The sequence below is a fragment of the Daucus carota genome, chromosome 4 (assembly GCF_001625215.2).
Source record: "Daucus carota subsp. sativus chromosome 4, DH1 v3.0, whole genome shotgun sequence".
In the NCBI taxonomy this organism is placed as follows: Eukaryota; Viridiplantae; Streptophyta; class Magnoliopsida; order Apiales; family Apiaceae; genus Daucus; species Daucus carota.
Genome location: NC_030384.2, coordinates 35929971 through 36213371, shown reverse-complemented (window position 1 = coordinate 36213371; position 283401 = coordinate 35929971). Strand labels below are relative to the sequence as shown.

Below are 283401 nucleotides of genomic sequence, written 5' to 3'. Positions count from 1 at the left end.
GAATGCTTGTAGCATTGGCTTCCGTACATGGTCTTATCATCCATCAAATGGATGTAAAGACAGCTTTTCTTCATGGTGATCTTGAAGAAGAGATTTATATGGATCAGCCTGAGGGATTTGTTGCATCTGGCAATGAGAGCAAAGTATGTAAGTTAGTCAAATCCATCTACGGCTTGAAACAAGCACCTAGAGACTGGCACAAAAAGTTTGATGACACTGTTTTGACTTTTGATTTTATAGTTAATGATAATGACAAGTGTGTCTACTATAAGGTTAAAGGAAATGAACATATTGTGTTGTGCTTGTATGTGGATGATATACTACTGTTTGGAACCAATATTGAGATTATTAACGAGACAAAGAATTTCTTGAAAAAACACTTTGAAATGAAGGACATGGGTGAGGCGAATGTGATTCTTGGACTCAAGTTGACTCAGTCAACTGAGGGAATAACCTTGTCACAATCTCATTATATAGAGAAATCTATACTTGAGAAGTATGGTTATTCAAATTGTAGAATTGCTAGTACACCATATGATCCTAAAGTTGCTCTTATCAAGAATGCTTCAGGTGTACCTGTGTCTCAGTTAAGATATTCTCAGATTATTGGTAGTTTGCAATATCTTGCTAATGGTACTAGACCAGATATAACATATTCTGTGTCTAAGTTAGCAAGATATACAAGCTGTCCAAACAGAACTCATTGGGATGCTCTAGATAGAGTACTTAGATATCTGAAAGGCACCATATATCTTGGGTTGCACTACAGGAGATATCCGAGTGTGCTTGAGGGATATAGTGATGCAAGTTGGATAGCTAAGAAGTCTGGTTCCAATGGAGTGACTGGATATCTGTTTACCCTTGCGGGTGGAGCAGTATCCTGGAAGTCGACTAGACAGACTATAGTAACTCGGTCTACGTTTGAGGCCGAGTTGTGTGCATTGGATGCCACGGGTACGGAGGCTGAATGGTTACATGGACTCATGTCTGTGTTACCTGTAGTAAGTCGTCCGCTACCGGCAATTTCTGTTCATTGTGATAGCCGTACAACTATCGACAAGATCAGAAGTGTCAAGTATAATGCTAAAACAAAGAGACACATCCAAGTTAGACTTAAGTCTATAAGGGGTTTGGTGTCTGATCGGACTATTGCTATTGAGTTCATTGGAACTCAAGATAACATAGCTGATCCACTGACTAAAGGGCTTGAGCATGCTGTTGTCCTTAAGTCAAGGTTGGGGATGGGACTGATAACCCATCATGATTCATCTACAGCGGGAACCCAATACATCTGAGAGGAGATCCCTCAAAGTGTATTCAATGTGGTAAACAAGCTGTAAGGGTGGATCGGTAGTACCTTTAACTACAATATAGATACTTATGCATCTGAGTCTATCCCCTGCAAACCTAAAAGGTACTGACACTGCAAGTATAGCAAGAGTTTTTAGAACTCTGAATGGGGTCAAGTCATTTGACGAGATGGTTGCAGTACATCTCTGGAGATGCCCAGCTAAGCGAATGTAATTGTGAGGTCGCAATTAGAGGAAAGGGTTATTCCTTGAAACATTCGACGAACAGGATCGAGACACGACCATTAATGTCTCAAAGCCGTAGATCGGCACCATAGCCTTTGACCTGTCGTCGTCTATGGAGTGTGGTTACACCCAACGGATAGAGATTCAAGGTGAAACAATCCATCTATATCCGGTAGCCATCGAAGTAGGGGACTTAGGAGGGTTCAAACCCGGAAGGGTACCTACTCTGAAAAACAAGTCATGATGAGGACTAATATGCATATCTATATGGATTTGTGGGGGATTGTTAGAAAATGGAAAGTTTAAAGCATATTTTTTAATATGTTCTTGATGTAATTTCCGGGACATTTTCTTAGTGAAATCCATTGAGAAATAGAGTTGAATACAGTGGCTTGAAAGAGCTTGAAATGAGAATGTGATTCATTTAATCTGGACAAATGAATCTGGTCAGTATATCTGACAGATACAGATTCATTGAATCTGGACAAATGAATCTGGTCGGTATATCTGACAGATACAGATTCATTGAACCTGGACAAATGAATCTGGTCCGAATGTCTGACAGATACAGATTCATTGAACCTGGACAAATGAATCTGGTCAGAATGTTTGACAGATACAGATTCATTGAACCTGGACAAATGAATCTGGTCAGAATGTCTGACAGATACAGATTCATTGAACCTGGACAGATGAATCTGGACGGTGTGTTGGTGCCTTGGCCTCACTATAAATAGTGAGCCTCGACACTTGAGTTGTAGCACGGGAAAAACACAAACACCATTCTCATTCTTCTCTCTTACACTCTCACCATCTACTCCGATATATACACATATACATACTGTTCTCGGGCGAACTGAGGTGTTGATCGCTGTTGATCGTACTCGTGTCTGTGAGCGGTTCGGTCTGTGCTGTTTTATCCTGGGAGCGATATTGCGACTACCCATCACAGCGTAGTGGGGCAATAATCACTTCAAGAACAGTCTAGTCTTCATCGAAGGGCTAGGCGACTCAGCTGTTCTGTATACTAATTCTAGCGACGGTGTAAGGTGCGCCTTTCTCTTCTTTTCTTGTAATTTATCAGTCACTGATTATTGTATATACGATCTTCGTGCATGCTATATTGTTGTGGTTTCGTTGGCCTACACTTGTTTATATAATATAACTGCTCTATACATTGTTGCTGTGATTTTCACTGTGACTCCCAACAATTGCTACAGATCTCATTTCAAGAAGTTGACTCCGGTAGCTTGTTTCTGGCTATTCATGGTCGCGTTAACCGGGTTGGTATTTGTTTTAGCTGGTGCAATACTCTAATATGTTGTGGGAATAGCAAAATGCATTTCTTCTAAATGTGCTCAATAGATTATAAATTGATCTTTTTACCTGAGATAGAAGAGTAATAAATTTTTCTTTAAAAAAATGACGAAATGTTACTTTCTTTATCCCCAAATTAGTATTCATGATTTCCCTGCATTTTTTAAAGTAATAATAATAATAATAAGCCTCACTTTTTTTTAAAATAAATTTTAGTTCTGAACAGAGGAGTATTTCAACTTTCACACTAGAGATACCTACCAAACTCATGCAGTCATGGTCGATAAATTTTTGATGACTTGGCACAAAAGTCAAATTTGCTTGTGGCTTCGAATTTATTAGGTACGGGTGATGTGAAATAGTACTACCATTTGGGTACGTTTTCGTGGTAGTACGTTTTCGCGATGGCCTTGTAACATAGCTTAAAAAAATATGGAGTAGAAATGAAAAATAAATTAAAAATTGTAAGTTATTATAATACTAGTTGAGAAACCGTGCGTTGCGGCGGCCTATAAAAATTATATTAATGATTCATATTAATTATTGTAGAATAAAATAATTTTGTGGCTGTTTATAAAAAGTATATTAATGTTTCAAAATTAATATTTGTAGGACAAAATAAATTTTATATTATAAAAATCTTGATGTAATAACAATACTAATGTATAAAATTGCAAAATTGGACTATAATTCATGGTGAAAAAATTAAAATAAATTTATACACGTAATTAACAATTTAAAATACGACGAATCTTAATTTTATTTGTGTTTTCTTTTTTAAAGTAATCATGTTCTTACATGGTCACCTTACTCCAAATTTTTTTGGATTGATTGTGCACAAAAATATCTAACTTAAATCCGTGAGAGATAGCGGTCTATAACTACCCTTGCTCAGCCACTACTTAAAAATTGCTTGAACGGAGCAAACAGATAATGCATGAATAATTTTTTTTTTCTGTATACAAAGTAAATCATATAAAAATTAACAACAAACATGTCCGAAGAACAAAACAAATATTATAAAATAATAACCAACAAACATATATCACTAACAGAATTTATTGATATCATCTATCAATATCATGTCAAGACTATATTCTTTTCCCATGTTTAGATTTGTCGACTCCGACATAGCGGTCTATAACTACCTTTGCTCGTAACAAACTTTTATTTTTTAATACTGTACAAACAGTCTTCATTTATCGTTGCATAAAAACGGCACCACCGAGTTAGAAATCGAGCAAAAGAACTATCACCAAATAGAGGTCGGGTTGTGGCATTGAGAGAGTAGGTTGTGTTTAGATGATACAAAACCTTATAAGGTATAGGGGTATTTATAGATGCAGAGAGACTTGTGTGCTACTCTTTCCCATAATTAAATAATCTGAAATAAAATCAGAGTAAAACTTTCAAGCTACTATATTCCATAAATAATCTGAAAATAAAATCAGACTAAAACTTTCAAGCTACTATATTCCATAAATAATCTGAAACAAAATCAGATTCTGAAACTTTCTTTTAATATACCCGAAATTAAAAAAGGTAATTCTAATTTTTGATATTTTTCATTTTTGATATTTTTCATCCAAATATTTCAGAAAATTAGAAAAATATAACGGAGCGATGTGAGAGCCGCCACCTACACGCCCCCCGCTTCTCCTTTATATAAGTATATTGATATATTGATTGATTGATTGATTTGAAAAAGAAGTAAAAATTATAAAAAGATAGTATTTTCTACTTCAAACTTTTATCTCACAATTTCTTAAAAATACTTATTAATTTTTTATATACGAGTCACGAGAAACAGAATTAAAAGATAGGAGCAACTTCGGTGGCCAACACAGGCGAGGAATAGCATTATTTTGATAGCTCATTCATGACAAAACCAATTTACGTATGTGATATTTCATCAAATACTGAATAAATTTGGTAATGTGATTAATGAATCAAATTGAATCTGGAATTCCTTATTGAGATGGGATGAATAAATTTGATTGCAGAAAATATTTTGTTTGATTTTGAAGACAAATTATATTGTACACAGTACAGTAACGTCATAATAGTCGGTCAAAATTATAAAACCATTGCTTAATCAAATATAGGAAGCTGTGAAGTAGTGTGTTTCTGTTGATCTTAAATCATAGCTATGAATTATTCATGTCCTGGATCCATGCTTTGCAGGATATCAATGGCTACGGGACTTTATTACTATGGTCTCCGGGATACCACAGCAACATATGCCACAAATTTCCTCAATTTAATTCCGATCACTACCTTTATCTTCTCTACAATTTTAAGGTATTTGTGATCATGGTTAGTATACTGTAATTAACTGATCATAATCGTTTTCGAGTTTTATTGAGTGCCCTTTATGGCTGTAGAGTTGAGAAAATGGGAGTGAGCACAAGGGTTGGAAAAATCAAAATAATGGGGGCAATGACATGTAGGGATGGGCATTCACCCCGCCCCGCTCGACCCCGATCCGATCCCCGCCCCGTTCGGGTCGGGGATTCGGGGAATTTTTCGGGGGCGGGGCGGGGATCGGGGAAAGTTCTATAAAAAATTCGGGGATCGGGGCGGGGGCGGGGATTGGTGTCTCCCCGCCCCGATCCCCGACCCCGATTATATTACTAGCTTATAGCCCGTGCATGGCACGGGAGCTTTTTAATTATTTATAAACTTTTTAAATATATTTTAAATGGTGTGAAAAAATTAATTTATAAATAATAAATTAAAATTGTATATATCATGCCAAAGTATTAAATTTTTTCTATCAAATTTTAAACCAACTCCTATTAGATTATATTTATAAATGTATTTTATATTAGAATTATTATAATGTCATTTAAATATTTTTTTAAAAATTTTTATGGTTCGAGATTAAAATTGATGAACACAATTTGTTTTGAATTAAGAAGATGAATCATAAACGTGCAATAAGATGGTAGAATTTGTTTTGGATTAAGAATTTTTTTTTTTGTATTTGTTCCTCACATAAATCGGGCTTATTAATTTTGAAATATATTAGGTAAAAATAATTTTGTGACTATGCGATTTATATGATTCTACAAATAAAATTGGTAGAATATATTTATTTTGGATCAAAAAAATCATAAACACGTGAAATACTGAATTTGTTTTGGATTCAGAAAAGGATTTATAAATATGCAAGTAGATATCAGTTGTCTTATGGAACAAAAGTTAGTTTTGTTCTAATCCAACGGTGCTTATTTGTTCAATATACGATCCGATGGATAAAAATAATCTTGTGACGGTGTGATTTATAAGATTCCACAATTAAAATTTGTAGGAAATATTTATTTTGAATAAAAAAAAAACCAAAAACACATGAAAGACAGAATTTGTTTTGAATTCAGAAAAGGAATTATAAACATGCAAGTAGATGTCAGTTTCCTTATAGAACAGAATTTAATTTTGTTCTAATCTAACGGTGCTTATTTGTTCAATATACAATCCAACGGATGATAAGCTTTTGGACCACAGGACCATGCGACCAAATTATCTCCCTTACGCTTATTATATATAAGTATATAATATATAAATAATAATATATTTATGTATATATATTATACTAAATATATTATTTAAAATAGATAAGCTTTATAATATAATTAAAATTAAAATATAATCTTTATTTTTATTGATTGATTATAAATATATTATAATATAATATATTTAATAATATTAAATTGTCGTTTAATTATATTATAAATCAATTGTAATATGATTTGATGTTGAAATATAAGATAATATTATTTTATTAGTATATTAGGAGTTAGTAGTTTGTTTTTTTATTAAAAAGTATATTATATATTATAAATTATTAAGTTTTTATTAAAAATAAAATTCCCCGACTCCCCGCGGGGATCCCCGTTCCCATTCGGGGCGGGGATCGGGGAGAAAAATAATCCTCGTTCTGGGTTCGGGGCGGGATCGGGGAGGGGTCATGAATTCGGGGATCGGGGTCGGGGATAGCACTCCCCGCCCCCGAAGTGCCCCCGTGCCTGGCAGGCGCCCTGACTATCGGTCTATACAAAGGTCCTGCATTCATCAGCCATCGCGATGCACATCCCCTGCTCGTTAGGAAAGCTAAGCCCGATTACCTGCACGGTTCCATGTTTTTGGTGGGCAGCGTCCTGTCTTATGGTTTGTGGTTCATCTTTCAGGTATGCCTAACTCACTTCTTGCATTTGAGTTCTGACACGTAAAGCTGTCAGTTAATTGTCGGTTTTGTGCTTGAGTAACAGGTGAAGCTGTTCAAGGTGTTCCCTTGCAAGTACTTGTCAACGATGTTGATATGCATCACTGCAGCAGTTCAACAGGTAGTTGTTGGATTGTGTATCGATCACTCCAAGTCCTCGTGGAGATTAGGCTTCGACCTGCATCTAATTACTATTCTTTATTCGGTAATTAACTTCTACTTCTAATTGAGCCTCAGCTGATTGAGTAGCAAGCATTAATATGTTTGGTATGAATATATTTGTGTGTGAGGCACCCACATTTTCTTCAATTCTGATCTTAAGGCCACTTATATATCTTATTTCTGGTGCTATTTTTTTGGTTAAACAGGGAGCATTCGCTACAGCGGCAACTTTCTGTTTGGTGTCGTGGGCGGTTGCAGAACGAGGGCCAACATATCCCTCTATGTTCAACCCTTTGTCTCTTATCACTATAGCCATCGTGGAAGCCATTTTCATGCATGAAGAGCTCAAATTGGGAAGGTAACCATAAATCACATTCGACACAATATCATACATAAATACATTATATACATCGAAAATGAGTGACTCTGACAGGCTGACAAGGTGCTTCTCCAATAAATCTCTTCAAAAAATTTCACTCAAAGAAATTGAACTTTCATGATTTCTGCCATTTCTATTAATATTGTATCAATTCTATGCATATTTCGGATTCTGAAAAAAGTTGTATTTAAAAATTTGTTATATCTGTATTTTCTGATGGACAGAGTTAGCTAGTAAAATATTTGAATTCATCTGTGTGTATGTCCATAGTACTTAAAAGAGAAAGCTAACAGTTCAAATTTTATTGCAGCTTGATTGGAATGCTTGTGATCATAATAGGGCTGTATGCCTTTTTGGGAGCCAAGAACAAGGAGTTTAAATACTTGAACCGGAAAATATCAGAAACAACAGCCACCACTCAGTTTCCCGCAACAAATGGTATTAGTAACAATATTGACAAGAGCAATGCAGGTTGCGATCAATCAGCAAAGGTGTTCTGTCCTTCAACTGTGGCTCCAACTAAATCAGCTGATGACCGTGCCGACGTGACTAATGCAGACAGTGAAAATTACTGTGTAACTAGGATCACCAAAATGTAACAAACCTTATAATCTGTATGCTGACTAATTAGGTTTTTCCTGTTGGGATGAATAATTTTGATAAAGGTGATGCATTTTGTTATCTGTATTTTGCTCAAATTAGGCTAGACCTGGCAATTCAGGCCCGAAACTATAAATCTGTGGCATAGATATTAAACCTTGGAAACATTAAAAGCTCGACGCTTTTAGGATTCTGCATAGATATTGTAGTCTCAAACTTCCAGATAGGGGTTTAGAATCTGCACAAGTAAATGCATTCTGCATTGTTTTCTGCATTCTGCATAAGTAATTGCATTCTGCATTGTTTTTCTACATTCTGCATAAAAACTGCATTGTTTTTATGCTCTGTTTTTCTGTTTATAGTTGCATTGTTTTTCTGCATTCTGCATAAAAACTGCATTGTTCTTCTGCTCTGTTTTTCTGCATTCTGCATTGTTTTTCTGCATTCTGCATAACAATGTAATTTGTTAGCACCCTTATATATATGTTCGATATAGTAACACCACCACTGTTGCAGAGTAAAGCGAGTAGAAGAGGAAGGCAAGGATTCTGAGTCCACATTTCGGTGTGCAAAAAGTTGTGACACGAGAAGAAGCAGAGAAGCCATGACAAGTTTGCAGTAAAACTACTTATATCAGGGTGAAGCCAATGTGAAATTGTGAATATGTATGAGGTCTTTTGTGTGTGATAAATGTGTTGGTATATATAGGGAGTTATTGTGGGAGGATTTACTTCAATTGCTCACTGGTAAGAGGGTGTTTGCTGATTGCATATACGAGGAAGTGTAAGCTAGGGGTTGAAAAAACAGGGGGAGACAGGGGCCATTTGGCTGATGGTTTTGAATTGCTGTTATTAATGTTACTGATAGACTGGTAGTAGTATTAATTTTGTTGGGAGTCATTGACATTTTAAATTTTAGAATGCTCAGTCATAAATCTGGAGATGGAGATTGTTGTGGCTATTCTATTGAAAGGAGAGTCAAAATCAAGGAGCATCGCAAGTTCGCAACCAAACATCTTAGAAACCCCGCACCACCACTGAGAGGAACACATGCAATTAATATAAATTTTTAAAATTTTGATAAAAATATGGATATCCATATTTTAATCCATAACCATATAAAACCAAACCAAATTATAACCATATTATTTACTTATATATAATAAGCGTAAGGGAGATAATTTGGTCGCATGGTCCTTTGGTTCAAAAGATTATCATCCGTTGGATCGTATATTGAACAAATAAGCACCGTTAGATTTGAACAAAATTAAATTCTGTTCTATAAGGAAACTGACATCTACTTATATGTTTATAATTCCTTTTCTGAATCCAAAACGAATTCTGTCTTCATGTGTTTTTGGTTTTTTAATCCAAAATAAATATTTCCTACCAGTTTTAATTGTAGAATCGTATAAATCACACCGTCCTAAAATTATTTTTATCCATCGGATCGTATATTGAACAAATAAGCACCGTTAGATTAGAACAAAATCAACTTCTGTTCCATAAGACAACTGATATCTATTTGCATGTTTGTAATTTCTTTTCTGAATCTAAAACAAATTCTGTATTTCACGTGTTTATAATTTTTTTTAATCCAAAGTAAATATTTTCTACCAATTTTATTTGTAAAATCATATAAATCGCATCGTCACAAAATTATTTTTATCTAATACTGTATATTTTAAAATTAATAAGCCCGATTTATGTGAGAAACGAATACAAAAACTTTTTCTTAATCCAAAACAAATTCTACCATCTTATTGCATGTTTATGATTCATCTTCTTAATTCAAAACAAATTGTGTTTATCAATTTAATCTCGAACCACAAAAAATTTTAGAAAAATATTTAAATCACATTATAATAATTCTAATATAAAATACATTTATAAATATAATCTAAAAGGAGTTGGCGTCACATATTCTACTTAAAATAATTTAAAATTTGATAGAACGAATTTCATACTTTGACATGATACATACAATTTTAATTTATTATTTATAAATTAAATTTTTTTCACACCATTTAATATATATTAAAAAAATTATAAATAATTAAAAAGCTTCTGTGCCTTGCACGGGCTATAAGCTAGTTTGATATAATATGGTTCACGTATTGTTTTGGTTCATAAACCAGTCCAAATCCATATTAATGAACCAAAATTGGTCCAAAACCATATTCTGCCAGGTCTAGCTTCTTGTAGCATTTGGAATGCTACATGAATCTGCTGCCTCCAATCTGTGGTGCAAGTGACAATTATACCAGCAACGTGTGTCTAGAAGAAGGTGGTGGTGGTGATAATAATAATTTGAAACTGAATTAGTCTGTTATTTTTTTTAGTAAAAATTATTAAAAATTAAAATTTGATCATCCACGATGGGGTTTCGAGTTTAAAACCTAGCATGTAATCCCTGGCAAAGCAGTAGGTATATTGATACTAAAATTTAGTAATTTAATTCTATATGCAACAATAAAGTTATATGTTTTTTTAATGTTTATTAAGTTTATTAAGTTTTGGCAAAAAATGTTTATTAAGTTTAAGTTGTAAATAATATTGTTGTCAGAAGACTCGTCTATAGAATGTTCTGCGAGACTGCAACTAAGAAAGAGTGTTCACGTTAAAGATGACTTCTGTGTTCATTTAGCATGCTCACGTTAAAGATGACTTCTGTGTTCATTTAGCATGCTCAAATGAATAATTAATTGGGAATCCCCAAGTAATTACTAATCTAGCTTCACTTTATATGCCAATAAAACAAAAATTATGAAACTGAAATATAATTTTATTTCGTAGTACTGATAAAACTGATTACATTTGTCATTTATAGTGCAGGAGAGCAATGGAGGTAAGGAGAAGAAGGATGAGCCTTTGAGTGAATATTTCTGCAGCAGCAGAGGCGGCAAAAACTGCTGAGCCAGAAACAACTCTGCAGGTGACCAAGGATCCCGAGGAGAAGACAAACTGCTGAGCCACAGCTATTCCAGACGTGACCAAGACTGGAGAGACAAACCAGAATCCGTGGAAGTCACACGTAAATTTTAAAAATTTGAAGATAGGCTTATAAATAATTTGGACATGGACCGGATCAAACTAAATTAATATTTGAATTCATTTTATTGTATCGAATCTGGATCAGATCAGATCATCTCGGAAATTTTAGAGGTTGATCCATATCCATTCCTTCCAAAGTAGCGCATAAACACTCAATAGTCAGCATCCAAATTGACTCTTCACTTTATCAGCCAATTCTTAGGAGGTATAGTACACCACCCATTGATATATTCCTCCTCCCTTGTAAATGTGGTATCATAGGAATATATTACAGTCATTCTGAATGAAGATTATGTTCAGAGCACTGTGAAGCCTCGGAAAACATGAAAGAACATAGTACGAACCTATTGTTGCCAGTAAAAATCTAGGACGACCTTATACACAACAAAAAGGCTTTATACATCTTAATCTATATACTTAATACTACTTGTGAAACAATACATTTATAATTTCATACTTTTATTGAAACTATAAGTTTCATAGTTACATGCACTTAAAGGCGGTTAATTAACACTAGAATCTTTGAATAAAGATGATACTCGAGATTAAGTCGACTTGCTCAGCCCACCTTTTGCATTCTGTGTAGAATCTGGTATAATCTCTGAAAGTGCAACCTCGTTGTCAGTTCCCTCTTCAACTTTGCCTTCATCTTTCACAGCCAATACGACTAAAATCACCAATAACGGATAACTTATGGTGCAGAGTCCCCAATTCACAGCCAATTGAGACATAAATGACACCTTATGCGTATCAATTTGCCAAGCAACAGCTGCTCCTGCACTCTGCACTCCCTTGTAAAATCCAATATATCTGCCACAGATATCAATCAAGTAAAATAAGATTCAAATTTTGTTCATATTTAAGTAACTTTTCAACTTTATTGTATCAAATATTTAACCTGCTGAGTATAGCAGAATCATCAGCTAAAGCTCCAATAACCCAATAAACCATGCTCTGGAACATCGCATCCAATAATCCATAACTAAAATACAAAACAAACGGTCCAGCAAAATCCGAACCAGAATCCTTATAATCAAGTTTCTCAGGCTTATCTTCGCGAGAATATCCAAGCTGCTTGGCAAGCCCTCCACCCCAAATAGCTGTCCCAAGAACTCCCACAACAGAAATACCAACCAAACCCCTCATCCTCCTACTCTTAAAACTAAAATCCATAATATAACCAATCATAACAGACCCCATCATCTGTGCTCCCCAATAGAACACATTATTCAGACCTCTAGTCCTCAAATTAAACAAAATCCCATTCACATTATTAAACTGATAACTATAAAAGAAATTACTAGCCCAAAAGGCCGGAAACATCAACAACATTTTCCAATCCAAGAACAGCTTCACAATCGCCCACGACTCCGTCCTCACATCAGAGTACCTAATATTTGTACACACAGAACCATCCTCTCGAATAACCTGACTAGGATGTAAAATTGCCAGAGCAAGAAGAGTACCAATAGCCATAAAGACCATAAACCCTATATAAGTCCCATCATTAACCGAACTAGCTTCACTTCTATTATAATTCAAGATAAACGGAATCAAACCACCAATAACACCTCCCATATTAAAAATACTCCAAAACATAGAAATGTAAGTCCCTTTCCTACCAGCTGGGGGATAGGATGTCATGATTGCGCCCTGTCCAGCCCACAGCAAGCCCGCGCCGACACCGAGAAAGCCTCCAGCCACAACAGCAAACACCTGGTGCCTGAAATGATTGTAGTACAAAAAAGAGCCTGCGTAGAGAATGTAAGTAGAGCAACCTGCAAAGAGTGTGAGCCGAGGGCCTAATATATTGTAAATTCCACCACCCAAGATCCCGAAAATTGCGAAGGCTGTGTAGAGTGCAGTGTTGGCATTGTTGGCGGCGGTGGGGTCCACCTGGCCGCCGCCGCCCATGCCGGATAAGGCATTGAACATTCCGGGACAACAGAAACAGACCAGGCCAATCAGGATCACCTGAACGAACGGGGAATTGTATCGAAAATAGGACGAGTTTCGATCAGGATTTAGTGTTTCTTGACGACCCATGTGATGAGATTTTGAGTAAAATGAAATGATGGGGATTTGAGAGTGAGTGAGTGATGGAGACAGAAGCGTTGGCGTTAAGGATGCGAAGTCGTAGTGAAGTGTCAGAGGATTTCACTTCCAGTTATGTTGACATTTATTATTGGGGCTATCATAACTTACTGATTCGGAACATAACGACAAAACACTGCGAAGACTTTTCACTTCCTACTCAACATTCATTGTTTGCTACTTCGGTTAACCATTTTTGGAATCGTTATTCACTACCCCGTCCCCCATACGGACTTATTTTCCCGATATTACTCCCTCCGTCTCAATTTATAGGTCCAGTTTGAAAAAAAAAATTGTCCCAAAATACTTGTCCCTCTCTTTTTTCAATACCAATTTATCTACATATTAATTGTGATTTTTTTGAAACTCAACATTATTCTCATTTCTCAATGCACTAAATCCCTATATTTATTGTGAATTTTTTGAAACTCAACAAAATTCTCACTTATCAATGCACAAATTAATGATAAATGAGATAAGATTCTATCTAGCCAACTTTTTTCTTAATATGTGTGTTTATTCCAAAATAGACCTATAAACTGAGACGGAGGGAGTAGCACATATTCGGTGTGTTCATTGTGTAAGTGATTTGATTTTTCACATATAATTTTTTAGATGTTTTGAAAATATAGTAATTTTATTAAAACAAATATAACATAAATATTTTTATTGAGCAAAACAAATATTAAAAATAATGAATATAAATATATGATCAAATCCTCTAAAATACATGTAAAAGGTCAGACGTTGTGAATATCTTCGTCTTTTTTCTTAACATAATCACATATTACATACGGAGTGCCTATGAATCAATGATTTTTAAGTGATGTTAAGTCAGAAGCTAATTTAATTCGGGATAACTAAAATATAATTTAATTTAAAAGTTGGTTGTTTATATCAATTTCATCACTTCAATGAGTAATTTATTAAATTTATTTATATTATTTAAATTACAATAATTTATAAATCAAAATTATAATAAATAGATAGATAGATAATTTAAACTGCTCACTCGACGTTATAAATCATCCCAGGCTCTTAGAGCATCTCCAATGGCGTTGAATATAATCGTTGGCTAAATTGGACTTATAAGACATTATGTAAAATTTGTTCAACCTATAAGATATTTTGCTTCAATGGTATTGGCTATATTGGTTGGTAATAATTTAAAAATAGTATGTTATTAATATTTTAGATTGTTAAAATAGAATATATCAGTTCAATATGGTAATAAATGATGTGCAATTTTTCTACAAATTTCTTACAAACCTGTAGAGGTTCGACAAATTTAACCATTCACAGGAGGTTGATTAAATTTACAGACACAGCGGAGTATGATTGGAGTTGAGTTTTTCAAATTGTTGGCTAAATTTTTTTATTTTAAATATGCCAACTCATGAGCACGATTGGATAGCCCAGTGGTGGGTTTATCCTTTGTTGTCCCGGGACACCCGGGTTCGACTCTGGCTCATCCCGAGAATTATTAGAACAGATACTAATTTGTAAGGCATATAAGCCTGCATTGTCAAAAAAAATATGCCAACTCATCATTTAGCCAAAAGTTTTCGATGGTTTATTCGATACACTTCCTAAATTTCAGGCAAATTCGCCACATTTGTAGTTAAGGTCTTTAAAGATGGATCGAACTGGACAATTTTAAATTTGAGATAGATATTTGTGTGTATAATGGCGAAAACTTGTATGCATGGGCATAAAACTCTAAAATATTATACGAACACATGTAACGCACGTATTTTTTAATTACTCCTATTATTGTGTGTTGTATTAGTTCTATACCAGAAACTATAATTGTCGGCTTAATTTATGCGCGCACTTTTCTCTCTCCTAGGGTTTCTCAACATCTCTCCGTCACTCAATTTTCTCAAAGGTATTATTGTAAATATTGAATCTTTTCTCAATTTGATAAAAATAGTTTCAATTAAGGGTAGGAATTCTTTTTTGTTAGAAGAATTTCTTAAATCACCTATCTTTTTGCATTGGGTGTGCTTGATTTGGTTTCTTCTGTTGTTCAATTTTGTATTTTGATTATTGGGTGTGTTGTTATATTGTTTTTATGTTTTGTTCTGTTAGGTCTTTGAAGATTGGGATTATTAGATTGTTCTTGTAAATAAATTTAATGGAGGTCTCCTCTGGCATTGATTTTATACAATGTCTTGGACCTGACATGTCCATAAAGATTCTCATGTGTTTGGAAGACCCCTCTGATCTTGTTCGTGTTAGCTCCGTCTCGACTTCTTGGCGACATTTTGGTAAGGCCCCTGTTTCCTCCATTTTAGTCTTTGTTTTTGAATTTTTTTTCGGGTATGCGCTGCTCCTGTTTGGTTATTTGTCAGTTACTAGATGCAAATCAAATGTATAACTGGAGAGAGGGATGTTATATTGGCGGGAATAATGTTTAGACTCGCTTGAGATCAGTTGTTTGTATTATTGTGAGGCGTTTTGTTGTAAGATTATCTCTTTATACATATAAATTACTACAGTTTGATGAGTAAAGATCCTAATCAACTTTCTACGTCTTTACACCTGACTACCTAGCTACTTCCCTATACATACAGCTGATATGTATATCCGTTTTAGGGTGATTACTGATCTTACTCATCAGCTGATACCATGTACTTTTAATCTGCATGTGTTTGAAAGTACTTGCCAAATTAAACCAGCAATTCCATTTATACGCACATCTCATTAGAGCTTTCTACTGCTGCATTCAATCATTATTTGTGAAAGCAATGGCTTTTTATTGAGGATTGGTACATGGTTGATATAATTAAATCCATCATGTTTGATGATTGAGCAACTGAGGATTTGTATCTTGGTTGTATTGCATCTTCCCTGTCTAATCTACCTTCCATGCAAACTTGTGTGAGCTTAGAAATTCAATTTTGAGCAGCTATAGTGCTTTCAACCTATTTCCACTTCACCAGTCTTTAGAGTTCTTGCAGCAGCCTAATGTCAATAATTACAATTCACGAACGAACTTCTGCCATTTTTGCTTGTTTAACTATCCATTTTGGGGTAGATCCCGTGTCCAATTTCAGTTCATTTATGGGTTGTAGTCTTAGATTTTATATTTGATATAATGATCCTTGTTCTGTTGTCTGATTACTTAAGGGACAACTTTTGATGACTGGATTTCTTATATGAACAGGAAACCAAATTATTATGTAGATTCTTATTTATTTATTCTTTGGACCACTTCTTATTCTTTTACGGTTTGGTGCAGTAATTGAAAATGGCCTTTGTAAGAAGCTTTGTTTACAGATGTATCCGGAACTAGGAGGTTTATCACATGTTATTAAAGTGAACAATGTGATAAAACCTGACAAATTCGAGCTCAACAATTCTATAGAATGGACATGCCTGAAAAGGGATCATATAACATATGCCTTTCTAGCGCGAGGTTTTGACTCTTTTATCAGAAAAGATTGCTTATTTGAGGCTATTTGTGCATCTAGTACTGATAACTACCCTGAGGAAAGCATTCAGAATACGTTGGAGCCAAGTGATTCAGTTGATAATAGAGTTTCATACTGGTCAAGCGAAGGCGAAAGTAACCATGCGGTTCCAGAGACATTATTATATAAGCTGACTTCAAATTTGTGTGTTATTACAGAAATTCATGTACAACCGTTCCAAGGTGTTGCTTCTTTGCAGTTCTCCAGATGGTTGTTTCGGACATTTTGTATTGTTCATGAAGTGATAAGCTATATGTTTCTATTTCAGCCTTTTTTCAGTCTGGATTCCCCATTTATTCTGCAAAGGCTGTTCGATTTCGGACTGGGTATCCCAGGTATCCAATGGACATCCAAGATGAAGCTGCAGGCGAGTCTATTCACGGTTTTGCTGACAAGTTTGTTTGGACATATACCTCACCTGAATTTCCAATGGTTCAAGTAAGTTCTTTATCCTATATATAATTAGGGTTTCAAAAGAGATGCTTTTGTGAAACCGAGCCAGATTCTTTCATCGTCTTATTGCATGTTATATCATAATAACCTGACACTCTCAAGTACGAAGCAGGCAAGCTGGTGAATTCTGCTTAGATGTCCTTCCTCTCTCAGCTCTTTTTGCTCGGAAGTAATTAGAATTGTTTGGGTGTGGCTAATTGTTGAGTTTGAGTCGTTTGACAGTAATACATAATAGGTGGATTTATGTGTCCATGCTGTTTGGGTGTGGTTTTTGCCTATTTAACAATATTAATGTAATACCTGTCTAATCAAGAATGCGAGCTGGATAAATTGATAATTCAATGTGATATATATTAACGGGTCACAATAAAGTTGCCACCTCTAGAATTGTTAGAGATATTAGATTGGATTATATGGTTACATATTTAAGCTTGATTTATATTTTGGCGTAACATTTTACATCACCTCATTTCTTTAATGGACAAGATTATTATCTCATATATTCCTTGTCTTTGCTTGTATATCATAAATCATTAAGAGCTTCTCTTATTGATTTATACAGGAAAACTGTTTGCAGAAGTTTAAGCTGCCAGAACCTGCTATATGCATTGGGGGAATCCTTCTAGTGGAGCTACTCGGTAGGGTTCAGAGACAAGAAATGGATGGTTTGTATTACATATGGTAAGTTTATTGCAGGTCTGTGATTTGTGACTGCCCTTTGCAGTAATTGTTCCGCGATACTATTGATATATGTTTACTACAACTTGGCTCGAGTGTTCCAACATAATTTGTGTCAGAGTGTAGGATCGGCAATTTTTTTTCTTCATGTTTTCAGTCCAAAACGAAGTGTTGAATGTCCATACCTATGTTTGAGTGTCAAGTGTCTGACAGGGTACTTGAGGTGAACTAAAGCATTAGGGTATTATGGCAGCTATCATTGCTCAATAGGATGAAAACCTACTTGTTATCATCTAAAGTTTTATTATGAGCTTGCCCATAAAATTTTGAATAACCCTCAAAGTGAGTTATGGAGGTGCAGTGCTACTGACAAAGGTTACTTTGTGCCGAATAGATTGGGGGTCATGAATTCTTAAGTAGACATGCAGTTGTATTTAGTCCCTTTCTGATATTGTAATTGTTAAGTATGTATTGCAAACTTGGCAATTCAATTTGCTCCTAAAAATAATCTTGTTATTGGACATAGTTTTGTTTTTGGACATAGTTTAGACAAATTTAACTGCAATACTCAAAAATCTTTTTGCCCAACACTCTCTGTCAACCAGACATTATATATATGATATGTTATATTAACGAGTCTACAAAATTATGAGATATATCATTCCTAAGTAATACACGTCTTTTACCAGCAAAATGTAAGGAGACCAGAATCTGTAATTATCACAATTACACTAAATAGTTAATCTACTAGCTCCTCTTTGTCACGTAAAATGTATTTGAGCAATAGTTGTGTTTATAGGGTGATAATAATGGACAAGTATTATATTCAGCTATACGTTTTCTGGTGTGCTCTTTGCTCCATTTATCAGACTAAGGCAATATTGTAGAGTTTGAACTATAATATAATAATAATGATGGTAGTAATAATAATAATAATTTTGGTAATGATCAATCAACATAAATTTAAACACTACTACACACATGACTCTGTAGTGACTTAAAACCCTTGACCTCTTATTATCTAGGAGAGGAGTATCCTATGGAGTTTAGGCTAAACCCCTGATGTTTATTATGGAATTTATTGTTCCTAATGTATATGAAACTGTTGGTTTGTCGCAGCGTTGCACATGTTCAAGTCGTGGGACGGCCTCTATCTCCGACATTTGACGTTGAGGTACTTGATTCTTCAGGAAAGTGCAATCTCAAGTACTATCCTGAAGCAAGTTATTGTTGGTCACCAACAAAATCTGGTGAAGCATGTACAAATAGTCCTAGTCGTTTCCGGATGTTTACTGCAAGCATCAGGGGTTGGGAGCAGATGATACTGAATACTTTACTTGGAGCTGGAGTTGATGCTGCAGCTGAAGCTGCAGCTGGTGCTGGAGCTAATAGTGATTCAGATGATCTCGTCGCTTAGGTTTTAATAACAGCCTAATCCTTTCTTCCAATTGTGCAGACCTTCTTTAGTAGTGAAAAATTTCCTGTTTAGCCGCCTTCCTTGCTGGAGGGCTTTAAGATGTGGAGTTAGCTTTCCTGTTTAGCTGTCAGACATTTGTGTGAATGTAATCCATTTCCAGTTCCACCATGACATAAATAATTCCATGGTTTACCATATTTCTTTAGTTTATGGTTCGCAATAATATATCATGTAACAGTATAAATAAACCGTGCTGCAATTAAGCAAGGAATGTCATACCTTTACCCTGTTAATATAATTTTTTCTTTCACAAATGTTTGTTACTTCAACAAATAGACTGGTTTGGACTTCTAATGGATCAATTTTTCTTGTAGAACTACTTTTGTCCGTAGTTCGCGAACTATCTCAGAAGAAAAGTAGACTAAAACTAGTGAATGATTTGTTTCAAACTTATTGTTAAGTCATGCACTTAGACAAAAAATTCTTCTTTGTTTTCAGTTATGACTGCCTCTGCAGCTCCTGCTATGAGCTCTTGAGCTCTCAGTGCTTCAACGTCCCAGTTAGTTCGAGCCATTACGATCAACACGGTGACTCCACACGAGGCTTGTGCCGCCAATAGACCCAACCACAGCCCTTCAAAATCGAGCCCCATGAAGAACCCCAATCCCACAGCCACTGGCATTCCCACCAAGTAAAAACAACCCAAGTTTACGTTTGCTGCAATTTTAGGCCTAGCGGTTCCTCTCAACACTCCACACCCGGTGGTTTGTGGACAGTTTCCGAGCTCACACAGACCAATTATAGGCAAAGCCAGGGATGTCAATGCTATGATATCTTTATCTTGCGTGAACAGAGTAGCCCAGACATTTCTCACGCTTACTGCAAAGAGAAGCGCCGACAGTCCCAACACAAAGCTGCAAGAAACGCCCACGATAGCAGCAAGCTTGGCTTTTGCAGGCTTGTTGGCGCCCAACTTGTTACCAATTCTAGTTGATACACTGAAGCTGAGAGAAGATGGGAATATGTAGATAAGTGATGTGGTTTGAATCAGAATTCCCATTGAAGCCACCGTGGCTCTCGGATTTACAAATAACCCACAAAGCAGAATCATGATTTCATACCACCACCATTCAAGACAAACCGAAATGCAGCTTGGAATTGCTAAATTCAGTAAAGATTGCCATCCTGTAAGGCATTCAATGGACCATCGTTCCCAAGTTCTCTTGTGAATGCCAGATACAAGTATGTACGCGATTAGCAAAGCGACAAGATTGAAGTTTGTCCAAACTCCACTCAGCGCGACGCCTTTTGTTCCTAGACCAAGTTTAATGACAAGAATATAGTTTATGGGAATGTGCAGAATTATTGAAAGAGTTGCACAAAATGTCAGAGGTAAATTTATCGACTGTGTTCTTAGATAGATTCTTATGGGATGCAATAAAGATTGAGCTAAGAGGTCTGGAAGAGAATACAGAAGATACGATTGAGCTTCGATGGCTATAGCTTCATCTTGACCACATAACAAGAGAATTCTTCTCACGCTGAGCCACAAGACGGCCACTGGAAAAGAAGTAACAAGCAGCAACAGAATTGTTCGTTGCAGAGAAAGGCCTAGATCAGTGTACCTCTTGGCTCCAAAAGCTTGGCTACAGATGGGTTCCATTCCCATAGCAAGGCCAGAGAGAACTGAGTACCCGGTAATGTTGGCAAAACCAACGGCAAGGGAGCCTCCAGCAAGCGCCAGCTCGCCTAATTGGCCGAGGTAGAGCATGGAGATCATGGAACGCGAGTAGAGAAGAAGGCCTGTGAGAATCATTGGAAGAGCAATGCTTGCGATGGAAAAGGCTTCTTTGATGGCCAAAGAGAAATGACTCTGAGCTTGTTGCTTAGTCTTTGTTGCTCTGCTCTTGAGTATCAAAGCAGTGGACATGTCGGGTTCTCGGGTCTTAGAAACTGGGCTGATAAGATCGCAAGATTGATCTATGGTGCATTTGCAACACAAAGGGGAAGTGAGTTGGCACATTTTTGCCTGGGGGATCAGACGCAGATAGAGAGTAAGAAAAAGAGGTATTTATAGGATCTTTGCTAGCTTTTCGTAATAAAGTTAGGTGAAGAACTAAGGACTGATGTTTGTTAGTGAAAGCTGTACGAGGTAGCATTTGGCCTTTAATCTATGGACCTTTCGTACTTTCTGTATTTGGAACATTCAGAACGGTAGGTTCTGTCCAAAATCGAGCTTTGTCCTGGACTAATAGCCAGCGATCGCTTTTGACCTTACCCAAAAATGTTCCACAGTAATTTGTCTCACTATCTGAAATTGTGATTACAGAGATCTGTGTCCATGCGATGCCAGTTATTGAATCTTCGACATCGATCACCCATCCATGTAGGGCGTCTCCGTTTCTTTCACTAATATTGAAGTGCATGTCAGTGGGAAATAGTGTGACTGTGTGAGAACTACTAGTGTCGATTGGAAATAGTGGGCTGGTCTTACTTTCAAGGCTTAATATCCTTTTAACCCCGTGTGTGCACGGTAAGGCCTCAATGTTTAAATTCGACCGATTCAACCGTTAAAATATCCAATATGTTCTAATTAACTCTAAAATGGGATGAAGCCAAAAAAGGCATACAACAGAGGATAAACTTGACAATTACTATTGAAGATAAAGTTTATTCGTTTTTTTTAATTCCTAAAGAATATATTAAAGAATAAATTAGATGTGTATTTTAACTCTTTTATCCCTCAATGTTTAATGCTTTTTTATCACTCACGAGTGTAAAATGTCATTGTTTTTTGGTATGAGAGTTTAATCGGAACATATTAGATATTAGGATAGTTGAATCGGCTGAGTTAAAATATTGAGGCCGCATCGGTAGACACCCGCAAACATTGAGGGTTAAAAGGGCATTAATCCTGCATTCAATTGGTATTGTTTGGTCTGTTCATCAATCTACATGAGTTTACTATGTAACTTTTGCTGGCATTCCACGATTTCCAGCAAGGCGACGGCATAGATCATGTAGTCGTTATCTTGTTTATGATTATTTTGTTAACATCTAGCAGAGTTGGTGATATTCTATTCTTCGCGGTCTGAGGAACATAGAACCTTAGCCTCAAATCCCTTATATTTTTCTGTCTGTTTCTCTTTTCCTCTTCTTATCTCCTCGTGTAATCTACAAATCTACAATCTAAACATAGGCCTTGTGCCAAAATTGTAAAATATTCTTGCAAACGCGAAGGATACAGGTTAGCATGTAAGACAAGAGGTATATTGATCACAGGTTAATCCTAGACATAATAGTACTCTAATCTCGAAGAAATAATTACATACATCAACTATGATTTATAATCTTGTAGTAATCATACATTTCCCTTACATTTCATTCTTATGCGTGCCTCAACAAGAAAACAGAATGTTCTGTAAGACCCTAGATCCCAATAGCTGTGTTCGTCGTGAATAATGCAAAAGAAAATTGGGCAATCAAAATCAAGCAAGCTCGAACTATGCATTTGGAAAGAGGTCCTGAATAGTAGTTTTATGAAAACAACACATTATATATATAGCTTTTGGTTAGTGATACTAATATATATCCAATCTCTTTGATATCTAGAAAGGATCACTTGCTAAGCGAGATTATATTAAGAAAATTAAGTCAAATGCTTATTCTCTTGCAGCAACGGGCAATATTCTATCATCCCAGGATCCATACTCACTCTAATTGGTCTCGGCCCAACTTATTCCATTTCAGTACTTTGTTTGGGGAGTGCATTAACTTTTTTAGGTGAGCTTTTGATAGCAAAGTACCATACATCTGTGATACGGACTTTTTAAACTAAAGTCAACTTGACGTCAAAAAAAATAGTTGACGCATGAATATTTTATAAGAATTTAAAAATATAGAGATTTTGATGGCACTATAAAATCCCTCATTTGCATGAAACTTGACCGATTAACATGTTATGCACAGTACCACTACAAAAAAAGCGGGCATTCGCGACCGCCAATTTCGGTCGGAAATGAACAAATCGACAACAAGTTAAAAGCTGACCAATTATTTTAAACCAGTCTAGACGGTCGGAAATGACCACAGACGATCGGAAAGAGTGTCGGTCGGTTTTAGCGTCGTGGCGTCCATGTCAGATGAAGAACGTTGGTAAACGGGACCCACGCCCACTTATAACCGACCGACCTTGCCTGGTCAGTAACGGCGGTCGTAAATGACCCGATTTTTTATGACCGATCTCATTTGGTCGATAAGTTGGCCGCTAATGCCAACCCGACCAATGTGGTCGGTCGAAAATTTTGGTCGGAAATGCCCGCTTTTCTATTAGTGTACTATATTTGACATGGTAATATATATAGAACTAACAAAAAGATAAAAATAAAAGAAATGAATCTAATATATATCATTTGACCGATTTTGTATTCCATTTAAAGTTTCCCATTCAAAATTCCGAATCTTTCAAATATATTGCCTTTTACCTAATCCGTTATAAAATGATCGTAAAAAAATTTAATTTGTTGTAGTGCAATTATTAGTTTAACATATTTCATAATGATATCGTGATAAATGTTTTGACAAAAGTGTAAAAAAGCACAAAATATTTAGAGAACCCTATTCAAATACATATTGTATTTACTTATAATTATTTGATCAGTTTTTAAATTATATGGACACTTCCTTATATTTACATTGAAAAATTTTATGTCTCAAAGTCAACAATAAAATGAGTCACTAATCATTTGCTAACTTAGTCTCTTGTCAAGGGTGGGAGTTTTCGTGTTAAATGACTCAAAAGATGTTTGAAGAAGACAATGATATCTTCTTGGTAATTGTCTAGAAAAGAATTGGAAGTCTAGAATTCTGCTATAATCTCATAAACTAATAAAAATTATGATAATAACTGAGAAAAAGCATATGAAATCACCCATGCCCTATATATGATATTACTAGGCCGGCCTCCACCTGTACTCCCACTCAATCTAAGGAGATCCACTAGAAACACACCAAGTTTCGGTGTTGGATAGCTTCTAGACAATACAAGAGCCCAAACTTATTCTCATCCGGTCTTACTCCGTCTAGGCCTTGAAGAATCTTTAGACAATTGATGAGTCCAAACTTGACCACACGGACCCCACTCAGCCCACTCAATTAATACTAGGCCCCATATGTGTCTACATCAAGATCCATATTGCAATAATTATATATATATATATATATATATATATATATATATATATATATATATATATATATATATATATATAGGGTTGCACTCCACACAGAACACTTTAAATAAAGAACAACACAGAACACTATCATAACACTTTTTCTTTCATAAAAAATGATTTGTTATGATTATAATTACATAGTTAAGCACTAACTAAACTTAATATATGAAATTTAACATCCAAATCTATATTACTATGAAATATTATAGAATCCAGAACAGAATCCAAAACAGAAGCCAGAATAGAATCATGTATATATTCTTTACATGATTAATATCACATTGAATCATGGTATTTTTAATCCATAATTGTTGTTGAACATGCTAGATACTATTATTATTCATAATAAATGGTTAATTAGCTTAAATTTAGAATTTAATTCAAGTTTTAGATGAGATTCTATGTTCGATTCTAAAGTGTTCTTTTTTGTTCTTCTTTTAAGGGTGTTCTTTTTTGAGCAATGGCCTATATATATATATATATATATATATATATATATATATATATATATGGTCTTACCCAGTACAAATCTTTATAAATAAAAAGGTTTCTAAATCGTGTCAAAACATGACACATATGTTATGCAAATTGATCATTAGAATATGGAGAAAATTACAAAAATCATATATTTTTCACAAAAAGCCAATCAATTGATGAGAAAAATCAAATCTAGAAATGAAGGGATTATGCGGATATTCAGATAATATATGTGAAGATGTATAAGAGGGTGTATTTTAATTAAGTGTAATGCTTTTTAGGCGGCTTAGATTGAGGTAAGAGGTAAAATTAGTTTGTGATTTCTCTTTTAACTTTTTTTCTATTTAATCATTTTGTGTGTGTGTGTGTGTATGTGTGTGTATATATATTAAATTATTAAAATTCAAATGGAATGACTTTTGATAATTAATAAGGACTACTAAGAAGAATTAACGATATTAACGAGTTACAAAATATATATGAAATCTTATATATATATATGAAATGATTCAAGCGAGAATATTATTTTGTATGTGAGAACAGTATGTCACAATTTTACACTAAAAAGTTTGAACTCGACCCTATATATTTATTTCTGTGTGTCTATTTCCATATAGCCTAAATATGTGTTTATTCTTTAGTTTAAATATGTAGTATCCTTCTTTCATAACAATATAAGTTTATAAATTTCTTAAGACACTAATTAGCAATTGTATTGAAAAACTTCTTTTATTTTTAAATATATCTAAAATATCATTTGTTTATAAAACTCTTAAGTAAATGTATTTAATGAAAATAAGTTTATGATAAATATTGTGTAGACATTAGAAAAAGAAATTATAATTATCATCCAAATTTTAAGATGACAAATTAGAGAACAAAGTTTCAGGATGCTCCAAATTCAAGACAAATTATTTAGAAGGATTTAGGATTTTATGAGTATAGATGAAACAACGTTGGAAAAATAAAAATTTCACCACACTAGTCCCCAGCACTAACAAGTCCCCACGGCCCTGGAGTCATTATTCACCCTCCTCACCAAGTCCTCAGGCATCTTCCTCAATATCATAAAGTTCCTCAACATCTAGATTCAACAAGCCCTGCCAATCTTCTCCCTACATAAGAAGTCAAAATAATACATTGCATATAATTAGTTTAAGCAAGTCTAGTTTAATCAATTTGTGCAGTCTAGAAACATGATATATACAACAACAAATTATAAGAATAAATTTGGTAAGTAGGGGAACATGGATTACAATACGCGCCTCTTCATTCGTTTGCATAGGATCGGCATTTTCAAACTCCATTTCACCAAAGGAAGTGTCAATGTTTGGATCAATTTGGAGGCTTCCCAACTGCACACAAAATTAAAAATCAAATTGTTCTCTCAGTAAAAGCTATACTGATTTGAAAGTGGTGTGGCTTTACTATATACAATGGAAAATACGTGCCTGTTGGGTCATCTCTGCTGTTTGCATATCTTGCAAACCTCCAGTGGATGGTTGTTGAGAGCCGAGATCATCAAAAATGGGAGTAGTAGCACTGGAAGGTACGATATGATTTGTTGAAGGAAACGTAATATTGTCAACCCCTCCAATCAATTCTCCATTGGTGAGATTGTACTGCTGTGGCACCAATGAATTTTGATCATAAGGTACGATATGATCTGTTGAAGGAAACGTGATAACCCCTTCAATCAATCCTCCATTAGTGAGATTGTACTGCTGTGGCACCAATGGATTTTGATCATAAGGTACAATATGATTTGTTGAAGGAAAAGTAATATTGTTAACCCCTCCAATCAATCCTCCATTGGTGAGATTGTACTGCTGTGGCACCAACGGATTTTGATCATAAGAACCGGGCTGATCATGATTAGCTTTGTAGTTCAGATGCTGGATACGATTAATATATGTACTCATAGTTTCCATGTTCAATGGATTTTGATCATAATAACCGGGCTGATCATGATTAGCTTTGTAATTCAGATGCTGGATATGATTAATATAAGTACTGATATTTTCCATATTCAAATTACCAGCACTCTGGAAAGGTGTACCGCCAAGCCCTACTACAGGCCCGGCTACAGTCACAGTACCTTGAAAAGGTACACAGCCAGGCCCCTGTGTAGGTGTAGCAACATTATCAGAAGAAAATGCATAGTCGTTTGGCATCAACATTGCATTACTTGTGCTCATGCTTAACGAAGCCTCTGCACAAATGATAAACATATATTATCTCAGATCAATAGGTATTTAAGATGAGATGTTGTACATTATGAGTTTTTCCTGTAAAAATATATAAGTACATAGCTCACCAGCTTCATTGTATGGCGGTAAGGGGTGAGAAGCTTGAATGGGATCAGCCCACTTGCCAGTTCGTCGTTGTTCCAAAAGTTGATTAATTAAAATCTTGTTGGGATTTCCGCCTACAACGCTTGAATAATAATTATAATCTATCCATCTCTTTGGAGATTCATCAAGGGTTGTTTTACCATCCAAAATAGTTTGCAAGTATCTTCGGAACTTCTGCATTTATTGTGCAAACATATGATCATGGATTCGGTTAGAACTTAAATTAATTTTGTATTCTACAAAAAAATCATAAAATGTTATAAGATAACTAAATATTCAATTAATTACTTTGAAACTTTCTATCTTACATATAAACAATAATTAGAATATATTTAATTAATAGGGGGGAGGGGGGATATGAAAACCTGCAGGTGGCTGGCCACTTGTTCTCGGGTTAGTGATGATACATCCATCTTTTCCAGAATATTTTTTGGAACCGCATCTGAAATAAATTTAATCAATTTATTATTTTGACAATTATGTATATATATAATTATTACAATTGATATGTATAAGATCTATGAATTACCTCGAGGACCAAGAATCAAAATACATTCCACAAAACGGGTGTGGAGGTTTGGCGTCCAAACAATCGGCTTACTCTTCATTTCTGTGTCAATGTCAATAGAGTTCATCATCATTAATTATACTTATATAATACATATCCATACATAAATAAATACATATATATAGAATTAAGGGTTTCTTACCTCTTGGTTCGTCAGCAGTATATGTGGCAGCAGAAGACCAGGGAATACTTCTTGGTATATTGGCTTGGATGGCTCTTTGGTATGCATATTTCTCCCTGTTCTTCCAAAGAACACTGTATTGCCATAGGTTTCTGGTCTGGTCGGTTGTTATAGGCTTCAACAAATAAGACGGCGCCCCAGATATCAGCCCTCTGCGTACCGTCTCTATCCTATCATCTGCAGAGATCACTGTTTCTCACAAGTTCAATGCTACTTATTTATTTTACTTAAAGAAAACACTTATTTTCTATCCAACCAGGGAGTGAACATTAATTAAGGTGCAGAAACTTACAGACAACAGGTAGATTAAATTCTTTATTAACACGGCGCATGAGTTTGAAGCCGTCCATATCTGGCATGTGTACGTCTGATAAAACAACATCATAGCTTTTTTCATTTTCATCTCTTCGCTCCAGTATGCTGAGTGCCTCCAGAGGATGACTCACGGCTGTCACTGAAATGCATATACAGTAAAAACACCGGTTACTGGGTGTCACTTCTATTAAAATAGTTGGGTTATGAATATAACCAACCACATATAAGTTAATTTATTTTCTTTTAAAATTTCACATAGTGATTTGTGACAATATAATATTAACCGAGGATCTGACCAATATTTCACAAAACTATTATTTCTCCCATAAAAAGGATAAACAAACACAAAAATAAGGGGTTATTATAATTTCTTCCTTATAAAAATTACAAACACAAAAATATAAGTGATTGTGGCTTAATAAAGGTAATCCACAAAGAGTAGGCCAAAAAATATTGAAAAATATAGCCAACCTGCACACTAAAATCAAAAACATTATAGATCATATTATAAGTCACACAAATGAACAAAAAATCACAAACTTTAGTCTAAAACTTAAGTGAAAGACCTTGGTAATTCCATCTTTTAAGACAAGTTTCTGCAACTATTAATGATGTCCGATCATCATCTACCACCAAAATGCGATACATTTTTCTCAAGTGACCGAGAAAAACTCTTAAATTTCTTTTATGTTTTTAAGGGAAGAGTGCTATTAGCTAGTAACTTGGATTCCACCAAATAAAAACCATTCTCAATTTATAGCTAAAAGATCGCGTTCATGCAAAGCAATCTATAAATTAATATTATCTATGTAGGTAACAGTTAGAAAGACAGGCAGCTAAAATTTAATGTTATAAATAATTTTTTTTTATAAAATTTTGTTTTCTACCAATATAATTTAATGAAACAAACTTCTAGATATCTCTACTAGTGTTCTGTAGATATGGATATTGGCGTAATGTATTTGAAAATTCATGCTTCAGTTACATCTTTTAAAATCCTCTCTTATTGTGGACCATATTTCTATTTGACGGTTTTCATTGTCAACTGTTTTGTTATCTCTAGGATGTTACTGATATTAAATTTTCAATAGCAAAGTCTACAAAAATTGAATATAGCAATCATGCACTTAAATATGGTTTAGGTTGATAAACATACTAAACAAGTTTTTAGTTTTGAGACAATATGTAGTTATGTACTGTGAAGTGCTGCCGTTGATATGCAAAAGTCAATGTATGACTTTCCTTTAGGGCCTAGGATTAACACAACTTCCACAAAACGATTGTGGAGGTTTGTGTTTCAATTAGCTTTATTACCTTTCGTTTCTGTGTCAAATCGAACAAAGCATCATTTATACTCCCTCTGTTTTGTTTATAGGTCATTTTAGAAAATGTTGTTTGTTCATAAATATAGGTCATTCTCACTTTTCAAGAATAGTTGGGCTGTCTAATGACTTTTTTTACCCTTATTTAATACCATGAATCAAGAGGAGAAAGAGGGAGGAGAGACATTAAATGAGGACAAAGATGAAAAAGAAAGGGCTATTAAATGCTTTTTTGATGTAATAATGAACTTTCTTAATCGGTGTGAAAAAAGCTTAAACGACCTATAAAACAAAACGGAGGGAGTAGTATACTACATATAAGAATTGTGGAATATTATTCCCGAGTACAATAAAATACACACATATCATATCTGTATTAGTATGTGTTGGTTGTTTATAAAATGAAAGCAGAAGATTATGCCAAGATAAAGTACCAAGAAGATGGCTAGCATGTCCATTCAAAAACAAACATTTTGAATCACACATTAACACGATCGAAAAAGGAGCAAAAATGAAAACTTTTTATTTGAAAAGTTTATAAAATTAATGAGTAAACTAGACCTTCATAACTACATCTCTCTTTAACGCCCCTTTGATGACTATCAAACTTGCTAGATCATCGTATACAACTAACATTCGAATCATTTTCTATGGTGTATAAATTATTAGAACAACATTTTATGTGGTGTACAAATTTATTAGAACAATTATTTAAGAAAATAAAATTAAACCTCTGCTTTCCTTAATAATATTAAGGGAAGCAATACTCCCACTGAGTTGATTGTAAAAATACCAGAGTCCCTTTCTTCAATGAGATATCTTTAGATGCATTTCTTATAGAAAATAATTTCATGCATTTGGACTTTTATACCTCCGTTACGTTTTATACCATTTTGTTTGTTGACGACCCACATATCTGCTCTTATTATTTTATCATATTTCTAACTATAATGTTGTAAGGTTCAATGTTTTTAGTTAGTCAAACTTATTCAACCAAATTTTGTAAGTATACCCCTAAATGATTCTTCTGTTAAATGTCCCAAACCTAGCATAAAATTATTATTAATAAAAATGAAATATATTTGTAATCAAATCAATAATATATGACTTTAAAATGGTTGAGGAAGTTAGTATGCCAATTCATTCTATGATCAGATTTTATAAATAAAATTTGATTTGCTATAAACTTTATAATGCTAAACGTGTTAGGTTAATGTCTAAATGTGCAATAATAGTTAGTATATTTTTTAATCTTTAATTAGATATTATAATTTTTCAAAATATAGTCAAAATTTGACGTGATTACCACTACAAGAAAAGCGGCTAATTTCGACCGGTTATTTTCGACCGGAATTTAATTTCGACCGTCAACGGTCGAACTTAATAAATTCGACCGGAACCAGTCGAAATTAAGGCCAGTCAAAATTAATAGGTCGAAAATAACCCTCCGACTTTTTCCCGCCCATGGGCTTGGTCGAAAATAATTGCCGGTCGAAAATATCCATGTGGCGGGAATTTTCCCGCACTTTGGTTTTTGAATATTTTAAGGGGTTTCTGGTTGAAAATAAACATTCGACCGTTTCTGGTCGAAAATATTTTTATGCTGAATTAGTTTTGTATTTTAGTGTTAGATCAAGGTAGTTATTAGTTAAGTGATTTCAGCAAATGTAATATGAATTTCAGACATCTTCTGACCCACATTCAAATAGTGGTGGAGCCAGAGCTGAAATTCAGGAAGGGCCAAAATATGAATGTAAAAAAAATTAAACGTAAGATATAAACTGAACTTGGAGAAAATATAAAAGATGACTATGTAAGGAGTCAAACATGACACTTGAAGAGATTATACTATAATCTGTATCACTTGAGTTACCTATCTCATGTGACTATTTAATATATACCAAATACTTATATAAATTTGGGGGGACCGGAGTAAATGTAAAAAAAATTAAACGTCAAGATATAAACTGAACTCAGAAAAAATATAAAAGATGACTATGTAAGGGGTCAAACATGACATTTGAAGAGGTTATACTATAATCTGTGTCACTACTTGAGCTACCTATCTCATGTGACTATTTAATATATACCAAATACTTATAGAAATTGGAAGGGGGGAGGCAGGTTGTATAATCAATCGAACACGTGTCAACTTTCTAAAATGACCACAAGGTTGAAATCATGAAACTAATCCTGGTCATGCTAGACATGGCTTTTCTTTAGCCAACGTCCTCATCACTTTCATATTTAATTGTAATGAAGAATTTTTAAGAATTAGTCGAACGAGCAGTTATGCACTTAACAAGTTTACAATAGACTCACTTGCAACATAAATACATATTATATAATACTCGCTAATAAGAAATTTTCAATATTTTTTCAAAATCACAATTCAATGATCACTACAAAGAAATGTGAATAAATCAGTCAATTATATAATACCACAATCAATTCAAATGATTTGTTGAACGAAAGAAATCATTATGTGATCTTTAACTGTTCATCGGATAATCCAGTCATATCCCACTCTACACCCCTGTAATGAGATCAACTATCACGAAGCATATATCATTTGCATGTCATAGTCTATCTGACTCGATAGGGTCCAATCGAACTACCAACTTACACTTCTTTGCTAGCATTCACTATTTCCATTCATAACTCCGACTCCACTACTAGAGCTAATGATCCAAGAATTATGCCTTTAGATAGATCTTAACACAATTATATCAATCAGTCAATGTTAGATTCAAGGAATATACACTTCTTTTTCAAATCAAACAATGAATGGGTTAATTGTAAATTAATTTCAACCTGAAGGCTATTTTCGACTCCCCTAACTTCGACCTGTTTTGGAAGAGACGAAAACATAAATACTTTTAGGGTTGCTCCGTACAAAGAGGGACTTTGTCTTCAACAATGATTTCTAAACCAAAAAGAGAGATAATTTAAAGTCGTACAAATAATACACACAATACTAGACAAAGCTACCTTTGAAAATTATTATTTTGAACTATGAGTCTTGTAATTTAAAAAGAACAAAATAAATTGAATTTGAATAACTAACTTGGTCATAAGAAACAAATGTGACTATAGTGAACTATAAGACACATACTTTTCCAACTAATCATCAAAATCATTGAAATTAATTAATAAACAAAACGTCAGCTCTAGAGATAAATTATGATATAACAAAGATAAGAATTATTACTTACGAATAAATATTGACCACATCAAATATATATCCATCAATATTTAAAAAATTCACATTCTTATATATGTTACCAATAAAGATTCTTAAAAGTTAGAAAGTGAGTAACTTACCCTATTCACAATTTGTCCGAAATAATATTTTGACTAACATTCGAGTATTGGTCGCAATATCAAGTTGAAATTTCTAAATATATCCTTTCATTTACAAATAAAATGATTCAGCATTTTTTTACAAAACACATTTAAAATTAATTCTTCTCTTCTTCTAAAACTAGCTTTCATATCTAATTCTATCTTTTTCATATTCCAATTCCAATTATTAAAATAATTATCCAAAGTTTCCAAGCGTTCAATAAATACAAAAATGGATGTTTACTCCTTTGTGACAAGAAGAGATATATTGCAAATAATTATTTTATATTGATCAAAAGCTATGGACACCTTATCTAACAGTTTAATATATGGATATACTAATAACATGTGCTAAATCCAAAGAGAATTATAATTTCAACATTTGTGATGCACAATCAAATGATATGCTAAATTCTGACTTTCATTTTGGTTTTAGACATTATAATTTTTTAAAATTAATTATTTAATTCTTATGATTTGCCAAAATATTTGTGAGGTTTAATATGACGTTTTATTAGTTGCTCCAAGATGAAGAGAACACCAAATGATATGTAACTGAATTTTAATTTCTTGTTTTATCACACATTTTCATTTCATTTGCAGGAGTGCTTTGAGTTGGCAATTCACATAATTAGGATTTGGAATACGAACTACAAGTTTGTGTGTTTACGAGAATAATTATTATGCTGTAGACTTGAGCCTAGAAAACTTGATGCTCTCTAGATATATACTTACACAATGACAAAGGGTTGAAAGTATAAATTAAGAGTTCTCGTTATTACAAGTGCGAAATTAAGTCAGAGAATAGAAAAAATATTAGAAAAGCATAATCATATATATCAATGTATCATGATAACGTTTACAGAGAATACAAGAAAAATAAGAATAAGATAATCATATATGATAATGTGTGATGCAACCCTCATTTTTCAAGTGCTCAGGAGTTAAATAATATGAATTATAACATAAGTGCAGCAAGCAAAAAAGATAATAACCAAAATGAAATAACGAAGAGAAATTACTTTCCCGGTAGATTGAAATCTTTGAATGGAAATGTACATGCTACAGACATGTGATTGTACTCACAAAATTATTAGAGTACTAAATCTTAATGATAGGTATATATATAATTTGAATTTAGGTGGATTTTTTGGATAGTCGACATGTACAAACATTATGGTGTACAAGCTTAGTGTACTTATTGCACTTTCTCTTATTTCTTTTCTTTTATAGGTCACCGCTATATTTTATAAGACATCTTTATGAGCACTATTTTGGTATTATTTTGATATAGTCTTTTCTCTTAATTAGCACAGAATTTACTGAATTCATACCTCAGATAAATGTATCTATAACTTCTCTTCACCAGCAAGGTTTAGACTTTTCTATATTATTATATGTTTATATATATATATATATATATATATATATATATATATATATATATAAAGGATGTAGTTTGTATATGTCCTGTATTTTTAAAACTAATTCTATTTTGCCATCATTGAAACAAAAAAAAATAGTATAAAAAATTTAAACTTAATTAAAATGCATTACAAAGACTAAACCCCTAACAAAACAAGAACAAGTTAATGAATGTTGTGCACTTGCGACTATAAATGATACTAACAAAATTTGATAACCACTCATGACAGAACAAGTTAATAAGAAATAAAAAAAATAATAAGCTAATAATTATTTAAAAAAATCTCAACTGAATAATTATATAAGTGGGATTTCCTATAAAAAAATTTAAAAAATTAATATTTTCTAGGAATAGTTTAGGATATGATAGTTAAGCTTTCTTAATGATGTCACTTGTTAATAATTTTCTGATTTGGGTTGCTATAACACTTACCTTCAAGAAAATATTTCACTCCTGGATATCATGCCCAGAAGATCAATGATTTAAGTATAATTAGTTCATGTGTTATCAATGAAAATTCTTATTTTTTATAATAAAAAATTAAGATATATAATTGACATCAAATAATTACTTTTTTGTTATTATAATAAATAAAATTCAAGTAAGAGCAGAAGATCAATGCACTTTTGATATTGATATGTAAAAATCTCCTTATAAAACAAAAGAAAAAACACCTTAAACATCCAACAAACATCCAACAAGGACCACGAAATTATTGGCTTAGAAACAATATACTGATCAGTAGTATAAGAAGGGCTTATTCAAGAGTAGCTCTATCCATCTTCACTTTCCTGGAAAGTTAGTCTCCACATCCTCGAACTCATTTACCCGGACTTGGGGCTCACCCATCTCATTTACCCAGACTTGGGGCTCACCCATCTCTTCCGATAAAAAGTCCCTCCAATCCTATAAAAAAAAGTAAAAGAATACCTTTGATCATACTGGTTATTTTAAAAAGTCAGAATAATGAAAATAAGTTTGCTAGCACACATGCCTCATTTCCCTTTTCTGCTGCTGGCATATCACCAGATCCAGTGTTGTTGTTTATCAACCAGCTTCCTTCAGCCAGTTGTTCACTCCCAGCAAGATGCAGTGCCTACGTACAAAATACAAACTATATTACTAACTCTGCAGAGAAGAAATGTCAAAAGTACTACAACAATATGGATTATATATATACAGCATGCCTGTTCATCGGGCATAGCAGATGCATTGTTAATCTCATTTGCACCAAGAAATGAACTGCCAGTGTTTAGACCGAGGTTGTCGCTTTCAATCTGCACACACAAGTAAAACCAAATTCTTTAATTTGATAATTAATCAAGATGAATTTAAAGCGGGCAATATCAAAATGTACAGTGTATATATATATATTTTAAATGAGTGAGGAGCTAGATAAATAAAGTTAAGTGTATTAGCAGTTTTGCACTCATGCCTGGATTAGGTCTGGGCCAAAGCCTAAGAGAGGATCATCCATGTGAACTTCGCCAAGTTCGGGTGCCTGAAAGTATGAGATATATAAATATAGCAGTTACCTCTAAAGAAAAAAATTTAATGAAACAAATTACTTGATTTATTCCCTTTTATAAAATCAAAATGTACATTGTATATATATTTTAGATGAGTTTAGTGTATTATCAATTTTGCAAACATGCCTGGATCAAGTCTGGATCAAAGCCTAAAAGAGAGTCATCCATGTGAACTTGGCCAACTACAGGAGCCTAAAAGCATGAGATATATAAACATATCAGTTAATTCTAAGAAGAAGAAAAATCTTTGAAACCAGTTACATGATTTTCACTTTTTTGTATTCTAAATTGAGCAATATCAAAATGCACAGTGTATATATATGTTTTCAATGGGTTAAGTGTATTATCAATTTTGCAAACATGCCTGGATTAGGTCTTGATCAAAGCCTAAGAGAGAGTCATCCATGTTAACTTGGCCAACTACAGGGGCCTGAAAGCATGAGATATATAAACATATCAGTTAATTCTAAGACAAAGAAAAATCTTTGAAACCAGTTACATGATTTTCACTTTTATGTATTCTAAATTGAGTAATATCAAAATGTACAGTGTATATATATATGCAAACATGCCTGGATTAGATCTGGGCCAAAGCCTGAGAAAGAGTCATCCACCTGAACTTCGCCAAGTCCAGAGGCCTGAAAGCATGAGATATATAAACATATCAGTTAACTCTAAGGAAAATATCTTTGAAACCAATTAAATGATTTATTCCCTTTTATGAATTCTAAAGTGAGCAATATCACTATGTACAGTGTATATATATTTTAAATGAGTTAATTGTATAATCAATTTTGCAGTTTTGCACACATGCCTGGATTAGGTCTGGCCCAAAACCTAAGAGAGAGTCATCCATGTGAACATCGCCAAGTCCCGGGGCCTGAAAGCATGTCATATATAAACATATGATCACTTAACATTAAGAAATATAAAATAAAAAAACCTTTGAAACCAATTACATGATTTATTCTATTTTAAGGATTCTAAAGTGCTCAACATCAAAATGTATGGTGTGTGTCTGTGTGTGTGTGTTATTAAATGATTTAAGTGTATTATCAGTTTTGCACACATGCCTGGATCAGGTCTGGGCCAAAGCCTAAAAGAGAGTCATCCAAGTGAACTTCGCCAAGTGCCGGGGCCTGAAAGCATTAGATATATATAAATATTTCAGTTAACTCTCAGAAGAAATTTTAAAGGTAGCTGGGACCAGACTACATGCCTGTTCTATCATAGGCAGCACATTTCCATGGGAGACATACTGACTCTTCAGGGGCACCACAGCATTTTCATAAGAATGCATCTGATATTCCACATTCATATGTCCAGCACTCCCGAAGGGTACACCACCAATCCCCTGTACAGTCGTAGCTATCTTCTCAGAACTTCCAAAAGCTGCTCCACCAAGTCCTGGTGTCAGTGTAGCTACATTCATAGAAGAAGAGGCATGGTTGTTTGGCATCGACATTGTAATATAACGGCTGAAAGAAGACTCTGCACAAATTAAAAGTAATTGTAATCTTAGGTATGTAAAAGATTAAGATACATTACCACTTTTGAGTATGAAAATATGTTATTAATTAACTTACCAGGTTCGATGTATGGGGGTAATGGCTGGGATACTTTGATGGGAGCCGCCGACTTACCTGTCCTTCTCTGCTCTAGAAGTTGCCCAAGTAAAATCATGTTCGGATTTCCACCTACAATGCTCGAGTAATATTGACAGTCGACCCATTGATTTCTACCTTCTTCAAGACTTGCCGTACCATCCATAACCTTATCCAAAAACTTCCTGAATTTCTGCATTTCACATGTCAGTCCCAAAATTTTTACCATAGTGAAAAGAAAGTATAATACAATTGAAAGTTATATTGTCTTATGCTAGCATACGTATATTAGAATGTTGTTGATTTTTAACCAAATGTGCTATTTAATTTAACTTTTAAACTCTCTGTAATTGTGCAACATAAGCATATACAATAAGGGTCATTTTCGAAAACCTGGAGGTGGCTGGCCACTTGTTGCCTGGTTAGCCATGGTACATTCATCTTCTCCACTATCTTTTTGGGAACAGACTCTGCATATTCAAAATTTTAATTAGTTTTGATACGATATGTACTGTGAAGTGCTGCCATTGATATGCAAAAGTCAATGTATGACTTACCTTTAGGGCCTAAGATTAACAGAACTTCCACAAAACGATTGTGGAGGTTTGAGGTCCAATTAGCTTTATTACTTATCCTTTCTGTGTCAAAGCCAACAAAGCATCATTTATACTATACTATATATAAACATATTAATAATAATTTAGGGGTTCCTAACCTCTAGGGTTATAAACCTCCATACCTGAGCCAGAACCAGATGGCGAGAAAAAGCTTATTCTGGGTATATAATTAGTTCGGTTGAATTCTCTCCAAGCATGTCTTTCCCTATTCTTCCATGTTATCCAATGTCGCCACATTGTTTTTGCTTGATCAATTATCATTGGCTTTACGACGAATGCAGGTGCCCCTAGTCGAAGCCCCTTGGAGATAACATTGGTCCGATCATCAGCAGAAATCACTGTTGATCACAAGTTTAATGTTTATTAGCAAACTTTTACATAATTCAATATGCGACTAAAAGAAAACAGATCATTTCCCAATCAGAAGTGAAATCCATGTGTACACTTTCAATTTATTCATTCAATTGGTAAAAATATAAACAAAAATGACATGATATTAAGAAACAATGCAGAGACACTGTCAAAAAAAAAAAAACAATGCAGGGACACTTACGGACAACGGGTAAGTTAAACTCTTCATTAACGCGTTGCAAGAGTTTGAAGCCATCCATTACGGGCATGTGAACATCAGCTAGGACCAGATCATATGGCCTTTCCCTTTCATCCTTATGCTCTAGTATGCTTAGGGCCTGTAGAGCATGACTCACAGCCGTCACTGCAATTCATAGTAAAAACAGTCATCAGGGGGTGATTATTTATAAAAATTGTCACTGACTGAGAGGCAGAAGGTCCACACTGTATATACTAATAAAACACACACACACACACACATATTAATAACAAAAGAATTTCTACAAATCTTTTGAATCCAATAATTTTGAATAAATCAAGATGAAATATTAAATGGTATTTGATGATAAAAAATAGTTATATATATATATATATATATATATATATATATATATATATATATATATATAACTAATTTGATAACGTTTTCAATATACTAACAAGAATTTCTTGAGTTTAGTATACTGCCTTGTGATTATACTAGCTATTAAGCAAGAACTCAATCAACATTTTAGATCACAATTGTCAAACATTACTCCCAAGTCCCAACCACAACAATATACACACATTATCTATGTTATGTGTTTCCTGTTTATAAAATTGATTCAGAAGATTATGCTAAAATAAAATATCAAGAAGATGGCCAGTACATTCAAAAGCAAACATTTTGAATCACACAAACCAAAACTTTCTTTTTGAAAAGTTTATAAGGTTGATGAGTAAACTAGACCTTCATAACTACATCTCTGGAGCGCCGCTTTGGCGACTAATAAACTTGTTAAATCGTCATCCACCACTAATATTCGAATCATTTTCTTTGGTGTGTATAATTATTGGAACAATTATTGAAAAAATTTAAACCTTTGCTTTCCTTAATATTATCAGGGGAAGAATACTTCTAGTGAGTTGATGTAGCAATACAAGAATCCCTTCCCCCAATTTATAGCTGTGTAAAGTTATCTGTAAATTAATTTCAGTGATAGGTTAATGGTTAGATACTAGTCTGTTGAAATAAATGTAATGTTCCACCTAATTTTACCAGATTTTATTTTATAATTATGAATACCTTAAATTTAATGTTCGGGATATCTTTACACTCATTTCTTATGGATATGGAAATTAATTTCATGCATTTGGACTTTTACAAGGACGTTACATTTTATACCATCTTGTTTTGTGGTCACCCACATATTTACTTTTGATTACTCCATCGGTCCCATTTTAACTGATATTTGAATTTTTGACACGTATATTGAGATGTCAAAAACAATGTCTACCCTCAATAAAAAAAATTTAATTCTTATATCAAATAAAAATTTAGATTCTAAACTTTTATTTGATATAAATTTTATAATAATAAATAATCATATTAAAATGTGATTTTTTTAACAACTTAAATACGTGAAAAAAGTCAAAAGCAATTGAAATGAGACGGAAGGAGTATTGCATTATATATCTACAATGTTGTGAGGGGCAGTTTTTTGTTTAGTGAAATTATTGTTCAAATGAATTTATAAGCCTACTCCCAAATGATACTCAGGGATATCTTTACACTCATTTCTTATAAATGTGAAAATCAATTTCATGCATTTGGACTTTTATATTTACGTTACATTTTATACCATCTTGTTTTGTGACTACCCACATATTTGCTTTTAATTATTTCATTATATATCTCTATCTATAATGTTGTGAGGGGAAATTTTTTGGTTAGGCAAATTAACTGAATTTATTAAGCCTACTCCCAAATGATACTCCTCTTAAAAGTCGGAAAAGTAGCATGTAGTTATAATTATAAAAAAAAGTGAAATTATTTACAATTAAATAAATAATATATGACTTTAAAATACTTTATCACATCTCCCTTAAAACCTCATCATCTTAATTGGATTACATGTCCCACATTAATAAAAATATCACAGATTAATATAATTTTATGACATCCATATAATTTTGGTTATTCATATATTTATATGTTTCAATTTTTATAATACACATATGTTGAGTGAGTTTGTTATATATTTTAAAGTTGAATAAAGATAAATATGAGTGAACTGAATTTTGTATATGTGGTCTATAAGACCCATGAAATTCACCACATATAATATCACCAATATTACAAGAATGATATAGTAATATACATCTCAAAAGTTGAAAATTATTCCACAACTTTAAAGTTCGCACAATATTTCTTTCATATATTTTTCCGTGTCAATGATTAATAATGGCATAATACAATTACGATGATTAAGATCACAATGACTGAGTAATAATATAGTATTTATCGATACCCTTCTCAATCAAAGAGGTTTCCTCTTCCTAAGATGCTCATATAGAAGAGTCGACAAGCCCACACGAGGCATGCTCAGAAAATTATTTATAAATATTTTCAAGGATCTAACAGCTATAACGTACCAAATCTAACAGCTATAACGTGTTTGATATTTTTAAAGACCTGACGTATCCGTATATTATCTTTAAACCGTATAAACTATTTGTAACCGTTAGCTACAGCTCATGCGCCAATTTAGGATGGTGGTTTTCCCGTTTAGAGAATGTCATCATGCTTATCCTTAATGTGTATCTTTGTTCTTCTATATGTACTTGTCTATACTTTATTTCAGATTTGTTGCTCGTTTCTCTCTTGAGGTTATACTTTTCCGATTGTTCTGCAAATGGTTAATTACGAAGAACACTCAGGTACGTAGATTAGAGTTACCTTATTCTGTTGAAATTGTTCTTCACGAGTTTTTTATCCATTTTGTTTAAAAATTCGCGTTTGATTATGGAATCAACACCATAAATTTGTTGTGCACATAGGCACGTAAACATCTACGTACTATATAGTTATATTAGCAATTAAACCAATTATCTTTTTTTACATACCCTGATTTTCATTTTTTTATTATTTTTTCGTATAATTCCACGTATTTAGATCCAACTTAAATATTTGAGTTTTTGTTATTGGACTTGTTATAACGTTATATTCTCAAATGGTTCTCTGCAAGTATACATGTTGTATTATAAATTTGAGTTTAGAAGTATGAATGCATTTATTATTTTGTTTTGTTTTTGGTAGTTGTTTATAACTTAAGTGAGTTGTCTTGATTTTGCATCCCTCGACTTATTGGTTGTTTTCAGATGATCTTCCGTTTAGAGCCTTCAATGCCTGGAACAACCTTGTAGAGAGTGAAGCAGATACCTAGATAATTTGTGAAGCCTAGGGGGACTGAGAACATAGTGGAGGAACATTTATTTGTCGGATCCTCTAATATTAGTGCAATTTGTAGTCAGAAAGAAAGAATAAGACTAAAGAGAACCTTGTTTGGTTTGAATTTCAGAACTTCTTAAATATTGATGGTGATGATGAAGAACATTTGATCTGGTCATAACTGGTACGCAGACAATCCACTCTACGTTGTCCGAAAAGTTTGGTACACAGTCAACTGACAACAAGGCTACACATACAACAAATACAAAATCCAGAAGTTAGTCAGAATAAAGGTTGTGGAAGTAGGATCAAAAGCAGTTGGGAACTATCCAAGGAGGATAGGAAAAAAAAAAGCGAAAGTACGCATCAACGTACTGTGGAGAAATATTGGTACGACATAATGCTTGTACATGTCTAGAATCCAGAAAAAATATTCCGCGACTATTATGTTTTTACTTTAATTGTGAACATAGAATTTTACTCTATCGTTTAAGATAATTGATATCTTGTTCTTATATAAGTTCTTTTTTGCCTTTTTCAATACTTGCTTTGTTTTGAGAAAAATTACAATAACTTTCTCACAAGGTCAATGTGTTGAGCATGGTAAAGCTATTAACATTCTACTAATAATAATGTGTATAAAAAAAATTGTTGTGTTGTGTTTATCAAACCATTCTTCTCAAGGTCAGTAGTTGACATGTATTTTACAAATTTAGCCACATCATGTATCTATATGCGAGTCTTTGACTGTGCTTTGTTGCTCGGTCTGTTATAGTATGATGCAGGTGCTCCAGAGGATAACATGAGAGAATGATTTGCTTGTGGATGATTTGTTTCAGACAATGATACATGTTACTCTGAGTACTAAGGATGCCATTTGTTATAATATTGCACTTTTTATGTAGTTTTGCTGCTTTTAGACTTCCGCGTACCTAGGTTATGTTAATTGGATCACTGCCTTTCTCCGAATAAAACAATCTATGCATCAATTGTTTGTAGTATGTGATTGTATCTGCTGCTCAGTCAAAATTAACCTATAAAATTAAATAAATATCTTAGAAGAATTACTTGGCAAATCAGATGGAAAAAAACTAAAACTTGTTGTTGTACTGAAACTTAGAAGAATTTTACATTCAGATAAACCATGAATATCAATTGCATTTAGATTCTTATAGGATAAATACTGGAGTAGAGAGCAAATAGCGTAACATTCCAATTCAAATATCGACTTCAAGTCTTAATCTATAGCATAACAGAAGAACCACTAATGTAAATTTGGCCTTCACAAATTATACTCAACATTTTCGGTCATGTCATCCACCTCTGCATCGGATTAATCATTTTGTTTTGCGGCATTCTCATTGATAATTAAGAATAAATCATTCTTTTTATTTCCTACAATACATGATGTAAATTTGACTATGCACTACTAACCTTCACTGTGTATGTTCTTTGTGATCCTTTGTTCATCATTGTCTTCCGCCATTGTGACCTTGTTAGAAAATGGAAAGTTTAAAGCATATTTTTTAATATGTTCTTGATGTAATTTCCGGGACATTTTCTTAGTGAAATCCATTGAGAAATAGAGTTGAATACAGTGGCTTGAAAGAGCTTGAAATGAGAATGTGATTCATTTAATCTGGACAAATGAATCTGGTCAGTATATCTGACAGATACAGATTCATTGAATCTGGACAAATGAATCTGGTCGGTATATCTGACAGATACAGATTCATTGAACCTGGACAAATGAATCTGGTCCGAATGTCTGACAGATACAGATTCATTGAACCTGGACAAATGAATCTGGTCAGAATGTTTGACAGATACAGATTCATTGAACCTGGACAAATGAATCTGGTCAGAATGTCTGACAGATACAGATTCATTGAACCTGGACAGATGAATCTGGACGGTGTGTTGGTGCCTTGGCCTCACTATAAATAGTGAGCCTCGACACTTGAGTTGTAGCACGGGAAAAACACAAACACCATTCTCATTCTTCTCTCTTACACTCTCACCATCTACTCCGATATATACACATATACATACTGTTCTCGGGCGAACTGAGGTGTTGATCGCTGTTGATCGTACTCGTGTCTGTGAGCGGTTCGGTCTGTGCTGTTTTATCCTGGGAGCGATATTGCGACTACCCATCACAGCGTAGTGGGGCAATAATCACTTCAAGAACAGTCTAGTCTTCATCGAAGGGCTAGGCGACTCAGCTGTTCTGTATACTAATTCTAGCGACGGTGTAAGGTGCGCCTTTCTCTTCTTTTCTTGTAATTTATCAGTCACTGATTATTGTATATACGATCTTCGTGCATGCTATATTGTTGTGGTTTCGTTGGCCTACACTTGTTTATATAATATAACTGCTCTATACATTGTTGCTGTGATTTTCACTGTGACTCCCAACAATCTTGAAGTGATTATCTGTTATATTGTGTAGTAAGCAAGATGGTTAATGAGATTGCGGATTCTGTTGTTGGTGGTGGTGCTGGTTCTGGGTCTGGTGTTACTAGTAACATCGATTGGACTACGTATCGTTTTCCACAGCCCATTGATTTATCAGGTATTCCTGATAAATTCGGTGGGGGAGTTTCTTTTTCTCGTTGGCAGAAAAAGATGAAACTGTGGCTTACGGTTAAGGGTCTATGGCCGGTGTTGCAGTATGAGAAACCAGTTGTGGTACAGGAAAAGGCTGAAACCCTTAAGGCCTATGCTATGTGGGAGGAAAAGGATGGGGTGGCTAGGGCTGCTATTCTAGCAGCCTTAACGAACACTCTGTTCGATGTTTACTCATCTGACTCCTACACTGCTAAGACCTTGTGGGAGAAACTTGATCAGACACACAATACTGACTCGCAAGGGTTGGAAAAGTATTCTGTGGCTAAGTTCCTGGACTTCAAACTGGTGGATACAAAATCCATGACTGAGCAGGTGCATGAGTTTGAGACGTTGGTGCATGCTTTGAAGGAGTCCGGAATGGACCTTCCTGAAAAGTTTTTGGTTATGTCTGTGATTGAAAAACTCCCTAAGTCTTGGGAAGAGTTTGCACTCTCCCTGAAAAGGCAGAAGGGAGAGATCACTTGGACTAGCCTGATGCTGGATATCTCTGTGCAGGAGCAGCACAAGTCCAAACAGGGACATGTGATGCCAACTGAATCTGGTAGCTCGAAGGTCAATGTAGTGACTGTGGGACAGAAAAGAAAGTCTGTCGCTAAGAAGGTGAACACTAAGCCCAAAACTGACAAGGGCAAGGCTAAGAAATCAAAGGCCAACAAACCATGTTGGTCTTGTGGACAGGTTGGTCATTGGAGTAAGGACTGTCCTGTAAAGAAAGCAAAGAAAGCTGAGGTGGTAGCACAAGCAAATACTGTGCTTGGAACCACTGATGGGCCTGTGCTTAACATGGTTGTTGGTGAGGCTGTTGCTTCTGAAACCAATGACGGGTATGTTAAGTACAACCCTGAACTATTTTCCACTTATCTGTCTAATGAGTGGTTGATTGATACGGGAGCTAATGTGCACATTTGTGCTGATATTACTCTGTTTGTATCTTATCAACAGGCTCATGGGATGACAGTGACGATGGGGAATGCTAGTGCGGCTCAAGTTCGTGGAATAGGAAACGTGGACCTGAAGTTTGCTTCAGGGCGTGTTCTATCCCTTACTAGAGTGCATCATGTTCCCGAGATTCGTAGAAATATTATTAGTGGAAGTTGTTTAGTTAAAAATGGCTTTGAACTTTCTTTAAAGTGTAATAAAGTAGTTATTACTCAGACTGGTGTGTTTTTTGGCAAGGGCTACTTGTCAGACGGCTTGTTTTTAATAAATGTGGAGCCTGTTTTAGGCGGTTTTATTAATGATATTGCTTCTCCTTCTGTTAATAATATTGAATCATCCGATTTGTGGCACTCTAGGCTTGGTCATTTAAATTTTGGTGCTCTAAAGAATATGATGAACTTAGAGTTGATTCCAAAGCATGCCATTGATAAGAAAACTAAATGTCAAGTATGTGTGACAGCTAAACTAACAAGGAAACCTTTTCATAGTGTGGTTAGGGATTCTGACTTGTTAGATTTAGTGCACTCGGACATATGTGAATTTGGTGGTGTGTTGACTAAGGAACACTGTAGATATTTCATTACCTTTATAGATGATTGTAGTAGATATTGTTATGTTTATTTTCTTAAACATAAAGATGAAGCACTTGAAAAATTCATTAGATTTAAAACTGAAGTTGAAACACAAACTGGTAAAGTACTTAAACGTTTGAGATCTGATAGAGGTGGTGAATATACGGGAAACACCTTTAATGAATTTTGCAAGAGCAATGGTATAATTCATGAGGTGACTCCACCATATACACCTGAGTCTAATGGGGTGGCAGAACGAAAGAACAGAACTTTTAAAGATATGATTAACAGTATGTTGATTAATTCGGGGTTGCCCAAGTACATGTGGGGGGAGGCTCTGAATACGGCTTGCCATATTCTGAATAGAGTCCCTCTGAAACATATGGACAAGACACCTTACGAATTATGGAAAGGCAGGAAAACTAGTCTAAAGTATCTTCGTGTGTGGGGGTGCCTTGCGAAGGTACTTGTCCCTGAACACAAGAGAAAGAAACTAGGGCCGAAAACTGTTGATTGTATCTTTCTGGGCTATCTCGAAACCACTACAGCTATGAGATTTTTAGTATTAAAATCTGACATAGATGGTATAGTGGCAAACACGATAGTTGAGTTTCGTGATGCAACATTCTTTGAGGATGTCTTCCCTATGAAGACTGGTATACCTCAAAGTTCTTCTAGTGTTGATCCTACTCACACATCTAGTTCTATTCCCGATCATGTGGAAAAGATGACAAATGTGGGGGCAGATCCTACTAGTAGCTCTACTCCTAATGAAGTTGAGGAACCTAGAAGGAGCAAGCGTGCAAAGGTAGTTAAGGACTTTGGAAGTGATTTTATCACTTACAATGTCGAGGACGAACCTTTGACTTTCCGACAAGCCATGGATTCTTCGGAATCTAGGCACTGGAAAGGCGCTGTGAAGAGTGAAATTGACTCTATTGTTTCTAACGGAACATGGGAGTTGGTTGACCTCCCTCCTGGGTGTTCTACTATAGGATGTAGGTGGATCTTCAAAAGGAAGATGAAACCAGATGGCTCAATAGATAAGTATAAAGCTAGATTGGTTGCTAAAGGTTTTAGGCAAAGAGAAGGTATTGACTACTTTGATACATACTCTCCTGTTGCAAGATTGACAACGATCCGAATGCTTGTAGCATTGGCTTCCGTACATGGTCTTATCATCCATCAAATGGATGTAAAGACAGCTTTTCTTCATGGTGATCTTGAAGAAGAGATTTATATGGATCAGCCTGAGGGATTTGTTGCATCTGGCAATGAGAGCAAAGTATGTAAGTTAGTCAAATCCATCTACGGCTTGAAACAAGCACCTAGAGACTGGCACAAAAAGTTTGATGACACTGTTTTGACTTTTGATTTTATAGTTAATGATAATGACAAGTGTGTCTACTATAAGGTTAAAGGAAATGAACATATTGTGTTGTGCTTGTATGTGGATGATATACTACTGTTTGGAACCAATATTGAGATTATTAACGAGACAAAGAATTTCTTGAAAAAACACTTTGAAATGAAGGACATGGGTGAGGCGAATGTGATTCTTGGACTCAAGTTGACTCAGTCAACTGAGGGAATAACCTTGTCACAATCTCATTATATAGAGAAATCTATACTTGAGAAGTATGGTTATTCAAATTGTAGAATTGCTAGTACACCATATGATCCTAAAGTTGCTCTTATCAAGAATGCTTCAGGTGTACCTGTGTCTCAGTTAAGATATTCTCAGATTATTGGTAGTTTGCAATATCTTGCTAATGGTACTAGACCAGATATAACATATTCTGTGTCTAAGTTAGCAAGATATACAAGCTGTCCAAACAGAACTCATTGGGATGCTCTAGATAGAGTACTTAGATATCTGAAAGGCACCATATATCTTGGGTTGCACTACAGGAGATATCCGAGTGTGCTTGAGGGATATAGTGATGCAAGTTGGATAGCTAAGAAGTCTGGTTCCAATGGAGTGACTGGATATCTGTTTACCCTTGCGGGTGGAGCAGTATCCTGGAAGTCGACTAGACAGACTATAGTAACTCGGTCTACGTTTGAGGCCGAGTTGTGTGCATTGGATGCCACGGGTACGGAGGCTGAATGGTTACATGGACTCATGTCTGTGTTACCTGTAGTAAGTCGTCCGCTACCGGCAATTTCTGTTCATTGTGATAGCCGTACAACTATCGACAAGATCAGAAGTGTCAAGTATAATGCTAAAACAAAGAGACACATCCAAGTTAGACTTAAGTCTATAAGGGGTTTGGTGTCTGATCGGACTATTGCTATTGAGTTCATTGGAACTCAAGATAACATAGCTGATCCACTGACTAAAGGGCTTGAGCATGCTGTTGTCCTTAAGTCAAGGTTGGGGATGGGACTGATAACCCATCATGATTCATCTACAGCGGGAACCCAATACATCTGAGAGGAGATCCCTCAAAGTGTATTCAATGTGGTAAACAAGCTGTAAGGGTGGATCGGTAGTACCTTTAACTACAATATAGATACTTATGCATCTGAGTCTATCCCCTGCAAACCTAAAAGGTACTGACACTGCAAGTATAGCAAGAGTTTTTAGAACTCTGAATGGGGTCAAGTCATTTGACGAGATGGTTGCAGTACATCTCTGGAGATGCCCAGCTAAGCGAATGTAATTGTGAGGTCGCAATTAGAGGAAAGGGTTATTCCTTGAAACATTCGACGAACAGGATCGAGACACGACCATTAATGTCTCAAAGCCGTAGATCGGCACCATAGCCTTTGACCTGTCGTCGTCTATGGAGTGTGGTTACACCCAACGGATAGAGATTCAAGGTGAAACAATCCATCTATATCCGGTAGCCATCGAAGTAGGGGACTTAGGAGGGTTCAAACCCGGAAGGGTACCTACTCTGAAAAACAAGTCATGATGAGGACTAATATGCATATCTATATGGATTTGTGGGGGATTGTTAGAAAATGGAAAGTTTAAAGCATATTTTTTAATATGTTCTTGATGTAATTTCCGGGACATTTTCTTAGTGAAATCCATTGAGAAATAGAGTTGAATACAGTGGCTTGAAAGAGCTTGAAATGAGAATGTGATTCATTTAATCTGGACAAATGAATCTGGTCAGTATATCTGACAGATACAGATTCATTGAATCTGGACAAATGAATCTGGTCGGTATATCTGACAGATACAGATTCATTGAACCTGGACAAATGAATCTGGTCCGAATGTCTGACAGATACAGATTCATTGAACCTGGACAAATGAATCTGGTCAGAATGTCTGACAGATACAGATTCATTGAACCTGGACAGATGAATCTGGACGGTGTGTTGGTGCCTTGGCCTCACTATAAATAGTGAGCCTCGACACTTGAGTTGTAGCACGGGAAAAACACAAACACCATTCTCATTCTTCTCTCTTACACTCTCACCATCTACTCCGATATATACACATATACATACTGTTCTCGGGCGAACTGAGGTGTTGATCGCTGTTGATCGTACTCGTGTCTGTGAGCGGTTCGGTCTGTGCTGTTTTATCCTGGGAGCGATATTGCGACTACCCATCACAGCGTAGTGGGGCAATAATCACTTCAAGAACAGTCTAGTCTTCATCGAAGGGCTAGGCGACTCAGCTGTTCTGTATACTAATTCTAGCGACGGTGTAAGGTGCGCCTTTCTCTTCTTTTCTTGTAATTTATCAGTCACTGATTATTGTATATACGATCTTCGTGCATGCTATATTGTTGTGGTTTCGTTGGCCTACACTTGTTTATATAATATAACTGCTCTATACATTGTTGCTGTGATTTTCACTGTGACTCCCAACAGACCTTACATATAAATCAGGCGCAATGTAGCCACGAATCTGTCCAGCTTTATGCCCTGATGTTGTTTTGCTTAGTCCCATCATAACTCCATCAGCTACACTTCCTCCCTCTTCTTCATGGTTGACATATACCGCTGATTTTTATGACATCCTTGCAACCCTACCTCGTGCTGCATATAATTTACAACATATTTTCTTTAATTATAACTTATAGGGACATTAGGATTTAAACTTTATACATCCATACAAAAGAATATTAATTACTCCAATTTAAATTAACCTGCATAGTTAATTGTTGGCTTAATGACTTTTTAGCCCTCGAAGTATGGGTGGAAGTTCCGATGCGGTCTCGAAGTTTAAAAACGTACCTTTCGACCCTCAAAGTATCTTTGTCATACCTTTTAGCCCTTTTTAAAAATACCGGTATAAATCGGGGATAAACTTGACAATTCATATTCGGGGTAAAGTTGGGTGTACCTTTTAACCTTTAAAGTATACATCTCATTCATTTTAACCCCTAAATAATACATTAAAATACATTAGATGTTCCTTTTAACCTTTAATGTTTAATGCTCCTTTTAACCCTCACGTGTGAAATGTCAACTTTGTCCACCCCGTTATATACCGGTATACGCCATAAGGGCTAAAAGGTACGACAAAGATATTTTGAGGGTCGAGAGGTACGTTTTTAAACTTCGAGACCGCATCGGAACTTCCACCTAAACTTCAAGGGCTAAAAAGTCATTAAGCCTTGTTCAAATTTGTTACAAAATACCATGTTTTCAAGTCAAGTTGTGCACAATAAACTTTTTAATTGGCTTAAATAAAATTATGGAATTCATACATATGCTAGACAAATGAGAAAAATGCACGATCATACAAGTTTTGTACCATATTATTTATTAAAAAAATCAACTCCATGGGTTAGCCGTTGTTGATTTGTCAAATGCATCATATCCCACACTCCCAAGAATTTGATGCATAAGCTAACTAGTTTCACTTGAACAGTAACTTTATCTTTATATTTTTTGCATCCAAGTTGAAGTTACAGTTGATATGAGATGGTCTGAGAAGTTTGAGTTGGAATATCAGTGTTTTCTTAAATTGTATTCTCAAATTAACTGTATTCGTTACTACATCAACAATTTCGTCACCACATTAGCACTGCCGTCAAATTTTAGTGATTTAAATGAGTTGGCGTGAATTTCAGGTAACTACTTGATATATTTTGATGAGTTCTGTGAGCTAGCAATCTGATATAAAACCCAAATTAAAACTAAATACACTTGCATGTCTATTTCACTAAGTTCGGTACCTGAATTCATCTTTTTCATACCGCAACAATGATGCAGGTGGTTGCAAACTCCCAAGTCCCAATTCCTCAGTCCCGCACTTGATCGTTGTTGTAGTGTTCATATATATCATAATATGATTTAACTTTGGGGGAAAATTGCATGACAATCATTGATCAGTAAAAGTTTTAGTAAAAGTTTTAATCGGGAGTACAATTCGGGATTGAAATTGATATACAGTATATATACCATGGTGAAATACATATACGGTAGTCAATAGTTGTTTTTTAATTAAAAAAATCTTGAGTCCGCATGTCTACTTGATATGTTGTCCGTTTTGTATTTGATCCAACGGTATTGGATTGGGTCTTCAAAAATTCAAATAAATTTATACTTTAAAGAGCCCAACTCTAATTTTATAACATTTTTTTGAAACAATTAATTTTATAGACCTAAGTTATACGGAGACCATAATTAGTTAGAGTATTGGAGTCCTCCATCTGGTCCGTTCATATTAAACAAATCCAACGACTGTTACTATTATTTGAAAAAAGTGTATATTTTTTTGTAGCGTATATGTATACTTAAGTTTATACGTATTAAAAACTAGTAACTGTTAGTTAAGTCTCAGTGCCATTTTAGGATTACAGTTCTTCCATTGGATAGAGTGCTTCATCATGCTGATACTTAATTTGTTCCCATGTTCTTCCCCTTCTTGTTTCTTACATGGTTGTTGCTCGGTGGTTTTCTGTCGAGGTTAGGATTATACAACTGTTCTGTAGTTGGTGAATCTGCAGAATAGTTGTTCTGCAGATGGTGTTTTTCAAATCGTGGTTGTTCATGAAACTTTACATCGTGTAATATATTTTGCACATTTGCATGTACAGTTATGGTCTCCAAGATCCCAATATCCACTTCCGAATTCCTGTTCTTGGTGTTATCGAACACTAGTTCTTATAATCTTGATAACTTGTTGATTTGATTTATGTGAGAAACTGCAGGACAGTAAATGACTAGTAACTGCCTTTTAGATTAGAGCAAAAAGAGGGATTGTAATTAATATACAGTACACGACGGTTCGCAGAACAAGTATACGACTTGCAGTTTTTTTTATAAGATGTAACATGTCTCTCACATCAGTCGTTCATAGTATTAAGATTTAATGGTCTATGATCGGGTCTCCAAGGACTCTAAAATATCCAGAATCCAAGGAGCCCAAATCTATAAAATTAATGTTGATTAAAATTGTATTGTTGAGAAAATTGATCAAGTTTTGACTAAAGATTATAAGTCACTCTTCCATTATTTTAAAGAACTGAAAATCACATCTTAAAATAGATTAAAAGTTTTATCCGATGACATTTTTTTCTATTTTTTCAATTAATAAACTATTAATAAATTTCAGTCAAAATTTAGTCAATTTGATAGGCACAAAATCAAATGTGACAACTGAAATTAGACGGAAGGAGTATATTTTATTATTGCGCCAGAGGATGAATATGTATACTTGGTGAAGACACTAGGCCACTAAGTGCAATTTTCCCAACTAATATTGTCACCGGATGATTTGTGGTACCCCAGGTAACCAAACTGTTGGAGGAGATAAAAGGGCCACGTTATTATGTAGGAGTATTTTAAAGTTATGCCTTAAATGGCCCACCTAAACAAAGTGAGAAATTAATTGCTGCGGAGTATATCCAAGTCAAAATGGTGTGACTTAGGAAACCGTCCTTTTTAATACTGACCAGCAGTCATATATCTTTACGCCATTTGATATTGACAGTGAACTGTTGTATTTCCTTGGAGGATTATATAATCCATGTGTCTCAACATGTTTTTGTTGTATTTCCTTGGAAGATTATATAATCCAGGTGTGCCAACATGTTTTTATGTTATTGGTATGTATTTTGAAATTTTTATAATTACAATTTTATAATAATTTTTTTTAATTTTTTTAGTCTGAAAAAGTTTAAACATTTAGATTTTTATTAAAAAATATTATAAACTATATTTTATAAAATTTCAAAATACATACAAATAATGAACATAAACTATGTAGTTTAGAAGGATTGAATATATATAACGATTTACAGATTAAAAACCACAAAATCAATGATGGAGACTAGAGGCTACATAATCTTTTTATTTGAAACTGCCCACCATGTAAATTTTATAATATTTCAGTAATTAAATCAATTATATAGGGGTTGATATAGACTAATAATTTAAAATTGAGGTGAAATGAAGAATGGCTATTTACGACTCAATGTTTAAACAACTGAGTAAATGTTGAGGTGCCTGATTTGGTATGAGCGATCATCTACTAACCAACATTGTAATTTCTTATTTCAAATATCATATTTTACACTGCATAAAAGTCAAATATGTAATGTAAAAATTTTGATACAGTCGTGTTTCAGTATTGAATATATTTGCATGCATTGAACGGTAGGACTTTTCTATACAGAAGACGCTATAAATATAGAAAAAAGATTACGGTGTCATTAAGTGCACGTAGGTCCGGAACTACCTGTAAGCTGTTCCCAAATGTGCAGATATGGATTGACCATCTAACTACTATCTACAGCTAAGGATGTGATATTTTAGTTTGTGAAACTTGAAAGTAAGTACGTGGGTGCTCAACGCCTATATATACTCACTCGCCTATGTATTCACCGCATATAACCTACAAAAACAATAGAGTATTTACTCAAGTGCAAGCTAGCTCTGATAAAAATCTTCACGAATTCTAGCCTGTGTTATATTGTTGAGATTGTATGGCCTGTCATAAAACATCCTCTAGGTCTATTTGCAGAGATTCACCAGTTATGGTTTCTAGGTACTTGTGGGGATTCTTTAGCTATGCAGCCTTTTTTGGAACCTTCCTCCTCCTGCCCTCTCTCTGTTTCTCCGAGAAAGGTATATAGTACTCGTACTTGTTCAAAACCATGTTTTCTCATTCGGAGAGTTTATTTGGGTACACATTTTGCGTCAACGTAGTTTGTATTTACTTTTCATTGAAAATAATGTAACTAGTTCCGGAAAGAGTAGTGTGCTGCCTGCATAGAATTTGGTACAAAATCTTATAAAAATGACACAATGACCTGTATGGAACGTTTTAATTGATGCGTTTACGTGAATACAGAACTTATTGCAATCAAAGCTTAACACATGACATGTCATTTTGTACATGAAGTATTTCCTTCTTGAAATGCATTTTGTATTATTATCAATGCTAACTAAATATTATTCTTGTCAGCTCCATATTCGACGTTCACTAGAGATGCAACCGCGGCTCCCGAAGTCGAATACTACGACTACATTGTGATCGGAGGAGGCACCTCCGGCTGCGCCCTCGCCGCGACACTCTCACAAGGCTCCAAAGTATTGTTACTCGAAAGAGGAGGCTTGCCTTACGGAAACCCTACGATCACCAACATAGGCGGCTTCGCCCTAACTCTAGCAGACGTATCCCCCTCCTCCCCATCCCAGCTCTTCATCTCCACGGACGGCGTCATCAACCACCGCGCCCGTGTCCTCGGCGGCGGCTCCGCCCTAAACGCCGGCTTCTTCACCCGCGCAAGCACCCAGTTCGTGCAAACCGCAGGCTGGGACCCGAACCTCGTCGAATCATCATACGAATGGGTCGAGAAAAAAGTTGCATTCGAGCCGGAGATAAAGCAGTGGCAAACCGCTGTGAGGGACGGGTTGCTTAAGGCCGGAGTGTTGCCGGACAATGGGTTCACGTACGATCATCTGATCGGAACGAAAGTTGGGGGCTCGATATTCGATAAAAATGGGCACAGGCACACTGCGGCGGATCTGTTGGAGTACGCTGATCCGTCGAATATTCATCTGCATCTTCATGCAACCGTGCAGCGTATTCTGTTCAATCCAGGAGGTATGGTTTAATTGTTTTGTGTACGTTAATTTCGGTATCTGCGTGTTCCCAATTCTAACATTATTTTTGCGTTTTCGTAAATCAAGTATTTAACTTTGTGGCCCACGTATTTGCTCTTTGTCATTTTCAGTTGCATGCAAGTATATGTTGTCAAGTTGTCGCATTTTCCGGGTCTTTGTTTCTTAGACTCATCTAATTACTGTCATAATATCAAAATTAAAAAAAAAAAAAACTTTTTCGGAACAATTGGATAGCCCACTGGTGGCTTTATCTTATATCGTGTCGGGACATCCGGGTTCGACGGTAATGATTTGACAAATTTAGTCATCCATAAGAGGTTGGCTAAATTTATAGACAACAGGTGAGCATATAGAGGTTATGGATTGGCTAAATTTATAGACAACAGGTGAGTATATAGAGGTTATAGACAACAAAGCATATAGAGGTTATTGACAACAAGTGAGCATGGTTGGAGTTGAGTTTTTGAAGTTGTTGGCTAAATTTTTTTATTTTAAGTATGCCAACTCGACTTTTTAACCAAGGGTTTTAGATTGTTGGAGGTGCTCTAAATTGTCAAAAAAGAACCTTTTGGTGCCACATGAATATTTAATATAAAAAATTGTCAATGGACCCAGGTGATAGTGAAATTTGTTTTGGACAACCATATTAAAGCTGGATTTCATACAAAATCAAGTGAATTTATATAAAGCTTCTAACCTTTGTGTAGTTGAGATCAATATTTCATGAATTTCCCAACCGTATATCACCTACAAATCAATATATGGCGATACTAATAAATATATTGATTGGGGAAGATTGTTTGTGGGTCCAATTTTTAGAGAAAACGTGATATATCAGAAGTATAGCCACAGATTTTGTTTCTCAGTAGTGATACCAAAGAGTATGAACAGCCATTCTTGTCTATCTCTGCAGCTTTACAGGCTCAAATAAATAAAAGGGTGTCTTGTTTCTACTATTTTAATATTTATTTTCATGCCTTCTGCACAAATTAATTATTATATCACCCTCCCCATTTAATTTTTACTTTTCCATATATTTATTTAGTTATTATTTGTGATTTTTACATAATATCAAAAATCGGTATAAGTGCAGAAAAACCGAAATCTTACGGAGTTGTATTCGAGGATTCAAAAGGCGGTAATCACTGGGCATACTTAAACGAGGGTTCCAATAACGAGATTTTAGTGACCGCGGGCGCACTGGGGAGCCCACAACTTCTAATGTTAAGTGGTATTGGGCCGGCTGATCATCTCAGGGCCAATGGGATTGAAGTGATTCTGGATCAGCCCATGGTGGGCCAAGGAATGGCTGACAACCCAATGAATGCTCTTCTCATTCCCTCTACTGAGCCTCTTGAAACCTCACTCATTCAAACCGTGGGTATTACTCCTTTTGGTAGTTTTATTGAGGCAGCAAGTGGGACCATTGAGTTGAGTTGGGCCAGAAATTTGCCTCAGGAACTACTACTAAATCAGGTCCATCTTTCAATTCACCACACAAATATTACATGAAGAGAAGTGTTGAATTTTGAACTAGTAATTCCATTATTTAAAATGTGAAGTCTCGACTGATCTGAAAAAATTTAAAATCATTAGTAAGATTAGCTCGAGCACCAAACAATTTTTACAAAAATATACCTAGCATTTCTCGCTCATTTTGATTTCTGGTTCCGTCACTGTACATGTCATGGCACATGAGCCGGATAATGGACTAACAAATTTATCACCCTTGTTACAGACACAACAAGTCTATGGAGTGAGTCGAGAGCAACAGAGTGAAGAGGTGAAAGCAGCGGTTGATTCGTACTTAGCCTCAACTGTTCAAGCAGGAATCATCCTCGAGAAGGTCATGGGTCCGGCTTCTTCGGGCCATCTGGAGCTGAAAACATTAGATGCAAAAGACAATCCCGAAGTCACTTTCAACTACTTCAGTGATCCCCAAGACTTGCAGAGGTGTGTACAGGGCATGGAAAAAGTGATAGAGGTCGTAGAAACTTCAGCTGTTTCTAAGTTTCGGTACCTTACCGGAACCATACAGGTTTATCTGGACACGATCCTGGCCTTGCCACTCAACTTGAGGCCTAGACATTTATCCGCAGCTTTTTCACTGGAACAATTTTGCAAGGACACGGTTATGACAATTTGGCATTATCACGGCGGATGCCATGTTAATAAGGTTGTTGATCACAATTATAAAGTTATCGGTATCGAGTCGTTACGTGTTATCGATGGATCAACATTTTACTTTGATTCCCCCGGGACGAACCCTCAAGCTACTGTCATGATGCTTGGAAGGTATTTCTCAATTCTGGTTTCGTTACGTGTCACTTTTTCGGAAAATAAGAACTCGACTAAGATTTAGTTTCTGATTTTTGTGAAAATGCAGGTACATGGGACAGAAAATCCTCAAAGAGCGATCCACTTATGGGAAAAAATAGAAGATTATTTGTTAAACAGACGCCTATTCTCTAGAAAGAGCGTCCGCCATTTAAATAACCAAAGCCAACCGTCAATTGTACTTAAATTTTGACACGCGCCTTTTGTGGTGTATGTTCTCTCATAGATTAGCCCGATCAATATATACTTTACTTATGCTATATAGTCTTAATATAAAATTTACCTCGCCCCCCTGTTTGTAGGTTAAGTTAACGTACATTTCATTAGCATTGTTTCTTCAGGTTCTAGAATTAGTTGTATGTTTTAAGAGAAAAGAAATATTTTATTTATCAATTATTCTTTTGTGAACTTTCATTACATAGGTATAAATAATAGATCAGGTAACTTTTATATACTCAGTCCGTTTCATTTCATATGAAACATTTTCATTTTCTGGATGTTCCAAAATATAACGAATCATTTATTTAATAACATTCATTTAAAATTATTACAAACAGATATTCATATACTACATTCATTTTTACAAGTATTATCTCATTTTGCGGTCATAATTGAGATCAAATATTGATTTATTAAAAGAACTCTCTATTTCGGCCGGCTCACATATTTTGGACGGAGGAAGTGTATATTAAAGTTATATATGTAATTAGAATTCAACATATATATATTATACATTTTGTATACAGAAATTACTTGTCCTATTATTAGTCCTACCCTTGAATCCTACGTATAACAAAATCAACTGGGCACAAGTACAAATGCATCTTATAAATTCTACTGCATGTTGAAGATGCGCCCCTATATCTTTGTTTTCTTGTAACATGTTGGTTAACCATTGTACTGCTCTGGTTGTATTTTTCCAACTCCGAAAAAGTGAACTCTACCGTATCCAAGTAAATAAGACGGCCGATATATTCTTGGCTCTAGTCATGTTTGATGCTGACTTTTGCCAAGGAGCAAACATAATAGCTTGACTTACTGAAGTTGTCTCATATTTATTATAGATAGCATTGTCAATATAAATATAAATGTGCTACATATTGCTATCAAAAGAAGAGGCTAACTGTAAGTTGATCGCTTGACATTTATTAGTAGTACTCACCTTTTAGGAGTAATGTTAATGAGATTTTTGACGCATACCGACAAGACATCAATTTAGCTAAAAGCCTACAACAATTAATCTTTGATTAGTCGATTTATAAAGTCCTTCTGGAGTCGCAGCTTGGTTGAAAGGGAAAGCATCTTATTTGTTCAAATATTGAAAAAACATATCTTCATTGTATACCTGCCATATGTCAAAACCTTTCATATACATTCAATCTTTAAAGAAATATTTAACATGCTGCGGAAGGTTTTTTTAGTATGATCATATTTTAACACTCCTCGCTCAAGTGCGGATCACGCGCGTTCATTTTTGGAATCATAACTTTAACTTATGTCCATAATAAATTATGACAATATTGGTGGCAGAAAGTCGAACTCGGGTCCTCTGTCTTTGTTATACATGCAGAGAATATTAGGGATGGCATGAGACTCTGGGATCATGTTAAGTTATCACTTCTCCTAAACTGTTAAGAAGAAAGATTTAAATCGTTCATATACATAATGATATTCTAAAATTAACACATAAATGATCATTTCTTTTTAATGATTATAGAACTTTTGGGCGCCTCTCTGAAAACATATTAGCTTAATAATGCTTTATTAAGACTACTAATATAATCTATTGTTTTAATACAATTTTAGTTATATATGCGAGTTAAATTGTGTTGTGCCTAAAATTTCAATGGATTAGATTCAGACTAATCGGCTAAAATGTCCTAATACGCATAGCAGCTATAAACATGTATGCTTTGAAGACAGAACAGGCATCCGCAATTCCTCATATCATTAAGCCTGGCCATACTAGCTACCTGTAAGTAGCTCATATTGTCTTCCATAATCCTATACTACAATCAATGGATACCTCTTTACTGGTTCTAATCAGTCAACTGTGATATTCTGTCAATCATAGCTCTATTTATTTCTAGCCCGATTACAAGGAAACTTGCATCCAGGTTCCACCTATATCAATTCCTTACTATCTTCAGGTGCTATGTAAGTTAAATGAAAATATTTGTTGATGCAACTTTCCTTTTTTCTAATATATATTCCCAGATTAAGAGTTAGGTTTTGTGTGGAGTCTGCATTTAAGCTGAAATTTTGGAGTATAGGTCATAATTTTTTTAATTAAATGATTAATGATATCTTTGATTATCTAAATTTATATATAATGTATCATCTATAAGTAGTTTTAAATATAATTATCAATTAATTATAAACATATTCAAATTTAACAATCATTAAGATCATTGTTCTGCTTATGAGTTATATTGCATAATATAGTCTCATGCGATATATATAAGTATGTAAATATTCTATCTTTTGATAATAACCATATTGTTATAGAACGTAATCTATTGGTTTCATAATCTACTGGTTGTCGGATGTTTAAAATATTATTAAAAAAATAAATTAAAATGACTAGATTATATTTATCTAATTTTAAACTTCAATACTCTAATGTTTTGTGAACTCCATAAAACTTGGACCATATATGATTATAAATCAAATGAGATCTTCATAAAACGAGCTTCTAGTTCTGTTTATCAACGGAGCTGTCTTGATATTAAAGGAAATGGAATATGTGGACTTGGACACTACTGTAAAGGGGAAGTATAGTACTACTGCAACCAAATATCTACGCTTGTTTGGTACTACCTGTTTATTTAGGGCAATAAGTTGTTTTAGGTAGACGATGCTGTTGATTAGATGGAAAATTGATGATATATTGAATTGATTAGTTGATGTAGGAGCACCGCTCTTTAGTAGATATCTGGTCTATTCATAATGTTACTAACAACAGATATCCCTGGGTCGGGACAGCAGTGTGGAATGCTTCTCTACTTGAAAAGAAATCATTAATGATTTTGAAAATTATAGTTTCAAGTTCACAAACTGCAAAAATATAATTTTGTCAAACTTATAATTAATGCTAACAAATTGTTACTCCCTCCGTCCCAAAATACATGTCACATTTGACTTTTAACTAGTCAAATTGATTCATCTTTGACTATACATAAAAAATTATTTATTTATTATTTTTAAACATAAAAAGTCATATCTTAAAATAAACTAGATATATTTACTAAAGATATTTTTTTGTTTATTTTTTTCACTTATATAATACATATAAATTGCAGTCAAATATGAGTCAATTTGACTAGTTAAAAATCAAATGTGACATGTATTTTGGGACGGACGGAGTATCTTCTAAAAAATGCACAATATTGAATACTTACCAGTACACGAAAAACACTGAATATCTATACAGTCGGTAAAGAAATGAGAGGGACAGAGGGAGTAGTGCTCCAATGGGCTCCTAGATACTCTTTAAAAATTTAGGAGCCTACTCTCTCTCCTTTCTTTTAAAGAGCATCTAGTAGTTCTTAACTCAATATAATATTATTTTCTTTCCAATCTTCTCTCTCTTTTAGTTAACTTTTTCCTCCCATTTATATAAAATAAATATAAAATATGAATTAGGAGCTAACTATAAAGAGTAACATTAGAGTTCGCACGTTTTCCGATGTATTAACTTACTAAGAGCCACAATTTATATTATTTTTTAAGGAATGATTTAAGAGTACTGCTCTAATGCATCGAAACAATCAGGACAACAACCCTTTTATAACGGGAGTGGTAAAGTTTTGAGGAATTTGACTGTACAGTTTGATCAAGGAACAGTCCATTAAAAAGGTGGTATGGATCTTCTTACTGCAGTTTGCTGTATGATGGTGATTGACGATAAAAGTTGTGTCCTCTTGTTGCAAGTTGTTCTGCATGAGATGTAACTGAGTCGAGACGAACCTCTGTCATGTTGTAATCTGAACTCACTTCAAACTTCAACATCAAACTTTTGTTTGTCTCTCTTTTAAGTTAAACATCAACAATTTTTGTTTTTGTCTATTTTCAGTTAATGATAATTACTATAAGTTTATAACCAATAATCAGGATATATATTGGCTCTCCTTGAAAGTCGAGCGTTCAATGAATTTTGTCAAAAATAAAATGAATACAGGAGTATAAGCGTGAGTATATAAATTTTAAATTTCAAGAAAAATTTGATATATTCAAGATTGACTTAAGAACTGGAATTGATATTTATTAAATAAAGATTAAAAATCGATTTAACAATGGTCAAACAAATTTTCTCTAGAAATTGCCAGACCAAATTTCTAATATTTTACAAACTGTGTTCAAGACATTGTTCTCTAATAATCAGCTCGCGAAATCTTTGCAAAACTCAAATAATTGAACTTGTTTAGGCCTCATTAGACGATTGTCAATTTGTCATATCAGTGGTATTCGTTGAATAAAAAGCATAGAAAATATTCTATGCTTTTCATCAAAATTATTCTGTATCAAACATAAAGATCTTTCGAGGACTAGTGATGTTTGGGTAAGGAGATGATCAGTCACAAATTGAGGCTGAGAATACTTTGGAGCCTTGGTACTAGCCTCTTGCGCTGCTGTGTTGGGCCAAAGTATGCGTTTGGGTATGGTACAGAATTGGATCAAGAGAATAAGTTCCAAGAATAGGAGATGTGAAATATCTTGCTGAGGTAGAGAGATGGAGCTGATGAGTTGAACAGTGTCAAAAGAAAGAAAAACGAAGAAATTGCGAAGAAGCTATGAGGAACTAAGGGTTTGGATAAGATTAAAACAGGCGACTTTTTGCTTAAAATAAAAAAATTGATTTAGAAATGAGAAATAAGTCAAGACTTATAAATGTGATTGAGCTGTCTTGGAAAAAAATAAAAGTACCAAAACAAAAGTTAGAATTTTCAACTTCTTATAAGTGATTCTAATTTTATCCGGTGTTAAGTAAAAAAGAAGCCAACTTCTTAGAAAAAAAATCAGAGCAGCGAGGGCTTACCAGGATCATATTATAATATTCCCCCTAACTCGAAAACCCATTTATGGGTCGAAAGTGGATCACGGGCGCCCATCTTTTGGGCCATAGTGATCAATTCTCCTAAAATCTCAAAATGTTAAGAGGAGGGTTTACCAGGATAATATTCTAACAGCAACGAGTTCAATCAAAAGACAGAGAATGTGAAAAATCCTGGCCACCTTTTTACCCAAACACCTTCGTTTAAGTTGAAATGAGCTTAAGCCCATTTGCAATAAAACAAAAGATTGAAAACCTTAATTTGCCGATATTAAGGTTATAAATTTCTACATAAACAATGGATTTGTATTAATAAGTACAAAATGAATAATAGTAAGTATAGAATATAGAAATGTTCACGAGAAATGGGTGAGACGACTGACGAGTCCATTAACGAATACCAAGGACAGAAGAGAGTATGAATGAGGCAGGCCTTGATGCTTGGTATGGGGCACTGTTGGAGTCAAGGTCTGAGTTGTTGTCATAGCCCCTCTCTGACATCCAGACTATTTCCTCACTTTGTCACCTACAGTTCTTGTAAAGCTTTTATCACCGTGACCAGTGTTCTAAAAATTCCCGATTTAACCGATTAATCCCCTGCAAGGTCGGCCACCGATCCGATTTTTGAAATCCGATTAATCTTTATATATATTTCTTAATCAAAGTATATATGATAAATTATTAAAATTAAAATACTATATTACCTATAAATATGAATAATTATAGAGTTTATAAATATAGTAAATATATTAGTTACTAAATAGTTAATATAATAATAATTAAATATTAAATAATATTTTAATATTAAAATAAACCCGATTTTCACTCCGATTAATCATTCCCATTAATCCCCGATTTCCGATTAATCCTTGAATCGGTAGCTCAGCCGATTAGGTCTGATTCCCGATTTCTGTAACACTGACCGTGACGTGATTACTTCTTATTTTTGTATAATATATTTTCATTCGAATTATCAACATATTATATAACTTAATTAATAATAATAAAAAAAAAAAGGTTTCCTAACTGCAATGTAAGACAAGTAAAATTTTTGAATTCAATTCCGGCTCTAGTGTCTCCTCAAAAATCTGCTTATATCTAAACTTAATACAACTATGTATACTTTTTAGTAAAATAAAATAATTCTATTATATATATTTCAAAACAAACATGAGTTATGTGGGGAAAATAAAAGTTAATCACCCTTGCATGAAAATGAATTTTAAGGTTATGAGCTTAAGCTAAAATTTGCGGAACTCCGGGTACAGAAAAATTTGTTCCTTAGTTCATAAAAGTCCGACAATAAAATCAGCTAATAATTTATCCGATTTATAAAAACCAATTAACTCCTGAATATAATTGTGTAGATTTTAGATGTACATGACGCTTTTTTTCAACAGTTGATACCTAACATTAAACACATAGAGCTCCGCCCCCATTTGGAGCCATCTGCAAATTTTATTACTGTTTATGTGGCCACCAGTCTCTTAATTGTTATATCGATTCGGGTTATTTCATAAAAGTAATAAAATTATAATCTAATTTCTTGAATATATAAAAGTTAATAAAATAAATAAATTTGAGTGGGGATGGAATGGATATTATTATTATTTTAAAAATATTATATTTAAATAATTAAATTTTAAAATAAAACGTTACATTTGACTTCGATATTACGCACTTTAATGGTGAGTCTTGGTCGTCCCTACAATGTATGTATATATAATTCATATGACATTAGCATTTGTATTCGTCAATACTCTCATTCCACCATTTTGGTGTGAAACGCCATGATTATGAGATAAATTAGTGAAACTAAAAACATTTGTTTTCGATGTAAAACTAATATCCGGCGTTTCCCTCGAATATTGTGCATAGTCAAAATTACATCTATTAAATTTGCGAGGGAATCCTCCCCATAAACGAATATTTATGCAACGTGTTTGGAACGTGTATTAACCGTATATAATTTATTTAGTTTTTTATATATTTCATAAATAAAAGTAAAGTGCGAAATATTATTTTTTTAAAAGTTTGAAAATATATTACAAAATTTGATGACTACATCTTCTTAAATTGCGTATTTAAAATCAAGTAATTTATCAAATTTGGGGTGCATGAACGACTCTAGGACAACAGATATTACTACTCCCGCTTTTTGTTAATATATTTATGTATAAAAATAAGATCAAAGACGATCTAAATGTTGGATAAGTTGTGAAACATATTTACAGTCATTACTTCTCAAAGAACATAACATTTGTTAAATAAAAGATGAAAGAAACAACAAAATTTGTGATGAATTTCTGTCATATAATCTTGTTCAAAAATTTGTATATTATGTAACTTCATCTCTCCCAAAATCATGTAACAAAATAAATAATTTAGATGTAAACGATCTCCAAATTCAAATTTAATACAATTAAAACAACTTCATTTATTATACGTACAATTAAAAAAAAAGAGTAATACGTATCCCAAATTTTGTTCCCCGTATATTTTTTTCGAATGACGTAGTAGACAAATTGTTAGGATTCACTTGATTTTGATGATAATATGACATTTATTATTTCATATAATTTGATTAGTATTATAACTCTCAATGGATAACCTTTATCCGTCGACTACTAAGTATATCGTAGCATGTTTAAGTTAAAATCCTTCATAAATTTAATGTATTTGCTAGCATGTAAGTTCAAAAAATCATCAGATGATATATTGAATAGAATTACCAATTATAAATATTTTATGTCATGTAATTTTATTCAAGCAAAAGATGATTAAGGATGAAGAGCTAGCATATGTCAACGGATGAAGTTTTAATCGATAAAGATTGTAATTCTATTAACGAATGGAGGATACTCCAACAGATAAATCAATATCCGTTAAAAATGACTTCTCAAATGTTCAGATAGATCACATGGGTTGATTACACAAAATTGGACATGAAAGCATATTTAGAGAAATTAAATTTTAGAAACATCATAAATCTATATATGTAAACAAATTGGATTAAGATAAGAAATTCAATCAAATATGAAAATATTTAAAAGACCTGCATAAGACATAAAGTGAAAAAACAAGATATTGACATAAAATATAATTTTTGTATTCTTGTCAATCTTGTAAATTTGACATATAACCAAGTAGTAACATCGCTTTGCATGTGTGAGAAAACACTAGCAAAGCAGAGTTGTTCTTAAGCTCAAATGCTGAAAAATTTGCGGTGTGTAATTGTAAAAATATCATAGATTATTTCTTCTGAATACAATTATCTCGGGTGGAAAAACAATCCACTCGAACTTATAAAATATTCTATATTTTCCTTGATGGTTTAAAAATTGTTGTGATTCTGTTTCAAAAGAAGTTACGAATTTATAGATTGTATTCAAATCTCCTTCTACAATCTATCTTACTTGGTTAATGTAAAATACTCCGTCCCTCTCCTTTTAAATGTCCATTTTAATTTTCAAGTTGTCAAATTGACCAATTTTTGACTAGACATTACAAATAATCCATTCGTTATTTTTAAAATCTGAAAGTTACATATTAGAATAGACTAAATATATTTTTCAATGATATGATTTTATTATTTTTTTTCAATTATATAATATCTGTATATTTCAGTCAATTCGACTAGTCAGATGTCAAAATGGACATGTAAAAAAGGATGGAGGGAGTAACATAAATAACTAATTTTAATTGGATGATTAATGTGCATACAGGTTCATTGTTATTAGTAAGAGAGCGGAACCAATCATGTCATCAACTAAATTTGGAAAAAAAAATTAAAAACAGTTTTGAGATAGTTAGCATTTTTCTTGAAAAGAAGAAAAGCTTGCATATAGAGTTGGGAGGGATTAGACTCTCGTCATTTTATCATTGAGGTGCATTCAATAGTAATAAATTTAGTCCTTACGACTCACCATTGCCGGGTTAGTGTGTGTTTGGGATTGTTGTTATAAATTGTTGTGTTATCAAAAAAAGTGTCGGTAAAAAAAGTGTTACTGTAGAAATCAGATACTCCTTCCGTCCCACCAGGTTCTTTACGTTACTTTTTGTCATGCATTTTAAGGCTTCTATAAAGTATACTTACATTATATATTTAAATATAAAAAAATCCTGAAAAAAAGTTTGACGTTTAAATTTTTTTCAAAAAAAGAAAAAATTAAAAAAATATTATTGAACTATACTTTATAAGAGTCTCAAAATGCGTGCAAACAGTGAATATAAACATCCTGATGGGACGAAGGGAGTAACTGTTTGGTAATATTTTTTTTGATATGTGCAATGTTCTTATTTTGAGTTATAATATATAAAAAATAATGTTTTTGATGAGATTCGATAGTGAAATCTGTAACAGGTTCCTGCAAAAACGGAAAAACAATTTTTTCCAAAAGTACGAGAGGACCTATTTTTTTTTTCGCTTTTAAGCTAAAAACTGTTGTTCGGGAAAATTGTTTTTAGATTTACCAAACAGTTTTTCACTTGTTTTTCAGCAAAAAGCTGTTGTTACTGTCTGCAAGAGCAAAGCCAAACAGTACCTTAATCTAGTTATATAATATTACAAATTAATATAATTAGAGTGATGGGAAGACAATATATAAAGAGTACTACTTCAATATAAAAAAAAAGGCAAAAAATGAAAATTTTGAAAAGGTGATTAAGAGGGGTTAACGACTAGATAAAATTCAAAAAAAGGCGGAACCCACCCATCTGCATCTGCATCTTATAGTTGGTGGTTGGTCGCCCAAGAGACAGATAGGGAGGTTTGGTCATATCTCGTCATCCATCTCCCTGCTGCATTCTCCTCTCCATTTCAATTCCCAATAATATATTTATATAATACTAAACCAACTTAAATACACTATCATCAAAACATGCCAGGGTAGGGTAAACCATTTTAAATATGTACTCCCTCCGTCCCCCTCAATTGTTTACATTGGAGGGGGACACGGAGACCAAGACAATATATGAAAGATGAGTAAAGTTAGATGAAAAGTGGGTAAAATGGTGGGACCCATCAATATTTAATAATAGATTTGAGATAGTGGAGGAAGGTAGTGAGTGTAATAGTAGTTTTTATTGTTAAATATGAGATAGTGGGGGAAGATAGTTGGTGTAATGATTGAAAAAACTTACTATTTATGGTAATGTAAAGAAATGAGAGGGACATCCCAAAATAGTAACTGTAAAGAAATGAGAGGGACAGAGGGAGTATATACAAGCTCAGTTTTAAACTCCCAAAATACCTTATCTGAGTTATCTCTCACTTCATCTCCTTGTTCATCACAGTACACTTGTAGTTCTAGCATATTATATATTATTTTTAATACTCCATGGCAATGTGAAGACATGGTCACTGAGGTACAAGGGTGGTGAATAGTTTATAAGCTGTAGTAGTACATAAATTCTTGCCCAGAAATCAAAACTTTGTAACCGTTAGAGTTGAGGTTTTGATGGATCCGGCTTTTCAGCATCACCCTATTATAATACTACTATTTTGTTTGGTGTTTTCTGCTCTAGCCTATTAATATCTGTGCTTCAACAAATTCAAATAGTTTGTAGTTGAGTCCCTGCCAATCTCATCTGTTTCATTTCTCTGTTGACTGTGGATTAATAGTAGGAGAAATAGTGAGAAATGGGGAGGGATTGGGTGTATAATTTGAGCAGTCACAGTGGGGCTGAAAGTAACAGAAAAAGATCAAGAAAGAGAGGTGGAGTTGACAGAAACAACAGTAGTACTACAACAAGAAGTCCTTCTGGCTGCATGAACGCCGTCTTTCAGCTCTTTGACTTTAATCACTACTTCAACTTCCCTTTCAACTCTTCTGCTAGCTCCAGCAGCACCACTATTGATCATCATCCCCCGCCTCTCCAAGGTAATATTCATTTTTCTGTATTAGTCTCGGTTTTAGTTCTCGTTGACTGGGTTGAAATCTCGTGATCCGAATGGCACCTGAATCCTGATTTGTGGTGTTACAGGTGTAGTGGCGCCCAGGAATAGTTTGGAAATGGAAGATACATTCAATATCAAAGCGGCTGTCTTATCGTCTTCTTCATCTGTTAATAACCCACAAAGCCTACAACTTCCGGTACTATTTATATATATTTTTTAAATTCGAAGCCTTTTTGTTTTAAGTAATGCAACTTGTTTATGTTTAAGCATATTGCTAATGATGCTAATGATTAATATTTCTGAGGTAATAATTATGGTTAGATCTGTATATAATAAAGTTAGCTGGATTTGTTCTTTGGTCAAGTACTAATTGATGTGTTTAAAAATTCAGATGGGTGGTATACAAATTAAAACAAGGGTATCGACCGATCAAGATTTGTCATCTTCGTCGGAAAGTGCATATACGAGTGGCTCTCCGGCAGGAACCAAGACCCCGACGCTTGTAGCTCGGTTAATGGGTCTTGATCTCCTCCCGGAAACGTCCTCTCCTCGGCCTTCCTCCTCCTCCTCCACCTCGAACCTTTCCTCCTCGAAGTCACATTTAGTTTATTCGAAAAACAAACGACGCCTCCCTCGTAACATCACGAATGAGGCCAACACGGGCACTCGCTCATTGCCCGAGACGCCGAGGACATCGGCCTCATCAGCCAGGAGATCAGACGTGGACCAGAGGTTTTCGCTGCAGAGTAACAAGGAGAACAGTCAGTTATCGGGTCATGAGTTCGAGTTCTCGAAGTTCTTGACAGCGAAGATCAATGCGGCTGCTGGAAGACAAGGAGAGGAGAATATGAGTCCGGGACACTATGCGAAACAGATAGTGAAACAATTCAAAGAAAGTGTCAGCAGAAGAGTTGGGCGAGACATTACAAACACTGTTGAAAACAGATCTGACCAGAGAAGAGACCAGCATGTTGTGCTTCTCAAGTCAAAAAAGCCAACATCATCATCACATGATCAAAAAAATTCTTGTTCTCCAAAGCTGAAACTCTCGGATATGAAGAGTAAAAGCATGTCCTCAACTCATTCACCAAAACTCTGTCCCTTACCATTGAGTCCTTTCGCAGATAATCAATTTGAATCCGCGAAAGGCCCTTCCAGTGTAAAGGCTCAGCCAGTAGTCGTGGTGGAAGAGAAGCGGATCCAACAGAATGTGGGTAAAAAGGTTAGTAATGATCAGAAGTACAATTCACGGCTCTTGGTGCCACAAAGTTCGGATCTGATCCGGACCAAACAAGAAGAGTCATTCGTCAAGTCATCGACATCATCTAGGCCGAAACCATCAAGGCATATTAGAATTCCGGACCAGAAATGCAGTAGAAGCACCCCACTGGCAAACGTCCCTACTATTCTCACAATCAAAAGAGCCACAAGGCTACCTCATCAACAGGTACTTAAAAGTTTATTATGTTTTGTTAATTTTCTTACAATTTTTTATTAATTTCGTTTAATTATGTGTGTGTGTGTTAATAGGAGGGACAAAGGCAGCAGCATAAGTCATCAGAGTCACAGACAAAGAATTCATCAAGAAATGGTCCTCCTAGTCCTAGTTGTTTGAGCCAGATAAGTAAGTGCAAGCAGAAAGGGCCTAAGCCAACGGTCCCCCACCTCGTGACTCCCTGCACCAATTCCAGTGCCACCACCACCGGAGATCATCTGCGCCAGTACATTTCGAAAATACTAGAACGTACAGGCATTCATGACTCCCCTGCAGCCGTCTCGATCACCAACTGGTACTCCCCCTCCCACCCTCTCGACCCCTCCATCTTCCACCACCTCAGGCTCTCCGAAACAAGTACTCTCAGCCAGTGTCAGCTCGTGTTTGACGTAGCCGATGAGATCCTCGCGGGAATTCTGAGACCATATTTGAATCTCAAGCCCTGGAATAATTACCAGAAAGGGAAAATTGTCATGTGTCTTGAGTATCCACTATCTGGCAGTCAGCTGATAAACACGGTGTGCGGGAGAATCAGAAGCTTACCCTCAGCGGACTGTCGAGTTCTAGAAGATATCGACGGATTGATAGGTACAGATTTGAGTGGAAGCAGGGAAAGGGATGCGTATGAAGAAGAATTTGGTGATGGGATAGTAGGAGATGTTGAAGGTGACATTTTGGATGGGCTAATGCATGAGACGCTGCACATACTTTTAGTGTCCGTACGATTAAAATTAGAATAATTAAGAAAAAAAACAAAGAAAACAGGATCTGACTCGCTCACATGCAGGGCTGCCGATGGGGTTCACGTGATGAGATGCTAGTCCTGCTTTTGCGACTTAGCCTCCTCTGTATATATTTTTATTGTTTTTTTTTCTGATAATGTATTTTTGTTGTTAATTATCACTGTTAGTAATGACTAATGAGTAATGGGTAATTTGATTTAAGATTTCCTACTGCTGTAATTTATTTATTACTCTGTTTTTTAATATCTGCCTATTCATTTTTTACCACATATTTTGAAGTGCTTTGACCATAAAACTAGAACTGTTATTTTCAAATATTTTTTTATGAATAAACATATTGATGTAATATTTTTTTATAAAAAATTAAAATAAAAGATTTTAAACAATATAAACAAAACACTTTAACATACATGCTAAAAAAAATAGAAAGACATATATTTACGAATGAAGATAATAATATTTTCTGATCATTACGTGTTTCTACCGAGACTCGAACCTTCAAACCGAATAACCGAACATAAATTTGTGAAGAGGGAACATGGGGCTTCCCTCATAATCAGCAATCAACCAACCAGTGCTGATAAAAGGAAAGAAACAAACGTGACTAATTATCCCCATTAGTGATGTAGGATCTACATGAGGCAACAATGTTGATTACAGCTTTGTCCACACGTACAGAGATCCTGAATCCATGCATTTTGATGCCTGGTCCAGAATGGTGAAAGATGCTTCAATCTTTATGTTATAGGCTTATGATGATATAGAGTCCGGCCCTACCCGACCCGTATGGAGCGTTAGATGGAGGTTGAAAGTGTTGTCCTCTTGTTCAAACTCATAATTTGCTTACCAAGGGGCTGCTAGCTAACTCTGATGGAGAAACGTATTGAATGGCCTTGTTTGCTTCCTCAGTTGCAGTAAGTGGTGGGGTACATTTTACAAGCAATCCACACTGCCAAACCAATCTTCAATTTCTGACCAGAAGAAATAGGGGCATCTCATCTTTATCTTGGGACTCGCACCACTCTCCGAATTTTAGCATTGCGTAAGTTTCAAGTGACAAAAAATGAACGGGGAAGAATTTAGCTCAAGTCGAGCAGTATTCTAGTTTATTTATCGTAAATATTATAAAATAATATTCTCACTTTTTTCTTTTTTGAAATATAGGTCGTTTGCAGGTATGACACATAATTCTAAGTTTTTTTTATCACATAATTAGACTGAGTATTTTTGAAATTTTATTTTTTTTAATAAAAATACTATATGATCAATGTTATATTTTAGAAAAATAAAATTTTAAAAATAATAATTTTTATTAAACAATCAAAAATTTAGGAATGTGATTAAATATCAAACGACCCGTGTTCCAGAGGGAGTGATTTCTAAAGATCCTAGTGATTTATGATCATTAGTCTGGGTCTAATTTTAATAATATATTTGAACCAATAAATAGAAATAGCATGGACCAAAAATTGTAGAAAACATAGATGAGAAGGTAAATGAACTTTTTATACCAGAAAATAAATAAGAAATGACTAGTGGTCAGCAAAAAAATAGAGGATGATTGGTAATTTCGAAGATGTCCTAATAATTTAAATTATTAAAAAATCATCAGTTATTTTTTTTTTTATCTGAGTTTAGGAATTCATTTACGAAGCAGCAGGACTTACACTAAGCAAGTCCAATCCCGGATGAAAAATGGCTTATACAACTTCAACATCATACATGATTATATTCCACCGTACAAAGACTATTGTAGCATAAATCGTGGGAGTGTTTCATCCTATTATGATCTAAATGTTAAGTCCTGAGTTCCCAAGTTGGATAGGTCTACCTACCAGTTTTAATGCCAGAATCAAGTACTATATATACATGGAACCATGTTAGAGACCCTAAACAGAGACCTTCATTTTTCTTCCTCCTGCTTACATTAATCAACAAATAAATGGCATGCCAGAATGTGGAACCAGTCCTGCCAAATTTACTACAGCAATAAAAGGTTACAAGAATCTGATCAGACCATCAATATCCATCTTGCTACATTGTCTTCTGAAAACTTACCACATTATAATGGCCAGATGCTACTGCCAGAATTTTCGGTAAACCAACCTAATGAAATAACTACTCAATTTCATATTCCCCGGGCAAACCATTCCAATTTCAAATCTCTGGTTCATCTACATAATTCTTAACAAAGGCAGTGTGTATTTGAGTGTTAACTCATATGATATTCAGACCAGCTACCCAGGTAATCATGGCGGAGTCAGAGTGGTACTGTAGCATGCGTAATACTTCATACTTGTAGTCTAATTTGTATGCTAGCAGATATTATTTTTGTAATTATTAATACAACTAATAATAATAATTTGTTGACACACAGTTTGGATGCAAACTGACTGCAGCCGGCAGTGATCATCAATATGAAGGATTTATTTCAACAATCTAATAATATAGGAGTATATCCATTCATGTATTGTGCATTTATCAGGTCAAATTATATATAACTTCACATCCATTTGAACCATTACTATAAGTATGCAGAAGCAAGCACACTGTACCAATCAATGAATACACTGAAAGCAAACTGCAAGTAATGTTGTACTGAACTAGTGTGTTAACATCCATACACAACCTGATTAACAATTATAAAATACTTGTTTTTGTTCGTCAACTAATATTCAATGTTTTCACCTGGCATCACTCATTTCCATCGATATATAGGGTGTTAGCTTACCGAGTTATGTTCCAACCCTTCATGTCCCAGCACAAATCCAGCCCATAATATTCTATTACTGATCTTTTATAGATGGCATGATTATCAGAATATAACCATAGTTTTTTTTTATTTAATTCTTAGATGAACTTATCTTACCTGAGGGCTGCACCCTAAATTCTTTTCCTTCATCCCTCGGATTTCTCCATCTAGTAGTCCCCCTAAAAACAATCTTTTCCAATCACATTTTTGCATATATCTCTCTAAATATTACTTCCACTCTCGGCTATGTCTGTTTACAATGACTATGATCCTTTACTAAAATGATTAGTACTCTTTTTATTACACTTAATCCCTTGAATGAATTACATGAACAATTTTTGGTTATTTCTAGTTCTTCATTTGGATATCCTGTAATACCATCTCCCACTAGGTAATAATCACATAAAATAAAGAGATTGTCGAAATCTAGTTGCTGGATAATATATAAGTTTAGAGTACATGAGTCGATCGTCATGACCTCTGGGGATGATATTCCTTTAAGTTTCAAAAGCAGGGATATAATCCCATTAAACAAGCATACCCTTAAATTTCTCCCTTTTTCATTACCTCTAAGTAATTCTAATTCCGTGCTATAGCTTTGTTCATTATATAAAATCAATGCAACTATGCAGTTCTCCCTGAAATATTTTACACTTATAAATCAGATATCACTATACCAATCTTTTACTTTTTATATCTGCATTTACACGTAACTAGAAACCCTTTGGTCATAAAAGAGCCAAGCCAAGGAGATCTTTCTCTTATTCAGCTTGAGCTTTTGTTTTAAATGGGGCACGGCAAAAAGCCAACCGAGCAAGAAGATCTCTTATTAACAGTCAAACTAACTATGCCATTACGCGTATGATTATTAAATGGGCCCAGTTGAGCCTGAGTTGGTGGTTGGGACTAAAACAACTAAACATAAAATCCTGTTTTAAGGTCAACTTGATGAATGATCCTGCATTGGAAAAGGTTGTACTTCAATACCTTGGCTTATTTGAAATCTTACAGACTCCAAATGGATCTTACAGACTCCAGATGTAAGTGTTAATTTCTACGAATGTAAGGTCAGGATGCACAAATAATTTTGTTGTATATTGAAGACAATACATATTAAGAAATCTGAATATGCATGTGATAGTAATAAACAAGAATACCAACTTCTGATTGCCAATATTTATACGATTAACTAACACTTAAAGGGAATTATACAATAGAATTAAAAAGTGAAGTGTTTACAAGAAAGAATTAAACATGGACCAAACAATTTAGCAAGAAATAAATAAAACAGGGACCAAAAAATACCTGGAAGTGCAGGAAGTCATCACCTCATAGCTTCATCATTTTTTAAGCTACTATTAAGTTCTGTTATCCACAATCCACATCACATCCAGCCAGTCCGACCAGGTCCAGTAATCTTCTTCCCTTGGGATTGTTCCAAGTCCCTCTTCTCTTCCTTGACTTGGAATGTTCTTCTTCCTTCCCTAACAGCATGGGGCTGCTGATTGTGCTCATTCATCGCAGGAACATTTCTAGGTGATCCACCGTAAATGTCCATTGCAGGAGGAGAAGCTGGAAGTATGATTGTTGCCTGAAGCACTGGGTGGCACTGAATTTTCATCCTGCAAAACATAAAAGTTTGTGTTACCGTAATCCACTGCACGGATCACACAAATAATTGACACTATAGAAGGCAACAGGAAAATAGTGTTGTCTACATGTTCTTAGAAATCACTACTTGAGCCCTGGCATAGATGTTAATCAAAAATTAATGGAGCTACTCTTATCAGTTTATGAGCTATAAACTGTATTGTCTACAATAATGATAGCATTGAACAGACTAATTCATAGACACTGGCATCTACAATTCGACATAGTTAAGCATCAAAATATGATTAAAGAAAAAAAAAAATATGATTAAAGAAAAAGATCTGACCTCAGTTTTACAAGCACTTAAAACATTCAGAATATTTAGTCCATTAAACTTTTGTGCCATCCAGCCAAGACAATGTATATTTCTCAATGGATATTCACTAAAGCATGTCCAGAGTATCAATTTCCAGATGTACACATCATTCGCTTTCAATTAAATTTCTTGTGTTCTTCATCTCATTGCTTAAAATGTACAAGATGCACTCTAGTTCCTGTATCACAACCTCAGAAGATCCTCTGACTGAGAATTCATGAACAACGCCATCAACTTCAATCATACTGCTGCCTGGAAGTTCCTTTTTAATCCCTCTCTCTAGCATAACGGTTCTAGTTCTCTTAACATCATCAAATCTCTCATCTCTGGCATATAAATCACATAAAGTAACATAAAAAGCATGATTTAGAGGTTGCATATTAATCAAGCAATTAGCAACTTTTTCTCCCAGCTCAGTATATCCATGCATTAGACAGCCTCCAAGCAGTGCACCCCAAACAAACACATCTGGTTCCATGGGCATGTCTCTAATAAGCTCTTCGGCCTCATTAAACAGCCCAGCTTTGCTAAGTACATCAACCATGCAAGCATAATGTTGGAGTTTCGGCTTAATTAAGTAAACGCTCTCCATCATGTTGAAAATCCAGCGGGCTCTCTCTACTAAACCAGTATGAGCACAAGCTGACAGTAATCCTACAAATGTCACAGAATTTGGGTTCACACGGACTGCAACCATTCTTCTAAAGAGATGAAATGCCTCTACACTATACCCGTGATATCCAAACACTGAAATCATAGCAGTCCATGCCAAAACATCCTTGTTTGGCATTTCCTCAAAAACCTCAAAGGCTCTTTTCACGCTTCCACATTTGCCATACATGTCAATCAGAGCAGTCCCAACAACCATATCACATTCTAACCCACTTCTCACCAAATAGTTGTGCACCCACTTACCATGATCTAGTGCACCAAGCGATGCACAAGCTGAAAGCGTGCTAGCAACAGTAAACTTATCTGGACTCACCATATCATCACTTAAAACCTGCATTTCTTGGAAAAATTCTAAAGCCTCTTTTGGCCGACCTCCTTGAACAAAACCTGTAATCATCGAATTCCAAGTAATAACATTCTTCTCACTCATTCTCCTAAACAATTCCAACGCCATATCAAGCTCACCACACCTTAAACACCCAATAACCATCGAATTCCAAGAAACAATATCTCTCACCCACATTTCATCAAACATCTTCCTTGCACTATCCACATCCCCACAAGCCGAATACAAACTTATCACTGAATTTCCAACAAAAACATCACCATGAACTCCGTATCGCACAATCTGGCTGTGAATGCTTCGACCAGCACCATAATCTTGTCTTCTCACACATTCTTTCAGGAGAAATGGAAATGTGATACAATCTGCAGCAATGCCATCATACAGCATTTGTTTATACAAAAAGAAGCCCCTGTATGGATTAATTCCATCAATATTATTCATCGTTTTCGAAGCGTAAGCTCTGATCATAGCGTTATACATAAAGAGGTTCGGATTCTGAATTGTTTGAAACAAATTAGCTGCATAACTAAGAGAACCTGAAGCAGACATTGCACAGAAAAAGAGCAAACGAGAAATTAGAAAATAATGGTCAGTTTTCGATAAGAGAGGTGATGTTACAATCAAAGTATGAATCTTTTTCAGCTCTCTCATGTTCTTGCATTGTTGTAACAAGCGTGTGATCGTGTTCTTTAACACTAGATATTGGGTTTCAGTCATTGTTTTCAAATATGAGAGTACACTGAGACGGAGAGTGAGATGTACGCAGACCTGAAGTAGATATAACAGTTGTTCGGAAGAGGTTGAAAATAATGCAATAACTAGCTAGATAAAATATATTACATTCCAGAATAAGCTTTCTTAGAGTTTTCACTACAAGCAATGAACTTAACAAGCCCTTCCAGATTCTAAAGTAGATGCTTATTGACGAGGAATTGCGTAAAGATATAGCCCTTTACTCATGTGAAGAGTAAGCATGACCCGATATGTAGCCTCCTCGTTCTCATTTGCCAGTCTGAATTTGTAAGAGTTGAGCAGAACAGCAGCTAAAATTTTCATTTGTCGATAAGCAAATTCCTTGCCTAGGCATATTCGAGGCCCGGCCTGTGCAGTCAAAGTAAAATCATCAACAAATGAAAGTGAAAATAAATAAATTTGATTACATTAAGGGTTTTTCCAACCTGGAATGCAGTAAATATATATGGACTTTCCGGTTTGAATACACCATTGTCAATCCATCTTTCCGGTCGAAATTCCTCAGCATCCTCTCCCCAAATTGATGTCATCCTTCCCATAGCATAAGCCATGTAGTTCACACCATCTCCCTTTTTTACCTTGAATCCATCTGGTAAAGTATCATCTTCACCTGCAGCCTTGCCATCCTACAAGCACAGTTACACTTTCAAGTACTTCAAATTCATGGAAAGATAAATTTGAAATAAGGTCATTACTTTTTCTTACAGGGGAAGAAACATTGTAGTTATGCAGTTCCAACTTAAATTAGGGTTAAACTCTGCCGTTAAACTAGAGGTATAGATAACATTGAATTATGTTTTAGTTGTGAAATTATCTTGATACAAGTACTCTCCCAATATCTATACCCAGAGGCTATCCATGTTTACTTCTATGTTTTACTGAAATTATAAACAGATAAAATAGTGAAGGTGTATAGAACTTAACCACTGGAACTGCTGGATAAAGTCTGAGAGTCTCCGTTAGAGCTGCATGAAGGTATTGCATCTTATCCAGTGCAGCTTCAGTTAATTTGTCATGGAATTCATCCGTAGAGTTATTCTCAGTTTGAGTTGCAGCCCTCACTTCTTGGGCCGCTTTTTCTTGGATCAGCGGGTGTTTGCACAACATGTAAAAGAACCAAGTAAGTGTGCCTGCTGAAGTGTCTTTTCCGGCTATAACAAAACTGAGTGTTATATCTCGCAAATATTTGTCAGTCATGTTTTCTGGATCTGTTTTACTCTCAATAAGAAACCTCGAAAGTATGTCTTCTTTCCCACCCTTTTTGCGTAAAAAGAAATATATCAGAAGCTTAAAATGAGGACATAAGATAAAATATATCATCAAACTAGTTTCCAGTTTCTAGTTTGTTAGTTATACTCACATCAAGCTTTCCAATTTTCATCTGCTCCCTCTTCCGTTGGATCAGGTCATAAACAAAGTTGTCAATGACTACAATGTTTTGCCTTAAAGAAGCTTCAAAACCGATATTGAAATACCTTTTGATCCTCCATGTTAAATCAGCATACCTCCAGAACACAAGGTTATTGGAGTCATCAAAGGCTTTCATAAACCGATTACTCGATTCATCTGAGCCAGACAAAGTATCCAGATCAACCCCAAAGCCCACCTTAAATATTGAATCTAAAGTTGACTTCATGAATAGATCCTATAAACAAACATGAAGATACAAATAAGCAGATAACAAAAGTAAATCTTTTTAGTATGACTGAGTCTAATAATGAGGGCACAAACCTGCAAGTTTATCACCTCTTTCCCGTTGGCTGCTTTAGAAATATGTGAAACCAGTTTTGCAGCATTTTTTCGGAAAACAATAGTACTAAAATCTCTCAAGACTCTAGTCGAAAACTCATGACTTGCAAGCTTCCGTTGGTGGCGCCATTTATCTCCATCCACTGCAAAAATCCCCTCCCCAAGAAGGTCATATAAGATACCGAGATTGTATGCTCCCTGAAACAAAAATCAAATAACATGGCTGATTTTCAAGTTAATACCAGTTTAGTAAAGTTTTAAATTTCAATTAAATTCCAATACATCTACCCATATATTCTCAAAAGTACTTTTACTTTGTGTACTCTCTGTACTGATCTAATCCTAGGAACCTCATTCGAAATTTTGGATCTTCGAGCGAGATACAATTATATATATACATATATAATCTAATTAATATGGAAACCGGAGAACCCCTAGTATCCTCACTAATTCATTAAAATCATAAGGTTGCAGTTTGCACATTGATTCCAAAATGAGCCCCTATTGAGATCTAGTTTTCAATCTCAAAATTGTTTTTTAGTAGATGAACCTATATACATATGACAGCCATGATATACTTCTACCCTGAAATTACCAAATAAATTCACTCTTAATATTAAGGTCGAAGTTAAATTGATATCTACTAATCTCCTTTCGAATCCAAAAATGGGTTTTCGAGTGAATGAGCATATCATCACATAACCATGACATAAATGACATGTTCACAATACACATAGTTAACTTAAAAGAATCATACCCCACAAAATAAACACAAGTACAAAGACATAACTACACAAGTATCTCACCTTTCCATAGTTGGGAAAATTGGTCTTGAGAATGTACTCAACATTAACAGGATCAGCAGTATAAATCTCGCTGTGCGTAGGAGTGATCATACGAAAAGTAATGTTCTTCTTGGCATGATAAGTGAGAAAATCAAAGAGTTTGTCGAAGTTTAGTAACTGGGAAAAGATTGGGCCAGCCACAGGTGGCCTGTTCTTCTGGGAGTAAGCTTGTATGACATAACTTACAAGAAGCGCTACAATTGTTGCTGCAACAACCAAGAGTAAAGCTCCAACAGAAGCTAGGATCAAAGATACTACTGATTCTTGAAACCCCATTACAACAAAAACGAGGATTACAACTGCGGAGATTATTGACTTCATCGTATCATGTTAAAATAAGCTTAACTATTAGTCTGTGCTTTATAAGAGTAGTTTTCGTTGAACGTGGGCCTGTTGCTGTTATTATAAGTAGATAATATTAAAAGTTAGCATGTCTCACTCATTTCATTTCTTTACGATACAAGTTCAACACAGCATCTCCAACAATGCTCCTAAATCATTCCTTAAACAATAATATAAAATGTGGTTCCTAGTAAGTTAATACTTTAGAAAACGTGAGAACTCCAATGCTACTCTTTATACTTGGCTCCTTATTCACATTTTATATTTATTTTATATAAATGAGAGGAAAAAGTTAACAAAAAGAGAGAGAAGATTGAAGAGAAAATAATATAATATTGAGTTAAGAGCTACTAGATGCTCTTTAAAAGAAAGGAGAGAGAGTAGGCTCCTAAAATTTAGACTTAGGAGCTTGTTTAGAGAGCCCTTGGAGTTGTAAGTTACTTATTTCATCATATAATAATAACAATAAATGTTGGCGTACATCCTAATTCACTACTAACTCACTACCTAGTTTTTAGGGTAAACACGTGACCCACTTTCTCACTTGTTCATATTCTGTTATCATTTTTCCTGTATTTTAATAACTTCTTATTTTTTAGTGGGGGCCAAATTTCCACTTTCCACTTCATCTAAAAAAATTCTCCTATAAAATTTTGACTTTACAAAAAATTTATCGACAGTAATATAATTATATTTTAGTATATAATATATAATATATATATATATATATATATAATTATATTTCATGATTAAGTAATAAATTTATCTTGTATCGTGTGTCAAAAATTATTTTCAAAATTTAATATTATTAACTAGAAAAATATATGTATGCTTTTATTAATAAAAAAATCTGATAAAGAAATTAGTTAAATAGTATAAGAAGGAAAAAACAGTCTACAGGCCTACAGCTCTTTCCTATGTTTTTATGTGTTTTATCATTCTGTTCATTCCCTGGGACTTTCTTTGCATGTTAAACAGTACAATTTTAATTTTTAAGTAATCATCTCTAAAATATGTAAAATCAGTGTATTAAATTTTTTTTTTTTTTTTTGAGAATCAGTGTATTAAATTTAAAAACCAATATTGGAAATCATGGAGGTATGCTAATTATGTGTTTATTTTCCTGTACAACTATGTTGTTGTGAAGAAGAATCATCTTAATTATTATATTTTTAAATCAGGTGTTATATATCATAATTTTATATGAGATGATAAATTTATTGTGTTTTAGTTATTTTTCCTTCTTTTACTATTTAAGTAATTTATTTATCACAATTTTTTATTAATAAAAACACACACATATTTTTCTAGTTAAATAATATTGAACTTTAAAAATAAATGACAAAATATAATTTTATATAAGTATATATTATATATTGAAATATAATTATATTACGGTCGATAAATATTTTGTAAAGTCAAATTCTTATAGGTAATTTTTTTTAGATGAAGTTGAAAGTGAAGATTTGGCTGAAACTGAAAATATGGAGTTATTAAAATACAGGAAAAAATGATAACAGGGTGTGAAACAACGTGAGAAAGTGGGCCACGTGTTTACCCTAAAAACTAGGTAGTGAGTTAGTAGTGAATTAGTATGTACGCTAAGATTTACTCTAATAATAATACTCTCTCCCTCCTAATTTATTTGTGTTATTTGATTTTTTATAGTTAAATTGATAAAATTTTGATTGAAATTGTATATTCGTTATTTTGATACACTTTTATTTTAAAGATCTGATCACGGTGCTCGTTTGGCTAATAGACTTGAAGTCTTTTTGATAAAAAGTCAATTTTTTATTTTTGACTGTTTGTCTAAAAAGTGAGAAGCACTTATAAAAAGTTGAGACTTTTCTTAATTATTTGCGTAAAAAGTGAGAGCATTTATAAGATGAGAATCCTAACCTTTAATTTTGAATTTCTAAATAATTTAATCACTTATAAATCTTAATTTACTCCTTAATTTTAGTCACTTAAATATTTTTCTTTAAGCTCATTCAAACGGCTCATGGTACAATACCAGATGATATTATCAACGAGCAAGTATAACCCATTTGTTAAAATAATAGACTATATCAATACATTCCTACTAGTCTATCTTGTTCGATTATTATATTATTAATATAAGTAGATGGCAATATAATACCAGTATTTTGTCCTGTACCACATAAATTTTGTTTCTAAATTGGCGAGTCCCAACAACCTACAGTATGCCTATGTATTTTAGTGTATGAATTTTGGTATTCTTCTGATTCCAGTTCCGCCTTATAAAAGTAATTTAATTTTTAAATTTTAATTTTAATATTTATCTAAAATAGGAGCAGAACCATGGTTTTTTCCTTTTGACAACTATAGATATTAACGTCTATTTTGTTTATGTTGGTAAAGGTCCCGTGTTCGAGTGTTTCAAAATATTAACATAAAAAGTAAATTTAATATTCAGTTATGTTTGGTCAGAAATTCAGTTATTTACACATGTGATTGCTTTGAAAAATGTGTACACACTTATTGCTTTTCCTCTATGATTTTATTTCCGATAATATTTTGAGTTATTATTTAATTTAACATGCTTCCAAACTTGAAATAAATTAATAAATTGGTTGAGTTGATAGAAGAAAAATGTATAGCACAGAAACTCTTTCTTTTATTATTAGCATGTTTATGTAGTTGGCACGCTCCCCCCGAAACTTCACGTTGGAAAGCTGATGAAATGTGTGTATATAAAAAACTTAGTATTTCATTTTTGAAATAATTTTGTATTGAGTCTGTTGACTTAAACAACCACTAAACTATTCGAGAGCATCTCCTGTCATAAAATCCTAGTTGGAAATTATTAATATATTCTCCCGTCTTAATAAATTGTATATATTATTTTTTGATACGTTTTTTAAGTCTTTTTTAATATATAGTTCTATAATAATTTTTCAAAATAAGAAATTGGCATTTAAACTTTAATTAAAAAAAAATTAAAAAATATTATAGAATAATATTTTATAAGAGTCAAAATACGGGCAAAATAATGACCTTATACTAAGAGTCGGGACGGAGGGAGTTTTTCTCGCATACTCGTAAAGAATCGGTAAGAAGATTTCAATTTTCACGCCATGTGTTATAAGGTTTCAATCATTTATTTGAAAATACTATTTACGCGACTTGGACAGAAGTGAAAGTGTTCGGAGGAAGAGATCTACTCAGGCCTAAAGTGTTGGAAATTACATAATACTAGTACATTCTTTGAGTTTTCATTACAAGCAATATGTGCAGTACAATTAACCAGCCATTTGCAATTCTAAACGCTTATTTCCGGGGAATTGCATATAGATGCAGGCCTTTACTCATGTGAAGAGTCATCATGACCCGATACGTAGCCTCTTCATCCTCATTTGCCAGTCTGAATTTGAAGTAGTAGAGAAGAGCGGCAGCTAAGATTTTCATTTGTCTATAAGCAAATTCCTTGCCAAGGCATATTCGAGGCCCAGCCTGCAGGCAAAGTATACAAATGAAAGTGTGTATAACACAAAATGTATGATTAGGTTAACAAGAAAAGTTGATATCAGAGTTTTTCAGACCTGGAATGCAGTAAATATAAATGGACTTTCCGGTTTGAATACACCATTGTCAAGCCATCTTTCAGGTCGAAATTCCTCAGCATCCTCTCCCCAAATTGATGGCATTCTTCCCATTGCATAAGCCATGTAGGTCACACCATCTCCCTTCTTCACCTCCAATCCATCTGGCAAAATATCATCTTCACAGGCAGCCCTGCCATCCTGAAATCAAAGTTGAACTCATCTCTGTTACACTTTCAACTACTTAAAATTTACGAAAAGATAAATTAGTAAAGGTGTATGGAACTTGACCACAGGAACTGCAGGATAGAGTCTGAGAGTCTCGGTTAAAGCTGCATGAAGGTAATGCATTTTATCCAGTGCAGCTTCAGTTAATTTCTCATGAAACTCATCTGTAAAGCTACTCTCAGTTTGAGTTGCAGCCCTCACTTCTCGCGCCACTTTTTCTTGAATCAACGGGTGTTTGCACAACATGTAAAAGAACCAAGTAAGTGTTCCCGCTGAAGTGTCTTTTCCAGCAATAACAAAACTGAGTGTTATATCTCGCAAATATTTGTCAGTCATGTTCTCAGGATCTGTTTTACTCTCAGCAAGAAACCTCGAAAGTATGTCTTCTTTCCCACCCTTTTGCCGACAAAGAAACATAGTATTAGATACTTAAACTGAGGATATCAGATCAATTAAATCATCATCTAGTTTCCAGTTTCTTAGATATTAGATATTTAAAGTTAACTCACATCAAGCTTTTCAGAATTCATCAGCTCCCTCTTGCGGTGGATGAGGTCATAAACAAAGTTGTCAATGACTACAATGTTTTCCCTCAAAGAAGCTTCAGAACCGACATTGAAAAGCCTTTTGATCCTCCATACTAAATCAGCATATCTCCAGAACACAAGGTTATTGGAGTCATCAAAGGCTTTCATAAACCGATTACTCGATTCATCAGAGCCAGACAGAGTATCCAGATCGAACCCAAACCCCACCTTAAATATCGAATCTAAAGTTGACTTCATGAACAAATCCTGACAAAACATCAAGATTCAAAAATAAGTAGATAACAAAAGCAACTCCTTTTACTTTACTGAGTCTAACAATGAGGGCACAAACTAACCTGCAAGTTTATCACCTCTTTACCAGTGGCTATTTCAGAAATATGTGAAACAAGTTTCGCAGAATTTTTTCTAAATACAACAGTACTAAAATCTCTCAAGACTCTTGTCGAAAACTCATGACTTGCAAGCTTCCGCTGGTGGCGCCATTTATCTCCGTCCACTGCAAAAATTCCCTCCCCGAGAAGATCATAAAAGATCCGAATATTGCGCGGCCCCTTCAAATAAAAAAAATGGGTTTTCGAGTGAACGATGACATACATAATTAAGACATGCACAATACAGAATAAACATAACCGCAAAAAATTAAGTATTTTCACCTTTTCATAATTCGGAAAATTGGTCTTGAGAATATACTCGACAACAACAGGATCAGCAGTATAAATTTCACTGTGAGTAGGAGCAATCATACGAAAAGTGATGTTCTTCTTGGCATGATCAGTGAGATAATCAAATATTTTATCGAAGTTTAACAACTGGAGAAAGACCGGTCCAGCCACAGGTGGCCTATTCTTCTTATAGTAAACTTGTTTCACATAACTTGCAAAAATCACTCCGACTATTCCCGTAATAGCCAAGACTACAGTTCCGACTGAAACTCGAATTAAAGACAGTGCTGATTCTTGGAAACCTATCCCAAGAAATACAAGTATCGCAGCAGCAAAGATTATTGACTTCATCATATTATGCTCTGAAGATAAGCTACGCCTACGGTATCACTTATTTATAAGTTTTTTGATGTCAACGAGTAAATTACAATTTAGTGATCGTAATTTATTCCAAATTTAAAAAATTGATCAAACTTTCAAGTATACAGATTAGTAGCCAGCATTATTTTCTGTGTTTCAAAATAATGCCGTTAATTAGCTTTTCGTTATTTTTTTGTAGAAGTGTGACTGGATTTAATTTTCATCTTTCAAAATAATAATGCACTCTCGTATTACAAATGAGCCAGAGTCATTAAAATGAAATCTTATCATTAATTTGTTAATTTAAAATTTCCATCATCTTTTGAAATTTAATAAAAAAATACGAACACTATATGTGATACTCATAAATAATTCAACAGATAAGCCTCTAAATTTCTTGTACTACCACATTAATTTTTATTTCTCAGACCAACAACTTGGACGACTTACATTCATATTAATAATGTACTTGAGACCAAGTTCGTCTGATTCTATCCATTAATATTATTTTAGATATGATTTGAGTATTAACAATTATGAGTATCGACATAAATTAAATATATATCAATACGTCTAGAATTAGTGTTGTAGAAATAGATTGGGTGAGTAGTCATTTTCGAACTCATTTACGACTCCACTTTAGACTATTCAGTAAAATACTTGATCAAAATTGGATTTAATGCCTTTATAATAAATTTGGAGTAAAGATTCTGAAATTTAATTTTTATACAGTGTATAAAACATATTATTTTTAAATTATAAATAATTTCCTTAGCCAAAAAAAATATATAATTATTAAATATAAATAATTGATAATACGATAAACAAAGTACAAACTCAACCAAAAGCGTGTATTACGTGCATTTTTATAAATTTAACAAAGCCTGTAATTTCATTATTTTGTATTTTAGTGTGCATTTTATATACTATGTCTTAAATTAATTACTCACTTTAAGGTGCATTTATCATACAATCCCACCATTTTCTTTTTACTTTTTTCGTTGTAGATATAAAAAATCGTTTTGAAACTGTTATTCAATTTTATAATAATATATACATAATTGATTTTGGGTAAAAAGAACGACATATGCAACTGAGTGTTCTTAAAGTTTCAATATAATAATATCGATTGGTATTTAATTTTTACAACCACGTGCACCTAAATTTTGCAAAAAATAATAAATTCCAGAAGTTGACTTGGAATTTAACAAAATTAAACAGAGCGGATGCTTTAAATGTTACTAAATACTCCCTCCGTCCCTTTTTATCTGTCCATTTTGGAAAAAAAAACACATACCAAGGTGTCCTTGATTGTATGAACTTTTTCATTAAATACCTCTAATTAATATCTTGAAAATGATGGAATACCCCTACTTTATGTCTTGAAAACATGAATTCAACCAAGTTTTAAATAAGTCAAGCCTTGAAAATTGAAATTATGAAGATATATTTGAAAAACTATCATTAAATTAGTTTTGAAAGTATAAATGGACAGATAAATAGGGACAAATTTTTACTTCCAAAGTGGACAGATAAATAGGGACGGAGGGAGTAAGAAGTTTAAAGATTGAGCAATCCGTTCATCGTACTAAAAAAACTACAATAATTATAAAAATTACATTGTTTATTTGGCACGCTACCAAAAAGAACTTCACACAGCAGGCTGTGGTATATCGTATTTACAGGAAAATACTAATTTTATTGCCACAAGTGATTAAGGATCGACTTAGCAACCACTTAAAACCGCGTCAACGCCCCAATTCTCTTATTAAACTCATCAACAAAATTATACGCACTTCAATCTTCAATCAAAAAAAAAGGTTAATTAAAAGTGAAGGAGATTTTGTGGCATGATCTGGTAATCATAAACAAGAGGCTGAAAAGAAGTCAAAGCTTGCAATTTGATGATTGCTACATCAAAAGTCAAAGCTTGTAATTGTACAGACTTTCTCTTAATAATCAAGTATTTACATTTCAAATTTCCTATATGCTTTTTCTTCTAAGCGAACGGGTACTATTTATAACTTAACAAGAAAAAGGGGACGGAAAAGTTCCTACATGGATATACCAAGTATAAGCTGAAGGGGGATGGAAGAAACTGAACTTCAATGGTGATATACTCACTGTACAATAATTTTCTATATTTGAGGTTTAGTATGATTTAAACATTGCCGCCAAACCCAGAGTCTGTTTAGGAACTGGTAAAGCTTCCAGAAAAAAGTGGCCAAACTCGGCCATTAGATGTTTCCATGCCAAAGGAAGGAACTCCCGTTGTCTCAGCGTATGTCTAAACTCCTGAGATATAACAGATTTCATGTAAAAGGGAGAAGCAATTTTTATATATTATAAGTTAGATAGATGTCCAAGGGATATAAGGAAGGACATTGCTTACAGGGTTTAGCCCATGATCCTACAACTATATACCTATTCATGTGGTGCTGGTATGTAATATCAGGATTCATTCTAGTACCCTCGCAGTTGTTCACCTTGCCAAGAATTCTCTGTGATTTAGCATTCACAATCAGAAAATTATTCACTGTGATCTTTTACTCAAAATTATTTCACAAATTACCTTAAATTCATGTTGGATAGAGCCTGGTTTATTCTCCTTTGAACGCTATGATCCATAAAAAAATTGACCAGTTATTACTGGAATTCTTGGAGTACAGCACACATAGTAGATTTCTAAATAAATGGCATAAAATATCTGGTAAACTAACCTTTGTCACCTGGTCTGATTTTGACTTGTATATCGATGTTCCACATTCAGATTTTAGAGAGAGCTGGAAAAAAACATGCAGGTAGAAATAGCATCAACAAACATATTGCTCTAATAAAAGTTGTAATTCCAACTAAAAGTAACACTAGACCCAATCTGTTCCGTGGCTTTTGGATTTGCACATTTGCTTAAACTATATCTGTAAGATACCTTATTAAACAACTCTATTGGTGGAATTTCGGAAGGCTGCTTCTCAGCTGGCTCCTTCAAATCCTACAGAGTTCGATAAATTTAACACCTCTTTATATTAAAAGAATAAAGTTAATTATAATCATGACCAGCAACTTACTGTTGGAATATTCGGCACATTTTTATTATTCCAAACAACACGAGTATGTCTTTTACTAGGAAACTTTTTATTAGAGAATCCAGCCTTAAACCTATCCAATGCTTCATGGTTCTGCTCGAAAGCACTTTCAGACAATGGCCTGAAATACATAGCTAAAGCAGGTCAGAAGAAACCATATTTACCAAGCAGTGTATGGTGTCTTACTTTCCTAATGATTAAAATAACACCAGCTGGGATAGGGATGAGATGGGAAAGGAAATTAATTTCATGGTACTAAATAAATGAACAAATAGCTAGGTATCGTTCAAAGTGACAGTATGACATCAAAATAACCCCTTTAAACTTCCATTATGTTTTACCCGGCTCTTTATTTTAGCTCAATTGCCTGCTTCAGACACTTAACCCAAGGTCATGGATAAGGACTAAGGACACTTCATTTTGGCCCAAAAAGATGTCAACTTTACCATGCTTTGCCCGAATCCAACACTTGAACACATGAAATGTGGATGTTAGATAACTAGGATTGAGTGCAGGCAGGGTAACAGCATGGATTTATGAAAATTGAAAAGTAGAAGTTTCAAGCTCATGTACTTGTAGAAAATTTCAGTTCTATAGTATTTAACTAAGGGGACTAAGATAACATGCCTAATATATGATATTACTACACAATTTATATGAAGAAGTGCGGAAGGACAGAAAACAAAGCTAAAGAACCAAAGTTATCTAACCCATTATCCTTTGTGCTTTCACTTGATATAACAGAATTAAGATCATGTGCACTCAATACCTGCAACAACACATTAATGTACTAAGAAGACTGGAACCACAAGTTTATCAAGAAAAATATAATGAAAGTTTAATTTTATTTTGCATAGAGAAAAGCAGGATAATTCAAACTCAAGGGACCTACACTAGCAGATGAATGTTGCATAGCCCTTTCCATTGTCTTTAACTGAAACATCTGTGAAGTAAAAGTTGTAAATAGAAAAGAATGAGATATCACTGTCCAGTAGCTTAAAATATAAAACAGTACTCCCACCATTCTAATGAAGTTTCTGATTTATTTCAACCCATGTAAATGATTGCATTTACAATCATACAGTTTATAAGCATAATTTTTAGAAAGGCTTGGGCCATAAAATTAAATTCAAGATTCACATATAAACACCATGCATATCACCTGAAACACTGGCGACTTTGGCTTGCTCCTCTTAGGAAGAGCCAAAGAAGGGGCTTCCAGGATCTGAGAAACCCAGAAGGTATAGTTAGGAAGTTAAAGATAAAATGAAGTGTCAAAACAAGATATTCTAGTTCTCCCTGTCATCCAATAAAACTAATACATAAAGTTATAATTTTGAGGTACCAACTTTTCTGTTCAATGGCCGTGCTTTGAAGGTATATGGAAGCTGATCTCCTTGTTGACATCCTTCAGATGCATTTTTGGGCCGAAACCTTACCAGGAACAAGTCGTCCAGAAGTACTAGTTATGACATGAACTTTCCGCTACTGATAAAATAACTGAATAATCCTAGAAGAAGTTGATATACCTACGATTTTTTGCTCTCTGTGCCGTTTCCAAGTCAGGTTCTCTCGGAATAGTAACTTTACTCCTATGATTTATAGAACTTGTCTCAACCGACCCAACCTGTGATAGCAGGCAACAAGTCTAGTACCATATATAAATTTGGATAAATTTGATGCATTTACTTGATTATTCAAAGCTTCAAGTTATTGGACTGATTATTGCAAAATGATTACCTTTTTCGATGATTTGTGGGACAATGGAGCATGGTGTTTAAGCTGAGCAACCTGGTTAGAAAAGTAAAGGACTATTAGATCTGAATAACCACCTTGTGCATGATCTATCAGTAAGGATACCATATAAAGCAAAGACAGCAAAATTAAACATTAGGTCTACTGCTAGGGATTATTTAGTACAGCTCGGTCCAAATATATATATATATATCAGTAACAAATTTTTCTCTATTTTACTGCACAGAATTATGTAATCTTTTTAAATCATGAATCACTTGTTCAATGCACCTTTCGCTGGTAGCCACTTTCTAGCTTTTGTCTTTTAGTGGCTTCACATTCAAATCCAGGTTGAATCAGTGTGTCTCTCTCATATGCTTTAGTTACAAATTTTTGTGACCTGAAATTAAATTTTAAACAAAATGAGACAAAGCTTACAAGTTACACGGCCAAGTGATAGCGTGAAGAATTACGACAAAAGAGTAAACAAATGTCAAACCATAATGTAATATAGACATAAATCTGAGTTGAAGGAATGTCATATCATGTATATGGTCGCGCTCAAGAGAGAACCAGTCCTTAAAACAGAACCATAGAACCACTAAGGTTCTGCTGCAGAACCCTAAATTTTAAATAGATTTTTAGGATCTAAATCTAAATGAAAAATCTAAATCTAAATACATGTATTTTTCATGTTTTTTCATCGTTGTGTGTGTTCAAAAATAATTTTAAAATATAATACATAGATATTGACATTTTTTTGCATGTGAAGTTCTGCTGCAGAACTTTAACTAATACTTAAGTCCTGCTGCAGAACCCTACCTAATACTAGAAATAAGGTAAGAATTCTATGGTTCTCTCTCCAATAGTTCTCGCTTGAACATGACCCGTCATGTATATCATGTATAAAAACAATGAATGGGACCAACTAAATTACTATTCAAGTTACACATACCTTTCTTTACTTTGCTTGGCCAAATGACTAACAGTCGGTTTCATAAATGTTGAAGTCTTTAATTTGGATGATTTAGACAAAGGCTTGCTCTTTAATTTTTCAATATCTGGATCTATCTCAGTATAATATTCGCTACCTGCAGGTAATCGACAAGTCATGATGGTAAGGTTTTACAAACAGATAGATATAATGAACAGAGGGTAGATATATAAAGCATCATGAAGTATAACTTATCCTGGTCACTCACTTGCATTAATCACAGAAGAATCAAACAACAAAGCACTTGTCAGTAATGATACCTTAGTGAGAATATACAGCAACACTCACTAAGAAAACATAAACATATTTAACAGTTACTCGTGGATCAAGTAACAAGTCAGTCTTAATCCATCTGGATCATCAATATGTGCAAACACTGCAGGATTTCAGAATCAAGAGTTAAGGGCAAAAGCTTATATATAAGTTACTGAAACAAAATAATCTCCCTCTGTCTTTAGCAAGAAGTTCAAAGGAGTCTAATCAGCATAAACACTTTTAACTTCAAGCATCCAAGATAAATGTTGTGTATGCTTATGCAAAGTTTCTCGTGGAACTGAAAAGGTTCTTACAGGCCGACTCAATCTCATATGAGACAGATGATCAGCACAGATATTGCCATGTAAACATATACTAGTATAACAATCTATAAAATCGGTAAATGAGTATCATGCCATATTTATTTGTGTGCGAAATAAGCATCATCTCATATTTGATGTAATGTCCGATATGAGTGATATACATATATGATGCAAGGTCTGCTATGAGTGATGTACATATCGGATGCAATGTTAACACATGCTCAGTTCAACTACGTCGATGAAGTAAAACTAACCCCGCAGTATATACTCTTTAGTTATGTGAATAATGTTAAGCCATCCATACAAAAACGATATGGAATTTTAGAAGTTTCTGGATAAATCGAGACCAAAAACACACGTTTATTAATGCTAAAACACCACTTTCGAAATTCCACATGAATGCAGTTCAACGCATAGACATAGTCACATAACAGTAACAATGTACTCAAACCACATTACACAAGCACGCAACTAAATTCATTCACCAATAAGTATCGCAAGTGAATTAAACACTCACCTCCATCCTCTATCTCTCTCGTTGAACCACCCTCTGAAGTATCCCCACCATCAGAAGACATACAATCAACTACTTCCGCCACCGCGCAATCTTCACTCCAATTCACTTTCACATTAAAAGCTACAACGTTTCGATGCCACAATCAAAACACAGCCACTCAAAACAGTCAGAAAATCAACTCACCAAACACAAACAGGAATATTTAACCACTACTAAAATCATAGTCCGACTAAACAAAATGCGTAGATAATCAAAAAAACAAAATCAATTGAACAAACAATATAAAGTTTAATAAAATGTGGAGACTTACGAGAAGGCGGATAGCTAGGAGCGAATCGAAACCAAAGCTGAGCTTCCTCTGCTTCGGAAAATGATTCGAGGCGAGTAAAATCGTAGAAACGAGCAGCATCAAACTCGTAATCAGGATCAAACTCAACGAAATCCTGCATTTCTTCGTCCATAATTCACCAAGTTCTAGACGAAGAAACAGCAGGATTTCATTAAATTAAATTATATTTATGGTGAGGGTTTTTGAAACCCTAGAAAGATGGTGATTGTGCTGATTGGGAATGAAATAAGAGTGAAATGGAGACTAGTCCGCCGAATTTTTCGTTTAAATAAGCGTACAGCTATACAAACAAAGACACTGGTAATCAAAACAGGAGAGATGGATGGAAACTAGTGAAACGTCCAATATTTATATATGTAGCGCCAGGCCTACTAGCTGTAGCTTCTTTTTGAATTCGTGGGTCCCGTTTTGTTTCTATTCGCCGGTTTTTATGACCAAAATACCCCTGCTCATTACTTTCTCCAATTTCAATTTTTTGTCAAATGGTGCTGTCTTATATAGGAGGGGCCGTTTGGCTGGGCTTAAAAGAAGCGACTTATTGCTTAAAGTAAAGAAGTGGATTATAAGTGATAAGTTGGTTTGGACTTATAAGCTATTTAAGTGTTTGGATAAATTCATTAAAATTCACGACTTATTAGGTATAAAAATTGCTAAAATAATAATAAAATATCATAAACTATATTTTAGAATGATCCTACACATTGTTGTGAAATTAAATTTCGAAAAAAAAATAAGTCAAGAAAAAAAGCTAGCATTTCTAACTTCCAAAATTTCAGCTTATAAGTCGCCAGAAGTGCTTCTAACTTCTTTACACAAACACTCCGCAAGAAGTAGAAGTTGGCTTATAAGCTAGAAGTCGGCTTAAAAGCCGTAGCCAAACACCACCATAACTGGGTGCTGTGGGGGCATTTTAGTAATCTTATGAACAGTAATTTTTCTAGATAATGGGATAGGAATAGAAGATACTGAAGTATTACTCTTATTCACCCATGTAGAGAAAAAGTAGGATCCATTTTGAAAGAATATTTATTAAATTTTGAATTTATTCTTTTAATTGTCACTATCAATATTAGAAAGATCAATTTATTCTTATTCTTATCTAGTCCGAAATAATTCTACATTATATTACCTTACCGAAAAAACACAACTACAATGAATAAAATTACCAATATATCTATATTCTATTGCAATTTTTCGGTTCTTTTCTCAAGTTGGAAACCCACCCCTTTCAGCTTCAGGTATTTCCTTCCAGGGTCGGGCTTTTCTTCTTGTATTTGGGCCTTAGTAGTTTGGGCCTCAACAATATCATTACCGAAAAAGATACAAATACAAGCAACAAAACAACCAGCTATAAGCTATTCAAAGTCTTACTTCTCACTGGTGGAATGGAACAGAGGACGAAGGATATGATTTTCAAATCTAAAATGATGACAGAAAAGAGAATTAGATTTGAGTTATTCTATTATTTTTTAAAGAGAATTTGAAAGAAATTTGTGGAATTGAAAGCAATTGAATAATAAACACAAGAAACACAAGCAAATCCGATTAATAAGAATTTTCAACTACTTGCTATCGGCATGCTACAACAGTGAAACTGAATTGTAATTGTATCTAGATAGCAATGAACCTTACTGAATTAAGATATAATGTAAATTTGTAATACATTGAGGTAAGCTAGCCGAATCCTCTGAGCTTTGAAACTAAATAACAAAGGGATCATTGATTATGATTTCAATGTTCGCTTCTTCATCTCTGATTACAATCAAGTAGCTCCTTCCTACATATCCGATCCATCCAGCAATATAAAAGAGCAGAAGCCCTGGAGTGACGAACTGACCCCAGTGTATTTGATCCCTACTCATTATCAAATGCAGCTACCCGTCTGATCCACACAGCCTTCCTTGCATTCCTTTGTGATCAAACCAGCAGATATAAATCTTCAGAACTAAATCCATGCACTCTTTCTAGACCTTAAGTTCCATTTTTGTTTCAAAAAAGATGATAAATATAATTTTAGTAGCATCTCATACAATTAATAACTTATAGGTCCGTGGCAAAATAAATAAATAAATAACTTGTAGGTCATGCACATTACCAATACTACGGATTCATACAACTCGCAAAATGTAGATGCAACAAATAAATAAAGGCCCTTAATATTTGGCCTTAACAGGGCAGTACTATCAATTTCAGCTAGAAGTATACCAGAAAGCTGTACACACCCTACACTACTTCTGTGGCATCCATGGGCAAGATAGCCCCTTAAAGCCGGGGTCTCGGTGCAAGTGTGAAGGGCTGGTCAATTTTAAACAGGCGCCATATGGTAGCCTATAGTATATTCTGATGTTTTAATGATTAAAAGAGAGGAAGCAATGATTGATCGATCATAAATTCTTACCTATTTTACTATATCAACAAGTAACCTGGTTACACCGACAAAAATTTGGGAGGACCTAATAAACTAAAAGCATGCAACTTAAATAGCACAAGGAACATACAAGTAACTTTTACAATGAAGTGAAGGGTTTTCTATGGACATATAATCAAGAAGCTACAAGATCAGGGGTGTACTCACTTTCACTATCATATGTCATCCAACCTTCCGCAGTTGTCAATTGTCACTTGCCGTGTCTGACTGTAAGGCGAAAAATGATAGCAATAAACCTCACTATAGTATAGGAAATAGAAGATTCTATGTTTCAGCGTCTAATAATATGCTAAAAAATTAAAGGCGCGAATGCAGAATCGAATTCAAAATCACATTTAAGATAATTCAACTGAAAGAAATCAGGCTCAACACCACAAAATCACCTACAAGTTTAACACTTACTGATTCAGTTGCATGAAAAATCAGCTGGTCTTAATCCATGTAATCCCACTGTATGCTCCTATTCTAATTAATCATTTGATAATCCACCAAAACTATATCAGTGCATATCGGAAATCAACTATCTGGTCTATTTCATCCACTTGAGTACAAGGTCACGAATAGATTGTCAACTTGACATAGCTACCGATCATGTATAAATCATTTCAACAATTTTTAAAAAAAATCTCAAAGAAATTTATTTTCCAATCACATGTATCCTGCTTCCCTCTTTATGTGTTTGTAGTCTTCTTTCTCCTTACATAATAACTTACAATCTTTTTATCATCACCAACTCTACTAGATTCTCCATTCTCACTCCAAATTTCCCCTAAAACCCTTTTCCCGCTATTCTGTAAACCCCCCTTAAACCCTATTCCACCCTTCTCGATCTTAAACTTCAATTTCGGTCTCTTCACCGGCAACATTTCCCTCTTCCCTATCTCCACGTTCTTCCCCTCCACCGCAACTCCCATTTCCTTATCAGCGGTAAAAGGCCAATACTCCCTTCTCTTCACCTCCAATCCCCGAATCTCCGGCATCAAAGGCAGCCATTTCGGAACATAACTCCTCCGATTCTCACAATTCTCGTAACACGTGTTGCTAATTTTATCTCTTAAACGCTCCCTCCGCAACGGCTTAGCGAAGGGAATCTCATCAGTATACTTAACGAACTTCATTACATCAGTCAGAAGCCCGGAGCTACAGAACCCGAAATTGACACCCGACCCGCCGGGAAAACCCGTATTGGAATGAAGATGTTCGAGCGCGGCGACGATGTCGACGACGTTCGACTCGGTTCTTCCGGCTGAATTGGCGGCTGAGACGGCGCCGGAAGCGATCGCCTGAAGGTACTTTCCGGCGATATCGGTGATGACTGAGAGGGCAGAGTTTTGGACGGACTTAAAGCCGACTGAACGGCATATTTGAGCGACGGCGACTCTTGTGACGGCCAAATGGTACGGAGATGATTGTGATGTCTGGGATTCAGATTTCATGGTGATATTGGGGCGATGATTGCTCGCGGAGCTTAGGGTTTAGACTTCAATTATATTTATAATCAAAAAATTATAGACTGTTGTTTGGGCTTCGTTGGTTAAGATACGCAACCGTACATTCGTCATATATAATGGGTGGAGTGTTCGACCCACAGCTAGGTTTTTCTTTTTCTTAACTTCATACAATAGAAAAGATAAAGAGACTATCCATGATAAACCTAGTCTAATAAGATATGCAACTAATAGACCGAATAATTATATAAGAGATATAAATAAATAAGAACAAATTTTTGAATATAGATGTAATTTGGAAATTCTATAATAGTACGAAATTTGAAATAGTCATGACATTAGTTGCACTTTACAAATAATTAAATAAGAAACATAAATGAATAAGAACGAATCTATTGCACTTTATAAATGATTAAATAAAAAATATAAATGAATTTATTCAAAAAAAAATATAAATGAATAAGAACGAATCTATGAAGTGAAAACTCAGAAAATTCATCCACTCTTGTATAAGTATTGTATCATTCTAGTTAGCATCTTTCGAAATCGAACAAGATTACTGCACTAATTGCATTAACTTTTTAACAGACATCTCTTACATACAAGTACTGCATCCTCCTAACTAGCATATCTCGGAATCGAATAAGAACATTGTACTAGCCGTCGAGGACCGCATCCTCTTAATTAGCATCTTCCGAAATAGAGTAAGATTTCAACACTAATTATCGAATTATAACTGTGTTGCCTCTTTAATACACCTCTTATGCAAGATTTTGTGTTACCTCTTTAAATACACCTCTTATGCAAGATTTTGACATGTTAAACAATGAACTGACTTTCAATTCCTAGTATGACAGTGTTACGGTGACAAAACATTTGGATCGTGTCTTTTTCTTTAAATGTTGATATTTGTTGTAGTATCCAGATAAACTATTCATGTTAAACCTTTAATAAGGTATGCTATCAACTGGAAGATTAAATAAGAAATATAAATGAACAAGAACGATTTTTTTTGAAACATAAAGGTAACTCATAAAATTCATACAAGTACGAAAATAGCTATAACATATGTTGTATTTTATAAGTGATTAGATAAGAAATATAACTAAATACGAACAGATTTGTTGCACTTTCTAAATGAGTAAACAAGAAATATAAATGAATAAGAACGAGTCTTTGAAACATAAAGATAACTCCAAAAATTCATCTACCCTTATACAAGTAGTATATCATCCCAACTAGCATCTCCAGGAATCGGATAAAATCACTGCACTAACTACAAACCTATAGATGCATTACCTCTTTTAACAGATATCCCTTGCATACAAGAACCGCATCCTCCTAACTAGCATCTCCCGAAATCGAATAAGATCACCGCACTAGCTGCCAAGTACCGCATCATCATAGCTAGCATCTTCCAGAATCGAATAAAATCTCAACACTAACTACCAAACTATAACTGTGTTAGCTCTTTTAATACACCTCATCTGCAAGATTTTGACATGTTAAACAATGAACTAACCTTCATTTCCTAGTATGGGTAGTGTTATGGTGATAAAATATTTGGACCATGTCTTTTATTTTAAATGTTTGATATTTGTTGTACTAGTTTGATTAAAATAATTACTTATACACATGCATCAGTTATATTGTTCTAAAAGTCAGTGATTAATCACGATTAATTCATGTCATGTCGCTCATCAAATTGATTAAATCTCCAATTATGCAATTAATCACCCGATTAATCTCTTATCAATCCTATTCATCTACAATTATTTCTTGTTCTATTTCTTTACTGATTAAATCCGATTCTTACTTTTTACAACACACCTTAGCCCTAATAATAAGGAGGTGACTGTTTCAGCTTGTCGGCAATATAGTTTCATAATATGTGTTTGCTAACTTGTTTGGCTTCACTAGATTACTTACTAGTATTAGATGGATTAAAATGATATATATTAACTTTTATTTCTTAGAACATTGATCTTAAAAGGATATTAATATTATCTTTATTTATATTAAATATATGGATAGGTTGAACTTGTATAACATATTTCGGAAACACTTTCGCGTGAAAAATAAGTTAACTTCTTGGACTTACTATTTAATTTTTTGTTAAAATTTTTTAAAAAAAAATATCTAAATCAAGTAAAATATTTAGATAATAGAATTGCCGATTAACTCTGACTCATAAAACTTTTAATGCCCACTTATAGTTTCAAAACTAATATATGATACATTACTTGGACTTGTCTTTATAATACTTCTAATAACCTATGATATTTTAATAGATGACACACCACTGACAAATTATGAACTCATCGGGTAGTTGTAATCTTAACGAGATGTAAAAGTAACTTATGTCACTTTAAATTTTAGATTAAATACAAAAAATTTGGCTTTACAAAATTCTGAAATTATGCAAAACTTTTAGTCTTTTAGTTTATTCAATTTGTAGTTTGTTCTGACTTGTTATCTTGTTTGGCTTGTGTTAGGGCATGTGCAATGGGGGACTAACTCCCTCCTCGATCCACGTAAAAAGGACCTGGGTCTTTGATTATTAAATATTAATTTTGCAGCATTGAGCATTTGGTAGAAAGGGACCTGGGTCTTTGATTATTAAGTATTAACTTTGCAGCATTGAGCATTTGGTAGAAAAGTGGCTAGGACCTCTATGATGTCCCTGGTCAGTTGGTGCAGACTGTATGTATAAATTAATATTTTAATCTTTCGTCTCTCTGTTTTTGCTTAAGCAAAACCCACTGAAAAGTGGAAATTTGTAAAAAACCAATTCTTGCCTAAGGGGCACAGAAATGAGAAAAAAATTAAAAGAAAAGTGGGCTTCCTATTGTGGATGCTCTTATGCCCAAAACCAGCATGACAAATTTTTATCTGAATTTAAGCATACGAATAATTATCATCCCTATTTTCACTAAACTTTAATCCTAAATCTGTCCATGGATGCTATTTATCTCCCCCGGCGTGACAGATTTTCGATTCGATGCTATTTATCTCACTTTTTTTACTGTACGCAGAGGATTGAACTTTGGCAAGATGTTGTGTCATTTCATTTGTGCCTGTGTTTAATTGGAAAAAACAAATATTAAAAAAAAAGCGCAACAAGTACCCGTTCTTCTTTTCTAGCTATCTCTCTACGCAAGCAAGGCACCTTAAAAACACACATCTAAAACACACGCACACGCGCACACACACTCTGTATCCCCCGGAGCTTCCTCCTCAACTTTGGCAATCCATCAACTTCTGTACTCATACATACATCATGAGACTAGTCGTGCCTTTGCAGGGACTCATAGTTCACGGAAGAGGCGGTTTAGTATTAGGCTCACTCCTACCTTGTGCTCTCTTCTACTTCCTGCAATTTCACCTCAAACGACACCGTTCTCCTGCTAATTCCACTCCATCCTCTTCATCTTCGTCGCCAATCCGCGCGCAGTTGTCATCTAGGGCCAGCCCAATCGCTAAGCCCAATGAATCGCCGTATTACATTGGAATGGACATGGTGCGCTCCGATCCGTATCACAGTCTCCGCAGTCCAGATGGTATCATTGATCTCGGGATTGCTGAAAATAGGGTATCGATTTTTATTTGTTTTTTTTTATATGTTTATATAATTGATCATGTAGCACTTTCCTAGTATGCTGTATTCGTTGTTGAAATGTCCATGTCATATTCTACACCCGAACAATTCGTGCACCCAAACTCGAAAGTGTTGCATTAGTAGGTTTTTTGCTTAGTTTCGAATCGAGATTTTTGGAATGTAGGTGATGTTTGGTATTATTTTCTGTTTTTAGTTTTCGAATTTAAAGGTGTTTGGGAACTGTTTGTCAAAACAAAGTTTGGAAAATAGGATACACCATTTTACTTGATTATGTAGAGTAATTGAATCTTCATGTTTAGTCAGTAGGAAGGTTGAAGATATCGAGAGAGTTTTAGATTTAGATAACTATTTTATAGTTCCCCAAAAAAAAACTTGTTTTCTATTTTTTAAGGAACAAAACCACATTTGTTTTGTGAAAAACAATTCTATAGCCAAACATGCACTCATGTTGTGTTTGGTTGGCGAGGATGGAATGGAATGAATAAAAACAAATGAAAATAGAAGAGGTAGGAGTGAAGTTTTGAAAAAAAATGAGTGAGTGCAAAATTGTTATGATGAGATTTGAGAAGAGATCGAGTATAGGAGGGAATGAAGCATTCTTTCTCAAACTGATGGTGTGGTATCTAGTATAGGGTGTAAAGAATGGAATGGAGGAAGGAATGGAATTTATAAACAATTGACCAAAACATAGTTCAAATTTCATTCCATTCCTTCCAAATTAATTCACGCCAACCAAATACAACATTTCTGTTATAAGATCATGGTATTACATAATGAATCTTTACATGAACTTTTACATTTCCTGTAAGATATTTCAAATTAAAACACTAGATTTTCGTGTCATTACAAATCGTTGGGTCTCTCATTGTAGTTAAATTTTACAGGCAAATATCCTATTAAGGTCTAAACCATGTTTAAGACATTAATTTTGGTAGTTATGCTATGTTTTGATCTTAATTATTTGATCGTGTTATTCGGTTGTAGTTGTCGTTGGATTTGATTGAGACTTGGCTTCTTCAAAATTCAAATGATTCCTTACTGCAAGGAGGCTTGACAATTGGTGGTCTTGCTACCTACCAGCCATTTGATGGATTGATGGATATGAAAGTGGTAATTGTACAAATAAATCATTGTTGATTATATTTCATAGATCAACCATATGATTTCTCAATTTTGATGATAAAATCTAATGTAATTTATGTTCACTTCATTTGACCGATTATCAGATGTGGTGCCAAATAATAGTGTTGATTCATTGGTTCATAATACTCTTTACATTGTAAAAGTTAACCTGAGGTTATATAAGTTGTAACTAAGGTTTATATTATTTTGATTCTGTTGTGTAGGCAATGTCAGGTTTTGTTTCTGAGGTGATTGGAGGAACAATATCATTAAACCCATCTCAACTGGTGTTAACATCTGGTGCAACCCCTGCTGTTGAAATACTCTGCTTCTGTTTAGCTGACCCCGGGGATGCATTTCTCATTCCAGCACCATATTATCCTGGGTAATCTTCCTTATATGAAACATATATATCAATCTTTTCCTTTTGTCACTTCGTGTGAGAATATTCAGTTTTTTGTTTTTTTGAAATAATAATGAGCTGTAATATGGATGCCATTTCTCAGGTTTGACAGGGATGTATTATATCGGACAGGAGTGGAGCTGATTCCTGTTCATTGTGGTAGCTCTGATGGCTTCATGTTGAGTAAAAATACTCTTGAACAAACATTTAATCAGGCAAGAAAACGAGGGAAAAGAATCCGTGGGGTTCTGATATCAAACCCTTCGAACCCCGTTGGTAATATACTAAACAGAGAGTTGCTCTACAATCTCTTAACATTTGCCGAAGAGAAGAATATTCATATTATATCAGATGAGGTATTTGCTGGGTCTGTTTATGGAAATGAAGAGTTTGTAAGCATGGCCGAAATTCTGCAGTCGGAAGATTTTGAGAAGGAAAGGGTCCACATAATATATGGGCTGTCCAAAGACCTGTCTCTTCCTGGATACAGAGTAGGGGCTATTTATTCCTGCAATGAAAATGTTTTGGCTGCTTCTAAAAAGTTGACAAGATTTTGTTCCATCTCAACTCCAACTCAGCAGCTACTAATTTCAATGCTTTCGGACAAAAGGTTCATTCAACAATATATAAAGATCAATAGAGAGAGGCTGACAAAAATGTATGATCTGTTTGTGGAAGGATTAAAACAATTGGGGATTGAGTGTGCAAAGAGCAGTGGAGGATTGTACTGTTGGGTCAATATGAGTGGATTAATCAGTTCACGTGATGAGAAAGGAGAACTTGCCCTTTGGCACAAACTCCTAAATATTGCTAAGATAAATATTACTCCAGGATCAGCTTGCCACTGCATTGAGCCTGGATGGTTCAGGTGTTGTTTTACTACCTTACAAGAAAATGATATTCCTATTGTCATGGGCAGGATTCAGAAAATTACTCCAATAGGCACATCTCAAACTGGAATCCCATGATTATTGTATTATAGGATTCTGTTCATATCTATAAAGATCATATAAACATGATAGGTATCTCAAGGTTTGACACATATTCAGAGCATAATTGCATTGTGAAGGAACTCATATTTTAGACATGTGATATATGAAATGAAATGAAATTAATGTGGACAGCAGTCTGAAGGAGACTTTCAACAAAAGTGGCATTAACTAAAATTGCAGAGGGACTTTCTTAACTTGGCTTCAGTTGCAGGTGCTTCTTCCACTTGCCCTGTATTCTTTTGATCTTGTTGACACTTCCGACCATGCAACAACCGAGGGCACTTTTCTTCATAAATTCCTGCAAGTAAGATATGCAGGCAAGAGTATATCCTTGTAAATATTGTAGAAAATAAGCAAAAGGTACCTTTGAATTATCTGTTTTATGTCGTTATTATGTTCGAACTTGATGAAATTAAGATTCAGTTTTTGTGATGTTGAAGAGACTCATTGATGCATTATGCTTTTGGTATTGGTATAAAGAGAATAATTTGTAAAAAAGTGAGATTATTCATAGCAAAGAAGTTCAAATTGTGAAATTACCATGGAGTGATTCTGGTCTCGCATTAAAATAGCTTTCCTGTGGTAGCTTCTTTTGCGACTGATCAATATTTGCTCCCCAAGAGTTAACGGCCTCTTCACTACAAGTTTTTGGTCAAGTTCATAATTCATGTCTGAAACCCTGCTTGGCAGTGTCTGTGGGGTAGTATGTGTACCCTTCTCGCATCCAACCTTTTCCTGGAAACTTGACTTGCGCAATAACAATGGAAAGAGACGTTCTAAAATTGGAGTGTCGTCTAGGCTTGTATTACCTGTTGCATAGCTGCTTGTACTGCTGTCACTCTCATATATAGGAGAAAAGGTTGCTTGTAGCTGAAGATTGTTCCCATTCATCAGACCATTTTCTACCACTGGAACAGCATTAGATATTGCCAGAGTTGGTATTAGTCGATTGGCCAAAAGCGATGGAGCTAAGCTGATCAACTCCACGTCTTCAAAACCCCATGCATCAAGGTATGAATCAATTATTTCATCTTTTTCATCATCACCATCACATCCATCATCATCATCTGCATTATACGAAATATTCTGGGAGTACACTGTAGGTCTAGGTGATTGAGAATCACGTAGCATAGGTGGTGGTAAGTGCACTACTGGACCTGCATCTGGCATCTCATGTGGGAAGCAATGTAGAGGTTTTCCTGGCATTTCTTCCCACTGGATTAATGAATCCAGGGCGGTCAGCTTGACTGGAGGCAAAGCAGTTGGACCAACTGGTGCAATATGCTTCCAGTCCGTTTTAGGGAGACCTGGTCTTACTTCCCAAATAAATGGAACTGAAGCTGGCTGTTTTATTCGCTGCCGGGTTGAACTTTGGGACAAAAATTGGTTTGCTACCATTATGCCTAAAGCGAAAATTTGATCTAATAGCTTGTGCTGCCCAAACATATTTGTGCTGGCCATATATACAAACCTGTAGGTAATACCGGGTTAGAGAACTTGGAATCTATTAGTTACGGATACCAACTGCACTAATATTAAGTAAACGACATTAGGCAGAGCTGCTCTTATAAACTACTGCGCTTTTGTGTTGGACACATAAAAGGGTGGTAATGTGGTATTAGGTTCTTGTAACTACTGTTGAACAATCTGCGTTAAACCAAACAACAAAACTATGCTGTTTGTGTGTAATGAAAAAAGCGTGACAAAGCAAAAGATAAGGAGCAAGTATAACAATAACAAAACCCGAGTCAGCGCTGCCTCACCGTATGCGTAGAACGATCGCTTCCCAGGATAAAACAGATTTCGATGGCACCACCAGCAAGCCAGAAATCGAGCAAGAATAATTAACCATAACATTCTATAGGAATATATACAAGTGTGGAGAGACTAGTGTGTTATTCTTGTCTATAATTAAATAACATCAAATATGGAATAAATTATGGAATCGGTGTAAAACTTGTTAACTACTCTATTCCATAAATAATCAGAAATAAAATCAGATTAAAATTTGCAAGCTACTATATTCCATATATAATCTGAAACATGATCAGATTAACGCATGTTATAAATTTGAGCCCAATTTCATTAAAAAATTATAATTTCCACTAAAATTATAATTTCCACTTTTATGGAATATCTTTGAATCATCGTATCACCTTAGTCATAATTACTCGATATGACTTGCCAATATGAACTAAAACTCATATTTTCCAACAACTACTCCCCCATCTGCCGATAGCCAGTTTTAACATGAATCGCGATATATATCAAGATATCATTAGCAAGTTACATGAACCTTTTCAAAATTTTATTTCTGAACAAGAAGCAATCATTAGGCATATAGAAAAGTACACATCGTTATTTCATACTGTAGTAAAAAAGGTTCTCTGGAAATCTGTCTAAACTCAGGAAGTTTTGGTTAACATGTTTATCTCATTATCTGCTATACATCTGTTACCCCATGTAGGTTCTTCTTCTTCATAAGAAATCAGTATAATAAAATATTAGTGCAGATAAAAAGAAAAAGAGTTCTTATTGGAAATGCTAATTTGAAATCCTAATATACAGAGTAATATATATTACAAAAGGTTGCCAAACAAAATGTCATTACAGTGGTTGATAATATGGCGCATATTAGGCTCAAATTTGTGGGCAAGTTGAAGTCTGTTGAAGGTCCTCCAACTTGCATCACCACACATTTGACCTTAATTTGTTGGGAGGCAGCAAAGGCGATTGCTCTGGCCCCCAAACAGCGGCAGTGGCCATTTATTGGGCTTTATGCAAGCTGTTTTACTTCGCCCTACACACCGTTCTTCTACTATCTGCAAGTAATGTTTGATATATCTGCCAGCTAGCTAGCCCTGCTAAGCAGCTTCTTAAGGTTGAAAGGTCGTTAGCTAAGAGGGGTTTTAAATAGCCTGAGCATAATTATTCGAAACCGATCCGGTCCATCTAATATAAATCGTCCAAACTGAAATTTTCGGGTTTTTAAGAGTATGTTTCATTATTAGATACCGAAATTTTTTGTTTAAGTTGGATTTTCACCTTGACTGTAGATAACTGAAACGTCTACATATATTTTATAAATAATATATTTATAGTTTAGGTTAAATATTTAAGTGCCGTCCATTTTCTCTTGTTGTTTATTCATTTGAAAATCATTTTCTATTCTTATCTACATCCTTATGCATCTGGTTAATAATTAATAATTTTTAATTAAATGAGTTATTTTTCTTCTTAACAACAAAAAAAGTAACGCATAAAACTATTATTTATTGAGAGTTATACAAATGTCATCTTTATTTTCTAAGTGTTTTGTTGAGAGTCAGATAAAAGTAACACATAATTTTTATTTTAGCTCAGTAAGAAAATATAATTAAAAAAAATTCGCATTAAGCCGAAATTGAACTAAATCAATCCGTTAAGAATCGATTCGATTTGGATTGATTTTTTATAACATTCGGAGTTTGAGTTCAATTTCTAGATGTTCAAAATCGAAATTTTCAATTTGGTTTGATTTAGACTTTAAAACTGTCCAAACTGAATTATGCTAACCCTGTTATTAAAAGTAGAAAATTTGTTCCCTGTTCTTAAGATTAGGAAATCTGTTTTTAAATTAAGCCGGATCCTTGCTAGATGATCAATTTATATATCTTCCCACTTATTATCAAACTGTAGCAGCATATGTAGAGAACCAACTGAATCAAATTCAGTGTGGAGAACAACAAATTACCAGATTACAAAAATAATATGTTCACATGGTATGTATATGAACGAAAATGTTCTATTGAATATTTGATTCAATCATGTCTTATATATAAAATATAAACATTATATAATTACAACATACAGATCAGATTTGAAGGCAAAACAAAACCTCGCAGATCTGATCCTATGACTTCAATCTATCAAATAACACTAAGAACAAGATGATGGTATCAACTTATAACCATCAGAACTAAAAAAAAAACCAAGTGAAAAACAATACCAACGGGATTAAAACATGGCGAAGAAGAGCACTTGAATAGCCCAAGTGGTGGGTTTATCCTCTGTTGTCCCAAGACACTTTCGACTCCGGCTCATCCGCTCAAAATTAGCTAGCACAATCATGTAATTTTACGAATCTATTAAAGTCATCACAATGTAATACGGCCTTGGCGTTCATCTCTCTTTCAAATCTCCATATGTAATTCAGACCTACCAGCAACTCAGTTATGGCATCTTCAGTCTTCTCCTGGTTGGCAAAATAGAGTGTTTGCAACAAAAGAACATTCGTCTTCGGGGTCATAGTTTGCTGCTCGAAGCTCCTTTCACTTTGCCACTTTATCATGTTATGCGCCAAGGGTGACAACCAGCCTAGTATCTTCCCTAAAGCATCTTTCCATTCTCCAGCAAGAACTGGATCAGTAGCCGCGAATCCTACCCCTTTTAGTCTTCCTCGGAGTGACCACCTAATGCTTTGTGGCAGCATCGCGTAGAGATCATCCCTTGCATCAAATCCAACCAAGTGTGGTGACCTTATCATCTTCTCCATCACAATGATCAAATTTGAGTAATGTAGAGCTAGAGCAGCCGCGCCTAGTGTACCTGTCGGTGGTTTTATTATCTTAGAGTTTAATTCAAATAATCCTGGTGATTTTTCTTGTTGCTTCGTGTTCTTGATCATGATCAATGGTCCAGAAACCATGCTGACAGAATTATCAAAATGGTTTTCAGATGGATAGACAGCTGCGGAAGCAGAGAGGCTTCGAGGCAGAGAAGTGACTGGAATTGTATTTGCATGGCCTGTTCCAAAAACAAGCTTGATCCGTGCAAGAACCGTGAACACTGATCTTGCGAGCAGGATTGTAACTTTATCAAAATTCCGATTCCATAAAGACTTCTCCTTCTTATACTTGACCTCCTGTCTCTGCCAAGCTAATTTCTGCTGTTGATCAATGATCTTAAGCTGCTTGATTGACGCCTCGTGTTCCTTGCACGACTTCAACGATTTCTTCACAACATTTTCCACCGCAGAAAGCTCCTCCAGCTCTTTGTAAAGCGTCGCTGTTGTTTTGACATACTTGTCCATTTTCCTGATTTTGGCTTCCATATCTCTCCAGCTCATGATCCAGTGACAAGGATCACACCCTGTTCTAGCGAACTCATCAAACAAGCGATCAAACGACTGAAGATTCAAGTCATGGCACCGCTTGCTCATCACCGACAAGGACTTGACTAGTAGTCCAAGATTCTCCACCATCTCCGCGCAAGCAAGGCTCAGAAGAAAACATTCATCACTGGACACAATCTTGTGAACGCCTTCGAGTGAAACAGATTCTGTTCTAAGATGAGCTATATTCTTATCAGACAGGGATCGCCATAGGTGTATGAGTTTGGACATGAGGCTTGTGATCTCCAAGGCCAAGACTCCGACATTCGACGTTTTCTTAACCATATGCTTGGTGTTTGCAGGTGTGGAATTGAGAGTGCTTGATACCCTCTTCTTCACCTTGAGTAGCCATGCTTCGAGTGCCATGGACTTATTCTTTACAGAGCAAATGATGAAGAATGAGGTGGAGGAGTAGTTAAAGAAAGATAAGGTGTGTGGAAGATAATAATGTGGGGGTGATGGCACTGGGAACAAGTTTGAATGGGGCTTGAAAAAGAGGTGCAGGGAGTTTGTAATAATTCAAGTGCGGAGAAAGGAGTGGTGTTTGGGGCTCGTGGGGTGTTTGAAAGCATTGCATACAATAGACTAATGAGAAATACACCAATGACAGAGAAACTTGTTTGTTCAACATAAATTATATAACTTGTGGCCACATGACATGGAGGTGCAAACGGAAAGAAGAGTGAACAAACAAATTAACGCATTTACGTGCAAAATGCGATAATGGTCCGATCTCGTCTCAGATCCCGACTGAACTGAAAAAATTAGTAAAATTCATCATTTAACTAACGTCTCATCATTTTCTTCAATAAAAGTTTATTACTGGATACCCTGTCTAGGATTATTTCCTAGAAATCTGCCGACTAGCTCCATAGGAAACACAGGTAGGTAAATTGGACTAATCGAGCGATAAGACCCGGTGGTTGAGAACTTTTATGCGATACGCACGGATTGGAACCCGATCTCCTTTCTTCAAATCATCTCACTGTCTATTCAACTCGGGTGAACGTCCGGGATCTCATCATTTTAAAAGATGATAAAAGAAAAATTGTTGAGCATTGCCTTCGATTTGAATATTAAATATTTTAACTTGGAGTGTTTCAGGATCATGATTCCGCCGTAGTGTAGATATAGGGGTCGTTTGGGTTAGCTTAAAAAAAGTGATTTCTTGCTTATATTAAAGAAGTGGAGGAGAGAAGTGAAAAGTAAAGAAGTTAATAAAGTGTTTGGAAAACAAGCAGAAGCTGTGAGAGAAGCTAGCATTCTTATCTTTTTAAAAATGCTTCTACTTCTTTATACAAACAGATCAAGAGAAGTAGAAGTCAGAAGCATTCTGCTTCTCTCAACCAAACAGGGCCATATATAGAGAATTACAGATTCTTTAAAGCTTGGGGTTGGAATTGTTTTCAAGTTGCGAAATGCTAGGGTTGGAGTGGTCAATTTGGATTAATAAAATGTGGTGGTTTAATTTCCTTATCGTATCTTTGAGTGGGCAAAAGGTTCCACTCGGATTTGTTTAGATACTGCATGATAAAGATACCTCCTGTGTTCAATTGTTAGTGCTGAAATTTCTTCTTCGTACACTCACATCAAAGCAAGTTGGTGTTCTTTCTTCATTCCTCCATTAGATCAGCGGAATAGGTTGTGCATATGAAATTAAAATCAGATGTTAATCGAAATTGTCACTCTTTTAGGGTTTATCAAGTCATTTACGAGTTCGAATATCAATATTTGTATTTCAAATATCTTATGTCTTCATTGAGAGTTGAAGCATAGAATGCTTCCTCAGGCTAACCGTATACGTACGCATGAAATCAAACTTATGCTCCCTTTTCGTCAAAAACCCAATCATTTTGCTTCTGACCCTAAGTTTATTCTTTTACTCATTTTCTAAACTCCATCCCAAATCACATTTTAACAAACCACGTGACCACCTAATATCAGTGTTACAGAAATCGGGAATCGGACCTAATCAGTTGAGCTACCGATTCAAGGATTAATCAGAAATCGGGGATTAATCGGAAGGATTAATCGGAGTTAAAATCGGGGGCTTATTTTAATATTAATATATTATTTAATATTTAGTTATTATTATATTAGCTATTTAGTAACTAATATATTTACTATATTCATAAACTCTATAATTATTCATATTTAAAGTAATATAGTATTTTAATTTTAATAATTTATCACATATACTTCGATTATGAAATATATATAAGGATTAATCGGATTTCAAAAATCGGATCGGTGGCTGACCTTACAGGGGATTAATCGGGGATTTATCGGTTAAATCGGGGATTTTTAGAACACTACCTAATATAGTACTCCCTCTGTCCCATTTTAACTGATGTTTGACTTTCTAGCACGTATATTGAGATGTAAAAAAATAATATCTACACTTAATAAAATAATTCAATTCTTATATCAAATAAAAGTTTAGGTTCTAAACTTTTATTTGATATAAATTTTATAAGAAATTATTATGTTTAGATGTGATTTTTTTAACATCTTAAAATACGTGTAAAAAAGTCAAAAGCATTTAAAATGGGACGGAGGGAGTACTCTATATTACTCCCCCGTCCCCTCATTTGTTTACATTAGGGACGGGGACTCGGGACGCATTCTAATACTTTCGTAAAACGTAGTTCAACAAATATTTTGAAATTTTTTTCTTCTGAATAAAAATTTGATGTTAAAATTTTTATACAAAAAAGAAAAATTTTAAAAATGAATTATAGAACTATATTTTGCGTGCGCATTAAAATGCGTGCCGAATTGTGTGAAAAAACTGTAAAGAAATGAGAGACAGAGGGAGTAACTATCAGCGTCTTATCCCAGTACATATTAACTCTCAGTAGAGCCTCCTTTAGCCTGTCCGACTTTAGATCAGAGATTAAAAGATTTTAAGTCAATTCATGAAATAACTTAGATTTGAAATTAAAAATAAACCAGAAATCGATTTCAAACCAATTTAATCAGAAATCATGTTCATCCGGAGATTTAATAGCCACAACTTTATGTTCAACTCCCTGGTCCCTCTAGAGACAGAGAGCGATTCAGCAGCCCTTATCTTCCCAACCATGGGATCAACTCCCTGATCATGGATGGGGATGGCTATTTTTGCTGCCCATCTAGCACAAAGTTATTATTGGAAGATAATTTCTCTTCTGCCTATAACTTTTTCCTGGTAGGGAGAAAAAATATTTTATCAGTCTTTGGTTCGTTGATGGCTGATTAAACTCTCCCTGGCCGGGGCCAACCCCCTTCTGTGAATACGTAGATCTGAGAGTGTCTACAGATAAAATCAATTACTAAACAGAATATCTAGAGAAAACAGAGAAAAACGTGAGGGAGTTGCAAAGCATGGCCCTTCAATATTCAGTCAATCAGTAAGTACTGTTCTGCCTTTTAGATTCATTTCTCTCATCATGACCTGATGATATAACCATGCACCAACACACCCTGGGCGACCAGCCAACCACACAATCGAGGATACATGTCCCTGCACTCTCTTCACCAGTCCACCTGAGCAGGGCCGAAATGGAAGGGATATATATTGGGTGGGTGTTTCCGAAACAATCCAAATAACTGCATAATGTAAATCAACCAAGGTGGCTTACAATTCTAACCCTAATTACTACAATTAACTGCAACACAAGACATCGCACTGTATATAGCTCCACACCCAGAGGATTATCAGATCTGTGAACACATTAAAGAAATAGAACAAGTTTTATCTGGCCAAATGACAGACAAAAGAAGGCCAATTACATGCCTAGTGAGATGCGATAAGCTCTTAAAAAAGGATTAATTAAGTTAAACTAATGGCTCACACTTATTCCTTGTGTCCTACGGTTTAGGCAAAAATTTCCAACAGGGTGGTGTTCCTATAAAGATCATTCTGATTTGCCCCTATCTAGTATCTACAATCATATTTACAGAATCAAATCATTCCTTTACTACTTAATATGATCATATTTACCACCCATCTCAAGTCATTTCTTTACTCCTTAATATGATAGGTTCTTCATTAGTAACAGTACTCTTTGCATACGTGAAATCATCCAAATCATTAAGATGTAATCTTTAAAAATCAAATGTCCAAGTATAGCTGTAATGCCTTTGACATATGAGGCCATTAATATATAAGATATCTTAGTTATCTTGTTATTCTACTACTACAGTAGCAGAATGGTTGCCAACTGACATTGTCTTGTCACTTTAAGGCATTCACCCCCCATCTCAGATTCTTACTTTATTTCATAGCATGAGATTCTTCGTTTTAACTTTTAAGTATTTGTAATAGTTATCATATCCAATGCACAAATTATAGCTGATGAGACTAAATGATATGAGGTCACTGACCTAGATTATTTTAGTCACCATATTAGTTACCAGAATAGTAGCAAAATGGATCGACAGGATAGCATGGTACGGAAACCAGGTATAGATCTTATAGCTAAAGGGAGTAAGGTAAAATTGTGAAGAGAGACTGCACACACTGGACAAGGAATTGACACAATGAACTTTTAAGAAGCCTTAAAAGAATATATGGGACATAAGTATCGCAGAGGACCCCAAGCATATGTCCCAGAAATTTCTTAAGAAGATTAATAAGCAAAAATTACGCTCACTTCCAAAGCTCTAACTTCTCGTCTTGAAGCCCAAGTCTATATCCTTGTCCATCTACATAATCAAAAGTTCAATTAACTATCAAAATTGGAGTCGATAATCATAGAAAAAACTAGTCAAGTAGCACATAAGAATTTCAATTTAAAGCTTACAAATTTGGCAACTTCCTTAGCTTTCTCATCATCAAAACCAAGTGCAGCCATGATCTTGTGACCAGCTGATTCCTTTTCTGACCACACTCCCAGAAGAAAGTGAGCAGCTGTTACTTCCCCATCTTCGCCTATAGTTCACATGACATCATAATAAGCACTATCAATAACTGATATATCTCAACAAAAAACATGATCACAACTAATTTACTGCAGTTTGGAATTCCATACTGAGAGCTGAATTTCAATATCAACAGTTCAGGACAGCAACCTATACGTCAGCTAGGTTAGCAATTCATCATAAACAGATAAAGATGTGTTCACATGTGTGATGAGTCTCCTTGAGGAACTTGTTTATAAATTTTAAGTTCATTCTCCCTTGCTTTCATCAAATTGTCAAGTCATAAAATGACTATTCATTTTTCATTTATATTTCAGAAATGACAAACTTTAGTAGCATGTAATTAACTTCGTATCCAGCAATATTATATTAGAATAACAATATTATTATTATTAATATAATAAATGTAAACTTGGTTGTTACTATTAGGATGGGTACTGTTAAAGTTGCAACTATTTGACAGTTACCTGCAGTTTTTTAATTAATATATCTGATGGCCACATAAATTGGACATATAGAAATCACATCATATATATTCTACACACTAATTTCTAGCAATTTATGGTAAAACAGATTTACACAAGAATTATATACATTGCAACAATTAATAGCTTGCAAAACTATGATTGAACTCTTCATGTGTGCTGCTTCAATACAGGTCCGTTTTATATCTAACCATTACCACTGTATATAATTCTTGTGTAGATCTGTTTCATACTTTTGTGTTGTTTTACTTTGTTTTGTTTTGCTTTATTTTACAATTCTCTTTATTCTAGTTATATATCATACTAGCTTATAACCCGTGCAATGCACGGGCGGTTAACATATTTGTTATTTTATTATATATATTTTAAAGTTACCTAATTTTATTGTAAAAATAAAATTATGATAGAATAACATGGTTTAATAGATTTTTTACTTAACAATTGGATAAATTCTTCATAGTTAAGTCCGTTAAATGGCTAATTGAAAATTAGGTCGAACATATATATTTTAATGAGAATGTTAAAATATTTTCTTTTACATGTTATAATTTAAGGTGGCCTATAAACTCAGATATAAACTAACCAATCAACCTTTGATATTTAGTTAATAATAATTAATAATATGGTATAAAACATACGCATGAACCAAATACCTCCCCATCATACTAACCTAAATTTGATGTTTTGGTTTAATTGATAATAAAAAATATACTATAACATGTTATAAATTTAAGAGCTCCGTGGGTCGAATACCAAACGATTCACCAAACTCAACTAACTGACCAACCAAGTGAATTTTTATTTTTGGCTTTAATAGTGTAATAATATATAGTATATGACAGATTTGTAATATTTCTTTTAATATGAGATCATTAGAGTATTTAAAAATAATGTTATTAATGTATTTTGGTTGAATAATATCACATGTTATTTATTAATAATTATATTTAATGATATTATATTTTTATATATATGGCGCCCGTGTTGATTGTAAAAACTCGGTTTTTTTAGTTAGAAAATCTAAAAAAGATAAAGCGTTTTGATTAAAAAGACAATTACTATGTTGCTCGATATTATTTTAGAAGATTGATTTTTTTTTTTTATCTAAAAAATATATAAAAGATAATTTATTTTAGTTAAAAAGAATAATTGGTTATATATATAGATAGGCCCGTACTTCGGCCCAAGTACCGACCGCCCGACCAATATAATAATACTCCCTCTATTTTTTATTATTTGACTTTTAGACTTTTGGCACACATCTTTACGTATAAATATGTCGCCCATGTCCGTATTAATTGTAAAAGATTAATTTTTTAGTTGGAAAATTTATAAAAAGATAATATATTTTAGTTAAAAAAGTAATTACCATGTTTCTCAATGTTATTTTAGAAGATTGAGTTTTTTAGTCAAAAATATAAAAAAGTAATATATTTCAATTAAAAGGATTATCTGGTTATATAGATAGGCCCGTACTATGGCCCAAATTAAAAAGAATAATTGGTTATATAGATAGACCCAGAATAATTGGTTATATAGATAGGCCCGTATTTTGACCCAAGTACTGACCTACCAAACTTTTAATGTTTCAGTTTTAAAAGGATTATTATTAATTGGTTATATAGATAGGCCCGTACTTTGACCCAAATTAAAAAGAATAATTATTTATATAAATAGGCCCAGAATAATTGGTTATATAGATAGGCCCGTATTTTGGCCCAAGTACCGACCGACCGACCAAACTTTTAATGTTTCGGCTTTAATAGTATAGTATAGATATACACAAATTGTTAGTCACACACATATATATTGTACACATTAATTCTTAACCTACTCAAGATGGAAAATCAGCATCAGGAACTTTATATCATTTGAATATTTTGGTACGAGGGACCAGGAGTAGTTGTTGCCGCCATCTTCAGAATTACAATTGAAATTCGTAAGGGTATAATCCAGGGCGGATACAATATATAGGGTAATTCATGTGTTGCGTGCTTAGCTAACATTGCTAGTATATTGAAAAACTTAAGTTTGTGATTGTGCCGAGAATCGAGACCTTGATTGCTTAGTCCTTGTCCCTGAACTAAGGAGTTTGGTTTTCAGCAATTCTATTTGTAAACAGATAAATTTTTACTTTCACATTTCTGATGAATCTTCAGTAGGAAATTGTTAATATATTAAAAATTCTTTCCACATTTCTGTCGGGTTTTCTAGTCTGTGCCCATGGGCACACACTAACAACCACTTTTTAGCTAGATGGTGCATTTTGATTGGCTCCCATATCATTAATAATGATGGCCCCCTGCATGCACAAAAATCTCCACCAACCAAAATCTTCCACCTATACAAAAAGTAGTTGTTAGTGTGTGCCCATGGGCACACACTAGAAAGACCCTTCAATTAATTGTCATGTACTTGTGTCCTAAAATGAGTACTTATTACTGATTATGTTTGAACTTTGAACAATGTTAAAATTCAGTGACGTGTCATTGCTTTATATGTAGCAGTATTTCAGATGGAAAAATCAACAGCATTAAGCAACAAACTGTATTTCATTTAATCTTAGTACAAGCGCACAGCTATAGTTGCTGCCGCCATCATTAAAACCACGATTGCAATATTACCCGATGAGATCTTATAGTTTAGAAGACAGAAAGTCACCTGACTTCAGTTTCTCAGCTATAGCCCAATCAAGTGCCCGCTGAGCTGGTTCTGTGAATGGAGGATGCTCAGGACTGAAAAAGTACATGTCTGATTTTCCAAGCAATTTGACAGTCTCATCCCGAACTTTAAAAAGAGTGATACCATTTTCTCTCAAGAACTTTGCAGCTAAACTGGTTCCTAATATAAAAAAAATAATACATTTGAATGTGATTTGCATACTATGACATGCGATTTTATCACAAGCCCCTATATACAATAATTATATGTTATTTATTCTGCATAAAATATAACCATTTTTAAGGTAATATCAGGCTTCTAACAGTGTTAGTTGTCAGATACAAGCAACCACACTTCCAATCATCGTCAACTAGATTAAGAAAAACTTAACAATGAAATAATCAACCGAACAGAAAAGCAACATTATCAAACCTTCGACCAAAATTCCCATGAGAAGAGCTTCCGTCCCAGTATTAGGATACTTAAGCTTTCTAGCTTCCAATTCAGCCATTGCATACGACTTTATTGCCCTAGCTGACCATCTTAAACACACACACACACACACACAAGAAAAACATTAATCATCACTATCACCACAAATAGTAAAACAGAACATTTTACTTAATTATCCCTAGAAACAAGCATTTTAGTTTAGAATCACTCCTAAACATGATTCTGCAATACGAACAAATATTATTCAATTGAGAAATTACTTGGGAGACTTCTGCCTCGAGATTCTATCAGGTGTCCTGCAATTAAAAATGATGCAATATTAATCCAAAACTGAAATATAAGAATATAAGCAAGTCAGATTAATTGAATGTATGACACTTTTGAGTACTGCACATAGAAAATGAATAGGCAAGCTCAAACTCTTCATGTATAGTCATATCTTTTCAGTTAAGAAATTAAAAAGACTGGTTGAACTTCTTCACGAGTCATATAGGTTAATAGATTAAATAGATAGGTTGAACATTTTTATTTTTTATCTCATGATCCTTATAAATAACATGGATTTTGTTCAGTTCACCTGTACTGTAAAAAGTAGTGTGAAAGAGTAAGTAAAGTGGGTAAAGTGGTGAGATCCATTACTATTTAATTGATAGATTAAGGAAGATGGATGAAAGTGGTGGGTGAGATTGGTTTTTATATTATAAAAGTTTACAATATTTTAAAAGTTTTGAGATGTAAAGAATTGAGAAGCACATCCCAAAAAGGAAAGTGTAAAGAAATGAATGGTACAAAAGGAGTATAGAGTTAGGAGATTATAGTCTTTTAAAAAAATTGACGTTTAGAGGGGATTATATAATACCTCCTCCAACCTAGTCTTAGGGGATTATAATTATATCCAGCTATCTAATAAAACAAACATTAAGAGGGCATTGTAATTATGTGCCTGTTTGGGACGAGGGGAGAAGCACTTCTTTTCCGAAGAAGTTGGTTTCTGCTTTTCTTGTCCAGTTTGTGTAAAAAAGCAGAAGCACTTTTTAAAAGTTACAAATGCTAGCTTTTCTCTCAGAGCTCCTGCTTCTTTCCCAAACACTTTAATCACTTATAAGTCCTAATTTGCTTCTAACTTCTACTTCACTTTTTTACTTTAACTAAGAAGCACTTATTTTAAGCTCATCCAAATGGCCCCTATATCCCGCAATCCAACAAAACAAACATGAGATGACATTTTTTTTTTTGCCATAGAGATGACATATTTTAAATGACTATAATCTTTAAACCAATCTCAAATGTTTATGCAAAACAAACATAAAATAAAGAAGTTTACAGGATTATAATCTTATCCCCTGCTTAATCCTTTTATGACCCGTGTTATATAAGTTATCAAGTGAAAAGGTATATTTACTCCGCTTGACATTTTGCCTATCTACTTCAGTTCTTAACTGAAAACGTACGATTACTTAGGAAGAGTTTGAGCCTCTGCTTATTCCACTTCTAAATATCATACTCAAACCGCACAATTATAAAATCCAAGAGTGCATACTTTCAATTCTAGTCATTACAATTCTAGTTGTTATTTTGTTAATTTCAAATCCACATACATATAATCAAGTGAGATAGAAATGAGTAAGAGTTAAGTATGTACCCAGTGGGAAGACTGACGGAGATGGTGGCCACCGTGGAGGAGTGCTGTGTGTGAGTGTACTGCCGCGAATTTGTATAATTAACAGCCAATTTAGCTCCAACGAAAGAGCTAGCGAGACTAAGATGATAACAGAGTGATGATTTAATTGATTCTTGTTTACAGCAAAAATGATTACGAGAAGGTGTCGAAATGGGGAGCAGCGAGAGGGCGTGAGCAGCCATGGATATTGGATAGAATAGATGGGGAATTGGGTTTCAACTTTCAAGTATTGAAAGATAAACCCTAATTTTCTAATCTGCCCCTCTTTCTAATTTGGTGTAATAACAAGCTTTTGGATGTCAAACACCAGATTCATAATTGATTTACAGTAACTTACTAGATTTTACGGTGTAAACAAAGTACAAATCAACTTAGATACGCATAAAAGGCCCGGGCCAGTTTCTCATTCCACAATTTTTAGTTGTAGTTCGGACCGCCCGTGCATAATGGATCGGTTTCGGATTGGATCAATTTGAAATTATATTTTTAATTTTATGTTCAGATTTTTTTAATTTAGTCAATTCAAATTTGGATTTGATCAGTGTCAGAATTTTTTTAGCATAATTCATATTCGGAACTGTCAGAATCATGCTTAAGTAATCAGAATTCCAGATTCGTTTAAATAATTTAGCATGTTTTGAAACAATATTTCAACTAATTCCAATACATATTAAATTACTTAACATAACTTGAAAATGTAAATACAAACACAGTAATAAATTCACAAAAAAATGTTAATAATTTTTACATTCTATTTGTAAAAATAAAAATTATATAAATAACCAATTAATTTATGTCTAATTTGAACTTAATATTTTTAAACTTACTTGATTATGTCCATTAATTTGTTTTAAAAAAGTTAACTCAATGGTATATAATGAGTTGTTGGCGAGATAAGACATTGATATATTTTGATGTGTTTAGTGGACAATTTGATATAAAACCGGTAGTTTTTATATGATCCGTTACTTTAACCAGAATCCTGATTCCTGGGGACTCTGCGGAAATAAATAGCTCACTTGTTAGTAATCTGCCTTCTCTGGATCCGCCTCAAACGTTACATTTCAACAACAAATATAGGTACACTACTTATTCCAGTTCATCCCTGTAAATCTCGTATATCTTTTTCAAGTATGCGAATGCATTACACACACTTATTAATTTGTATCTCAAGAATCAAGATTATGGTTATAAGGTTATTGTTCGAATAATTTTAGCAGTGTGTGTAATTCTTACTTTATGTGCATGCAGATATTTATGTTGCTGATCTTGGGGTGTTTATGTTGTTATTTGAAGTGTCTGTCTACATGCATTTATAATTCTATACTTACACAGCCCCTGACCTTCTTAAAGGTAGTTTCCGGGGTTTGTGCCTGATCTGACGGATAGCAAGTAGATACTCACCATTCTCGATTAATTTATCTGATTTAGTGAGTTGCTTTAGTCTGTCTTAAGTGAATTATAAGAGAGTTTAAGTAGTGAAGCAGTGGAGATTGTTTCAGAATCCAATGCGTTCTTGGAATTCATTATCAATGCCTTAAAGTGATTTGCTTATCTGTGTTGGCTTCCTATAAAGGGCCCTTACAAATGAGTGCTTATCCAAAGAGTCTTCTATCGATTGTAGCGTCTGTGGGAGCAGTAGCCGTGTTTTTAGTTCTAGCTTCCTTGTTTATGGTCTCACAACCACCTGGGCCTACATTTGGTCGGTTTTTCTATGGGATCAATCATTCAGAGAATTTTGATAGCATGTCTTTGGTAAATGGAATTCGTGTCAACCCTCCCTCTGATCTAAATATCACGAAAGATATGGCGAAGTCAAATTTAAGTCCCGGGAAAGGAGATGAAAGTTTAGGTTCTTCTGATCCTGATGTTAAAACATTTGCAGATCCAACATTGCAGACCCAACATCCTGTGTCTGAAAATACATATAAAAAATCAATGTCAGGGCAAAATGTAAACTTAAGCTTAGCCTCATTTCATAATACAAATGTATCCAATCCCGAGGATGTGGTTGATCAACCAAGAGAAAAGTTTGGGGCATCAATTGAGGGCAAAGTTGATGGTGTTTCTTTGTCAGCCAATAAAACTGTGAAAGTTCCACAATTGAGCAAGGAGGTGTCATCTTCTGTATCTCTAGTACAGGATATAAGCAAAACCCATTCCAGTCACTCAGGTATTGCTGTACATCATATTTTCCTTTTCTATACCTGCAAGACTCTTTTTGATGAAACATGCTTCGTTGCTTTTCTTTATACTTTCGGATACTTGTTTTCATTGAGTTGGCCTATAAAGTTGTTTACTGAATTTTTCTTTGGTGTTACCAGTTTTAGTTGATATTAGACTGGCAGGCTCAGGCCTGCACTGTGTTGGCCAGTAAACTTGTTTAATTACTGAATTTCACATAGAAAAGTAATTTGTGTTATTTATGTTAAGCTTATTTGCTTCAGACAGATATCAATGATATATGGGGAACTTGTAGAATAGAATTCCTATTTCTGGCCTTCACGTATGCTGATTGTCGAATCATTCATACAATGCGGGCATTTAGACAAATATCTTCACATAGAATCATCAGATGAGAAAACCCAAACATTTCTTAGAAGTACACTAGAAAAAACAATGGCACCGTTTACTTGAGATAAAATGATAAACAAGAATTTTTGAATGTATGTCAATCCATAAATCCCTATAGTTTTTAGTGGTGCAACAGCATTGCATAAAAGAGGCAGAATCCTGCAAAGCCAAGGGGGTAGCTCTAATTCAATTATTATTCTCCGTGTTCTTGTAACCACATATTTCACTTTAATTTTGCACTGCTTTGGATGATATTATTTTATAAGTTTCAAGAAGAAGTGAATTGTTTTAGGAAGTTTAATCCATGCCTATAATGTAATCGTAATGTTGATCAGTGCACCATTTTTCATTGCTGAATCCATCTTATTGTAGCTTTAAAATAATATATTGCTCATGTATTGATTAATCAATACTGAGTATATGTACCAACATCTTAATTAATCTTTTTGTTGGCTAAATGTCAGATTGTGATCTCTACCATGGGCAATGGATATATGACCCAACTGGTCCTTTATACTCCAACTCATGTCCTGTCCTGACGCAGATGCAAAATTGCCAGGGAAATGGTAGGCCAGACAAGGAATATGAAAATTGGCGATGGAAACCAGAACAATGTGACCTCCCTAGATTTGATCCGGAAAAATTCTTAGAGTTGATGCGTGGGAAGACATTGGCTTTCATTGGAGATTCAGTTGCTCGGAACCAAATGGAGTCATTGTTGTGCATCCTTTGGCAGGCAAGTATTTTAATAGCATAAATACCTGATTAGACAAACGCGTGCTTGGATATCTAAATTTTTTGCAACTGGCCTTACCTAAAAAAGGTTATTAATGCAGAAGTGTGTATAAAGTCAGGTTTGATTTATACTAAGCCAACATCCAGATCAGCTGAAACATCATTACTTCTATATCACATAGGTTTTTCCCGATGACCCGTATTTAATTCTTCTTGTTTTTTTTTTTTTGTTGTTTTGTTTTATTGCTAATCAACTAAAGTCTTAGGCATGACGCATGAGCAGTATATCATCTATATGCCCTCTTTTATATGAAATGAAAAACAAAATTTTGCAGACCCAAAGAATTTATCATTCTTCATACTTTGTGCTCATTATTGTGCATGTATCACTTGGTGGTTTGATTCGATGCTTGTAATCAATATAGCTTCATCCCTCTTTTCATCCACCTTGAAGTATAGTGACTCGATCAGTGTATTTTAAAACCGTATATATTTGAGAGCTCTACATTGCTAACACTTGTCAAGGCGTCCTAATATTGACCTATACTGGTTATCTGCAGAGTATTAATTTATAAAACCTTTCCCTTGACAAGTATTTGACACTCATAAAGTGCACGGTACATTAATGTGATGGGTGGTGTAAAAGTTGATATGATAGTAATCATTTATTAACATGGAAAATCCTAGATTCCTATTTAAATGAAGTCTTTTGTGTTTTCTGAGGCCTGGTTCTGGCTGTGTTACATATTTCGTCAGACTTGCTAGTTACTCCGTTTGTTGTTTAAGGAATTTCCTCCACTTTGGCCAGCAAATGTGCCCTCGTGTGGTTTTTCAGTAATATTCTTTTGATCTTGTGAATTTGCCAGGTTGAAGTTCCTAAAAATCGTGGAAACAGGAGAATGCACCGCTATTACTTCAGGTCAACTTCGACGATGATTGTCCGGATATGGTCCTCATGGCTTGTCCACAAAACATCCGAGCCCTTTGATTTTGCCCCTGCCGGCTTGGACAAGGTTTTCCTGGATGCTCCCGACGAGGCATTTATGGAGTTTGTTCCGCAGTTTGATGTAATTGTCCTTTCGTCTGGCCACTGGTTTGCCAAAAAATCAGCTTATATTTTAGACAATAAAATACTGGGGGGCCAGTTATGGTGGCCTGACAAGTCCCGGCCAAAAAAAATCAACAATGTTAAAGCTTTTGGAATATCTGTAGAAACAATTCTCACTTCCCTCGGCACCCATCCAAATTACACTGGCCTGGCCATAGTCAGGTCTTTCTCACCTGATCATTACGTTGGTGGAGCTTGGGATACTGGAGGTTCATGCACCGGAAAGGTCAAACCTTCTACTGAACTAGTAGAAAATGGCTTCACCAACATCATGCATAAGAAGCAAGTTGACGGATTTAACCTTGCTATGAAGAAAAAGACGAACAAATCAAAAATGAGATTGATGGATATCACGGAAGCCTTTAGCTATCGACACGATGGACATCCAGGACCATACCGAAGTCCTGAACCCCCTGAAAAAACTAAACCAGGTAAGAAGTCTCGGCCACAAGATTGCCTACACTGGTGCATGCCTGGACCAGTTGACACATGGAACGAGCTGATGCTGGAAGTTATTATCAGAGAATATGAAGGTACTGCAGGCCTTTCATGAAATATTTACGGTAAAACATTATACCATACACTTGAGCAGAGTACTTTGGCTTAATTTGATCTTGTCAATTAGCTTGAATGAGGGAAGAACAGCCTACATTAATTTATTCATTTGTAGAAGCTTACAGATGTGGTGTTGTAAACAAGATTATATTATTTTTCTTGTATTGACTTGATATTTATTTTGAAATAGATACGTTAGAGTTAAAAAGTGTTACATGATTTGTATTTGTATTGGACTAAAATACGTTAAAGTAGACCCGACAATTTAACACGTAACACGCTAATATAAAATGAAATGACACGAAAAAAAAATTGATATAAGTTTTGATTTTCCATACACGAGACACGAAAGTACACGAATACGAAATTACATGATAGATTTTGTGTCGGATATGGATTTTCAATTTGCGTACACAAAGTACACTGAAATATTTGTTCATAATTTTTATTATATATATTTTATAATATATAAAATATATAATTATGTAAAAATATATATATTTATATGTATATGTAGATATATTTTATAGATACACTAACAAATTTGTAGAGAATTGTATGCAAGCATAAATATATCATTCATATTTAATAAAATTATACAGGAATATATATATATATATATATATATATATATATATATATTAAAGCTATTTTTTGATTAAAATTAAATTGATATTTTTATATATAATGTACACGAAAAATACACGAAATTTTTCGGATCGGATACGAGTTTCAAATATACAGATCGTTTATTATTATCAGTTCTTTATTAATTTTCTTATATTTTTGAAACATTCTTCATGAATATGTATGATTGCTTTTGATCTGTCTCAAACATTCATATTTTGATAGTTACAAAATTTTATATGATGATTTTTACGGAGACGAGAGGAAAAGCTGGTGAGCTTGACATGGAGTGATTTATGTTCTCTTGACCAGTTTTATATTTGGAAGGTTATGGTGTTGTAGCGGATGTCGAAGATTCTGCTCTGTATAATATTTTGGTTAATTTGTATTCGTATGGGAGGATTTTGTATGTAATATCAATTTTTATTACGATATTTTCACGTCTTTATCTTTATTTTTTTGTTGATATGTATTTGTGTAGTAGAGTTTTATATATGTGACGCCAAATTTTATTAGATTATATTTATAAACGTGTTATATATACTTTTAAATATTAGTAGGTAATATTTGTTTTGGATTAAAAAAAATCAAACATGTGAAAGGCAGAATTTGCTTTGGATTAAAGAAATAAATCATAAATATGCAAGGAGATATCAATTTGACTTGTAAAATAGAACATAATTTTTTTTTCTCATCTAACGGTGCTTATTATTTCAGTATATGAGCAACGCGGAAAAGGACTATGTGTCAAAAATTTCCTCCTTACGCCTATTATATATAATTATATAATAGTATAGATGATTATTAGCATTTAACCCTTGCGATGCATGAGCGAGTATATAGTTCAAAAATTATCATTTATAATTTAAATTTTAACATCATTTTATTAGTGTTTTAGTATTAATGAATTGAAATTTAATTAAATTATATTAATTGACTGATTATATTTTCTTTTGAATACGTAAAATTAATAAAATAATTTGAATTCATAATTGAATACACCAAAACTTAAATAGTATAAAATAATCCTTCGATTATATGTAAATAATAGAGAAAAACTTCAATTGACTCGGTACGCATACCAGATTAATCCTTCAATTGATTAGTAGCGTGTTTGTTAATTTGTGCTTTATGCAGGGTTTTAAGACATTTTCAACTTTTTAAGTTTAGAAATGTTATGTTTGTGTAATAAGTCAGAGATCAACTTAAAGTTAAAATTAAGTCGGGAACTAACTTAAAATCAGAAGTTAGTATGATGTATTTTTCTAATCAGCTTATTTTAATTTTTATGATTTTTTAATAAAAATCATTTTCAACTCTAAAATAAATAAACTATCAAATTTATTTATATTAACCAGGACATGTCGCTTAAGTGCGGTTTACCTGGTTCACGTAGTTTGCAGGCTATTACGTGAGCTCGTGGGTTTACCACTGCGCACTCGAAGGGTAGCGGCTGCTGGTTCCTGCGTAGAAAAAATAAAAATGATTCAAACACACAATTTAAACTGAGCATTTATCAATTAAGTCACTGTAATCCATAAATCATAATTTTAAGTATATCCAAACGAGTGTTTGATGTAAGTACCAGAAAATCTTTCAATTTAATCAAGTGCATATCATGGAAAGATTTTTAATTAATTAGTGGTATAATTTGATAATTATCGTGGACGGTTTTTTTTACTATCCCGTCAATCAATTAGATGCGCATATTAAAAATTCTCCAACAAATAAGGTACACGTTGCAGGAAAATTATTTAATTTGTTAGATAATATAATCTGTAACCAGACGGTTTTACAGGCTTATTCATTAAAGATGAATTTACCGAAAAAAAATCATGTTATGAATGCCTTCAAGAAAAATATTTCAATTAATTATTATTTATTAATTATTTAGTTTTATTTTAATTTCCATCCTTTCCTGCCAAAACCCAAATTATTTATTATAAATAATCAATATATACATAATAATCAACACAGTTTTGAAAAGATTGTTGGTTAAACTTGTTAGTAAAAAAACGTTGTTGGTCAATTAGCAAAATAGGGAAAAGATTAATGGGTTTTTGGCAGTAAGCTCATATAAAATATTATATTGCCATTATTGTCATTAATTTTGTTAGTATATGTTAAATTTGTTTTTAAAAAAAATTGTTCTAAATCTACTGGATCATAAAGAATTTAGGCGTAAGACTTATGTGAAATATAAAATTAATTCATGACAAATTCAATATTCTATAATATATAAAAAATGAACCATGTTTGAATATTAAATTTTCAAATATTTTATAAAACCCCAATTTCATTTTTAATATTATTTTCAAATCATAATTAAGTGTACAAGGTTTTAAATAATTTAAATTCATAATTGAATACACTAGAACTTGAATAATACAAAATAATACTTCGATTATGTGTAAATAATAGAGAAAAACTTCAATGGACTCGGTACGCGTACCAGGAAAATCTTCCAATTGATTAAGAGCGTGTTTGTTTGTGCTTTTATGTCCGGGTTTTAAGAAATTTTTAATTTTAAGTTTAAATATGTATGTTTGTGTAATAAGTTATAAGTTCACTTAAAGTTAAAAATAAGTCAGAAATTAGTATGATGTACTTTTTTAATCAGCTTATTCTTTTTTATGATCCTTTAATAAAAATCAATTTCAACACTAAAACAAATAAAATATCAAATTTATTTTTATTACTATAAAATTATCAAAACAGACAATTTAAACTGAACATTTATCATATTAAGTCACTATAATTTTAAGTTTGCGTGCCCAAACGGACGTTAGGTGTAAGTACCGGAAAATCTTTCAATTAGTCAGGTGCATATCATGGAAAGATTTTTAATTAATTGGTGATATAATCAGTTGTTAATTATCGTTGACGGTTTTTTTATCATCCGGCCAATTAATTAGATGCGAGCGTGTTCAAAAATTCTCCACCATTTAAGATACACGTTGCACAAAAATTATTCAATTAATTATAAAATATAATCTGTAAGCGGACGGTTTTACGGGGAAGATACATCTACGAGAAAAATCCATATTTCGTGTCAAACCTACTAATTATTTATTATAAATAGGCAGTAATTAGCATAATTTTATTTACTTCATCTTGCAATTTTCAAGACTTTTCTCGGCGAGCAAGAATAGTTAAAATTTTAATGTAAGAATTTTGGTCTAGATTGTATTACTTTTGCATTCAGTTCTTGATCTTGTTATATGAATCTTTGTGATTTTGTACTCTGTTTTTGTAAAGATTAAATCTTCTTGGTTTTTCTTGAGAAATGTTAATTATCAGGGTTGAACTTGTAACTTGTAGGTGCATAAAATCACAAAAGAAGATATAAATACATTATTTGTAAGTATTGATCATGTGAATGTGTTTGATTGTTTGTAGAATGGAGGGAGAAGGAGTAATTCATTATGGTCCAGGGGCGGCGACAGAGGGAGTGACTCCGGTGAATGCGGAAGGGAAGAAGAAGAGGAGGAGGCCAAAAAAGCATGGACGAGAGAGTCCCCGGGGTTAGTTTTTATATCTTCTTATTACTTGTAATTGATTGATTCCACGAGTCGAACTCCTGTCCTCCCGCAAGGGGGGACAAGAGCTCAACCACTGCACCAACCCTTTGTTGGTGTTGGTGTTTTTATACGTGTGTTTTCGTTGTGTTTAATTGTTATGTTATATGGTATGAGATGCTGTTGCAAAAATAATGTTACTAAAATTGGATTTATCAAGTCAGCAGTTTTGATGTATGAGATTCTGTTTTTTGTCGAATTTATATGCAATAATTGTGTGTCTCGATATATCTTAAATCTTGTGTCATTCTGATTGTACGATCAATGTTGGAAGATTCTTTACTAGTACTAGTTGAACAATATGGAATCAGTGGGACTGAGACACTGTCTAATCTGAATAAAAGGTTTGAGAGATAAATCTTTCTGATTCTTCTCAAGACAAGATGTTTTACCACATATTTTGTTTTTTTTAGGTGGCCAGGTGGCATTTTCTGTTGATGCCGCCAACTTTGATTCTCGTGTGGTGACGGTAGATCCCGGCGAGGTATCATTTGGCATTCTTAATTATGACCAAAATATCTAATATTCACTTTTTTAATCTTAGATCTATGCTTGCTTGCAGGATGTCGCAGTCAAGTTAATGTCAATTTCAAGAAGAGAGGCTAGGACCGTACGTGTTCTTGGCGGAAGTGGTGCGGTGTCTGTTGTGACTCTTCGTCATTTAAATCCATACGGGGACACTATGATTTACGAGGTGTGGATGTGTTGTAGAAGGATGAATTCCTTTGATGAATTTAAATTCATAATATTATGATTTTTGCAGGGGAGCTATGGGATGTTTTTTTTGTCTGGATACTTCACTCCTAAAGATATTGGTGGAAAAAAAGCCATAGTTGGGAGCATGACTGTCTCGTTGGCAGGTCCAAATGGAAGTGTCATGGGTGGTGTACTTGCTGGTTCGTTAATTGCTGCTGCTCCTGTTCAGGTTAGATACTCCTCTAAACTATAATAGAAAAAAGTGAAAAGTGATAATAGTTGTACCAGATTCTTTTATTCATGAGATCTTAATTATTGGTCACATATTAAGATGATCTATGGTTTAACCTGTAGTAGGGACGGTTAGGAATCATTACTGATCAAAACTTTTGTGCACATCAGGTCGTGATTACAAGCTTTCGTCCTAGCAATGAGGAGCCAAAACAGTTTGCGCCAACTTCCTCCCTTGTCCCTGCTACAGGGGACGGCGAGACTCGGGGAGCCAAAACAGTTTGAACAGGGAACACTTTTTCTCATATTTTTCAATCTACTGATGTTTTAAGTGATCAGTAACCTGACTTCCAAATATAGAAAGATAGACTGTCGTTGGATATCAAGTCTATCACAAAATTATATATAATCAAAATTGCACACCCAAAAATATTTTACAAGGACCTTGCACTTTCAGGTGTTGAACGGCTGTATCTTATTTCTACTTTGTCGTTTGGTTGCTTCGACTATTTAATATTGTTAAGTACTTCTTCTCATCCAGAAATTGATACAATAAGCTTCCGAAGCTTTTTTGTAACCATTAAAGTGCCCGTGATTTCTCAGAAGATTTTCTATTTTGTTGAAAGTCCATGCTCGGGAAAACTACAAGTAGAGCCTTATATAGACAGATAGCTACATACATAATTCGGTAATTTCACACGGGCTTAAATAATATTTGCATTCAATAAATTTTAGTTAGGTATAATTTAATCATACCGAAATAGATTCACGGGCTCAGAGGAGGGACATGTTAAACAGAACACATAACAAACTCAGCCTCTAAATCAATAAAGAGAAAATAGATTTACATTTAACATTTCATGTTTGATGATAACTAAATTCATGCATGATATAACAAACACCCAAAGAGAATTAGATCCCAATGGGTACTTGTGCGTCTCTTTTGCGTGGTAACACCGCCTTCCTCAGAAAACCCAAGCACCTTAAAGCATCCTCCGCGAGCTGGCACCACAGGAGATCGCGTCGATTTAAACGTCCTTCCAATATCTTGAAAGATGCATCCGGGAATGACATATTTAGTCATTATAAATTTGGACGGGAGCTGGGGAGGGGAGAGTTTGGTGTGACATACGAATGTATGAAAATTGAGACTGGAGAGAAGATGGCATGCAAGAAGATTTCAAAGGAAAAGTTGAGGACAGAGATTGATGTACAAGATGTGAGAAGGGAAGTTGATATTATGAGACGTTTGCCTAGTCATCCAAATATCATATCATTTAAAGATGTTTTCGAGGATAAAGAGGCTATATATCTTGTGATGGAGCTTTGTAAAGGTGGTGAGCTCTTTGATAGGATTGTTTCCAGAGGTCATTATAGTGAAAGAGGCGCGGCTCGTGTCACAAAAACCATGATCGAGGTTGTTAAGGTAGGCAACATATATATATACCTTATCAAACTGTTGAATGTGTATCGACTTATGCTGGCTTTAATTATTTGTAGGTATGCCACGAGCACGGCGTGATACACAGGGACTTGAAGCCTGAAAATTTTTTGTATGCAAGTGAAGATGAAAATGCTCCCTTGAAGGCAATTGATTTTGGCCTATCTATATTCTTTGAGCCTGGTAAGGATTGATTGTGTACAGATTAATTTAGTTTTGTGATGGGGTATGATCTGTTACACATTATGTTGATAATATATCAGGTCAGAACTTTAGGGAAATTGTCGGAAGCCCATATTACATGGCACCGGAAGTTCTCAGAAGAAATTATGGACCAGAAGTTGATATATGGAGTTCAGGTGTTATTCTCTACATTTTGTTATGCGGAGTTCCTCCATTTTGGGCAGGTAACATTATAGCTTCTTCTCTTCTTAGCTAGTACAGACTTCTGGAAATTCATGAAACTCTTCAAATAATTAGTCATACATGGGTTATTATAATGTTTGCAGAAACTGAACAAGGAATTGCACATGCAATTGTGAGGGGGAGACTAAGTTTTAAACGGGAGCCCTGGCCCAAGGTTTCTGAAGATGCAAAAGAACTTGTCAAGGGTATGCTTGATCCGAATCCGTTTAGCAGGATGTCAATTGAAGAAGTTCTTGGTGCGTAGCGCATGCTCTAAACTTTAACTAATCTTTACTTTGGTGTAGTATATAAAGATTTCTTTCTGTCAATCCGTTTTCAAGATCAATATTCTGAATGCTCAATTGATTGTGATCTTAGCAGAGTACTGATATATGTAAACACCAAATTTTCTTCAGTGAATGAAATTTTAAGCTTGAAAGTAGAGATAAAATTAAGTGCCAGTGCCAGTTATGGTTACATATCACATAAAAATTTCATCAATTCGTTTTGTGTTATATGTAGGACACCGATGGATCCAAAATGCCGATAAAGTTCCAGACATTTCTCTAGGAAATGATGTCAAAACAAGAATCCAGCAGTTTTCATTGATGAACAAATTCAAGAAGAAAGTTTTAGGAGTAAGTTCATCCTCGTATAAATATACTCTGGATTATTGGTTCAACAATTCACAATATTATTAATGCATTTGACTATATATAGGTTGTAGCTACAACCTTGCCAGATGAACAAATACAGGATATAAAAGATATGTTTCATATGTGGGACACTGACAAGAATGGAGATCTGACACTCGAAGAGCTAAAGTCCGGCTTAATCAACAATGGCCACAATGTTTCTGATCTTGATGTTCAGTCGCTAATGGAAGCTGTAAGGATGTTTAAATGAATGTTTCTTTTCGATATTAACTAGATTTTGGCTACCTATTTGACAATAAAATGTCTCTTGTTCTATAAATTTCAAAATTTCAAGGCGGACCTTGATGGGAATGGAACGCTAGACATTGATGAGTTTGTGACAATTGCTGTGCACATAAAAAAGATCAGCAGCGATGAACAACTTAAACAAGTGTTCAGCACATTCGATAAGAACCAAAGTGGATACATAGAGTTTGAAGAGTTGAAAGAAGCTTTGTTTGAGGGACATCAAGAACCTAACTGCGAACAAGTAGTGCATGAGATCATACACGACGCTGACTTAGATAAGGTAACACTTTTGAATTTTATAATTTATTATACTAGGAAAAAATAAACCAGTAAACTAGCCCCTTATAAATGTTGTCGCACAATAATTGTACAGGATGGTCGGATTAGCTATCCAGAATTTGCAGCAATGATGAAAAATGGAATGGACTGGAAGATGGCGTCCCGACAGTACTCCAGAGTAATGTTGAATGCACTTAGCAAAAAAATGTTTAAGGAAAAATCTGTGATGAAAAAATAAGTTAGAAAATGAAAATGTTGATCAAACTTACACCACCCGACAATCAAAAAAGCTGAAGAGGGACATGTCTTATTACATCTTTTGACTCGTAGTTAAACAGGGGGAAGTCGAAGTTAGAGACTTTGTTCGAACCAGGATATGCTAGGTACGTTTGGTTAGCCGGAGTTTAGAACGGTATAATTGTGCAACTTGGAAGACATAAAGACAAATGCAGTTTTTTCCCCTCAAGTAAACAAGTTGATTGGATCTAGATCTCTGTGAGGCTATTAGGAGGCAAACTGCAGACCATTATTTTAATTCTGTTGTTTAGCTGGTTCTTGTATATTTATGCTAATTAATAATTATTTGTGTAGCTTTATTAGGATTCATCTTGATTAAACAAATACAGTGAAATGAAGCATCTCCTTTATAAGAACCATCCACTTGATTTCTTATATCAAAACTTACAATCTAAGGTCACTTCATTGCCGATGAAAAAGGAACACCAGAGGAGCACAAACATTAATGACATATTAGAAAATTAATTTTCAATTAAGAGTTGATTAAGCAACTTAACACTGGTTTTGTCATGGCACACAATTAAGCACTATTCTTAAGACTGGTTTTGTGATTAAAGAAAAACTATGGCACAGATGGATGTGGATCACACCAGCTAAGGAGTTAGGATTTTAAAGAACATCAGTTTTTCTTAATTATTTATTTCCCGATAAAATAAGGTTAGTCTGATCGAAGAAATTAAAGAATTTGGACAAACAATTTGCGACGTACGACTAGGTACAACTTGGAATGCCATGGTGTTTTTAATATAAGGTTAAATTTTATTGCTTTTATTCAAAGCTTCAAATGTGCTGTCCTTTACTAAAGAACATTACTTGAGATGCATTGCCAGTCATAAACATGGCCAGCTGCACTGTTGCAGAGCCAATAATTAGCTTTCATAGATTTTTTATTTTATTTTATTTTTTTGGCTTAATTAATTTTTACGGATTTTCTATATATATGCAAGTTCAAGAAGCTTAGTGTCAAGGCAATATACTCTCTTCTTGTACAATTAAGATAGCCTTCCTCTTCAAGCACTAAACCAGATATATTAAGATGGCTTCCTGGTCTGCTGAAAATGCCACTAAAGCTTATCTCAGAACCATCAAGATGGTGAGTTTTTGATAATTTTATGCATGCATTTACTGATTTTAATGTTCTTGAGCAATCACAAAGTTCAGCCTCTTTGTTTCTGGAATTATTTAATCTGATTTTTTGTTTTGTTCATTTATGCAGGGAAATACTGATAAAGAACCAAATGTAGCTGAGTTCGTGTCAGCACTATCTGCTGGAAACAATGCACAACTGATGGTGGTTGCTTGTGCCAATACAGCAGGCTCACCAACGCTTGGACTAGTTGCTGCAGCTCATCAGACTGGAGGAAGAGTTATCTGCATTGTACGCGGTGAAGAGGAACTTCAGTCGTCGATGGATGCACTTGGCTGCAATGCTAGCCGAGTGGAGTTTGTTGTTGGGGAACCTCAACTTTTGTTGTCAGGCAAATACAGAAATGCAGATCTTGTTGTCATAGACTGCAATCTTGAAAACCATGAGGAGATTTTTAGAGTTGTGCAAATGTCAGCTGGGAGGAGTAAGATTAGCACTACTGTATTAGGCTACAATGCATTCTGCAAGGAGTCGTGGCAGTGGGGTGGATCCAGGACTCATCTTTTACCTATTGGAGAAGGGCTGCTAATGACTAGAATAGCGGAAAACATTGAGTTTAGAGGTGGAGAGAATGGTGGTCCGGGGAAGAAAAGCCATTGGATAGTTAAAGTGGACAAGTGCACAGGTGAAGAGCATGTATTCAGAGTCAGGATGCCTCATGGAAGATCTACAATCAAGGCATAAGTTACAGCATGACATTGCGTCTTGAAGTCTGATTGCTATCCTGTAGATGTAAATATTAATAGCATAGTCTTTTAGCAGATTTATATAAATGTTTGAAGATTATAGCAAGCTAGGTTTTAGGTTCGTTTCTCGAATCAGATATGAAGTTGTCTATATGGTGAACAAATATTTGGCACTTACAGATATGGAAATTGCAGAAAGATAAAGAAAGACTCTGGTATATTCTGGCTATCCAATACAGGTTCCCAATGTGAGACAGTTCTAAATATCAAGCGACTTTCTTATACTGAACTCGATGCCCTTATGATGAAACGGTTTGAGAATTGTCATGAAACTTATTAGCTTGTAATCAACACAAGCTATTTAACTTGTAAACGAAAAGTTTGCCACTGGAGCTTATACAAGTCACTGGTTCTCAAGAGTAAAAATTGATGAATTGTGATAAAAAGTGAAAATTTTCATTGATCTAACCCAACTAAGCAACCAGCTTTTAGACTACAACAACATTCACAGGTGAGCTTAGCCCTAGGCAAAAGGGCATTGCATGATACAACAATTACTAAAAAAATCCTTCACTAATGAATAGTTAGACATTAAATCACTTCGACCAACCCCTTCCTAATAATACTGCGGGGAATGGCTGAATATTAACTGCAATTCAGGAAGAGCTTGCAAGGGTATCAAGTTCTTGCACAATAGCATCCATAGATGGCCTCTGCTCTGGTGACTCATGGGTACATAGCAGAGCAAGTGTTGCAAGTTTTGCAGCTTCATGCTCACAGAATCTTCCATGGATATTTGAATCAATAAAATCATGAAATACACATGATTCTGCGGCAGCTCTTGTTGAGCTGTTGACGTTCCGTTTACCAGAAAGGATTTGTAAAACAAGCACCCCAAATGCGAAGACGTCACTTTTCTCTGTAAAGCGGCCAATTGTGGCATATTCAGGGGCTAAGTAACCCATAGCAGCGCTGGCCTTCAGTGCTGAGAAGACAGTGTCATCAGTAAGAAGCTTGTGAAGCCCGGAATCAGAAAGCAAAGGTTTAAATCTCTGATCAATTAGGACATTTCTGGCTGATATGTTTTGGTGGACTAGAGCAGGCTTGTTTACCTTGGTTCCATGCAAGTATTCTAAGCCTGTGCACAAAAATTAATTGTTTCTCAGTGTTTAACTAATAATCTTTAGGTGCTCTTTCATAGCAAGTTATATATAAAGATTAGAAACTAAATTCATAAACTTACCTTTGGCAATACCACTGATGATAGAAACTCTAATAGACCATTCAAGGACCTGACCATCCTCCTTTACATCAATATAGCTCAACAAATTCCCATTTGGAACGTAATCATAAATAAGAAAACACTCGCCCCGGCCCTTTGAACTGCAAAATCCTCTCAATCTAACTAAACTTTCATGTCTTAATGAAGTCAAAACGTTTAGTCCTTTTAGGAACTCGGATTCCTCTGACTTGCAGCTAGTTTTGGTTATACTCTTTATGGCAACAACTGATCCATCTCTTAGAATTCCTTTATAGACAGCTGCAAATTTGCTCTTGCCCAACAAATTTTTCCTGGAGAAGTACTGAGTAGATGACTGAACCTCTTCCAAATTGAACCTAAAACTCTGCAAAATCTCCTGGGAGAACCCACCAAAGCGACGACCCTCAGCCAGGGGATCCCAGCCACTAGAGTATTCAAGGCTGATAAGAGGAGAGCCATTCTTCCGATGCACCGCTTTGGGGTTGTCAGTACTAAGACGGCTATCAGAATGATCAAATGCAGCACCTGGTCTTTGCTTCCTGCGACGATACATAGCAAAGGTCAAAACTCCAACAGCTACCAGGGCGATAAGAGTTACAATTACCCCAATGGCAATCGAAGCTTGAGGAGTTCTGGATGAAGTTGAGCAACGTGCTTCGCTACAGTTTAATTTCAAATTCGCGGTCTCTGGGATATTCTTTTTGGAGAGACTAGGTACGCCTCCATAAGACTCAGGTAAATCTTGATTCAGGTGATCAGAAGCACTGCAAACTCTTAATGTTGAAAAGCCAGCTCCGCATAATTCAGGATTGTTTACATAGCGAAATCCTTCAACTAATCTCTTTAAAGCTTTATTAACCAGCAAAGAGAACAAATGTCAGGCTATTGCTTCCAAAAAAATAAAATTGAGTATCATGTTACAAATAGTGGAAGAACATTATTTATTACCAGGAGGTACAATTCCGGATAGATTGTTGTTACTAACATCTAGAACTTCAAGAAGAGGAGCATCTGCTATCTTCGCAGGAATTGATCCAAAAAGCCTATTAGAACTCAAATCCAGCCTCGCTAACGTTCTTAGGTCCCCCAAACTTGCAGGAATTGCACCACTTAGCTGATTATATTGCAGAGCAAGAACACTGAGTTTCGTTAAAGAGCCTAATTGTGTAGGTATGCTACCAGTGAACTGGTTATAACAAAGCTGCAAAACTGTGGTGCAAAACCACATAAAAAAAAAAAAATTAATTAGAAAAATCTGACAGTAGATCTCTGTATATTTAAAACCATGTTGTGCAAGAAGAGTATTCCGCATATAAAGATATATTCAAGGCATCAAAAAATATGCTGCAATAGGAATGCGATAAATTGTAAATAACATGTACTATAATATTTCTGCTATTGTAGCCTAGTGATGCTTCTTATCTTGCTGATAATAAGAGGTAAGAGTTCAACCCCCGGCTGAGCTAAATTTCTGTAATTTCCTTTTACCAAAAACAATATATATGAAGAACATAGTATAAAAAAAATTAGCTTTGAGACGGAATGCCTAATAGAATGAGCATTACAACATTTAGTTACTAATTTTGAACTACTTATATTCAGCAACCTACAGACCAAAAATGCAATGTGCATCTACCACAAGAGTTGTTCTGCATTTCTCTAGTAAACTGATAAGAGAGAATCTAATAACAAATTATGCAAGAGGATAATGTTATCAGTGCTATGAAACAGATCTTAAAGCAACTAAATAATGAAATTCGACAACATTCAAATTTTAACATTACCAATTTGCTCTAATTCGAAAAATTAAACCACAGAGATATGTGACTAACCTTGCAAGCCAACCATATTTCCAAGTTCAGGAGCCAAGTTCCCAGAGAAATTATTCATATTAAGATACAGATCAGTGAGCTGAGCCAAGTAAAAAATCTCCCTTGGTATCTCTCCATACAAAGAATTGTAATGCAAGTACAGCCCAGTCAAGCTCTTGAGCTGAGCAACAGCAGGTGAGAGCTTGCCAAACAGACCCTTACCCTGCAAAGAAATGTTAGCTACTTGCCCATTCTGATTGCAAGCCACCCCTTCCATTGAGCCATCACAAGGGTGGCCCACACCAGACCAAGAACTGAGATATCTGTTGTCTGGGTCAAGACCACTCTTCATTTCCATCAGTGCTTTCATCTCATTGTCACTTGACTCAGTTCCATAAACAAGTGGAATGTAAAAACAAAGATTAAAGCCTAGAAAAAGATTCAAGAGAAATGGTGAAATACCCATGATTCTTCAAGGCCAGAATGTTAGAAAGATTGAATCTTTTTCCAAAGCTCTTGTTGAGTACTAGTACTACTCACTACTAATAATAGTATAATAAGATTGAGTAGTTCAAGAACATTGTGTTTTGTTAACTAGTACTTGGGTTCTGTTTCTAGTTTCTTCTTTACTTGGTTCTTGTTTTGACCTGCAGAGATGTAACCAGGCCTTGCATAAACATATATAAACTAAAGATATTACTATGAAAGCGTGCAGAAAGATTGGAATAACTCTTAAAAGCCTTTTTGGACAAAGAGAAGATGGTGAGAAGGAAGTAGACAAAAAATGCTTTAATTTATGGGAGATAGTGAGGCTGAGCCACTGATTTTTAATGGGGGCTCTTTTCTAGGGTATATGATTCCTCTTCTTTAGTTGAGTATCATATTCTGTGATAAGATTTTTGTGTAGTTCTGGCGCATGATGAGTTTATATACCAACAACAAAGTTTCGAAGATTATGCATGTTGAAGCTGCATGGTAATAAAACACAACACATACGGGTATCATTATATAAACAACAATTTTCAATTTACATTCGGGTTGATATATTTATAATTTGTATTCTGGTGAGAAAAATATACAGATATTATTATATAAACAGCAAATGTTAGTTTATATTCGGTAGGGGTGCTCACGGGTCGGTTTGGGCGGGTTACTAGCAAATTAGTAATCCAACCCAATTAGATCGATTTTATAAAATTTGAACCCATCGTAAACCTTATTAAAATCGGGTTGGGTTGGTTCGGTTTGATCGGGTTGGTCGGGTTGATCGGGTTAATTATAAATAAAATTTAGTGTAATACAAATTTGTATTTGTTGGTCAGTGATAAAATAATTTAGAAGTATAAGAATTAAAATCACATGCTAACTAAATCTAGTATGCAATTAGACAATTGATCACCACATATACACATCATAATACACTACAATCTAAAAAACTAAATTACATTACATATAAATTGAACATCATTATATTAAATATAATTCATAATTTGAGTATGTAACATATTAATATTAAAAAATCTTAACTTCTAAGTCGATTAGTAAACTAGTAGTATGGCATGTTAGTACATAATATATGTCGGGTTGGAACGAGTTCAAAATTATCAAAACCCTAATCCAACCCATTTAATTCGAGTTTCTAAATATTTAACCCATTTAAAGTTCGATTTAATAATATCGGACTGGGTCGGCTAAAAGTAGGGGCGGGTTGGATCGGTTTAATCGGTTTTGTCAGATTATGGGCACCCCTGATATTCGGGTTCACGAATGATTTATACTAAGCCATAATAATCAAATATAAATATAATATTTGAATTCTGACTAGAATATTACTAACATGATCGATTCGACTCTAACGGAGTAAAAATATATACTCCCTGTCCCATCAAGTTCTTATGTTACTTTTGAGCATGTATTTTGAGACTATTATAAAATATAATTTTAGAAAAAAGTTCTATGGAGACTGATTTTTGTGAAAACTTTAGAGACTTTATCAAAGCCATCCATTTCTTACTCATCCAAGGGTTGTAGATATTTGTCCTCTCCTTATCATGTCATGTACTTCTAAATCAATGAACAACACGCAGAATTTCTAAATCTTGTATAACATAAAATAATAATTTCATAATATCGGTGTTCACTCACCGAAATCTAAACAAATAAAACTAATAATTGCATACAAAACAATGATGTAGGTGGACATTGCTATGATCGGCACTGAACTCATTATCATTGTCCTGCAACGAATTGTATTTGTTGCAAGATAAAATAACACTTAGATTTATCACAAATATGCGGGACAAATTATTAATATTACATTACCAGAAATGCAGGACAAGAATAATGTAAATTATAAAGATAGTTTTGAATTAAAACTAAAACAAGAAATGCAGAACAAGAATATTAATAATACATTATTATTTTTTTTGCCAAGAATAATACATTATTAGAAATGCAGGATAAGAATAGTGTAAATTATTAATATTACATTCCTAGAAATGCAGGACGAAAAATATTTAATCATGTCCATTAATTGTCAGATTATTTTAACGATGGATCTTGTAGTCTCCAAGGCCTCCAAAGTTTTTGATCTCCATTGAACCCAACTCATTTATAATTCTATAATATTTTTTATATAACAGTTTTTCTGGTGTGTGCCCATGAACACATGTTAAGCGCAGAATTTTACAAGTTTGGGAGATTTTGATTGGCTCCCATATCCTAATAATGATGGATCCCCGTGCAAATACAACAACCACACCAATCAAAATCTCTCAAACTTTTAAAATTCTGCGCTTAGCATGTGTCCATTGACACACACTAGACAAACCCTCTAAACTTTCACAGAAGTTTATGAAAGCTACATTATTTTCAGATGATTTAAACCATTCTGATCCTGGGATCATCTCATCATGCATTAATGATAGAACCAAGCTCCACAAGTAATAATTCAAAATTTGTGTTCACATAATTTTGAATTTGGGCTCCCTCTATAGGGAGATACGGAGATGGTCCAGAGACCGCTTAAATTTGTTGGTCCTACATCCTATCAATACAAACTACCCCGTTCATGAATGACATATCAGGTCAAACATTTTTTTGCCGACTACGTAAGCCACGGTCCTTGTTGGACACAACATCTTCATGTACGCCGAGGACCATTAAAAATCGCTCATGCTGGACAATCTTTTTTGACTCGCCAGGACAATAGCACAATATTCACTACGTTATTTTATACTTCTTGTTTAAATTATCCCACACATTTAAAAATATTTTGATTGGATAAAATAAATATAAGAATAAATATTTAATTTATAAAAAAATTGCTAAAAAGTCAAAGATTAAAGGGCGGAATACGGTCATCAGGGTGTAAAAAATTAAAAAATGCATCATGTAAAATTTTATTCAAAAGTATTTTTCAAAAATAATGATTTTAACAATGCAATCAAACAACTTAAAAATAAGTATGAAAAATTAACCAACCTAAATTTTAAAATAGATGAAATAATCACAATATAAACATTCAATTAGCGAGTCAGAATCACTTCAACTGAGCAGTAAAAATAGCTAAATCAAAACTCTAACCCTAATTGCCGAGCAGGGACTGACCCTTCTCATAATCATAGACAGTTGCCCAGACTCTGGAGTCTGTTGGTGATTTCGGAAATAGCCGAAAGACTATTACTGACTACTGTAGTATATTGCAGGAGTGTGGTAAAAGCGAGGAGGGGTTAAACAAAAGACGGGAAGAGTGACAGTTGACGGTGCGAATAGATAACACTTTCACTCCTTTTTTTGTGCTCCGATTGTCAGAACTTGTTTCATGGCATGCAGCCCCAGCTATGTACCACCTTCTCCTCTAACAGTGTGTATATCCCAGCTTCCACTTTTGAATAAAGATATAATTGGGGATGTCCGGGGTCATTATGTCAAGTGTTTTTAACTTATTTTAAGTTAGCTTCTATTTTTTATACTTATGGTTTTGATAAAAAAAAAAAAATAGTAGAATTGTTTTTTTTGATATTTTAAGTCAGAAGCTGTAAGTTAAAAATATAAGTTTTTTCGGATTTTTTTAGTAACTTATATTTTTTTATGAAGTTTTAAATTTTTAATATGTGATAAATTTTATTTATTAAACAAGTTTCACAAATATTTTCATTTCGATAAATCTTATAGACTTCGTACATTTACAAGTACAATATATGATATGCAACATTAACATGTACTCTCTTGCAAATTAAACATGTTTTATATAATAATATATTTTGTAATGTGTTACTTGTCATGCATGGGATATGCAAAATTTTCAATAAAATTGTGATATTTGTTGAGCATTATTCAAAAAATAGTATTTTTATAATATTTTAAATTCTATTTTATTCGGAGAATATATGTATGGCTTTCAAGTACTCCAACAAAACTGTGTACTCGAATTGTAGTAAAAAGATTTACATAATGATTGTAAAATTGAGGGAAAAGGGATCCTATGAAATCGATTCAACTAAATTGCAGTACGGAAATATTAAAAAGGAGAATGTAGGCAAAACAAGCCATAAGATTGCTTTTGTAAAGTTTAAGGTAGGAATCGGATTCTTCCGAGACAAAAACAGGTTGATAATGTGCATTAGGATTTAGGGGTGCTGTACAAAGATTGGCTAGATATTGAATTTGCTGCACAAGGATTAGCAAACGCTCCTCGAAACAAGTTTTGTTTGAATTAATTAACTCATGGCTGTTGTTGCTTTTAATGCATCTTTGTAATTTAGTGTCTCGTAATATTTCGTAATATTTGCATGTGCAAATATTAATTTAGAATCATGAAGCTGCTGGGTAAGGCTGGGAAATGATCCAGGTGATATCGGGTATCCTTTTGCTCAGGTATCAAATTATATTATTTTGGGAAAATAGATTTTTTTGCCACTCAACTTATAGTGTTTTTAGAAACTTACCACCCAACTAATTTTTTTATTCTTTTAGTCACTTATGTTAGGTTTGGTTTTATTTTTAGCCACCAACTTAGGTTTGGATTTGATTACCAGCATTATGATAATTTTTTTGTCACTAAACTTATTGCGTTTTTAGAAACTAACCACTGAACTATAATTTTTTTATTTTACTCACTAGTGTTAGATTTAGCTCTTTTTTTTGTCACTGAAGTTAGGTTCAAATTTGATTATTAGCATTACATTTTATGTGTATCATTATTAAAATAGAGTGGTAGTCGGTAATATTTTGATGATTTGATATATGTTTGTATTTTTATATGTAGTACTTTTTATGTCTTCAAGATCGCTTACCTTGGATGATAAGAATTTTACACGCATTATATGGCCTTTAAAAGATGTAGTTTCATATATAACTTTATTTTTTTTCTTCCGAATGAAAATTCAGCGTTTGAATTTTTACACACAAAAATAAGTTATGAAACTATGTTTTATAAGAATCTTAAATACATGCTAAGCACTAGAGAAAATTTGTAAACTAATGAGAGGGACGGAGGGAGTAATAATAATATAAAATGATGCATTATATATAGAGGACAATCATCGAAAATTAAGTTTTCCTCTCTATTTATTTATCTCGAAAATTGTAATAAGATAAAGTTATTAAAATTTTTGAAGATAAATTTTAGAAAGATCTTAGACTGAGCTAGTCCATTGAAAGTTTAATAGCGAAAGATGATGCGTCATATCACTCAATTACACTTTATCTTATGAGAGAGGGTGAATTGTTTGAAGTCATTGATTTTATATTCATGATTTATTGAATTTTTAGAATCTAATTACTATATATTATTCCTAATTTTAATTTTTCATCGGCTCATTTTATATTACTATTGCTATATATAAGGATATAAACATACGACACACCATCAAAATATTAGATACTATCACTATGTATAAATGATGATACAAAAAATTATCATAATGCTAGTAATCAAATCCAAACCTAAGCTGGTGGCTAAAAACAAAACCAAACCTAACATTAGTGACTAAAAGAATAAAAAAATTAGTTGGGTGGTAAGTTTCTAAAAACATTATAAGTTGAGTGGCAAAAAAATCTATTTTCCCTATTATTTTAGGTGGTCCAGATTTTGGTCCGTGATCATATTATTCAAATGTAAACCGATCCAGATTATTTAAAGTCCGGATCTGAACCGAATATGATTCAGTATCATATTTCTTATTTTTTAACCGGATAGTTTATGATCCATCGAATATGAGCCGGATATAATCCACTAACATATCATTATTATTTCAATTATTCAAATAATTATCATTTAGTCTAAGTAAAGATAATATTACAGAATATAATAATTTTAAATTAAAACTTATAATTATATGTTGGTATTTTTCATTTATAAAATATATATAAAGACAATAAACATTATTACATTAATTAAATCATATTTTATGAAGATATAAACTTAAATAAGATAGTAAATTTTTATGAAATGATGTTTATTTACTTACAAATGTGATGGATTTAAAACATAATATGTATATGAGTTCGAGTCGAATGTGACCCATGGATCATATTCGGGTAGGATCATATTATTAGAAATTTTATGAGACCGAATCTGAGCGGGTATAAGTGTGCTAATATCCGGGATCATATAATATGCGGGTTTAATTTTTCTACCAGATTTGGGCCGTTTTCAAAACACATATGAGACATGTATCATATTTTCGAACCGGGTATAACCCGACACGCTGGATAGTCCGTATCAATTATAAGTCCTAGTGCTGCGGAGTGATTCCTATTTCTTTAAATAATAATTTTTGTCATCATTAATTATCTTTAAAAAATTTTACATCATGCTCGTAGTTGCCGAAGGATGATGGATAACGAATGCCTCGCTTGGATAAATGTCGGTGTCGCTTGAATTTTTTTTTTAAGAAAAAATTTGTTTTATAAGTGAAAAACGATTTTGATTTATGTGTTTCGAATCTTTCATTAGCTTATTTGATATTTACAATTTATTAGATATAAATATTTTAGTATGACAAAAATTATAAAATATCTTTTAAAATGTTCTATACATTATTATAAAGTCATATTCGTAATAATATTACTAAAAATATTAGGATTTACATTATTTTCTGATCTTAGCTTATAAATTTAGAATTTTACTTAAAATTTTCTTACAAATAAATTAATTTGACTAAAAAGTCAGAAGCTCACTCAACAAACAGGCTCAGTGGTAAGCTGGAGACAGTCACTGCAGTTTGGGCTTTTTAGTAAGTTCTGAATTTTAAGTTTAAACAGAGTCCACTAGACTCTTTTTTTCTTTTGGGGGTTCATATGGAGTCCATCGGACCTGGTTTTGAAAAATTTATGTTCAAACGGAGCCGATTTCACTTGTTACTATAAATCTTTAAGTCCAGAGAAAGCCCATTTGAATTGGTCAAGCAGTGGAATCACCGTGAAGAAACATCAAAATTCCAATCAGTAAATAATAAAATTCTTCTCTGCCACCTCCCAACTCAAAATTAATCTCTAATTATATATTACTTTTTATTTTAATTATAACTGTATCGTCAATCAAAAATGTCTTTTAATTTCAAACTGAAAACGATTAACTTTCATTAACAACCTGTTTGCCTGGACTTAAAACCCGGACATTAATTCATTTTTGGTTTTAAACTGAAAAATGTATATGTTTATATGTCATAAGTCGGCTTAAAATCAGAAACTGACTTGATGTCAAACATATTTGAGTTATTTTTTTCGATAATTTAATTTGAAATTAATTTGATTTAAAATTAGAAGTCGTTTGGCCATGACTGAAGCATAAGTTTGTTTTTGAGACGGTCAAGGTTCAACTTTGAGGAGTTCCCAACCCTCCCGTTTGGGAGAAAATTTGGTTTGTCTCTCCATTCTTGTTGCATGTTTTGCCTATTTTAAATGCCCTTGTTTATTTATTTAGAAGTATGGATTTGGATAAATTATGGAAATTATTGATTAAAATTATTTGACAAATTCACGAATATTATGTTTCGACGAGATTGATTAATGATTATATTAATTTGATATGTTTTTAAAAGTAATAAGTTATTATTGTAATTTTAAATTATTATAAAATATATATATATATATATATATATATATATATATATATAATTTTATAATGATAATAGCTAATACGAAATCTTGCTGCGAGTGGCTACATGACTACATGTGTGTAGCCTACATGTCTCCAAAGGTCGGCCAAATATATTTCATATCAAATGATGTATTCTTTGTTAAGGGAAATGACGCGCTAGAATGTCCATCTTCTCTGTGTTATTTATACTCTATATTAATAGCATGTTAAAAATAAGGATATAATAGGACATCCACAAAAAATTGCATACTCGGGTCGATGCTAAATTAAATATTAGCGGATTGAAATGATCAAATCTATAAAACACCTCAAATCCCTAATTTTATCTCAAAGGTCTAACTTCCGAATAAGGCTCTTATATGCTACAACAGGGCATCATGCCATCTCCAACCGTGGAACTAATTTTTAGGGGTGAGCATAACCGGATATCCGGTCCGGTTATGAATTATAAGCTGGATATCCGGTTTTTTGGATCACTAAATTTTCATTCCGGTTCCGATTCCGATTTAACCGGATATCCGGATATTCGGATATCCTCTTAAATCGGATCGGAAAACGGATTATCCGGATCCTGTTTCTTCTAAAAAAAATATGTATTATATTTTATATAAGGGCCATTCATTTTCTGAAAATTCTAGAAATCAAATACCTGTACCACTGTGTAACATCCCGACTTTTCGGATATTAAAACTAAATCCAAAACTAAATTACAACGAATTTATTAATCTAAAATTCTATTACAAAGATGACTATTACAAAGGCGCAGCTAAAATCTATAAATCCACGTGTCAAACTTATCCGAAATCTCATATCATCGAACTCCAATTCCAATGCCCATCAACTCGCTTTTAAATCAAACCTGAAAAACTGTAAAAGGGGATGAGCTACACAGCTCAGCAAGTAACAATTTGACCAACAATTAATCTCGAAATCAGTGGGTGTTTTTATAAAACATTGTTCCTCAAAACAATAATAATTTTTTTAAAACACTTGTAAAAAAACAAATCCAACCCACAGTTTATATTTTAAAAGCAAACATAATTTAAAACAGATCAGAAACAAAAATCTTATTAATACCACAGTCTTGCTCTACGGCCACACTTTCCCAGTGACCGGGATCTTATTCTTATTCTTTTGCCACACTTACCCAGTGACCGGGATCTAAAGTTCAATAATCACGCGCCCTTAGCAGGTATCTAAAGTTGCACACTTGTGCGCCTACTAAGGGTATCTAAGGCTAGTTCCGGAACTATAGCGTAGACTACGAACGGGTTCGAAACGTAGAGACTGGGTCTTCAAAGATTCTCATGTCTTATATCTTATAAATTTCGAAACAAAATTCTTATTCTTATATCTCATACAAAAATCAGAAATTTGCGAAATCAAAATATCCTTTCGAAAATAAAAGTAAGTCAAAAGGTACTTACCTCAAAGCCGACACTTAAAATCCGAAATTAATAACACGAACAAAGCCTATACATTTAATTAATAAACAAAACATAATTAACTTATAGTACATCTTAAACAATAAAGAGCAAGTCACGTAACAAGTCTTAACAAAATCAAATTTTAACAAATAATAACAATTAACACATTTTCATTTATCGAATAAGATAAATAACATGCACGCTGTTACAAATCTCAATATTAACCAAAGATATCTTCTGAATATGAGAAAATAGTCAACTAGAGAATCAAAGTACATTCAACAAGGATTCCAAAATGTCCAGATTCATAATAAACCGACAGATAACGAATTAGTTATGAATTTTAGAAGTTCAAGTAACAGAGCAGAATTTTACTCAAGAGCAGTTTACATTCAAAGCAGATTTTCACAAAGCAAACAAACTGATATCAATTAGACTATAACTAAACACTTAAAGAGCATTCTCCGAGGTTTCAGAATTGGTAAAGATCACAATTTTATGACAAATAACGAGGGAAATACAAATTTTTAAACACGGAACAACTCAGCAGAAAGGTATAAACAGCCCTGAATCTTTGTAAGTCAGTTTAGACAATTAGATAAATTTAAACAACAAATGGGTATGACTGATAACGAAATAATATATCTCAAGCTTTTCAGATTGGTATCATGAGTAAATTTTTGACATACGATCAATTTATAGCGAATTTTTGAACATGGGAAAAAGTTTCGCGACTAAGAACAGAAGGGTAACAAAGAATGTGATTTTTAGCATAGATACACTGCTAATTTCGAAATAGGTCCTGAGACAAAAGTTGTAGATAACGAAAGGAGCTTTTCAGAATGTCCAGAATCAACAAAATCCGATCAATTTTCAATTTACTACGATTTTTACAACCCAACTGATTCACAGAAATTGCTATGTACGAATTTCAGCATAAACAAATAGGCAAACAAGATATATTCACATCAAATACACATGACAAGAAACAAGAAATCAATATCTCAAATCAACATATACTTGCAAAGATTGAAGAGAAAAGAAAACATACCCGTCCACGTAAAGTACTGTACGACTTATTCGGATTCTAGAGGGATTCTTATATAGCACATAAAACCAAATTGCAAATAGTAATTTCCAAACTTAGGTCACAATTTTCTCCACCTCATAAACCAATTTCCAAATATAAGGTCTTCTCAAAAAGATTTCAATTTTCGAAAATAATTCCACACTTCTTTCCATCAATAAAGAATCTTCTCTACTTTATTATTCAAAATAACTAACACGAAAATAAATTCTAGAAACTTCCAATTAATACTAAAATTTAAATATATAAATACAAACAATCTAAATCTAATATCTAACTCATAATAACAATACTAATTGAATAGAAATATTTAAATAAATAAATAAAATCACAGGATTTTACAGACTGGATTGTAATGTATACAATACATGAATTTAAAGATGTAATCAACCTGCTTCAGATGAAACAATCTTACTGAGCATGGTTTATTGCATGATAATTTAAAAACTAAATACGTAAGATTTAAGGAATATTGACAATGATAAATATCTCGACAGTTTTTTAGCCCTCCCATTCAGCAGCTTAGTCCATATTTCCAATGCACACTGCAATCACCTAGAAAAAAGTTCTAAACTCCAGAGGTTTTCAGGGAATGCTGTAGTGCCAGTATATAACTATATGTATTATTTTCCGAATAATACAACAGACAGAAAAATTTTAGGGACCTAAATTTATACCCTAAGCCACAAAGCCAGTAACAGACTAATAGTAATAGGCTACATGCTCTTAATATTATTTTAAAAAAATTAAAAAGATACTATATATTATCTATAAAAATATTTTTTTAATTAAAAATAGTAAAACCGGATCGGATCTGGATATCCGCTTTCTTATGTATACTAGCCTTAAACCCGTGCAAAGCACGGGCGGCTATATAAATTTAAACTAATTATTAATTATTATATAATAATAATATATATTAATGATAGTAAATTTACTATTTTTATTTTTTAACTAATTATAAATTTATATTTAAAAGTATAATGGTGGAGTTTTTATCTTGTAGTATATCAAATTGTTTAGAGATGTAAGACTATGAGAACTCTACGTGTAGCAGACTTTTAGTTATAAAGTGAATCACGAAACCAACATGACCAAACCAAAATTTTGTACGACGACAAATTATACCCATGTTGGCTTATTATATTATAGTATAGATAGTATAGATTATAGATAGCCCCGTATTTCGGCCTAAGTACCAACTGACCAAACTTTCAATGTTTCGCCTTTAATATTATAGTATAGATGCGTATATATTTTTTAAGGTTTGACTTTAGTTTTTGGTATAGTCAAATAGGTCCTATATTTGTTTTATATTTTGATTTGTTTATATTTTGTTCGAAACCACTAATTTTGTCTGAAGCCCGCTAATTATAAAAGCCCGTGTACCGTCCGATCAAATTTTTAATGTTTCGGCTTTAATTGTATAGTATTTTTTGGGGTTTGACTTTAGTTTTGGTATAGTCAAATAGGTTTTATATTTGTTTTATGTTTTGATCGTATATTTGTTTTATGTTTCGATTTGTTTATATTTTGTTTGAAGCCCACTAATTTTGTTTGAAACCCGCTAATTATAAAAGTCCGTTATGTTTCGATTTGTTTATATTTTGTTTGAAACCCACTAATTTTGTTTGAAACCCGCTAATTATAAAAGTCTGTATAAAAGCCCGTTATGTTTCGATTTGTTTATATTTTGTTTGAAGCCCACTAATTTTGTTTGAAGCCCGCTAATTATAAAAGTCTGTATAAAAGCCCGCGTACCGACCGACCAAACTTTTAATGTTTCGGCTTTAATAGTATAGTATAGATGTGATCCGGATCCGAATCCGAATTTATAGAAAAAAACCGGATCGGATATCCGGTCCGATTTATTCGGATCGGATATCCAAATTTCCGGATATTTTAAATCGGATACCGGACCGAAAAATCGGATGATCCAGATTTCGGATTTTTATGCTCACCCCTGCTAATTTTTGTCTAAATCCTGGTTCAAATTTAGACCGAACCATCTTTCCATTTCAACAGTTTGGCCTAAATTTTGGTCCAAATGCATATATCAATATTTTATTCTTTTAACAATTTTTATATTATTATTCTAATCTTTTTAACAATAATGTAAAATTTTATATTAATATTAAACTCAATAAATTCATTAAATTAGAAAAACACCACATTTAAACAAAGAAAATAAAGAAAAATTTAACATTTTATTAAATTAAATAAAATAAAATTTACAAAGATTCAATTCTATTCCGAATTATTATATTGTTCCCACAAATACTAAATTAATGCATCTCAATCGTCCAAGAAATTATTGAAATCGAGCATTTTAATGTGTTGTTAATTTGAATTATATTAGAATTATTTAATTTTTTTATATTTCATAATTAATATATATATGATTATTTAATTAAAATATATTAAATATAATTTATAAATATTTAATAATTACATTAACATAAAATCATTTAATTAACTAAATATACAAAAAATAAAAAGTTATTATTATATTATTAAAAGGATTTAGGCCGGTGAATAGTGCCGGCCTAAAATTTAGGCCGGTACTGTTCACCGGCCTAAATTTGGACCAAGATTTAGGCCACTGTTGGGTGGATTTAGACCGAAACCGGCCCAAATTTAGACCTTTGGACCACTGTTGGATTTGCCCTCTCAATACCAGAAGGTCCATTTCCTTTTTTAGCTTTTTATGAGAAAGCTTAATTGCTATCTTGACCTTTCTAATCATTTAATTAGAGGGTGGAGATTCGATATAAAATAAACACGATTAGTTGACTTAATATTTTAGTGGACGGAATGGTTGTTTCGGTAACCGGTTGTATATTAAAATTCAAAATAGTACCATATAAAAAAACCGATATCAAAATGATATCATTGATAGTTTTTCATTTTTATCCAATGGCAATTATACCACCACTTTTAAAATTTCAAAGTTAACATAATCTTAACAATTTTTTCCAAAAAATTAACATAACTTTCAACCATGTAAATAGTAACAAATTAAACTATAAAATTATCCTGAAAAAAAGGTTCTTAACAAAACCATCCTGGCGCAGGCCTTGCTGTCCACCCGCACCATAATCATTACCCAGGCCCATCACAAACTATTTCAGAAATCCACACCAAGCCCAATAACAGTTGGACAAATCGGTCCTTTAAGCAACCCTAAAACCCTAATCAGCTCTCCACTCTCATATATCTGCCTCTCATTTTACATCACAGCCGAAACACACGAGGCCAGAGCTTGGAGAGCTGCTACAATTCAACAATGGGTACGCCTGCATTTTCTCAATTCTCAAGCTTTAATATGATTGAGGATGATATTAAAATTGTGGGTTTTGATCTTTTTGATGTAAAAATGAACAGGAGCGTACACTTACGTGTCGGAGCTATGGAGGAAGAAGCAGTCGGATGTGATGAGGTTCGTGCAGAGGGTGAGGTGCTGGGAGTATCGTCAGCATCCTTCGATTGTTAGGGTCACTCATCCCACTCGCCCTGATAAGGCCCGTCGTCTTGGTTACAAGGCTAAGCAGGTGTGGATTTTTATTTGTTTTTGTTGAAGATTTGAGGGTTTGGTGTTGTTTTGTTTCTGGGCTTTTGTTTTATTGGATTTTGGTTTTGGGATTGCTGTGTTTTTGTTTTTTGATTGGATTTAGGATGGTTGTGTATGGAAATGTGTTATATGGTTTAATTTAGAATTTATGAAGCTTGATGCGTAATTTGATCTTGTATTGATTTGGTATCTGGGAATTGTTTGATGTATTATGAGGTAGTTTGACAAGGTTTTTTATTCGAGAAATGAGTAATAGTGAGCCTGATATGCCTGGTAGTAGTTACTAGTTAGGGGTGTTAAGATGGGTTATTTTCATTGTTTGCTCTGTTACATATGCTGGCTACAAATATTGTGCGTATGTCGTTGGTGATAATGTTGATTTTATTACCTCTTACCTAGAACATTGAACTAGTCGAACTTGGATTTGTTATACTCATGTTGTTCCCAGTTTCAACTTCTCTTGTTGTGGATGAATGTGTTCAACTCAACGATAAAGCTTAGGATGTTCTATATTGTTCTGGGGCATTGATAAGTTTACTCCAAAAGGAATTATCTGAAGATGCATAAACATATTGTGAATAATGTGCTGATTTTCTGATGTATAATGTAATGTCAACTGGTGGGTGATGTTGGTTTCAACATGAAGTGATATAATTCAAAATCTTATGTTGGGCTTGAGAGTGATTCTGCGCCTTGTGTGGATTTGAACCCATTACCTTGTCATGAGGAAGAGGGGGGAGATAGGCGTCTACCACTAAAGTGTCTTTTAATTTTCTAATAAAACCCTAATCTCTGGCTTCCTAAATAATATAATTAAGAGAACTTGTGTCATTAACTCCTGGCTGTGTTTTCTGGTTGTATTTGTGAACAAAAATCCTTTTCATCTCTAGGATTACTAATAGCAATATATGGCTGCTGCAGGGTTATGTTGTATACCGTGTCCGTGTGAAACGTGGTGGACGCAAGAGACCCGTTTCTAAGGGTATTGTGTATGGAAAGCCAACAAACCAGGGTGTGACTCAGCTGAAATTTCAGCGCAGCAAGCGATCAGTTGCCGAGGAACGTGCTGGGCGAAAACTTGCTGGCCTGAAGGTTCTCAATTCTTACTGGGTTAATGAGGTATGCAGAAATGCCTTTTTATGACATGATTTTCATGATTTATCAGTCTAATGGCTGGGAAATATCTACTTCGCCTGTCATCTCTATGCAAACGCATGATGCATCTGCAGTCTGCACATTTACTTGTTCAGAACTTACTGTAGTGTTAATCTATAATTGCATGATGGGCCATTAATTACTATTTCACATTTGCTATTCAGGATTCAACTTACAAGTACTTTGAAGTAATTTTGGTTGATGCTGCTCACACTACTATCCGCAATGACCCAAGGATCAACTGGATTTGCAACCCTGTACACAAGCACAGAGAGCTCCGTGGACTCACCTCTGCTGGAAAGAAATACAGAGGTCTGCGTGGAAAGGGTCACCGCAATCACAAAGCACGACCTTCAAGAAGGGCTACCTGGAAGAGGAACAATACATTGTCTCTCCGTCGTTACCGTTAATGCTCATAGAGTGCTGTCTGGCACTAATATCATTATTCTGTTGGACTTCGAGTTTATTGTTTCTGTTTTCAAAGCTAAGGATTCATCTTTGAGCATTACCAACGTTCTGGGTTCTGGATACTAAATTTTGTGCTTGTTTTGGTTACATTTATAATGGATTTGTCAACTTCCTTGAGCTGCTGCCTAAACCCTTGTGTGTTTAACATTTTCAAGTGCAAGCAAAGTCCTTTCTTAAGCTGTTTTATTCAAGTAAAATATTATGTTTCTTATATTTATCAGTGTAATATTATGGTCTGAATTAGCTTTATATATATCCCTTATGCCTGTATGACTCAGTTCTGCAGTCAGCAAATTGTGGCAGCAATGGATAATTTATGTTATGTGTCTTTGGTCTAATCAAAAGGAATCCCCACCAGTGGAACCCTACTGTTTATTCATCAGTCTTGATGTTTCCTTTTGAGGCTTTAATATAGGGGTTGTATATCAAGTGGCTCTTGTAGCTTCATCTCTTCTAATAAAGTCACGAACAACTGAAATTTTAAAGGGATTCGTTTGGTGAGTAGTTTAAACAACTATTTATAGTTTCAAATGAATTGTGAGAAGTTGAGAATAAGAATTTTAAGTTAGTGAGCATATTTAACTTGCCTTTCTTATAAATTGAGGACGGCTTTCGAGAAAAAAAATTATATTTAAATAACATTTTTTTTAGTGTGTTTTACATTTCTTATTAGTAGGGGGGATAATTAAAAAATTATTCACAAACAAATGTGCATGCTGGATCATACTTCGTATATAGGTTATGGTCCTGTTTGGGAATTAGTTGTTAGCGGATTGAATTAGATGTTTTGACTAGGTGATTGAAATAGATGTTTTGACTAGGGGATCGGGTTAGCGGTTTCTTGTAAAACTGTTTGGTAAATAACTGTTTGATTAGTTTTTTGTGACACATACCATAATCTTTAACCCAAAATGCTCCTCAAAGTAGCTTTTTGAAAATTAGCTTTTTGAGCTCAAACCTCTATTTCAATCTGCCAATTATCAAACACTAAAATTAGCGGATTGAGATGGTCAAAGCTCTAAACCACCCTAAACCTCTAACTTCCAAACACCCCCTGTGTTTGAAAAATTAGATGAGCCTAATGTGATCGGTATCTTCTTAGATAATAATCATATTATGAGTTATAAAAATATGATGATATCAATGATAACAATAATAAAAGAATTTGGTGTAAATGAGAATATAAAATTTTATCATTCAAAATAATAAGAATAAAAATAAATGATTTTAAAAATATCCCTGCAATAAGCTTTTAACTGTTTTCTTTATTTTAAATCATTTTCTTATCAACATTGTTCAATCGAGCAAGCGTTAATAAATCCATATCTTGTTTTCCAAGTTTTTTTCGATTCTCGCTCATCTTGAGTTTTGATACCTCAGATAATACTCATTTCTTAGTCATAAAAGCCTCGTCAGTAGAAAACACATTTTCTTACTGTCGTCGGTCTATCTAAAATCAAAAAATACTTTTAAGGCTAGTACTTAAACTTGTCCCAAACATGTTCTTAAACAAGCATAAACGGCCGTATTACCGTAGACAGCTAACTGGCTCACAGCATATATACTGTTTGGACTTTGGAGTGGGGTTATGGTAACTCATGCGTGGTTGAGTATGTGAAAGCATGCGCGAGGTGCGCCGTATTGCATGGATACAACCACATTAGTAGTGTTCTAAATGGACCAGGCACGAGCGACATACTAGGTCCCATAAAATGCTAACACCAAAATTCTGAAATCCTCACGTCACTCACTGGTAAAGATAGGTAATATAACTCAAGTGGAAGCTCATCACAAGCGTACTAGAGATTACTGTTACAAAAACTTGTATGATGAGCATGATTCAGTTGATGACTTTACTTGTAGGGGACTGACAAAAAGAATACCATTAGCTCAAAACTACAATCTCATGACTAGATTGCCCTTCCTTATCTAACCAGACAATTATCAACCACAGTGGCAATTCAGACATTTTATGTATTTGGTTCAAAGTCTCTCCCCTTCTCCGCAGAGGTAGTCTGAGAATCTGAAATACAAATAATGCAGATGTTGGCAGGGCCAGGGACATTGCTAATTTCAAGAAGACCAAGACAGACAAGGCAATCCCAGTACAATTGAATAAACCTTAAACCAAAAAGATAGCCTTCAAATTTAAAAAAAAATCAGAAGCACAAGTGATTTACATGGATTGTATCATACTACTGTTTGGTTTCTTGGGGCATGCAAATGCTTGTCATAAAAGCATTGTGGTCACAGTTAGGTTATTTCAAAGTAGCAGATATATTTTCCTTTGCCAGAGAAGAAAAAATGTAGCAGATGCATTCTTAAAAGGATAATTTCAAAATAACAGTAGAAATATTCATTTTGGTCTGGTTCTTTTTGCAAAATTACAATGTAAGAGTATTATGAACATTTGATTTGTTAGATTATTTTAGTTCCAGATTCTTTCTAATCTCAGACCCTTTATAATGAAAAAATATATATGATTATATGGAGGGGGGGAAATAATCAAAAGTAGTAACTATTTTGATCATTATTTGATGAGTGGAAATCTCTTTCTTGGATCCTGAGATGGTGACAGATGTATATATTTAGCCACTACTGCATAGCCAGAATGATGAGAATGTTGATCAGAATAAAGTTAAAGGAGTGATACAAAAAAGAAGGAGAAGTGAATTAAAAGAAAAGGAGAGAAACAAATCATATAAGCATGGTATAAAAGCAGCAAAGCAATATTAAAATACTATAAATAAGAGTTTCTTAACAAAACAGAAAAAAGGGATAGTTGGATGAAACTGAATTAATATTATACTACTTTCTTTGTTTTGTAACCTCTTTCTCTTTCAGTTCATCCCCTCTCACTTTTTTCTCACACCATCACTCACAACAAACAAAGGAAAAACAGACCAACTCATGGGAAACTAATCATGAAGAACACACCACCCTCCTGCACCAAACAACACTCCACAAAAGCATTTCCTAGCCACCATCTTCCTTAAATCTACTCTTTTTAGCTTCTTCATAACACAAACACAAAAGCTCAACGTTTCGAAACCATGAAACAACTCCATTTCCTCTTCTTTTTCTTGTTTTTTACAGGCATCTCAGCTGCGAAAACCCTGCCTGTCCAACTCATCGCCTTGCTCTCCCTCAAATCGTCTCTCGTAGACCCTCTTGACACTCTTCACAGCTGGAAACCTTCTAGGAATCCTATCTGGTGTAACTGGTCTGGCATCAAATGTGACCAGCATGATCACATTATTTCAATTGACATTTCCAACCGCAACCTTTCTGGTACCATTGCTTCCAATATTCGACACTTAGGCCACCTCCGCTACTTGAATCTCAGCACTAATGCTTTTCAAGGACCTCTTCCACCGCATGTATTTGAACTACGCTCTCTCATAAGCCTTGACATCAGTCACAATGCATTCAGTTCCGGATTCCCCTCGGGTATATCAAAACTTAAGTGGTTGTCCTATCTAGACGCTTACAACAACGATTTCAACGGTTCTTTGCCTCAAGACATTACTCAACTTCAGCTTCTCGAGCACCTCCACCTTGGTGGCAGCTACTTTTCTGGAGAAATTCCGGGAAGTTACTGCAGTTTTCCCAGGCTAAAGTTTCTAGACCTCGCTGGAAACTTACTCACTGGTGCACTTCCAGCTGAAATAGGCCTTTTAAAGCAATTACAGCGGATTGAAATCGGATACAATGAGTTTACAGGAGAGCTTCCCACCCAACTTTCTCAGTTATCAAATCTGACCTATCTAGATATCTCATCTGCAAATCTTAGTGGGGAAATTCCAATAGCGCTTGGTAATTTATCCAAGCTTGAGACCCTGTTACTCTTCAAAAATCGCTTTAGAGGAAGCATTCCTCCTAGTTTATCTCAACTAGCTTCGCTCAAAGTTTTAGACTTATCTTTTAATCAGCTCAATGGCATTATTCCAAGCGAAGTATCGTTACTCAAGGAGCTAAATACTCTGAATTTGATGACAAACAAGTTAACTGGAGATATACCAGAAGGCGTAGCTGGTCTTCCTAATTTAGAATTCCTTTCCCTTTGGAACAATTCTCTGACAGGAGTCTTGCCGCCAAAGCTTGGCTCAAACGGAAAGTTGCAAAAGCTAGACGTCTCTTCAAATGCACTATCTGGTCCGATCCCTCCACACGTTTGTGATGGCAATAGGCTCGTGAAGCTCTTACTCTTTTCAAACCAATTTTCAGGTCACTTGCCATTTTCTTTAGGAAGCCGCTGTACAGCATTAGAAAGATTTCGCGTTCAAAACAACTTTTTGAATGGCTCATTACCAGAAGGATTTGGCCTGTCACATAATATAACATTTATGGATGTCAGCAACAATAATTTTAGTGGATCAATTCCCAGAGATCTTAGCAATGCGCCAAAGCTAGAGTACTTGAACATATCCAACAATTTCTTTCAGAAGGAGTTACCAGATAACGTATGGAGCTCGCGAAGCTTGCAGATATTCTCTGCTAGTCACTCCGGTCTCATTGGAAAATTAACGGACTTTATTGGTTGTGAAAGCTTGTACAAAATTGAACTAGAAGGGAATGCATTCACCGGTAACATTCCCTGGGATATTGGTCACTGTCATAAGCTTATTTCAGTGAATTTACGCCAGAATTTGTTGACTGGAATAATTCCATGGGAGATTTCAGCTCTTCCGTCGATTACTGATGTTGATTTATCACATAATTTGCTGACAGGAACAATCCCTGCAAACTTTGATAATTCTAGTACATTGGAGAACTTTAACGTGTCTTATAATCAACTCACAGGTCCGGTCCCTTCGTCTGGTAACATACTTTCAATTTTTCATCCGTCGTCGTTTATTGGCAACAAAGGTCTCTGCGGCAGCATCCTGCAAAAACCTTGCAGAGCAAGTGATCATTCTCCGAGAGACGTAGATGTACGGGCCAAGCAGCAGAGCAGAAGTGCTGGTGCAATTGTGTGGATTTTGGCAGCAGCATTAGGCCTGGTACTGTTCACATTAATTGCTCTAATTAGGTGTTACCACGCTAGATATCACCGTGGATTTGCATCAGGCAACAGAGATATTGGACTTTGGAAATTAACTGCTTTTCAGCGTTTAAATTTCGTGGCAGATGATGTGCTTTATTCATTGTCTGTGACGGATAAGATTTTGGGGATGGGGTCGATGGGAACAGTTTACAAAGCCGAAATGCCAGGTGGTGAGATCATAGCTGTTAAGAAGCTGTGGGGCAAGCAGAAAGAGATGATCAGACAGCGCAAAGGCGTGTTGGCTGAGGTGGAAGTGTTGGGAAGCGTGAGGCACCGCAATATAGTGAGATTATTAGGGTGCTGCAGTAACAATGAGACCACAATGCTCTTGTATGAGTACATGCCTAATGGGAATTTAGATGATCTGTTGCATGGGAATCACAATAAAGGTCATAATTCGGTAGCAGATTGGCTAACCAGATACAAGATAGCAATGGGGGTAGCTCAGGGGATTTGCTATCTTCACCATGATTGTGATCCGGTGATTGTGCACCGTGATCTCAAGCCCAGCAATATCTTATTGGACGCTCAGATGGAGGCCAGAGTTGCTGATTTTGGTGTGGCCAAGTTGATTCAGTGCGATGAGTCTATGTCAGTAATTGCTGGATCCTATGGCTATATTGCGCCAGGTATGTCATATCTTATTCATCTATACTTAAAAAAAAAGGTTATTTCTTGTTCTAAAAGCGAGAGTGACAATTTATCATATTTCAATTGCAGAATATGCTTACACTCTTCAAGTCGACGAGAAGAGTGACATATATAGTTATGGAGTGGTACTGATGGAGATATTATGTGGAAGAAGATCAGTTGATGCGGAGTTTGGAGATGGGAACAGCATTGTGGATTGGGTTAAAACAAAAATCAAAACGAAAGAAGGACTTAGAAATGTGCTTGATAAGAATGCTGGTGCCTTATGTGCACCTGTCAGAGAGGAGATGATGTTATTGCTAAGGGTTGCCTTGCTCTGCACTAGTCGAAACCCTGCTGATCGACCACCAATGAGGGATGTTGTGTCGATGCTGTTAGAAGCTAAACCAAAGAGAAAAGTACCCGCGAGTGGAGAATGTGGTGGCTGCAACAAACATGTAGTTGATTTTGATGACCAGGACTCTGCTGCGGAATGCTAAAAGCTTCTTGAGCAAGTGAAGGTTTTTTATTAATTCCTAATGCAAGAAATGACTGAGACAAGAAAGAGGGTGCTGGGATTCTAGGGACGCCGTCTGCAAACTACTTGTACCTCAGGCAGAGCCGCGAAACATAGTCGCTTAGCCTGCAACTCAGCCAGATATTCTCTGATAACAATCTATTTGCAGGTGCTCTCCAGTGTCCACAAAAGATTGGATATATCTAGCCAACTTTAGCTCCTCTACCTTTTGCATAATACGTTAAAAGTTAAAACTTAAAGCAGGATGACTCGGATCCTGGAACTCTTCTCCTGTGTTTATTTTAGACATAGAGAGAGTCTTATCCAACTTTAGCACATCCAGAAAACATGTAATCTGTGCCAATGTTCTAATACCAAAATTTCTATGGCTACGCTAACCTGTGTCCTTGCTGCAGGTTTGCCGCATTTATTCTCCATAATATTCTGTAGACAAATAGTAACAAGCCCTCAGGCTTATACATTAATTTTCAAACTAAAATCAACCGATTTGATATTTAAATAATAAGTTTGATTTTTTTATTATTTTAACGTTATTAAACAATACAGATGATTAAGACTATAATACCATACATGAATAAACAAAATATCAAATTTACTTGATAAATGTGAACCTATAAAAATTTTTGGCTCGTAATTAATGTGATGTTTTGCTATAAATCCTAAATAATTTGTATCAATTTTATGATTTTTTAAATCAACAATACACACAAAATTAAAATCAGATACAATCCATTAAAATTTAATTTGAATACACCTCCTTAGATTTTAATCGACTAAAATAACAAAACAAATCAACAATAATAATACAGCCGTAATACTGGTATTGTGTTTTGGTGGGGTGAAATGATTTGAAAAGAAAAGAAATTTGAATGTTACGCATAATTGTTTATAAATTTTATTATTCCTTCCTTCGTTGTATTCTTTACATCTCAGGTTAGATATCACATCCCAATTTGAGAAAGAATATTTCATTTCATCCTGTACCGATAATTTGAGAAAGAATATTTCATTTCATCCTGTACCGATAATTTGAGAAAGAATATTTCATTTCATCTTGTACCGATTTTTTCTCAAATCTTGTCATAACAATTTCTTTCTCACTCGTTTTTTTTGGAAAAAATTCCCTCCTATTTGTTTTATTTTCATTTATTTTTAATCTTTTTAATTTATTTCATTCTTCGTGAACAAACATAACATTAATTTCGGGAAACAATCGAACATTGTTCTACTGAGATTAAAAGCTCGGTTAGTGCTGATAAGTATGTGTGTTTTTGCGCCTGCATAAAGCGTTAGTACAAATACAAGTTCCCTTCCTATACAAATTGTGAAAATATAAATAATATAGAAAGTTCCCATTTCAACTTGTATAATTGATTAAAATTATTATCAATAACATAATAAATCAAACCAAACAACAATCAAGCATATGTGCTCAAAGATACATTTTTATATATTAACATATATAATAAATGCAAGAATATTCATTTACGTATATATTCAACGGTAAAAAATACTTTAGACAATTAAGATCTAAAACTTAAATATAAACATTTAGCAAAAAAAAATAAAATATATACACATGAGCATTTTTGAAAAGTTATATCATCTTAAAATTTTGAAGTCCAACTTTTTTTTCTTATTAGATATATAACATGATTATAAATCATGTATATATAATCATCTCAAATTTAAATATTTTATTAATGTATTCCTGTATTAACATGATCATCTATCATACATTGATACCAACAACTGAACAAAGAAATAATACAGGAAGCTAAGTTGGAGGGAGATGCGACAATTTCTAGATTGATGAGAAAAAATATCTAAAATTACGAAAAGAATATTAAATTAAATGTATAAATAATCGGCCCATCTCTCCTAAAATGTACATACCCTGGTTTGCAGAAGCAGAAGTACCGATTTAGCCTCACCCACCACTTCCCGCCTTAGCACTATAGCAGCAGCAGCAGCTTCCAAAGCAAAGCGGGGAATATATTGATTATCAGTACACCAATTTGGGTTTAACGAACTATAGATCAAAATGGGAGATTCTAGGGTTTATAGCGGTGCCGATCGCGCAGGCATCGTCTCTAAAATCCGTTTGGAGAATTTCATGTGTCACAGTAATCTCGAAATTCAATTGGGTGATTTTATCAATTTCGTCACCGGACAGAATGGGAGTATGCCTCTCTCTCTCTCTCTCTCTCCCCCTCCCTCCCTCCCTCCCTTTCTCCCTCTCCCTCTCTCCCCTCCATCCCTCTCCCCATCTCTCTCGCTGCCCCCTCTCTCCCTCCATTCCTCTCCCATCTCTCTCGCTGCCCCTCTCTCCCTCCTTCCCTCTCTTCTGCCTCTCCCCCTTTAGACATATATTTATATGTGCATTTGTGTCTATAATTGAGAAGTCAGGGTTTGTATGCTGCTTTCTTAATTAGCTGGTATAAATATGTGTTTATATCCAATTGCTTTACATCCTTAGCTAATCAGGATTCTTGTTTGTTGTGCATTCCCATGTAAGTAGCTAAGAAACTGAATGAATAAGCCAGAACAGAATCCGTGACCTCATCTTGCTAATTGGGTTTTTAATTTGATGTATGCAGGTGGGAAAAGTGCTATACTTACTGCATTATGTGTTGCATTTGGTTGTCGGGCGAGAGGAACACAGAGGGCCGCGAGTCTTAAGGATTTTATAAAGACCGGTTGTAGGTAAGAGTTCTTTATAATTCTAGTATCCTTTTTGTAACTGTACATTGAGTTGATAGCGATGAGGTGATGACTAATTTATAGTGGATTTTTTTTAAAAACCCAAATAAATTTCAATATGTGCTCGCCATATTTGTATTCAAAACAAAATTTTAACATAAAAGAACCAAAGTTTCGTAATTTCGGTTGGAAAATAGGTCTTACTTGATCCTGGAAATGGTCTGACGTAGAGTGGAAATTATGATTTCCGTGAAGATTTTCTAGTTTTTCTGTGTTTGAGAATTCTGTCCTTATGAATTAGATGAATTAGAGTTATGGTATTCAATAGTAAGTTGTAAACAGAAAAAAAAAAATCAAAAAACTAATATTTTTTGCCTCTAATAAAACTCGAAGGAGCTGAAAATGAGACCTATTGTATTTTGTTCAGATATGATTAAATTTTTTGACAATATATAGGTAAGAATCCTACAACGAATATAAGTAGCTCTTTTACCTCCCTTCTTTAATTGAAATCTTCTATTTTATGGGCAACTTTGGCTATTATTCTACATAGACACTTTGCTAATTTATAATGACAGCAAGTCGGGTCAGTGACTTTTTATTGCGTCCAGCAACCATTGACTTTACGTTTTGGGCTCTATAGTTCGTGCTCAATTTGTGGACCAGCTTACATCATACTGATTAACATGTGGCCTCTACTTATTGTTGTATATTTTGATCAGTTGGATTTATAATATGAGACTTCTTTTATGTTTTTGCATTTCTGGTACTCAGTCCAATTTACAAAGAGAGCCCATTCTTTACACTAGACAGTTATTAATAGCATAAAATCATTTTGGTAATATTTAAACTTTTAGTGGATAAAGAGCTATACAGTTAGCTTTGGAACAGTGAGAAGTAGTGATGTTACTTCAATTGATGTCATTGGAAATCCACATCAGTTAATTTAAGTCTTAAAAAGGTGTGATATGTCATATGACCTTAAAATTTAATTTTTTATTCGCATCCTTTTTAGTGGAATCATTGTAGTGCCTACTTAGCCGACGCATTCAAGTTCCATTCCCGTTTCTGATATGCTCTTATGTATGTTTGTAGTTATGCCTTGGTTCAGGTGGAATTAAAAAACGAAGGGGAGGATGCCTTTAAGCCAGAAACTTATGGCGACAGCATTGTTATAGAGCGCAGGATTTCTGAATCAACAAGTTCAACTATTCTAAAGGATCACCAAGGTTTTAACTTTGTCTAATATTTGTGTTTTCTTCCTGAAGCTTGTTATTCATATTGTGATGTGTTATGAGGTTTTTAGTTGAAAGTGACCTACTGGACTATGACCCGAGCTTATTATGAATAACCTATTTTTCTAAACTACCAGCCCCACATAGAAAACGTAGTGATAAATATATATATTATTCATCTTTACACTAAACAAATATAAACTAATTACTAACATATATATATATATATATATATATATATATATATATATATATATATAGAGTCATGCTCCAGTGAGAACCGATCTTATGGTGAGATATGAGATATAATCTCAGCCACTCATTTAAATACATTATATTCATCTTTCACCATTCATTTAATATTTTAATATTTCACCATCTTCTAATTCAACTACCTATCACCTTCAACCACCGCTGACCACCACCACCAGCTCCGGCGACCACCAGAACATCACTGCCGGCAAACATAAAATCACCACCGCAAAACATAAAATCACCACCAGAAAATAATAAATCACCGCCAGAAAATCAAAAATCAACTCCAGAGAATTAAAATCACCACACCACCACCAGCTACGAACCACCACCGCCACCCCCAAATCCGAAAAATCACCAAATACAAAACAAAGTCACCATCGGAAAAAATAAAAAAAACAATAGAAAATCATCATTTCCAATTCATCAGCTTCCCGACTGTCTCTCTCAACCTCCTCTCTCTCTCTCTACATCCACACGCTCTCTCTCTCATTCACTACATCCAACCTCTATTTCTGCCCCATATCCATCATTAACTCCGACCATAACAAATATTACTATATTTTATAAAGCACCACAAACAAACACCATCAACAATATGAAATCACCACCGTAAAAACAAAAATCACCGAACCTCCACCAATACCATCTCTAGATCGGAGTATTGAAATCGGAGGTGATGTGGATCGGTGATGAATAGAGAAGAAAATGGAAGAATAAGGACGGGGCTTTTAGAGGGGGGGAAGCAGTCGTGTTTCTGGCGAGAGAGATGGAGAGGGAGAGGGAGAGAGAGAGATCTGTGTTTTTTGTGTTCGTGGCTGGAGACGAGGTCGCCGCCTCGACTACGACGACGTTGTAGCAGATCTGGCGGTTGCGTCGCAGCAGCAACAATGGGTAGTAGCGGATGGCAGTATAGGGTGGAGGTGGGCAGTGGATAGTTGCCAGTGGGGGGTGGGAGGGAAGAGGGAGAGTGTAATAAAAGAAAATGTTAAAATATAAATGTGTGATTGTGATTTGATTTAGGGATAAAAATGTGGGGCTGAGATTAGATCTCATATCTCACATCAGTTGGGGTTCTCATTTGAGCACTTGCCTATATATATATATATATATATATATATATATATAATATGTGTGTATGTATATAGGGTCCTACACTACAAACCCTTCTCAAACTAAAAACTACAAACTGAAATGAAAATTTCTTTAAATCACATCGAAACATAGCACATATGGTATAAAAATCGATCGTTGGGTGATGAAGAAAAATTTAGTGAAGTCGGATTCAAAAAAAGTTCACCGATTGACGGGAAAATTTAAACCGAAAATTGAGGATTCTGCGGAATCATGTATGGGAGGGTGCATGTTTATTGTGTGGTGAATTCTAGGGGGGCATTAGATTAATTGATCTGATGGCTGAGATTGGTTTGTAGTTTTTAGTTTATTTTTAGTTTGTATTTGAACACTTGCCTATATATATATATATATAGACACACACACACACACACACAGATAGACACACATATACCAGTTCTTTATTTTCTTTCCGCATTACATTTGACCATGTTTTACTTTGTAAAAGTTGTGGCATTAAGGCATTAAACTGATAATGCTCTCCCTTATTTATGTTCTTCTCATTCAGCATCATAAAGTTTCAGATTAGCAATCGTCATAATATTGTTTATAGTTTTATATGGTAAATTTTTGTTAGCATCTGCACATTAGAAGCTTTAATTGGCATGAAAGGTGGTATATTTGCTCATGCTCATCAGAAGTTATTATGGAGATCTATTTTACATATTGGCATGAAGATGCTGATATGAGCACTATCTTCAGAATTGTGAAATTGAATTGCAAGACTAGGTATGCAATGAAAGTATGGAATTCCTAACTTGCTTTAACAGGGGGTCTATTCTTCAATCCGCAACAACCTATGTTGCATTTTATAATCTGTTACACAAATACCAACTTAATGTATTTCCCTCCCATTTCATCCTCCTAATTAATTTAATTACTCTCTCTCTCTCTCTCTGCATTCCTTTGTTATATTGGAAGACAAATGTTTCTTTTGGTTGAACTAGTTAAGGAGAATATTTTCTCTATCACGTAGGTATTGGTATTGATTTCCTAACCTTCATTGTTTCCAATTCATTAACAGGAAAAAGGGTGGCCAGTCGAAAAGAAGACCTTGTGGATATCGTTGAACATTTCAATGTGAGTAATCGGTTATGATTTATGAGTTATGACAATTAATCATCACTACCACTGTGATTCTGTCTTGATGTTGTCAGGTACTTTGAAATGAGTTAAAATGTAACACTTGATTATCTGCTCCAGTAAAAAGCTAATCTGATTTTAAAAGATAAATGACAGTTATTAACCATATAGTTAATGGGTATCTTAAAAAACCAGAAAACTATATACATTAGCTTGCAGTAGCTACTGTCAAAATAAAATTTCATTGTTTCAATCAAATTAAATTTCGTGGAACTGACATATATATCAAGAACAGACTCACGATTTACTTCAAAATGTCAAAAGTTTGAAAGCAAACTATTTTCAGAGTGTTGATTTTCTAGAATCTGTATATTTTTTGGCATTCTGACGTAGTATCTACCTGCAATCTACTGTGCTTTACCTCAAGCAGATTGATGTCGAGAATCCGTGTGTGATAATGAGTCAAGATAAAAGTAGAGAATTTTTACATTCTGGAAACGCGAAGGATAAATTTAAGGTGAGAAAATTACAATTTGACTTGCAATTTCTTCAATTTTATCGCTCGTCACTAATGACCTCTTTGGTTTTCTGACATTATGAATTCAGTTTTTCTTCAAGGCAACATTGCTACATCATGTGGCTGATCTATTAAAAAGTATTGAAAAACAACTGATTGGTGCACAAGAGCTAGTTGGAAATTTGGAAAGTTCAATCAGCCCCATACTGAAGGAACTTAGTGAGTTGCAAGGAAAGATTAAAAGCATGGAACAAGTCGAAGAAATTTCTCAAAGGGCACAGCTGTTAAAGAAGAAACTTGCCTGGGCCCATGTATATGACATTGATGATCAAATCCAGCAACAAGATGCAAGGATTGAAAAACTTAAAGGTCGGATACCTTATTGTCAAGACCTAATTGAACGACAAACTGTAAGTAACAATCTTTTGTACATATTATTTTAATATGCTATGAAATTGATGAATGAATTAATTACAGAAATTACGCACATTAGCAGTGAAACTGTTCATTTACTCTTTTTTTTTTTAAACTTACATTCTTGCTTGCAATGAGTGTCAGGTCATGCGGTTGTTACCACCTTGATAATGAACACGCACAAGAATATTCTCTCTTACTATAATTCGTAATGAAAATCTGATTAGGGAAAAACCCCGTGGATCAGTATCAGAATACACATAAGAGATGCTATGCTCCTTTAAATAGCATCAAGAAAGATAAATACTTTGCAACTTAACAAAAAATAAATTATTAAATAAGTACTTTGTAGGACTGTCATTTCTAATCATGTGCATCATGTGTACTGTCGAAGTTCTGACTCCTGCATTTCCTTTCTTTCTTAACTTTTAATCTTAAATTCAGTTGCAAGAAACTGAAACACTGAAGAATACAATACCTGAATGCCTTAAACTGAGAAAATTGTATTCTTCTTGTTGCCATTTTAGTAAGGAACATGTGGCATTATCATATTTCATATATCAGATGCTTAAGAATCACAGTATGTTTCATAATAGGTAAACAACAAGAAGTTAAATCTGCTTATCCTTTTTGTTAACCTATATGATCAGATCGATGGTTCCCTATATGGCAGGTCAAGATTGAGGGTTTGGAAGATCGCTTGGCCAAAAAGAAAGCTCAAATTGCTATTCTGATGGAAAGGACATCAGAGGTCAGAAAGATGAAGGAAGAATTGCAACAAAAGCGATCAGAGGTACTGATAAATATGAATGCTAATGTGTGCATATGAATCAAAAGTTGTATACACTTCTCTTTTATAATAATATTACAAATTGTGATGTCGAGCTCGTGAACATCTTACATTGTAACGCTGAGCTCATGAAACAAGTTGAGGCTGCAGATGGTCTATAAACTTGTATACTATACAAGCTGAGTTTGAGTGGATAATCTTGGCATGATCTCATTATATTTTTATTGCTCTGTTCATAAAATGCTAACAGAGTTCATCTTGATTTCAAATTTTCCACATCTACAACTTAGAAGGCTCTGTCTTGAATCTCACACACTTGCTCATTAAATAGGCACATGGACCTTGTTATGTTATTAACCTTTGGTTGTATGAATAATGACTTCAAGCATGAATGTTGGTCATTAATAAATATTTTCTGGCTTTTTTAATGTAAGTCTGTAACAGTATGTTACATAAATGAGGTAGATTTTTTACTGAAGAACTTCCACTACTGTTGCTTTATCTCTTGCTATTGATTTTGTTTTTTTTTTTTGCCTTAGGCTACAAAAAAAAGGTCCGAGCTAGAAGAAGATTGTAGCCGTAGAGTTAACGAGATAAAAAGGATGATGAAGAAGGCACAAATGCTTGAGCAACAAATTCGTGATATAAATGACCAGGATGATAAGAATACACAGGTTTGTTCAGAGGCGGATTTACCTTGAGGCCCCAGGGGGCACAGGACCCCATATTAATCATTCTTATAACTTTTTTTTATATAGATATATGCATATATCTCATAAATATTACTTGAAGAGTGACTAATCCTCTACCATTTCCTTCTCCCTGTACACATGAATCCATACCAGAAGAGTCTCATCATAATAATAAGACATAAACTGCTTGTTTGTTAATGAGCAGGTGCATTTGATTTCATCTGCTTGCGTTAGTTTGTATGTTAAAATTTTTTGTGCCTTCTAACACAAAACTTCCTAGATCCGCCACTGGGTTTGTTTGTTCAGTATATTGTTCTCTTAGCTGTTTGGTTGTGTGGTCAACTTGGAACTATAATTCTGATCCTTGTTCATATTGCTTTTTGGTGTAGTTTTAAAGCTGTAGTAAGTTGTCATTAGTTTAATTTATCGATATTAGCAGTATTAGGCAATGTATGGAGGCCCTGTAACAAATGTTTTTTAGTACAAGGATGTAAACGATCACCTTTAGCAATTGGACCTTATTCTGACATTTTGCATGGAGGAATTGGATTTTAATAATAAGACCTGAGGTAGCTGTTAAAATCTATTGGACATAAGCATATTAGGATGAATAAAAATGTTGTGCACAGTTGTGCAATATGCGACACCTCATACATAATTATGTTTGCTTGAATAAAATTTCAAGTATGTGGCATAAATGGCATATCTTGGGCACAATACATGTAACAAATTATATTTCTATTCAGGAAAGGGAACCATGTGTTTGTAAGTAATTGCACACATAAGTTGGTGCCTGAGCTAGATTAGGATTATGGATGACAATATATAAATGTTTTTGTGGATGAAATAGTGTTACTCTATAGTAAAGTCTGAATTACTGTTCAGGTGCTGGTGCATGGCCGGAATCTTACATGTTAATAAATGGCTTCCATGATCCATGCACATTTAATTACTGCTTAGGAACACAACAGTAGTCGTTGCAGCACATCATTAGGAAGAATTGACCTTTTTGCTTTTACAAAATTTTAGGCTGAAGAACATGAGATGGAGGAAACCCTAAGTGGGCTTAGGCAGGAGGTTGAAGAAGCTGTTATGCAGTTTGAAAGGTTTTTTTTTTTTTAATGTGTATTCCAGAAATCTACCTTTGCACAGAATTTTTCATGTATTGTTGATTTCATATTAAAACAAGGTGCAATTGAATTGTATTTTCTTCTGATCTAGTGAAATGTAGTGCATATATATATATATATATATATATATATATATATATATATATATATATATGTTACATTTTGTATTATAGGCCCCGCACAAGTGTGTGTGTGTGTGTATATATATATTGATTTTTTTTGACTTTCCAGATGTAAAAAAGATGAGGAGTCTTTATCCAATAGCATAGCAGATGCAGATAATGATATTCGGAAACTCCAGTCCGCGGTATAAACATTCCTTTATAGTTGATTTTTTTAGGCCTGCATGTGGACACGCTTTATATTATTTAGCATGCCTGACTGATATTGGGTTTTTCTCTTCAGATTGATGATTTAATGAAGAAGGATCAACAAATCCGTTATACCATACGTGATCTCCGTTCGCACCAAACAAACAAGGTTTGGACTATATCTACTATTAGAATCTGCACTCTTTAGAATGAAGATATGTTCACTGCTACAAGCTAAATGCCTATCTTGCTTGTTTGCCAGGTAACGGCTTTTGGAGGTGATAGAGTAACTAACCTTTTAAGGGCAATAGAGAGACATCACCACCGATTTGGAAGGCCGCCAATCGGTCCGATAGGGGTCCACCTGGTTAGTGACTGATATAGTTGTTTTTGCATTTGCGCCTTATGTGAATGTTAAAATCAAATATTCCGAAAGGTTGAAAAGAAAGTTCAATGGAAGTAGAATTTATCACTCTATTACTCCATCTATCAATTTAGCAGTGAATTATATCAAGCTATTATACATGCAATGACAGAAACAATACGATGCGATAAAGTAAACGAGACACAAGACGTTTTAGCCAGATTTGACCCCTAGTTATGGTCTACATCCTGGTCTTTTATCAACTTGGTAAGAGAACATATAATTACAGAAGAATTCAACAATTACAGAATAAGAATATATCTCCTGTTAACCTAGTCACTGAAAGTAGCTTGTTGTAATCCCTTGTAACTTGAGCCGACTGTAATTAGCTCGACACTGACTTCCCCTTGCAATCCGTTCATTGAACCTCTGAATTTCTTGAGCTCCACTCCTTGAATTCCTTCGTTCGTTGAACCCTTTGCAATCTAGAACCAATGCCAATACTCTACCCGCTCCTCTGTTCTATATCAGAATCCTTGATCACCTTCAGTAACTCTCAAAAAATAATCTTTTAAATACAAAGAGAAGAATGGTTACAACTCAATCTATATTCTCTAAAGACAATTTTTAAATCCTTGATCACTTTCAATAACTCTAAAAAATTATCTTTTAAATACAAATAGAAGAATGGTTACAACTAAATCTACAGTCTCTAAAGACAATATGTAAACTGTAAACACTAAAGCTTGTTTAGAGAAATTGTATGATTTTCAAATCTGTGAGTTGTTATCTTTTTGATAAACCTTCAACCGTTTATATACTAGCACATACAACGGCTCAAATTTGAGTTTATAAATAGAAATGTTATTCTGAACGTTAAACTCAAATTAGAATGCACAAGTATAGGAGACATGGTTGAGGAAAATCGTTTACAAGAATACTCCTATAAATATGGAATATGATAGAGATAGTTGAGATGTTTTAAAAGAGTTTGAATCAGTCTCTACTATATCCTATATATTAGGAAATATGTTTTTGTATTAATTCAGTGAGCTTGAACGTATACTATAATATATTTATCAGAGAATTAACAATTTAGAAACTCTAACCATGTAGATAACTCGTTATATTCTGGGTAGACTTCGATTTTTGTTAGGACTCTGTAACAACAGGCTGTTTTTTATATAATAGCTTACTGTGATAATGATCAATATATTTCGTGCAAAACTGAGTTAGAACGAGATTAATGGCAGGCTACTATTAATATAATCAATACTGTTAAGTTACAATAATAAAGTGGCTTGCTATTAAGTGTGATCCTCAAAACTTGGGATTTATATAAACCTAGTGACAGAACACATAATCCAGTGAAGGAGGATCTATGAGACTTAGGAGTGAGTTTGTCCCGGTTCAGGTCCGGCCTTGCTCTCTCTCTCTCTCTCTCTCTCTGAATTTTGGTTCGGTTCCGCCGTTCCGGTTACTTCCATCAGTAACTGTTAGAACTGAGAATCAGACAAATATATATAATATTAATATTATATTATATGATATATGATATTATTTAATTGTCTACTCACGTACTATGATACAATTTTGTTGTTGTTAATATGTTGCTTTTTTAGTTTCTACAATGCAGTTGAACACAAGATCTTAGTAGTTAATACTTTATTACAAACAGTATCTGTCAAATTAAATGAATTTGGAGTAGAAAAAATATTGTCAAAATAAAAAACTTTAAAATGAAATATAAAAGCTCGGCACTTTTGGTTTGGAACTGGACACCTCGGTTCTTTCACAAAATAGTTCTGGTTCTGTTCTTGAAATTTTACTCTTTCGATTCTCGTTTAGTTCTATTCGGTTCGGTTCGGGTTGAAACCGTTGCTCACCCCTGATTGAGACCGATTTATCCAATATATATGTTTGATTAATGTTGGTCCACCCAAATAAATTTTTTGGGGAAAAGGCTTACTGATCATGTTAGAATCTATGCATGCATGCAGGTCCGCTAAGTGTTTAAATCATTAGTTTCTGGTTTTAATATCCATCTTTGCTTGATATGAATTTTTCACTAGGTATTTTCTGTGATCTATTTGGAAATAATATGGTATGGTGTTTTTGTTCGAATGAAAAATATCTTTATCTTTTGTTTGTTGATTAGTAATCTTTCTGAGGATGATAAATTGATGACTGCAATTTGCATTTTACATTTCTAGTTACAGTTCAAAGGAATTTAAGTGGTTCTGTTTTCATTGGTGATGATATTAATAAATAATTGACTTAAATGTAGTATGGATTCTTGTATTCACTACACCATTAGTTTTAAAAAGAGAACACATGGGTTCACTTGCTCTGAAGAGCCTTGCCATCATATAAATTAAAAGTATTCAAGGGCGATGTGTTTGTTAGTTGCTCACTTGAGGTGATAAATGGCAGAAATTGGTGGGTGGTGATAAGTGGGCTTATGCCGTAGAAAATGCAGTAGGAAGGTTGTTGAACGCTTTTATCGTGAATGATCATAAAGACAATCTTGTTCTGAGAGCCTGTGCAAGGGAAGCCAATTACAATCACCTCCAGATCATTATTTATGATTTCTCCAGACCAAGGTAGTTTAACTAAAATAGTGTTCTTATAAGCTTACTTCTATTCTTGGGTGATTATGCTAACTGTGTGCTTTATCTATTTTAGGCTGAATATTCCAGATCACCTGCTTCCTCAGATAAATCATCCTACTACAATATCTGTTTTACGTTCAGAGAATGCTACTGTGATGAATGTCCTAATTGATGTGGTAAATGGTGTTTTAACCTGTTTATCCCCTATTTGTTGCTCCAAGTTTTTTTTATAGTGCAGCAATCATTTCAGACTATAATGTCACTTGTATCCATCTCAAAATCAAATGAAAGAATCATATAAACTTCTCTCTGCCTTGGCTCTGTAGATCAAGTAGAACTTTTATTTTGGTACTTTATATTTTTTTAATCATTTGTATGCCTTTCAAAACAAGAAATTTGCGATTTAACCTTGGCAATCCTTCATGTTGTTCTGGGTTTCAAATGACCATGACTTAATTAAAATTCCAAAACAGACAATCTTACTAGTGCTAATTCATACATTTTACATGTAAATTAAGTCACATCATGTTTGAACACGAGTAGACTTTCAATCAAAAGTAGGTGGTCTACTTTGAATGACAGGAGTGTTCGATTTGTGACCTTCACATTTTAGAATTTAAGTATCGTCACTGCTAATCCTTTCTGTATCTGCAGGGTCATGCTGAAAGACAAGTTCTTGTTAGTGATTACAGTGTGGGTAAATCTGTTGCTTTCGACAGAAATATTCAGAATTTGAAGGAGGTTTACACTTTAGAGGGCTATAAAATGTAAGATATTGTGCTAATTTAGTCGTGTCCAACTTTCCTGTGCATCAAATAGATATTACTTAGTAATTTTCAGAATATGCGTAGAACAGTGTTTGGAATACATCATATTTTATCTTGGAGAATTTATTATGCATATCCAAGTTTGAATATGTTTGTATGACAGAGCTGTAAACAATTTAGTTTACGGTAAAATCATGCAAGTCTCAATGTCTCAAATTTTGAATCTCTGTCTTAATGTCTATTATATAATCCTCTGATTAGTTATATAACACATATGACACATAAAATGTTAATTTGTTAGTACATTAATGTGTCTTCAATTGACTACCTTTAGATTATTCATCTAGTCGTACGTTGCAGCAGCTCTGCTTGTTGTCATTTAGATTTGAGTTGAAGAGTGTGAAGTCATATTCTCCTGTTTGAATTTGTTTTTGCAAGATTAAGTTTACTCTGGACAAATTGAGTCATGCTCGCACACGAAACAGAGATTCCAGATTCAATATAATTTCAAATTTCTGGGACATGGACTTGTTTGTGGTCAATTTTTTGACATTCGACACAGATCTTGCTTTTTAGGTTTTAGGCACGTTTTTCCATCACGTAACTTGAGGGTATGGAAATGATGTTTGATGGCATATGTTTGTGTGTGTGTGTGTGTACACTAGCCTATAACCCGTGCGTTGCACGGGTATATTTTAATAGTTAATAAATTTTTATGTGTTTAAATTATTTATTTATTTTAATATGTTGTAAAATATACAAAACTCAATATAACGTTTTTTATCAATTTGATTTAAGTGATCTAACGGTTATAGTGCACTATACCGGACTATAAACCAATGACCAAATTTTTGCATGTTTAGCTTTAATAATCGTTTCCTTTCCTAAAAAGCATGTCATTAAAAAAGGAAATTTGAATTTTAATGTTTAGCTTTAATATGCTTGAGGAATTTGCTTTATATAATATAAAGATATCTTTTGTTATTACGTAATCTTAACCGTTTATCAGACAATAAATCTAGCAGCTCGTATTTATTTTATGGTACTATTCCAAACAATTAAATTATCCTCCTTACGCTTATTATATATAAGGATATAATAGTATAGATTTTTATTCAATAAATGCACATCAAATTTAGTTGGTTTTTTTAGTTATAAATACGTAGATTTTTATTTTGAAATTAATCACTTACTTGTAATGTCACAATTCTTTTGCAACTACAGATTTTACTAAAAGTGTCCCTCACTTGCTCCTATTTTTATGTGGTAAATAAATAGTTTTATTGTTCATATAGCAATGTTTTTCTATGGCTGATAAATGACAATTAACTTAGAGGATCTTGTGGATTAGCTGTTGCACTGATTCAAATAAGTTTCAGCTTTGACTTCATTACTTGCAATATTGTTTTAGCTACTATTGCAATTAATAATGAATCATGTTTAGGTTCTCCCGTCGTTCAGCCCAGACTACTCTCCCACCAAATAGGAATGTACGAACAGGCCGCTTATGTAGTTCTTTCGATGATCAGATTAAAAATCTTGAAAATGATGCGTCACATATACAAGAGGAAGTTCGACAAGCAAGGGAAAAGAGAAAGCGCTTGGAGGATGGGCATCATAATCTTCGAGATGAATTTCAACTTGCAAAGGTGAAATCTTCATAACATTCTTATTTTGTTTCTGTAGGGTGGGATTATTATTAGTATAGCCATTTTCTTAAAATCTAAGTCATCATTCACACTTATAATGTGAGAGGCACTAGGAATTGGAAAATATGTTTGTTGATTATATAGTGAAGGACAACTTAAGCTGGCTTATAGAAAATAGACTATAAGTAACTTGGTATATTCTCCTCAATATATTATTTTACGAATTCTGTGAATTATGTATCATGAATTACTGTGCTAGTTTCTAATTGATAAGCAATCCTTTTTGGTGAACCATTGACATAGTAGTCAAATGGAATATTTTTCCCACTATTATTCCTAAAACTAAGGTGAGGTAAATATTAGCTAGTAGTGACATATTAAAGTTGATATGTCCAATATGAGAATGTTAAATATGATTTTATATGTCAGGGCATAGTCAAAATCCATTAAAGTTATATTGGTTTGGATTTAGATGTGTAAACCTTTAAAGGACGGCCTTTTTGTTTTTCTTTCTCCATATAGTTCATAAAAGTTTAATAAATTTTTAAGTTAATTCTGATTTGTACAATTTTTCTATTTCATATTTACAATCATGGATGTGCTGGTTTGATGATCAGTATTTTTCTTTATGTTTAGAGGCGGCGTACTGATGTAGAAGGCATCCTGAGGTCAAAGAAATTTGCTTTGCAAGACACAGAGAAGTCATATGCATTAGAATCTAGTTCTCGACCAACATCTAATGTTGATGAGCTTTATCAGGAGTTATCTGTTTGTTCCTTTTTCTCTTTAACTTCCTTTCTATTTGTCTTCAGGTTTTTTGTTGACTTCTGTTCACATGTCTTTTTTGTTTATGAATTCTATCCAGCTTGCTAAAAAGGAGATTCAAGAAAGAGAAAGTAAGTTGGAAGAGATTCAAGTTAGTGCGGCTGAAGCAAAAATCAAAGCCAGTGAACTAAAAGCATCATTTGAAAATCTCTGTGGTATGTATATCTGTTCTCTATTGAAGCATATGTGTTTGTGTGTGTGTGTACAACTTCTATGTCGATTACAGATTTTTCTTTGCCCATATAATAGAATCAGCAAAAGCAGAGATTCATGCTTTTGAGAAGGAAGAACAGGACATGATGCAGATTGAAGAAGATCTGCATGGTGCAAAAGCGGTCTGTCTCATTCTTTACTCGTATTGATGCTATCTTTGATTCTATGTCACTTCCTGAATTGTGCAATCTTAATCTTACTCTTCTCTAGGAAAGGAATCGGTTTGAACTTGCAAAGAATGAGAGGGTAATTCCAAATATCAAAGAGGCGGAATTAAGAAAAGAAGATCTTGAAAACAATCGCAAGGTACATCATTTAATGTGTTTGATAAGCATCTCATTACTTCCCTCCCGAAGCTTCCTGGGCTGGCATAACCCATATCATTCTTTCGTCGTGTCTTTTAATCATTTCCTAGGGTGCTATTGTATCACTTTTTTATCTTGTGTTTATTGCTTTCTTTTGTGATCTCATGCATCTGACGATCCTTCGTATACAGGATGAGATAGCTCTTTCTTTAGGCGAATATTCAGTACTTCATTTAAGGTTTAATGTATTTGCCTGTCATGACTTTATTTATGTGGTAAACTTGAAGGTGAACTACAAAAAGGCTTCTATCATTTGTCTGGAAAGTGAGATCCAGGCTTTAGGAGGGAATGATGGAAGCACTCCAGAACAACTAAGTGCACAATTGACTAGGCTTAATCAAAGACTGCAGCGTGAGAGCCAAAAGTATGGTAACCACTCAATTAGTTTGTGAATAAAATACCACACAAGTATAATATGCAGGAAATGTACTTTGCAGTTATCCAGAATCTATTGATGATCTTAGAATGATGCATGACAAGAAAGAGCGAAAGATTTTTAGAAAGCGGCAGACTTACAAAATGTTTCGTCAGAAACTACATGTAAGCAAAATATATCTATAATTACCAGTTACCACATTATAAGTTTTATTCATATATGTGACTACCACAAATCAAAGAGCAGACTTAGAAATGTTTCTTACCATCTTTACTGTTTTTGTTTGCTTAGAAGTAGTGACTACGAATGCAGCTCATAGAGTCGAATCTCTCTCTCTCTCTCTCTCTCTCTCTCTCTCTATATATATATATATATATATATATATATATATATATATAAATTATTTTTTTTGTTTGTTTATTTGTGTTTGTGTGTTTATTCTTGGAAGGTACTGGTCATCCTCTTGCTCCTGTTCTTCTGGATATACATGCGGCCATGCTCACAAAAATATTAATTTATCATTCCTTTTTAATGCGCTTAATTTCAGGCATGCCAGAAATCCTTAGAGTTGCGATATAGCAAGTTTCAGAGGAATGCAACACTTTTGAAGCGGCAGTTGACTTGGCAGTATGATATTTACGGATGATTATGATTCTTGTCAATTGTCATTCAGATTTCTCTTTAATTTGTCTTTTTTGTTTAATTTATATATCCAAAAAACTCCTTCAAGCTAATTATCTCGTTGTTGCGCAACAGATTTAACGGACATTTACGAAAGAAAGGGATCAGTGGCCAGATTAAAATTAGTTATGAAGATGAAACCCTCTCGATAGAGGTATTTGTTGTTGATGACGTGATTACTGGTTTCAGGTATTATTATTTAGGTTATTGGCCTGGAATTACACCTATAACTTTTTGTCAATGTACTTTCTTTCAGGTTAAGATGCCTCAAGATGCATCAAACAATACTGTTCGAGACACTAGAGGGCTTTCAGGTACACTATTGATATATTTAATTCAAAACATATGCTACTCGTATGTTTTATCAATTAGTTATCTGCACTTCAATCTCCAGACTCCGCCTGTTGTAAATATTCGAAAGTAAGTTTCATTCTTGTTGTTTGGTTAGGTGGTGAACGTTCTTTTTCTACGTTATGCTTTGCTCTGGCACTTCATGAAATGACAGAAGCTCCATTTCGTGCAATGGATGAATTTGATGTGTTTATGGTAGTTTCCATGGCTAAACTAATTTCTGTCATTTATTTATATAAAAACTTAATTGTTTGTTTTTATGTCATTCTTTCAGTTCTTTAACTAGCGAAATCAGTCCAAACAAAAATCATATTTCTTTTGTTTATCAGGATGCAGTTAGTAGAAAGATTAGTTTAGACACGCTCGTTGATTTTGCATTGGCACAAGGATCACAATGGATTTTTATCACCCCTCATGATATAAGGTAATCACTTATCAGCTATATACCTTCCTCATATGTTTATATGGACACCGTTGTTCTGCATGAAATCCTTATATGATTTATTATTCCAAGAACCAAGGCTTAAAGGTCACTAAATTTCTGCAAATGTAGCTAGCACTATATATCAGGTATTAAACTTTTAGCAGAGGAATGCGTCGTGGACCAAGATTAAATACTGTCTTCCATGTATGGAACTTCGGAAATATTTTGTTAAATATATGTTTGTCTGTTATAAGTAGTCAGTTCACCATCACATCTGGTTTGAAGAAACATCCTGCATCATTTTGATTAAAATGTGAGACCATTACCAAGACTTTCATGCAGGAAAGGGAAGATAGTAAAGGATAGTATTAATATTGTCCCATAAAAGATATTGTGTGAATTACATAATCTAAATTTTTTATTCAAAGAGAAAATTCGATTTATGGGAAGTACTGAACAAAGTTGTCTAGTTACTCAAAATTTAATAGATGTGCTGTGTTGTGGAAAACAGATGCGGCACCTAAAGTTATTTGAAGTGTAAAATCAATACTATGTGAATATCTTTTGTTTATGGTTGGTATTTGCAAATTTACACCAATATGTAACCCAGGGTCTCCTCTGTGTTCCTTTAAAGGTTTTGGAAACCAAGTTTTTAGAAAAAAATCATATTAGTTTTTGTCCTTTGGAGGTGTACTTGAGTTTCAGGATTATGAATACTGCATCAACTCACTAATAATTTAATCTATTTTGCACAGTGTGGTGGGGAATGAATTGTGCACGAGTACTTTTTGAATCTACTTGTCATCTAATATCTTGCATGAAATCTATATAAATATATTGATTTGTATGTATGTGTGTGTTTGTGTTTTGGATTTACCAGAACTTGGGAAGTCTGTCAGTTAGAACTTGTAGGCTGTAATATCATACATAAACTGTGAATCTAATTCTCATAATATTGTTTCAGCATGGTTAAACAAGATGAGAGGATTAAAAAACAGCAAATGGCGGCTCCTCGTTCGTAATTCTTCTAATTTCTGGAGTTTGAAGAATTGATGTAATTATATTGTTCTTTATTATGCCTGCATAGAGACATGAGACATCCGCTAACTAGTGGAATTGTTTGGTGGTGATTAAGATTTTGCTACCTTAAGTGAAATTTGTACATCTGATGGATTCTGTTCTTTTTGGAAACTGTGGCACAAATTGGTTAGCAGTCAGTTTGATGGTAGGAAGTGATAGTATATGTCTTGTTATGCGTGACAAGGGAGAAAGTATTTATTGTAAACCGCAAGTCGGTCTTCATCTCTTCTACCGAAAAGGTTTGATTGGTCACCATAAAGTTATTATTTACTACTAGCATTTTGGTGTGGTCTGCTTAATATTTATTAGATGGACGCCCGTGCTAGTCCGGATATGTTTCTTTTTGGGTTTGTTAAATTACAATCTTTTTTATAAAGGGAAAATAGTTTTTTTTGTCACTCAACTTATTATTTGTTTAGAAACCTACCACTGAACTATAATTTTTTTCTTTTTGTCACTAATGTTAGGTTTGGAATTTTTTTTGTCACTAACGTTAGGTTCGGATTTAAATCATTAACACTATGTTATTTTTTAGCATTATTAAAATATAGTGTTAGTCTGTAATATAATGGCGATCTGATATGTGTCTATATTTTTATATGTAGTGTCCTAGGTGGTTTACCTTGGAGGACGAGAGTTGGACACATATTTTGAGACTCCGAAAAATTTCAAAAATTATTTTATTTTATTTTTTCTAGAATAAAATTTAATGTTGGTTTTTTTTCCTTAAAAAAAACGTTAGATTTTTTTGTCACTAACGTTATGTTTTAATTTGATTATTAACAATATGTTATTTTTTTAGCATTATAAAAACATAGTGGTAGTCTTCAATATTATGGTGATATGATATGTGTCTATAACATTATATACAGTCATCTATATGTCCCCTAGCTAGTTTACCTTGAAGTACGAGAGTTTAACAAGCATTTTAAGAACGTAAAAAATTTAGTTTTATAAATTATTTTAGGACTCCACAAAAATATAGTATCACTTGACTTTACAGTTTTTTACCACTACTTGTCACGTATTTTAAGGTTCCCACTTTTTATAAATATAGTTCCATAAGTTAATTTTGAGATTTCCTTTCTGAGTAAAAAAATCCGTATTCTCGTCCTCCAAGATAAACTACCTAGGACACACATGGAGTACTACATATAAAGATATAGACACAGATCACCATTATATTGCAGACTACCGAAAAATATCGTTTCAATAGTCCGAAAAATAGAATAACATAGTGTTAATAATCAAATCCGAACCTAGGGTTAGTGACAAAAAAAAATCTGAACCTAACATTAGTGGCAAAAAAGAAAAAAATTATAGTTCAGTGGTAATAATCAAATCCGAACCTAGCGTTAGTGACAAAAAAAAAATCCGAACCTAACATTAGTGGCAAAAAAGAAAAAAAATTATAATTCAGTGGTAGGTTTCTAAACAAATAATAAGTTGGATGGCAAAAAAATTTATTTTCCCTTTTATAAATTTGTTTTGTGGATGTATTCTTTTAGATACTTTTTTACATTGTGAATTGTAAATTTACAAGTTGGGGCTAATAATGATTAGCAAATTGAAGCCGGACTTCAGTTATAATCTAATAAAGAGAATATTTTTAAAGAAGAGATAAATTGAACCCATTGTTTTAATATAATTTGTTAAAAAATTCGTTTCATATTTTTCTTAAAAATTAAGATCTACATTTCATGCATTATTTTAAAAAAATGTACAACCATTTTTTCATCTTATTTTCATGAATTGAATATTCATTTCTCCCTTTTACACTACTTTTTCTTCTTTTTAGATTTATTAATACAATAATAATAAATAATAAAAATAAAGATTGTTGTTAAAAGTGATAATGTTATTTTTAAGAAAGTTATCGTTATTGGAGTTACTCTAATAACAGTTATAAGACAATAATAGAATGCTAATTAGAGGAAAGAAATATCAATTAACCTCTTTTTTACAATAATATCATTATTCATGTTAATGATTGAGAATATCATTTTGATGATGCACATTTTCAAAATCGATATCACACGTAAAATAATTTTTTTTATATAAGATTGATATATATTGTCACGCAGTATAATTGTGATACTCGTTTTCAGAATAAGTATCTTTTTAAAATTTCATTTCTCATTATTATAGAGTTTTTTTTTATATAAAAAATCACATATTCATCTATACATATACCATCATCCATCAATACCACCGCTTATCATCTTTACCATCTTATGATCAATTATCTTTAATCGAGAAATTATAAATATCAAATATGAATAAATTGGGAATTGAATTTCGAAAGAAATATTAAGATAGTATTTATGTTCATTATTTTTAAAAAGATATTTTACACAAATATAAAAAAAATAATATTTTTATATTCTCTCTAGGTTAATCTAATCTAATTATATTATATACTTATATATAATAAGCATAAGGGAGATAATTTGGTCGCATGGTCCTGTGGTCCAAAAGCTTATCATCCGTTGGATCGTATATTGAACAAATAAGCACCGTTAGATTAGAACAAAATTAAATTCTGTTCTATAAGGAAACTGACATCTACTTGCATGTTTATAATTCCTTTTTTGAATTCAAAACAAATTATGTCTTTCATGTGTTTTTGGTTTTTTTTAATTCAAAATAAATATTTCCTACAAATTTTAATTGTGGAATCGTATAAATCACACCGTCACAAGATTATTTTTATCCATCGGATCGTATATTGAACAAATAAGCACCGTTGGATTAGAACAAAATTAACTTTTGTTCCATAAGACAACTGATATCTACTTGCATGTTTATAAATCCTTTTCTGAATCCAAAACAAATTCAGTATTTCACGTGTTTATGATTTTTTTGATCCAAAATAAATATTTTCTACCAATTTTATTTGTAAAATCATATAAATCGCACAGTCACAAAATTATTTTTACCTAATATATTTCAAAATTAATAAGCCCGATTTATGTGAGGAACAAATACAAAAAAATTACTTAATTCAAAACAAATTCTACCATCTTATTGCACGTTTATGATTCATCTTCTTAATTCAAAACAAATTGTGTTCATCAATTTTAATCTCGAACCATAAAAATTTTTAAAAAAATATTTAAATGACATTATAATAATTCTAATATAAAATATATTTATAAATATAATCTAATAGGAGTTGGTTTAAAATTTGATAGAAAGAATTTAATACTTTGGCATGATATATACAATTTTAATTTATTATTTATAAATTAATTTTTTCACACCATTTAAAATATATTTAAAAAGTTGATAAATAATTAAAAAGCTCCCGTGCCCTGCACGGGCTATAAGCTAGTACTTATATATAATAAGCGTAAGGGAGATAATTTGGTCGCATGGTCACATGGTCCAAAAGCTTATCATCCGTTGGATCGTATATTGAACAAATAAGTACCGTTAGATTAGAACAAAATTAACTCCTAATTCTATAAGGCAACTGATATCTAATTACATGTTTATAATTCCTTTTTTAAATCCAAAACAAATTCTGTCTTTCACATGTTTATGATTTTTTTAATCCAAAATAAATATTTCCTACCAGCTTTAATTGTAGAATCATATAAATGGCACCGTCACAAAATTATTTTTATCTAATATATTTTAAAATTAATAAGCCGGATATTTGAATCCAAAATAAATATTTCCTACCAGTTTTAATTGCAGAATCATATAAATAGCATTGTCACAAAATTATTTTTATCTAATATATTTTAAAATTAGTAAGCCAAATTTAAATCATACTCCCTCCGTCCCACCAGGTTCTTTACGTTACTTTTTGGCACGCATTCTAAGGCTCCTATAAAGTATACTTACATTATATATATATTTTTCAAAAAAATCTTGAAAAAAAATTTGATGTCTAAATTTTTATTCAGAAAAAAAATAATTTTAAAAAATATTATTGACCTATCCTTTATAAGAGCCTCAAAATGCGTGCAAACAGTGAACGTAAACTACCTGGCGGGACGGAGGGAGTATTATATTAATTCTAATATAAAATACATTTATAAATATAATCTAATGGAAGTTGACGTCACATATTCTACTCAATATATATTAAAATTTGATAGAATAAATTTAATACTTTGGCATAATACATAAGAGAAAAGGAATGGTTTGATTACAATAGTTTATTTGAAGTCATTAATGACTGTGATTGGTGTATTTTATATTACATCGCCACTGTCGGATGATCCAACATGCGTAACCAGTTTTTTTTTTTTTTTTTACAGAAACAAGTCTAAAAAGTAGAACCTATATACTTTTACAATAGTTCTGACTTACAAACAAATCATAATTTCAAATTTTATTTAATTAAAAATTTTAATTTAGTATTTATAAATTAAATTCTTTCACACCACTTACAATATATTTAAAAAATTTATAAATAATTAAAAAGCTCCATATATTTAAAAAATTTATAAATAATTAAAAAGCTCCCGTGCCTTGCACGGCTATAAGCTAGTTAATAGAAAAGCTGCAGCGGTAAAAAACAGTAAAAATAGGTCTGAGACCAGTTATTTGAATCCCAAACAGACCTTTAACTCAGCCCTTTCTCTCATAAAATCCGGGGTTTCTGTCAACTAGGTAACTTCTTTCCCCCTTTTATTTCAATTCCGCAGATTAGGTTTCAATTTTATGAATAAGATCCTGTATGTATACTGTATGTGAATGCTCTAATTTGATAAAATTGCACATAATTGCATATGGTACTTGATCACACTGATTCATTTGCTGGCTCAATTATAATAGAGGTTGCAAATATCTAAGACCATTTTTAGTTATACATGTTTTTTCGTATGTAGCCGAATTGGATGGGTAGCGGAAAAAAGACGATTTGGAGCCATTTTGTTGACATTTAGGATGAGAAGTGTGTACTTTGTTATTTGAGAACTTTTAACTCCCAAGTCCGAGTTAATTAAGAAAAATTTATTTATAGATTAAGGATCTTGAAAACGGTTGATTTGAAAATAATCGGTCTTTACATTTTCAGTAACTGTTTAGTGTTCACTCTTGTTAGTGTGTCTGTGTGCACGTGCATGCTTTATCTTGAGAAATTGAAGCTCTCTATTGAGCCTTATTATATCATGGTTCTGTTAGCTTGATTTACGGGGGTGTATTCGATTGGGATTTTAATGGATTGTTTTTAGTCTATGGATTTTAATGGATTGTATGGGATTTTGATTTTGTGCGGATTCTTGATAAAATGTCGCAGAGTTGATGGGATTTAGGTACAATGCTTCAAAATCCCATTGATTTTGATGGGATTTCAAAAAACTTAAAATACACTGAAGAATGTCACAAAATCCATCATTTTATGAAATGAAAAAAAATCCATCAGCATTTGAATACCATCAGATTTTAATGGATTTTAAACAATCCCAATTGAATACCATCGGATTTTAAAGCATAATTTAAAATCTCAATTGAATACCACCAGATTTTGTAGCATAATTTAAAATCCCAATTGAATACCTCAAGATTTTAATGGATTTCAAACAATCCCAATCGAATACCCTCGGATTTCATGAATGCAGAAAAATGCTTTAAAATCCCAATCCAATACACCCCTCTTAAGCTAATTGTCTTTTGCTGGTCGTGATTTTTATCATGGTAGAGGGGAAATGAAGAAGGAAAAAGGGGTTGCATTTGGCAGTAGTGCTAGTAGCAGGGATTATGATGAATCTGAATACAAAGAAGAAGAGAAAATGAATATCCCAGCTGTCCGGTTCTCTACCCGAAACGCTTCCTCCAAATACGATTTCGTCAAGGTCCTTTTTCTTTTGTCTTTATATTTTTGTTTTTCATATTCTTTTATGTGCTCTCTGCCAGGTAACATGTCTTTATCATTGGTCTTGTAATAGTGATCTTTCAATGATTCAGGTGAAGGTGTGGCTAGGCGATAATGCCGATCATTACTACGTCCTCTCCAGATTTTTACTCAGCAGAATGCTGACTGTTACAAAGGTCCTTACTCCTTAATATCCTCTATCTTACATGGTTGCTTTGTCAATGTGCATACTTCATTATTTTTCAATGTTTAGTTTTGTTTTCTGCTGACATAATAACACATTTTGGCACCATAGTTTAGCTACATGCTGATAAACTAGCACGTCTTAGCAACATACTTATGCAGCTAGTTTGGTTGGCGGTTACAACTCCTTTTGGTGTAAATCCAGTACTTAGGCCTGTATACAGTTAAATTTTTACACACGTAGTAACATACATTGAAAATATGTGCACAAGTATAGGTTGTTTACCGTTGTAAAATTTAGTCTCATGGCTTTAATGTAATGGGTTTAGTTCTCTGGGCAACCTATTACTGTTGGGGCGAGCCAACCTTGTTAATAACAGGGTCCCTTGTCGGATGATCTATAAGTATTTAAGTGAATATTGAATAATGCGAAGATAGTTATGGATCATACATTAGATTGTTTAAAGTATTAATGTTATTATTGAGAATGAAGGATTGTCTGGAACTGCAAAGGCGCTCCTAAGGCTAGAGTGGTCAAAAGTTTGATTATCACTTCCCCTTACTCTATACTTCAAAATATCTCAACTATAAGACAAAAATCATGATGCGAAAAATAATTTTAGGTACTTAAACATTTCTCTGTTACTCTTTTTTATGACTTTGTTTAACATATGTATAATAACTTTAAAGGTTACAATGATTTATATATTTACGACAGTTTGTTTTTGAGATTATATATCTTATGGAAGATGGGGTTACTTACCAGCAAACCTCTATAATTGTGAACGTTTTCAATGTTCTAGCTTGGTTTTTTGTTAATTGAAATCACTTTGGTACTTTGGTTTTCCAGTTATGACTTTTGGTAATGTGCTGTATATAACAAAAAGATTTGCATTCAGTATATTTTTTTAATTCTATGCAATTTCCAAGCTTCAACAATTTTTCTGTGCAGATTCCCAATCACGTAGCCCTTAAAATTGCTCTTGAACTCAAAAAGCTACTCATAGACAACAGCCTTTTGGACGTGTATGTTATTTACTCGGCAATCTCTAATTTTTTGTTTCCCTCATTTGTTACATTTATTACTTAATGATTCCATGAATGTTATTTCATACGAAAAATATTTTGCAGCTCGCAGTCCGACCTTGAAGCTAATCTGTTTAAGGTATATCACTACGTGTTTCATTTTATCTCTTATTTTTTCCTTGCTCTTTTTTTTGTTTGTTCGATTATGGTTAAACTTTACTTTTACTTCCGCTCAGTGGATGCATGTTTCCTTGATTTGAAGCTTTAGCTTTTGTACTGAAATCTGTGATTCATTTTAGAAAATTGTAGTACCCTTTATAGTTTTCTTTTGATTTTATCGTACTTACCACAAGATGATGAAAAATGACAACAATGCTATAATCTTTATCATTATCTGTATATACGAATACAGATACAAACAGTCACCCGTTCCTTTTGTAGAAGAGCATGCCTGAAATTTTAGTCATTGTAGCAATAGCTTTTGCCAATCTTTGTATCTTGAAGCCTGTTAATTTGTCTCTCTTTACAGCTAATGGAGCGACGGGGTTATGGAGAGGAGTATATAAATCGTTACAAGATGATGACAAGGTGATTAAGTTTTCACTGGGTCCTCTGAGTTCATCTTTTGTGTAAATCTAGTTTACTCCACTATTTTACAAGTTCTGTCAAGTTAGAGCACCAATCAAATATAGTTTCAATCCTTAATCACAATCAACAACTTAGCTCACTTTAGCCTGCCACAGTCTAACCCAAAAAGTCACTGGTGAAAACTCAACATGTTTCAAGGTGGAAAGACCTCTTACCATTTGCAACTGTTGCTTTGAGAATTTCTTGTATGCTCTAAATGCCTCAACTTCAACTGGATACTTATGACTTTCTAGGTAGTAATGTTTTTTCATACATATGATTTGGCAAGTAATTCTTTCGGGTGCTGAGCTCTAATTTTTGGATCTGTTCGTGTAATGCATGTATGGTGCGTATTCTTATTTACAGCTTTCTACTTCACTTTCACGCGCTTCCAACAAGATAAATAAAAATTTATATATAATGCTCTTGTTGTAATTTGTATATATCGGTGTTGTAACTGAACAGGAGTACTTCTAAGCAACAAGTCATGAGGGGGTGCAACCAATTCTGTCATGTGTCGTTTCAAATAAGAATTAGTTTTTCACTGACTATATTTTAGATAAAATAAGAATGTGGGTGACAAAAAGGGAAAAGGTCATTAGATGCCAACTTTAATCCTCACGTACATTTTTCTGTCCTTTAGATTTCACCATCAAAGGGTGCCACTGGTTATCCTTGTGTGTGGAACTGCCTGTGTGGGAAAATCTACAATTGCAACCCAGCTCGCGCAAAGGCTAAACTTGCCCAATGTCTTGCAGGTTAAATTGTGTTACACTAATTGCTTTATCTGTTTCTTTAGGTTTATTGTGTTTCTAATTTTATTTTTTTTTCCTGAAAACATGCATTTGTCTCTAATATTGACTTTTATCGATGTGTATGATGTTACAGACAGGCATGGTGTATGAGCTGCTACGGACATCAACAGAGTATGTAACTAATTCAATCATTTTTTTAATGTCATTTGAAGTCTGATAGTGCAAAGCTGTTATTATCCAACTACAAGTATGGAAATCACTGTAGTACTATACATTCTGTAGTTCTGTATAGATTGGTTGATGATTATACATCAGTATTATTTTTTATTGACCAGGTTTTCTTAGGTAAAAAGTGAAATTTGATGAATCTTAATTTAGAGACAAGTTTTTGATGTAATACATGGTGGATTTGGGCAAAATTTATGAATCATGATTAGAGATTACTAGTATTGAGTCTCACTTATTGCTGAAATATTAATAATTTCTTTGTACATAATAATTTGAACATGGGGCATGTGAATGCTCAATAAATCTAGTTCTAGGATACGAATAAAACTCGTAAGATAATAAATTTCTGTTTGACCATAGTAAATTGGAGGTGCTGATGCGAGTTCTTTCAGTGTGAATTTTACCCTTGGTAATATTTCAAGTTTTCCAAATTATTTCTTCAATTTGTTTGTATGGATAGGATAGTTTCTACTTGCTTATCTAGTTATTAAACATAAGCTAATTTTGTTCTGCTCTTCCGATATTATCACAGTGCACCATTGTCTTCTTCCCCTGTATGGGCTCGACACTTCAGTACTCCAGAAGAACTAATTACTGAATTTTGTAGGGAATGTAGAATAGTTCGAAAAGGTATTCCACATGTCAGAAAGTTGATTTGTAACTCTTTTAATATATCTATGGAGCTTATAATAATTGTTTTTCAAATTGACTTGCCTTTTAGGTTTGGCGGGTGATTTGAAGAAAGCAATGAAAGATGGAAAACCAATTATCATTGAGGTGCAGAGAACGCCCTTTTCACGTATATAAAGTTTCTCTTCCCTCTTGGATTCCCTTTTTATCCTCTTTTTAAAACATATTTTTCCTTGCGGTATTTCTACCCAGTTATAGGTATCTTAATTTTTTTTAATCTTAGACTAAAAGCTACAATCGGATAACAGAACCAGGAATAGTCTACACTTCTTATAGCCTCACACCCATCCCGGATAGTGGCAGAATAAATTATTCTCATATATGGAAGGACTTCATCTGCTTTCCAACTTTTTTACTTTTTGTATTTGTATCAGATGGCTGAACATGGATATGTTTGAGTCAAAATACAAGAGCATTTATGTAATTCTTTAAAATGTGCCTCTCATTGTATCCTCCAGGCTGGATCTCCAACAATTTTCAAGTCCTTTGTTTAATTTTCTTCTCTGTCATAGTACTTTCCCTAAAACATATTGTGTATTTTTGTTGAGCCTAAAAGTTTGTTTGACTTGTTAATCCTGTCTTCATACTTAAGGTCGAATTTAATATTGTTCCTAATCGGCTTAGATATGCTACGATATTATGATGAAAGGGACCTCGCGATTGAAATTATTAACATAATATGAACATTTAAACCGGGTTAGAAGGGCTGTGTGATCCCAATCAGTAATAAGATTGAAGGTTCAGTTGTGGTGTGACAGAATATTATGTTCTGTAACTGTCGAACTTCCCCAGGAAGGACCACACTGTTGCATTGCGTCGCCTTGCTAGGAAACAATCACATAATAACATACTTTTAGAATTTGTGTTTTAAGAAGCAAGCGCCATGTCTAGTGATCTTATGTGCACACAGTAAGCTAAAGTAAATGCAGTTTTATTTTTTTTGAATTTTAGTAAAGTGAGCTCATCAACTGTTATTCTGAACCTCCCAGTGTCCTGTAATAGCTCATCCGCACTGTATGTTGTTGATGGCAGGGCATGCATTTAGATCCAAGTATATACCTAATGGACGACGAGAATAAAACACCAACAAACATATCAGCAAAATTGGATCAACAAAGATTTGTGGAGGCAGTTGAGAAAAATGCAGCGGAAGCTACTAATGATTCTATTGCTTCTGCTAGTTACAATGAGCACTTTCCTGCAGATGAACTGGATAAGGTTATTGATGGTTTGCAGTCGGTTGATATTGCTGAAAGTGCTTGTGATGACAAAGGTTGAATGCAACATGTATTTTCCTTTCCTTTTTTTTTTTTTGTTAGCATAATATCCAGCATACAAGATAACAATTAAATCTGATGATTTTGTTTTTGACCATATAGGTGAATCAACGCAAGATTTAGGGGTAGATAGGAACCCACTTGTGATGAAAGAAAAGTCAAGTGGTGCTGCTGCTGCACCAATAATTGTTCCTATAGTTTTAAAGATGGCTGAATTTGATCATAAGGTTGTTATAGTTCCATGAATCATGTTAATGTAGAATTAAATATATCTTCTTAGAAACTGCAGTGTTTCTAAACTATGTTCTATTTACAGGCATTACTAGAGGAGTGGATCTCTACACGTTCATTCAGTGACAATTATCCACTACAGGTATTAAGAATTAGTAAGCATTCTGTGGAGAACATCTACATGAGCAATAGATAGTGTCTTGAAATTTTAAGAAGTGCGTCCTTTATGCATCATATCACAATTGGTCCTAGGCGACCAAGAGAGCGCCTAAGGCGCCACTATGATAAGGGCACCAAAAAATTATGTGTAATATATTATAAGTTGTGAATATATATATAGGGGTGGGTTCTAGAGAGATCCCTCCTATACGAGAGAATGAGAGTACATTAATCTTAACAATTGATATATTTTTAAATTGATGGTCAAGATTTTTTCTTTTTTGACAGAATTGATGGTCAAGATTCATCATATGTAAATGTGTATTTATACAACTTTTTTGTTCGTTCAATCAAGCGTGCATGAAAAGATTCTTTCCTTGTATAAAGATTTTGTATATAATGATTTGTCTTTAAAGTTTCTAAATATATTTGATATTCATTCAGTGTGCTAATTATTTATATTTATTGTATAATATATACCATATTATACATATAGAATAAGGAGGTTTGTATTGGAGTAACACTCCACACACACACATATATATACATATACACATACATATGTACATATATATAAAATTGCATTTGAAGATAATAAAATGCATTTTTTTTGGTTTTAGTGTTTTATACAAGAGAAATGCTAGATACCCCAAATTTGTTTCCCAAAACTTTCCCCAAATGTTGAGTTGTCAATAATATGTGCATACATATGCGTCCCCAAATTAAAATTTGTCACGTGTTATGCCACATCATGTGGTAAACATTTGGGCAATTTATTTGGGGTACCTAGCGGCTAGCACTGCTCTTTATATAATTGGCATGAATGTGTGAATTGAATATGAATAAAAAAAGGGGCACCATTTTAAAATCTCGACTAGGGCACTCAAATCTCTAGGACCGGCCCGGAACATAGATGAATATATGTCAACTTAGTCCGAAAACTGAGAGGGGATAATGTGATAGGCTGATAGTGTTTATCTATCCTTCTTTTTATTGCAAAATAGAAGGCAACAAATTTTCTCATGTATGGTCGTACAACTACTAGCATGCAGAAAGAGTCTAAGAAAACTGATAAACTAGGGGGATATAGGCTATATATAATAAGCCCTTTATCTAGTGTATCATGTATGTAATGTAGTTGAGGCTGTTCTTTCTCCATAGTAATGGCTCAATGTATTAGTAACGACTAACGATTTGAATATCTTTTCCTTTTTCAGGACAAAGATAAGCTAATAAGCAACCTAAAAACCATTCAAGACTATCTTTGCTCATTTACGTCACAGGTATGCCTATTTTACCTGCTTCGAGTTGTATGAATTCGTCGAGTAATTACAAGCTTCATGTCGAGAAGTATATCCTGATTGTAGTATGTGCATGATGTTGTGTCCTTCAAACCCCCGTTCTATTTAGAGGTTCTTTTTTCAAGAACTAAACCAGTTATTTACTTCTTTCATTTCCAACTTTCTTGAACAGGGGCTAACAGTTGCTAACATATCAGCCACGACTTTTCCTCAGACTCTGGATTGGCTGCATAGTTACCTTCTTCAGGTATATTTTATTTTATCTTGGTTCAAAAGATAGTAATGGTGTCTTCTTAAAATGGGAGTATTCAATTATATAAGTGCTGGATTTTTTGTTAGTTTGCAAACCTTATGAAAGCACCTTTTCTGGAGGAAGATATGCACAAATTTTCAGTTCATCATGGCCCTTTACCATAGAACTTTCTAACCTAATTAGGATACATTTTTTCCCTTTTCAGTCATATATGGACTTGAGATAATTTTATTTTGTCATAGTTGTGTCATATTCATGCCAGGCTTTAGAGGTTGCTTAGGAGTTAGGCCCTCTAGTATGAACTGTTCTATAATGTGCAATTGCCATATATTTCACTTAAACAGTTGATCTTATATAGAAATTAGATATTAATATTGGGAAAAGTGAATCTTATTGTCAGGATACATTGCAGAAATATTGACAAAAGTGTGAGAATTTTATTTATGGATAAGTGATGTGTCATGACATGCTTTAGATTTTAGGTTTTTAAAATAAATGAGAAATGGCAAACAAGTGTTTCAAAAAAAATAAAGGAGCTTAAATGTTTCTAATCGAGCACAGTATAAGAACTGAGCCAAGTCAAGTGTACTCGTGAGCTCATTAATCAAATATTTATATACAACTTATCTACTATAAATTAGAAATAGTTTCATTAATCACCAAGTTCTTATAATAATTGAATTAAAACTTGAGCTGTCACAAGCTACTGGACTCAAATCACAGCCTTAATATCAAGAAAGACATGTAATCTGATTTCATTATACTATTAAAAAAATGAAAGGCTGAATCACACTATTACATGTGAAGCGGATAATTCAATATGAGCTTATTTATGATTAATTTGGAAGCTGACATCCAATTGATATGCCAAAACTGAAGAATGAATCATTGATGCTCAGAAAAAGGAGTATGACTGTCTGAGCTTTGTGACAAAAAGTCTATGCTAACGTTCATGGTGGATCACCTTTTCAATTTTTTCAAGGAGGTGACAGACCCAATAATATGTAAGAAGCTTTTGAAATGAGTGCAAATTTTCCTCGACAGATGCGAGAAAGTGATAGGTCTATTGAACCCTGCAATAATATGATAGTAATGGCCTGGGAGCCAAAAAAATTAAATTTAAATAAATAGTCTGTTAAATAGGTTAGGTTGAAACAAACACATAGCACTACCCATATAAGCGGGTATGTCGTATGTGGTAAGTACAAAAAGGGATATAGTTGCTTAAGGGGAAGGAAAAGAAGTTGTGAATAACATCTATAAATAGCTGGAGTGTATTTATGCAGAAAAAACATTAAACAATACAAAAATAATATCCTTTGAAGTTCTGAAAGAAAATACGACTCATGCTCTTTTATATGCATACTATACATTGATTCTAGTTCTCCACTTTCCTTCATGCTATATTAGTTTCTTTTGTCATAAATTTCTATGCAGTGTATTGAGCAAGGTACAACATCTGTTTCCACACCTCAAAGGCAGAATACAGGCTGAGGCATCATGTTATATCTACAGGTAAGTTATAAGACCGTATATGAAGGAAGTCTACAATTTTAGGAGAGAGCAAATAGAAAAGAATTTTTGGCCTGCAGATTTATGTTTAGTGGTTGCACAGTTGCATGTGTCTTAATCTTACATATTACTCCTATTAAAGCTCTCGTTGAGAATACCTTCAATTGTCGTGTTGTCGAGTTTTCACTAATTTTGTATGTTCTTAGCTAATACAGATGTAGTTTCTCAAAATTGATTGTTCTTAGCGATGCTATATATGTTTCCATCGTTTTCTGAAAATGCAATGTTTCTTCTATATAAGCCTGGCTATATGACGTCCGTGCATGTTGGTGCTGTGGTGGATCTGTGCTGCTGGATGTTTATTATATTGAATGCCGTTTGCTGCCCAAGAAGCTCAGCATTACTGTCTGACCTTGTACTGCTGTAATAACCGCCAAGTTCTTCTGTCTACTGAGGTGTGATTTCCAAAATGATTTGCAGCAAGTGGGTTTCTTTTTTTGAGAGGCTAAGTTATGCTGCTACAAAATCAATACAGCATAACTTAAATCTGGAAAGGCCTGTGATTAGAACTTGATGGATTAATATGTGAAATATCAAGTGTACTTGTGAAATATTTAATACAGGTAACAGAATATAATGCCTGCAATTACTTGGCTAATATAAATAAATAATGCCTGCAGATTTACCCAATTTTAGTTGAATTGGAGTTGCCAGTATATTTGTTCGTAAGGTACTACCATATGTGAAGGTCCATTGATCTATGTATTTCAGTCGTTGGGAATATAAACTCCTGTAGCTGAATTACACGACTTGCGAAAATATGTTTTTTTCAACTTGTGAGTCGATACACTGGCACTCCTTAATTTTTTGCATAGATTCTTTTTCTTTACAAAATGCCTTTTGCCTTGGCCGAGGATAAAAAAACAGAAAAGAACATTTGCGATCTCTGCATTGTATGCTAATGTGGGGGCAACCTATAGGGACGCATACCTTAGATTTCCGACCTCTACACAGTGTAGAGGTCGGAAATCTAAGGTATGCGTCCCCAGGCCTGTAAATGGATCGGATATCCGATCCGATCCGTGGTTAAATAAATGGATATGGATCCTTATTAAATAAATCCGATCTGCTAATAATTCGATCCGATAATAATCCGGGCCGATAAAGAATGGATATGGATATAGTCACGTCCGATCTGTTAATGATCCGATCTGATTCATGCTTAACTATATAATATATTTTATATTATATTATATTATTATTATTAATATATTACATAGAAAATAAAATTTTCTAAAAATATAAGACAAAATCCTAAATCATATTTTCTTATAACTGACCGCTCCTAATTTTTAACATGGCTCTCACTCTTGTCATCCGATTAATCTAATAATCACTCTTTTTTGTGTAGAGTGAGCATAAACACATGAGCTAACTCTTCCACTTAAAATCTCATCAATCACCTGATTCTGTATTTAAGACATATTTATCGACTTTAATCCTTATTAATAGAGGAGAGCACATCATAATTTGCTTCCTCCAAAAGTATTAAGCAACTTATTTATTATTTTTCTATTTACTTGATAAATTCTGTGTTGAAGTTTTTATCGGAACAACCAACAAAGTTTGTATCAAATACAGCTTTATTAGTTTTTTTTACATATTACGTTAAAATTCATGAATTAATATAGTTAGAAAATATCACTTTTTTTTCTGTATGAAAGTTAAAACATTATTCACGGTGAAAAAATATATTTCACAAATTTTAGCGGATCGGGGCTCCGATCCGATTATCCATGATCCGAATGGACCGGATATGGATTGACTTGTAAAATATCCGACCACTGATCCGATCCGATCTGAATCCCGATAAATTGATAAATTTAAATGGATTAGGATATGGATTTAGTTAGATCCGATCCGTTTACAGGCCTATCTACACATAATACCTTTAAAGTGATATTTTCACCACAAAATATCATTTTTAGGGGATCAGATTTTGAACTTCAGTTTGTTAGGATCACAATTCATCATTTTTTTAACCTGTAATTTCAGATATTCTAAAAAATATATAAATTTTCCTTTTTATATATAATGTTCAATACTATCATGTATAAGTTATAACTGCACCGGGTATAAGAGCAAGTCCAATAGGTTACCTATCCTATTACTTATAAATAATATAAAATAATGAGTGCTAGTATGTCTTAGTGATTTAGGTAATCTATTTTTAGTGTCTACTCCAATAGTAATCTCTATATTTGTTCTCCTAAGATTATTTTGATAATAAATTTGAGAGAGAGAATGAGAAAAGGAGAGAATAGACAAAGAAAGGAGAGAGATGATTATTTTATTCATAAATATTAAATAGGTAATGACTAGGGGTTACTTATAAATAGGTAATGACTAGGAGAATTAAGGATGTGCTAGTGATTTAGGATAACACTAGGATAGTGTTGGAGTGCATTTTTTTTGACACATTACCTAAATGTGAGTTTTGGACATCATATAGGTAACCTATTGGACTTGCTCTAAGTTACTAAGTTGTGGTTCTTGCAGCTCCCTTTCTTTTCTCTGAACATAAAACATGTAATGGTCTATTTTTGTACCACAAAATATGATATATTTTCAATCATGTTGCTTCTAATTTCAGATATTCTAAAAAATATATGAATGTTCCTTTTTATATATAATGTTAAATACTATTAACACCCCTGACCCCACCCCCACCCCCAACCAAAAAAAAAACTACCATTAAAATCGGTACAAGTGAAAACCCAAAAAAGCCACCCACTATCATTGGTATCAGAAAAACCATTTTGGTCTTACTTCCTCTTCTTTCTCTGTTAAATCTGGATACTGATACCAATCTCCTCCGGCCTTCCCCACAGGCATCGGAGGCCTGATGAAAATCTCAACTGGCTTTGGAACATGAATTCTCAAATGTAGCTCTTTTGCAACTTCAGTTTCTTCCAAATTTAGTTCGGATGATACACCCACTCCTTTACCTACAGGCTCAACGCAAATCCATCCAAGACCTGATATAGCCACATCACAAGCTGGCCTGCTTAGGCAGAATTAGAAAATTAGCTCAATAATCACAGTTCATATAATGCAAAAATCAATTAACATGCGATTAACAAAATTCTTAATACATACGACAGATATAAGCAATAGAGCCATGATTACAGTCCCAATAATAGGAAAACTAAGTACGGAAATCTCTATTGCTTGATATTCCATGGACTAGACTTTGTAGAATTCACGACATTCCTTGAATTACAAACCAGAAGCTTGGATTGGGCTGCTAAAAGTCTCAGTGATATGTACCTGTTTGCATCTTCAAAGTTTATTTGTAACTCGCGATGTGTTTCAAGTCCAGACCATTGATCAACTATTTGCTTTCCCGTTGGAGGAGTCAATAGAATTCCAATTTCTTTCTGCAATAGAAAAATGTTCCATTTTTTTGGTTTATGTACGGAGAAAAGAAAAACCAAAATTAACTTCCTAATCCTTCCAACCCTGTTTAAGAAAATATGGTGCATATATAGCCAGCAAACAAATGGACTCAATGAACAATAGCGCAGTGTATTCAATTCAATAAAGAGCCATTTCTTATAAATCACCACATCAAATTTTCTTTCCCTTCGAAGTCTGAATAGGCGATTCAGTTCAAGAAACAAATCTTGAAAGTACCATCACCCTTTCAGATATATTTAAAATAAAACCATCATCTTGATTCACTGAAAGGGCAAATAGTTTTTTCTGTGAGAGAATTATTTTTGGTATTAAAAATAAATATGCATATACTGGCAGTTAAACAAATGCAGGGATAACTCAGTGTTCAAACTTCTTAAATTATCCACTACTTCCATCTGATGTCTGACCAACAGAAGTAAAACTTTATATACTCTGAAATTCCGAGTAAAAGTAATGCCTTTGCATCATTCTACACGGGCACCAGACTCTACTATATCCATGTCCTTCTCAGCCAGAATCGAGTAAATAAATAACTAAAAAAAACTGGACAAGCCAATCCTGCATAATAATGTGCAAGAGCACTCTTAACCTGTTGGAATTATGATTCAAAATTGTAACTGAAAATATTAATTAGTTGATTATGTTTTAATGTCTCTTTAATTAGATAAGATTTGCAACTCCATAAACATATTATGTGGCACTAATCGTGCTTATGTGATTTGTATGAGCTCTATATAAAGAGCCTTTTGATTAATAAAATTACAAGCTTCCATGTCTCTCCTATAAGCTTTCACCTAATATGATATATATCTCCCTCTTGTATCTTAAAAAACCAACATAACCAAAAAATAAGGTGCCCTTTAAGTTTATTAGATAGGATATACGTCTCTTCTTTTTGAGGTGCTCTTGCAGTCTTTCCTGTTAGCAGTAAAGAACATACTAAGTCTTACCTTATAAAATTCATCTGCTTTACAAGTAGGTACAATGCAAGTTTTAACTGCCTTTGGCCCATAAAATGTTAAACATGTCTCAGGAAGGACCTGAAATCAGCATAAAACCATCCATTATTCATCATCGCACAACAAAGATGAGAAAGAGTGTGATAGACTACCTTCAAAACATCAATTCTAACAAGACCTCCCCAAAAAATGGAATACCCGTTCATGCCATTTGATATAATTACTTCAGGTGCCATGTCATTTGCAGGAACCTGAGCACTCTTGTCACAGACAACATACACTATTAACATCATACCTCCCAGATAAAGGAGTATAAGAGTAATAACTGAGACGAATCACGCATGTTTTTAAAAGCGCAGAATAAAAGTTTTCTTTCTCCACAAAACACTTACTGTAAGAGATTGCCCTCTGAGACGACTTCGAGGAGCAAGTAATGGTAGATCTTCTGAATGAACCACTGCAGCTTGCCTATGATGGAGATGAACTCCAGGGGTGTCGTATAATTTCTGAACCACAGAAAAATATTATCACGTAATAATATGTAATTAGAAGAATGATATATTTTCATATGAAGGAAAACAGGTAAACGGATGAATATAAATGATGAGGAGTTTTGGAATGAAGTTGCATGTTAGTAATATGTATAATTTATAAAGTGTTTAAAACCTTTAATAAACAAACTTTATCCACCAACCAACCAGCATGATCAATGGATTTGGACTTCAAATGTGCCAATTAAGTTAGGAAAAACACGTCGAACATGAAGTGTTTAGCCAAGGGCCAAGATATACAATACCAGGAACATCTAGTGTGGGACAATGGTTAACAATATCTTTAATTTGTGATAGAGATTAAATTAAAGATCACTAAGGTTATTATTGAAGTGACTGTCGCCAGAAGGCTAACTTTTTACAGTCTCGTTGAGTCTTAAAAAAAAGGCTTCCAGCATAAATGGGAAAAATGTCTGTCAGAATCCATATATAGACAACCAACTGAAGAAAAAGTCAATCTATTCTAGTGGTCCCAAAAGTGTAAATAACACATTGTTTTCTATTACAATGATATAGCTTGAACTAGGAATGAAAAACATCACATACCCCTCCTATGAAAGCATTAATTTCAATTGGACCCACAGTAGTTCCAGGGACAGCAGACTGAATTGGTTTGTATCTCCGTGCCATTGCAGCAACTGGATCTTTATACGATAGCATTTCTGTTTTACAGTGCGTTTATGTTTTTAGAGTAGGAATCAACAAACATATGAAACAACAAATAAACAAGTCGGAAGGTTCTTAAGAAAATCATGCATATGACAAATTAATGCTAATGTCAATTATGTCAATAAGTAAAAATCATGTTTCCTGTGCTGTCTTAATATTCCTCAAGCATTTACTAATCTGTAGACCCATTGCCTAATTACTTATGTTATAATGAGTAGGTGAGTATCTTAAGTTCCACAGCCTTCCTAGGTAGTAAGTTTAGCTACAACACTTATATATGAATGAAACGCAAGTCAAAGATAAATTTGGTGAAACAGAGGGTTTGGTCAGCTGATTGCATTTAAAATTCAAGCTGTATTGAAAACTTACTTAATAGAGCATTGATGAATGCTGACTTTCCAACATTAGCTGAACCCTGGCATGTAAACAACAAACCTTTATCTATAGCAGTCATAATGAGAGATTTTACAAAAACTAAGATGAACGATGCAACCAAAACAACAAATGTAGAGAACACGTGCGCAGATAGAGAGAACTAGATAATTGACGAACCAATTTTGGGTTGACACATGCACTTTCATCATATACTTTACAATATAGATAACTGGAAAACTGAACAATGCATATGAATACAGAAAGAAACACAACAATAAAAAAGAAAGCTTGAGAAAAATTATATAAGGCCAAATATATCCAATAAGCAAAAAACAGTTGATTCCTAGGTATAGATTCTCTAAAGGAGGGTTCGAGCCTTATTGTAAGCATGGTTGTATGAGTACCAGGTAGAGGAGGGTCCCTATCAAAACCCTACTTTCCTACCAAAAATATACATTTTTAAAATTAATGCCCTAGTAAAAGAAAAGTTGTGCATGGGATAGAGCTAATATGTGATTAAATTTCTGGCAAATACATTCATCAATACCTGATTACCTGAATAGTGTGATGGAGAATATCCATAAGAAACAATGCAACGATGCCTGGCATATCCGTGTAAAACATTAACATATAAAAGTCTCAGAGGACTTGCATCTATGTCTTGCCTAATTCTCGAATCAAACCAGTTCCAGCAACATGCAGACTAGGTGGCCATTGGTAATATATGAACTAGTACATGTCAAATGGTTAAGAAAGTAGAACCATACAGCTGTTTGTGTTCGAGTGAACCCTTTGGGTATTATCTTAATTTAGTTAATTTGTTTCAATAGGAATATATAATCTTAGTTGAGGGGCAATTTAGCATGATGGAGTCCAGCTGGCAGAGATAGGCCCTCAATGCTTATAACATATACACAAAGGTAACAGGTCAATGGTAAAACGTAAATGTCAACCTAAAATGAGAAAAGAGGGAAGAGGACCATATATGCAAAAGTAACAGTGAGAGAGAAGTCAGTTTTTTAGTCAAATTTTCCCCTCTATTAGGTAGGAGTCCTAGAGCACACAAGTGTCTAGCTTATCCTTTGTATTTCCTTCATCCGATTTTTCTTATATTATTATTCCAGTATTGAGTATTTGAGAGCTCATTCCAAATCTATCATTAAGCATCACTAGTGTTGTTCTATCAGCTGAACTTATTAGATCTATACCATATGAACCCATATAATTTCATTTGTTATAGACAAATAGGCCCTGAATTACAACTGCAGAGATAAGTTGAGCAACAAAAACAATTGGGAACAAGAAACGGAAAACCCTTCCTTTATCCACATTATTATCCACCAGGTGCAGTGGTGGTTGTTCTATAGTAATAATGTGAAGAATAATGTGCAAATATGGTGCACGAATTATACAATAAGCTGATCAGTTTGAAGCAGAGCCAATAGAGGAGCTTACTAACCAGTATATAAACATCCCGCCCCTGCAAAAAAAGGTACAGGGTACAATATATAAGTTGCAGAAAATGAAGGAAATGGTCAGATGAAAGTTTCCATGACTATAGCTCATATTTACCTTTTTCTCTTTCTGAATTTCTGATACAACTCCAGCAATTCCAACCAAAGACTTTGAACTTGTTAAATGGACACTAATGACACTGCAAGGAACAGCATTTATCTTATAATATAATCCATAACTCTTCTAAGCATTTAAAAGGTAGTCCCTGGTTCTCCAAAAAACAAAACACAGGTATAAATAGAACTTAAAATGACTTGCTAAGAATTTTTGATTGCTAAGGTTCATTAGTTGCATAAGGTAAAGCATGTCAATAGGACATAATCTTAAAACTAATGATAGTCTCATATATGGAGTCTTCTGTACCAAGCTATTCATATGCTTCACAGCTAGGACCATAAAAAGTTTATATTTTATTGATTATCTCAAAAGACAACTGAAAGGATGGCTAGAGATAGGATGATGGATAATACTAGCTACAGATCACTCCCTCAACAGTATCAACTATAAAAACTCCGAAATAGATCACCTCTCCTGAGTACCGATTGCATACAAAGCCAAGGGTCAAATAATTCTCATAGCAACTTTCCTGAGATTATATAGGCCGCTTCTACGCACAGTGGCGGCTAATATGCCTGTCGCATCAGCTTGTTGGCTGCTTGCTTTCACACCAAAATGGAACTAGTGCTCTATTGCCTTAATTTTAGCAATAATCAAACCCTAAGATGAACAAAAACTGTACTATACCTAACATGACTACTCTTTTAAAAATATTTCACAATTCACATACCTGGTATTACTAAACAGTATACCAATATGCATTTAATAAATGAACGGATAAGACTGACATAAGTGACATAGAGCGTACTGCTTACTTAAGTTTTTTCTTCATGGTAGCTTCCACAACCCAGTCACCAACACAATTAAAATCTGTTCCTTTGGGAAGGAGGTCAACCTTAAAGAAAGCGGGTAAAAAAATGAGCATCAGAAAAATAAATTAGAATGCATAGGCCACACCACCACAGCCAATATGCTTTGTTAACTAGTTCCAGATATCATTATCATGTACCTCTTGCATCACACACATGTTGTACAACAATAACAAACCGTATGAAATACCATGAACGCGCTAGATCTCCTAACCTAAACTTAGTGCCAGGAATCTCCCGCACCATTTGCATGTGTTCGATATAAAATTATTAAAAATGATCCTGAAGATCTATGCGGCTTGAGGCTTGAATAGTTAATTAAGATATAGAAGATATCCATATGGATTTCTGATCAAGTAAAATTATCACCTTTGTCACAACTAATATTATGGGATTAGCACCAGCAAGGTCACGCACACGAGCCAAGAAGCTTCCATTGAAGTCTACTATATCAACCTGCAGATTACTAATCATAAGAGAAAGTTCCCAAGTCTTTGAATCAGTTGAGGACATTAAATTAAAAAAACTTTAATGAGGACTACTAAGATTCAACATGCCGGGATAGTTGAATCTTTTTAGTGAAAAAGATTTTAATAAAGGATCTGCCATTCCCTAAACAGGGTATAGCCACTAACCTTCAATAGAGTAATATTATCATCTAATTTAAAGGCTCCTCCTTCCCTCAGTAGGGTACAATTACTATCCTATATTACAAATATGTTCAATCTGCTAAATTTTAGTAATACTTCTGTCTTTTTAAAGATTCAGTCGGTTCGATATGTTTAATCTTAGTGGTTACTGTTGAAGGTTTTACCTAAAACACAAAAACATCAATATTGCAATCATAGAGCAATGAGTGCTTGATATTAAACTTTCTAACAGCAGTGTTTGTACAAGAATAAGAATTGACATATTATCGATGCATGAGAAGGTAGGTGGATAGAACCCACATCCGCAGCGAGTCTGGAGGACACAAAAAAATGGTCATATTCATCAAATATTCATCAATTTACAAGATTCAAAATCTAATCGATATGATTTCCGATTGATAAGCAACTACTACCAGAGAGTGCAAATACACCTATTCTAAATAATAGAATCAAATATTTAGAAAATACCAAATTATATTCTGCTCCGCCACATTAATTATGACACATCTCTTACCAATTTGACAATCAAAGCTTTCTCATATCTCAAATGAGACAGCTTTTCACGGAGCTCCTCGGCTGTAACAAACTGCTTGCCACCAGCATAACCTCCATTGCCACCCACAGCAGTAATCATATGACCATGAGATAACAATTGGCACCTACCACAAAGAACCGTTCTAAGCTGATGGTGTTTCTTCTTCTGAAAAATCACCACAATAAGCCATATACCGCAAAACTTCAGAAATCAAACCAACACCATAGATACACACATACAGGTTATATATACCACATACAACAATAACACACTGTCAAGCATTATCATCAACTCTAAACGATATTTGTATCGGCATACCATAGTAGAAGGAAGGACCAGCACTTAAATTCCACTAAATTAACTTAAAACCGAATCATAATTAAAAATTCTAATTAGCAAGCAAGTACTTATTCCACATATTTGCTTTAAGGTTTGTAGCTCACATATTTAGTATCACACTCGACACAATTCTATTCATTTCTTCAATTCTCACATTATCATTTAAACTATCGCAACAGATAATAACAAAAATATTATGATTATGTCCAGTCAAATTCGATACCAGTTGATACATATCCGCATCGACATAACCAGGAGCATCGTTTTCAACCGTCTGCAAAGGAGCACCGCAGCCATAGCAACTATAGTCCACACCAGAGCCCTTACTCATTTTATCTCTCTTCTTTTTCTTAATCTTCTTAGTCTCCAACATCACTTTCGCGGAAGCTTCTAGAGCTTGCTGTCGTTCAAGGAAGATGTCTCCTCGGGTCGGAGCCGCGGCTCCGGACCCGCCGGGCTCAATTGTGGGCGTTGATTGAGAATGAGGCTTGTTTTGGTGTGAATTAGTGGAGTGGCAGGTGATGTAAAGAGGCTTGGGATTGTAGATGAAGAGATGTGTTGAGAAATTGGGGGGACTGAGGGGACGAAGAAATGGATAGAGAGGATAGAGAAAGAGGGTTTTAGGCGCCATTGATAGAGAGAACATAGACGGGAACTTGCTGTTAATTTAGTGCGATGGGGAGTTAATTCGCATGTTATTTGAAATTATAACGAAAATGGAATAAATAGTTGAGTTTGAGCATCTCTGCTCCACTCTTTATTTGTGCTCTTAACTTTGAGGAGGAAAAGTAAAAACATCTTCGATGTGTTTCTTGCAGTCTTACACCACTTTTTAAAATATAATATAATAATATAATATATGATTCCTAGTAAGTTAAACATTGAAAAAGATGACTAACTTCACTGTTTCTTTTTATATTTGCTCTCTATTCATGTAAGTGAGTGGGAAAAATGAAAAAAAAGTAATGTTGAAATTATATTCATATATAAAAAGTTAAAAAATGCTAAATGCTTGTTAAAACAGAGGAGAGATGATGAATTCTTAAATTTTTAAAGAGTTCCTAGATTATCTTGAATTTTTAAAGAGTTTATAACAATTTAAACGGAAAAATGATTTTAGGTTAGAAAATATAAGGATTATAAATTTTAAGTTGCAAACTGTAATAAAAAAAATATATGGATGCTAATGTGTGTTTGGGCCAAAATTAATGGTTATAAGTTACAACTCTAAATGGCAAGTAAAAGTAAGGAAAAACACTTAAATATCACAATTTTGAACTGAAATGTCTTAATTATCATATCATGAAAATATGTCCCACAATATCATGTTAAAACACAACATCATGTAATGTCACGATATATAATATTAAAATTCTACACGACATGCCAATAAAAGATATTTTAAAATATGATTACTTCATAATGTTATATCATTTAACGGCACGATTCTAAGGATTTATAGGTGATTTTATATGGATTTGGGCTAAAAAAATGATAGACGCTACACGCCTTTTTTTATATTAAAGAAAAGCTAAACAATGTAATATTTAGAGTCATTTTTCAAAACATGATATTTGTTACTTTCAAAAAAAAAAAAAACATGATATTTGAACGTTATGCGTAAAATTGTGATAATATGACCGATACCTGATAAAATAGGGGAGCATGACTCCTACAATAATGGGGACTAAATTTAAGTGATTGTGGAACTAACCATCTGTAAATGAAACACCAACAAATGAGAGTGTCGTGGAATATATTGTTCGTGGTAAAAGTGCAAAACCAATTAAGAAATTGTAAAAATAAAAAATATACCCAGACCCATTAGTAAAACACTAAATTTTTTTTTGCCGGAATTAAAACATTAAATTTAATTTATAAGAAATTGTTTTCTATTTTGATTATCTGAAGTTAAAATAGGAAAATGCTTTGTGCACATAATTGTGTACAAAAACATGTACATAATAACATGTGGTGGATTCTAATTGGATGGCCCCCCTGCATTTACACCAACCACCCCAATTAAAACCCACCACATCACCTGCCACGTCATTATGTACAAATTTTCTGTACACAATTATGTGCACCTAGCACTACTCGTTAAAATAACAGTCCCCCCTCGTTGTGGTCGGCGTCTCCCCCTAACATTCGTTCACCCAAGACATCAAATCATCACCCGTCTTATAAGAACCCTAAAAAACCAAACCCCTCACCCATAATATCCCCCATTCCCCCAAATTAGGTTTTAATCATTCCACCATGGACGCTCAACGTGCTTTACTTGATGAACTCATGGGCGCAGGTACTTTTTCTTATCACTATACTCTCTTATGTCCTCCTTAATTCATCATTTAATTCTTCTATCAAATTTAATTATTTCGCGAACATATCATAATTGGAGCTGCTAATTACACGAATTAGCTGTTTTGAAGTCATAGATGTAGAATTTATAACTCTTTTTACTGTTGTGGTAACTTCAGCTCGCAATTTAACTGAAGAAGAGAGGAAGGGTTATAAGGAAGTAACTTGGGACGATAAGGAAGTGTGTAGTTTTTATATGGTTCGGTTTTGCCCTCATGATCTGTTTGTCAACACGAGGAGCGATTTAGGTGCGTTCTCTTTTCTCAGACTGTTTTTTCGGGTTCTTTTAATTTTAGTCGTCGGGAAATTATAAGATATTGCTAATCACATTATGTTGTTAGTAGTAGTGGCATAGATATTAGTTTTGTAGCTGTTACTGTGAAGTTCTTTTGTTATGGTGACTTTGTTTATGTTTATGTCAGGACCGTGCCCGAAGATTCATGACCAGAAATTGAAAGACAGGTAAACATATTTGCTATGTAGGTTTCTTATGAGTTTTTTTTTGAGGGATTTTTTGCCAAGGGTTAATGGTTTACGGCTTGTTAGATAATGTTTTCGTGATGATTTAAGATGCATGTTTCTTATGTTGACCTTGGTACATCTATAAGACTGCCTTTACTAAATTTTAGAGGTTTCATATAGCAATTATAATGTGTGTTGAATCTGTTACCTTGTTGCGTCCATAATTATTGATGTCTGCCTTTTGTAATGTTTGATAATGTTTCAACTGCTTATAATATCAATATGTGTTTAATTTATTGACCTTAAGTAGGTGATTAAGTTCACAGCAAAAAATAGTCCTGGCTAGTAACTGATATCTGTCCTTATAAATCACTGATATACAAATGTGGTGTAGGGTGGAACTTTTAATATGAGTGACATGCGTGGTATGCTAATAAGAATTTGGGCTTCTTGCAGTAGCAGGTTTTTTCATTGAGGTAACCAATCTATAGCCTTTTTAATCAAATACATTCAGCGGAAATACAAATTACTAATCGGAAAATAAGGTGTTTAATAAGTACCCGCCTTATAATTTAAAGGTGGTATCATGAAAAACTTGTTGCATCTCTGCTGTACCTATAAAAGACCTCAAACTCACTTCCATATCAAATTAGGCCAGTCGATATATTTGTCAATGCCAATAATGCCAGTGTTTAACTGTTCATATTTTAAATAAGATGTATGAGCTCTGTAGAGACTGTTATCAAACAAAATCCATATTGGGTTATCGTGTTCATTGGTGTGTGATTGCCACATCAGATCTCTTTTTCTGCTTTATGTGGTGGTTCTTCTTCGTAGGCTGTTCACCATGCTACTTTGCTATTGTGCCTTATAATTCCCATATGTGCCTATGTGTTCTGAGACTTTATCCTAACCATCACTACAATAATGTTGTACTGGCAGCTGGATATACGTATAGGACTCCTATTTCTGAACATTGTAAATATGTATGAACTCTTAAGTAATAGTAGTCTGTTGATCTTTTTCATCATTTTCCTCATAATATTTCCATATGCAGTGTGAGCTTGTTTGACTTTTAATTAGGAAAAATTGCTATTATCAGGACTCTAGAGCTCAAATATGAACTGCCTGTTCATGTAAATAGTAGCAGGTTTTAGTGCTAATTGCGTACTTTTTCTTTTCGTTTTATTCTCAGTGTATATTACTTTATTGATTTATTTTAATTTAGAACATATTAGATTTTTTTAGGTATGTGATACTTTCCAGAGTTCATGTTATTACTTGGTAGTTTGTTATATCCTCGAGCATATTTGTATGCGATGACATACGGCTGTCCTAGCCCTATCCGTTTAATGTATTCAGAAGAATTGTAATAAATTTAACCTATTTGAAAGTCTTGTAACATGCTATCTTGAAATTTGTACTCTCCCTTCTTTTAATTCCTCAAGAAATGCTTTTAGTTTTCTTAGGGATTTGTTGTATTAATATTCATTATTTAGTTTTGAGGCTTCCCCAAGACATGATTCGTATGTGCCAAAGTTCGAAGCGGACCTGGCTCATTTTTGTGAGAAGTTGGTGAGTTCACATTTTTTAATGTTTTAACTTTTAGAAGTCACTGGTTTCTGTTTTTTCCCCCCTGCTTATAGTCCTTCCATGATTTGATTATGTTATAAGGTAATGGACTTGGACAGAAGAGTGAGGCGCGGGAGAGAACGTCTTGATCAAGAAGTTGAACTTCCTCCTCCACCTGCGGTTCCAGTTGAAAAATCCGAGCAGTTATCTGTTCTGGAGGAGAAAATGAAGAATCTTTTAGAACAAGTAGAGGCCCTTGGTGAAGCAGGCAAAGTGGATGAAGCTGAAGCATTAATGAGAAAGGTGAGAACTGGATTTAATCTGTTTAGAGTAATTATAGTATTAGTCATGTTTCTGCTGGCACTAGATCATTGAAGCTTTATCTATGGTTGCACATTATTCTTCACAGGTGGATGTGCTTAATGCAGAGAAGACAGCCTTGACTCAGCAACCCCAGAATGACAAAGTTTTAATGCTTGCACAAGAGAAAAAGATGGCTCTATGCGAAACTTGTGGTTCTTTCCTTATAGCGAATGATGCGATTGAGAGAACTCAGTCTCACGTCACTGGCAAGCAGCATATTGGTTATGGCATGGTCCGTGATTTCCTGACCGAGTTTAAGGTAGTATATGGATACAGCTGCACCTTCACTATTCTCTTTCGATATGAATTTGTTTTTGTTGCTAGTGCTTAGATATGTGAGAATAATATCTTTCATTTTGAGCAACCAGGAAGCTAAGGAGAAAGCAAGAGAAGAGGAAAGGTTAGCGAGGGAGAAAGAAGTGGAGGAAAGAAGGAAACAGAGGGAAAATGAAATTGAGAGTAGACGTAGAAGAAGCAATTCAAGTGATCGAGATAGAAACCGTTATCGTGATAAAGACAGAGAGCGGGGTAGGTCTCGAGACCAAGATCGTCAAAGGTCTCACGAGAGGAATGGAAGGGGAAGCCGTGAAGGGGGAAGAGGATCAGATTGGAAGTACAACAGTTCTAGAAATGGAAGAGAGGGAAGTAGAGATAGGTACCGAGAACGTAACAGGAGCAGATCACATTCCCCTATTAGGCGTGGTCACAGAAGGTCACCCTGAAGTCCTGTCCCCTCATATTACTGAATTCTGTACCTAAATGTCTGAACTTTGTAGTCAGAAGAGGTAGACATGTTTAATTGTTTATGCTTGTTATGTTTTGGAGTTCAAATTATATTTTCATGGGTAAAATTCTTTTTTCTTCCCACAGCTTTGTAGAGACTAAACTCCTATCACCAAAATATAAATAGAGGAAGGTAATGAGGTAGGTATAACTTTACTGTGGCAAATTTGACATGATCTATTTTAGGATAGACTTTTACACACTCTTATTTACTATAGGAATAGGGGGTGCCCGCTGACTGATAAAGAGAAGGGTGGACAGGTCGATTTGAGGACCAAAATCCTGCTCCCAACTTTGATCTTTTGGGGGTTTTCATTGGACATTTATTCAAATAGTTAAGAAGAGGAAGGTCCGTCTATGTGCATGTGTAGTCGAGCTGCTGAAATCTTCTCAACAGTAAGGTAACCCACAAATCTCAAAATTTGATCTGTTGGTCTGTTCGACATCACCGGATAAGCTCGATTTTTATGTAATCACTGAGTTCATCTGAACCTGAGTTTCACCTAAAGAAAAACACAAAAGAAATTGTATGGCCATTGGCCAACCCATTTGAGTTTTTCTGTGGAAGCTGTCGCTAAAATATATAAACCAACATATACGACATGTTAGCTAAAAAATATAAACCTATGTATAAGACAAACATGAATGGTGGCTTACAAGCTCAGGAGGGCGCAATGAACCCTAGTAATCCACATTTAAATTGGATATTACTTGATGAAAAATTGGTTAAATGGCTGCATCATATTTGAACAGGCTTGCAACTCTTGTCATCACACTCAAAAGCTTGCAGGCAACTCACTAAACTAAGAAAAACTAGCATCCAAGTATTGCCATAACACTTTGATAGAATGAATGGAAATGTGACATGACATGTCTATTTAACATCTCCATGCTTCAGTAACCTTACCCGACCCGACCCAACCCATTAAATTAGAACACTTGCCCATTGCACTATTAACATTTAATATTAACTCTCCTTATTTGTTCCCCCAAAACCCATTCCTCATAGATGAAACGATCAATGAGTTGGGTCTTTAAGTCTGAAAGTCTGATTTTTATTGGTTTTTAAGTCAGGTATAGTTATTTTCCGGTGAAGTTTGTGGACCCTTATTTGGCATATGAGTTGATGCTGAGTTTGTGGACCGTTATGTGGCATATGAGTTGGAGCCGAGTTGGCTCCTGGGTGTCGAGATTTAACGCTGTTCAAAGTTAATGGAACTTAATGCAGTGCAAGTGTTTTGATTTTCAATGACTCAGAATGAAGTTTTTATCTGTTCTCTAGTGTAAGTGCATGTTTTTTGAGTTGAGGAACTTCTGTTCAAGGTTAATGAAAATTTAATGACAGGGTTGTCTGTTTTTTTTTTTTTTTTTTAGCGACTGAGATGCATATTTTCAGGAGTTTAGTACTTTAGTACGTAAGTGCATGCAATTTGAGCTTGGTTATTCAATTGCAAGTTAATCACGAGTGTAGTATGCAAGTGAATGATTGCACACAATTTGAGTTTGGTTATTCAATTTTAAATCAAGAATCGAGTTTAATTATGAATTAGCCATAACCCTTGGAAACTAAATGTATTTGCATTGGTGTATATATAAAAATAAAAACAACAGAACACAAATCCCATTTGTATATTTGAACGAATATCGAGCCCATCACTGTAAAATACAATAATTTATTTAAAGTTGTAAAATACAATATATTTATTTGAAGTAATAATTTAGTAGTAGTTGAATGCATATACATTATAGTTGTTTGACTTTAGTTACCTATGCTATTTACAATATATAGAATTAAATACTTTATACGAAATAGTATGTTATAAATGAGCGCAACCATGAATCAACTCAACCCAGTCCGCTGGTCTCACAAGTCATAAGCATAGCCTGATAAGGAATAGTCCATTAGATCACTCGTAAATCTTATATATCATTTATCCTTAAATTTAGCAGCCGTAATTTGATAATGAACAGTCCATTAGATTACTCGCAAGTCTTATTCATCATTTACCCTTAAATTTAGCAGTTATAATTGACTAACTGTAATTTTAGTTTCTGAGTTTGATTGTACATTTACATTAGATTAGTCCTAAGTCTATTTATCATTTACTCCAATTTCGATATTGTAATTGACTACGTATGACTTTATAATTTCGATCTTCTATCTTTGATTTAGGATTGTTATTGTGCCGATATTATATATTTATATCAATATCTTTAATGTGTAATGTTTATAGGGTACCAGTCCAAGCAATCATATGCCGTTAGATGAAATACAGTGGCCAGGATTATTACATTTTTTTTTTAACATGTCCAGCGCTCTTAAGATTCGTCCAGTGCTTCTTAAAAAGAAGCGCGGGACGGGATCATTTTCCCCATATAGTGGTTAAAAAGCGCTGGACATATTAAAAATTTGTTATAATCCCGACCGTTTGATAATCATCCAACGACCCAAAGTCTATAAATTACTTAGACACCTCTTTGACAATCATGTCAGGGACCGTACCCATATTTATAATGATCCATAGTTGATTCTTGATTGATTTGAAACATTTATATTAAATCTTTGATCTTTGACTTAGGATTTTTATCATGTTGATATTATATATTTATATTAATAATATATGCAACGTGTAATGGTTATAATGATCTTCTTAGTTGATATTTGATTGATTGTTTGACATTATAAAAATTAAAAGTATCATACGACACAACTTGATCAACCCCACCCGATCCAACCAAACTCATCATGTACTCGGAGGTCTGAGTTGAATATTGTTTTTAGGTTAATTGGTTGAAATTTTATGAACCAAATTAATATTAGGTCACTTAAAGAGTAAATTTTAGGGTGGTGGCCGGAGTATGTAGGTTGTTAGAAAAAAGTGGCTAGACTTCCAATATAACAAATATATGGCTGGACTTCACCTCCGCCTTTTAGAAGCGTGGCGCTCGTCAAAAAGACACTAACAGTAACAAAGCCGGGGTAAAAGTTGGTTTTAACAAAAAACAATGGTCCTATTGTTTGTGTGTATATATGTAAAGCGAACACACCACCTGAATAAAATCCTAGTAAAATTAATCTTTCTTCCTTTCTTCCTTGCATTCTGATCTGAAATAGCTTCGAGACATGGAATATTGTCATTATGGCAGGGGGTGGCTTGGACATATGCAAATGTTGGGAGGCGTTTCAACAGTTGCTGTGATTTTTTCCAATGGGTGGATGCTCTCCTTTACAATCGAGCTAAAGTTGTCCTACCTGGACTGTTGAGGAGGTTAAGCACTATGGAGGCTGAACATGAGAAGCAAATGGTTGAATTTCAAAAGAGGGAAAGTAGGAAACAGATGTTTTGAATGGTGTTCGGCTATGCATTTTTCTTTGTTTTTTTATGTATTTTGTGACACAGTGGAGCAATGTATGTGCATAGGGTTGGTAAATTGTTGGCGTAATGAAGTTTGGTAGATGAGAGAAATGAGCGCTTGAACAATCCTAACAATGTCTTAAAACAGGGAACATTTGATAAGTGTCTTATTTTTAAGACACTACTAATTTTCTCTAAATCATTTTTATTAATAGAATTTTAGTTTACTTCCATTTCAATAAATCTCTATTCCTATATTTTACCTTATTTGTAATAATTATTTACATATATTATTAATTTAATAATAAGACACAATGATATTCAATATCTTTAGGACATTCATTTTTTATTGTGACATTTAACAGGACATTGTTTTCTAATCAAACTAGTACTTGCAAGCCAAATGAAATGGCTAAGTCGGTAATGGTATTATTTGGTATTTGCTGAAAATAGCACTGCTCTAAACAATACTCTCCTTGAGTTTCCATCAGCTTTGTGTTCATTGAAGTCAACTTTTTAGTCTCTTTATTTAAAAGCACTTCCCCCCTACCAAACAAGTGTTTGGCTTCTAGCGGGCGGATCTTAAGATAACTAAGCCAACTAATCATCTTGCTAACGAGGGTTAGTCAAGCTAACCATCATAATCTCCATCATAAAACCTTTGTAAGTTGGCTATTGCAGTAGGGTCTTCTCACTAATCTAAACTCAAAAGCCACTACAATGAACACAAACATTGTTCCATCATACAAGACTATAGGCTATATACTTGTTGTGTCAACTCTCATAGTTTTGCTATCCATACAAAAAGCGCAAAAAGCTACAAGCGATGATCGTGATGATGAGCTTAAAGAGTCTCATTTATCGTCGGTGTTGGGGGAGAAGATAGAGCAAGAGAATGTTCCAGAAGTATTGGGTGAGAAAGATGAGGCCTTTAAGTGGACAAATGCTATGTTGTCTTGGCAAAGAACTTCTTTCCACTTTCAACCTCAAATGAACTGGATGAATGGTTAGCTTCCAAGTTTTGCTAATGTTCATGTTTAGTGTTTTCATTATTGTTTAAATTATTGTTGTTAATGATCGAAATTTGATGTTTCATGGCTTGATATGCGGTGATTTCTGGAGCAGATCCTAACGGTATGTCATTTCCTTTTTTGATATTCTTTTTAGTATTTTTTTAATTTTCTTGATTGCTTGGATGGATGTTTATTAGGCTTGGCTATTTCAGATTTTAAAATCCTTAACAAACAGAAGCTCATATGTGTTATTTTGTTTTGAATTTATCGATGATTGACCTCTGAGTGATCCGTAGATAGCTCTAAACGAATTTAACTTTACTTCCTCTGTTCCAATTGATACGCGCTACTTGCTTGGATGGTAAATTATAGTTTGGAAAAGAAAGTAATTTTGAATGATGTGGAAGCGCAGGTCCATTGCTCCATATGGGATGGTACCACATTTTCTACCAGTACAACCCAGATATTGCTGTCTGGGGATGGGGAAACTTGACATGGGGTCATGCTGTATCCAAGGATCTTATTAATTGGTTTCATCTTCCCATTGCATTGTTCCCTGATCAATGGTATGATGTTGGTGGCGTTTGGAGTGGCTCGGCTACAACTCTACCCAACGGTGAAATCATTATGCTCTACACCAGCAGGCTCCTTAATCTTACTCAGCTACAGAGTGTAGCCTATCCTGCAAATATTTCTGATCCACTCCTCCTCGACTGGGTCAAGTACTCGGGTAACCCTGTTATGTTTACCCCTAAGGATATTGGTCATGAGGATTTTAGGGATCCCAGCACGGCCTGGCTTGGCCAGGATGGAAAGTGGCGGATTGCAGTAGGGTCAATGGTCAATAACACTGGTTTGTCATTTGTATATAAGACTAGTGACTTTAACAATTTTGAGCTATTAGATGGGTTATTACATGAGGTTCAGGGTACGGGTATTTGGGAGTGTATTGACTTTTACCCGGTATCGTTGACTACTAATGATGGATTAGATACATCAGCTAATGGGGTTGGTGTTAAGCACCTGATAAAAGTAAGTTTGCAGAAAACTATGAAGGATTATTATGCAATTGGGACGTATGATCCAATAAAGGATAAATGGACACCTGATGACCCTAAAGAAGATTTGGGTAATGGACTGCTGATAGATAGTGGAAAATATTATGCATCAAAGACATTTTATGACCAGAGCAAAAAGAGAAGGATTCTTTGGGGTTGGGTTGGCGAAAGTGATAGTCAATCAACTGACCTCTTGAAAGGATGGGCTTCTCTTCAGGTATGAAATACCAGTATATTTCTGTTTTAAAACTGTCACAACTGTACTGTTTTGGTTTGAAGTTAACGCTAAAGGTTCCAAATTATTTATCAAAAACCATGTACTTGATGTTTTGAGATCTCTGACTTTTTTGTATACACTATTCAGGGCATTCCAAGAACAGTTGTGTTTGATAAGAAAACTGGAACTAGTATAATTCAGTGGCCAGTTGAGGAAGTGGAGAGTCTGAGATCAGAAAGTTATGATTTTGACAAGCTTAAACTCGAACAAGGATCAGTTTTGCCACTCAACATAGGCTCAGCATCACAGGTTTATCTCTATGTGCATTTACACAGTGCTGAAGTCAGCCTGGTCTATTTAATTTTGTATATGTGTATTGATTTATTCATCTGAGAATGCTACTTAACAGTTGGACATAGTCGCCACATTTGATGTGGATGAAGAGGCACTGCTAAGTATGGAAGAAGCTGAAGGGGATTATAACTGCACCTCTGGTGGTGGTGCTGTCAGTCGAGGTGTTTTGGGACCATTTGGCTTTTTAGTTCTGGCTGATGAATCATTGACGGAGTTAACAGCTGTATATTTTTACATTGGCAAAGGAATTGATGGGAGAGCTAAAACACATTTCTGTGCTGATCAATCAAGGTTTGCCTCTTATCCTTACTGAAGCGACTTAAATAATTCCTGCGTTAAATTTTATTTCTCAGTAATGCTAAACCAAGTACCCCTAAATATTTGTTCATTCAATTACCTTTAGCTTAATGTTAATTAATCAAGAAATATGAGTTTGCCACAGTTTTAATCCTGAAGCTATCCATGTTCAACTTGGCTGCTTGTGGGCTTACTAATGTAATTAAAGCTTAAATTAATTTGTGGATTCTTTAATTTTTCTTATTATAGGTCATCAAGTGCATCAGATATTGAGAAGCTTATCTATGGAAGTGATGTTCCTGTTCTTCACGGGGAAAAACTATCTATGAGGTTACTGGTATGTGAAGATCTTCCATTTCTCTTTTATCTCTGTGGTTGATAAAATCAAATCCTTATAAATAATAAACAAAAAAGTTGCTAAAAGAGCATAAAGTTAATAAGTGAATGGATTATCAGGTTGATCATTCAATAGTCGAGAGCTTTGTGCAAGGAGGAAGAAGAGTGATAACGTCGAGGGTGTATCCAACAAAAGCTATAAATGGAGCAGCAAAAGTATACGTGTTTAACAATGCCACAGGAACAAGTGTGACAGCCTCAGTGAAAGTCTGGCAAATGAATTCTGCAAATTTTAAAGCTTATCCATTGACTGGGGATCAGCTGTAAAGTAGCTCTACCTCAATCGTCATTTTTTTGCTTTGCTTGTTCAAACACAAAGGACTACAAACGACAGAAAGAAGCCCAGCAAATCCATTGTTGTTGAATATTTGCATTGGATATTTGTTCAGAATTTATAAAATTCGCCATGTGGCATTCATAATTAGAATTTTTTTTCTTGCAAGGATCTTTTTTGCGTAATGGTCAAAATAATGATAATAGTTGGATCTTTTGAAGAACAATGCCGAAAACTCTACATAGGAACTCAACCAAAAAGTAGAAATCGTCTCATTATAATCTTTAATGTTAGATTTTCGATTACCAAAAAAATCTTATACTTTTTTTTTTTTTTTTTGCCGGAAAAAATCTTATACTTAAGTTTGTCAAAATAATGTTAAAATTTAACCCTAGGAGATCATGGATACATAAAACTAATTGTTTCTGAATAGATTACTTTTTTCCCATGGACATGTCAAAATATCAAAGACTAGAGAGATAAGTGAATGATAACTTAAATTGTATACAGAGTTTTCTGTCCCTGTATTGTTAATTATGCCATTTTATAGCTGACTAATAACTCCAGCTCTGTTTTAGTGTATCTGTACAAGGATCTGAAACTAGATCAAATGCCTCTGAGAACTGAACTATTTATTTTGGTGTGCTTATATGAATGTTGACCAGTTAAGGAATGACTAATCTAGTTTTATCTTTCTTGATATGTCCTAATCAGATATTAGGTAGGGTCTCTTTTCTTATTAATTTTCACTTAAGAAATGCCTGTTTGATTGCTTATGAGTGGATCTTTTAGATTAAGCCGCATGATCTTTTAACTTAAGCCGCATGACTTCTGTATTTGGATTGCAAGTAAACCTAATCAGTTCTTTATCCATACATAAGTATTCTGTTCTATTACTTAACTTAGCTTTTGCATCATTAGAGTGGTTCCGAAATTTTAGACCACTACAATGGATGCAACCATCCCTTCCAACAGTCCCCTGCAGGACCAAGCTAAACGCGAAAATTCTCCAGCAGGTCTCCGACGTCCCATTAAAGGCCTCTTCTATATACTAATAGTGTCAAGTTTGATACTTCTGGTTTCCATCATACAAGGACCAAAGTCCGTCAGTGATGGTGATGCTGATGATCATGTTTTAATAAAGTTATATTCGTCTTTGAAAGCAATGTTGCCAGAGCACTTGGAACAAAGGGTGGAAGATGTTGAAGTATTGGATGAGAAAGCTAAAGCATATCCGTGGAGCAATGAGATGTTGTCGTGGCAAAGAACTTCTTACCATTTTCAACCTCAGAAGAATTGGATGAATGGTTAGTTTAAATCTTTATGAATATAGTTGACACTTTTACCTGACATAAATCTTTTTATGTATATTTATGTTTTATTATCTAATGATCCGACCTTGATGTTTATGGTGATTCCTGATTTTCCTGTGCTTTCTTCATGGCGAAACTGGTGACTTTGTGGATCAGATCCTAATGGTACGTCATTTTCATACTTAAATATTCTCTTTTCGATACTGCAGTGGCGAAAGTAATGGATTATTAAAGAAAGACCATAGATTATCTACAAAGACTCAGTATACATCAATTAAGCCAACACATTAGATATCACTAATTGTTTGTGGTTGAATATTAAAGAAAGACCTCAAGTCTATACAAAAATATTATAATACCCTAAACTTATCTGTCTGATTTACTTTGTAGCTCGTATTATACACCAGCAATGACATGTTTGGTATTGCTGCCAGATGACATCATCAGCTGTGACTCAATAATAGTTTTGAAATTATTTTGCGAGGTTGAATATGCAGAAATACATCTCTAGTATTGTAGTATATTATAACTTAATTTTTATTTCTAAATTTGTTGTTAGATTACATCTGTAGTTAAATCCTAGGAGCCTGTGCTCCTGTCTCATTGTTTGTTGAAAATTTATATACGATTTCTTAACAATAATTGCAGGACCATTGTTCCATTTGGGATGGTACCATTTTTTCTACCAATATGGCCCAAATTCTGCAGTTTGGGGAAACATTACATGGGGCCATGCAGTATCCAAAGATCTCATTAATTGGTTTCATCTCCCCATTGCAATGGTTCCCGATCATTGGTTTGATAGTGAAGGTGTTTGGACCGGCTCTGCTACAATCCTGCCAGACGGTCAAATTATAATGTTATACACAGGTGGTGCTGCTGATGGAGCTCAGCTGCAAAATCTAGCCTATCCTTTAAATCTTTCTGATCCACTCCTCCTGGAATGGGTTAAGTATCCTGGTAACCCTGTCATTGTCCCCCCTCCCGGCATGAAAGATTTTAGGGACCCCAGCACAGCCTGGCTTGGCCCAGACAAAAAGTGGCGGATCACAATTGGGTCATTGGTTAATAATAACACTGGTATAGCACTGGTGTATAAGACTACTGACTTCAAGACCTTCGAGCTGTTGGATGGTTTATTACATGAGATTCCGGGTACAGGAATGTGGGAATGCATTGACTTCTACCCGGTATCACTGACTACTAAGGATGGTTTGGACATATCAGCTTATGGACCAGGCGTTAAGCACGTGTTGAAAGTGAGTATGGCTGTTGGTATGGAGGATTATTATGCAATTGGTACCTATGATCCAATAAACGACAAATGGACACCTGACGACCCAAAAGCAGATGTTGGTATAGGCCACAGGGTGGATGACGGAAAATTCTATGCATCCAAAACATTTTATGATCAGAAAAAGAAAAGAAGGATTACTTGGGCTTGGATTCCTGAAAGTGATAGTGAATCTAGTGACCTTTTGAAGGGATGGGCATCTCTACAGGTAATTAATAGGAGTATCATTTAATTGTTCTTACTTATTGATTGCGCTTTCTGTCTTTTGATTGTCCACTTTATGTGCTTTGTGCAGGCCATTCCAAGAACTGTCGTGTTTGATACAAAAACTAGAACAAATTTACTTCAGTGGCCAGTTGAGGAAGTAGAGAGCTTGAGATCAGAAAGTTATGACTTCGGAAATCTCAAACTTGAGCCAGGTTCTGTTTTGCCACTCAACATAGGCTCTGCAACACAGGTTTATCACCATGTTCCTTTTTTTAACACCAATATTTGATGTAAAGTATATTTTGGCTTAATGTTATACATTAAACTTGTTTTCCAATGTTTATTGAACAGTTGGACATAGTCGCTACATTTGAGATTGATAATGAAGCATTGCAAAGTACAGTTGAAGCTAGTGTAGATTACAAATGCAGCACCAGTGGTGGTGCAGGCAGTCGAGGCGTTTTCGGACCATTTGGCATTTTAGTACTTGCTGATGAATTATTCTCTGAGTTAACTCCAATTTACTTTTATATAAGTAAAGAACCTAATGGGAATGCTAAAACACATTTCTGTGCTGATCAGTCAAGGTTTGCCTCTTTTAATTCCTAATGCAATTTCTATTTTCATTGATTATGTTTAAATTCTTAGTATTGCATACTAACCAAATACGTAAATAACTTATAAGAAAAGCGAACTTAAACAGTAGTCGACGAGTTCCTTAAAGTCGTTGTTAGATCTTTTACAGGAGATCAATAAGCAAGTGCCACCAATATAATCCTGAAGTTTCCCATGTCCATAATCTTGTTTATATTTTTAATGCAGATCATCAAAAGCTTCTGATGTTGCAAAGCCAATTTATGGAAGTGATGTTCCTGTGCTCCATGATGAAAATTTTTTAATGAGAATATTGGTATGTGAATCTCGTTTCTCTTATACATTTCATTGTCCTTTAGATTGCTACAGATATTAAATAATTTCCATCTCTGAGTCCTGGAAAATTTCTTGCCTACATTAATGCTCTACTGATGTGACATTCTGTTAAGTGACAAGGATCATTATATTCTTCACTCCCCTCACTCGAAATCCCATCTTTTGGTCGAGAGTGAATTAGGGGTGCCCGTTTTTGGGACATAAATTTGATTTGAAACTTTGACATCATATTAAATAACCAATTTTTCTAAAAACACCTTTCATATTCGTACACATACAATTTATAAAATGTGATTCAGTATCCGATATCCTTAAAATTCCTTAACATGTAAGTCCAGAAATGTATTTCATTCTTCGACATGATGGATAAGCCTAATTGCAAATCTTAGGTTGATCATTCGATAGTCGAGAGCTTTGCTCAAGGCGGAAGAAGGGTGATAACATCTCGAGTCTATCCAACCAAAGCCATTAACCGAGAAGCAAAACTATTTGTGTTCAACAATGCCACAGGAGTGAGTGTGACAGCATCAGTTAAGGCCTGGCAAATGAGTTGCGCAGAAATGAATCCTTTTCCACCCAAAGGGAATGACTTGTAACTTTCTCCACAGATTCTAGCTTGATATTAATACGTTAATTTCGATATTATTAACCATTGTACTTCTGGAAAATAAATGAATCATGAATTTTCAGAGACTAGACATATATGAGAGAATGTTTACAAATACAGTAATATCAGTGGACCACAACTGTGCAAGTTAGTTTCTGCAGACCGTTATAGCAAGGACTGAGGAGTGGGGTCATATTATTCTTTACTGCCAGTAGCCGGTTTTTGCTTTCTTCGTCCGCTATTTTTCGCTAAAATTTAGGAGATTCTTCACATTTTGTATGAGCAGGAGTAAGTAGTTCACATCCATGTTGTTTTGCACCGAGTTGTCATGCAATTGGCGGTGGAAGCAGAATTTATTTGGAAATAGTGATACTAAAAATTATATCCTGACACCTATTGTAAAATAATTTTTTTATTCATATATGAATTTTTGACATAGATATTAATATTCATTGTTTACCACGCATAATTTCGTCCACACATCTCGTATATTCAGTATCATCACATCATTATTAATCTCCGACGCTAAGCAACTGTACTCAATACACATCAAATACTTATCTATCAATATTACGATTCGATTTAAATTATTTCAATTATAATTTCACGTGAACTAAGTTACGAATAATATATTTTTTATCAAGAAAAAGTTACAAATAATAATTTAAACATAAATTAAAAGATTATGTATATTAAACAATACAAGATGAAAATTTAAACAAAAAAACATAGTTATTACCGTAAACCGGGTGTTCCGGTGAAGTGAGTAAAAACGGATCACGCATCCCACAAGTGCAGAGCACCACTATCACTCTTACCACCACTCTTAATTCTTTTTGCTTACCAAACTTGCATCCACACATACCCCATTTTTAACTCTACCATTTGTACCATCTCTACATATTCTTCTCTCCCATATGAAAAAACACACATACACTGTGGATGATGAGTATGATGTGAACATGCACCGTGCCCAAATCAGATTTTACACGGTCATTATATAGTGTAGCTAACATCATAAATCACAGATAATTCAAAAAAGTGTGTCCATGGCGTTGATTCGGACGTCTGTTGCTCTGTTTATACTCCAAATTTGTCTTGCGTTTGGAGTTTCGTCTTCTGAAGATGGAGCTGTCACCTTTGATCTCGATGTCTCGTATATTATTGCTTCTCCGCTCGGCGTCCCTCAACAAGTTCGAACTCTCTCTCCCTCTCTCTCTCTCTCTCTCTCTCTCTCCCTCCCTCCCTCCCTCCCTCTCTCCCTCCCCCTCCCTACCTCTCTCTCTCTCTCCCTCCCTCCCTCCCTCTCTCTCTCCCTCTCCTTCTTCCTCCTCTCTCACACACACGCACACTGCAGTTTACGTCAAATTTGTTCGTCTCGGAGGACAGTTAATAAATATATTTTGGTTCACATGTCGTCTCGAAATATTGTGGTGTTGATGGTTTCATAAGTTTTAGAGGCAATTAGGTGTTTGAATTAAGACGCTTCCAGGCAATATTTCTGATATTGAACTTTTTTCTGTTTTCAAACTTGAGTGTGTGTTCCTGCATGTTTTATCTATAGTTTGGGTTCCGCCATGAAATTTTATGAGATTTTGTGCTCGCTAGTATGTAAGGGTCATTTATGAGTTTACAATAGTCGAGGTTTGGTTTCTATTTGTGAGTAATTTTTCGTTTATCTACTTGCTATGTGAATGGTGTGATTAGGCAATGTTATTAACTACATTAACTGATTGTCGAATATCAACGTTGCTTCGCTTGATAATTGAATTCAGTGTTTTAATTCGAGCTGCATTTGTGATAGTTATTCAGATTTGATTTCTGTTTTGGTTACAGGTTATAGCAGTTAACGGGATGTTTCCAGGTCCCGTTATAAATGTTACCACTAACTATGATGTCACTTTGAATGTTCATAACAGATTGAACGAAAATCTCCTCATGACTTGGTAAGTTGCACACAGTCAGATTCAGATTTACGATTTCGTGTTTTGGAATTTTTGGGAGAGAGTTGTCTGTTTTTGTTTTTAATTTTTTTTGGTTCAATAGGCCTGGTGTCCATATGCGGCACACTTCCTGGCAAGATGGTGTTCTCGGCACTAATTGTCCTATTCAATCGGGATTGAACTGGACTTACAATTTCCAGGTTAAGGATCAGATTGGTAGCTTCTTTTACTTTCCATCTCTTAACTTGCAGAGAGCATCAGGAGGCTTTGGGGCCTTCATTATTATGCACCGCAGTGTTGTCAACCCACCTTTTAGAGATCCTGATGGGGATGTAGTTGTCATGATTGGTGATTGGTATAATAGGGACCATAAGGTTTGTAATTTGTCATTGCTGTGAAAACGATTAGTGATTGCAATTAAAATTTCTGCAAAAACTGAGTTGGTTTGTTTTCTAATTTGTCACGTAACAAATGCTAGGCGCTAAGGGCAGACTTGGATTCAGGAAAGGTGCTTGGAGTGCCAGATGGAGTTCTGATTAATGGGAAGGGGCCTTACCGGTATAACCCCACTCTAGTCCCGAAAGGCATTAGTTATGAGACGATTAATGTTGATCCAGGTAATGTTATAAATTTGTCATCTCTTCAATGTATTGGCACTTTGGAGGATAGATTTCTAAACTGAAAGTCTTGTTGTTCACAGAGATTGATCATGTTAAGCGTAGAAACATTTTTTCGGATTCATAGGTCAAGTTAAATTTGTTGCAACTTCAATACTCTGGTCAGCTTCCTTTTCTTTTACATCGAAAGCCTCAAAAATCTGAACAGCATGTGTGCTGTGATGCTCTGCAGGTAGAACTTATCGAGTGCACGTGCATAATGTTGGCATCTCAACTTGTTTAAATTTCCGTATTCAAAATCATGTGCTGCTCCTTGTAGAGACTGAGGGATTTTATGTAACGAAACGAACTTTTACTAGCTTAGACATCCATGTCGGGCAGTCTTACACCTTCTTGGTTACTATGGACCAGAATGCTAGAAGTGATTACTACATTGTAGCAAGTGCAAGGTTTGTTAATCAATCACTGTGGCAGAGGGTTACAGGCGTTGCTATACTGCACTACTCAAAATCAAAACAGAAGGCAGCTGGTCCTCTTCCTGATCCTCCAAATGTTGCTTTTGACAAATCATTCGTGCTGAACCAAGCATTATCAATCAGGTCTGCTACATGCCATTTAGCGTGCTAATGATTTTTTGAGCATATGTGATGTTGATTATTATCTTAAATACCATAATACAATTTCATGTTTAAATGAATGTCTTGCAACAAGTATTCATCACAAAGGAAATTTTTCTGAACTAAGATTTGCTAAATTGTTCATTCAAATTTTTGCTAAGTAAATCCATCTGTTTGATTCTGCTAATTTGATCCAAGAAAATTGAATGTGAAACTTTGGGTGATATCTATAACAGAGGATTCTAAGCAGTTTCCCATGCCCTGCCTTAATGCTTCAAGAATATTATATTTAAAGCATATTAATGTGTTACCCTTATTCTGGAATTTCCTATCTTAGGCAAGATGTTTCAGCAAATGGAGCTCGTCCTAACCCGCAGGGCTCTTTCCATTATGGTTCTATCAAAGTGACTGATGTGTACATCATAAAGACTATGCCACTGGTGATGATAAATGGAAAATTAAGAGCCACACTAAATGGGATTTCATTCATTAATCCTGATACCCCAATAAGGCTTGCGGATAAGTTCAGAGTCAAAGAGGCTTACAAGCTTGATTTCCCCAGTAGGCCGCAGAACAGATCACTCCAAATGCATACATCCATCGTAAATGCTACATATAAAGGATTTGTAGAGATTATATTGGTGAACAATGACACGGCAGTACAGAGCTTTCACTTGGACGGCTATTCATTTTTCGTTGTTGGGTACGATTACCTATTATGGTCTATCACTTCCATCTGTGACTCTATGCCAGCAATTTCATATTCATAATTGTTTCTGAACATTGTAGGATGGCTTATGGAGAGTGGACTCCGAACAGTAGGAGTTCTTATAATAAATATGATGCTATATTTCGCTCCACTACACAGGTTGGTCTGAGGAAAAAATAATGTTTGTTTTGCTTCTACTCCTAATGATTATATGATGGACTGTTTCAAGTTAATATTACTATATTCTTCCATCAATATGGATAGTTTAATTCGGATCTTACACTATTTCCACATTCAGGTTTTTCCTGGAGCATGGACAGCTATTTTGGTGTATTTAGATAATGCGGGAGCATGGAACCTTAGAGCTGCAAACCTTGACAGATGGTATCTAGGCCAAGAAACGTACATGAGAATAGTCAATCCAGAACCTGATCCCAGAAACAAAACAGAGGTTCCCACGCCTGATAATGTTCTTTACTGTGGTGCTCTCAACTATTTGCAAAAGTATGACACTGTACTCTTCTTTAATAACATCTGCGGTTAAGCATTTTGATCATTATATTTATCTATCTTACACTGCAGGCCACGAAAGCCCTCTTTTACTTCAACTATATCATCAAGCAATGGAGGCTCAAAATTGTTTCTGCTTCTTCTCCCAGTATTCTCTGCTTTCATAGCCGCATTACTGTGATTTACAGACAAGTGTCTCATCAGATGCAATCTGGTGAATGTTATTGTTGTTAATTTCCCATTAGGTCTACGGTGCATTGTAGTTGCAACACAGTGTAGGGTTAGATTACTCGATACAGTTAGTATGCTCAGGTAAAATCTTGTTTACACAAGCAAGTTACTCAGTCTGCTTTATGCTCTGGATCAACCAATAGTTACTGAGTTTAGAGACAAAGAAAACGCAGAACGAATATGACTGAATTTCTTGTTGATTTGGGGGCTCACTTGCTTATTCAGTTTATGTTTGGTCCAATTTCATTTTTCTGCAGACTATAAACTGAATTAATGATCTTTGGAGGATTTCTGCTGCATCTATTAACACGTCGTTAATTACTAATTAAGGTTTTAATTTTACTGAAAATGAGAGTAGATAGCTGTTAAGCCTTAATGACTTTATGTGACTGGTAATAGCAGAACTAAAATTTGAAGTCGACTATAAATTAGATTTTGAGTTATTTTACGAATCGAGGGGACTGCATATATCCGTAAAGTAACGTTAATGGAGAAGGAGGCCTGCCGGCTGGAAATGAGATTTGTAGGGAGAAAGAAGAACACAGAAAGATGGAGGGGCAGAACATACTTAAGTAGTACTCCCCCATGTATATATTTATATAGCAAGATCACATGGACTATTTTGCATCATTTCGACTTCCCCTTCACGCCTAATTATCCTCGTCCCTTTTCTTTTTGTCTTTTCATGTAGTCCATCCTTTTGCATCTTGCTTAACTATGGATTCGCATCTTATTAGCTCTAAATACGACGACTAATGTTTCGTTCATAACATAATAAGTAATTAGGTTCATCTAAGTAGCAGCGATACACCACGAACTATCTTCATTTAGCGAGAAGTTCAGGTTTTAGTGACGACATGTTATGCAGAATGATAATCGAAGTAACTAAAAACGAATTTACACGCGCGCATTTATGCATGGTTGTGGAGTTGTGGGTGGACAAATGCGAGTGGGAAGTCGGCATGAATTATTAAAGCTTGGTCAGAAAGAAGCTTAGCATTGACTTGGGTGATAAGCCTTTCTTTATCTCTTCCTAGGATACCGTTTCGTTAATCAACTGCAATCTCTTTGTGTCCCAAACAAATGAGTTTGTGAATTAGACACCCATAATGAGTATGTCTCCAAGATTTCTCAATTTTGGATCTTTCTTGCGTATATATATCTCCTTCTTCAATGCACATAAGTACTGCTTTCTGTTTGTCTATATGCCACAGCACACTAAAGAGTGAAGCTAGACTAGCTACCTAGGCTGCAGATTTCGCTTTTCTTGAAGCTTGCATTGTTCTGAAAAGGTTTCCCCTTACATTCAGACACATATTTCTTCACAATGTCCTAACTTCATCATTCTCATTGCTAGCTAGCTTCTCTGTTTTTTTAGCGTTAGATGCCTGCTGCTGGAGTCTTATACGTTGCATGCATGTCTCATATGGAACGACTTCTTTCTTCGTCTCTCTGTCAGCTACCTTGCATGTCGAATATGTTCGTTTGTTACATGTATATGCATGTTCTTGCATGCACATATATGCATATAATCTTTCAACTTCATTTTAGATATTGGTCGCCACGTTCGGAAGAAAATCTGACAGCAGTACTACTTGCCATGTTGCTGAAATGCTAAGGCACGCTTATGTAAACATTATTGATGACTTCCACTTCCCTCTAAAGTAAATAGAGTACTTGTATATTTTCATGATATATAAACCAAGAGGGTACTTAAATTTACATATCCTTTCGTGCAGGGAACCTGATCTTAGGGCGCGCCTTATATTATTCAGGAAACCTGGTCTTTTTTCTTGACAGGGGGAAATCTGGTCTTATAGTTAACTGATATTTCTATACATGATGCATGCAGCTTATAATATCGGGTCGTTTGACTTTCCGTATAAGTGGCTTATAAACCCAAACACCAGCTCGCATTATCTTTTTTGCTTAACAGCTTGCTACTAGTTTACCGTAAACAAAATCAGTTATCGATCATCAGCAGACTCTTACAAGTTTGCTCTATTTTGATCATTAATTAATGTTCAACTTATGATGGCCGTTGTGTTAATATATATCACAACTAAAAGTTTTAATATATAATGCACGGTTTCGATCTCTTAGCTTGTCAGGAAATTATATGACTTCCATTTGAAGAAATATATGCATGGTTGTTCAGTATAAATATAAACTTATATATAGTAATAATTAAGCAATTACAATATAGCATGGGGGCAATGGGGGTACTGGCCTTCATAACTTCTGAAATATCACCATATTGCAGTTATATTTGTGAAGTTAATTAGTTTTGATCCCAGGATATATATGAAAATTGACCAGCTGGGTCCAAAATGTCTCGTGTCTTCTTAGTTTGGCTTTATTTCTTCTACTTATGTATACTGAACACTTTAACTTAGTATCATCGTCTTGTTCTATTCCTCAATGAGGCCTCTATGTATCATCCTGAAGCTGCATGCAGGCACTTGATTACAAAGTCATATTGTTTCAATTTACTCTTGCTCATCGCCCACATATATACATTATACATAAACTATATATATCTGTAGAGTCACACTCGTGATATAAATATAAAGAAATTAAACATCCTGCGGTTATGGTTTTCTATACATGCACGGTCACTAAAAGCCTGAATGTTTTGTATAACATTTACATTACATTTTGAGTTAAAGCATAATAAATCAGATTAACAAATTTGTTTCAGATACAACAGTACAAGATATATATGAGCATATCAGATCAAACAAATCATCATGTGTGGAACAACAGAAATTGCAGGCCATCTGGCTCTCTTATATATCACATATATAAGCCAAACAAGTACATTGAAAAAGCCTACTTATATCTTGCCGAAATAACAATTTTTTTAATAGAAACTCATGCTTAAAAATCTTGCTACATATATGCATATGATATTTTCACAATCTGGTTATAATGTCTTATTAATATATTAAGTACCGCTAATGAAATATGTAATATCCAGAAACAGCAGTTAACTGTTACATATATATAAAATCATTTGTACGTAATCTTTGTACAAGAATCAGGGTACCATTCTCTTCAACTGATCACCAATCATTTCCACAGATCAATTTGACAACTTGAAGTTGACGTTGAGGTGATTTCTTGATCGAATATATCTTGCTTATTCAAATTTCTGATGAGTAAGCTCGAGCTATCATCATCCTCAGCAGAAATGATACTGGCTAATGTGGCTGAATTGACATTCAAACAATCCTGATTTTGCTTGGGAACATCTTCATGACTGAGTTGTGAAGCAACAAATTTGTCAAGAACTCGCCAATCTGTAACTGGCTCGAGGCCTTGATCATAAGAATTAGAAGGAATGCTAAATTGGTCTTGTGTGAGTGACGAGGATTGCATAATGTTTCTGCTAAGGTTTACATTAAGGCCGTGCACGGGCATGTAAGTGCAGTTTGTGAGGATAGGCAGTGGTGCTTGCAGAATCTTTGGAGTTTCGAGTAGGGGGAGTTGGAGAAAATGATCCGAGCTAGAAAGATTTTGGTAGTGAAAGTCCTGCTCTTTTTTGCAAGAATAAGGATAGTGGTAAGAAATGTTTGGCTGTTTCGGAGAATCCATGTCAGGCATGAATGACACTTGATCTTCATACCATATTGGTGACTCGTGCTCGCTCATTCTCCGTACTGTTGCAATTCTCTTCTTGAACACCCTACATACAACCCATCCTTCTTCCTGATGTAAAATTAACAATATTATGTTTTATTATGCTTTGAGATTAATGAATTAGCAAGCTAGTTACTAGAAAATGCAAGTACTTGCCTGAGTGGGTGCATTTTCATCCGTTTCAAGGCGATACTCGTGCATTATCCAGTCAGACTTCTGGCCATTGGGGGCGCGGCCTTTGTAATAGACCAAGGTCTTCCTCATACCAACTAAATCATGCTTGGAGTAGATTGCTTTATCTCTTCCTGTTGCTTTCCAGAATCCAGCAGCTGTGGCTCTATTCGTACGAGTCCCGGTCGGGTACTTCTTGTCCTTATGACTGAAGAAATACCATTCATTCTGCTCTTCTATTCCCAATCCACAGAGCTCTGCATAATGCATAAGCTAATAAGTTTCACGGCATGGCAATAACTGAAAATAAATGACCTAATTAATCATCCTCATTCATACCTTGTAGATCCCAGGGTTCTATTTTGTAAAGATCAATGTCTTTAATGACATCCAGATCAATTCTTTTAGATGTAATCTTTTTTCTCAGGTAGTAATCCACCAGTTCTTCATCAGTAGGATGGAACCGGAATCCAGGGGGGACGTGAGAAGAAGCGTCCATTTCCTTCTTCAACTTTTAAACCAGTTTATTCGATCTGCAGCAAACTAATTATGTTTAATAAATCTTTTTTTCACGTAAACTTCGGTTAACCAAATTAATAAGGAAATCTTTCATGTCCGAGGATCAGATAATAAACTTTATTAAACGAAAATAAATTCTTATTACAGATGTTATATTCTCATACAATCTATATTTTACACATACGTATTTTATGGGAAAAAAATCGACACACATCACTAGAGAAAAACAGGTCAAAATCGACCGACAGAATTAGTCGGTTATGAATGTAATCAGTCGGTTATAAGGCTAAAACCGACCGATACAGAAAATTGTATTCCGACACAATTCATAAACATGTGTTTTGTGGAAAAAAATATCGACATGAAGCAAGGTGTACACTGTACAGGTTATTATTGTCTATCCACTGAGCTATATAAACAAAAAAATGTCATGTGATGAATCCACAAAAGTCAAATAATCGAGGCTTGACGCAATTATGAAAACGTGGCATGTGATGATGAAATTTTTACTGGAAGAAATGAGTCTCCACATATATTTTATGCCCTAAGAGTGACTGTCATGAAAAAGATTAATCACTTTAGTTTGTATTAGTTTATGGCAACAAAATATCCTGTCTTGTAATAATAAAGCATGGTTATAACAGTGATTATTGGAGATGATCAGGCCTTAATCATGATTAAGCGCATTTACCAGCTAATTGTACTTATTATGTTTGTAAATCCCAGACCATTAGGCTTCTTCCAAGACAAATTGGATATCTCAGATCTGTAGCTCGTCAAAGTCAAACCTATAGCACTACACCTACTTATCAGAGAGACGAGTTTGAAGAAGCAGAAAACTAGGGCATATATACATCTCAACTCAACATATCTGTATGTATAGAGCTGTTCGTCATTACAAACCAATGTTAACTTAATTATTGGAAATCAGCTCTATTTTGTAATTATATGTAGCGATTTTTATACATTTTCATTACTTTTACCTTTTAAAATAATAGTGAATATTTATGTACTCCTTCGATTGTCTTTTTAACTGTTTCTAATTTCTTTTGTAACATATTTAAAGTGTTGAAATATTATCACATTAAGACAGAATAAATTTTTGTAAAATTGATATCAAATAATATATTATGTTCCAAACTTTAATTTGACATAAAAGCTAGACTTTTGTGTCAAAATTTAATTAGTATTATTATTTTTGTATAACAATATGCTTCTAAAAATAAAATATCAGTAGAATGGAATTAAGAAATATAGATATGTGAGTGTATGTATGTCATGGGACATGGGTAGGAGACTGCAGAGTGTATGTAATACTGCTTAATATAAATCAATAATTTATAATTTATAGGTAGTCCTGATTTTCGTTTTACGATCGTTTTTATTTAAATACAACCTTGTAAATAATAAAAAATGAAGCTCATAAAGAATACTCTTGCAACAGCTTATATATTAACGAAAAGATATAATTATCGAAATTAAAAGCATAATGTTATTATATATGTTTAACCCGAATAGGTTATATATACATTTACCAAAGTTGTACGTTAAGTTACATGGTACTTTACATATGTAGATTGTAGAAGATCAAATTGCAGAGTATTAACATGTTAAAAATAATTTAATCAGCTAATTAACAACATTTACAATCTAAATTAAGAACACATACACATGTTATATATACTCCCTACAACACACCAGAACAAATGATCAAATAACTAATCGATCCAGTATAGAAAGGTGTGTAAGAAATGTATACATGACAAGGATCTTACAGAGTCGATCGATGAGATGCAAGCAAGCAAGGAAAGTGATGACCAGATTATCTTCTTTCTTTGTGAATATCAACTGGAAACCCTAAAATCAAGCAGTCAAAGCTTTCCTGCATATATAAATCCAATAAAATTATCTTTCCTCGGGACTTGAACCTTAGTGATACATAAAGGACGAGATCGATATGGTGGATCAGATCCCGAGGAGGATATGATAGAAGAAGAAGAGAGAAGAGAAAAGGGTTGAGGAATGTGGAAAGGGAAAGAGCTAGGGTTATATATATATAAAGAAGCTGAGAAGATGGGCAGCAGCACCAAACAAATAAATGGCACAGCAGCTAGCACCCCATTAAAATATTATAATCATAGAGTAGCTAGTAATGATGGTAAGAAGAGAGGGAAACCCTAATGATGAGAAATGATTTATAAACAATTAACAACAACTATTAAGTGGTAGCTAGGAGGCATAATTAGATGGATTTATAATCGGATAGGTCACTCACTTTTTGTTCTTTCACTGTCCAAGTGAGAGCTACTGGATCTGCAGGCTAGCTGGATTAGAGGACAAGTTTTTGGGGCGCCCTTAAAATGGAAAGGACAATCCAGGTTTTATTTATACGTAACTGCACATATACATGTATGTATGGCGGGTGATTTAATTAGTTAGAGAGAAAAGAATTTAAAAGCTATCTAGCCTCGGCAACTGCCAACTTCACCACCCGCAGCTGATAAAGACCCGAATGTAGCTTCTTCTTTTTTCAGGTATAAAATGTGGTTCGCTCACAATTTTTTTTTAGCTTTTACAAAATTGTTGTTGTAATTAAATTTATTTTTATATTATATATAATAAATCTTTGAATCGCAAATTAGTCTGAATGCCAAAGGTAGAGATATCTTCTGAGGGTTAATAATCACTTTAGGGAATATTGTTTGAGTTAAAAATAGATGTTTACCCATTTTAGCTGAATTAAAGAGAGTACAGGATATAATACATATAGATATTTATTCATGCAGATATTAATACTGTAGAATATTTTTCATTATAGTAATAATTTAATTGTAATAGATTATGATCCTCGTTTATATAAAAGTTATGTTTATTAATTAACTTTCTTCTAATAATATTTTCTATCTCAATGATAATATTACTTGTTATTATATATAGAGAGATATTGTTATTAAGATATTACATAAAAACCAAGCCGGAGTATGAATTACAAACTCAGTTAAATCGTTCCTACATAAATTCGGTATACACAAATAAATCACACTCTTTTGCACATAATCTCGGTTGTTTCTTCTATTTCTAACTTGCATTTTTCCGTTAATGGGTGATTTTATTTTTAATCTAAGTTAAGTGTATTTGGATCTTAATATATACATATAAAGAGATTGAATTATAAGAGAATGTGCATCATGACACGAGAGCTGGGACCATGGTAAAAAGGGATGAACGGGGGACGTCAGAGATGAGCGAACGGCAAAGACATGACTAATCGCATGGCTTAACACTAATCATACCCCTCCTTTATCAATATCTTCTCACTATCTCTTCGCCACGATCTCTACGGATCGACTTCATATATATGTATATGCATAATGCATGTCTCTTCTGCCATTCCATGCTAATCAATTCTCTCAGTAAACATTTTCTCAAATGTCAAATAACTCTTTACAATTATGAACCCTCTTATTTTCCCGCGACAAATTATTAGAGACCACATCGCATTAATCCATATATACTTATTACCAATGAGTAACTAATTAATTAATATAATTAATCAAGCACTTATTATTATATAAATAAATATGATTATAGATAAATGCATAGGTAATAAACACATCTACAAAATATATAAACCGATCGATGATGAAGAAAAATCCACGACACAATTGAGTAACGGTGCCCGTTGATAGTTGATCGTCACTTATACGTTTTCCCTCCACCACCGACTGCCATCATTAAACAGCCTTGCTACTTGCTCTACTCCTTACAATACATACATACATATATATATCCACATGTGTATAATTATACTTACCATACATGCGTATACAAACATGCATATATATTATGTACAGCTATGCCAAGTCCTTGTTATTTTTATATATAACGGAGCTTCGACTATCCGTCCCGTTGAAGCTTCTTGGTTTTGATTGCTCAAAAATGTGGCTTTACCGCGCGCACGGGTGTCTATGACTATGGTTTCTTTCTTTGTTAGCTCATGATGATGGTGGTTTCTAATTTGCTTTGAATGTGTGTGAAATTAGAAGGGAGGAGAAGAAATTTAAAGTAAAGGTGGTTGAGCCAAGCCAAGTAGTTGGACGCTGTTTAATTATAAGTCCGCTACTTGGCGGCTAGGTCTTGGATCTGGCGTGAGCAAGCCGCTATCATTAGATTTTCTTTGTTCCTCATGGTGCTTCTGGATTTCACTTCTATTTAGCTGGGGCGTAAAATCAAATTTTGCGAAAATTTAAACTTAAATGAAATATTAAAAATTTATATAAGGATTATTATTTACCTACAAATGTAATAGGTAAAAAATATATTTAAGTTCGCTTCAAATACGAACCATGGATTAAAATATGATATTGATCAGTTGGATCATTTTATATAAAAAAAATGATATCTAATTAGAGCATGTATATATCTAGGTTCATAATCTTCGCCGGATTGAAACCCAATTACAAGATATATATACGAGATATATATCATATTTTCGAGTCGGATATAAGTCGAACATTAGATAGTCCAGACCTATTTTCAGTCGTTGATGCACTATTTATTTTCTCTCTCGGACGACTGTTGTAACATTCTAAACTCGCACAGTATAAAAACTTAACACCCGTAAAGTTGATGTTTTAATAAATATAATCATCATCAATTGTTTTCAGCCGCGAAGGTTTAAAGAAAAACCGAACGGGTTAATTTGCTGGTGTTTTAAGAAATGAATCAGTATCAATTGTTTTAAGCTGTGGAGATGAAACTGTTACAGAAAGAACGTCTTAGAAGAACGAACGGAATATGTGATGGAATATCGCTAAATATTGTTAGTAATCACAGTTTTCAGTAATTACTGATAAAGTATTATCACATCCTTTCTGCGCGAAAAGTGTGGTATTTAAAGTTGCAAGACTTGACTAATTTGACACATATTTCCAACAGAAAGCATTCAGTTTTGTCTCTTTATATGTTGTTTACTCTTCTTCTTTCTTTCACTACTGTCTTAAAAATACGAATTTTCAATAGTGTGACCATGGGCACACAATAGTCACTAACTCCCATGAAAATATTAGCTTTTGATTGGTGGATGGATAATAAATGTTTATGGCCCCCTGCATTTACACTAATTCCACCAATCAAATGAAGCCATTTTGATGAGAGTTGGTGCTTATTGTGTGCCCTTGGGCACACATTAGAAAAACCGTAAAAAAAAGCTTTTAAAAGTTTTTCCTTCTGGCGCAAGTCCCTAGGCTTCTTTAGGTCTAAAACTCACACAAAATAGTACAGAAAGGGAGGGAGGCCTGGCTTTTGGTGGTGCCTGTGGGGCTCAAATGGGGCATCCCTTAAATTACGACCTACAAGTCCCATTTCTGATGACGTGGCATCCCCCTAGTGGCTGAATTGTAAAGCAACCAATGATATTGCGGCATCTATAATCAAAGCGTGGGCCCAACGCCCGCCCCTACAGACCCGGACGGTATTATAAATTTGTAATGTATGGGACCACGTGGTCAGTGAGCATGATCTCACTTGGAGTTGGATGACATAAGTCAGCTAAAATTCGATGTCGGATCGGATGTCGAATGTCGATTCAGATTTCATGATCTACAGTTATATTTTTTCATTTCAACTCAATCTTGTTTATATACTTAATCTATAGTTATAAAAGCATCTCCAACTGCGTTAGTTATAATGGTTGGCTAAATTGGACTTGTAAGAGATTATGTAAAATTTGCTGAACCTATAAGACATTTTGCTTCGATTGTATTGGTTATATCAGTTAGCTATAATTTAAAAATAGTATGTTATTAATATTTTGAATTATTATAAATAAAATATATCACTTTAATATGGTAATAAGTGTTGTGTAATCTTCTTAGAGTAGCGGATCGACAAATATAGCTATCCATAGAAGGTTGACTATAATTATAAATAACAAGTGGACATGGTTGGAGCGTGAATTTTTTTAAGCCATTAGCTATAGTTTTTATTTTTGGTATGACAACTAAGATTTTAGTTAAAAGGACTTCATGGAGATGCTCTGAGTATCAAAGAAACGTTTAAATTTGTACTCAATCTTCCGCGTATACTCTATAATTTAAAAAATACGAGTATATTTATTTATCATTTAGTTATTATTTTATGATTAAATATTTTTGTCATAATTTATCTATGAGAGATAGGATGTCACAAGTTTTATTATTATTATTTGGACATTGTGCTCCATCTACTTGATGAACTTACCCGGTCAATTTAGGATGAAACTCTTTTTTTATGACCTTTTTATGAATCTAGTATTTGAATAAAAATGATAAAAATACTCCGTTATAAATTACACCACATGTTCTCAATTTAGGAGAAACTCTATATTTGTGAGGTTTCTATGAACTTGGCACTTCAACAAAAAGTAAAAATATTTCTGTCATAAATACAATTCTTAATTTCCATCATTATTTGAGAGCAGTGACATGTTATATCTATTATGTGATACAGGTTGAACCTACGCGCTATATAACTTAGAACTCACAATTTTAGTGATAGGAGTAAATCATGTCACATCCTTCTTTTTAAATATTTCATATTTAGGGTAAATAAAATTTTATTTAGGGAAAAAGAAACTTGTAAGATTTTATGATAATTTTTGAAAATATTAAATATAACATACAATCAAACCACAAATCACTTGAAAAATAAAGATTTTAGATGAAAGTATTCTTCCGATCAAAAGAATCACCGACAACAAATTTGAAGTGGTGGTCGGTACCTACTAAAACGACCAACACAAATCTTTTACAATTGATTATTATTCCGATACAAAAAACAAACCCGCTTCTTGAATAAGTATTGTTAAAACTTTCCGACCGTCTTTATCGACCGAATCTGTGAGATTCGGCCATTTATTTCATTTTAAATTTTAAGTTGTATTTTAAATCTAAGTTTAAAAAATTCTTCTAATATGTTAATTAAAAATGATTTGCTGAAATTATATAATAATATATTATTCTACAATTTTGATACTATCCATCACAATATTGAAATGCCTGTGCCACCAGGACTTACCATCATGTTCATGGTAATTAAACTTTGAACTCTGAAAGTACTGAGGGCAGCTGTACACTACAAGTTTTGGACTAGGGACATTTGGGAGCTTGTTCTTTGTTATATATGGAAGTTTGTATGTGTGAACACAGAATTGTCTTGTTGGCTGACAGTAATAACATCAATTATCATGCTTGCTTCAAGTGCTGTAAATTATTTTTGTGAGAAAAGTTTTCATCAGCTGAATCAGATGGATATATGGCGCATGATTGCAATTTGTTTACAAGTCCCCTTCAATATTATGGCCAAAATTAATGTAGCTATAGTAATAAGATTAAGATATGAGAACAATCAAAGAGAGTGGAGAAAGGTGAAAGTTGATATGTGCATGTATGAAGATTATTATCACATCTAATTTGTCATCATGCATTATTTGTGATTTTAGAATGTGTGAAATTGTGTTTCTGCTTTTATGTAAAAGTTATATGTGTGTCAATATCTTAGATTCAAACATCATACCTCAAATGTAGCTGTCATCTTTGCCCAATAGGTCAGATTTCAAAAGCGGACTTTTTACCGTCACAAATCACATGTCTGGAGTATATATTATCCTCCTCACGTTCTTCTTTATTTGAACAGGTTAAAAAGATCCGAACATTTTCATTATATGTTTAAAATATATAAAATTATAATCTATCATGCAATTTATTGTATCATTTCAAAATGAGATTCTAATTCTCGGTTTTTATGAACTCGAATTCGAAACCGACCAGTCTTAAATTGACTACCACCCCGATCAGTTTTAGAACTTAAACCGACCATTATTATTTAGAAGTACTGATCAACTTTTGACGGTTGATATTGTCATGTTTATCTCGGCAGGAAGAAGTCTTAAATAATTCTGTATGCAGATTATAGAGTAACCAAGTTATACCAAGAAACAAGCCTCTGTATTAAGAAAAAACATAAAGTACTATACAAATATAAAATAAGCAACAAATGAATCATAAAAATGATAAATCAAAGCCCGGAATAGAAAGGCACCCCAGTGGACCCTAACCAAGTCCGGCCCGCTATCAGATTAGCCACAGTGAACCTAGAAGCCTCATTAGCACTACTAATTACCCTATAGCCCTTCCATTTCACCCTGTTTCTAGTAGAAGATCCAGGCCCAATATTCCTGTACTCCCCATAATACAAAGTATCCCATGCAAAATTACTATTTTGCCACGCCAACCAGCCCTGTGGACTTATCAAACTATCAATGTATGTTTTTATCAGCACAGTTCTTGAATACTGCTGCCAAGGTCTCCCCAAGTATGTTCTAGTGGTCTGCAACACTGGAACGAGATCCGGTGCGGCCATAATTCGGCTGAACTGGATCGAAATGCCGGTGTTCTGGTAGGGATCGGCTCGGCCTTGAGCTGTGATGACATTGACTTGGCCATGTAGAGGTCTTCGGACGTAGATGAGGCAGTTTTGGAAAACTACAGCTGCGTTTCCGAAGATGAAGTCGATTGTGCCGTATATGTAGCATAGTTTGTAGAATTGGCGTTGGGCGTGGACGAGCAGAGTGTCTTGGTATCCTTCGAAGCCGCAGGCGTAGTAGACTGAGAGATCAGAGGCGGACCGGAGTGCCACGGCTTGACCGTTCTGCGGACCTGCTGTGTTGCGGAATGTTATGCCACGGGCTATGAATCCAGAGCCGTCGATTCCTGAAAAATCATTATAGCGACTTTTAATGTCAGTTCAAAATAACTACGTGTAAAAAGTCAAAATGATAACTAAAAAAAGTACGGACTGAGTAGAGAATCTCTGAGAAGATTGAAGTTAGCTTATTCTACGTCTAAAAGTCAAATATAAATTTTGTGCACGCTAGAGAGGCTTAATTAGAGGCCAAGTGATCCACTTTTCTAACTCTTACCACACAAGCAACTCAAATTGAGGTGCACAAGAACCACGGCATTTCTTAATCAAGCGCTTAAACCCCTTTCACTTAAATAATAATCCACATTTTCATCAGATTATGTAAAAAAAATATCAATTCTTCTCATTTTGTGTGTAAAATCGTAGAACAGAAGCTAGAATAAATTACGAAACAGAGGGAAATTTACCAGCGGTTGCAGAGCTGTAGGTTGTGAATCCTCTCGCAACACTCCTGCTGCCAGTAATGATAGTGTATCGCAGGCCATCACCTACTAGCATAATGTTGTTCAGATTGTTGGCCACTGCAATATTCTCCGCGTAAACGCCTCTTTTTACATATATTATAAACCTCGCATTTCCCCTCTTTGCTGTTGCTGCATAATTTATCGCTGCCTGTACTGATGAGAATCTCCCTGATCTGTCTTTCGCCACGACTACATTAGCCCTTGACGACCACGACGAGGATTGCAGCAGCCTTCTGTCACCAGATGTAAACCAACTAGGAAACTCTTGATCTCCGTTATTAGTATCATTTCGCGGTGTCAGGAAGCCTTCATTGACTGCCAAACTGTTACTGATCATTTCCGAGACATTGTTTCCAATAATTGGAGCTATGAATTTGGAAACATTCAGCTCAACTGAGCCTGATCGACAAGTCTCCAGATTTGTCAGGGCAGCACTGAGCCAAGTCTGAGCATCAAAACTCGAGCAATTAAGCCCTGTGGCGTTGGTTTTTGTGCCTTCCAGCGTCCGATTGAGTTGGAAAATGGTGTCGCGGTATAGCTTGTTGCAGTCATTCCAGGCAGCCCTCTTTCTTCTGCTCCTGCACTGACTTTCAAGTGCGGCAGTGTAGTTCTGCGCGTGCTGAGCCCGGTCTAGTGTTACTTGAAACATCAATTGGCGAAAATGAGTTCGATTCTGGGGCCTGATATCAAACTGATGGCCTAGAAAATACTTGCATGGTTCAGGATGAGGAGTCGTTTGGCACCAGAAGGAAATGTCGCCACCGGCTGTTGGTGATTCGTCGGAGTCCGGCAGGGCTTGGAAGATACTAAAGGAAAGACAAATGTGTATCAGCAACAATAACAATTTGGTTGCCATTGAAAATAATGGAAATGCTCTCCCCTCTTGAAGCTGGCTTGTTTATGTACTTGCAGGTACTTGAGGTGCATGTGAGCTAAGATCAAGTATCTAATTTATAGTATAGTCTGAGGATCCAAATTATAAGAGTTGACAATTAATATACTATTATTTAGCTTCTAAATCATATTAATTACGTCTTTTAAAGTATGGTTGCAGAAATCGGGAATCAGAATTTGATTGACCTACCGATTCGATTTATCGGAGATTTTCCTGATAAATCTTAATCGGTAAAATAATTACTAAACATTAATGGGAAATTTTTCAATAAGTCGGAGATTTTTATAACACTAATTTTATAAGTATGATTAAGTTTATTCCTAAAGCTACTACAATTAATTTTTCCGTAATTCGAATGATTTTATATGCTCATTGCTGGCGTCACACATACTCATCGTAAATATTTTTATATTTCGTGTACTGCATTCGAATTCAACGACGAGGATTGACTCAACTTCAAGTATATGCAGAAGCAGTAGTTTATACTAGTTCTGATCCATGTAACACGGATCACTGGGAACGAGAAGCTTAAATATACCTTCGTGTTATGCATAGTCTTCATCTCAACGCTATGTTTATACACGTCGGTGCATATTTAACTATTCACAAGAACCAAGTAGCAGATTGTTATTCATATACCGTGTACGAATGCCGAATTGCTTGCCCCTTTTCTAAGCTACTGATTAATTAACTTACGGATGTCGGATGGTATTTTTCGGAACGAATAAATGCTTAGTTTTCCTGGATTAGCGGACTCGAACACGAGCTATGGGGATCAAACACAGGAAAGGGAGTTGGAAGATGGAGTGCTACCGTACGTATGAACTGGTGGGAATGATTACAGAACATGTGTGAATCGGTTGGATTACTCGATAAATTGGCTGGCTCGTGTTTATATTCACGCCATGTGTTTGCCTTAGTTTTCGTAATCGAAAATGCTTAATGGACAAAATTGGGTACGAAATCTTTCACAAATGATATGAAGTTTTGATCAGCAACTGTAAACAATTTTCTCGGTATTTCAGATCACCCCAGAATACCAATCTACTGGTAAAACATGGGGTGGCCGCAAAATGTAAAAAAGTCTGAACATCATGATATACTGAAAAGAACGTCAAAACGAGTTCCCTAACTTGTGTTTTAGAACTTTTTCAAGCAAGCATAGTTCAACTCGTTTATAGTCAGTTGTTCTAATCCTGGTGATTATATCAGAAATGATTCTGTTAAAGTGGCTACATTATCAAGAAGATGGAATTTTATTGTATAAGCGTTATATGTAGTACAAACATAAAACATTATGTGGTGCAATAGCTTCACTCTAATGTTGTGTTTGGTTGGGGTGAATGATTCCGGAAGGAATGGAATGAAAAATGAACCATCTTATGATGATTTCGAAGAAATTTCATTCCTTCCTCCATTCCATTCCCTACATCATATGCTAGATATCATCCCTTCTATTTGAGATGGAATGCTCCATTCTTTCTCATCCTCAATTTCTTCTCAAATCTCATCATAGCATTTTTGCACTCCTTCAAATTTTTTCAAAACTTTCTTCCTATCTCTATTAGTTTCAAGTTTTTTTTACTCATTCCATTCCATTCCATTCCATTCTCCCCAACCAAACACAACATAATTGTCAAATTGTCATCTATGTCAAAGTTCTTCATCATGACATAAGAACTCCAGACCGAGACAATTTCGAGATTTAACGAAGCCATAAGAATTTCACTTTGGTCAGTTTTTGGAGTGTGTTATGTACACTTAGGTAACGAAACCCTTGAGTTCTACTGAATATACGTGGTAGCACATGGTGTCACTGCAGAGTGTCGAGATTCAAGAAATTACTTACCAAGATTATGGACATCCTGTTTTCCTCTGCTAATCCAGACCTCTCTCCTCCATCATCGATTTCACCCTCTGTACATCCTCCAATCGACCTGCATTTTTATACATGTTCATCAAAATCTCAAAATTATGCTCGTTATCTGATTCCAACTCAAAAAGATTTGCAGCAGCAATTTCTCCAACATCCACATTGCCATGAAGGCAACAAGCGTAGAGCAGTGCACCCCATACGGTTGGACCTGGCTCAAATTCCATTTGATTCTTTATAGTATCATAAGCTTTGTTGATCAGATTAGCTCTTCCGTAGAGATTAACCATACAAGCATAGTGTTCCATAATAGGAGTTATTCTGTATTTATCCCTCATCATCGAAAATAACATCTCCCCATCCTTCACCATTCCTAAATGCGCACAAGTTGATAACAGAGACACGAATGTCACCCTATCTGGACATACATCTGTGCTCCTCATCTTTTTGAAGTACTTTAAAGCATCTGGATGCTTGCCGTAAGCTGAAATGATAGAGTTCCATGAAACCACATCTCTGTCAGACATCTGGTCGAATAACCAAGTAGCACGATCCAATCTATTATTATTAGAGTACCAAACAATTAATGAATTAGCAACTGACAAGTTGCATTCAGCTCCACGACGCAGAACCCATCCATGAATTTCAGCCCCAACTCTTTTAGGCAAGGCACAAGCAAGAATCGTAGAAAGAGAAACTGAGTCTGGCTCAAACGCCTCTTTTATCATCAGCCGAAACACATGTAACGCCTCACGCAGAAGCTCATGTCGAACATACCCTGTAAGCATTACGTTCCACGACACCAAATCCTTACACACAATTCCATCAAAAACTTTCCTAGCCTTCACAATATCACCACACTTCGCATACATATCAACTAGCCCATTAAGAATATACTCATCATTCCCTAACCCCCTTCGAATAACATGCCGGTGAACCTCCTCACCAACATGAACCATCCCAATCCCTCCACAAGCTTTCAAAACCCGAGGAAACGTAAACCCATCAGGCTCCACCCCATCTTCCACCATCTGAAAATAAATCGCCAATGCATCTTCAAACTGACCCAACTCAGCATACCCAGAAATAAGTGCATTCCAAGGAAAAGCATACACATCTCTCTGACTCATTTTATCAAACACCTGGTGAGCTTCATCAACAAGCCCGCTAACCGCATACATCCTGATAAGCTTACAAGAAACCCCCACATTTCTTCGCAAAAGATTTTCGGGTATCAGCCGATGAATCCTACTAACATAATCAATCCCTTGCAAATTATAACAAGATTCAAGTATAGAACTAAAAGTCTGAGTATCAATCTGTATGCCCTTTTTAACCGATGTTTCGAGGTCTGTAACAACAGCATCAAGAGCTTCAAGCTTAGTTCGAGGGTATGTTTTTTGATTGATTATAAGTGGTGCTGGAGATGATTTTTGAATTGAAAGTTGATTAGCTTGGCGTTTGTTATTTCCTTTTGAGTTTTGTTTATTTGTTTTGTTGTTTGCACAGGAGTAAACAGAAAGGATTGAATATGGCACTGAATAGTGTAAAGTGATGAACATTTTTTTAGAGATTTTCTTGAATAGAGAATCTAAGCTGACTATATAAAGAAGCGTTGGCTATCTAATTGAACATGTATATACCAAGAGATATTGTGCATTTTATTTACAACATTTTTTGGTTGCCAACAATTCCCTAAATGCAGGGATTTTGAACAATACATGTACATATTTTCTATAGCCTGTTCCGCGCCTATTTCACTGATCCCTTCTTTATTCGAGATTCGGAGAAAGTGAGCTTGCCACACTACACCATGCACATTCTTAAAACCGTAAACAAGGTTCAACAGTACACCACACACTCGCCATTATCTTGTTAAAAACCGATTGCTGGTGCTTATAACGCTACACCACTTACTCACCATTACCTTCACTACAACAATTGTGAGTTATACCTAACATGAGTGTGACACCACTTACTCACCTTAAAGCAATACCAGACCTTCAACGTTATCAGTGTGAGACTTGTAGGTAGGGAGGGGGAGGATAGCTGGAAGCTCGGCTGAGAGATTAGGATGACATTGCTGAAAACGCGGCATTTTGTCAAGGACCGGCTGATTTTGATGCTTCTATGGATTCTTTAGCGCTCTTGATAAGTAAATCATAGTTGATAGAAGCAAGCTGAGACAAGTTCTGCAACGAATAGCGTCAATGTGCAATTTAGTTAGGATAAAGTAAAAATGACTGCAGTGGAAATTGAAGACACATTGCTGACCAAATTCTATAAACCTGTGATGCTCTTTCACCATAGAGATCAGAGCAGCAAAGAAAAACAAAACTATTTCTAATCGATAAGATCTGCAAATAAATGAAGTCTTACCTTGAATGAAAAATTACTGAATGAGTACTTCACGTCAAGAGATGGACCACCGAACTCTGCCAAATTGCCAAACTCATCCCCCTGCATCCATTTTACTCAATGATTAGAATCTACGGAATGCCTTTGCATCAATTTCATATTATCCTTAGCAACAAGAAGACTCGAATTCCTTGACATTGTTAGTAAAGTGCCTGCTTGTCTTGTATATTTATTTGTGAATCGTGAAATTTAGTGTGAACATATTATCCAAAACAAAGCTCTAACTATTTTTTGACTTAAAAATTAATAAAGCTATTTTTTTTTTGAGTCACCAATATCTACCGTAAATTACTACAAAGTTCACATGAAATGTATATATGAAAGAAATTAAACTGTATGCATTGATGTAAACCAGAAACCCTTCCTAGATTTCAGTGTAAACTGGATCATGGCCAACCAAATAGTCAATTTAGCCCTGAATTATATTCTATAGTTATACTTACATCTTCATCCTGCATGTTGCTGTACGAACTGCTGCTACAAGAAACACTGCCTGTATCAGTCATATCATCAAAGTCGCTACCTCCATGGAGATGTTCATCTTCCGGATTCCAAATATAACGGCTCATGAAATAACTCGTGTCAAGTGCTTCAGCTGTTGGTACGAATGTAGCCTGCAGAAGTAGGAAAGGTCAGTAATTTTTAACTTATCAACATTTATTGGCATGTTTCTCTGAAAGACAGGAAAACACATCATGACCTTTTGCCTTGCAAGTGTGTCCCAATTGATATCTTTAAAAAACGGATGATTTTTAACCTACAAAAAAAAATCATAGAGAAATCTATAACTTGGTTTTCCATAATTTACAGAGAATTAGTTAATGTTGCAAGTTAAAAGGTACCTCTCTTGCTCCAGTTGCGCCTAATCTTTGAACTGGATTGTCAATCAGCAACCTGAAATGTGAATTAATGATGGCGAATCACATAAATTTATGTTAAAGATGATACACAATCCAAATACTGTTTTAGTCATCTTCCTATCACCATAAGGTTTAATATATGTTGACTGAGATTACAATACTTATAATAGTCCTATTCATAGTACCCATAATAAGGTACCAAGGATTTAAAACAACATTAAAACTAATATGTTATCAGCTTTAAGAGCAACATGATGCTATAGTCACTAAAGCTAATATTTTATCAGTTTTAAGAGCAACATGATGCTATAGTAACTTGATGCAATGTGAACAACTAATACAACTGAGAAATATGACCAAAAAAAAAACAACTGAGAAAAAGAATTTTTTTTAACAATAATAGGCTAATCTATATTAGCCACCTCTATATATGATTACAAAACTTACTTGTCAATCAAATCAAATGCTTCAGAGCTCATTTCCTCTGGAACTTTGGGCCAGGGTATGTCTCCGTTCATGATGTTGTCAAAAATTTTCTGTGCCATAGAATACATTTATCAGTAGGAACCTAGAAAATTATATGATCAAGTAGTGTCGGACTGAACAAATCCCCTACATATACTATGGGACTCCACACTGTGTCCATTTCCTTTGTTCCTAATGCACATTCCCCTTCAAAAATATAAACGCCTCATTTATGTAGCACAAATCTTTCTACATTCTAGGCATAGAGGAGAAGACTACAAAAGAAAGAAGTGCATCTTATGTCAAGATACTGACTACAGTAGCTGTAATGCAACTAGGACTGAGCTGTGCCTCTAGATAGTTTTTCATGCACAGGATAAGAATAGTACAAGTAAAATAGTATTTATGAAATTAAGGGCCATAGGAATGATGATTAAAATATTTGTGTGCACAGTCCATGTCCTTCTTCAGCTGATTTCAGTCAGCAGTCATCTTAATCTCTATTCCCTCTTCCTAACTCACGTATTTCCCATTTTGAACCCTCTTTCACTCTCACATTCCATGCATATATTGAATTAAATCTCCTTTTACCATACTTCACTGTCACCCCCGCCATGTATCATCCATAATGTATCATTATATTATGTGCATGCATCTTAAGGTTACAATTAAAAAGGCAACATATACAGTGAAGCAAGCACAAGTAATTTGACATCCGCAAGACAGTTATCCTCCTGTTGTGATTGATGGAACTAATATAATAGTTCCTGTGTTTGGATTTTTAGTGTTTGTGGCCTACCTGTGGATGATCTGCATTAAAAGGAGGAATGCCAACAAGAAGCTCGAAAAGAATAACCCCTACTGACCACCAATCTGCTGTTGCACCTGCAGGATAGAATGGTATATAAAGAATATAATACACTGAAACTAGCACACAACATTAAGTCCATTATAAGATTCTATTAAAAAAATAACTTAGTGATAAGAATCTGAACCATGTCCCATGCCAAGAAGTATCTCAGGTGCCAAATAGTCGGGGGTGCCAACAACTGAATGCTTTTGGTGCTGTTCTTTTCTTATTGATGACTGTGCATCTGTTTCAGATTCATCATGAGGGGTAGGAGCACTTACTGGTGGAGATGATAAGTCATCTGTGCTGTTAATAAGACCAACCTTGGAGAGTCCAAAATCTGTCAACTGTAACAAGCTGTATTAGATTGTGAGATGTGACGAGTATTAACATAATTTAACATATCAGTGATCTGGTCATGATATCACGATAAATCAAGTCTCAACAACATATTTGAATAAAACAAGAATTTACTTGAGATATTCTGCGTCATTAAGTGTCTAAAAGTGGATCATTATTTAATAAATTAAGCATACAATTTCAGAGTTGATTAGTGTTCCATCGCACATATCCAGAGTTGATTAGTGTAAAAACGATCTTCAGATCGAGCTTCACTGAATACAATTTCATTTTGTGACCAACTATTAATAAATTTCCATGCATCTGAATACGTGAACACGGTATATGACATCATCTGGACAAATGCAAGGTTATCAAACAAACGGTGCCCAAAGGAACAAGTATACACTTCTAATATAGAGTGGCGGAATCTGCATACAAGTCTAGTACCAATTCTAGGCTTTAGGTACTTCTAATTACATTGATAGTTTGATACTAGGACTAGAAAATTCAGAGCAAAGGAGACTCTGTCTTGCATTTAGTCATTCTTAAAATAGAACAACGAAAATTCGTTGATGATCAGTGCTTTTGTTCATAGAAGATAGATCACAAAATTTAGTAAAAGATTACACTAATTATCAAATAAAAAAGAGAAGATAAAACACTTCAATGATGAAAGTGGGTACACGACAGAGGCATATACAAACACACCAAATGATATAAACATAAATGACTTTATGGAAGATCTTTAATACCCTGAATGCAGAATGCAAATACCCAAACCTTTAGAGTCTATTTAGTAGGAGATAGGACAATCAGATCAGCAGTGTCCTAGAATGACGCATAGACGTCAACTCTTTTTAAAGCCATAAAACTAATATGAAAACTACATTGCATCTCATCAACTCACTATAAAATAGTGATCATCTTGTGCAAACTGTTGAAACTACAATGTCAGATTTTACTAAATATTGACCTTGATATGGCCATCTGGACCGATCAACAAATTGTCTGGCTTCAGGTCTCTGTGAATCACATTTAAAGAATGCAAATACTCTAAAGCAAGAACCTGCAATGAAAGTATTAAAGTTTTGAAGGAACTAGATGTACTGGTAGGATGTAGGATAATAACAGAAGTAACTGGAAAATCCAAACTTCAACAAAAAATTCAGATACAACAATTAATTATTATATATAATCATTTGGATTTGAAGTATTGTAACTTACTTTTGAGATCAAAATCAATTGTTATTGTAAGATTAATACTTATTTTTTTATGGTTAGTTTAATGGCCTCATTTGTAATGGTGTTTATAGTTATTTTTAGTTACAGTAATAATGCTTAATAGTGAGTGTACTTTCTTTCTCATTGAGATTTTTACGTAGCGCCAGAGCTATAGATAACGCATCATATTATATAACTTACTGTAGAATTCGCTTCTGTTGACATCTTTGTGGAACTTCTAAGCCATTCTATATACTATAAAGCGTTGTATTTTTTGACTTATTAATAGGTCATAAAATGAAATAAATTAAGCACTTGACTCCTTGTCAACATCAAAGGGTAAAGACCATTAGCATGTCCTTACAAGTTCGGCAATGTATACACGTGCCATATCTTCTTCTAAGCAGCCAAGATTTTTGAGCAGAGAGTAAAGATCTCCTCCATTTAGGTACTCCATGACCAGATAAAGATTATCTCGACCTGTGAAAGAATAAAAGAACCGGACCTGTTCATTACAGTAATATCGTTGCATCAGAACATGTGTGCAAAAACAGTACGTAGTTTAACATTATTGAATGTGGGGACCTACTTACCACAAATGGATTTCGAACTGAAATTAGGATATCACGTTCAGCCAAAATGCTTTCAACTGCATTTTTACGAATCATATCAGCCTTTTTTAGAACCTGTAAAGAATTTAATTATATGAGGCACTACCAGATAACCATTGGAAGCACATGGCTTCAAGAAAGGATGAACGTAATTAACTTGTCAAATGTGCCTTGCTTGCAGTTTCCTATAGGACACTTATCTAGGCTGACTCTTTACTGCTATATAGGAGTTGTATATCTTAATTAATAAGTTGAGCAAAAGTATTCAACTGACTTTTCTATTCGTTTGATTTAAGAATTAGTACACGCTAGTATAATTACCAGTAAAGGAAACTTTCTCATATGCAAATTCACTGTAATTAATCCTCAAAAGATATAAGTCCATAGCCTATACCTTGATAGCAAATAGATCACCCGTTGCTCTTTTCCTGGCTAGAAAAACTCGTCCGAAAGCACCCCTGCTAATTGGCTTTAAAATTTCAAAATCTTCAATAGATGTTCGATCCTTATTATATGGATTCATAGGACTTGCATGCAAACTGCGAACCACGTCATCTTCCAATGAACTATCTTCATCAACTGCATTATTTGATGATTCTACCTTTTCATCTTCAATCTGCGCACAAAGATGTACGTATTTCTCCCTGTGGATATTCAAGGCAAAATACTGATGAGGAAAAATAGAAGCATCTTGGAAATCAAGCAGTCTAAGAATTAAAATATGAAACATAGGTAAACCATTTAGACATGTATTTCGTGTAATACTAATACAATTCAAGAATATAACCTGTATCAGAACAAAAAAATTATATGAAAATTAGATCACTACAGTAGCTCTTCACAAATATTTACTCACTGCAGTAGTTTTTCTATGCGTCGCCCGAAAGTTTCAACAACAAGGGCATCCACCTTTCTGTCCTGTATGGAGTATTTGAGGTCTTCCAGACGATCAAGCATATACTCCAGCGCACTGTACTCATGTGTGTTTACAACAGCTATAGATCGAGCAATTTCCATTAGCCTATTAATCTGTCAGTCATTAGTAATTTAATAAATAATTATACAATTTCATAAAATGCCACAGAATTCTTGCAAGAAAAACTACAACAAGGAACACTGCTTCATGAGAAAAAAATGAGAAATTCTCTGTTCCAAGAACTCTTGAGCATGCATAAGTTTTGCAGAAAGAAGTTACTGTATATATCTTTCAGAATATTAGTTTGTCATAGTATGTCTTTATGTTGCCAAGGTTCTGGTTCATAGGGTGTTTCACCTCTAGTGGATAACACAATATTTAGAACAGGTATCGTTTTAAAAAAGGAAATATATAAACCAATTGAAGAAAATTAGTTTCCTTAAATCCATATGCAAAAAGTTAACTGCTATAGTCCTCTGTAATAATGTAGTATTTTTTTCCTACCTCAAATCTATATATGTATTGACAAGTGGCTAATTTTTTTGATTGACAGTGATGCAAAACATGAAAGGATATTAAAAGACAATATTTACCTGATCATAGCTTTCATGCTCAGCTATGGTTCTCCAACCACTCAATAACAATTCGATTTGGTTTGTTCGCGGGGTTAGCAAAGGTGATCTAGGTGTCAAGCTACCATGTGACGAGGCTTTCTTAGGTGTTAAAAGTCCACGCGAATCACATGACACGTCTGATGGCACGTTGAGACTGTAAGAAAATGTAGTATCAGCTTCAGGAACACAGTTGAGCATGTCCTCTGAAAATCGACGGGATAAATTTTGCCGTTTAGGGGAATAATCATCTAACTCTTCAGATGCACTTGACGTAGACACTCTCGAGACCTCAGGACTTCCTGCCGTAGAGTCGCTGCCTTTAGGAGTCCAGGTCTCAAGAATCCTTTCAAGAGTTTCAGCAACTCTTTCAAGTCGTTCATTTACTGTTAACCCTTTTAAATCACATCTGTCAGCAATTGTACATATTCTAGAGTGCTCTTCAACATGTATGGTAGGTATTTCAACCTCACATATACGACAGATCAATGAATGATCGTATGTTACATGATGATGATCTCCTGCAGTCCCCCAAGTAACTCTTTGTACTTTCAAGGGTGTCTCCGATTGATCAGAAGTGCCTAAGACTGATGTTGAGGTCCCAATGTTAACATCAACCCTTTTTGTTTCATGTTTTACTTGCACACCATCTGATTTGTCCTTAGGAGAGATATCAGCGGTCTCCATGCCTTTCCGGTTCTTCTCAGCTTGTGATGGAAGCTTCTTCCAGGATGACATTTTAAAGCTGCCTGTTGATGAGGCACCACTTTTGGCTGTGCTGACCTCATCAGCGTCAGCCCTGGCCTCTAAACTTTCGTTAGATTGATTCCGACTATTAGCCAAATTCTTTCTGCCATTGCCACGGTGCTTCCGGGAGTGTCCATGTTTTGCCTCCTTTCCGCCAAAATGACTATGGAATTCCTGGTTTGAAAGCGCATTATTGATTTGTTCAGAGTACACTCCAAGGTCACTAAGTTGGTGTAAACCCGTAGCATGGTCTTCTTCATAGCCACACTCCTTGTGGAACTGTACAAGCCTTGTGCATCGAGTAAGAATAAATAACAGGCGAGTATGTAACTGCTTCAGGGTGCCCATTGGCAGTTCTTGACGACGATCATCTAGATTTTGAACAATACGCTCACACTTTGTCCAAAACTCAGTGGATGACATTTTTGCACATCGTCTGGCCATAATCAAAAGATCTTCTAAACTATCTTTCCATTCTGGGTGAGATTCTGAGGTTTTCTCAAGTATATCAACCAAATCCCCGGCATATATACCCAAATCAGAGTTAACTTCTTCCTTTAGCTTATTAAATTTAGACCTCATCAACACCATAATTTCCTGGAAAAATGCTAGTGAATGAGCTATCGCCTTACCATGCTTTTACAAATCATTAAAAAGAAAACAAAGACTAATACCTCCATGCGGCCAAATGCACGAGATCTCCAGAATGGAAGAGGCCGGACGCCTTTGGAATTAAGTTCATGTGAAAAACTCTTGATATCAGGTGCTTTTCTATAGCGACCACTAGTAACACGCAATATAGCCTGGAATCGTGGAGATTGAATCTCCTTGGCAAGAGCTGCATGATGACCCTACAATAAACACAAGAATGCCAATGCATATAAACGGTCTTAGTTATTCTTATTCACATTACACAAAAAATGAAGCAAGCATACGTCGCTACTAGGATTGATTGAAGTCGTGATTCTGGAGGGTTTCGAGTGACCCCATTGCACTTTCAAGCCTGCATATAAACACCAAAAAACCACTTGGTACGACAATTTTTGCACTAAATACAAATAATCTAGTTAGCTCTCTCCAACTCAGGATAAAAATAATTCGCAGAACAACTAGAGTTGCCACTGATATGATAATGATCATGGCAGGACATATTAAGGGGCGAGGTAGTACCCCCTGAACTTGAAAAAGAGAGTACAAATTTGTAATGATTAATTTAGCCCCCACAAAATTATTATAGTTGGACTTGGCTTTATGCTATATGTGATGAATTCAAATGATTTTAGAGGACATTTGGAAACGTGCATTTCATTTCAAATGACAAGATTTGAGTTGTCATTTCAAATTCTCAGTTTCATATTAATATTTGAATCTCCTGGATTTCAAATGAAATCCAAATTCATATACCCAAACAGGTTAATTGTTTAAATTCAGAATTTCAAGTGAAATTCAAATTCATATTCCCAAACATGTTAATTGTTCAAATTCAGAAAACAGGACATTAATAAATTGAAATGTTTTTTTCTAAGTCATGATTTTAGCCCCGTGACTGAAAATCATGGGTCCACCACAGAAAATCTAGTATATGATCATACGGAGGCCAATGAAACAGGCATTATTTTGACAACATTTGCTCGAATCTTTCGTATTGTGCAACATTTCATGTATGAATGTGTATGATACCGAAGGGGACGAAAAAAGTGACCTGGTTCCAAGGTAATAGCATGCTGCAGAGGAATAGAGACTTTATGCGCATCCTTCGGCAACTCAGGTTTGGTGAGATTAGAATTTTTACGATCCAACGTCGAAGCAAACCGCAGACGAGACGGATCAGATCGAGTCCGAATATGATTAAGACCAAGAGCAGAAGCCTGGACAATGACAGGATCCTCATCATCATTTTCATCCTCATCGCTACATTCCGAATAATCAGAAGACGTATCTTGCTGACTCTGTCGTATCGGAATTGGCGGGATTTTCCTCAGCTTCACGATCGACGAGGACGCTGTTAACCTAGAATTTGAATTTGAATTTGGATCGGAATTTGAATTATTATCCGGCTGGAGATTCTCTGAAGGCGGACTTGACGACGACATTTGCTCTTCATCGCATTGTGTAATCAATAAGATTAATTAGAAGTAATAATCTTTCGATTTTTCGAGATTTCGTAAGTGATGATTATGGCTGGGATGATGTTGCATGTGTGTATTTTAGCTTCGAGTGTGTGTGTGTGTGTGTGTGATAAATTGAGGATGAGTATGAGGATCTGAATCGGAGAAAAGGAGAAAAAAATTAAATGCAGGGGTGGGAGGAAGATTGTTAAAGGAGGGAGGAGAGAAGGGTTTGGAAATTTGAGGGGGAGAAATTTTTGCGGGAAGTGAGAATGGGTATTAGTGGAAAAGGGGAAAAGCCTTGTTTTGGAGCAACAAGAATTGGGCTTTGTATACAGCTGAATAAAATCACCCAGATTCCAGAAAGTGGCTCAAGTCGAAACATGGGCTTTTTATCTCCTGACACCGTCTTTTGGAGCATACCACGAGTGGTGCCGATGACATATGGCCTGACATGAACCGGCACTCTTTTGGCACCCTATTAGAGATGTTGGAGTACTATTGGGATATCAAATGAGTTGGTTTTGGGATGACAAAAGTTGACAACCCATAAAATAGGGTGTCAACTTCATTTGTGTCCTAATAATACATAAATTATATATTTGTGGTCCCAATAATATATAAAATATTATTTTTCTATTAATAAAGTTGGTATCTTGGAGTGCCAATCATTGGAGTGTATTTTGAAAGAAGAGTTTTAAAAATAATTTAAAATATAAAAAATAATATTTTAAATTATGTGTCAAACTTGACAACCGTTGAAGGGTGCCCAACAGATGCTCTTACTTTGCATATCAACTTGTGCAGCATAAAGTATGCAACATGCAAGAATGAACCTCCAAATTTTGTTTTAAAAATGGCGAGCATGAACATTTTTATCGGGATAAAAAAATGTACTTATTTAGATATATTACGGCTAACGCATTTTTGTTAAAATTTATACCGAGTGTCTAATTATTATAACAAAAATGCCTTAACCATAAAATATATTTTATATTTTTTAGGAAATCAAATATATTGTCAATAATCTTGCTCAGAAACTCTATAAAGATTAAAAGATACTCATTTTCACACATCAATTTCCATTATCCCCTTGAAATTTGTAGACGACAAACAATTAACTACTGTATTAATCACACTCACTTATTCAGTGACATATTCTGTCACATGGCAAAACACATACAAATATCACACTATTTCAATATTTCTACCTCTCCTCTGCAGACTCCACTCGTCTCCATTCTAAAAAGAATGATCACTCATTTGCTTAGTGCAAACATAATACAATTCCTTTTCTGGGACGTTATATGCCAAACTAGTATCCTCACCACACTCACAAACTTATACATAAAAAACTACTACCAAACCAGACCAAATATATAAAATATAGTTGCTCACTCGATATTTTGCACCAAGGAACGATATTTTGCACCGAGTTGGCCCGGGGCTCGTAGGAAATTAACCAAGGAACGATAAGTTGCACCAGGTTAGCCCGGGGCTCATAGGAAATTAACGAGGGAACGATAAGTTGCACCAGGTTTCCACCCCACGGGAATCACATTTTTGGCAACCAGAGTTTGTTCCGAATACTGAGAAGTTAACCGAATCGACAGTGGAGGCTGTAATTCTCCACCGGCATCGAGCTTCCAAACAGCACCCCATGATTGTTGCATTTTTCTCCACTCAGCTGTGATCACCTGCTCATTGTTACTAGTTGTTTTTAATGACCCTGTTTCCATCAGGCCAACTCCAGCAAGATCACCATCTCCTTCTTCAAACTCAATCACAAATGCAATGTAATTAGAGTTCGATCCCTGGTCAACGTGGAATGCCAAGGTTTTCCCAGCATAATCGCATGCAACACTACAAAACACAAGTCATGTCAGTAAAAAATCCATAAATTTTATGTAATTCTTTACCGTCGAAAAAATGTGTGAATATGTGAATTACCGAGCAAATCTGATTTCTAAATTTCCAGCATCCCGGAGGAGTTTCTCTTGGCCGGGAACGGCCATGGCGCCAAATGCTGTTCCACTTAAATCGAAATGAGCCCTATCGGACGCGCAAACACCTCCCGGGCAAAAATCAGTAATCACAACTCTTGCAGGCTTGCCTGAACAAGAAGGATGTTTCGTACATTTCACCTGCAATTTTCATTATTTCACCCACTGTGAGAGACTGAAGCACTACATGATCAACTTCGAATTTTGTCATCATTTGAGTGCGCACTTCATACATTAGGTGAGTCAACATTAATAAAAAATAACATTAGAAAGTAGCAGAAGATTCCTGTCCTTTGTAAACACGAGCAAATATTTTTGTTTAAATAAATAATATATCATATTTGTTTAGTAGTACAGTACCTGATAACAAGCTCCACATTCTTTGCCAGAATTGTAAAGCGATGGACCAATTCCAGTAACCATAGAAGAGAAAGGTGCTTGTGACACAGATTCACCATATCCGCATGATCCTCCTGCATTATATAAGTATTTAGAAAAAATTCCCTGAGTACATATGCATGGACTTTAATGTCATTTTCGCAATGAAATAGACAAATCCTGTTTCTCCAAAAACGTATTAGGTTGAAATATAACATAAGATCCATGCAGGTCTTTCCTCTAACACCTTAAAATTTTGATGGACCTGTTGTCAATATTGGTACTAGAACTCTGGTTTAAGATTTTAAAAGGACTAGTTCTCAAAACTTTATGAATTAAAACAGCTTTACACGTCAAAGAGTGAAATTACCATCGCTTCCAAAACCATCAGGGGCGCCATACCACGTCGCACCAGCATTCGACCAATGAGTCGCCGCGGTGGACAAGTTAAAATGCCTGGGTCTGAACCCATGGCACAAGTGATTGCTAAGGCTACTTAAAACTAGCAAGCAAGATGTGTAGAAGAGGAAGAAATGTGGCAAGTTAGAAACAGAGGAGAGCATTGGGTGCCTAGTAGCCATTGAGTGTATATATGTTTCAGTCTGCTCTGCTCTAAGTTGTGCTATTCAGTGTTGATTGCACGAGATTATTTATAGACGGAACGCATGTGCCTTGTTGCAATCACATTCACTTCAAAATCGCAATGATATTGATTAATTAGAGGAAATAAAGAAAAAGTTAAAATGAAAAGCTACCCCATGTTCATTTTTTTTCAAATCGTTCTTTAATGCCGTCACTGTGTATTGGCTTTATCGACTGGGTTTAGCGAATTGTGATGCAGTAACATGCATGGCATCAATCTCAATTAACTTATTCATATTCGGAGGTGTTCTTCTTCATCTGCAAAAACTTTAAACTATTGACGTGCAGTAAAAACCTCGCATGATAAATTCATTTGAGTTGATATATTTAATCTTAACTAATTAATAATCTCCATAAATTAATAAAATTTAATAATTCTGATATTATTGATTTACAAAAATTTTAATGCATATCACTTCCACGTACAAGATTTACTATTATTACATGACAGCGCGTGTTTTTATTCATCATGACAAATAAAATTCAAGTTTCCAATTCCGTCAACAGTATGTTGATCTAATATTGCATAACTAAAATATAGAATAAAATCTGTTCGTTTAAATTTCAACGAGGTGAATCGATTACGTGCAGTTTCACATGGGAGAGTCGGAAGAACGAAGATGATGTTGTGTGTATAATAGTGTAGCCGAAAAACGGTATGGACGACGGAGTAATTAGGTACATACAGACGTTTTCACGTGTATGCTCTATCCTCTAGGTCCAAAATAGTAATGCAAGTTACAAAAGCCACCGAATGTTGAAATAATGTCAGGAATTGCAAGAACGCTGCAATAGTATCCGGTCACCGCCTATTAATTTCGTAAATATTCAATGTTTCATTTATATTAATTTAAATAATTTTCGGTGTCACTGTAAACCAATCCGTTGAAGCTTGAAAATGACGAATATATACAATACATATAGAAGAATTTTACTCTAATACAAACCTCCTTCTTCTGCAAACTAGAACAACCCTTTTAATTATTTTGATGATGGATATGGAATTATGGATAATACAGAGTTTGAGATTCAACTTGGTTACTCATACTTGAAGATTGAATGTCAATAACATGTTGAAATTTGATTTAATCCAATCAGATTTGTTTGAGAATAGAAGAAAATGGTGGAATCTGTTACGAGATGAAAAGTATGGGAATACAAATTGAATTTGATCAAACTATGTTACCCATTTTACATCTAACTCAAACTAAAGGGATGCAAAATATAAATAAGTCTATTTTTTCGATATTTACATATTTTGGATTATAATAAAAAAATATAACAGCTTTGTATGAAAATTAAATTCAGTATTTTTTTCAAAAGTGTGAGAAACTGTTTTCTCAAAAAAGAGATTTTAAATCTTTACTAAAAAAATTGTTTGTTTTTCAACATAAACTCTTTTTTTATTTTTTTTTGAAATAGGATTCAATTAGCAAGATCAAAATAAACTCTTGAGCCCATTTGTTTACTTCTTAATGCAGCTTAATAACTACACATCTGAGCGCTTCATCTTGTTCAGACTATTTGACAAATTTTTTCCCAGCGTTGAATCATTAATATAGAGCTGAATAGTACAGGATAAATATTCCAAATGAATCACTTCAGCTGTTGTTCCATTACCTTAGCTTATCCTTCGATAGTCAACAACTGGGTTAATATAATTTTAAAAACGAAATTATATTCATTAATTTGATGCATATTAATAATCTTATTTATCAAGATTTAATTTATTTAAGAATTTAAGAATAATATAATTAATGATGTTTATTATAAATTAATGTTAATTAACATAAGTTATCAAATAAGATATTTTGAAATTTTAATGTAAATAATCATCGTGAACTCAAATTATAACAAAATTTGTTTTAGCAAAAACTTTAAAAATAATAATTATTATAATAGTATATTACATTTTTATTTGTCAAACAATATTATTCATTCAGAATTCGGATGCCTCATTGATTCAGATTATTGATATATTAATCATTCAATTCAGATTTTTTCAAATTTGTCAAATGACACTTTAATACCGTATACATTTCAACCAGGGTATTAGAGCCAGACCGAATAATAGCCCCACGGAGTTTCTACTCAAAATAACTAACTATATAAGCATAACGAGAAAAATGAGCAAATTGTCGGTAGGGATGGGTCATATAAAATCTTATAAAAACCCTCCTCATTGACAAAAATTCAACTGATTCTGCCGTTGATGGTGGTTACTGGTCGTTATACCGCATTTCCCTCCACTATTATAAATTATTTCATATACGGCCGATCAAAAGGACACACATACGGTTTTTATTTAAAATATACTAGCCTTTAACCCGTGCGAAGCACGGGCGAATATATAATTCATAATTTATTATTTATAAGTTAAATTTTAAAATTATCTCAGTATTTTAGTATAATTGGAACATTTATTTATAAGTATTTTTAGTATTAATATATATTATTAATAGTAGTTTCATTTTTTTCAACTAATTATATTTAAGAGGATAATGATAAAATTTTGTCTTGTAATAGATGAGGAGTGTTTTTAGTATCTGAAATTGTTTAAAAAAATAAGAGTAATAGACCTATATGACTTCTACTTGTATAAAGAGAGTACAAAAAGAACATGACCAAACCAAAAATTTGTACGACTACAAATTATACCCATGTTGGCTTATTATAGTACAGTATAGATGATCAATAGTCGATACAATATTTTTTCTATGATCGACTAAAAAAGTATTTTCACAATTTTACCTTATCTTGATACATACAAATACGCATAAAATGCCTTCCAAAAAATAGATGCACAATTATATTTTTTAAAAATATATATCCATAGTCATACTTAATATTGTAGAATTACCTGTTTATATTATTTATATAATGTGGGTGGACGTTAGCAATAAAATACATTATATGGAGTTTATATTGGATCCATGTGACAAAAACCATTATCTTGAGATATACAAATAATAAATTGAAATGGAAATCCCACCCACCGAATCCATCATTTTCTCTCCTTTCCTTTTCGACAATTGTTTTCGTGACTTGATATTTTGTTTCTTTCCCTTCTCAAATTTTGGACACAACCACATTTTTCTCTTACTTTATCGCCTCCTCTCATTATATTTTGAAAAAGGGAGGTCGTATACATATCACGCTCCACTTTTTCGTTTATTTTTCTTCTGTTGTCTACTTTTAGCCTCTAGGTCCTCTACTGTTCAAGATTTTTGTTGGTTGATGTTGTTTTCAAACATTTTTATAATAATTAATTAATTAATATATCATTGTACAAAAATAATATGGGATTGACAAAAAATATGGACGGTGCATATCACGATTTACGAAGGATTATAGAGGTCCAAACTCTAGTCTTAGTAATGGGCCGGACCAGGCCTGGCATGGGTGAATTCGGACTGGGCTTCGTACTTCTTCCATGAGGCCAGGTCTACAAGTTTGCAGCTTGCTGTCTTTCCAATTTGATGTCATAATGTTTTTATATTTATCTAATTTTTAGACCTTGATAAATCTCGGGGGTTTGAATCTCTACTCTCCCACAATCGGCTCAAAAGGGAAGTGCCTTTCCCTCTGGTAGGAAGATCTTATATAAATTTTTTAAATTTAAAACGGATCAGTCGGTCTGGTCTACGAATCTATTCGAACTACCGATGAATTCCTATAATTTTAGGTGGGATGGGAATTGTAATTATTTCTACTTTTCGAGGTATAATGACAGACCGCATGAAGCCGAAGCACCATGGAGGATCTATGAGTTATTTCTTAATGTATATTTAATTTTAAACAAACTAATATATTATATATTATTTCAATTTAAGTATATGTCGGTTTTTGTTGGTTAACTTTTTCCATTAATACGTGATCAACCGATAAATTCTTAATGGACATTTCAACTAATTAGTGTTAAATATTGATTTTTATGATCATAATAAATTATACTATTAAGTATATACCTAATTCTTTTGTCGGATTTATCCCAGTATCTTTCCGGATATTTGAACAATAATATTTTAATTTTTGAAAAAGAGTATTCATAGAAAAATCTCATAAGCATCCTCAAAATAAGAAGTAACAAAATATAAATATATTTTATTATGATCATAAATGATATAAAATTTTGCTACATAGTTTTTTTGAAAATTCGACTAATATAAGCATGAGGTTGTCTAAATTTCTATATAATGAAAATATGTGATGATGGCGGATACTTTTTTATATAATTCTCTATTATTTTCAATGCTTATTCATGAAATTATATATCCAATTGTAACATGTCTTCTAAATATCATCTTTGTTTCCAAATAACAACGCGTATCTTGAATATGTGTAATTTTCTTGTGCAACAAAGTTCCATTTCACTTCATTTTATGGCAATAAAGTTACCGTTTTGATTGGTGAAAAGAGCCCGTATAGTCTGGTAGTTTGGCTGGTCAAATAAATAGGCCACAAATTTTATGTGGCAGTTAAAAAACACCAACCCAGCCGCCCAGGTTTCCAAATTTTAACTGTAAATTCATGTTGTCTGAAACTTTTGACATTTTCTCATAAGTTATGAAGAGAGACAAAGAGGAAGAAGATCGTTTGGTCTTAAGAACTGGTTCACCAAACGTTAAAGATACTGTCCTATGTTGTGGTTTTGTTCTTGATCATGTTGGTGAGGTTGTTCTTACCCTTTATCCTGATTATCTTTCCTGGATCAGGGTTGATTCTATGTTTGATAATGATGTAAGTTTTTAACCTGAATTGTATTTACCCTTTCGTTTATTTTGTTCTTTAGTATATTTATCTCATAATTCTAATTAGGTTAGTGTTTTAGTATTTATTATTATGCTTATACCTCAATTTAGATGATTGCATATGCAAAGTCTTGATCTTTACACCTTATTGATGATGGGTTTTTGTTATTGGGTCGCGTTATAACGAAATTCGACCTGGGAAATTAGGTTTCTGGATAATGTTTTGAGAACTAAGCATTTTTTTAAAAAGGATTCTGGCTTAGATAATGCACTTTAAATATTTTCGGCTTGAAGCTGGACATTTAGAATGTTATTTCTACTATGGACTAGACTTTAAAGGTTTTGTTGTTGGAAGTTCTTCTACTGACTTTTTATCGGATGTTACTTTTATTATAATGTTTTCCCTAGCTTGACGAGCAAATAAGTAATTCAGTTTTGTTGGACAAGTAAACTGTTGGGTGTTGTATAATTTAGGAGTTTGTAATGATTGATACGCAGTAATGTCATTTACCTATCTAAGTACATTGGCTTGTGTAATTTGTGGTAGCAAGACACTGGATCATCTTGTCTGGGTATACAGTTTGTTTCTAAGAGGGATACTACAATCAAACACTCTGATGCATATGCAGTTGAGTTAATTGATTGGGGTTTGATACATGAATCTGTTCTTGCAAATGCCACTGGTTGCCTTCTTGGTCAAGCATCTGAGGTTACTAACTATTTTCTTTTCTCATTCAGTTTTGTCATCAAATTACCTCATACTTGAATAAGTTGATCATGCATTCTTGACAGATAACTTTCCTATTCTATGCTGCAGATGTTTCGCTTCACAATACATTGTGTTCAGAAGTCCAAGACTCAACCCTCCCTCTGGACACCGGCTGTTTATACTTTTGGTCACAGGGATCTACGAACATGTCAAATGTGGGTGGCTCGTATCAATACCTTTATAAACATGGAAGCAGGGCGACCGAAGAGTCTTCTGGTAGGTTGATCATTGCATATAGATTGGTGTATGGTATGCGAGACTGGCAGTTCTTACATATATATTAATTTAAATATACTAGCAGTAAAAGAATTCCAGATTTTATTAATGAAGATTAGGTTTTTGTTAACCCGAGGAGTGGAAAAGGAAATGGATGTCGTACCTGGGAAGTGGTGGCTCCGATTTTTCGTCAGGCTAGAGTTCAAACAAAGGCAAGTTTAGTTTTATATTTCGATTACCAATTGTTTACATCATACATGGCAAATTGACTCTGATTTTTCCATTATTTTTGATGTTGTATTTTGTATTATGGCTCTCCATAAAGTGGAAATAGCAAATTCATGACTTTTAGTATATTTGGACTAATTAGATGGTAGGCTAGACATGAAAGTAAATTAATACAGCAGAGCCCAATCACATCGTTAAAGCAGATAATTTTTTCTGACAGTTGATGTTATCCTCAACCCTCAGGCAAAAGGCCAAGAAAACCCAAGCTAAAAACTTAATTAGCGATAAGATGCCAACAATTGTATTTTCTTTACTAAATTAAGAAATAGATGGCCTCTAAAATAACATAATCATTCAGCCAAATATTTTTATTGGCTTAACAAATTAGGAATAAAATGCTGGTTTGGGGGCAATATGGATATAAATCTAGAGCTTGACTACGTCATATGCTAGCTATCGTTTTTGTGGAGCCCAAACCAACTCTCACCTCACCATGAAATGCTTTAAGAAATAGTGGGTTCTCCTCTTTTTATCTAAGCAGCAGAGTTTAGGAAATTCATTGAAATAAATGTAGTTATTTAGAATTTGCATATATATTTAGTATCGTGCTATACCTGTAGTTTTTTAAATTCAGTTTTTTCTTCAGGTATTTGTGACATGCAGGGCCGGTCAAGCTTTTGATATGATGGTTTCTATTTCAAACAGGGAGCTCAATTCTTATGATGGTGTTCTTGCTGTTGTAAGTAACAAATTACCTTCATGAGAAATTTTTTTCTTTCAATTTGTAACTAATTAGAAAATATTGATAGATATGCTTTGCGGTTCTCGAACAAACACTAATAGATTGCTCTACCTGTATTCTGGTTCTCTACATCTTAATTGATACAATATGCTGTTCATTCAAATAACATTATTTACAGTAACCTGATTTGGCTCCAGGGTGGTGATGGTTTTTTCAATGAAATTCTTAATGGACTTCTCTTGTCAAGGCATAAAGCTCCTTATCCTCCGTCCCCTAAAGATTTTGGCCATTCCCATTATAAAGATGAAATTACCTTGGTTCATTTGAAAGATAAATGTATAGATCCTTCCGAGCAAAATGAAGATCAGTCTCCTCTTTTGTCAACTTCAGAACTTAATAGATCACAAATTAAAAATCTCAGTACGTACCTTTTTATTGTAAATTCAACTTGTACTTGAACATATGTTAAGCCTTATAGAAGCTTATTATGGTTATCTAAACTTTCAGGACCAGAAGATAATATAGGTCAATCAGGTTAGTTATTCATCATGTATATATTACATTGAACCTACTTCTATGTAAAAAGTAGGCTCCCGCGAAGCTGTCTGTATAATATTACAACAAACAGAATAAACAGTGGTGCACATAGCAGACACATGCTCATCAATACAGCTTTATTTTAATGGTTTATTGAATAATGCTCTAATCGGCGCCTTTTGTTTCAGATCGAGAAGCTGACTTTCCCTTCCCAAATGCGCGATTTAGATTTGGGCTAATTCCTGCAGGTTCAACTGATGCTATTGTGATGTGGTATTTTCTTGTGTTGCGGGTTGCCTTTTACTGCTTCCCCTTTTAAGCAATACATTCCATTTTAGTTCTGAGAGCAAAATGGTCATTTAATAATCTATTTTTTGGACATTTCACTTTTATTTTTCCCTCTTCTTTAGGGATCACAAACACTTAATCAAGACGTAGATAATTTTGGAGAATAATTGGTGCATAAGTAAAACTTACTTACAGTAGGTTCACATCATTGCTTTCTTGTACTGGGTTTAAGAGAAACATATATTGCTGAAGGATGTAGGACTAACAAAAGGAAGCGCTGATGCATATAAAGCTGATAAGACCGTAGGAAATTTCACTCTTAAATGTTAAGTAAACGAGTGAAAGAAAACCAACGCAAGATCAATTTGGTCCATAATTATATTACATATGAATTACCCCCGGTCCCTACTGGTCCAAAACAAAAAACCAAGCGCACAATTAAATATTTTAACTGTCTCGTGCTTGGTGGGTAACTGCAAATGCACTGTTTAATTGATAATTAGAATATTTTAACTGTAAATTGCACTTTGTATTTCCCAGCATATGTTCATATACCCTCAAGTACACCCAATATGAACCCTGTCACTTTGGCCTTTTAAATTTAAAACTCGCTTCACTTTGCACACCTTGAGATGTTTTCTGTCTAAAGTAGGCTAATAATTAAATTCTAGAAGGAAAAACATAAAATCATGATAATTTGCAAGGGTTTGTCAGCAGCACATAGTCAACCCGTAGTTTTTGTAACCTTAGAACCACCCTTGAGAAAATGAGACACTTGAAGATAAACACAAAGAGCCGTGGAAACGAGAAGATTGAAGTCCTCACAACACAAGTTGTATCATTTATTCATCTTCTTTATTCCATTTTCTTATTTTACTTCAAAATTTTGAACTAATTTGAAATTAAGGGGCTTTGATGGATGATGTATAACTGTATAAGTATTCATTTGATTTTCTGTTCCGTGTTTGGTATAATTCATTATATTGATTTGTGTGTAACGCTTCTGAAAATTTAATTAACTTTGAGATTGATTGATTAATTTATGTGATGCTTGGAAGACACAATCTAGATAAGACCCAATCAATATAACCCGAGACAGACACTTGTGTAAATTTGTGTCTGGTTTAGGATAAGAATATACCTAATCACTTTAAGTAGTCAGATTAGGGCCTTATCGCTACATTTTCAGTTAATTTGATGCCTGGAAATTATGCATAAATGTTACCTGCCATGTTTTAGGTTGGGCATCAATCACAAATTATTAATAAATTGTATATGTCCTCCACTTATTTTTCTGGACTAGTCATCTTTAAGTAGAGCTATACAAAAAGTAATTTCCATAAAGACAAGTGTATTATAAAGTGTAATCATCAGGCATTTTCTGTGAGTCAAACTTGAACTGAAGGCATAATTGTCAAGTTTATTTTATTTTATCACGCACTTTCCTAACTATGTTCATGAGACCATGCATAGCACTTGTTCTTTAACAGTATTTTGACTTCTTGTGCTTTAAAGACCAATGTTTTTGCAGAAGTACTCTATACTAATTATAAAACAGTATCTATTTCGGCCAGATACCCGAGTTTAATATTTTAAATTTAGGCACTACAGCTAATATACATTTATTGCTAGCTAAGAGCACATTTTCTTTGCAGCACCACTGGAACCCGAGATCCAATAACATCAGCATTACACATTGTCCTTGGTAAAAGGATTAGTCTTGACATTGCTCAGATTGTGAGGTGGAAAGCTACCATTACATCGAAGGAAGAGATGTCTGTACGTTATGCAGCTTCTTTTGCTGGGTAATTAGTGGCCCATATCTTCAAAATGAGGATATTTCTTTTTCTAGTATCTTGGATCCTTTCAGTTAGAAATTTACCAAGGATCATCCAACTTCAAATCATACTTTATTTAAAGATTCTTAGATCTATCATCCAGTTGTTTATTTTAAATCAGGTATGGATTCTATGGCGATGTTATTACAGAGAGTGAAAGATATCGGTGGATGGGTCCCAAGAGATATGATTTTGCTGGTACAAAAGTTTTCCTTAGACACAGGTATTTCCATTAGCTGTGATTTTTCATACTTTCTTGCTCCTAGAGCCCTGTAAACCTTATGGGAACATTACCTATGATGTAATCCCTTGTGATACATAGAAATGACAGAAGTAATGGAGTGCTACTGCTAGAGTGGCTTCACCATCCCTGCTCATCACTGAGTTATATTCTTCGATTCTTGTGGTCCAATTTTCATGATAGTTTAGATTTTCATTTTCTTTTTCATTTCTATAGTTCATATGAAGCAGAAGTGGCATATGTGGAAGTCAAAAAGGATGAAGATGGTACTGCTGGTTTCAGAACGAAATCATTTTGGGGACTACCTAGAAAGTCAGAAAGAGTTGCTTGCCGTGTTAAATGTAATGTTTGTAATGCAAAACCGGCTCAAAGGCCAGCTGAAGCTCCCATCAATGAGCCACACCTACATGAATTAAAATGGTTGAAGTCCAGAGGGAATTTTCTCAGCGTCGGAGCTGCTGTAATATCTTGCCGTAATGAAAAAGCACCTGACGGTTTGGTTGCTGATGCACACCTTTCAGATGGTTTCTTGCACCTTATATTGATCAAGGATTGCCCCAGGGCATTTTATTTGTGGTAAATATGCATATCTTGGTCCATTTTCTGGATTTCTTTGAGATTTTCTTTATGAATTATTCTATTAAAAATAACACCTGATTAAGCTGTACACTATCAGGATCTATGACAAGTGAGTTCTCATTATTTGTCTAAAAATGTGCGAGGTGCAAATAACAAGTGACTCCAACCCTCCATAATGCTTACTAGTTGCTTTGTCATATAAAACATTTAAAAACGAATTATTGAGGTCCAACTTGTATATCTTTACTAGTAATTTATGTTCATTCCAACACATAAGCTCTGATCCTTCACATAGATTTCACTAGAAATTAACAAAGGACTAACTTGGAGACTCAAATATTTTCAATGTGAGCAGGCACCTTACCCAGTTGGCGAGGAAGGGAGGAAATCCTCTGAACTTTGACTTTGTGGAGCATCATAAAGTATGTTTTTTCTGTAGTGTCCCCTTAATTTCTCTTACTATGGTTATAATCTCTTAGTCTTGACATATTCTCCTGTATGTAGACCTTGGCTTTTACATTCACATCGATTGGTAAAGAGAGTATATGGAATGTGGACGGGGAGCTCTTTCCTGCCCATCAACTTTCAGCACAAGTATTCAGAGGCCTTGTTAGCTTATTTGCTGATGGTCCAGATGTTTAACTAAAGTCTCTGGGAAATTTACATTTTGAAAATATGTATTACCCTCTTCAGGTAAATTTGTATAATTAGTTTATTTGATATATGGTCTGCATTTATGGATCCTATATCATAGATATAGTGGTAACTAGTAGAATAAGCTTGATGTATATTTTTAGCCTTTAGGTTTATTTGAACTTAAAAAAATTTGTTTATTTATGATTTTTTTAAAATCAAAGTAGAACAGGTTAATACTGTTCGTGCAAGCTTGTTCATGAGAAGAATCAGCATTGTAATCTTTAGATAATATCAAAGGTTCTATCTGAGCTGAATTTACTGTTCCACCTATTAAAATTTTTAAAGTTCTATGAAATTTTAAAAAAGAACTTACGATGCTTTTATATTATCTTATAACAATATTATATTATTGAATATTAATACATTAAAGTTTGACTGTTGTGAAGACTTCTACTCTTTATAAAGTTAACAAACTATTTTGATTTTTTTATGTAAAAATCATAATCCTATACATTTAATCGATAGGAAATCAACACTTCAAAGAATATAAACATTTCAAAACACGTATTTTTTATTTGTTTCATTGAAAAAAATATTTTAACCAATAACTAGAATAACCTTGTTTTATTATTCTCAACGACGTTAATGCTGAGTTACTATAGGATGCAAAATGTCGGGATCCAAAAGTTTTTAGCTCAAGATGCAAGCCTCTAAAATCAAGGTAGTAAAGTGTAAAATAATCTTTTTATGTCATAAAGTAAGTAAAATTAACGAACAACATTTTCCCCAAACTCCGATCACTTATCAGGATAGAGTGTCGGAACGGCAGTCTCTCCGATCAGCCTCGCCGGCGACTCCTCATCTCCGTGAAATCACACAACTTCGATGCTTCTAAATGTGCTTTCGCTGTAATCTCCCAATTCTCATCAGTGTGATTGTGGTGATCATTTCAATCCCAATTTCCAACCGAATAACAAAATGCAGTTTAAGTAATTTGGGGAAAATGGAAACGGGAGTTTCCTCATCGAAATCGATAGATGGCGAAGAAGATGTCTTCTCCTCCAAGCAATCTGATGTCTCCTCAGCTGATCATCTTGTTGTTATGGTCCATGGAATCATGGGAAGGTCTGTTTTGCAGCTCTCTTTTACTGCAATTTTGTGTTTGTTTTTGTTTGAAATTTTAGGGTGATAGATTGTGCTTGTTATCGGCTCGAACACGAATACAGCTTGCAGAATACAGCATATGTTTAATTAGAGAGCTCGAAGAGACTCCTGGAGGCTCTCTTCCTTCTCACTTTTAAAGAAGCTCGAAGTGCTTTCAACTTAATTTTAATTCATTAAATATTCAATTCTTTCCGATTCCTCGACCACTTGTCATTTTTGGAGTTAAAAATATGAATAAAAGATATATAGAGAGCAAGTATGTAGACTGTAGAGCATTGTTGGAGTTGACAGGTTAACCAATGTACAAACTTAATTGGAACCACGTTCTTAATATTGATCTTGGGAGTAAACTAGGAGACTTTTGGTGATGCTTTGAACCGATACAATGAAAAATGTGTTAAGGTTCAACATGATCATGTGTTAAACCTTATTGAGTTCTAAGTGGACCATTGTCATCAGATATAACTATTAATTTCGGAAGTTGATATATCCAAACCTAAATTCTGGAACATCAACTCAGGATATGCTGTTTTCATTAAGTACTTATATTTTCAGTGCACATGTATGTTGAACCTTTGTTATATTTGTCTTGAACCTTAGGGTTCATATTTTACTTAACAAGAAACTGGTTCTCATATGCTTTCAACCTATATTGAAATAGTGATGAGCCATTGAATGGTTCTTGTGGGTTGAAATTTTAAATCTTTCAAGTCTTTTGACAGTTCTGTTTGTATTGTTCTGCAGTACTGCAAATTGGAAGTTTGCTGCTGAACAGTTTGTTAGGATGCTCCCGGACAAAGTATATGTTCACCGTAAGGAACTATTTCTACATGCTTGACAAGTTTCTTTACTTAGATCTGTATGAAATGTTTTTTTTTTTTGCTTCCCCTCATGGCCTCGTGCTGCTTTATGTATTTCTTATGTGGTGGTTTGTATTGATTTTTTATAAGTCTTTCAGATGCACTGCATATGTGTTCGTATGTTTGTGAATAAAAAATCGGTAAGTGTAATGTTGAGTTGAATTTTGCGTGTATGGAGATATTCAAAAATCAATTTGGTATTCATGTGAAGTGGAAGAGTCTTTTGATTGTGTACATGAATCTATATATGGAATGTTCTCACTATTACTTCCATGTACTGTATCTAGATCTGTGAATCTAATTGCATTCACCATCTATGTTAGGTTAAATTCTTACTGAATTGACTCGTATATGTTAAATTTCCTAGGCAGCGAAAAGAATATGGCTATGCTGACGTTAGACGGCGTGGACGTAATGGGCGAGAGATTGGCCGAGGAGGTCTGTTTCTCTGACACTTATGGCTAAAAATATCCTAACTATGGAAATTACACTTTCTGATATTATAACGGTGGATTTCAGGTCTTTGAACTGATCAAACAAAAGCCAAATTTGCGTAAAATCTCATTCGTTGCTCATTCTTTGGGAGGATTGGCAGCAAGATATGCCATCGGGAAATTATATAAGCCTCCTAAAACTGACAGTGAAGGTAATTTACTAGCTGATGCTGCTGAGGAGTCAAAGGGGACAATAGGTGGTTTAGTGCCAATTAATTTTATTACGGTTGCCACACCTCATCTTGGTTCAAGAGGTAACAATCAGGTTAGTTTTTTTGTTTTTTTTTGATAAATTGGGTATGTATGTTTTAGGACTTAAATGCTGCATGGAATTATTGATATAAATTTGGATGTGTACTAAGATATATGGTAGATGTTTAGCATTGTATAATATTTAAATTGGAAGATATTTACTATTGTGTTAAGCTTGAGTTAGAAGCCTAAGCTATGAATTTAATATTCTTTACTCTTCATTTCGTTTAACTCATGACTGATTGATATTGTAATTATGGTCTATACTATAGATTGCTTCCCTGAACTTTCCTGTACATGCTTAAAATTTGTACATATATTCTTTCTGGAATTTATGCCATATTCTTGAACCATAAAATTAAGCCCGATGTCCAAATCTCCCAAAACCTCAAGGTGTTAGGAGGAGGGCTTACCAGGCTCACACGTGCCTGAGCTCTGATACCATGTTAAGCGACCAATTCTTCCAAAACTTCAAGTTAGTAGGAGGAGGGCTTACCAGGATAGGATCATATAATATTCTAACATGCAGAGTGTTCCGATTTTAAGTGGAAAGTCTGTTAGTTGTTTAAAGTCTCTCCTTTTGGAACTAAATAGTTCTTAGTGATGCAATACTCTACTCTGTATTCTCACTATACCTGCCTTAAGTTCTTAAGACATGTCTGGAGGATCATGTTTTCCTTTGGCATATATTTATGTTTTTCTATGTTATCAGCATTGTGGTATCTGCTATGTGTGTATTTCCACTCAAGGGCATTTGGTAAAGTTGCAGGTTCCGTTTTTGTTTGGTGTAACCGCTCTTGAGAAAGTTGCAGCTGGGGTTAGCCATTTGATATTTAAAAGGACTGGACGCCATCTATTTCTTACTGATGATGATAATGATGGAAAGCCACCACTGCTTAAGCGTATGGTGGAAGATCACGAGGATTGTTATTTTATGTATGTTGAGCAAAAAATATCATATAATGATTGTCTATTTGTTAGACTATATACTTGAGATGCTCTTCTCGAGACTTATGGAGGGCCTGATTTGTAAATGCAGGTCTGGACTACGATCATTTAAACGTCGTGTAGCTTATTCGAATGTTGGTTATGACCGTATCCATTTACATTGTGTTCTAGCTGTACTTACTGTTCTTCTAGGTATCATGCCATTTTATCATCTATGTTAAGCTTACTATTACAATCAGATATTGTTGGCTGGAGAACAGCATCCATCAGGCGAGCAGTTGAACTGCCTAAGGTATTATTTTTAACTTTTCTTATGTGTTATACTTTAGTATGGTTGTCTTTAAGAGGTTACTGATTTTGTCAATAGTGGGAGGACTCTGTGAATAAAAAGTATCCTCATGTTGTGCATGAAGAATTTATCAAGGCATGTGATGCTGGGCGTGATTATCCAATACCAGTTGAAGATGACAGCTTAGAAAACGTAGAAGGTCTGTAACTGTAAATTTATGTTTGTTGAAATTATTATTTTTATTAGAAAGTATACTCAGACAAATAGAAAGCAATACGCATGTTCAGAAAATTTGTTTACAACTTATTCAGACAGTGTCGCACTTCATCAATACATAAAATAGAAAGCAATGCGCATATTCAGACAAATTTGTTTTCAACATAAATACAAATTTATTATTAAGATATCACTCAACTAAATATCATCGTTCACATATTTCTTTTTTCTTCTGTCCTACTTTTAAAAATCTGTAAATGGTTTCTATGGTTAAGCTGCTTCTGTGTTGACACCTATGATTTTGCTGATACATGATTCTAGCCTTTTCCGTGTTTTAGTTGTACTGCATCATTTGTTCATTATTTAAATTAAACAATATGTTTCTACTTATAGTTGCTTGCATCCGTGCTATTCGACTGTTTCTAAGTGCCACATACTTGCCCCTATATTATCCTATATTGCATAAATTAACATATAGTCTACATGTCAGCCTGCTAGGTGCTGTTTATTTCTAATTTTATATGATCCCTATGACATGGTTTCTCTAACTCAATTGACCCAAGCAGAGGAGCTGGTGACTGGCCTGTCTCGTGTGTCCTGGGAAAAAGTGGATGTCAGCTTTCATAGTAGTAGCATACTGCGGTTTGCTGCTCACAGTGTTATTCAGGTAGCCTTCCACCCTTTCTCTCTGTGTTTATTTGTGTGCGCGAGACATTGAGAGAGAAAAAGCGAGAGATTTGGCGAGTTGGTCAAAAACATGAACATGACCAATAGTATTTTTTTTCTAGCTCTGCTGGACAAGATCAATATATATTGTTCCCACTCCACATGTAGCACCAATTTTTTAAGGAAATCTCAAATGTATTTTCTTTATTTTTAATGTTTAGGTTAACAACCTGACTTAAAGTTTAATAGCTTTCCATACAATTTTGCACCATAATCAGATTCCAGCAGCCTATAGGACATTCAATCAGAAAATCAATTGGACAATATCAGATTACTTAGTGCTTTCTGAATGCAGTGCTCTTTTTATTCCAAGTGAATATTGAGTATCCAACAAATAATAATGTGGTGCCTCTATAATATTTCAATAAATTTATTTGTGCATTTTTATATTTTAATAAAAACTCCCCATCTCAATATGTCAAAGGTCTCCAACAACTCTAATTAAAGTCTATAATTATAAACGTTCTACAGCTACCTCTATACAGTATACACTAATGTGAAGTAATCAGATTTCAACAGTCTGCTACATCTTGAAGGGACAACAGACTTCAGCACTATTAAATTCCTAGGGCGGGCACAGGGGTTTTAGCGGGTGAATTTGAAGTGTTATCTGAGTCCAGTTTGCTGTTTAATATTTAAGTTTTTTATCTGGGATTGTATCCGTATCAAAGTGGGATGTACTATTGTAATTCATATTGGCAACCTAGATAACAGATTGTAATATCTGGTAACCCTATAGGTTTTCTCTTTTAAATCTTATGATTTCATTGTTTCTATTACTTTTAGATACATTTAGTACAATAATGTCCGCACTATCAATATATATTGCTGCTCAACCCACTGTCAATGTATATGCTGTTCACTAAATTAGAAACAAATTAAGAATTTTAACTACAAACTGATGTTTTTTATTATTGTAGCCTTATTTTACTGCATTCATCTTAGTATTGATCCAAGTTGGGTACATTATTCTTTTGGCATTATTTGTTTGTCTCGGTATATATTAATTGACAGGGACGTCCCATAGAATTCAGGAGCCCTATGGCAAAAATTATTAGACCTCCAGTAATTATTTAAAAAAAATTATGTATAATAAAGTTTTGATTTTTTCCCTTTTAAAATATTAAATTGTAAGATTAAAATAAAATAAAAACATTATTATTTATGAGCAGCTACTTCTCAAATGCTTTTGAAAATAAAATTCGAATATTCGACAATTACAAAAAGTAAAATTGTATCTCTGGATTAAATTCGCATAAATTTTGCATCTAATGACTTATACGTGAGATTAAGAGTTGTAGAAGCGAAACTAGCATATAATTTGACATATTATCCATTAACTATTAAACCCTTTTGGGCCCCTAAAAAATTTAGGGCCCCGCCAAGCACCCCCTTATAGCCGGCCCTGTTAATTGATGTCTTATAATTTCTCTTATTTGATTTAAACATTTCTTACTTTAAAGTATTTCTAACATAGACTCTTGTATTCATTACTACATTTCATATGAATTTGTTTGACAGGTCAAGGATGAGAACATTCATTCAGAAGGCGCAGATGTTATACAACATATAATTGATCATTTTCATGTCTAGACTTTAAAACCTAAGTGTCCAGTTTTACAGAAAGGGTTAGATTTTCTGTTCTTTCTATACAGGTAAGTTATAGTAAGCACGTGAATGGTGTTTCAATGTGCTAGATCATGGAGTTGAACATTTTTTTTTGGTTGCAGGTTGAGATGTTCACCATGCCATCTAGGGAATTGTAATTGGTTGCACTTTTCACAACTGTGGACATGACATCGAGTTTATGTATTTCTTTATTTTAGAACTGAACTTTCATTTGGATAACTATGATATGTAAATGGATTATTAATGTCAACCTGATAATATTTTGTGACAATTAGATATTTTCTTTATCATAGCCAACTAATTTATGAAATCCACTTTCGTGGGGAAAACCTAATTAAGAATACTGTGTTACATTCTAAAAGGTGTTAAGATGACAACGGCAATAGCGACTCAGCTAGATCAGACCTGCTGCAGTCTTAAGATTAAGTGAAGCTCCAGAACAAAGGGGCTGTAGTTCAAACTTTGGTGGAGTGCAATTCAGCTAATAATGATATGGCTGGGAGTTAGTTAATCAAGGACTTCCATCTGGAAGTTAGATAGGAAAGTTAGCGGCCTAGTAGTCGAGGATAACAGATTCTGTATGTACTATGAGTATGTGTGAGAGTGTGTGCGATGGCTGTTTATGGATTGTATGTAGGGAAACTTATACTATATATGTAACTGAAGAAAAGGAGTATGTACCTTTAAATTTTGCAATGAAGAAACAAGGGCTTTTATAAGAAATTTGAAGAAATTGACACGTAATATTGTTGATTATACATGTAAGGCACATTGCTTCAGACTTAATGATGGGGGAATATGACACTAATAAGATAGTCGGCAACATTTAGGATCGGGTAGTACATTAGGTGGAGATATATATCCCTTTGTTATGGCAATTTTAGTAGTTTCTTACAACATCTAAGACATTTTCTGGGTCCAAGGATATAATTAGGTGAAGGTACAAAGAGAGGAGCAAATGCTATTTACGAAAGAGGTGCTCATATTACCATAATTTTATCTTTGCAAGGAAAATAAAATTCTAATACTCCTCTTGTACAGGAAGTTGAAAACTGAGGTCTTCAAGTCGCGGAAGCTGGAAATTCGAAGGCAACTGACAATAATATTGCAGTAAGTTTTATCAATTATTATGCTCTAATATGACATACATCTGCATTTCTCATGTCAGGTATGATTTAAGATAACTATTATATCCTGTATCACTTAATAGACAGTCTCTTGGTTTGGATAATGCTGTTATATAAGCTCATAGGCCATTAATACAGCTAAGAGTCTCATTTTTTGTGTAAATTTGTGAAGGGGGAGTGGTTAGGATTGTTTTAATTACACTCTCCTATGTTTATTTCCTAAATGTGACGGTTAATTCAGGTTTATAGTTATATTGGATTGGTAAACCAATGAAAAGTTTTGTGTTTTACTGTTTTTGGACAAAAAATAAGGGAATTTACCAAAAACACCATTTTTTCTAAGTTTTTTTGCGATTTTACTATCTTTTGAAAATATTTGCAAAAATACTTATGTTTTGGAAAATATTTGCTAAAATACGGTCTGCAACTAGATTCAACCATATGCAATTCAGTTAATTGGCCCCGCAGGGGTTGCAAATATGGTTGCATGTGGTTGCATACAATATTTTTGCAAATATTTTCAAAAGTTTGGTATTTTTGCAAAATATTTGGAAAAAAATGTAGTATTTTTGCAAAAAAAATTAAAAATTTGGACTTGAATATTTATGAGAAAACTCTAATATAATTTGTTTTTTGCTGCTATGGACTTCAGGAATTGTTCTTCCTTTGTTCATTTAGTTTTATAGCTTCCTGGAAAACAAATTACCTGATGTAAATCTTACCTTAGTTTGGTAGACTCTGGTTCATAACTATTATCTTGAATGTGGCACTGTTGTTTGTTTCCTCAGTCCTGCGATAGCAAGTAGAGCATAATTTTTTCTTATAAATGGACTAGCTATATCCTGTCTTTTGTGATTTGCTTTTGCTACTGTCATATGTTCCTCTATGCTGCAATCTTGTGGTTTTACAAGCCTGTCCTGTAGGTATCTAAAACTCGCAAGGCAGCTTTCACTCTTCTAATATGCTTCCCAACTCAACTGTATTTTGTTGTTATGTAAAATCTGTTCGGAGTATTCTTGTAGCCATGTTACTATTTTAGTGTAATTAGTAATAGACTATTAATACATGATGAACATTGGCTAGGAACCTTTGTGCTAATGCCAACCTAAATGCACAACTTGTCATCCTCAGATTTGATTAGAACCCTGAAACTGTCTGTTGTCTGTATTCACATTCTAGGCGGTGAGCATCTCAGGATTCTATGGACTTGCTTGAAGTATTAGGACTTCCACCAGGAAATTTATATGTTAGATTTTTTTCTGTTAACCAAATTAAAGGCACTCACCACTATGTCCTGCTCTAAAGTTGGTTCAAGTAAGTATTATAGAGGGAGGTTGAGATTTGTGCAGACCCTACTTGCTTAGTGGGGGACTCATCAGAAATGGTGACGGAAACCAGATTGCACTTGACAATTTCAAATTTTGTTGAGAGGGGGCCAATTTGTACTTGGAATATTTTGTGGCCGAAGTGTACTTATTGAAGGGACTAATAAAATATTCAATCCCCAACTTGTATACTAGCAAATGTAAGCAAAAAAGACTTTAGGGCAGGTCGTGTTAAGTGACAAACTCTCCCAAAATCTCAAGTTAAAGCCCATTTTTTGAGTCGAGAGTAGATATTGGGGGTCGTAGGGAGTTGAACCCGAGTCTCCCCGAGACTGGACTCTGATACCATGTTAAATGACCAATTCTCCCAAAACCTATTGGAAGGAGAACTTGCCAGCACTATATTAAATTTTAACAGGTTGCGGCGCACGCTTGATGCTAAGCACGCCCACCTTTGTTCCTACTCCTTTAAGTAGAAAGACTGATTCCCTGAGGACCGACATTTTGACAAAAATCTTGAAAAGTTTGGAAGATAAAACTGTTATTTTCTATAAGTTTAATACTCTAATGAATAACAATGAAAAGCTGCAGTAAGGTATTACAGGGTAAAAAGCAGTGTTGATATATCCATTATTCCATCCTGTAGTTGGGTTCTCTGGTGATTTAAGAAGTAAGTTTAACTTCTCACTTCAAAACGGACAGAAACACGACTGTGGATTTATGGATTACTGTTTTGTAAATAGAGTCTACTTGTGAAATGTTAGTTCTGGTATTGTAATGTGCAACTGAAAATCAAGAGTGAAGCTGATGACTTTGAGATTACGGGCTAGGCTTGTTGCACCCACAAATTAATCCCGTTTCATTCAACACCATGATCTCATATACAACAAATGGTTTGATAGATACTTCTTTATTGAAGTGAGCTTAGACACCTCTGGGATACAATGATCAGTCAGTCTGCGATAGGATAGTGGCCCTGACTTTAATGTTAGTATCCTGGCTTTACGAAGGTTGATTAGTTAAAGAACTTTAAACGAGTATGTTGTAGATAACCGGGTTGTAAATTACAATTCATGTTGTTTTCACATTTTCTTTTCTTTTTGTGGCTCCTCACAGGCTGCATTTACTGAAACATTTTCTTTACTGGTCTGGATACCTCTGACCCTCCGGTAAAGAAAAAATTATTTCGAAACTGGAGTATACGTCTCTCTTAATTTTAATATTTGGAAATTTTTATTTCTATTAATTTCCGAAAGTCACGCCGATTCGGATTCGAATTTTTCAAAGGGAGCCTCCCCGTCTCGCCAGTGTATATCTATGAGTAGACAGGATTATGTTTGGCTAGGTGTGAGCCTGTAACTATCATGCTTGGGTGCGGAGATAGAATTTTGCAAGTTGGTTGTGATGGGTTTAGTTGCTATGTACATGCAAGAAGCAGAGGTCCCCCTTGAAGGATGCCAATAGTAGACCAGCTTCTTTCACTCACTTATCCTCTGTGTACATCTCATAATTTTGTCGTCGGCCACCACATAACTAGATGATTATCGAGTCCCAATCATAAATCATTGACGGATTTTTAGTATGAGCTCATAAATACACATTAACAACTATTTTTTGTCAGGTAGAGGATTTTTATTGGTTTCAATTTCATTAATAATGATAGTTCATGTATGTACTAAAATATAAACGAGTAAAGATCTTCTGACTAAGTAAAAGTTAGTTGTTAGTATGTGTTTATTTTCGAAAAATCCATCACTTAACTAAATCCGATATTTCTTGACCTCAGCATAGTCGACATTCATTCCCCGACTGAATCCGCTTGAAGTTCCATTCGTTTTTACTGTATGAACTTATACGTCTTAAATCCGTAATTTGACTTTCTCGCGCACATTAGGGGAACTGAGACTAAAACTCAAGCTCATATGATCCGATATGTTGAAATCGATTTTTAAGAATGCGATTGGGTACCAATGAACCTGTCCATATCGTAATGTGTTACCCGACTCCAAAACAAATAGTTATAAATTTGATTACTAACTGGCATCTAATATCTGCCGTCAAGTTTGTCTGCGGCCCTAGTCCTACACAGTGAGTGACCCGCAGTCTTTTTAATTAACATGTGAGCATCCAAGTACGACTAGTTTATCTTAATTTCCAACTTAAGAGTTTAAGTAGACAGAATAATGATTTCAGCAACAATTTTCCGTGTACAACGAGAAGTAAGAAATTAGATAATTCTCTAATATCTAATTTAGAGAAATATCTAATTTTCATCTATAGGATATACGTTGTCACCATCACAGTAAAGATAGTATTAAAGTTATTTATTTACAAAAAAATGTAATTAATTCTAACTGGCTAATTAACGTTCATACAATATTTGTGGGGAGCATGCTCAACTTTCCCGGCCTCGCTGGGAAAGTTGAGAACCGCTTTGCTCCCCCTGAATCTGAATGCAGCACAGTCATAAGCTCTGGCTGCTTCTACACTCGTTTCATACGTCCCTAGCCATATTCTCGACCCTTTACGCTTCGGGTCACGGATCTCTGCCGCAAACTTGCCCCACGGACGCATTCGAACTCCTCTGTAATGCTTCTTCGTCTCGCTGCTCTTACGTGAACAGACTGCCGTTTTGTTTTTAGCTCGCTTATATTTCATTTTAGGCGAGGCTGTGAAGTCTGGTTCGGTTATTGGGAAATCGAGAAGGTAATTATCAGAATCATCCTCCGTGGAACTTGTCGAAATAAATGTAGAGTCGGAGTGGTTTTCGTGTGACTCGTGCCGCGGGCTACTGATATTGATGAGGCTATGGATAGAGTTTGTTGATTCGATTTCAGAATATCCGGACTCGAAGAAGGTTTCGGTACTATTGGAAGATTCGGAGACGGAGGAGTGGAGGTGATCGGGGAGGAAAATGGTATCACTTGAAGTGATGAATTCTTCTCCGAGAAGATGTTGGCTGATGAGTTCTAGCGTCCAGAACTCTTCATTTGTCATCATTTTCATGCAAGTATGGGAAACAAATAGGGTGATGTATTATATATAGGAAGGGGTATGGGCTGGTTAAGGAGAGAAACTCATGTATTATATAGATGCACGCTAGTCGCTAGTCAAGTAATGCTGCCATCATAGGATAACGCTTCTATAGTTCTATGGATGATAATTTCAATTAATGTTCGATGGTTGTGCCCATGTGAGGTCACTTGTGAGTGTTTATATTTTGTACTCTCTCTGATTCTTTATTGTTTTCTGATTTAAGATGTCGGACCTGTTTACAACCTGAGACAAATTACTAATTTACGTATAATTTATAAAATATAATCATGAGTGATCTTATTAAATTCGTATTTATGAGTATTTTTAATATGGTGAAATTTTTATATTTAATATTAATACGAAATTAAGGATATTAATAATAAAAAATGTGTGTTAGCAAACGTGTCGAAGACAAACATAAAAAAGTATTAAGAAACGGAGGGAAGTAATAAATTCGTGGAAAAGTTAAGAATAAAAAAACTTTACTGTGGGATACTCATTTAAAAAACAATAGGATAGAGAAAACCTATTGTCTCATATATATTATAATAAGTTTTGTCTCATATATATTATAATAAGTTTTAATATTTCATATTGGTCGAAAATTTAAGTGTAAGTTTTTCGGGTGGTCGATTAAGCCGAGTAACAATTTTTTTTTCCTTTAAAATGTATTGTAACGAGTGAAATCTATTTTATCTAATAAAAGTATTCAGAATTTTAAATTTAAATATATGACTTGGTCCGGTTTATACTTATATCATGAATTGAATTGTTAAATATTTATTTTAAAGAATTCATTAAAAATCAGCATAAGTTTAATTCTTTAGTTATTTAAAATTTATTTATGAAAGTTCATCTCTGAAAGAATATTAGATTTTATAATATATACTGTATTATTAAATTTTAAATGAATTTTAAAATTACTTGCAAATCGTACGAGGTATAAGTTAATTATAATAAAATGTTGAACCTCAGATAAAGGTGTAGGAAATAGTTAAAAGAGATTCTTAAGCAATTTAAAAAACCTAATTTCTTCTATTTAAGTTGGTTCAACAAGTTTATGATAAGACAGATGCTAGGTATTCATCGATGAACATTATTTTCCAAAATTTCGGCGGCGGTGACACAAAGAAGCTACTCCCATTCCCATTGTATACGTTTCTTTTTCACTGCTCGACACGCTTTTTAAGGCACTTATAAAACATAGTTCACACAACTTATTTTTAAGATTTTCTTTTTTTTATAAAAATATAAATGTTATACTTTTATACAGAAAAAGAAAATTTTACAAATAATTTACAGAACTATACTATATTGAAGCGCGTCCCCGTCCCCCAATGTATACTATTGACTGGGACGGAGGGAGTAGTTTAATAAGCTGAGTGTACTGAGAATTCCAACATGAACACATGCACAAAAGCAGCAATGCGTAATTCATGTATGACTAACGAGACACACTGTTGAATTTACAGTGGAAGGAGATTTCTGCTGCTACACAGCCATGCGAGTCACTTTTTCAGTAGTTCATCGCTACTTCTTTACTCTCATTTATTGAGCTATTCTTTGTTTCATTTTAACAAGAAATGCGATTGGATCTGTTCAAACCCAACTTGACTTGCAATACAAGAGAATTATTTATAAAAATCTCACGCAAGTAACCTCAACGTAATTGACAACACGATACAGAGAAACAGAACTCATAAAATCTTCACAATTTATGTGACTCGATGTAATTTGTTTAATTCTCTCGTTGTTCATGAGTTAAGGCTCATACGACTTCAATAAAACCGTTTGCAGACACGATTGCAAAGTGTGGAATCCACAATTGTAACTTATATTAAGCAGTAATATTAAGAACATATTTATCGATTATAGTTAATTTTTGTTTTCCGAATAATATAATTTATATTCTTTAACAGTTGCTCCTATTATAAGTAAAAGCTCGTGGCTTTTGTAAACAAAAACTAGATGCTTATTTTTGAATTAAATTACTTATGCTGAAAAAAGTTTCTAAATATCTTTTTCTGAAAAAACACATAATTTATTTAAGATCCAATAAATATTTTATATAATATTTGTGTAAAAATAAAAATTAATTCAAAGCGGAGGCCAAAGTTTGCACTATGCGAGTTGCATGGAGCTTAGTGAAGTAGTGGTAACTGGTAAGTTAACCAGATTAAAAGCAAGGCGAAACAGCGAATGGCTGCATGGGCTCGGAAATTCTATGTAAGATATCAAGAAAGAAAATAAAGTGGAACAAGGAAACAAAGTCCACTGCACGTGCATTGAATTTTAGCAAGTGGCGAGACTTAACAAACATCAATTATTTTTCGCTTTCCGTAAATATCTTTTAAATTCTATCTTTTTCGCTTCTTCTTTCTCTCAGCAGTTTTTCTTGCCGCCATTATGATATTTTGGGTACAAATTTTGTAGCCGGTATTTCAATAATTGAAAAGAATAAATAGATATACGTATATATACTTTTATTTTAATATAAATTATTAAAATATAAATTAAGTATAAATTAATGTAGTTAAGTAGAATGAAAAAGTTTGTACGGACAGGATAGATCCCGAGATGAACTTATCGGGGTCTAAACAGGGTCTTGTAGAATCATGATGTGATTATTATGGAACCCTTTATTTTTCATAAAAGGTGAATTTTTAAGATTATAATTGCATAAGTAAATGTCAATCAAATTTAATATATAAGCTCTAACATTCAATCTCATCCAAATTATTAATATAAAATATTTATTCTGAAACTTGAGCAGCAAATAGCGTAAAATAATGATAAAATGATAAATGAGCCAAGTTGAGCTTGAGCAGGAACATGGTGAAAGATATGGAAAACGTTGGTGATGGCTAATGAATTAAGACATGTTGATAAAGACCGGTGAGGTTAGCCGTGAACTAAAACACTGGCGATGGCTTGTGAAATATGTATAGCAGCTTGCTTATTTCAACAACAGTAAACGCAACAGTTTTTGGCGTCATCTCCTCCATCACATGTACGCCGCCGCTAACAACAAATTAATCTGGTACAAATTCCGGTTTTAAATTTATAATAGAAAATAAAGTGCAAATACAAATCTACAATTTATATTCGGGCCACCGCACAAATTAGAATATTGTAATGTTAGAGTATTATTAATTCATTAATTAATTAATAATAAAGTTGATGGTGGTACAAGTTAACTCATCGGAGTGTCGTTCTCACTCAGTGTCATTATTGGATATTCGCCCATTAATATTACATGGACAAATAATAGAGTATGAATTGTTTATATAAACACAAAAACATCAAACATATGTTCGCATGATTTCATCATTTTACTTGAAGGTGGCTTTAATAATTCATGTATCGATATCGAATACAACTTGCTCATCTTTTTGAAGATTAAATAAATATTTTAGGTTGGTTAATTGACATCGACATGTGCTGGGAGCATCCTAATGCTGGTACTAATTATTTTCAAAAATCATAAACTTATGCAAAACAAATTCTCTCTCTTCAACAACCAGTTTTTAGAAAATTTAATAAGTATTGCAAGTTTAGATTCTCACAAGTATATATCTATATATATACTAGTCTACTTAATTTATATAAAATTTTATTGTGTGATGATAACTGTTAATCATCATGATTGATAAAAATCAAAAAGAAATTAATAAACCAAAAAATTTTGGATCAGAGCCTGCAAATCAGTTATATATATAGCTAGCTATGTTGAGCTGCATTTGTGAACTAATATTGTATTTAGGGTTAATTGTAGTTGTAGTTGGTAAAAAGAGTTTAGTTAGTGCGGTTTGGTAGTTTCATTCACCTCTTGATTTAATACTAGCATTTAACCCGTGCGAAGCACGGGCGGGTATATACTTCGTAATTTATTATTTATAATTTAAATGTTAACATTATTTTATCAGTATTTTAGTATTAATAGATTGAATTTTAATTAAATTATATTATTCAACTGACTATATTTTCTTCCGATTACTTAAAAATGGAGAATATATATATATATATATATATATATATATATATATATATATATAAAAGGATTTTAGTACATTTAATCCGAATTTAGTACACGTAGATTTTTAAAAAAATCGGAATATTCTAATCTTTTCCAAACATAGCCGATCGTGTAATACGTTTGAAAGATTCAGTAATCTAATCAATCGAATTTCAACGTAATTTTGTAATCTTGGTTTGAGTTATATGAAGGTTCTTGTTAAAAAAGATATTCAAAATTGTATATTTATAATTTTATTTATAACATCATTATAATTTTTTTAATGAAATATTATATGATAATGTATTGTTATAAGTGTTTTTAGTATTTGAAACTGTTTATAATACTAATAGACTCCACATTTGTAGACTTATAGTACCAAAAGAAGAGTACCAAACCAAAAAATATTACTAAAATCTTGGACTACAAATTATATCCATGTTGGCTTATTATAGTATAAATATAGATGAATAACAGGAAAAAGATCAAGGCCGATCTAATACTTTAGAAATGTGTTCGTTCGATGAAAAGGAATTAATAAAGAATAATAAAACTTTTAAATAGATTGTATAGAGAAAAGAAGTAGGGGAATTATCTTGTATATTGTTTTTTCAATCTTATTTTCAAAAATACTACATTCTCCAATCTTATTTTCAAATCTCTAAAATATTTTCAAAAATACAATCTTTTTGAAAATATTTTCCAAAAATACGGTGGTTGCATATGCAACTACAAATACTGATTTCAAGTTTCAGTCTTCAAATGTCATTTTCGACCTCATCTTTGAAGTCGATATATATATATATATAGGGGTGGGGCCGGTTACATGTACACAATTGTACAAGAAAGTTAGGTGTACACCATCAGTGACTTGAAGTTACTAATGGTGTGCATTAAATGAAGTACATCAGTGACATGATCTTCCGGACGCATGAAAAAAATATTAAATAGCTACGTTAGTGACTTTAAGTCACTATTCAGTGACTGAAAGTTACTGATGTTGAGCAAAAAACCTAAAATGTCGGTATTATCCCTCTCACCTTCAGTGACATGAGATCACTGATGTTGCATTTAATTTACATCAGCCAACAATGTACCAACACCCCAACTACCTAGTAAAAAAATCATAAATAAGGTCACTGATGAAATGATGAAATCGTTATATTAGCTCCCAAGACTCAAGCGGTGAAATTTTTTTTAAGTAAAGAACATTAGTGATTTCAAGTCACTGTTATAGTTCTGGGGATATCCGTGACCTTAAGTCACTGATGAAAACATTACAGTAGCTCCCCAAAACTAGAGGGCTGGAAAAAATTCTAAGTCAAAAACATCAGTGATTTGAAGTCACTAATGTAATTCTGGGGATATTCATAACCTTAAGTCACTGATGAAATCGTTAAAGTAGCTCCCTAAAACTAGAGGGGTGGAAAATCTAAGTAAAGAACATTAGTGAGCTGAAGTCACTAATGCGTAATCTTGGAAAAAATTCTAGTAACTTCAAGTCACTGTTGTAATTTTGGAGATTGATTTAGAGGTTTGGAAAGAATCTCAAGTAACAAATAAGCGACACGGGAAAAAAAATTCCAAGTAAATACTAGTGACTTCAAGTCACTGACATGATTTTAAGTAAAACTCAAAAAAATGTTGATTTTTGTTTAGCATTTGATTAACATAAGGTATAGGAGTTTCGTTATATCTATAATTAACGAAAAAATAAAGTCCGTGATTTTTTAAGAACAATAATAAAATGAAAAGGATGGAATTTTGCACAAGTTCAACACAACACATATTATCTTTTCAATTTAGATGATTATTTTGCTTGACATAAAAA

At 34.2% G+C, this 283401-nt stretch overlaps 35 protein-coding genes, 1 long non-coding RNA gene and 1 other non-coding gene across 52 annotated transcripts; 19 read left to right on the top strand and 18 right to left on the bottom strand.

Moving 5' to 3' along the window:
- The first annotated feature begins 6883 nt into the window (after window positions 1-6883).
- On the top strand, window positions 6884-9178 carry LOC135152069 (WAT1-related protein At5g64700-like). Its single transcript, XM_064091626.1, has 4 exons — window positions 6884-7042; window positions 7124-7282; window positions 7446-7597; window positions 7929-9178. The coding sequence occupies exons 1-4, from the start codon at window positions 6992-6994 to the stop codon at window positions 8215-8217; spliced, it is 651 nt and encodes a 216-aa protein (XP_063947696.1). The 5' UTR covers window positions 6884-6991; the 3' UTR covers window positions 8218-9178.
- A 2468-nt stretch (window positions 9179-11646) lies between these two features.
- LOC108217796 (UNC93-like protein 1) lies at window positions 11647-13480 on the bottom strand. The gene is made up of 2 exons (XM_017390686.2): window positions 12170-13480; window positions 11647-12081 (listed from the first exon to the last, which is right to left on the bottom strand). Exons 1-2 carry the CDS (start codon window positions 13315-13317, stop codon window positions 11817-11819), a joined length of 1413 nt encoding a protein of 470 aa, XP_017246175.1. The 5' UTR covers window positions 13318-13480; the 3' UTR covers window positions 11647-11816.
- A 1637-nt stretch (window positions 13481-15117) lies between these two features.
- LOC108215704 (F-box protein At4g00755) lies at window positions 15118-19703 on the top strand. Its single transcript, XM_017388252.2, has 6 exons — window positions 15118-15253; window positions 15457-15635; window positions 16610-17023; window positions 17110-17279; window positions 17857-17975; window positions 19092-19703. The coding sequence occupies exons 2-6, from the start codon at window positions 15503-15505 to the stop codon at window positions 19387-19389; spliced, it is 1134 nt and encodes a 377-aa protein (XP_017243741.1). The 5' UTR covers window positions 15118-15253; window positions 15457-15502; the 3' UTR covers window positions 19390-19703.
- A 17-nt stretch (window positions 19704-19720) lies between these two features.
- On the bottom strand, window positions 19721-21471 carry LOC108215703 (protein DETOXIFICATION 49). Its single transcript, XM_017388251.2, has one exon. The coding sequence runs from the start codon at window positions 21410-21412 to the stop codon at window positions 19859-19861; it is 1554 nt and encodes a 517-aa protein (XP_017243740.1). The 5' UTR covers window positions 21413-21471; the 3' UTR covers window positions 19721-19858.
- A 32619-nt stretch (window positions 21472-54090) lies between these two features.
- LOC108216638 (protein HOTHEAD) lies at window positions 54091-57932 on the top strand. The gene is made up of 5 exons (XM_017389461.2): window positions 54091-54330; window positions 54671-55312; window positions 56426-56808; window positions 57071-57627; window positions 57719-57932. The coding sequence occupies exons 1-5, from the start codon at window positions 54189-54191 to the stop codon at window positions 57768-57770; spliced, it is 1776 nt and encodes a 591-aa protein (XP_017244950.1). The 5' UTR covers window positions 54091-54188; the 3' UTR covers window positions 57771-57932.
- Window positions 57933-67973: 10041 nt separating this feature from the next.
- LOC108216882 (uncharacterized) lies at window positions 67974-71060 on the top strand. Its single transcript, XM_017389741.2, has 4 exons — window positions 67974-68604; window positions 68708-68817; window positions 69013-70068; window positions 70152-71060. The coding sequence occupies exons 1-4, from the start codon at window positions 68364-68366 to the stop codon at window positions 70854-70856; spliced, it is 2112 nt and encodes a 703-aa protein (XP_017245230.1). The 5' UTR covers window positions 67974-68363; the 3' UTR covers window positions 70857-71060.
- Window positions 71061-73543: 2483 nt separating this feature from the next.
- On the bottom strand, window positions 73544-77313 carry LOC108215881 (pentatricopeptide repeat-containing protein At5g66520). Its single transcript, XM_017388490.2, has 2 exons — window positions 75548-77313; window positions 73544-75233 (listed from the first exon to the last, which is right to left on the bottom strand). The coding sequence occupies exon 1, from the start codon at window positions 77310-77312 to the stop codon at window positions 75684-75686; it is 1629 nt and encodes a 542-aa protein (XP_017243979.1). The 5' UTR covers window position 77313; the 3' UTR covers window positions 73544-75233; window positions 75548-75683.
- Window positions 77314-77418: 105 nt separating this feature from the next.
- LOC108215882 (cytochrome P450 704C1) lies at window positions 77419-80403 on the bottom strand. Its single transcript, XM_017388491.2, has 6 exons — window positions 79904-80403; window positions 79080-79295; window positions 78709-78993; window positions 78273-78605; window positions 77774-77974; window positions 77419-77696 (listed from the first exon to the last, which is right to left on the bottom strand). The coding sequence occupies exons 1-6, from the start codon at window positions 80261-80263 to the stop codon at window positions 77514-77516; spliced, it is 1578 nt and encodes a 525-aa protein (XP_017243980.1). The 5' UTR covers window positions 80264-80403; the 3' UTR covers window positions 77419-77513.
- A 3081-nt stretch (window positions 80404-83484) lies between these two features.
- On the bottom strand, window positions 83485-85660 carry LOC108217900 (cytochrome P450 704C1). The gene is made up of 6 exons (XM_017390805.2): window positions 85280-85660; window positions 84962-85177; window positions 84588-84872; window positions 84142-84474; window positions 83851-84051; window positions 83485-83761 (listed from the first exon to the last, which is right to left on the bottom strand). Exons 1-6 carry the CDS (start codon window positions 85640-85642, stop codon window positions 83579-83581), a joined length of 1581 nt encoding a protein of 526 aa, XP_017246294.1. The 5' UTR covers window positions 85643-85660; the 3' UTR covers window positions 83485-83578.
- A 1865-nt stretch (window positions 85661-87525) lies between these two features.
- LOC108216588 (protein TPX2) lies at window positions 87526-93154 on the bottom strand. Of its 4 annotated transcripts, none has more exons than XM_017389392.2 (16): window positions 92868-93151; window positions 92558-92677; window positions 91424-91559; window positions 90760-90868; window positions 90475-90525; window positions 90264-90361; window positions 90084-90168; window positions 89897-89959; window positions 89627-89677; window positions 89445-89503; window positions 88717-88855; window positions 88578-88640; window positions 88369-88431; window positions 88221-88265; window positions 88073-88149; window positions 87526-87943 (listed from the first exon to the last, which is right to left on the bottom strand). In XM_017389392.2, the coding sequence occupies exons 1-16, from the start codon at window positions 93016-93018 to the stop codon at window positions 87925-87927; spliced, it is 1329 nt and encodes a 442-aa protein (XP_017244881.1). In that variant the 5' UTR covers window positions 93019-93151; the 3' UTR covers window positions 87526-87924. The 4 variants fall into 4 exon arrangements, with proteins under 4 accessions (XP_017244881.1, XP_063948838.1, XP_063948837.1 ...); XM_064092768.1 differs by having other exon boundaries at window positions 87778-87943; window positions 90264-90382; window positions 92868-93153; XM_064092767.1 differs by having other exon boundaries at window positions 87804-87943; window positions 88041-88149; window positions 90264-90382; window positions 92868-93154.
- A 1292-nt stretch (window positions 93155-94446) lies between these two features.
- LOC108216637 (uncharacterized) lies at window positions 94447-96010 on the bottom strand. The gene is made up of 3 exons (XR_010290844.1): window positions 95737-96010; window positions 95482-95541; window positions 94447-94876 (listed from the first exon to the last, which is right to left on the bottom strand). It is a non-coding gene; the product is annotated as an uncharacterized LOC108216637 (transcript).
- A 33-nt stretch (window positions 96011-96043) lies between these two features.
- On the bottom strand, window positions 96044-96770 carry LOC135146762 (uncharacterized). The gene is made up of 2 exons (XM_064092190.1): window positions 96145-96770; window positions 96044-96050 (listed from the first exon to the last, which is right to left on the bottom strand). Exons 1-2 carry the CDS (start codon window positions 96768-96770, stop codon window positions 96044-96046), a joined length of 633 nt encoding a protein of 210 aa, XP_063948260.1.
- Window positions 96771-99860: 3090 nt separating this feature from the next.
- On the top strand, window positions 99861-103350 carry LOC108218664 (probable aminotransferase ACS12). Its single transcript, XM_017391708.2, has 4 exons — window positions 99861-100374; window positions 101386-101511; window positions 101748-101908; window positions 102030-103350. The coding sequence occupies exons 1-4, from the start codon at window positions 100063-100065 to the stop codon at window positions 102892-102894; spliced, it is 1464 nt and encodes a 487-aa protein (XP_017247197.1). The 5' UTR covers window positions 99861-100062; the 3' UTR covers window positions 102895-103350.
- On the bottom strand, window positions 103079-104671 carry LOC108218666 (uncharacterized). The gene is made up of 2 exons (XM_017391710.2): window positions 103459-104671; window positions 103079-103216 (listed from the first exon to the last, which is right to left on the bottom strand). Exons 1-2 carry the CDS (start codon window positions 104377-104379, stop codon window positions 103109-103111), a joined length of 1029 nt encoding a protein of 342 aa, XP_017247199.1. The 5' UTR covers window positions 104380-104671; the 3' UTR covers window positions 103079-103108.
- Window positions 104672-106688: 2017 nt separating this feature from the next.
- Window positions 106689-108749, bottom strand: LOC108218665 (protein PSK SIMULATOR 3-like). Its single transcript, XM_017391709.2, has one exon. It carries the CDS (start codon window positions 108434-108436, stop codon window positions 107012-107014), a length of 1425 nt encoding a protein of 474 aa, XP_017247198.1. The 5' UTR covers window positions 108437-108749; the 3' UTR covers window positions 106689-107011.
- A 2571-nt stretch (window positions 108750-111320) lies between these two features.
- On the bottom strand, window positions 111321-118585 carry LOC108218667 (ATP-dependent Clp protease ATP-binding subunit CLPT1, chloroplastic). Of its 3 annotated transcripts, none has more exons than XM_064092560.1 (7): window positions 118217-118581; window positions 116835-116870; window positions 116554-116663; window positions 116122-116301; window positions 112858-112985; window positions 112708-112759; window positions 111321-111339 (listed from the first exon to the last, which is right to left on the bottom strand). In XM_064092560.1, the coding sequence occupies exons 1-6, from the start codon at window positions 118435-118437 to the stop codon at window positions 112718-112720; spliced, it is 717 nt and encodes a 238-aa protein (XP_063948630.1). In that variant the 5' UTR covers window positions 118438-118581; the 3' UTR covers window positions 111321-111339; window positions 112708-112717. The 3 variants fall into 3 exon arrangements, with proteins under 3 accessions (XP_063948630.1, XP_017247201.1, XP_017247200.1); XM_017391712.2 differs by lacking the exon at window positions 111321-111339 and adding an exon at window positions 111643-111661; XM_017391711.2 differs by lacking the exon at window positions 111321-111339 and having other exon boundaries at window positions 112503-112759; window positions 118217-118585.
- Window positions 118586-119604: 1019 nt separating this feature from the next.
- Window positions 119605-123260, top strand: LOC108217324 (protein YLS7). Its single transcript, XM_017390160.2, has 3 exons — window positions 119605-120428; window positions 121294-121565; window positions 122431-123260. Exons 1-3 carry the CDS (start codon window positions 119843-119845, stop codon window positions 123223-123225), a joined length of 1653 nt encoding a protein of 550 aa, XP_017245649.1. The 5' UTR covers window positions 119605-119842; the 3' UTR covers window positions 123226-123260.
- A 3027-nt stretch (window positions 123261-126287) lies between these two features.
- On the top strand, window positions 126288-128837 carry LOC108217323 (AT-hook motif nuclear-localized protein 1). Its single transcript, XM_064092189.1, has 6 exons — window positions 126288-126296; window positions 127254-127378; window positions 127811-127916; window positions 127995-128126; window positions 128196-128357; window positions 128531-128837. The coding sequence occupies exons 1-6, from the start codon at window positions 126288-126290 to the stop codon at window positions 128642-128644; spliced, it is 648 nt and encodes a 215-aa protein (XP_063948259.1). The 3' UTR covers window positions 128645-128837.
- Window positions 128838-129103: 266 nt separating this feature from the next.
- LOC108217893 (calcium-dependent protein kinase 24) lies at window positions 129104-132065 on the top strand. Its single transcript, XM_017390797.2, has 8 exons — window positions 129104-129785; window positions 129860-129983; window positions 130064-130207; window positions 130310-130462; window positions 130728-130843; window positions 130926-131093; window positions 131196-131429; window positions 131523-132065. Exons 1-8 carry the CDS (start codon window positions 129282-129284, stop codon window positions 131664-131666), a joined length of 1587 nt encoding a protein of 528 aa, XP_017246286.2. The 5' UTR covers window positions 129104-129281; the 3' UTR covers window positions 131667-132065.
- A 500-nt stretch (window positions 132066-132565) lies between these two features.
- LOC108218158 (uncharacterized) lies at window positions 132566-133863 on the top strand. Its single transcript, XM_017391075.2, has 2 exons — window positions 132566-132818; window positions 132942-133863. Exons 1-2 carry the CDS (start codon window positions 132762-132764, stop codon window positions 133554-133556), a joined length of 672 nt encoding a protein of 223 aa, XP_017246564.1. The 5' UTR covers window positions 132566-132761; the 3' UTR covers window positions 133557-133863.
- A 129-nt stretch (window positions 133864-133992) lies between these two features.
- Window positions 133993-137511, bottom strand: LOC108216235 (somatic embryogenesis receptor kinase 1). Its single transcript, XM_017388938.2, has 4 exons — window positions 136652-137511; window positions 135768-136028; window positions 134802-135668; window positions 133993-134696 (listed from the first exon to the last, which is right to left on the bottom strand). Exons 1-4 carry the CDS (start codon window positions 137094-137096, stop codon window positions 134215-134217), a joined length of 2055 nt encoding a protein of 684 aa, XP_017244427.1. The 5' UTR covers window positions 137097-137511; the 3' UTR covers window positions 133993-134214.
- A 12887-nt stretch (window positions 137512-150398) lies between these two features.
- LOC108215600 (large ribosomal subunit protein eL15) lies at window positions 150399-152562 on the top strand. Its single transcript, XM_017388108.2, has 4 exons — window positions 150399-150541; window positions 150636-150802; window positions 151744-151941; window positions 152142-152562. Exons 1-4 carry the CDS (start codon window positions 150538-150540, stop codon window positions 152385-152387), a joined length of 615 nt encoding a protein of 204 aa, XP_017243597.1. The 5' UTR covers window positions 150399-150537; the 3' UTR covers window positions 152388-152562.
- A 2743-nt stretch (window positions 152563-155305) lies between these two features.
- On the top strand, window positions 155306-159032 carry LOC108216120 (leucine-rich repeat receptor-like protein kinase TDR). The gene is made up of 2 exons (XM_017388800.2): window positions 155306-158121; window positions 158213-159032. Exons 1-2 carry the CDS (start codon window positions 155499-155501, stop codon window positions 158620-158622), a joined length of 3033 nt encoding a protein of 1010 aa, XP_017244289.1. The 5' UTR covers window positions 155306-155498; the 3' UTR covers window positions 158623-159032.
- Window positions 159033-160549: 1517 nt separating this feature from the next.
- On the top strand, window positions 160550-178907 carry LOC108219311 (structural maintenance of chromosomes protein 6B). The gene is made up of 28 exons (XM_017392679.2): window positions 160550-160843; window positions 161261-161366; window positions 162459-162592; window positions 165012-165067; window positions 165501-165587; window positions 165677-165997; window positions 166675-166794; window positions 167331-167465; window positions 168513-168589; window positions 168845-168920; window positions 169019-169093; window positions 169187-169291; window positions 171722-171891; window positions 171974-172076; window positions 172555-172667; window positions 174112-174316; window positions 174953-175084; window positions 175182-175296; window positions 175391-175476; window positions 175565-175660; window positions 175947-176083; window positions 176157-176259; window positions 176643-176722; window positions 176852-176930; window positions 177033-177090; window positions 177225-177322; window positions 177457-177551; window positions 178516-178907. The coding sequence occupies exons 1-28, from the start codon at window positions 160705-160707 to the stop codon at window positions 178571-178573; spliced, it is 3159 nt and encodes a 1052-aa protein (XP_017248168.1). The 5' UTR covers window positions 160550-160704; the 3' UTR covers window positions 178574-178907.
- Window positions 178908-183134: 4227 nt separating this feature from the next.
- LOC135146718 (uncharacterized) lies at window positions 183135-193393 on the top strand. 2 transcript variants are annotated; one of them, XM_064092315.1, is made up of 17 exons: window positions 183135-183257; window positions 184288-184441; window positions 184554-184637; window positions 185597-185670; window positions 185776-185809; window positions 186200-186258; window positions 186941-187055; window positions 187186-187223; window positions 187813-187910; window positions 188002-188057; window positions 189003-189243; window positions 189350-189474; window positions 189564-189620; window positions 190855-190920; window positions 191111-191185; window positions 192629-192706; window positions 193005-193393. In XM_064092315.1, exons 2-16 carry the CDS (start codon window positions 184295-184297, stop codon window positions 192683-192685), a joined length of 1326 nt encoding a protein of 441 aa, XP_063948385.1. In that variant the 5' UTR covers window positions 183135-183257; window positions 184288-184294; the 3' UTR covers window positions 192686-192706; window positions 193005-193393. The 2 variants fall into 2 exon arrangements, with proteins under 2 accessions (XP_063948385.1, XP_063948386.1); XM_064092316.1 differs by lacking the exon at window positions 183135-183257 and adding an exon at window positions 183294-183322 and having other exon boundaries at window positions 193005-193144.
- Window positions 193394-195292: 1899 nt separating this feature from the next.
- Window positions 195293-203470, bottom strand: LOC108219256 (NO-associated protein 1, chloroplastic/mitochondrial). Of its 3 annotated transcripts, none has more exons than XM_064091941.1 (13): window positions 202926-203379; window positions 202343-202528; window positions 201548-201634; window positions 201125-201204; window positions 200310-200391; window positions 200197-200217; window positions 198732-198777; window positions 198240-198355; window positions 197535-197648; window positions 197295-197402; window positions 197134-197223; window positions 196034-196143; window positions 195293-195767 (listed from the first exon to the last, which is right to left on the bottom strand). In XM_064091941.1, exons 1-13 carry the CDS (start codon window positions 203346-203348, stop codon window positions 195509-195511), a joined length of 1722 nt encoding a protein of 573 aa, XP_063948011.1. In that variant the 5' UTR covers window positions 203349-203379; the 3' UTR covers window positions 195293-195508. The 3 variants fall into 3 exon arrangements, with proteins under 3 accessions (XP_063948011.1, XP_063948010.1, XP_063948012.1); XM_064091940.1 differs by having other exon boundaries at window positions 195438-195767; window positions 197295-197393; window positions 202926-203469; XM_064091942.1 differs by lacking the exons at window positions 195293-195767; window positions 196034-196143 and adding an exon at window positions 196646-196772 and having other exon boundaries at window positions 197026-197223; window positions 202926-203470.
- A 1302-nt stretch (window positions 203471-204772) lies between these two features.
- LOC108218495 (uncharacterized) lies at window positions 204773-211722 on the top strand. 2 transcript variants are annotated; one of them, XM_064091911.1, is made up of 10 exons: window positions 204773-205004; window positions 205183-205311; window positions 205486-205525; window positions 207025-207100; window positions 207200-207400; window positions 207507-207719; window positions 207829-208245; window positions 208331-208384; window positions 208462-208644; window positions 211391-211722. In XM_064091911.1, exons 1-7 carry the CDS (start codon window positions 204962-204964, stop codon window positions 208180-208182), a joined length of 1056 nt encoding a protein of 351 aa, XP_063947981.1. In that variant the 5' UTR covers window positions 204773-204961; the 3' UTR covers window positions 208183-208245; window positions 208331-208384; window positions 208462-208644; window positions 211391-211722. The 2 variants fall into 2 exon arrangements, with proteins under 2 accessions (XP_063947981.1, XP_063947982.1); XM_064091912.1 differs by having other exon boundaries at window positions 204818-205004; window positions 208331-208376; window positions 208462-211722.
- Window positions 211723-212045: 323 nt separating this feature from the next.
- Window positions 212046-219940, top strand: LOC108216856 (beta-fructofuranosidase, soluble isoenzyme I-like). 4 transcript variants are annotated; one of them, XM_064091908.1, is made up of 7 exons: window positions 212046-212605; window positions 216678-216686; window positions 217170-218023; window positions 218111-218272; window positions 218374-218609; window positions 218845-218932; window positions 219342-219930. In XM_064091908.1, the coding sequence occupies exons 1-7, from the start codon at window positions 212320-212322 to the stop codon at window positions 219546-219548; spliced, it is 1842 nt and encodes a 613-aa protein (XP_063947978.1). In that variant the 5' UTR covers window positions 212046-212319; the 3' UTR covers window positions 219549-219930. The 4 variants fall into 4 exon arrangements, with proteins under 4 accessions (XP_063947978.1, XP_017246947.1, XP_017245200.1 ...); XM_017391458.2 differs by lacking the exons at window positions 216678-216686; window positions 217170-218023; window positions 218111-218272; ... (1 more) ...; window positions 218845-218932; window positions 219342-219930 and adding exons at window positions 212725-212733; window positions 213025-213887; window positions 214035-214196; ... (1 more) ...; window positions 214788-214875; window positions 214995-215381 and having other exon boundaries at window positions 212141-212605; XM_017389711.2 differs by lacking the exon at window positions 212046-212605 and adding an exon at window positions 215793-216515 and having other exon boundaries at window positions 219342-219940.
- A 461-nt stretch (window positions 219941-220401) lies between these two features.
- Window positions 220402-224415, top strand: LOC108217795 (monocopper oxidase-like protein SKS1). Its single transcript, XM_017390685.2, has 9 exons — window positions 220402-220752; window positions 221396-221505; window positions 221606-221876; window positions 221981-222119; window positions 222352-222718; window positions 223074-223439; window positions 223526-223604; window positions 223744-223949; window positions 224028-224415. Exons 1-9 carry the CDS (start codon window positions 220609-220611, stop codon window positions 224134-224136), a joined length of 1791 nt encoding a protein of 596 aa, XP_017246174.1. The 5' UTR covers window positions 220402-220608; the 3' UTR covers window positions 224137-224415.
- Window positions 224416-225371: 956 nt separating this feature from the next.
- LOC135152101 (uncharacterized) lies at window positions 225372-228129 on the top strand. Its single transcript, XR_010291299.1, has 3 exons — window positions 225372-225478; window positions 225926-227902; window positions 227990-228129. It is a non-coding gene; the product is annotated as an uncharacterized LOC135152101 (long non-coding RNA).
- Window positions 227259-230719, bottom strand: LOC108217759 (NAC domain-containing protein 7). The gene is made up of 4 exons (XM_064091907.1): window positions 230294-230719; window positions 228339-228532; window positions 227990-228256; window positions 227259-227902 (listed from the first exon to the last, which is right to left on the bottom strand). The coding sequence occupies exons 2-4, from the start codon at window positions 228496-228498 to the stop codon at window positions 227259-227261; spliced, it is 1071 nt and encodes a 356-aa protein (XP_063947977.1). The 5' UTR covers window positions 228499-228532; window positions 230294-230719.
- A 5762-nt stretch (window positions 230720-236481) lies between these two features.
- On the bottom strand, window positions 236482-238873 carry LOC108219599 (probable pectinesterase/pectinesterase inhibitor 60). Its single transcript, XM_017393113.2, has 2 exons — window positions 237668-238873; window positions 236482-237268 (listed from the first exon to the last, which is right to left on the bottom strand). Exons 1-2 carry the CDS (start codon window positions 238578-238580, stop codon window positions 236574-236576), a joined length of 1608 nt encoding a protein of 535 aa, XP_017248602.1. The 5' UTR covers window positions 238581-238873; the 3' UTR covers window positions 236482-236573.
- Window positions 238396-242054, bottom strand: LOC108219600 (pentatricopeptide repeat-containing protein At4g25270, chloroplastic). The gene is made up of 2 exons (XM_017393115.2): window positions 240469-242054; window positions 238396-238530 (listed from the first exon to the last, which is right to left on the bottom strand). The coding sequence occupies exon 1, from the start codon at window positions 242052-242054 to the stop codon at window positions 240498-240500; it is 1557 nt and encodes a 518-aa protein (XP_017248604.1). The 3' UTR covers window positions 238396-238530; window positions 240469-240497.
- A 494-nt stretch (window positions 242055-242548) lies between these two features.
- On the bottom strand, window positions 242549-252067 carry LOC108219598 (probable serine/threonine protein kinase IRE). The gene is made up of 17 exons (XM_017393111.2): window positions 251236-252067; window positions 250469-250536; window positions 250208-250384; window positions 248769-250130; window positions 248116-248288; window positions 247654-247903; window positions 247242-247334; window positions 247013-247153; window positions 246401-246493; window positions 245231-245432; window positions 245035-245120; window positions 244218-244306; window positions 243753-243804; window positions 243611-243667; window positions 243354-243524; window positions 242872-242952; window positions 242549-242684 (listed from the first exon to the last, which is right to left on the bottom strand). Exons 1-17 carry the CDS (start codon window positions 251624-251626, stop codon window positions 242595-242597), a joined length of 3576 nt encoding a protein of 1191 aa, XP_017248600.1. The 5' UTR covers window positions 251627-252067; the 3' UTR covers window positions 242549-242594.
- A 619-nt stretch (window positions 252068-252686) lies between these two features.
- On the bottom strand, window positions 252687-254657 carry LOC108216724 (expansin-B15). The gene is made up of 4 exons (XM_017389559.2): window positions 254393-254657; window positions 254005-254117; window positions 253592-253785; window positions 252687-253504 (listed from the first exon to the last, which is right to left on the bottom strand). Exons 1-4 carry the CDS (start codon window positions 254601-254603, stop codon window positions 253141-253143), a joined length of 882 nt encoding a protein of 293 aa, XP_017245048.1. The 5' UTR covers window positions 254604-254657; the 3' UTR covers window positions 252687-253140.
- A 4478-nt stretch (window positions 254658-259135) lies between these two features.
- LOC108219473 (ceramide kinase) lies at window positions 259136-265813 on the top strand. 3 transcript variants are annotated; one of them, XM_017392943.2, is made up of 13 exons: window positions 259136-259404; window positions 259963-260124; window positions 260233-260400; window positions 260520-260612; window positions 261275-261367; window positions 261568-261790; window positions 261878-261904; window positions 262096-262180; window positions 263851-264000; window positions 264155-264256; window positions 264491-264850; window positions 265209-265275; window positions 265358-265813. In XM_017392943.2, exons 1-13 carry the CDS (start codon window positions 259231-259233, stop codon window positions 265493-265495), a joined length of 1842 nt encoding a protein of 613 aa, XP_017248432.1. In that variant the 5' UTR covers window positions 259136-259230; the 3' UTR covers window positions 265496-265813. The 3 variants fall into 3 exon arrangements, with proteins under 3 accessions (XP_017248432.1, XP_017248433.1, XP_017248434.1); XM_017392944.2 differs by having other exon boundaries at window positions 259263-259404; window positions 259967-260124; XM_017392945.2 differs by having other exon boundaries at window positions 259266-259404; window positions 260045-260124.
- Window positions 265814-266220: 407 nt separating this feature from the next.
- LOC108219210 (lipid droplet phospholipase 1-like) lies at window positions 266221-276117 on the top strand. Of its 2 annotated transcripts, XM_064091887.1 has the most exons (12): window positions 266245-266614; window positions 267398-267465; window positions 267881-267951; window positions 268033-268272; window positions 269029-269195; window positions 269299-269354; window positions 269447-269499; window positions 269575-269695; window positions 270279-270379; window positions 271960-272093; window positions 272169-272247; window positions 273109-276117. In XM_064091887.1, exons 1-10 carry the CDS (start codon window positions 266385-266387, stop codon window positions 272029-272031), a joined length of 1179 nt encoding a protein of 392 aa, XP_063947957.1. In that variant the 5' UTR covers window positions 266245-266384; the 3' UTR covers window positions 272032-272093; window positions 272169-272247; window positions 273109-276117. The 2 variants fall into 2 exon arrangements, with proteins under 2 accessions (XP_063947958.1, XP_063947957.1); XM_064091888.1 differs by lacking the exon at window positions 273109-276117 and having other exon boundaries at window positions 266221-266614; window positions 272169-272338.
- Window positions 276118-283401: the final 7284 nt, after the last annotated feature.

Bases quoted from the DNA above. Each gene is read 5' to 3' on its own strand.
- LOC108218158 (XM_017391075.2), top strand. From the start codon at position 132,762: ATGGCTTCCTGGTCTGCTGAAAATGCCACTAAAGCTTATCTCAGAACC. The intron at 132,819-132,941 runs GTGAGTTTTTGA...TCATTTATGCAG, and splicing joins ATCTCAGAACCATCAAGATG to GGAAATACTGATAAAGAACC.
- LOC108219473 (XM_017392943.2), top strand. From the start codon at position 259,231: ATGAAGAGAGACAAAGAGGAAGAAGATCGTTTGGTCTTAAGAACTGGT. The intron at 259,405-259,962 runs GTAAGTTTTTAA...AATTTGTGGTAG, and splicing joins ATTCTATGTTTGATAATGAT to CAAGACACTGGATCATCTTG. The intron at 261,905-262,095 runs GTTAGTTATTCA...CTTTTGTTTCAG, and splicing joins AGATAATATAGGTCAATCAG to ATCGAGAAGCTGACTTTCCC.
- LOC108216638 (XM_017389461.2), top strand. From the start codon at position 54,189: ATGGCCTGTCATAAAACATCCTCTAGGTCTATTTGCAGAGATTCACCA. The intron at 54,331-54,670 runs GTATATAGTACT...TATTCTTGTCAG, and splicing joins TCTCTGTTTCTCCGAGAAAG to CTCCATATTCGACGTTCACT. The intron at 56,809-57,070 runs GTCCATCTTTCA...CCCTTGTTACAG, and splicing joins AGGAACTACTACTAAATCAG to ACACAACAAGTCTATGGAGT.
- LOC108219600 (XM_017393115.2), bottom strand. From the start codon at position 242,054: ATGTTCATCACTTTACACTATTCAGTGCCATATTCAATCCTTTCTGTT.
- LOC108218666 (XM_017391710.2), bottom strand. From the start codon at position 104,379: ATGGCCAGCACAAATATGTTTGGGCAGCACAAGCTATTAGATCAAATT. The intron at 103,217-103,458 runs GTAATTTCACAA...TCTTACTTGCAG, and splicing joins GAGACCAGAATCACTCCATG to GAATTTATGAAGAAAAGTGC.
- LOC108218495 (XM_064091911.1), top strand. From the start codon at position 204,962: ATGGACGCTCAACGTGCTTTACTTGATGAACTCATGGGCGCAG. The intron at 205,005-205,182 runs GTACTTTTTCTT...TGGTAACTTCAG, and splicing joins TGATGAACTCATGGGCGCAG to CTCGCAATTTAACTGAAGAA. The intron at 207,720-207,828 runs GTAGTATATGGA...TTGAGCAACCAG, and splicing joins ATTTCCTGACCGAGTTTAAG to GAAGCTAAGGAGAAAGCAAG.
- LOC108217323 (XM_064092189.1), top strand. The intron at 127,379-127,810 runs GTTAGTTTTTAT...ATTCTTCTCAAG, and splicing joins TGGACGAGAGAGTCCCCGGG to ACAAGATGTTTTACCACATA. The intron at 128,127-128,195 runs GTGTGGATGTGT...TGATTTTTGCAG, and splicing joins GGGACACTATGATTTACGAG to GGGAGCTATGGGATGTTTTT.
- LOC108217324 (XM_017390160.2), top strand. From the start codon at position 119,843: ATGAGTGCTTATCCAAAGAGTCTTCTATCGATTGTAGCGTCTGTGGGA. The intron at 120,429-121,293 runs GTATTGCTGTAC...GCTAAATGTCAG, and splicing joins AACCCATTCCAGTCACTCAG to ATTGTGATCTCTACCATGGG. The intron at 121,566-122,430 runs GCAAGTATTTTA...TGAATTTGCCAG, and splicing joins TGTTGTGCATCCTTTGGCAG to GTTGAAGTTCCTAAAAATCG.
- LOC108219598 (XM_017393111.2), bottom strand. From the start codon at position 251,626: ATGTCGTCGTCAAGTCCGCCTTCAGAGAATCTCCAGCCGGATAATAAT. The intron at 247,154-247,241 runs GTAAGTAGGTCC...TGTAATGAACAG, and splicing joins CAGTTCGAAATCCATTTGTG to GTCCGGTTCTTTTATTCTTT. The intron at 242,685-242,871 runs GTAAGACTTCAT...TATTCGTTGCAG, and splicing joins TCAGTAATTTTTCATTCAAG to AACTTGTCTCAGCTTGCTTC.
- LOC108216235 (XM_017388938.2), bottom strand. From the start codon at position 137,096: ATGGGTATTTCACCATTTCTCTTGAATCTTTTTCTAGGCTTTAATCTT. The intron at 136,029-136,651 runs GTTAGTCACATA...TTTGCACCACAG, and splicing joins AAATATGGTTGGCTTGCAAG to TTTTGCAGCTTTGTTATAAC. The intron at 135,669-135,767 runs GTAATAAATAAT...TGGTTAATAAAG, and splicing joins ATCCGGAATTGTACCTCCTG to CTTTAAAGAGATTAGTTGAA.
- LOC108216856 (XM_017389711.2), top strand. From the start codon at position 216,158: ATGGATGCAACCATCCCTTCCAACAGTCCCCTGCAGGACCAAGCTAAA. The intron at 218,273-218,373 runs GTTTATCACCAT...TTTATTGAACAG, and splicing joins ACATAGGCTCTGCAACACAG to TTGGACATAGTCGCTACATT. The intron at 218,610-218,844 runs GTTTGCCTCTTT...TTTTTAATGCAG, and splicing joins TTCTGTGCTGATCAGTCAAG to ATCATCAAAAGCTTCTGATG.
- LOC108215882 (XM_017388491.2), bottom strand. From the start codon at position 80,263: ATGAAGTCAATAATCTCCGCAGTTGTAATCCTCGTTTTTGTTGTAATG. The intron at 78,994-79,079 runs GTTTGTGCCCTC...GTTTGTTTATAG, and splicing joins AAGAGGTGATAAACTTGCAG to GATCTATTCATGAAGTCAAC. The intron at 77,697-77,773 runs GTTGGAAAAACC...TTGACTGCACAG, and splicing joins ATATATTTACTGCATTCCAG to GCCGGGCCTCGAATATGCCT.
- LOC108215881 (XM_017388490.2), bottom strand. From the start codon at position 77,312: ATGACTGAAACCCAATATCTAGTGTTAAAGAACACGATCACACGCTTG.
- LOC108216724 (XM_017389559.2), bottom strand. From the start codon at position 254,603: ATGGCTACTAGGCACCCAATGCTCTCCTCTGTTTCTAACTTGCCACAT. The intron at 254,118-254,392 runs GTAATTTCACTC...TATATAATGCAG, and splicing joins TGATGGTTTTGGAAGCGATG to GAGGATCATGCGGATATGGT. The intron at 253,505-253,591 runs GTAATTCACATA...TGTGTTTTGTAG, and splicing joins TTAGAAATCAGATTTGCTCG to TGTTGCATGCGATTATGCTG.
- LOC108215600 (XM_017388108.2), top strand. The intron at 150,803-151,743 runs GTGTGGATTTTT...TGGCTGCTGCAG, and splicing joins TTGGTTACAAGGCTAAGCAG to GGTTATGTTGTATACCGTGT. The intron at 151,942-152,141 runs GTATGCAGAAAT...TTTGCTATTCAG, and splicing joins ATTCTTACTGGGTTAATGAG to GATTCAACTTACAAGTACTT.
- LOC135146762 (XM_064092190.1), bottom strand. From the start codon at position 96,770: ATGAAATCTGAATCCCAGACATCACAATCATCTCCGTACCATTTGGCC.
- LOC135152069 (XM_064091626.1), top strand. From the start codon at position 6,992: ATGTTTTTGGTGGGCAGCGTCCTGTCTTATGGTTTGTGGTTCATCTTT. The intron at 7,283-7,445 runs GTAATTAACTTC...TTGGTTAAACAG, and splicing joins TAATTACTATTCTTTATTCG to GGAGCATTCGCTACAGCGGC. The intron at 7,598-7,928 runs GTAACCATAAAT...ATTTTATTGCAG, and splicing joins GAAGAGCTCAAATTGGGAAG to CTTGATTGGAATGCTTGTGA.
- LOC108219311 (XM_017392679.2), top strand. From the start codon at position 160,705: ATGGGAGATTCTAGGGTTTATAGCGGTGCCGATCGCGCAGGCATCGTC. The intron at 167,466-168,512 runs GTTTGTTCAGAG...ACAAAATTTTAG, and splicing joins AGGATGATAAGAATACACAG to GCTGAAGAACATGAGATGGA. The intron at 177,091-177,224 runs GTACACTATTGA...TTGTTTGGTTAG, and splicing joins AGACACTAGAGGGCTTTCAG to GTGGTGAACGTTCTTTTTCT.
- LOC108219256 (XM_064091941.1), bottom strand. From the start codon at position 203,348: ATGTTCTCTCTATCAATGGCGCCTAAAACCCTCTTTCTCTATCCTCTC. The intron at 197,649-198,239 runs GTATGTGATGTT...TCTGTGGTTCAG, and splicing joins TTAATGCTTTCATAGGAGGG to AAATTATACGACACCCCTGG. The intron at 195,768-196,033 runs GTACATATCACT...CTGCCTAAGCAG, and splicing joins AACTTTGAAGATGCAAACAG to GCCAGCTTGTGATGTGGCTA.
- LOC108218665 (XM_017391709.2), bottom strand. From the start codon at position 108,436: ATGGCACTCGAAGCATGGCTACTCAAGGTGAAGAAGAGGGTATCAAGC.
- LOC108216120 (XM_017388800.2), top strand. From the start codon at position 155,499: ATGAAACAACTCCATTTCCTCTTCTTTTTCTTGTTTTTTACAGGCATC. The intron at 158,122-158,212 runs GTATGTCATATC...TTTCAATTGCAG, and splicing joins CTATGGCTATATTGCGCCAG to AATATGCTTACACTCTTCAA.
- LOC108217796 (XM_017390686.2), bottom strand. From the start codon at position 13,317: ATGGGTCGTCAAGAAACACTAAATCCTGATCGAAACTCGTCCTATTTT. The intron at 12,082-12,169 runs GTTAAATATTTG...TATCTGTGGCAG, and splicing joins GATTCTGCTATACTCAGCAG to ATATATTGGATTTTACAAGG.
- LOC108217759 (XM_064091907.1), bottom strand. From the start codon at position 228,498: ATGGACGCTTCTTCTCACGTCCCCCCTGGATTCCGGTTCCATCCTACT. The intron at 228,257-228,338 runs GTATGAATGAGG...TGCATTATGCAG, and splicing joins AGAACCCTGGGATCTACAAG to AGCTCTGTGGATTGGGAATA. The intron at 227,903-227,989 runs CTCAGGCAAGTA...TGTTAATTTTAC, and splicing joins AACGGATGAAAATGCACCCA to ATCAGGAAGAAGGATGGGTT.
- LOC108218664 (XM_017391708.2), top strand. From the start codon at position 100,063: ATGAGACTAGTCGTGCCTTTGCAGGGACTCATAGTTCACGGAAGAGGC. The intron at 100,375-101,385 runs GTATCGATTTTT...ATTCGGTTGTAG, and splicing joins TCGGGATTGCTGAAAATAGG to TTGTCGTTGGATTTGATTGA. The intron at 101,512-101,747 runs GTAATTGTACAA...TCTGTTGTGTAG, and splicing joins GATTGATGGATATGAAAGTG to GCAATGTCAGGTTTTGTTTC.
- LOC108216882 (XM_017389741.2), top strand. From the start codon at position 68,364: ATGGGGAGGGATTGGGTGTATAATTTGAGCAGTCACAGTGGGGCTGAA. The intron at 68,818-69,012 runs GTACTATTTATA...TTAAAAATTCAG, and splicing joins CACAAAGCCTACAACTTCCG to ATGGGTGGTATACAAATTAA. The intron at 70,069-70,151 runs GTACTTAAAAGT...GTGTGTTAATAG, and splicing joins CAAGGCTACCTCATCAACAG to GAGGGACAAAGGCAGCAGCA.
- LOC108218667 (XM_017391711.2), bottom strand. From the start codon at position 118,437: ATGGCTGCTCACGCCCTCTCGCTGCTCCCCATTTCGACACCTTCTCGT. The intron at 116,664-116,834 runs GTAATTTCTCAA...TGTGTGTTTAAG, and splicing joins TCGAGGCAGAAGTCTCCCAA to ATGGTCAGCTAGGGCAATAA. The intron at 112,760-112,857 runs GTAAGCTTTAAA...TTGATTATGTAG, and splicing joins CTAAGGAAGTTGCCAAATTT to ATGGACAAGGATATAGACTT.
- LOC108215704 (XM_017388252.2), top strand. From the start codon at position 15,503: ATGGAGGTCTCCTCTGGCATTGATTTTATACAATGTCTTGGACCTGAC. The intron at 17,024-17,109 runs GTGTTGCTTCTT...TTTCTATTTCAG, and splicing joins TCATGTACAACCGTTCCAAG to CCTTTTTTCAGTCTGGATTC. The intron at 17,976-19,091 runs GTAAGTTTATTG...GGTTTGTCGCAG, and splicing joins GATGGTTTGTATTACATATG to CGTTGCACATGTTCAAGTCG.
- LOC108215703 (XM_017388251.2), bottom strand. From the start codon at position 21,412: ATGTGCCAACTCACTTCCCCTTTGTGTTGCAAATGCACCATAGATCAA.
- LOC108217795 (XM_017390685.2), top strand. From the start codon at position 220,609: ATGGCGTTGATTCGGACGTCTGTTGCTCTGTTTATACTCCAAATTTGT. The intron at 221,877-221,980 runs GTTTGTAATTTG...AACAAATGCTAG, and splicing joins GGTATAATAGGGACCATAAG to GCGCTAAGGGCAGACTTGGA. The intron at 223,950-224,027 runs GTATGACACTGT...CTTACACTGCAG, and splicing joins GCTCTCAACTATTTGCAAAA to GCCACGAAAGCCCTCTTTTA.
- LOC135146718 (XM_064092316.1), top strand. The intron at 187,911-188,001 runs GTATTCCACATG...CTTGCCTTTTAG, and splicing joins ATGTAGAATAGTTCGAAAAG to GTTTGGCGGGTGATTTGAAG. The intron at 191,186-192,628 runs GTATATTTTATT...ATTTCTATGCAG, and splicing joins TGCATAGTTACCTTCTTCAG to TGTATTGAGCAAGGTACAAC.
- LOC108216588 (XM_064092767.1), bottom strand. From the start codon at position 93,018: ATGGACGAAGAAATGCAGGATTTCGTTGAGTTTGATCCTGATTACGAG. The intron at 90,383-90,474 runs GTAATCATTTTG...ATATGGTACTAG, and splicing joins CCCACAAATCATCGAAAAAG to ACTTGTTGCCTGCTATCACA. The intron at 88,150-88,220 runs GTAATTTGTGAA...GCTAAATCACAG, and splicing joins CTATCCAACATGAATTTAAG to AGAATTCTTGGCAAGGTGAA.
- LOC108217893 (XM_017390797.2), top strand. From the start codon at position 129,282: ATGGGTACTTGTGCGTCTCTTTTGCGTGGTAACACCGCCTTCCTCAGA. The intron at 130,463-130,727 runs GTGCGTAGCGCA...TGTTATATGTAG, and splicing joins GTCAATTGAAGAAGTTCTTG to GACACCGATGGATCCAAAAT. The intron at 131,094-131,195 runs GTAAGGATGTTT...CAAAATTTCAAG, and splicing joins TTCAGTCGCTAATGGAAGCT to GCGGACCTTGATGGGAATGG.
- LOC108219599 (XM_017393113.2), bottom strand. From the start codon at position 238,580: ATGGCAACCAAATTGTTATTGTTGCTGATACACATTTGTCTTTCCTTT. The intron at 237,269-237,667 runs GTAAATTTCCCT...ATGATTTTTCAG, and splicing joins CTACAGCTCTGCAACCGCTG to GAATCGACGGCTCTGGATTC.
- LOC108217900 (XM_017390805.2), bottom strand. From the start codon at position 85,642: ATGATGAAGTCAATAATCTTTGCTGCTGCGATACTTGTATTTCTTGGG. The intron at 85,178-85,279 runs GTGAAAATACTT...TTTTATTTGAAG, and splicing joins ATTTTCCGAATTATGAAAAG to GGGCCGCGCAATATTCGGAT. The intron at 83,762-83,850 runs GTCTGAAAAACT...CTTTGCCTGCAG, and splicing joins TTATATTTACTGCATTCCAG to GCTGGGCCTCGAATATGCCT.
- LOC108219210 (XM_064091887.1), top strand. From the start codon at position 266,385: ATGTGCTTTCGCTGTAATCTCCCAATTCTCATCAGTGTGATTGTGGTG. The intron at 269,696-270,278 runs GTCTGTAACTGT...TGACCCAAGCAG, and splicing joins CAGCTTAGAAAACGTAGAAG to AGGAGCTGGTGACTGGCCTG. The intron at 270,380-271,959 runs GTAGCCTTCCAC...TTTGTTTGACAG, and splicing joins CTGCTCACAGTGTTATTCAG to GTCAAGGATGAGAACATTCA.